This window comes from Scyliorhinus torazame, chromosome 18 (assembly GCF_047496885.1).
Source record: "Scyliorhinus torazame isolate Kashiwa2021f chromosome 18, sScyTor2.1, whole genome shotgun sequence".
Taxonomy (NCBI): domain Eukaryota; kingdom Metazoa; phylum Chordata; class Chondrichthyes; order Carcharhiniformes; family Scyliorhinidae; genus Scyliorhinus; species Scyliorhinus torazame.
This window is the reverse complement of record NC_092724.1, coordinates 123,788,486-124,076,843: the sequence shown is the minus strand read 5'-3', so window position 1 is coordinate 124,076,843 and position 288,358 is coordinate 123,788,486. Positions and strand designations below refer to the sequence as shown.

General features: G+C 47.6%; 1 protein-coding gene and 1 long non-coding RNA gene across 2 annotated transcripts; one reads left to right on the top strand and one right to left on the bottom strand.

Annotated features, from left to right (window-relative positions):
• Nucleotides 1–131,264: 131,264 nt before the first annotated feature.
• On the bottom strand, nucleotides 131,265–216,600 carry LOC140395485 (uncharacterized). Its single transcript, XR_011936199.1, has 4 exons — nucleotides 216,451–216,600; nucleotides 212,590–212,634; nucleotides 143,861–143,946; nucleotides 131,265–131,918 (listed from the first exon to the last, which is right to left on the bottom strand). It is a non-coding gene; the product is annotated as an uncharacterized lncRNA (long non-coding RNA).
• On the top strand, nucleotides 215,122–245,399 carry LOC140395484 (urotensin-2 receptor). The gene is made up of 2 exons (XM_072483280.1): nucleotides 215,122–216,612; nucleotides 244,971–245,399. Exon 1 carries the CDS (start codon nucleotides 215,503–215,505, stop codon nucleotides 216,610–216,612), a length of 1,110 nt encoding a protein of 369 aa, XP_072339381.1. The 5' UTR covers nucleotides 215,122–215,502; the 3' UTR covers nucleotides 244,971–245,399.
• Nucleotides 245,400–288,358: the final 42,959 nt, after the last annotated feature.

Genomic DNA, 288,358 nt, shown 5'->3' with positions numbered 1-288,358 from the left:
TGTTATCTTCCTTACTCGGACAATATCACTGCCAAATCTTTCTAGAATGGTTTATGAATAAACATTTCAAAAAGTACAATGATCAAATGCAGAATCCCAGACAGCAATGATTTTCCAATATGCCTTGGGTACACTGTGTTCTTTTTAAATGGATTGAATACATTTTGTTCCTAACATTAACCAAAGGAATCCTTTTTCCAGTTTTGTATTTCTATCTTCTGGGTAGAAATGACATGTGTGACAAATCTAATTTGTGTTATGGACTCATTCGGCAAAGGCTTTAGAACATCAGTGCTCTTTCAGGTAATTTCTAATCTACTTAATTAAAAGTAACAAAAATTGCAACAGGTAATACAGAAGCAGAGGATCCTAGCCTTATCAGACAGGAACAAGATGAGACCAATCAATCAAATGCAGATTTTCCCATCAAGCACACTCGCATCTGAGTTTTCTCACCAACTACTGCTAAGTAACTAAACAGAATATCATCTTTTAACTCTGCAATATTTTCTGGTAGATAATTCTAGACATGTGAGATGAATAAATTATTTCTAACTTTTTTTAATGTTCAGTTTTCATGTTCATCTTATGTGGCACAATGGTTAGCACTGCTGTCTCACAGGGACAGGGACCCAGGCTTGATTCTGGCCTTGGGTGACTGTCTGTGCGGAGTTTGTACGTTCTTTCTGTCTCTGTATGGGTTTCCTCCATGTGGTTCGGTTTCCTGCCACAGTCCAAAGATGTGCAGGTTCGGTGGATTGGCCACGCTAAATTGCCCCTGAGTGTCCAAAGTTGTGTGGGTCAGGTGGGCGATAGGGCAGGGGAATAGGCCTAGGTAGGATGCTGTTTCGGAGAATCGATGCAGACTTGATGGGCCGAATGGCGTTCCTCTGTATTATAGCGATTGTATGAAGATGTTGATGATGGCCTCTACAATGGGGCTGGGTCTACTTTATCTGTATTATTTCACACTTTATACACCTTACAGAAGCTCCAACCTCCAGAAGCTTTCTTTTCCCAGATTAAAGGCTCACCTCCTCTTTTATTCATCCGTAATTCCGTAGGAGTGGCAATCAGCGGCGGACTGTCACTCTGAGGGGATTTAACTTCACTGGAGTTGCAAAGCCCTGTCTCGCCCACCCTTCCTCACTCAGGCCAGGTGAAACAGGAACAGCGAAGTGTGCCTCCAATTTCAGCAGTGTGGTGTAAAGAAGCAGAGGCAAGGGACACATTCACCCTTTTTGCAGCATTAGCTCCAGAAAGCTTATGGGTAAAGGGACTGTTGAAAGGGAGAAGGTAAGTTTCAAAGATGATTGGGGGTTCAGACATCAGACCGGGGAGATGGGCCGTGGGGTGGAGTCGGACGAGGGACAGGTCTGATACACGGGGCAGAGTTGGAATGGGGGTGGAGTCAGTTGAAGGTGGAGTTGGACAGAGGGGAAGGGGTGGGAGGAGTTGGGTAGGTGGGGCTAGGGCGGCCCAGGTCAGGCTTTGATATCAAGGTAGCTGGACCGGGCTGTTAACTCGGGCCAAAGTCGGAACGGCGGAAGGTTGGTTAGGGATGGGTGTGGTGTGAGGGGTCGGGTGTGTTGGGGTGTCCAATGCAGGGCTCAACCTGGGTATTTAAAATAGATATTCTGAAGTCAGAAGTGCTTTTTTTTCCTTCTAACTCTTTCAGTGTAACTATCAGGATAAAACTAGCAGAACCATCCAAAGTTAACAATTTAAAGTGGTTTGTCAGATGGTTTCTGTCGTGTTAGGTACACTGTCTAACAGTGGCTGTATCTGGATGCAGCCTAGATCAGAAAGATACTCCAGATCTTGAAGTTAGTTCAATCAGGTTTATTGAACCAATAGCACAGTTAGCATAGTTCTCTGTGAGTTCGACTCTCTGCTAACTTAAGTGTGGTTCCTCTGTCTGACTGAACCAGACTAGCTCTTAGCCACGTGGTGGAGGTGTGAGGTTGTAACAACGCCCTTGACTGACTCTCTAGATGTTCTTCAGTGGAAATAGGTGGAGTGTGAGTGCCTCGTGTCTTTTGTAGTCAGATCCCACCCCTGAGTGTCCTGCCTGCGTATTGGTCATGTCCTCTTCTCTGTGTCCATTAGCTGCCTGTCTGTATATCATTATGTGTGTATCTGCATATTGTGACATTTCCCCTTTTTTTAATGTTTGGATGACATATGTGAACGTATTTACAAGAATAGGGCACAATTGACATATATACATGCAGTGGATGTGAACATATGTACATGTGAAAACAGCTGTCTAATGCGAGAATACAGAACATAGCAAACAGAACAAATGTTCACAAGTTCAGTCTCTGTGGCTTGCGTCTGATCCTGGTCGACCTCCGAGAGGTGTTGCTGGGGACGACAGCGCCTTGCTGGGTGGGAATGAAGCCTGACTGGTGGCCTTGTGAGTCGAGGTATCAGGAGGTGGCAAAACAACAGAAGGAAACGGAGAAGTGGTTGCGGGCCGGCAACTTTACGCAGTGCTCGTCTGTTTCAGCGCACAACAGAACCAACAGCCAGATGGACAATATACGAGCGGGGGGCAGCCTGTCGAACAGCAACAGCTGGAGCTGATCAGCCTCCATCAGGGATCTTGACCCGAACAGTGTCTGACGGGGATAACACGGGCAAATCGGTGGCATGAGCATCACAGCCCTGTTTTTGCCGGTCTCGGAGTTGCTGCACCTTCTGCAGCACCGGGAGGTGATCCGGGTTGGGCAAGTGTATGTCGTTCGCAGGTCCCAATTCATCAGGAGTTGAGCCGGCGACATGCCAATGGACAGTGGGGTCGCCCTGTATGCAAGCAGTGCCAGGTGAATGTCAGGCACAGAATCCGCGGCCTTGCAGATGAGCTGCTTCACTATGTGCACCCTTTCTCAACTTTTCCGTTTGTCTGCGGATAGTGCGGGCTGGAAGTGACGTGTTTGAACTGATACGACTGGGCAAACAGAGACCATTCATGGCTGCTGAAGTAAGGGACATTGTCACTCATGACAGTGAGTGGGATACCATGCCTGGAGAACGCCTCCTCACAGGCCTTGATGACGGTCCGAGATGTGAGGTCTGAGAGCTTCACGACTTCAGGGTAATTGGAAAAATATTCAATGATTAACACGTAATCACGACCATTTGAATGAAAGAGGTCGATGCCAACCTTGGACCACGGAGAGGTTACGATTTCATGCTGGTGAAGTGTCTCCTTACTCTGCGCTGGCTGGAAGCGTTGACAGGTCGCACAGTTGAGGACCATGTTCGCGATGTCCTGGCTGATCCCGGGCCAGTAGACAGCCTGCCTGGCTCTGCGTCTGCACTTTTCCACACCCAGGTGGCCCTCATGGATTTGACGGAGCACCAAGCTCTGGAGATTGTGTGGAATTACAATCCGGTCCAGTTTGAGGAGGATGCCATCAACCACTGTCAGGTCACCCTTACAGTGAAAAATTTTTACCAGCCATTGGCTAGGTATTGCATAACAGCTGCAAGAACATAAGAACATAAGAACCAGGAGCAGGAGTAGGCCATCTGGCCCCTCGAGCCTGCTCCACCATTCAATGAGATCATGGCTGATCTTTTGTGGACTCAGCTCCACTTTCCGGCCCGAACACCATAACCCTTAATCCCTTTATTCTTCAAAAAACTATCTATCTTTATCTTAAAAACATTTAATGAAGGAGCCTCTACTGCTTCACTGGGCAAGGAATTCCATAGATTCACAACCCTTTGGGTGAAGAAGTTCCTCCTAAACTCAGTCCTAAATCTACTTCCCCTTATTTTGAGGCTATGCCCCCTAGTTCTGCTTTCACCCGCCAGTGGAAACAACCTGCCCGCATCTATCCTATCTATTCCCTTCATAATCTTATATGTTTCTATAAGATCCCCCCTCATCCTTCTAAATTCTTTGGCTGTCTCCTCACGGATACAGATCTGTCGAGATTTTCGTTTCCCTGTCTGGGTCGGAAAATGCCAATACGGGTGCAGTGGTGAGCTTGGCTTTCAGCTCCAACCACTCTGCCTGATGGGCCGCCTTCCATTCGAAGGCAGTGGACTTCTTCACTAGATTTCGTAGGCCCGTGGTGTGTGAGGCCATGTTTGGGATGAACCTGCCCAGAAAATTGACCATGCTCAGGAAGCGCAATACCACCTTCTTGTCTTCTGGGACCTTCATGGCTGTGATGGTCTTGACCTTGTCTGTGTCGGCCTGCTGAGAGATCTGGGGCGGGATTCTCCGACTCCCTGCCGGGTCGGTGAATCGCCGGGGGGTGGCGTGAATCCTTCCCCCGCCAGCTGCCGAATTCTCCGGCGCCGGGGATTTGGCGGTGGCGGGAATCGCACACTGCTTGCAGCGTCCCCCCTGGCAATTCTCCGCCGGCGTAAATTAGAGTAGATCCTTAACGGCAGGATCTGGCAGTGCGGGCAGCCTCCGGGGTCCTCGGGTGGGGGGGGGGGGGGCGTGGGATGGATCTGGCCCCGGGAGGTGCTCCCACGGTGGCCTGGCCTGAGATTGGGGCCCACCGATCCGCGGGCGGGCCTGTGCCGTGGGGGCACTCTATCCCTCCGCGTCAGCTGCTGTGGTCCTCCGCCATGGCCGACACGGAGAAGATGCCCCACCCTGCGCATGCGCTGGGATGACGCCAGCACACGCTAGCACTCCCGCGCATACGCCAACTCGCGCCGGCCGGCGGAGGCCCTTCGCCATCGGTTGGCATGGCGCCAAGCCCCATTCCCGCCGGCTGCCGCGGCGCAAACCACTCAGGCGCCGGCCTGGCCCCTGAAGGTGTGGAGGATTCGGCACTTTTGGGGCGGCCCGACGCCGTAGTGGTTCATGCCACTCCTTCCCGCCGGAATTGCCCGCCCCGCTGATTCCCGCAGAATCCCACCCCTGGCCTCCTAGGAACTTCAGTGTCGACATGCCAAAGCAACATTTGGTCCTGATCAGCTTCAGGCCATTGGCGTGGACACGGCGGAATACCTGCTGGAGATACCTTGAGCTGTTCCTTTAGGTGCTCCTTCAGCAGAGCCGGGACTCGGCGTGGTGCATGGACCGCTGACTTGGCATCAGGCCGCAGTTGGATCTTGTACCGATATGGCAAAGTGCCCATCCCGTCAAACACAACTGGATACTGAGCGAAGTTGGCGTCAATGGGGCTGAATGGCCTCCTTCTGCACTGCAGGGATTCTATGATTCTCTGCATATAAACATTGAGGCTCCCACGATGCACAGAGATTGGTTAACCCATTATTCATAGGTTCATTTATTAAGGGTCAGATAGATGATAGCAGAGCTTGGAAACATGGCTGATCTGTCATCTGCTCACTGCATACATAGGCTGAGAGTAAGACTGAATCACGTGAAACATTACATCATTTCCCTCCCATACCACAACAGGAGGTACAATAAACAACTTGATAACTGCATCTTCACAGCTCAAAGATTAGCAGGCAACTCCATTTCCCTGTACTTATTGAAGATCTGGCTCTCAACTGTGAGAGTCACACTGCCAGGTTGGCCAGGTGGGTAGATTTATTCTTTCTGCAAGTTTAATTCACTGTCAAGTCTTTACAGAATTCCCTCTGAAGCTCTGACTTTTTTTGGTGTTCAGCTGAGGTGTTTTTGAAGACGGGAAGTAGGCTTCAAATGAAGTTACTGTGAAAAGCCCCTAGTCACCACATTCCGGCGCCTGTTCGGGGAGGCTGGTACGGGAATTGAACCGTGCTGCTGGCCTGCCTTGGTCTGCTTTCAAAGCCAGCGATTTAGCCCTGAGAGATAGAGGAACTGCACATCTCCTCCGATGAGAAGGCCCTCAAAGGGGATGATGCTAATGAGATCGTAGCAGCTGAGCATTCAGGTGAGGAGGCCACTGGGGACAGGTCAGATAAGGCAGGCCTGCTCATGCAGCCTTTATTGCCAGCAGATTTGAGGAGGGGGATGACAAGATACAGTGAGGATCCTCCTGGACATCACTCCTCCATCATAGGCCAACATGACTGAAATTGCACCCATGACCTTCCAGATAACATTGCATCATGACACATTTCGCTCACATTGTCCTGATGCTATTTTCTTCTATTCGTTCATGGGACGTGGGTGTCGCAGGCTGGGCCAGCATTTGCCCTAATTGCCCTTGAGGGGCAGTTAAGAGTCAACCACATCGCTGTGGGTCTGGAGTCACATATAAGCCAGACCAGGTAGGGATGACAGATTGCCTTCCCTAAGGGACATTAGTGAACCAGATGGGTTTTACAACAATCTGCAATGGTTTCATGGTCATCGCAAGACTTTTAGTTCCCGATTTTTATTGAATTCAAATTTCACTATCTGCAGTGGCGGGATTTGATCCTGGGACCCCAAAGTACTCTAGGTCTCTGGATTGCTAGTTCAGTGGCAATATCGGACGGCATGGTAGCACAGTGGTTAGCACTGTTGCTTCACAGCTCCAGGGTCCCAGATTCGATTCCCGGCTTGGGTCACTGTCTGTGCCGTGTCTGCACGTTTTCCCCGTGTCTGCGTGAGTTTCCTCCGGGTGCTCCGGTTTCCGCCCACATTGGAGTTGTACAAAGTAGTGACCGGATGGAGTGGAGGGCATCCTGGAGGACTTCTTGCCAGCGCGAGACTGGGAGGTTCCTGGACCGTAGGGCCAGTAGGACGGTCTTCCAGACCGTTCCGTTCTCCCTCTCTACCTGTCCGTTATCCCGGGGGTTGTAACTAGTCGTCCTGCTCGAGGCGATGCCCTTGCTGAGCAGGAATTGACGCAGTTCGTCGCTCATAAAGGAGGACCCCCTATCACTGTGTATGTAAGCGGGGAAACCGAACAGTGCAAAGATACTATGGAGGGCCTTGATGACGGTGGTTGCGGTCATGTCGGGGCAGGGGATGGCGAATGGGAACCGGGAGTACTCGGCAATCACGTTCAGGAAGTACCTGTTGCGCTCAGTGGAGGGGAGGGGGCCTGTGAAGTCCATGCTGAGGCATTCAAAGGGACGGGAAGCCTTTATCAGGTGCACACTCTCTGGCCGGTAGAAGTGCGGTTTGCACTCCGCGCAGATTTGGCAGTACCTGGTGGCTGTCCTGACCTCCTCGATGGACTAGGGCAGGTTGTGGGTCTTGACGAAATGGAAAAAGCGAGTGACCCCCAGGTGGCAGAGGTCCTCGTGGAGGGCTCGGAGGCGGTCCACTTGTGCGGTGGCACATGTGCCGCAGGACAGGGCATCAGGAGGCTCGTTTAGCTTCCCGGGACGATACAAGATCTCGTAGTTGTAGGTGGAGAGTTCGATCCTCCACCGCAAGATCTTGTCGTTTTTTATCTTGCCCCGCTGTGCATTATCGAACATGAAGGCGACCGACCGTTGGTCAGTGAGGAGAGTGAATCTCCTGCCGGCCAGGTAATGCCTCCAATGTCGCACAGCTTCTACTATGGCCTGGGCCTCCTTTTCGGCTGAGGAGTGGCGGATTTCGGAAGCATGGAGGGTACAGGAGAAGAAGGCCACGGGTCTGCTCGCTTGGTTGAGGGTGGCCGCCAGAGATACGTTGGACGCATCGCTCTCGATCTGGAAGGGGAGGGACTCGTCGATGGCGTGCATCGTGGCCTTTGCAATGTCTGCTTTGATACGGCTGAAGGCCTGGCGGTCCTCTATCGACAGGGGAAAAGCTGTGGATTGGATCACGGGACAGGCCTTGTCCGCATAGTTGGGGACCCACTGGGCGTAGTAGCTAAAAAACCCTAGGCATCGTTTCAGGGCCTTAGAGCAGTGAGGGAGGGGGAACTCCATAAGGGGGCGCATGCGTTCAGGGTCGGGGCCTATAACTCCATTTCCATAATGGCACTACATAGCCGAGAATGGCTAGACGGTCGGTGCTAAACACACATTTATCCTTATTGTATGTTAGGTTAAGGATTTTAGCGGCCTGGAGAAATTTTCGGAGGTTGGTGTCGTGGTCCAGCTGGTCGTGGCCGCAGATGGTGACATTATCGAGATACGGGAATGTTGCCCGTAAACCGTACCAGTCAACCATTCGGTGCATCTTGCGCTGGAAGACCGTGACCCCGTTAGTGACACCAAAGGGAACCCTTAAGAAGTGATAGAGCCGCCCGTCTGCCTCAAAGGCAGTGTATTTGCAGTCACTCGTGCGGATGGGGAGCTGGTGGTAGGCGGACTTGAGATCCACCATGGAGAAGACCTTATAATGCGCGATCCTGTTTACCAGGTCGGATATGCGGGGGAGAGGGTACACGTCCAGTTGCGTAAACCGGTTGATGGTCTGACTGTAGTCGATGACCATCCTATGCTTCTCCCCGGTCTTTACCACCTCTACTTGAGCTCTCCAGGGGCTGTTACTGGCTTCAATGACCCCCTTCCCTCAGTTGCCTTTGGACCTCCGACCTAATAAAGATCCGGTCCTGGGCACTGTAGCGTCTGCTCCTGGTGGCGACGGGTTTGCAATCAGGGGTGAGGTTCGCAAACAGGGAAGGCGGGTTGACCTTAAGGGTCGTGAGGCCGCAGCCAGTAAGGGGGGGGTATAGGGCCGCCGAATTGGAAGGTCAGAGTTTGAAGGTTACACTGGAAGTCTAAATCCAGGAGTGTAGCCGCGCAGAGGTGGGGAAGGACGTAGAGACGGAAATTATTGAACTCCCTCCCCTGGATTGTGAGGTTTGCTACACAAAACCCCTTTATCTCCACTGAGTGGGAACCGGAGGCCAGTGAGATTTTTTGATTAACAGGGTGGATGAGGAGGGAACAGCGCCTTACCGTGTCAGGGTGTATGAAGCTCTCCGTGCTCCCAGAGTCAATTAAGCAGGATGTCTCGTGCCCATTGATGAAAAAGGTCGTAGCGGTTGAGAGTGTTCGAGGTCGAGACTGATCCAGAGTCACCGAGGCCAATCGCAGTATTTTGGTTGGCCGAGCTGGGGTCCTGGGGGTTCATCCAAGATGGCGTCTCCCATTGGTCGCACATGGCCGGGGGTGCACAAAACGGCGGGGCCTATCCAAGCCCATCCGCGGAACAAGATGGCGGCACCCGGGGTCCGCACGTGGCCCTGGGATATGGGGGTGGCGGCGACCGCTGGCCGCATGGGGCCCGTGGAGAAGTTTGTGGTGGCGGTCCGGATTCGCCGCTGGAGACTGCAGACCGCTCAGGCCTGACATACCCCCACTAAATGGCCCTTTTTGCCGCATCCCTTGCAGGTGGATGCGCGGGCTGGGCAGCGCTGGCGGGGGTGCTTGGCCTGCTCGCAAAAGTAGCAGCGGGGCCCCTCGGGGTTGCCAGGCCGCCTTGCAGCGCAGGCCTGTGGGGGAACGGGGGAAGTCTCGGTGTCGGCCACTGCGGGGTTCCACGCTGCCCAGGGGGCTGCCGCGCGGTCGGGAACGTAGGCGCGGGCGTTCCTGGAGGTCACGTCCAGGGAGCCTGCCAGGGCCCGTGCCTCCCTGAGACCCAAGGTGTCCTTCTCTCCGTGTGTTCGCTCGCCGAAACTTGCAGGCATCCGCAGCTTCTTCCCAGCACCAGGAGTGCGCGGTAGAATTCCTCCAGCGATTCCCCAGGGGTTTGCCGCCTTGTTGCAAGCAGGTGCCGGGCGTAGACCTGGTTTACCGGGCGAATATAGTGTCCTTTTAGCAGCTCAGTTGCTGCATCGAAGTCTTACGCTTCCTCGATGAGGGTGTAAATCTCCGGGCTCACCCTTGAGTGCAGGACGTGCAGTTCCTGCTCTCACGTGGATGCGTTTTCGGCCGTCTCAAGATACCCTTTAAAGCACGCCAGCCAGTGCTTAAAGATTGCCGTTGAGTTCGCCGCGTGGGGGCTAAGTTACAGACACTCCGGCTTGATTTGGAGCTCCATCCTTTCTTCTTAAAAATCTAGCTTATTAAATTGATGCACGATCAATGACCACTAAAGTGAGGTTGTAGTCCAACTGAAGGCTTTAATAAGCTAGATGTTTCCCCCAGCAGCTCAGGTACAGAATGAGGGCTGCTGGGGTGGCACGGGTTCTTATACCCCGCCTATCAGGGCGAAGCTATTATACACTCTAGCCAATAGCAAGCATACAGGTTCTACCAATGGTGCTGTAGCCTCTCAGGTACCGTAATACCTATAATACCACAGTGCCCTAAAAAGGTTAGGTACAGTTGCTGGGTTACAGGGATAGGGTGGAGCTGTGCGCTTCGGTAGGGTGTTCTTTCCAAGTGCAGGTGCAGACTTGATGGGCCGAATGGCCTCCTTCTGCACTATAAATACTATGCCTATATCACTATGCCACCGCCTCTCCTATATCAAGGCAGCTATGAGGGATGAGCAAATCTCGGGGGTCATGTGTCTGTGTTGAGGTGAGGTGCTACCTGGTGGAGGGCAACTCGGTATCAGACTAAGTAAGAGCTGTCTCTTCGCACACCTGATTGTGAATCCAAAGCTGCTCTATAATACAGTCCCACCGAGGTGTGGGTGGAGGTGGTGGGTGAATGCTGTGACAGGTCTTTAAAGGTGCTTTCCTCAATTCCACATCCAAGGTGTTGTCAGGGCTGGAGTTGAGGGTCTAGATTGTGGATGCCCTCTGGAGCATTCTAGAGGGGCCGATGGAAGACAGGAGAGACAAATAGTGCATGGCAGGTGACCCTGAAACAGGAGAAATCACTCACAGTGTGGTTGTCTGATGGATGTTATAGTGCAGAATCCTCACTGTCAACGCAGGCACAACCTACATCTCCAGCAAGCTCTACGGCTCTGTTCTCAAAGTCTGTGAAAACCTTTGTCTCTGGAACCCAACCCCTAGTCTGGGACCTCCCCTTCTTATTGTGAGCTAGCTTGACCTGCATGAAGATAGATGGAGAGAGTTTGAGAAAGATATTTGCAAGGGCAAATGGTAAGGATGCTTGACATGTGTGGGTGGTGAGGGGAGTCCTGTACAGGATTATGATGCAAACTCTAGAAGTGAAGAGGTCAGATGGAAATATAAGGGTATGCGAAGTGAGTGACAATGTCCTTTGAGATGGCAGCGAATCAGATCCTTGTGAGTGTGTGATGGAATTGTGAGTGTCTGAGTTGGGACTAATGAGATGGTTGACTTACCCTGATGCAACGCAGGAGAGCGTTTATTCTCTTCAGGCACTAGGTGGGGGCTGCTATCTTCTGCATCGCAGGAGGTGAGGCGAAAGTTACGGGCCGGATTCTCCAAGCCTCCGCGCAAAATCACGGGCGAAATTCTCCCCCAACGGCGCGATGTCCGCCGACTGGCGCCAAAGACGGCGCCAATCAGACGGGCATCGCGCCGGCCCAAAGGTGCGGAATGCGCCGCATCTTTGGGGGCCGAGCCCCAACATTGAGGGGCTAGGATGGCTCTGGAGGGATTTCCGCCCCGCCAGCTGGCGGAAATGGCGTTTGTTGCCCCGCCAGCTGGCGCGGAAATGCGACGCATGCGCGGGAGCGTCAGCGGCCGCTGTCAGTTTCCCGGCGCATGCGTGGGAGTGTCAGAAGCCGCTGTCAGTTTCCCGGCGCATGCACGGGAGCGTCAGCGGCCGCTGTCAGTTTCCCGCGCATGCGCAGTGGGGAGAGTCTCTTCCGCCTCCGCCATGGTGGAGGCCGTGGCGGAGGCGGAAGGGAAAGAGTGCCCCCACGGCACAAGCCCGCCCGCGGATCAGTGGGCCCCGATCGGGGGCCAGGCCACCGTGGGGGCACCCCCCAGGGTCAGATCGCCCCGCGCCCCCCCCAGGACCCCGGAGCCCGCCCACGCCGCCTGGTCCCGCCGGTAAATACCAGGTTTGATTTACGCCGGCGGGACAGGCAATTTCTGGGCGGGACTTCGGCCCATCCGGACCGGAGAATCCAGCGGGGGGTCCCGCCAACCGGCGCGGCCCGATTCCCGCCCCCGCCCAATCTCCGGGAGCGGAGACTTCGGCGGGGGCGGGGGCGGGATTCACGGCGGGGGGTCGGAGAATGACGCCCCACAATCGGCGCGGGAGCGGAGAATGGGGCGTCAGAACCGCGATCGGGTCCGACGCCTTCCTGCGATTCTACCAGGACCGGAGAATTGCCGCAAGTCGTGTGCGTGCGTGGTTCACGCAGCGCCAGTTGGGGGCCATTGAAAGAGGCCCCGCGGCGATTCTCCGTTGACAACTGGCCGGGTTCCCGCCGGCGTGGTTCACTCATGGTTCCACCCGGCTAGAGCTAGGAGTGGCGGCTGTGGACCCAGTCCACGGCCGCCCTGGTGGGGGGGTGGGGAGATCCGTCACCGGGGGTGGTATCCATGATGGCCAGACTCCCGATCGGGGGCCACCGATTGGCGCGTGTGCGTGATATGGGCGGGGCCTATATTGTCGGGGCCAGCCCGCTGTGTGAGTCTGTCACGTTGCGCGGGGCCGCCGCCGCAGGCCCCCGTTTTTGCAGCCGGAGCTGCGAGGACTACTCCGGGGTCCTGCTGGCCCCCTTCAAAACGGAGATTCACTCTGGACTTTCTCCACGAAAGTCCACAGTGATTCGTGCCCGTTTTACCGCAGGCGTGGGGACATAACCCAATTATCAGAGAATTCCACCCACTGTCCTTGACATCAAGGCAGCATTTGACCGAATATTGTATCAAGGAACCCTCTCAAAATTGTAGTCAATGGGAATCAGGGGGTACATTCTCCATTGGCCGGAGACACACCTGGCACAAATTAAGATCAGAGAATCCCTACAGTGCAGAAGAAGGCCATTTGGCCCATCGGGTCTGCACCAACCGTTTGAATGAGCACTCTGCCCATTTACGAGTGTCCTTCTCGCCCTATCCCCGTAATCCCATAACCTGGCCTGCACATTCCTGCATTCTTGGACACTAAGGGACAATTTAGTATACCAATTCACCTAAACGGCACATCTTTGGACTGTGAGAGGAAGCCGGAGCACCCGGAGGAAATCCACGCAGACACGGGGAGAACGTACAAACTCCACACAGACAGTTACCCGTGGCCAGAATTGTACCCGAGTCCCTGGCGCTGTGAATCAGAAATGCTAACCATTGTGCCATCGTGGTTGTGATTGTTGGAGGCCAATCATGTCAGTTCCGAGAAATCACTGCAGGGCCCCTCAGTACTGTAGTGTCCTCAGCCCAACCATCTGTAGCTGTTTCAACAGTGACCTTCCTTCCATCATAAGGTCAGAAGAAGGGATGTTCACTGATGATTGCACAATGTCCAGCACTACACTGCGACACCATAGATACTGATGCAGTCCATGTCCAAATGCAGTATGACCTGGATAATAGCCAGGCTTGGGGTGGCAAGTAACATTTGTGCTGCACAAGCAACAGGCAAGGACCATCTCCAATAAGAGAGAATGTAATTATCGTAACCTAACATTCAATGGCATTACCATGCTGAATTCTCTATCAACACCCTGGAAGGCACCATTGCCAAAAACTGAATTGGACTAGCCACACCAATACTATGACTACAAGAGTGGATCAGAGGCTATGACTCCTGCAGTGAGCAACTCCCCTCCTCACTCTGTAAAGTCTGTCCACCATCTATAGGGCACTAGTCAGAAGTGTGATGGAATACTCTCTCCTTGCCTGGATGAATACAGCTCCAACAACACTCAAAAGCTCAACACATCCAGGACAAAGCAGCCCACTTGATTGCCATCCCATCTACAAACATCTGGTACCTACACTACCCACGAGCAGTTGCAGCCGTGTGTACCATCTACAAAATGCACTGCAGGAACTCACCAGGGCTCCTTAAGCAGCACCTTCCATACCCACGACCACCACCATCTAGAAGGACAAGAACAGCAGACACCTGGGAACACCAGCACCTGGAGGTTCCCTACTGAGTCACACGCCATCCTGACTTAGAAATATATCGCCATTCCTTCGCTGTTGCTGGGTCAAAATCCTGGACCTCCTTCCCTAACAACACTGTGGGTGTACCTACATCACATGGACTGCAGCAATTCAAGAAGGCAGCTCACCACTACCTTCTCAAGGGCAACTAGAGATGGGCAATGAATGCTGGCCTAACCAGTGATACCTACATCCCATAAATGAATTTTAAAACAATGCCCTCACCATCACTGCAACCGCATCCCAAGCTAGACTGGTCACTTGGGGGAAGTCTAGAGCGGGGGTGGAAAACATTGCGGCGGGCCCCGACTGCGTCCAACAGGTGCAACAGTGATGCAGCACTGATTATCAGCACAGCATGTTTTCTCCATTTGGAAGCCATGTCTTCACTGGCACTGTCCTAGTCTGCATGGAATGAGAACGACATTTAGGGGTGCTGTTTAAATAGAGTGCCCAGGGAACTTTCAGGTGCCACCTGCCAGCGAAATGGCGTGTTCCGTCAGGGTGAACAATTTTTGCAGTCTGAAGTGTATAACGCAACATGAAACCCTGCCTTTGCGACTGACGGGTGGAATGCCCTTTTGCACACACCCTAACGCACTTTGTGCGTTTCAGGGAAAATCCCAGCCATAGTCAAATTCTCTAGCCGTTGGGCTTCTCTTTTCCCGCTGGCAGCACAATCCCGCCCATGGGTTTCCCGACGGCGTGGGGTGGCTTCAATGGGAAGGGACCGGAGAATTCCGCCCATGTATTTTCTGGATCTGACTGATGCTTTCTGTAATAGTTGACCTTCATAAAAGGTGCAAACAGCTTAAAATACTTCAGCATGTACAGCTTCTCCCCCACCAGATCCCTTAGCCTCACAAGGAGCCGATAGGAGCTCAGTACAAGGATCAACAAGTACATCAGAACAGATGGTTTGTGTTAGGAGAACCATGGCCTACAGTTCCCATAAAATGCAGACAGTTGTATATGTATTTTGAATTGATTCTGAAAGATTTTTTAAATTGTGCATGAACTTGGCATAGGAACTGATAAATAATATGATAAATCTAAAGGGTAGTGATGTGTTGGGTGTTCTGGATCACATACAGGTCACCAAAACTTGAAGTAGTGCAACACTATTTTATTAAAAGGCTAACTATTTAAACATACTTGAACTGTGGGAAAATATGATACCAGCTTTAACTAAAGACCTTTGCCTTGTCCTAACCAGTTGATGCACTCAGCACATGGTGAATGTCTGTGTTGCAGGCTGTGAGCTCTGTGCTCCTAGCTAGCTGCTACTCGAATGAGCAGGAACTCTGATGTCCCCTGTCTTTATAGTGCGTGTGCTCTCACTGGTGATTGGCTGCGGTGTTGTGTATGTTGATTGGTCCCACTGTGTGTCCATCAGTGTGTGTCTGCACCATGATATACTGGTGTATATTATGACATGCAGTATCAATAATACTATTCCAGTGATTACTGCAAGATGGAATGATAATGCAGTCTCTTGCGTTCATAATCACCAGTTTGGTCTAGTGATTCTAGTTGGAATCTTTAGCAATTTGGAAGCACGTTTGAGCATTTTTTAAACATTGGGCGGGATTCTCGGCCCCCCCCCCCCCCCGGCTGGGTCAGAGAATCGCCGGGGGGCGGCGTGAATCCCGCCACGCCGCTCCGACGCTGGCTGCCGAATTCTCCGGTGACGGTTTTCGGGCAGAGGCGGGGATAGCGCTGCGCTGGTCGGGGGCCGTTGGCAGCGGCCCCCCCGGCAATTCTCCAAGCTCCGATGGGCCGAGCAGCCACCTGTTTTCGGCCAGTCCCGCCGGCGTGAAATAGACATGGTCCATCCCGGTGGGACCTGGCTTGGAGGGCGGCTTGCGGAGTCCTCGTAGGGATCCGACCCTGTGGGGCCCACCGATCTGCGGGCGGGCCTGTGCCGTGGCGGCTCTCTTTCCCTCCGTGCCGGCCTCTGTAAGGCTCAGCCATGGCCGGAGCAGAGAAGAATCCCCCTGCACATGTGCAGGAAACATGCCGGCAGTCCTGCGCATGTGCCAACTCACACCGGCCTGCGGCGGTTATTTGGTGCCAATTGGCGCACCGCCAACCCCTCCAGCGCCGGCCTAGCCCCCGGAAATGCGGAGGATTCCGCAACTTCCGGGTGGCCCAATGCCAGAGTAGTTCACTCGCTCTTGGTGCCGGTACGGGCCGCCCGCCAATTGCAGGAGAATCCCGCCCATTATTCCTTCATGGGATATGGGCATTGCAGGCTAGGTCATAATTTTTTGCCCATCCCTAATTGCCCTTGAGACAATGTTGCCTTCTTGAACCACTGCTGTCCATGTGACGAAGGTATACTCATAGTACAATTAGGAAGGGAATTCTAGGATTTTAACCCATCAACAATGAATGATAGGCTATACCGTTCCACATCAGAATGGGGTGTGGCTCAGAAGGGAACTTGCAGGTTGTGGTATTCTCATGCATCTGCTGTCCTTGTCCTGGGTCATGCATTTGGAAGGTGCTTTGAAGGAACATTGATGAGTAGCTTCAGTGTACATTGTAGATGCGCATCAATGGTGGAGGGAGTGAACATTTAAAGTTGGGAAAGGGATAGCAAGCAAGCGGATTGCTTTGCACTGGATGATGTCATGTTTCTCAGGTATTGCTGGAGCTGTACTCATTCAGGCGAGTATTCCGTCAAACATCTGAGGCGGGATTCTCCGACCCCCCGCTGGGTCGGAGAACCGCCGGGGGCTGGCGTGAATCCCGCCCCCGCCGGTTGCCAAATTCTCCGGTACCGGATATTCGGCAGGGGCGGGAATCGCGCCACGCCGGTTGGCGGGCCCCCCCCCGGCGATTCTCCGGCCCGGATAGCCCCTCAAGGTGAGGGCTCGGCCCCTCAAGATGCGGAGACTTCTGCCCCTTTGGGGCGACGCAATGCCAGACTGATTCGCGCCGTTTTTGGCGCCGGTCGGCGGACATCGCGCCGATTGCGGAGAATCCCGCCCCTGATTTGTGCCATGAAGGTGGTGGAGGCTTTGGGAAGTCAGGAGCTCAGCTACTCACTACGGAATTCCCAGCATCAGACGTATTCTTGTAGCCACAACATTTATATGGCCTGTCTTGTTCAGTTTCTGATCAGTGGTAACGCCAGAATGTTCATAGTGGGGGATTCAGCGATAACAATGCCATTGTATGTCACAGGAGATGGTTAGATTCTCTCTCATTTGAGATTGCAATTTCCAGGCACTTTTGTGGCATGAAAGTTATTTGATGTGGCATTCAATGGTTTGAATGTTATTCTGGTAACTGATTCATGTTTGCAGTTCTAGATCACTTAAGCCTGTGGGTCGAGCCAGAGAGCTAAGGAAACTGAGAATATTCCAGACAGACTTGAGTTTCTGAGCTGAGACCATGAGCTGAATTCTCCGTCGTTGGGATTCTCAGTTTTGCCGGCAGCCCGGGGTTTTCCGATGGCGTGGGGCTGTCCCACAATGTGAAACCCCATTGACCAGCCGGCGAAACTGAGAATCCCGACGGTGTGCCGCACAAGGGGCGTGATTCTCCGACCCCCCGCCGGGTCGGAGAATCGCCGGGGGCTGGCGTGAATCCCGCCCCCGCCGGTTGCTGAATTCTCCGGCACCGGATATTCGGCGGGGGTGGGAATCGCGCCACGCCAGTTGGCGGCCCCCCCCCCCCGCGATTCTCCAGCCCAGATGGGCCGAAGTCCCGCCGCTAAAATGCCTGTCCTGCCGGCGTAGATTAAACCACCTACCTTACCGGCGGACAAGGCGGCGCGGGCGGGCTCCGGGCTCCTGGGGGGGGGCGCGGGGCGATCTGGCCCCGGGGGGTGCCCCCACGGTGGCCTGGCTTGCGATCGGGGCCCACCGATCCGCGGGCGGGCCTGTGCCGTGGGGGCACTCTTTCCCTTCCGCCTCCACCACGGTCTCCACCATGGCGGAGGCGGAAGAGACTCCCTCCACTGCGCATGCGCGGGAAACTGTCAGCGGCCGCTGACGCTCCCGCGCATGCGCCGCTCAGAGATGTCATTTCCGCGCCAGCTGGTGTTGATCCCCAAATTTCTTTCTCTGTCAGTCTGGCCTCAATAAAAGTTGAGATGGATTCGCACGTAAAAAGAAGTTATTTATTTAGCTTGCAAGCTTGAATCATCTTACAGAAACGTAAGAGACATCCAGCCTCTTACACCCCAGAAAACGACTGAACTAAAAGACAAAGGGATCTCTGCAAAATCAATTCAAATGGTATCAAGTTTCACATACTCGACGGACATAGGTCAGCCTATGTCCCTCCTGACCTGTTCGATCTATTCTGATTGGCTCACTTCCAATCCCTTTCTCTGGCCCCTATCAATGCAGCATCACTCTCATAGACACACCTCTTCCTGCTTTTTCCATGCGGTCTCAAACCCCTTTGTCCCTAACTGCCAGAATCAAAGTGGCTTATTTCTACATACATTAACTAGTAACTCTAAAGTAACTATTTTATATCACATTCGTCATTCCCTCCTTTTATCATTCCATGATAACCGAACTATCCAATCCATAGCTACGGTTCCTCATCTAAAAAGATCCGTCGCTGCATTTCCAATTCCTGTCTTAGCCCCCCTTCATCTGCCTCACCCTCATGGATTTTAACAGTTAAATTTTTTTTTCCGGTGATTGGGGCGGTGATCTGATCTAGTGCACCCCGCATTCTACCCATCACACATTTAAGGATGGCCAGGCCCACAAAGATGCAGCCGATAGCTACCACTAGATACATGGCCATATTTATCAACCAGTCCTTCCATCCTCCAAATCCCCAGTTACCCCAAGAGTCAGGATCCTGCATCCCGTCCAAGTGATCCCGTATGCGATCCATAAATTTAGTAATGTTAGCGGTCAAGTCCTGAACACCCATGATACACTTGCCCTGTACTATGGCGCATACCCCACCCTCACGGGCCAGAAGATAGTCAAGAGCATGCCGGTTCTGCATTGCAAACAACCGTAGCTGAGACAACTCCTTGGTTATTGCCCCGAGGGCTCCCAAGGTTTACTACCCGGGTTTTCCTCAGTTTGGCCTTTAACTAACTTAAGTGTATCTCCCGGTAACCTACGTTCTAGCTGTACTTCCCTTCTCACACGCCCCGTCCTCTCTCTAGTCCCTTTCTCTTTCTCATGGTCTCTTCCTACACTCTTCTGACAGCCTGATTTTACCTTTATTGTACCACTTTTAACACATCCAAAATCAAATTTACATGTATTCCAAAAACAAGGCAATGTCCATATAATGTTCCCTTCCCATCGCCGGGACCGGTGCAGCTGCTTCATGACTCCTGCATTCTCCTTAACTTTGATGACCTTCCATGAGTCGATACCATGTCCTCGTATATGGGGGCAGCGAAGAACATCACCTTTGCATAGGTGATGTATCCTTGTAGATTGGTTGGGGCTACACAGATACATAATATTCCCCTTTTCCATATCCATCGCCAATAATACGCCAAGCGAAGTGAGGCCAAATATCAGACAGACGATGCGTAGCCACTCCATCATGCTCCACACCTGTAAAATAGCACTGGAGAAGGTAGGCAGGTTAGTATCCGACCTTTTACAGTCGTGGAGATGGACTCAATTTACAGTGATGTAGGTGGAACCAAGCACTTCGCCCCTCCACTTTAACTGCTGTGGGGGTGGTAAGGAGAACTTGGAAGGGCCCGTCCCATCGCGGCTCCGACCCCTTCCTAGTCCAATTTTTTGACCATGACATAACTACCGGGCTGGACTGAAAGTGAGCTAGGTACTGGGGCAATGGCTGGTGAGCCGCACGGACTGGGCCATGGAGTTCCTTGAGCACTTGCGTAAGGGCTAGAACATAGGTGGTCATTTCTTCAGTCATCTGATGAAACTGAACCCGTCTGGGAACCTGCAGGCTCCAAGGAGTTCTAAGAGGCCTGCCATAAAGAATCTCGGCGGGAGAGAGCCGGGCTGGTCCCGCAGGTGTAACCCGCAGCTGGAAGAGGGCAACGGGGAGCAACTTAAGCTATGTCAGTCCCGTGTCTGCTCTTAATTTTGCCAATTTAGTTTTGAGGGTCTGATTGTGTCTCTCAACCAACCCGGCCGCCTGCGGTCTGTAAGCACAGTGTAACTGCTGGCGTATGCCCAACTGGGAGCAAAACTCCTTGTTAATTTGTCCAATAAAATGAGGCCCATTATCAGAACTTAACTGAGCTGGTATACCGTACCGGGGAATGATTTCCCTCATCAAGACTTTAACCACAGGAGCAGCTTTACTATAGATAGTCGGATACGCCTCGACCCATCTGCTGAACACATCCACAATGACCAAAACATATTTGTAACATTGACACCTTTCCAACTCAATGTAATCCATTTGGAGCGTCTCAAAGGGACCACTGGGCAACGGGGTTTGCCCCTTCCCACAAGGGATACCTTTTCCGGTGTTATATTACTGACAAATCAAACACCGATTACTGATACTTTGGGCCAACCCCTGCATTTTAGGGTGCCACCAAGTGTCCAGCAACAAATCACTAGTCCCTCGAGCCCCACAATGAGTTGCAAAGTGTACACATTCAATGACCCATAAAGCCAGCACATCAGACATACAAGTCTGATGTGCAGGCGTGGTCCATAAAGAGGAAACAGAATCATATGTACAACCTAACCGTTTCCACATTTGTTTATCACTCTCAGGAGCGTCCTCCTGTAACCTTATGACGTCTTGGATGGTTGGCATTGGCTTGTCAGAAGCAGACATATTCATAGTAGATCGTTTAGTCTGACTTAACATTTTAGGCACCATCACTTGCTGAATTTGTGCAGCTGTACGCGCTGCACGATCTGCTCGTTCATTACCAACGTCAACTGGGGTTGTACCATTCGTGTGGGCAGCGCATTTAATAACGGAAATCTGCGCGGGCATAAGGAGGGCCTGCAGTAGGTCATTAACTAAACCCCGGTGGGATATTTGACCACACATAATCATGTCAGGTTGTTCTGACGAAATGTCACTCAAATCGCCCCTTATTGTGGTAGTTTCCTGAATCAAGGCTAAACAGTCGTGGCCAGGTGCGTCTTCATGGACAGGGGGACCACTAAGAAAACAGGCTGGATTGATAGTGGTACAGTATTTAAATGTCAGACGTGGATTGTTCAAAAGGTATATCTCATACCTATTCTGACGAGCTGCGGTAAGATGCTGACCATTCGCCCCATATCCCTGGCATGGTACTGGTCATGGACCTGACGTGTAATATGAGGGCTTACCGAAGTTGACTGTGGCCATAAATGTGGTGATATTGTAACAAAATCAGCTGTACCTTCTTTTCCCGTGACTGTGGCTGTAACCTTGACTGGCCATTCGGACTCAAGTAATGGCCGGTATTTGTCCTCCAACTCCTTGTTTCGTCCAGTTCTGTCATAGGCCAGGGTAACGTGATGCAGTGACTGTTCAAAGTCTAACGTCCACCACTGGGGGGGGTGATAGAAATATAGCACTGTTGTCTCATCCTCCTCTTCGCTGATCCACCCACCCTAAGTCACTATATTGGAGCTCCTGCTGGTAAACTACCATTTCTGCCGCTTGTTGGGGTCGCAGATCATCCTTTTTCATTACATACTCAGTCTTAACCTTTGTAACTGAGCCTCCTTCTTGGCCTACACCCTCTTTCCAGTAAAATCTGACTGCCCTTGCCATCTGGGAAGGGTCGTTCTCTGTCCAATTCATGTTATTACATTTCACAGCAGTAACCACAGAAGGTGGTAGGCAATGCATTAACATAGCACAGTATTGAGGGGAATTCTGACCATTTTGATACAGCAAATCGCCTGACTGCCCCCGGTAGATTTCATTAAAACGCTCCAGAAATTCCTCTGGCTCGTCAATCTTCCTAGGTTTTAGGTCTAAGATAACAGAAAGATTTATGGGCCTTTGAACTGTGCTATTCAACGCATTCAAGATCTGTGTCCTTCTTTTCTCTATTTGGCTCTCTTTTTTTTAAAAACTTAAAAATGTTTGAAAATTCAAATTGAATTACTGCAACTTGCAAGCTTAGCTCTGATCTCAACTCAGAACTAAATTTACAATTTGCTTAACACAAACTTGTATAACATTTACAACTTAATTATTTCTTTATCTTAACAATTTTTCTTTTAACAAGTTTTTTTCTTTTACATACACATAAGTATTAGCAAAATCAACTATCATCTCCAGATTGACACTTTTTAAAATGGTGTCCATGATCTTCTTTAAGTTTCTATTAATCTCCAGATAAAATGAGATAAACCTTATTTCAAGTAAGTAAAACTTAAGATTCTGGCAATTTCAATCAATTGCTTTCGAAAATAATAACTTTTATCAAAGAGGTGGAGAAACCCACTGGTTTCCTTTAATTAATTCAAAACGTAACTTTGCTGGTGTTCACTGACTCAAAGGAAAGGTATCCGATTACACTACGGCTGCTGCTGTTATCTCAAAGCCTGAGTGAGAAGCACTGTCTGTTTTCAACTCCGCCTGCTGCTGTTAACCCTTTGAGAGACTTCTGCTTCAACCAATATGCAGCATTCCTCACAATGTCAACTAGACCTCAGAACTTTACAGTCCAAGGAGACAATTTTAGCTTAATCAACTATATATTTAAAACACTCACACATAGAGTTGAACCATCTTCAGATTTAAAAACAGTTATACTGGACTGAACCTCCATCTATTGAAGTCCCATCAGCCCCTGAACCCATATAATAGACTGAACCTTCATTAATTAAGTCATATCAGCCTCTGAACCCTTATAATAGACTGAACCTTCATTAATGAAGTCACATCAGCCTCTGAACCCATATAATAGACTGAACCTTCATTAATGAAGTCACATCAGCCTCTGAACCCATATAATAGACTGAACCTTCATTATTAAAGTCCCATCAGCCCAAAACCCTAACCCAAGCCGAAACAACAATATGAAATCCCATCAATTAAAGTGCTAATCCCCAGACTGACCTGTGATTTCGTCGAGGCGGTCTTTCTGTGCCAACCGCGAGTGACCAGACTAATCAGACGATAAGAAGAGGGGAACAATCAATGCGCGGTCGTTTTCCAGTTCTACATTGAGGGCCCTTTGTTCCCCATCCTCCTGTTCATAATCAGTCTAATTCTGATTTCGCAGTTGGATCAGGATCGCCCAGAGAAATCCCGGGTTTCGGCACCAAATGTTGATCCCCAAATTTCTTTCTCTGTCAGTCTGGCCTCAATAAAAGTTGAGATGGATTCGCACGTAAAAAGAAGTTATTTATTTAGCTTGCAAGCTTGAATCATCTTACAGAAACGTAAGAGACATCCAGCCTCTTACACCCCAGAAAACGACTGAACTAAAAGACAAAGGGATCTCTGCAAAATCAATTCAAATGGTATCAAGTTTCACATACTCGACGGACATAGGTCAGCCTATGTCCCTCCTGACCTGTTCGATCTATTCTGATTGGCTCACTTCCAATCCCTTTCTCTGGCCCCTATCAATGCAGCATCACTCTCATAGACACACCTCTTCCTGCTTTTTCCATGCGGTCTCAAACCCCTTTGTCCCTAACTGCCAGAATCAAAGTGGCTTATTTCTACATACATTAACTAGTAACTCTAAAGTAACTATTTTATATCACATTCGTCACTGGCGGGACACCAAAGGCCTTTTCTGCCAGCTGGCGGGGCGGAAATCCCTCCGGCGCAGGCCTAGACCCTCAATGTTGGGGCTCGGCCCCCAAAGATGCGGAGAATTCCTCACCTTTGGGGCGGCGCGATGCCCGTCTGATTGGCGCCGTTTTGGGGAAATTTCACCCCACATTTCCGACGCCTGTTCGGGTACACGGAGGGAGAATTCAGAATGTCCAAATTACCTAACAGCACGTCTTTTTGGGACTTGCGGGAGGAAGCCGCACACGCAGACACAGGGAGAACATGCAGACTCTGCACAGACAGTGACTGAAGCCGGGAATCGAACCTGGGACCCTGGCACTGTGAAGCAACAGCTGCTAACCACTGTGCTACCGCGAATCAGGCGGCCATTCCAAAAGCACATGTTTTGTGCCACTGCTTGAGTTGAATTTCTACTCCGTAGATCTTCAAAAATACTGAATCATACACAGGCCATTCTTGGATGAAGAATGCAGCTGAGTCTTGTACTTGATGTGTCTTGAGGTTTGCTGAGGACAAGGCTTAAGGGAAATGAGAATACTTGTTTTTTCTTCTGTGTAGCAATGTTTGTCTGATGGCTACACTGTCGAGGAGTTGCCTGATAATAGTGCTGCTCATAGATCAAACAGTGGACTGCATATCAAGAAGGCCCTGATGTCAGTTATTCCAGAAGCCAAGGTAGATTGCAAAACTGTCATTGTCATGGATGGAACAGCACGATCAGTAAGAGGGGTGATAATAGTTTTGCCAGATTAATCATTTATGGTGATAAAGAGCCTGAACTTGAACCATATCACGAACATTGGCCCGAACATTGTGAACCGTGTTGAAACATATGTATCCATCACAGTCACTTCAAAATCCCGCCAAAGAACTCAACGATAAAACCCGCCCTTCAGACTTTGCATTTCATGCTGCAGTGAATTAATTCTCCAGAGGAAAATGGATGGCTCATTATGCAGAAATGCAGGTTACTGTGAGAGCATCATAAGAGAAATGAGCAAACATAGCTCCCCCATGGGTTTTGTATTTGTGATAACGAGCAGACGTGTGGTTGCATTTGGTAAATTGTATTTTGAACTGCAAGGAGAGATGACCTGAACTTACACAAAATAAACTCTCCTTTATAAACAAGTGAAAGCTATTCAGTTGCAGAGCGATGAACACAACTGGCACGTATCCCATCGATTATTATAGCTTGACAAACTGAAATTGGGCAATGGAGCGACGAGTCTTATCCTTGTGCTTCTCACTCAGCAGCTTCAAGATCTGGGGCGAAATTCTCCCCCAACGGCGCGATGTCCGCCGACTGGCGCCAAAAATGGCGCCAATCAGACGGGCATCGCGCCGGCCCAAAGGTGCGGAATGCTCCGCATCTTTGGGGGCCGAGCCCCAACATTGAGGGGCTAGGATGGCTCTGGAGGGATTTCCGCCCCGCCAGCTGGTGGAAATGGCGTTTGTTGCCCCGCCAGCTGGCGGAAATGGCGTTTGTTGCCCCGCCAGCTGGCGCGGAAATGCGGCGCATGCGCGGGAGCGTCAGCAGCCGCCGACAGTTTCCCGCGCATGCGCAGTGGGGCGAGTCTCTTCCGCCTCCGCCATGGTGGAGACGGTGGCGGAGGCGGAAGGGAAAAAGTGCCCCCACGGCACAGGCCCCCCCGCGGATCGGTGGGCCCCGATCGCAGGCCAGGCCACCGTGGGGGCACCCCCCGGGGTCAGATCGCCCCGCGCCCCCCCCCCCAGGACCCCGGAGCCCGCCCACGCCGCCTGGTCCCGCCGGTAAATACCAGCTTTGATTTACGCCGGCGGGACAGGCAATTTCTGGGCGGGACTTCGGCCCATCCGGGCCGGAGAATTGAGCTGGGGGTCCCGCCAACCGGCGCGGCGCGATTCCCGCCCCCGCCCAATCTCTGGTACTGGAGACTTCGGCGGGGGCGGGGGCATGATTCACGGCGGCCAACGGCCATTCTCCGACCCGGCGGGGGGGTCGGAGAATGACGCCCCTGGAGTGAAAAATACCTCAAGTTAGGCTTTTTTTTAAACTGTTCTCCCTTATGCAGAAGATTGCTTGATGAAAAACACGTGGTCAGTTCGAAATGATTGAACTCCAAAAAGGTGACAGCTTGAAACAATTTTTAAAAATAGGAATATGTGAATTTTGAGTCAATGTGTTGTATGAGCAGTCTCCAAACATCAGGACCTGTGCACCTCAGCTTTTCTCAATTCACTTTTACCTTTTTTTTAAAAACGCATTTTATTCAAACTTGTATCAAAGTATTACAGCAAATAAACACCCCAGGACATATTCTTCCCAACAATCAACTATACAGTTTGTACAGATTTTCCTCCTTTTTCACCCCCACTCCCCATCGCCACCAAAGGGTCCGGGTCCACTCCCTCCTCCACTGTCCTGGCTAAGACCGCAAACTCTCCCATCCAGAATCTTCCAAATCTTTCACAACCCCAAAAAATGTGCGCATGATTCGCTGGCCCCCGCCCACACCTCTCACACTCATCTCCTACCCCCTGAAAGAACCCACTCATTCTTGCCCGAGTCATATACACCCTGTGCACCACCTTAAACTGTATCAGGCTCATCCTTGCACAAGAGGAGGTCCCGTTTACCCTTCGAAGTGCCTCACTCCATACTCCCTAACTGATCTCCATTCCCAACTCTGCTTCCCATTTCTCCTTGATCTTCACACCCGCTCGCCTCCCTGCTCCCCCATCCACTTATATATCTCCCCAATTCTTTCCTCCCCTTCCACATCCGGAAGCAGCAGTCGCTCCAGCAGGGTGTATCCCAGTAATCTAGGGAACCCCTTCCAGACCTTTCGTGCAAAGTCCCTAACCTGTAGATACCTAAACTCACTATCCATCGGCAGCTCTCCCCTCCAGACTGGTGAACCCTTCCTCCAAATACAAATCCCTCACCTTGACCAGCCCCATTTCCCTCCACCTCCTGTATACACTATCCATGCCCCCCGGCTCAAACCTGTTATTATCGCACAGCTACATTAGCACCGACATCCCTTCCACCCTAAGTTGCCTCCTCAGCTGATTCCATATCTTCACCGTGGACTGCACCACTGGTCTCCCTGAATACCTACTCGGAGCCATTGGCAATGTTGCCATCACCATAGCCCTCAAACTAGACCCCTGACAAGGTTCCTCCTCCATCCTAACCCACTCTACCCCTTCTCCTTCCCACCACAGCTACACCTTGTCCACATTCGCTGCCCAATAATAATGCAGCAGGTTTGGCAAAGCCAACCCCCCCCCCCTGCTGCCTCTGCCTCTGTAGCAGGGTCCTCCCCACCCTCGGCACCTTCCCACCCATACAAAGTCAGAGATGATTGTGTCCACTTTCCGAAAAAATGCCTTTGGTATAAAGATTGGGAATGCCTGAAAGATAAACAAGAACCTCGGTAGAATATTCATTTTCACCACTTGGACCTTCCCCGCTAACGTTAAGAACATTGTATCCTACCTCTTAAGATCCTCCCTGGCCTCCTCCACCAGCTTCGTTAAGTTCCACTTATGGAGCCCTGTCCAGTCCCTCGCTACCTGAATCCCCAAGTACCTAAACCTATCCGTCGCTACCGTAAATGGCATCCCCCCTAAATTAGCCTGCTGTGCCAGCTCATTCACCAGGAATACCTCGCTTTTCCCTACATTCAGCTTGTATCCCGAGAACACTCCAAACCTCCCCAACAGGCCCATAATCCTTCCCATACTCTCCAATGGATCCGAAACATACAGCAAGAGGTCATCGGTATAGAGCAACACCCGATGCTCCCTCTGTCCCCTCATTATCCCCTGCCACTCTGCCGACCCCCTGAGAGCCACCGCCATTGGCTCTATGGCCAGGGAAAACAGCAGCGGCAAACAGCAACCAAAGATGTGCAGGTTAGGTGGATTGGCCATGATAAATTGCCCTTCGTGTCCAAAATTGCCCTTAGTGTTGGTGGGGGTTACTGGGTTATGGGGATAGGGTGGAGGTGTTGACCTTGGGTATGGTGCTCTTTCCGGGAGCTGGTGCAGACTCGATTGGCCGAATGGCATCCTTCTGCACTGTAAATTCTTTTTTTTTTTAATTCTATGACAGCGGGCACCCCTGCCTCGTACCCCTGTGTAAGTCAAAGCTTTGTGAGCTCATATCAGGCGGTAATCACACTAATCCCCCAAAAAGGGAAGGGTCCGGAGGAATGTGGGTCATATAGACTCATATCACTATTGAACATGGATGTGAAAGTATTGGCTAAGTTGTTGGCGGGGAGGATGGAGGATTGTGTCCCGGGGGTGGTTGCAGAAGATCAAACAGGCTTTGTGAAGGGCAGGCAGCTCGCGAGTAATATAAGACGGCTGTTGAATGTGGTGATGAATCCGGCGAGAGCTCTGGTACCGGAGGTGGTGGTGTCCATGGACAAGGAGAAAGCATTTGACAGGGTGGAGTGGCGGTACTTGTTCGAAGTTTTGGGAAGGTTTGAGTTTGGGCTGAGATTTGTGGCATGGGTGCGGTTGCTGTATGTGGTGCCAAGAGCGAGGGTGAGGATTCACTTTTACCTTTGTGTGCAGACTTCATTTGCTCTGCTTTTGGGCATCAAATAATAGATTTTTTTCAACAGACGCATTATACTTCATGCACAACTGAATACAAACAAGAGTTCAAGGTGTAATGGAAGACAAAGCGCGTCCATGTTTCTGTCACTTTGCGTGCCAGATTATGCTTTGTGCAATGCAGTAATTTGTATTGTAGTGCGAATATCATGAATAAATTTGTAATACGACTGATTGTGATTTTGTCGTACTGTTGAAGAGAAATGGTTCAATGCTTTTCTTATTGATAATGCATACAATTGCTGAAGATATATAATTTTTGGAATTAAAGAAATTATTTTTTACAATTAAGGAGCAATTTAGTGTGGCCAATCCACCTACCCTGAACATCTTGCGTTGTGGGGGTGAGATTCACATAGACACGGGGATAATGTGCACATTCCACACGTACAGTGACCCGGGGCCGGGATCGAACCCGGGTCTTCGGGGCCGTGAGGCAGCAGCGCTAACCACTGCGCCACCTTGCCATCCCATCTCTGGAAAATAATCTTCAGTTAAAACATTCGATAATTGCAATTTCGTTGTCAATCCCAGAAAATAAAAAGCGCACCATAGGTTACATCAAAAGTATCTATTTTATGTAGGCAATCGAGTTTTAACTCAACATTACAGAATGTCCTGAACATCTGAGAGTGGCAGTAAAAGCCGAGTTCTGTGGAGATATAAAAAAATTACACTACACTGATTCCTGTGCTACGAGGAGACATTGAGTCGACTAGGCATATATTCCCCCGAGTTCAGGGGAATGAGAGACAATTTCACTGAAGCATGTAAAAGTCTTAGGACTTAATAGGGTGGATGCTGAGAAAACCTACCCCTCCCCCCCCCCCCCCCCCTCCCACCACAAAAAAGCTGGATCTATAACTCCGTTCACAGTCTCAGAGTATGGACTGATCTGAGGAGAAATCATTTCACTAAATGGATTGTGAACATTTAGACTCCTCTACTCCAGAGAGCTGTGAGTGTCCAGTCACTGAGAATATTTAAGTCAGAGATTAATGGATTTTTACACCAAAGGGAATCAAGGAGTATGAGAGTAGTGTGGAGGGTGCAGTTAAGGTAAAAGAACAAAGAACAAAGAACAAAGAAAAGTACAGCACAGGAACAGGCCCTTCGGCCCTCCAAGCCCGTGCCGACCATGCTGCCTGTCTAAACTAAAATCTTCTACACTTCCTGGGTCCGTATCCCTCTATTCCCATCCAATTCATGTATTTGTCAAGATGCCCCTTAAATGTCACTATCGTTCCTGCTTCCACCACCTCCTCCGGTAGCGAGTCCCAGGCACCCACTACCCTCTGTGTAAAAAACCTGCCTCGTACATCTCCTCTAAACCTTGCCCCTTGCACCTTAAACCTATGCCCCCTAGTAATTGACCCCGCTACCCTGGGGAAAAGCCTCTGACTATCCACTCTGTCTATGCCCCTCATAATTTTGTTGACCTCAATCAGGTCGCCCCTCAACCTTCGTTGTTCCAGTGAGAACAAACCGGGTTTATTCAACCGCTCATTATAGCTGATGCCGTCCATACCAGGCAACATTCTGGTAAATCTCTTCTGCACCCTCTCTAAAGCCTCCACATCCTTCTGGTAGTGTGGCGACCAGAATTGAACACTATACTCCAAGTGTGGCCTAACTAAGGTTCTATACAGCTGCAACATGACTTGCCAATTCTTATACTCAATGCCCCGGCCAATGAAGGCAAGCATGCCATATGCCTTCTTGACTACCTTCTCCACCTGTGTTGCCCCTTTCAGTGACTGCATCAAATTGAAAAGAAACTTAGTGATGTGAATTAGTTAATACACACTCCAGACAGATGTAAATTCCAAAGAGTATGTCATATCAACATGATTTTAAAATATTGGGAGAGGCAAGAGGGGGACACAAACAATGTCTTAGTAGTCATGAAGCAGCAGGAAAAAGAAAATGAGGGGTTAAATTCCAACAGTGACTTCCCTCAAATTAAATTGTGTAATAAGGAAGTTCTGGACAATGTAGAAAACTGGTTCAGTTATCTTTCAGACAAGAATTGGATTGAGCTGTAAGAGTTACTGCAGTCACCCAATCTATTTTCAGTGACAAATTGGGTAGAACAAAGTAACCATATATGATGTGGGGATGCCGTTCCAATCAAACAACATCCATATCGGTTGAATCGAACAAAACTAGCACAAGTACAGAAGGAGATTGAGATTATGCTGGAAAATAATATTACTGAGTTAAGTTCTGGCAATTGGAGCTCTCCTATTGTGATGGTACCAAAGCCAGACAGAACGCAAAGGATGCGTGCGGACTTCAGAAAAGTAAATGCTGTCATCAGAAGAGACTTGTTCCTATTCTGTGCTCAGATGATTTTGCTGAGAGAATTGGATATTCTAAGTTTATTACAAAGGTAGACTTGCTAAAAGGGTACTGGCAAGTGCCTTTGACCGAAAGGGCAAAGGAGATCTCTGTTTGTGATAACCAATAGACTCCATCAGTTCAAGGTGATGCCTTTTAACATGAAGAAATCATCTGCAATGTTTCAAAGACTTACAAATGAGGTTGTTCAATGTTTGAGTCACTGCACTGTTTATATCGATGACTTGATTGTGTTCAGCCAAAATTAGGAAGACCATCTAAGATACCTGAAGGAGCTGTTCGAGCATTTGGAAAGGGCTGGGCATGTCATGAATTCGACAGCAACTTCTCCAAGGCACAAATTGTCCTGAACCCACATCAAGGAAGGAGAGTGTGAGTTTCTTAGGGTTCTGCGTTGTAAATTCTATGATTCTATGAATCAATGCCTTTTATTGCAAATTTGTGGGAATTTAAGCAGTGCCGTGCCTTCCGCTCACTGGGGATGAAAAATTACAAACCGTTTAAATGGCTAGAAGACAGTAAAGCAGCATTTAGGCCCATACGAACTGTCTTAACCGCTACTCCATTGTCAGCTACGCCAAACTATGAGGAGCAGTTCAAATTGGCTACTGACGCTAGTGACATTGTGTGGGAGCGTTTCATTGCAGGGGGATGAGCAGGGAATCGAAAAACCAATGGGATATTTTTCCAGAAACCTAAACCGTCATCAGAAGAAATATTCCACCATCAAAAAGGAAACTTCAAGTCTCGTGCTGGCAATACAACACGATGAAATTTACATTGTTAGTAATATTACTGAGACAGTCATGTATACAGATCATTATCTGTTAAGGTTCCTGGAAAGGTTTCAAGACCACAACACTGCACTATTTCGTTGGAGTCTATTATTGCAGTGATTTAATTTTAAAACATTTCATGTTACTGGATGAGAAAATGTGATAGCAGATGTTCCATCAAGAGTCTAAAGGACTGTCAAGCATGTATGTAAATTCCCTGGAGTTTACTGTTCTGTTCAAGCATGCTAAAAGGTTTGTAATACTGTTAAGTTAATAAATTCTTGTGTAAAATAAAAAACATCTTTCAAAATGTAGACACTTCATTTTTCTCTTAGAAGGGATACGTCACAAAATGGTAGGATTCTATAAAAATGAATGTATTGTCCATTTGCATAAGTAAAATCAAACTGTCATTTAGTTTGTTAACCATGTCTGTGCAACAACTAAGAAAAAGGAAGGAATTGGAAAGAATATGGAACTGGGTATTCTTTGTAATTGATACATTTCGTAGTCAGAGTGCTGTGAGCCAGGAAGCAGGTTAGTCACAGATGAGGTGTTGAAGAAGCAGCAGAAAAAGAGAGGGAAGCAGCCAACCTCAGGAAACAGCTCAGCTAGAGGTCAAGTGCTGAAGGCAATAGCCAGTTTGTGCAAAAGATTGTTTTCTTTGCTGAACCAAAGATCATACCCAAGTCTTGGTCACTTCGGCTGTCATAAGTATAAGATTGTACATTGTAGTCTTTCATTATCTGTTTTCTACTTTTACCAATACTTTTAATAATGTTTAACGAAAGAGAGATTTGAGTTCTGACTGTTTAACCAAACCTTTCTCACTAATATCCAAAGAAACAATACACTTTGTGAGACCAATGTTTCAGGTTGGAAGACTCTCACACATAACATCAACGAGGTTTCATAACAGTGCCGAGTGGAATGTTTGATCATATGTGTCTATAGAGGGCATGAATAAATCTTCAAACCCTTTCCTATCAAGAAATTCTTTGGTTCACCTTTTTCTGGTGTTGCTAACTTTTGGTTGGCTCTTAATTTGTCCCAGCTGAGTCGCCAGTAAATGTCGCTCGTTGTGTCTTTACTTAATTTGCTCTGTGTTATAACCTTTGCTCTAGAGTCGCCAGGTATCTTTATGATACCACCACGAGGTTCAAGTCCAAGTGCAGATCAATAACTCAATTCACAAGTTAGTAAGTTTCAAATCAAAACACATTTATTATATACAGTCAATCACTACTCATGCATAAAACTCTACTTACTAGACTATCTCTAACACTAAAAGGCCTATACTTAGCTTTGGAACTGGCCCACCAGGTCAGGGGAACAAATGGCCTTTCGTTCGATTCTGAGTCTGCAGACTTCAAAGCTGGTATGGACTGGTAGCTAGGAGCACCTATCTCGTAGCGTGCGTTGACTGGAGACTTACTTGGTTGGTGTAGCTGCGAGGCAGGTCACGGTCAAGGTTGTTTCGAGCTGCTGAGAGACCCTGCCAAGAAGGACGAATTGAACTTGGGGACTCTATTTTACAGTCCCCAGAGGCTTCGCACCCTTTTGGGCGGACCCCGTTCCTGGTTCCAAGTGATTGGACTAAGTTCTGATCACTTGGATCGATTTCTCCAATACTGGAGATGTTCCCTGATCGCTGGGCGGTTCCTAAGTGTCCGTTGGCCTTCCTTTGTCTTGGCTCCTGCTGGCACCGAGGAGTCTGGCTTGGCCTTGTTTATCTTAACTGTTTCCAATTGTTCCCAGGGATCACTCATCAATATGCAGATGGTTGTTAGTTTCAGTGCTGTCTGGTTCCTGCAAGTTCTGATATACAGGAAACTTTGCACCTGCTTGTTTTTCCTGCGTTGACTGAATTTCCCTGCATTCTTAGCGGATCTCCATTTTAAAGTCGGGAAGTGGCCAACCCAGGTGGCTCCACTGATTAGTTTCCTCCCTCCATTCCCCACACGTGACGATATTGATTTGCTTGCTGGCTAATAATTACAGATAAGTAGACCTAATTCATAACCATGGCACTAACGAGGGAACATGTTTAACACCCACTCAACATCTCACCAATAAAAAGATCTTGAGAAATTGGCGGAATCCTTCAAGTTTAATTTTAAAGCTCCTCAACATAAATTAAGCTACTATTGACGCGAGTCTGACCTATATCGTCCCTATGCATCAAGGGGAATAAAGCTTTGAGTCACAATTTCACACAATTTCAGCAGGGACAGACAGCATTTCTATGCTCACAAGATCAGAATAATTGTTTACGAAAATGTTACACTACAGGAATGCCTTTCACCAGAACACAAATTGCACAATTGTTCTTGAGCAACTAAATAGAATAGAAGGGGAGTACGATTTTAAACTATTATGCCAGATTGGGGAAAGTCTAGACCAGAGTAACCAAATGACCAAATGGTAACCAGAGAAAGAAAGCAAGCTTAAAAGAGCTGTTGAAATAATAACAGAAGCCATTACTGAAAGTAATTTTTGATAAGAAAGGTTAAATAAAGAGTTCAAAGCACACTGTGATGAATGTAGGAAATTATTATATATTATATCATATATTTTATCGTAATAATGTTATTAAAAACCCTGAGGTCAAATACAGACAGGCAGTATGTCTGCTAAAGCTTTGATTAAGGAGTGGCAAAGATGAGGTAATCATTGATTTTAACCATTTACTTGTTTACGTATAGATGGCTATACGTAATTTCCCATTACGTATAGCCACCAAAGCTTTGGCAAAGGGTCATCTAGACTCGAAAAGATAGCTCTTTTCTCTCCCTACAAATGCTGCCAGACCTGCTGAGATTTTTCAGCATTTTCTCTTTGGTTTCAGATTCTAGCATCCGCAGTTCTCTTGTGGCCATTTTAATTGTTAAGTTACCTTTTCAAAAGATATAAAGAATGCTTCTACATTCTTCTCCTCAAATTTTGGAAGTGCCTGTACCAATCTAAACATTTCCCCACTAGGTGCATGTCTAGAACTCACTGTCTTGCTCATCCAGCTCTGTTGTGCCTGCTGCAATTTGCTGCATTTTAATCTGACGTTCCCTCTCTTTATCCATTTCTCTTTCTACCGTTGCTAACGTCTGTATTTCCAAGGCTCTTTATCTTCTCGTTCCCTTTGGAGAGATCTTTCTCTGTCTCTTTCTTCTCATTGCCACTCTTTAAATGGAGGATGGTTTGGGGGAGGGGGGTTAGGTAAATTGGGAGGAGTACTGTTGGGTAGCTGGGCTGGTGAAGCCTCCTGTGTGTGACAGTAATTCTCTGCAGGTGATGCAGGTGGGAAAAACTCCTGGGGAGGGCCAAAGGGGTGGGAAGAGATTTCTTATTTGTATTTTAGTGTTGCATCAAGCTGCCCTTTAACATTTAACTTGATTCCTCCTGGACCTTGAAGTTAAATCGACGAAGACTACAGAGGAATTTGTTTGCAGCCATTAATTCTGTCAGATAAAACTGAGACTTGAGCCAAATTTGAACATGGCTAGTGCCTTCAATGTTAGCACTCCAATATTAGGTTTCATTTTCTTTTAATTCTCCTGAGAAGGCGATTTCCTAGTTGTCTAGTTCCTCTGTCGTTTGGATAAAGCTTCCTTCAGACTTCATTAATTGATATTCTGCTTTAAAAGGACAAATCTTAACACACTCATAGCATGGTACAATTTGGGTGGAATATTCTTCACACCTGTGGACCTTCTTCCGAACATGGCAGGAATATTGGAAAATGGTGGCTGATGCCTTTTCAATGGGCTTCCCTGGTTGCTGCTCAGAAATACATTCAGTTTTATCATTCACAAACTGAACAACTTCCTTGGGCTTTTGCTGCAGGAATTCATTTGCACCTCTTACAGACTTTATTTTGCTTCCAATTTTCAGCTTCCCTGGCTAGTTGTACAGCTTTACTTTGTGTTAACTCACCCCTAGATTGTAAAAAATCAAAGAAGTTTTCACCTAAAACACTTACGAATATGATCGTCACCCTTTAATGTTGCTACTCACAATTGTCAGCTAAGTGTTAGAGATTATTGACGAATTGATCGATTCCTCCACTTTGTTTTGACTGTGTCGATTAAATGTTACCTTATCTATTCTAATGTTTCTAAGGTTTGCTTGATTGGCTGAGGTTCAATGAATTGGTCCAAAAAGCCGTATTCTACCCAGTAGCAGGTGGTGATTAGATCCTGTAGTGGAACAGTTTTCAGAACCCCAAGGAGGTTCCTAGACACAGAAAGACAAGGACCTGCTTTTGCTCCCTCTCCAGAAAAGCTGTGAGTGCTGCATTCCTGAGGCTGCAGAGAACCTGGATGAATGAATCTACAGGAAGACTGTTACAGGCTGCAGGTTTCTCTCTCCCTCTCCAGATAGGTTGTGAGTGTTGCAAAGCCCTGAATGAATCTACAGTAAAATACCTCAAACTGAAAGAAAGTTGAAACAGGAGTAAGGTGCTGGAATGCCCATCTGAAACAAAGACTCTTTTTCTCTTCTACTTATGCTTATTTGTTCCCCCTTTCCCTCTGTGTTTGTCTATCTTGTGTGTAGAGGATGGGGGAGGAAGTTAAAGTGGGGAATTTGGGAATTAGTTAATCAGTTGTATTTTCTGTGTATTTCATTATAATTCTTGTTATAAATAAACAGTAATTGTGTTTAAACTTACAAAACCGGTCACTGAATATTGGACTGCCAAGGATATTTACCTAAGAATGACTGATTTATTCAATTGTGTTGTGACTCCGGGTCAAGTGGGGCTGGAATTGACCGTGCGCTAGCCCAGGGTATCGGAACAGTATAACGAAGTGATAACCCGGTCTTTCTTACTCTTGCTCACAAGACTTGATGTGCTGCAGTACTGGGTGAAGCCCATTCTCCAGTTTGACATGGCTCAGCTTGTTGAGGCACCCTGCATTTTGGAATCAATCTGGTCGGTCGAAACTCATGGTTCACTCTGGGCTGAGGCTATCATTTCCCAAGCTGATTGCCTTGCTAGTCACTGGGCTGTCCTTGTGTTTCCCGTAACCGTTGTAGTTGTTATGTTGGCCTCAAAGCCCTTCAACTGCTGTTCTGTGCATTTGTTGGGCTTCTCTTTGGGAAGTTACCTGCCATTTCTTCCTGTTTCTCTGTGGGTGTAGTCACTGCTGTCATTACCTGTTATTGTTGGGTTATCTCAGGAGACATTGGTTGTCTTACTCAAGAAGAGATCTGGCTGGAGGCAATAGTCTTTCCTTCAAAGGTATTTGATTCACCTAGCTAGTTTAGTGCAAGGTTACGGAATACTAGGACATAGCTACAACTCATCTCTTAGGTGCTTCTTACTGATCTTCTCTTAGTGAGTGATATCACGATGACATAGTTCCTTATGCACATGCTCAGTAGTAGAGTTAACCTTTTACTCTACAGTCGGGTTAGATGAAGTTATTTGAGAAATCCACTCAGCCTGGGATATCTAATACTTTTGCTTGGATTGTGCGAGAGAGAAAAACTTGTTGACCTGATGTATTTCATCTCTCCCAAGTGATTCAATTTGAGGAGAACTCAACGAGAAAATGTTTTTATGGCTGAGTTGAAGGAAAGGTCTTTGGTGATCAAATGTCCTTATTCTTCTATGATCTATGTCCTAACACAAAAAATATATATTCCACCTCAAGGAATCTCAGGGAAGATGATGAAATAATAACACTGCAGCTTTTTATTAGCTACTGACAAAATGGACAAGACTGGCAGTTGGTGATGTTCCCATGCATCTGCTGCTCTTGTCCTTCTCGGTGGCAGGGTCATGGCTTTGGAAGGTGCTGTCGAAGGAGAATTGTTGAGTCGTTGATTCACATCTTGTATAGAGTACTCACTGCTGTCACTGTGTATCTTTCATGGAGGGAGTGACTGTTGACGGATGAGGTGCCGATCAAGCATGCAGCTTTGACCTCGGTGGTGTTGAGCTCTTTGAGTGTTGTTGGAGCTGCATTCATCTAGGAATGTGGAGAGTATTTCATCACACTCCTGACCTTTGCCTTGGTGACAGAGTCAGGAGGTAAGTTGCTCGTTGCAGAATTCCCAGCCAGAACAGGCCTGGTCAGGATAGCAGATTCCGTCCCTAATGGACATCAGTGAAGCCAATGGCTGTTTACTACTATCAATATTAATTTCCACCACTACAGAGACTACCTTTTAATTCCAGATTTTTATTAATTATTTCACTTTATGAAATGATTGCATTAAATCACAGCAGCTGCCGTGGTGAGATTTGAACCCATGTCCCCAGAGCATTAGCCTATCCTTCTGGATTACTAGTCCAGCAACATTACCACCATGCCACAGACTCCAAAATGAGGGGCCATGAATATAATACAGTCATAAATTAATCTAACAAGTAATTCAGGAGAAACATTTTTATTCGGAAAATGATTTGAATGTGGAACTCACTAATATAAGGAGTAGTTGATGCAAATAGCATAAATGAAAGTTAAGTAAGTACAAGAGGACGAAAGGAATGATAACAAGGTGAGATGAATTAACCAGTAGACCACTTGCTTGGCTGTATCGTGCACCCCAGCACCAACAAAAACATAGAAACACAAAAGCATTCAGATGTCTCTCAGAAGATGTTGCTTCACAGCGCTAGGGTCCTGGGTTCAATTCCCGCTTGGGTCACTGACTGTTCGGAGTCTGCATGTTCTCCCCATGTCTGCGTGGGTTTCCTCCGGGTGCTCCAGTTTCCTCCCACAAGTCCCGAAAGACGTGCTTGTTAGGTGAATTGGACATTCTGAATTCTCCCTCTGTGTACCCGAACAGGCGCAAACACGGGGAGAATGTGCAAACTCCACACGGACAGTGACCCAGAGCCAGGATCGAACCTAGGACCTCGATGCCGTGAGGCAGCAGGGCTAACCCACTGCGCACCGTGACACTAATAAAGATTATTACTATTATTAAAGCCATGTTTGTTCAACGTGATTTGGAGGGATAAAGAAAATTTCACAAACGTTGGCAGTGGATGAATGAAATAAATAATCTTGGGCTGTGGCACAATCGATAATGCAACGTATTGGGTGATTAGCTCCTTGACCAATGCCAAGAAAGGACAGCTGCAATCCCTTGAAGACAGTGGACAGAAATCTTGGGTAACATTCTCCACTGAACAGAATAGAAAGCACCCGACCAGTGAGCAAAAACCTCAGGAGCCGACAGTCAATATTCAACACTCATGCAGGAAATACTTTCTTTTATAAAGTCAAAAACGCACTGAGCATCCCTGTCACCTGATCACACCTCCCACCTACCCAACAACAACCAACTCAACAGTATCCCCGCCACCCATTTGCTGGTTTCTCCTATTCTGGAGTTGAAAATTAACAAGCAGTTGCAAATCTGCAAAGGTCCCTCACTAGCAGAAATTAATTGCCCTCAACATTTTCACCAACCAGGTATTCAACTAGACGGAGAACAGTTTAAATGGAGCTGGAAACAAAACAATACCTTGATCATACTGCACGGTACAAAGTGCCTAATCTTATAAGGCGGCTGCATATCATCTGATTTATCAAGTGGAAAATCATAGGATATATGCTAGCTTAGCAAACAAAATGATGCCAGCTGTTTTATATCCCAGGTAAGGTAAGCATTGCAATATTGACTACAGAAATATCTTGTGTAGTTTCTTCAATCAGTGGAAACTTTAGACAGGATGAGCCACGGTTTGTGTGAAACATGCTAAAGTGTCCTGCGTTCTTCTGACTTCCTCTCCCACCCCAGTCAGATACCAGACGTAATAGTTGATAATGAAATTTAAGTCACTCACAGGATCTGTCTTTGGCTGTTGTAATCCCCTTGTTGTCTCAGAGATTTCTATAATCCTGCAATTTAGATATACTTCTGACACCATGGGCGTGGATTTTTCACTGCGATGCACCCGGTGCCAACCCCATTACGATGGGTAAATAGCAGGAGAAGCCAAAAACGGGTTTCGCGCTGGGCGCCGAAGCGAGTGCTGTGCACCCAACCCGTTACGGCCGATGCAATCTCGAGCTCACCCAGCGAGTATGTGATCCAAATCGGCATATTTAAATAAGTCAGTAAACTTATTTAAATGAGTCATTAAACTGATTTAAATATACGCAGCCCGTTCGCGGTTACTGTTTCCCGGCTACCAATATTCACCGGTGAGGCCTGACGCCGGTGAGAATTAGTAGGAAACCATATGTGATGGCTACGCCTGGGGGCGCAGAGTCCATTGGAGCCGCTGGGTGGTTGGAGAAAGGCAGGAAGTGCACCCTGGCAATGCCAACCTGGCACTCAGGAAGTGCCAAATGGACACACTGGCAGTGTTAATCTGACACTGCAGGGGTGCCAGGTTGGCCTTTCCGAGTGCCAAGGGGCACTGCCAAGGGGTGGGTTTGAGGGGGGCCATGGCCACGAAAGGAGGGGATGTGGAGCATGAAGGGGGAGGCTTGAAGGGTGGGTACTAGCGGTTGGGGTGTATGAAGGAGCGGGGCTTGAAAGAGGGTGGCCTGAAAGAGGGAGTGGTCTTAAATGTGGGTAGCCCTCAGCATCCTCATTAGAGGGTGGGGGTGGCGGAGGTGGGGTGATGCCCTGATGCTGACAAGGATATATGTGGATGGGGATGGAGCCGGGTCACCTCCATGCATGGCAGTTAATGGGGGAGGGATGTCACGCAGACATTTAATGATGGGGGATGGAGGGTTGGGGGTGTTGCCCATATCTGCTGGAAGTTGTGATGTCCGTGGGTGGCAGGTTGTGGGGGCCCCTCAACCTAACTTTGAGATCGGGACACCCTCTCAAAAGGGTGCTTGATCTTTGAGGAGCTGGTCTTGCTGGTGTCTTTTAGTCCCCACTGCAGGAAAACATTATTAATGTGGGAGCATTCAGTGAACAGCTCCCCGAGCCAGTTGCACTCACAAAAAATCAGTTTGACTGAAAATAAATAAATTTCAAGCAAAATTTTGAACAAATTTGAATGTCAAAGATGATACTGAATTGATTTGAGCTGCAATTCTTTTCATAATTTGTGCTGTGATATATTTTAGCTTTAGCCCCTGGGTAAAACTCAGTTATAAGTTTGGATTTATTTCATAAATATATTAACATAGTTATTGCTTATCAACTTATTGTCATTCCGTAGTTCCTTTCAAGTATTTCTGTTTTGGGTTCATTTTTGAAGTAATGAACCGTGGGGCACTGAATAAGCTGCACGATCAGATGCCAGTTGCTTTAAGAGCCATATTGAGAAGCAAAACAAATTCACAAGGTGGTCAATCTTCATTTTCTGTGGATTGACAGGATTGGAAATGGAACTGAAAAGCTGTTGTCAGACCAATATGTTTCAGGATTATCAGCTTTAACACTGCAAATGTAAAATATCCTTTGGGGATAAAGTCAGATTTCACTTAAGGAATTGAAATGATGCATGGTCTTTCATTAAATTTATACATGGGATATTGAAATATAAGGGACAATGGCGCATGGAAGATGACTATACCCAATCAGTCCCATGTTTATCTTGTAACCTGATGACAATATAAAATTGATTTACAAATGTAAGTTTAATAGTTAATAGTGTAACAAACATCATATGGTGTGGAGTTTTCAGGCTGTCCTTTGGCCTGTGAGATTTGAATCCAAGCCAAAGTGGTTGAATGAGTGTCCTATTAGTCTAACAGACATTATAAGGTTCCTGGAGAAATGAGATTAAGTTTCCATAATTTAATTAACTGAATCCACCTTGGCGATTTAAATATAAAATAAGGCACAAAATAGAATGGCTAAGTAAGAAATTTGAGGTGGTATTTTAGGGGGGGAAAATATGTCACATAAAATACATGGATGCTGGAAGGTTAAAGAGGCAGAATGTATCCTCCATCCCAGAACATATATATTGCCCGGATGTGCGATATAATTAATGGCGAACCTGTCGGTGGTCACCATCATTACTCCTCTGAAACTGACAGCAACTCCTAGACTCTGCAAATGCACAGGAAACACAGAAATCTAGCAGTTGCTGACAGTGATTCAATGCTTCCCCAGAGGGTGCGCTGTTAAAATCCCCCCAGAACGCAATCAGTTAAAAATCGCTGATGCGAACTTTCACCTTCATGCTGCTAATCACGCTGTAAAAACCTTTGAACGGGTAACATGGTGTTGAAGGAGTTTTTGCAAACACCTCAAAAACTGATGAACACCCTCACTGACCCCAAAAGAGTAATTTTATATGTGTTGAGGGTCATATTTCTCCATTATGATAAGAAAAATCCACATTTATACCTTTTTAAAAGATAAATTATGATATTTTAGCTTGTACACTTGTGTTTGATCCAATCCATTTCGATGAAATATAGGCAGAATATTTACTTCATCGAGAAATACCATTGGATTCAGTGAATAGCTTGCATTCCAAAGCTATAAGCTCTAAAACTGCAGTCACTAAATTGTTCCAGTTGTGCAAAGACATGGGGCTGGATTCTCCGCAGCCCCACGCCGAAATCGCGTTTGGTGCGGGGGGGGGGGAGAATTCAATTTCACGCCACAATCGGGGCCGGCGCCAGTCCGGCGATTCTCCGGGGCTCGAGAATCATTGTGATTGCGGAGGACACTGTGCGGTTGGGGGCCCATTGCCAGAGGCCCGCCCAGCGTTCCTCTGCTCCCGACCGGCCGAGTTCCCGATGGCATGGTTCTCCCTATCGCCGTTCGGGAAACTCGCGTGGTGGCTGCGGACTCAGTCAGCCGCTGCCCTGATGGGGGGCAGGGGGATCGGTCACCGGGGGGGACCTTGTGGGTGGCCGGGGGTCAGATCTTCAGGCACGCGGCCGATCGGGGGGCCTACATTTCTCATCTGCCTCCGCGGTCCAAGTCCAGTCTGGCGCTCGGCACGGCCGCTGGAGGCCGTCGCTGTGCGCATGCGCGGACTCAAAATCGGAAGTGCGGCGGCCTGTATCTGCAGCTAGAGCTGCGTGAATCATTCTGGGTCCCTGCTAGCCCCCTGCAGGTGAGTGAATTGGCTGATCTTTTTCATAGGGAACTCCAGAGTGAAACGCCAGCGCTTTGTACGCCAGCTTGGGAACATAGTCCCATTTTGGGAGAATCCAGCACATGGGTCAAAATTAAGTTTGACTCTGCAATTAAGGAGTTTGCAGCAAACAGCATTTGTGAAGTTTTTAATGAAAGATTATGGGCCCAATATTTCAGGCCTTTTATATCCTGGCATAAATTCTTGATTAATTTTCTCCTTTAATTTACAGCAATTGAAAACAATCATTTGATTAAGCAAATCCAAGAATGTGTGTGTATACCATCGGTTATGACACGACTGAGAGATCAAGTGAATGAAAGCTTTAATTCGCAAAGAACTTAGCTAGCCAGAGACTTCAGTACAAACTGAGTGCCACCCACTGGACGCAACTGGAGGCGGAGCCAGAGGCCGAGTCCACCGGGGTTCCAACCCAAGCCTTAAAGGCATATCACACCAAACCTTAAAGGCATATCACCTATCTGGTGAATACATTCACCCCCTGTTTAAAAAGAACACAAAGTCCATCGGGAGTGACGTGGGATCAAACGTTCAGTCTATCAGGAGGCCTGATCGTCCTCTTTGACCTCAAAAGAACAAAGAACAAAGAAATGTACAGCACAGGAACAGGCCCTTCGGCCCTCCAAGCCCGTGCCAACCATGCTGCCCGACTAAACTACTGTCTTCTACACTTCCTGGGTCCGTATTCCTCTATTCCCATCCTATTCATGTATTTGTCAAGATGCCCCTTAAGTGTCACTATCGTCCCTGCTTCCACCACCTCCTCCGGTAGCGGGTTCCAGGCACCCACTACCCTCTGCGTAAAAAACTTGCCTCGTACTCTAAACCTTGCCCCTCTCACCTTAAACCTATGCCCCCTAGTAATTGACCCCTCTACCCTGGGGAAAAGCCTCTGACTATCCACTCTGTCTATGCCCCTCATAATTTTGTATACCTCTATCAGGTCTCCCCTCAACCTCCTTCGTTCCAGTGAGAACAAACCGAGTTTATTCAACCGCTCCTCATAGCTAATGCCCTCCATACCAGGCAACATTCTGGTAAATCTCTTCTGCACCCTCTCTAAAGCCTCCACATCCTTCTGGTAGTGTGGCGACCAGAATTGAACACTATACTCCAAGTGTGGCCTAACTAAGGTTCTATACAGCTGCAACATGACTTGCCAATTCTTATACTCAATGCCCTGGCCAATGAAGGCAAGCATGCCGTATGCCTTCTTGACTACCTTCTCCACCTGTGTTGCCCCTTTCAATGACCTGTGGACCTGTACTCCTAGATCTCTTTGACTTTCAATACTCTTGAGGGTTCTACCATTCACTGTATATTCCCTACCTGCATTAGACCTTCCAAAATGCATTACCTCACATTTGTCCGGATTAAACTCCATCTGCCATCTCTCCGCCCAAGTCTCCAAACAATCTAAATCCTGCTGTATCCTCCGACAGTCCTCATCGCTATCCGCAATTCCACCAACCTTTGTGTCGTCTGTAAACTTACTAATCAGACCAGTTACATTTTCCTCCAAATCATTTATATATACTACAAAGAGCAAAGGTCCCAGCACTGATCCCTGTGGAACACCACTGGTCACAGCCCTCCAATTAGAAAAGCATCCTTCCATTGCTACTCTCTGCCTTCTATGGCCTAGCCAGTTCTGTATCCACCTTGCCAGCTCACCCCTGATCCCGTGTGACTTCACCTTTTGTACTAGTCTACCATGAGGGACCTTGTCAAAGGCCTTACTAAAGTCCATATAGACAACATCCACTGCCCTACCTGCATCAATCATCTTAGTGACCTCCTCGAAAAACTCTATCAAGTTAGTGAGACCTCCTAAGCTCAGGCGGTGGTGCAGTGGGCACAGACATCATCGACGATGGTCAATCTGGGAGCACGGCGGTCGGAGCTTCCGTCTGGCGTGTCGAAGAAGGTTGGGGAGTAGGGGCCGGGTGGGTGGCTGGGGGCAACAGTGCAGGCACAGTGGGTGGGGGAAATGGAGGCGCGGGAGGGGCATGGTTGTTGGCGACTGGTGACGCGGGGATGCAGGGAGAAATATTGGCAGGGGAACCAGCGAGCGCCAGATCCCATAGGGAAACCGTATCTTGCTGCCGTCAGAATGCGCGAAGTAGGCATACCAGGAGTTAGCATGTAGCAACTGGACCCTCTTGACTAGGGGATCCATCTTGTGGCTCATCACATGCCTCTGGAGAAGAACAGGTCCCGGAGTTGTCAGCCAGGGTGGAAGTGAGACCCCGGAGATGGACCTCCTAGGGAAAACAAACAAACGGTCATGAGGGGTCTTGTTCGTGGCTGTGCAGAGGAGTGATCTAATGGAATGGAGGGCTTTGGGGAGGACCTCCTGCCAGCGGGGAATTGGGATACATCTCGACCGCAGGGCCAGAAGGACGGCGTTCCAAACCATCGCGTTCTCCCTCTCCACCTGCCCGTTTCCCTGCGGGTTGTAACTGGTTGTTCTGCTCGAGGCGATGCCCTTACCGAGCAGGTACTGACGCAGCTCATCGCTCATGAACGATGTACCCCAGTCGCTATGGATGTAAGCGGGGAAACCAAACAGAGTGAAGATGCTATCCAGTGCCTTTATAACAGTGGCCAAGGTCATGTCGGAGCAGGGGACAGCGAATGGGAAACGGGAGTACTCGTCAATGACGGTTAAGAAATAGGCATTGCGGTTGGTGGACGGAAGGGCCCTTTGAAGTCAATACTTAGGCGCTCAAAGGGCCTGGAGGCCTTCACCAGGCGAGCCTTGCCTGGCCGATAGAAATGCAGTTTGCACTCTGCGCAGACTTGGCAATCCTTGGTCATGGCCCTGACCTCCTCGGTGGAGTAGGGCAGATTGCGGGCCTTAATAAAGTGGGCAAGCCGGGTGACCCCCGGGTGATGGAGGTCATTGTGGATAGCCCGCAGTCGATCCTCTTGCGCGCTGGCGCATGTACCGCAGGACAGGGCATCTGGGGGCTTGTTGAGCTCCCTCGGACGATACTTTTTTTTTTATTAAATATTTTATTGAAAATTTTTGGTCAACCAACACAGTACATTGTGCATCCTTTATACAATATTATAACAACACAAATAACAATGACCTATTTTATAAACAAAAAATGAATAAATAATAAATAACAAAAATGAAAACTAGCCCTAATTGGCAACTGCCTTGTCACAAGTAACACTCTCCAAAAATATAATTTAACAGTCCAATATATAATTATCTGTAGCAACGACCTATACATACTATACAGTATATATTAACAACCCTGAGAGTCCTTCTGGTTCCTCCCCCCCCCCCCCCCCCCCCCGCCCCCCCCCCCCCCCCCCCCCCCCCCCCCGATCCTGGGCTGCTGCTGCTGCCTTCTTTTTTCATTCCGTCTATCTTTCTGCGAGGTATTCGATGAACGGTTGCCACCGCCTGGTGAACCCTTGAGCCGACCCCCTTAGGACGAACTTAATCCGCTCTAGCTTTATAAACCCTGCCATGTCATTTATCCAGGTCTCCACCCCCGGGGGCTTGGCTTCTTTCCACATAAACAATATCTTGCGCCGGGCTACTAGGGACGCAAAGGCCAAAACATCGGCCTCTCTCGCCTCCTGCACTCCCAGCTTTTGTGCAACCCCAAATATAGCCAACCCCCAGCTTGGTTCGACCCGGACTCCTTCTACTTTTGAAAGCACCTTTGTCACCCCCATCCAAAAACCCTGTAGTGCCGGGCATGACCAAAACATATGGGTATGATTCGCTGGGCTTCTCGAGCACCTCGCACACCTATCCTCCACCCCAAAAAATTTACTGAGCCGTGCTCCAGTCATATGTGCCCTGTGTAATACCTTAAACTGAATCAGGCTTAGCCTGGCACACGAGGACGACGAGTTTACCCTGCTTAGGGCATCTGCCCACAGCCCCTCCTCGATCTCCTCCCCCAGCTCTTCTTCCCATTTCCCTTTTAGTTCATCTACCATAGTCTCCCCTTCGTCCCTCATTTCCCTATATATATCTGACACCTTACCATCCCCCACCCATGTCTTTGAGATCACTCTGTCCTGCACCTCTTGTGTCGGGAGCTGCGGGAATTCCCTCACCTGTTGCCTCGCAAAAGCCCTCAGTTGCATATACCTGAATGCATTCCCTTGGGGCAACCCATATTTCTCAGTCAGCGCTCCCAGACTCGCGAACTTCCCATCCACAAACAGATCTTTCAGTTGCGTTATTCCTGCTCTTTGCCACATTCCATATCCCCCATCCATTCCCCCCGGGGCAAACCTATGATTGTTTCTTATCGGGGACCCCCCCAAGGCTCCAGTCTTTCCCCTATGCCGTCTCCACTGTCCCCAAATCTTCAGTGTAGCCACCACCACCGGGCTTGTGGTGTAGTTCCTCGGTGAGAACGGCAATGGGGCTGTCACCATAGTCTGTAGGCTAGTCCCCCTACTGGACGCCCTCTCTAATCTCTTCCACGCCGCTCCCTCCTCCTCTCCCATCCACTTACTCACCATTGAAATATTAGCGGCCCAATAATACTCACTTAGGCTCGGTAGTGCCAGCCCCCCCCTATCCCTGCTACGCTGTAAGAATCCCTTCCTCACTCTCGGGGTCTTCCCGGCCCACACAAAACCCATGATGCTCTTTTCAATCCTTTTTTAAAAAGCCTTCGTGATCACCACCGGGAGGCACTGAAACACAAAGAGGAATCTCGGGAGGACCACCATCTTAACCGCCTGCACCCTCCCTGCCAGTGACAGGGATACCATATCCCATCTCTTGAAATCCTCCTCCATCTGTTCCACTAACCGCGTTAAATTTAACCTATGCAATGTGCCCCAATTCTTAGCTATCTGGATCCCCAGGTAACGAAAGTCCCTTGTTACCTTTCTCAACGGTAGGTCCTCTATTTCTCTACTCTGCTCCCCTGGATGCACCACAAACAACTCACTTTTCCCCATGTTCAATTTATACCCTGAAAAATCCCCAAACTCCCCAAGTATCCGCATTATTTCTGGCATCCCCTCCGCCGTGTCCGCCACGTATAGTAGCAAATCGTCCGCATACAAAGATACCCGGTGTTCTTCTCCTCCCCTAAGTACTCCCCTCCACTTCTTGGAACCCCTCAACGCTATCGCCAGGGGCTCAATCGCCAGTGCAAACAATAATGGGGACAGAGGGCATCCCTGCCTTGTCCCTCTATGGAGCCGAAAATATGCAGATCCCCGTCCATTCGTGACCACGCTCGCCACTGGGGCCCTATACAACAGCTGCACCCATCTAACATACCCCTCTCCAAAACCAAATCTCCTCAACACCTCCCACAAATAATCCCACTCCACTCTATCAAATGCTTTCTCGGCATCCATCGCCACTACTATCTCCGTTTCTCCCTCTGGTGGGGCCATCATCATTACCCCTAACAACCTCCGTATATTCGTGTTCAGCTGTCTCCCCTTCACAAACCCAGTTTGGTCCTCGTGGACCACCCCCGGGACACATTCCTCTATTCTCATTGCCATTACCTTGGCCAGGATCTTGGCATCTACATTTAGGAGGGAAATAGGTCTATAGGACTCGCATTGTAGCGGGTCCTTTTCCTTCTTTAAGAGAAGCGATATCGTTGCTTCAGACATAGTCGGGGGCAGTTGTCCCCTTTCCTTTGCCTCATTAAAGGTCCTCGTCAGTACCGGGGCGAGCAAGTCCACATATTTTCTATAGAATTCAACTGGGAATCCATCCGGTCCCGGGGCCTTTCCCGCCTGCATGCTCCTAATTCCTTTCACCACTTCTTCTTCCTCTATCTGTGCTCCCAGTCCCACCCTTTCCTGCTCTTCCACCTTGGGAAATTCCAGCCGATCCAAGAAGCCCATCATTCTCTCCCTCCCATCCGGGGGTTGAGCTTCATATAATTTTTTATAAAATGTCTTGAACACTCCATTCACTCTCTCTGCTCCCCGCTCCATCTCTCCTTCCTCATCCCTCACTCCCCCTATTTCCCTTGCTGCTCCCCTTTTCCTCAATTGGTGTGCCAGCAACCTGCTCGCCTTCTCTCCATATTCGTACTGTACACCCTGTGCCTTCCTCCATTGTGCCTCTGCAGTGCCCGTAGTCAGCAAGTCAAATTCTACATGTAGCCTTTGCCTTTCCCTGTACAGTCCCTCCTCCGGTGCTTCCGCATATTGTCTGTCCACCCTCAAAAGTTCTTGCAGCAACCGCCCCCGTTCCTTACTCTCCTGCTTCCCTTTATGTGCCCTTATTGATATCAGCTCCCCTCTAACCACTGCCTTCAACGCCTCCCAGACCACTCCCACCTGGACCTCCCCGTTATCATTGAGTTCCAAGTACTTTTCAATGCACCCCCTCACCCTTAGACACACCCCCTCATCTGCCATTAGTCCCATGTCCATTCTCCAGGGTGGGCGCCCTCCTGTTTCCTCCCCTACCTCCAAGTCCACCCAGTGTGGAGCGTGATCCGAAATGGCTATAGCCGTATACTCCATTCCCCTCACCTTCGGGATCAATGCCCTACCCAGCACAAAAAAGTCTATTCGCGAGTAGACTTTATGGACATAGGAGAAAAACGAGAACTCCTTACTCCTAGGTCTGCTAAATCTCCACGGGTCTACACCTCCCATCTGCTCCATAAAATCTTTAAGTACCTTGGCTGCTGCCGGCCTCCTTCCAGTCCTGGACTTCGACCTATCCAGCCCTGGTTCCAACACCGTATTAAAATCTCCCCCCATTATCAGCTTTCCCATCTCTAGGTCCGGAATGCGTCCTAGCATCCGCCTCATAAAATTGGCATCATCCCAGTTCGGGGCATATATGTTTACCAAAACCACCGTCTCCCCCTGTAGTTTGCCACTCACCATCACGTATCTGCCCCCGTTATCCGCCACTATAGTCTTTGCCTCGAACATTACCCGCTTCCCCACTAATATAGCCACCCCCCTGTTTTTCGCATCTAGCCCCGAATGGAACACCTGCCCCACCCATCTTTTGCGTAGCCTAACCTGGTCTACCAGTTTCAGGTGCGTTTCCTGTAACATAACCACATCTGCCTTAAGTTTCTTAAGGTGTGCGAGTACCCGTGCCCTCTTTATCGGCCCGTTCAGCCCTCTCACGTTCCACGTGATCAGCCGAGTTGGGGGCTTCCTACCCCCCCCCCCCCCCTTGTCGATTAGCCATCACCTTTTTCCAGCTCCTCACCCGGTTCCCACGCAGCTGTATCTCCCCCAGGCGGTGCCCCCCCGCCCATCCTCTCCCATACCAGCTCCCCCCTCTCCCCAGCAGCAGCAACCCAGTAATTCCCCCCTCCCACCCCCCCCCCCGCTAGATCCCCCGCTAGCGTAATTACTCTCCCCATGTTGCTCCCAGAAGTCAGCAAACTCTGGCCGACCTCGGTTTCCCCCCGTGACCTCGGCTCGCACCGTGCGACGCCCCCTCCTTCCTGCTTCTCTATTCCCGCCATGATTATCATAGCGCGGGAACCAAGCCCGCGCTTCTCCCTTGGCCCCGCCCCCAATGGCCAACGCCCCATCTCCTCCACCTCCACTCCTCCCCCCATCACCACCTGTGGGAGAGAGAAAAGTTACCACATCGCAGGATTAGTACATAAAACTCCTCTTTCCCCCCTTTTTAACCCCCCTCTTTGCCCCCCACATTCGCCCCACCACTTTGTTCAAACGTTCTTTTTAATAACCCGCTCATTCCAGTTTTTCTTCCACAATAAAAGTCCACGCTTCATCCGCCGTCTCAAAGTACTGGTGCCTCCCTCGATATGTGACCCACAGTCTTGCCGGTTGCAGCATTCCAAATTTTATCTTCTTTTTATGAAGCACCGCCTTGGCCCGATTAAAGCTCGCCCTCCTTCTCGCCACCTCCGCACTCCAGTCTTGATAAACGCGGATCACCGCGTTCTCCCATTTACTGCTCCGAGTTTTCTTTGCCCATCTAAGGACCATTTCTCTATCCTTAAAACGGAGGAATCTCACCACTATGGCTCTGGGAATTTCTCCTGCTCTCGGTCTTCGCGCCATCACTCGGTATGCTCCCTCCACCTCCAACGGACCCGCCGGGGCCTCCGCTCCCATTAACGAGTGCAGCATCGTGCTCACATATGCCCCGACGTCCGCTCCCTCCACACCTTCAGGAAGACCAAGAATCCTCAGGTTGTTCCTCCTTGCGTTGTTTTCCAGTGCCTCCAACCTTTCCACACATCGTTTCTGATGTGCCTCCTGTGTCTCCGTCTTCACCACCAGGCCCTGTATGTCGTCCTCATTCTCGGCTGCCTTTGCCTTCACGACCCGAAGCTCCCGCTCCTGGGTCTTTTGTTCCTCCTTTAGCCCTTCGATCGCCTGTAGTATCGGGGCCAACAGCTCTTTCTTCATTTCCTTTTTGATCTCTTCCACACAGCATTTCAAGAACTCTTGTTGTTCAGGGCCCCATGTTAAACTGCCACCTTCCGACGCCATCTTGGTTTTTGCTTGCCTTCCTTGCCGCTGTTCTAAAGGATCCACTGCAATCCGGCCACTTTCTCCCCCTTTTTCCATCCGTATCCAGGGGGGATTCCCTTCTGGTTTACCGCACAGTGTTTTTAGCCGTTAAAATTGCTGTTGGGGCTCCTATCAAGAGCCCAAAAGTCCGTTTCACCGGGAGCTGCCGAAACGTGCGACTCAGCTGGTCATCGCCGCACCCGGAAGTTCCCCCGGGACGATACTTAATATCGTAAGGGTAGGTGGAGAGTTCGATTCTCCACCTCAAGATCTTATCATTCTTGATCTTGCCCCGCTGTGCGTTGTCGAACATAAAGGCGACCGACCATTGGTCGGTGACGAGGGTGAACCTCATACCGGCTAGGTAGTGCCTCCAATGCCGCACCACTTCCACGATAGCTTGCACCTCCTTCTCGACAGCGGATTGTCGGATCTCGGAAGCGTTGAGGGTTCTAGAAAAAAACGCAACTGGCCTGCCCGCTGGTTGAGGGTAGCAGCCAGGGCGACGCCTGACGCATCGCTCTCGACCTGGAAGGGAATAGTCTCGTCCACCGGGTGCCTCCCGGCCTTAGTGATATTGGCCTTGATACGGCTGAAGGCTGAACGGGCCTCAGCTGTCAGGGGAAATGTTGTGGTCTTAATAAGTGGGCGGGCTTTGTCCGCATAGTTGGAGACCCACTGGGCATAATAGGAGAAAAGCCCCAAGCACCGTTTGAGGACCTTGAGGCTGAGGGGAAGAGGGAGTTCCGTGAGGGGCCGCATGTGGTCGGGGTCGGGCCCTAGGACCCCGTTTTCCACGACGTAGCCGAGGATGGCTAGCCAGGTTGTGCGGAAAACGCATTTTTCTTTGTTGTAAATTATGTTGAGGGCCCGGGCGGTCTGGAGGAACATCTCAAGGTTGGCGTCGTGGTCTTGCTGATCATGACCGCAGATGGTGACATTGTCCAAGTACGGGTAAGTAGCCCGCAGCCCGTACTGGTCCACCATTCGGTCCATCGTTCTCTGGAAGACCGAAACCCCATTAGTAATGCCAAAGGGGGCCCTAAGGAAGTGGAAGAGCCAGCCGGCTGCTTCAAAAACCGTGTAGTGGCGATCTACCGGGCGGATCGGGAGCTGGTGGTAGGCAGACTTCAGATCGACCATGGAGAAAACCCGGTATTGCGCGATCTGATTAACCATCTCCGTTATGTGGGGAAGGGGGTCCGCATCAAGCTGCGTGAACCGGTTTATGGTCTGGCTGTAATCCACGACCGTCCGGTTCTTTTCTCCGGACCGGACTACCACCACCTGCGCCCTCCAGGGGCTGTTGCTGGCTTCGATGACCCCCTCTCTCAAGAGTCGCTGAACCTCTGACTTGATGAAAGTCATATCTTGGGCACTGTATCGCCGGCTCCTGGTGGCGAAGGGCTTACAGTCGGGGGTGAGGTTTGCGAAGAGTGAGGGGGGGGACCTTCAGAGTTGCGAGGCTACAGACGTGAGGCGGGGTAAGGGTCCGCCGAACTTCAGGGTCAGGCTTCGGTGACTACATTGAAACTCCAGACCAAGCAGCAGAGGTGAGGGAGGGCATAGAGTTTAAAGCGGGCGTATTCAGCGCCCTGGATCGCGAGGTTCGCGATACAGTACCCCCAAATTCGGACCAAATGGGACCCAGATGCAAGGGAGATTGTTTGGGAGGCAGGGTAGGTGCGCAGGGAGCAGCGCCTTGCCGTTTCTGGATGCACAAAACTCTCTGTGCTCCCGGAGTCAAAGAGGCAGGGGGTCTCCTGCCCGTTGACCTGGACGACCATCATGGATCTCCGCAGGTGCTTCCGCCGCGACTGATCGAGGGTGGCTGCTCCAAGCTGCGGGTAGTCTGTGTCATCCAGGGAATCGGAGTCACAAAATGGGCGCCCTCATCGGTCGCACGTGTCGGGTTGAGCAGAAGATGGCCGCCCCCACGAATCGCTCGAGGCCGATGACGCATCGAAAAGGGGCGTGTCCGGCAGGCACGCAGCCATGTTGTGGGGCCTGCGGGCCTGTGAGTGTGTTGGTCGGGCCTGGTGAGTTTTCTGCTTCTGGGACTTCGGTTTGACCAGGCAGACTCTAGCGAAATGCCCCTTCATGCCGCAGTCGCTACATGTCGCGGAGCGGGCTGGGCAGTGCTGTCTTGGATGTTGGCCCTGTCCACAGAAGTAGCATGATGGTCCCCCGGTCTGGGTGGGTAGCCATGTGGCACAGGCCTATGGCGTTTTCGGGTCTGGTGAAGTCCGCGTGCGGCTCGCAGGGTCCGTGGGGTACGTGCCGAGGTCCTGGTAGGCCACCTCTAACGACGTGGCTAATTTTACCGTTTCCTGCAGGTCGTTTCCCCTGTTTTCTTGGAGTCACTGCCTGACGTTGTTCGAGCGGATCCCAGCCACGTAGGCGTCCCGGATCTGGAGCTTCATGTGGTCCTCAGCCAACACGGCTTGGTAATCACAGTTTCTGGCGAGTATGGTGAGCTTTTCCAAATACTCATCCAACGATTCCCCAGAGCGCTGCCAGCAGGTAGAGAGTAGATGCCGCGCGAACACCTCATTGACGGGCTTGATGAAGCGCTTCTTTAGAATCTCAACCGCAGCGTCATACGAGACCGTCTTCTCGATTAAAACGGATATTCCGTGCCTCACCCGGGCGTGGAGGAGGTGCAGCTTGCAAGTTTCGGGGATAGGTGCTTCTGAGGAGCCGCTATATGCCTCGAAGCAGCAAGGCCAGTGCGAGAAGATCCCCTTGGCTTCTGGCGCGCGGGCATCTAGATCGAGTTTCTCTGGCTTGAGAGCAGGGTCCATAGTGTCATTGTTTGCGTATTAAATTGATATACCATCAATTATGACACGACAGAGAGATCAAGTGAATGAAGGCTTTCATACGCAAAGAACTTAGCTAGCCAGAGACTTCAGTACAAACTGAGCGCCACCAACTGGACGCAACTGAAGGTGGAGCCAGAGGCAGAGTCCACCGGGGTTCCAACCCAAACCTTAAAGGCATATCACCTATCTGGTGAATACATTCACCACAGTGTGCTAAATGTTTAAGCTATTCAGGGCAATTTTTCACAGCCACTCTTGTCATTCTCCGTGCAATCGCCTTCTTAATATATTCTAGGACTGTTTCAAAGGCTTTGTGCCCTGACATTGGAAATTGGCCTTTAAGTGGTAATCATTTTTGCGTGTGTGCGTGTGGGTTGGAAGAGGAGCGTCTGGTACACTTGAGTTCCGTCAGTGGCCACAATTGACGGACAAAACTGCCAAAAAGAAAACCAGTGTGGCAAAAGATACCGGGAAGCCTGCAAGGTCGCATCTACTGTGGAGCACCACCCTTAGCTGTGGCCATTAAAGGGAGCTGCAACAGAGTTTACAGTAGAAATTTATTCTGCCATTTGACAATCAATATGAATGAAGTCTGGCAAAATATCTTCAACTCAACAAAGGTGCAATGGACAGTGACTTTATTGTTGTTGTTCATCTTATAATTTTAATTGTTCTGCCATTCTCCACAGTAGAAACAAAGGATGAAAAGGTTGCCACACTGGAGGTTACTGAATCAGCTAGTTAGACTTTATTAGAGAGGTGTTGCTTGCTCACCGTCCAAGGCAGTATTTTCAACATTCTTTGCCCGGACCTATTTTTACCAACCAGCCGCCCTTCGGGACCCAAGCTGGCCGACTTTCACCACCCATGTCGGCCGACCTTCGCGACCCACGTAGCCCGAACATTGCGACCCACGTTGCCCGATACACGCCGTCATCCTTCCGGACCCACACCAGCCGAACTTCGGGAACCACACTGGCCGAACTTCGGGAACCACACTGGCTGCACTTCGGGAACCACACCGGCTGACCTACAGGACCCCCGCCAGCCGACCTTCATGACCCACGCCGGCTGACCTTCGCGACCCACGCCAACAGACCTTCGCGACCCACGCGGCCAACCTTCATCACCCACGCCGGCCAACCTTTGCGACACATGCCGGCCGACCTCCGCGACCCTGCCATCCGACCTTCGGGATCCAGCATTTTTGCTTACCTTTAATGTGACAGATGAGCCTGCTTGGTCCTCACGATCCCACTTGCTTTGTCATTCAGTGTTACATTTCTGCTAAGGATATCAGCTGATGATGTAAGTTCTCACTGCATCCTTTGAAAAAAAACAAGAGTTTTGACCATGCTTAGTCGTCAAATGCCTTTGAAGTTTCGAGGGTTTTAATTTTTCATTTCCCAGTACTTCCAAGATATAATACAATTTGTATCCTGATTTTCACTGGCACAAGAAAAAAAACTATACCTTAAGAAAACTTCTTCATACTGCCTTGTTCCTGATTTCAGGGTTGTTCACCAGAGGCCCTGGAACTCTGAACGCATGACCAGGGACCCCGTCAGGACCCGTCGCTTTCCGAGGGTTCACTTTCAAGAAGCCAGATCTGACTTTGGAAGTTGTGATGGTAGGTATGGGTATGTCCGAGCTGCTGGGGCAGTTGACAACGGTTTGATTGTTTCCTGCTCGAATCGAGAATAGAATGCATTGAGTTCATCAGGGAGGGGTGCGCTGCTGCCAGAGATTCTACTCGGCTTCGCTTTATAGCCTGTTATGTTGTTTAAGCTTTGCCACAACCGACGAGAGTCTGTGACGTTAGTCTGTGACTCTAGCTTGATTTGATATTGTCTCTTGGCATCCCTGATGACTTTGCGGAGGTTGTACCTGGAATCCCTGTGTGGGTCGCCTGTCTTGAACGCCTCAAACCTGGCCTTTAGTAGGGAGTGAATCTCCCGATTAAGCTATAGTTTCCAGCTGGATAATGTCCATACTATCTTCTTTGGCACGTCGTCTTCTACACACTTGCTGATAAAGTCTGTGACGGTGGTGGCATACTCGTTTTGGTTGGTCGCTGAGTTCTTAAATATAGACCAGTCCACTGACTCCAAGGAGTCATGCTGGAGCTCTTCTGTTGCCTCGGACCAGCACTGCACTACCTTCTTTCCTGATTTCTCCCACTTAAGTTTCAGCTTCTATTCCGGGAGAAGGAGCACCGTCTTATGGTCCATTTTCCAAATGGTAGTCGGGGGATGGATCGGTAGGCGCAGTAGTCAAGAGTGTTGGCGCCTCTGGTGGGACAGGAGATATGGAAGTGGAATTTTGGCAGTACAGAGGTTGGCCTGGATGAAGTCCCCAACCATAATGAACAAGGCCTCTGTGCATTCTGTTTCATTGTTATTTATAGTGGTGTACAATTCGTCAAGTGCCTTCTTCACTTTCGCTTGGATGAGATGTAGACCGCTGTGATAATGGCTGAAGTGAACTCCAGTGGAAGGTAGTACGGGCGGCACTTCACAGTCAGGTATTCCAGGTCCAGAGAGCAGTAGGTCGCCAGGGCCGCCACATCTGAGCACCAGGAGAAGTTGATGAGGAGGCAAACCCCTCCACCCTACACTTTGCTTGATGATGCCGTGCGGTATACCCGGTGTATTGAGAAGCCTTCAGGTTGTATGGCACAGTTCGGTGAGGCAGGAGTGAGCCATGTCTCTGTGAAACAGAGCACACAGCAGTCTCTTATTTCCCTCTGAGAGGTAAGTCCAGCATTAAGTTTATCCAGCTTGTTTTCATTCGCTTGGGCATCTGCTCACCTGCAGACCGCCACGTATCCCTCACTTCCTCGGTCGGCAGCAGTTCTGGATGGTCCTGGGACCTGATGGTTGAAGTCTGACCTTGTGGGAGGTAGGTGCTTGCGCCTAATGGGGGCCAGGGCACTGGTTTCGTTTTCGGGGTGTCTGGGTGGGGGGCATTTTTGCGATCCAGTCGTGCCCTGGGGATCCGCGAGTTAGGACTGTTGAACATAATAGAATCAAATGATACTACATTTAGCAACACAGACAGAAATTAAATGCAAATATTTTAAATTAAGTTTTTGACAAGCAACCGAAACCTAGCAACGGAATGGTAATATTTTTAAAATTCACTAGAATTCACTACTACAGAAAGTAGTTGAGACCAAAGCGATGTATAATTTCAAGAAGGAATTAGATATAGCTCTTGAGGTTAAAGGGATCATAGGATGTAGGGGGAAGGTAGGATCAGGGTATTGAACATGATGATCAGCCATGATCATAATGAGTGGTGGAGCAGGCTTGAAGTGCCAAATGGCTTCGTCCAGCTTCTATTTTCTATGTATGTTTCTATGTATATCGGAGGTGAACATTCAGGCACCTATGATTCCCCAGGCCCTTCACTGCTCAGGGCGCACCGGAGAGGACGGGGAGGGCCTGAACCTTTAGGGTCCGAGTATACTTTGGGGTGCATAGGTGTTGCCCTCCTTGGTGTTCGGGGTTGGAGGTGTATCACGCACAAGGAGTGGTGCGTCAGATGGGCTGGTCCCTTGGGTGGATGACCCCGGGCTGCGCTCCTGATGATCCTGTTCCATTCAGATGCCTGGATAGAGGGGCAGCTGCAGTGAGATCTAGAAGCCCTGCCATCTATGTTATTCTTTACGTCTGAATAAAGATTGTGGACTGCCAGTTAACACAAATACTTTATTCAGTAGGTTTGTTCTGTCTCCAGAGCTCAACCAGACGTTATACAGTCAAGAGGCAAAACAAGAGAAGCTAAGGTAAGCTGCCTATGCTGAGCTGTCTCTGTGTGCTGCTGCTCACTAGCCCTGTGCTAGAGGTGGATCCTCCCTTGGGTCGGACCCTTTATCCCCGCCTCTGGTGCTGCCCTCTAGTGATGATGTGGTTGTTACATCTGTGCTGTAGTCCCTGGTGTATGTGCAGATGTACAGATCACTACACCACCGTCTGGCACTGACACTCATGGATTCCCACCAGTGCCTCCACCTTTCTTTTGAAGCCCTGCACCATGGAGGTCATGTCTTCAGCCATAGAGGGCATGCCCCCAGCCACAGAGGTCATGAGCTGAGTTTTAGAGCGGACATTCCTTCCATGAATTGCACGTCCTGTACCAAGGTTTCCATGGCGGACACCATCCCCGAAGTGTTGGCCTTGTTGCGTTGCATTGATGGCACCACCTTCTCGGTCAGAAGGCATTTGGACTTCCCAGTCATCCTTGTAGTCCGAAGATAGATGCTGTCATCCCTTCCTGATTCCCACGATTCAACCTTTTCAGTTCCATGCGCTCTGGAATGACCTGACCGAGGGACACTTCATCAGCCTGGGGCTCAGCAGAGTCCTGGCTCTGGCATCCCTCTGACTGCCGGATCCCTGGGAGGCCCTGCCTTGACTTCCTGTGGATCTTCAGCTATGGGTTGCGCACCAGTGAATGACCCAATAGCCTGCCAACTACTTAATCTCACCGAGGTGTGAGTATCTGCGCTGGTGGAAGGTGCGGGTGTCAGATGTGGTGCCCCCTTGATGGTTATGTCCGATGGTTAAGTCCTTCCCTGAGATGCTCCTGTCTGAGGCTTCCAAGGGACGCGAGAATGATCTGAGCTGCATTCTGATGGCTCAGCAAGGGGAGGAGGATGGCAATAGTACATCATTGGGATGAATAATGCACATGTTTAGTCATGTGAGGTTTGAGGAATCATTGTGTGTCCTTGGGATCTCACTTTTGCTTTCCTCCCCCCCGCCCCCCGCCCCCCCCCCCCCCCCCCCTTCGCCATCGGCACAGGTGTGGTTTTACCCCCACTCCGGCCATCTCTATGAATGCAAAAAGGTTATTTTTTTTATTGTTTACTGTTTAAGTTCTTTTATTGTTTAAGTTTTGCCGATTCAGCTTTGCTCAGAGAATGGGTGATGCCAGATCATTCAAAATGGCGACTCTAATTCAACCAATTAGAATGCTCTTTGTGTTAACTTTGCGGCAATGTGGGTGTTGAGTTTGTGTGGGAGATGAGCACGGGAATCTAATGAGCGGCAGCAAGGGAATGTAGACTAGTGGGATTAGGGGAGACTGAAACCAGAATAAGTGCAGACCATGGGTAGCAACGACTCATGAGTAATTAACATTTGAAAGTTAATCAGTCTGGTTGTGTGTGTTTTTGGTGTGTGTGTGGGGGGGGGGGGGGGGGGTGCGGGAGGGGGCAGTGGGGGGGGAAAGAAGTTTTGCTTAGGGTGGCAAATATCCTTCTGCTGGCACCGAGGATCAAGCGACAGAGTGGAAGGTATATTTTCCCCCTCAACATGGAGAACTTGACAATAAATGGTCACTGACACAGCAGCATCTTACACTCAACATAATAAAACATCTCAGAGCGCTGCACCACAGCCACGGTATCCAGAATGCACAAGTGAAGGGAAAATGCTTTGGAGAGCTGACTGAAAACAAAAGATCTTGAGGAGACCGATGAAGGAAAGGGAACTAATGGAAAAGCGTGGGCTTGAGAACAGCGTTCAATGTGGGGGCAAAATGATTGAACTGAGAATGGAGAGAGGGGCAGATGCAGAAGAGATCAGAATAACAGGAACAACTGGAAATGCGTTCAAAATAGCTAGCTCCAATTGACAAACTGGCAGTTGCAGAGGTTTGAAGAAGTTAATGATCTCCTTCTATGCTTCCAGTATTTGGGCTTTATGATTTCTGCGATCAGCCAGAAAGGGAAACATGGTGCACTGAAATATTTACTTAATGAAACAAGGGTCCCTCCTGTTTGTTCCTGTTTATTCCCTTATTTCCCCTTTCTTTTATTTTTGCTATTACCATTTTGATCCATGGATGAGTAATGGGCTTGTGACTTTAATGCAGCCTGTATCTTTAACTCAAGCAGAAGCAATGGCCTGTGTCTTTAGATCAAGCAGGAAGAATCCGGAAGGCATCAGTGTGACTTGGCTTGAATGACTTGGCTGATGGCTAATGAATTGGCTCAAATGTCTGTGCCCTGCCTCGTGGCCAGAAGTGATTAGTTCTGGTCCCACTGACATGTTTCGCAGTCTGAATCTAACCAATTCACTCCAAGAATATCCGGTTATCTCTCTGCAAAAGGCCACTGTGAAAACCACCTTTCTCTGAAAAACTGGCAATTTTTTTTTCCCCAAAAAATATACTTTATTCATAAAATCTATCATAGACATCACTGAACATTTCGAATTGACTAGACTGTCCATTTCCATCAGAGTTACAGATTCCCTTGACTTTCTTCCATTCAATTTTGATAAAATTACACCCATAGTCACTCTTTACGTTACAATTCCTTCTTAAACATTTACATTGTTATGTTTCTTTTATACATTGGAGTGTTAATGACCCAGACCGAGGGGGGTTTACACTGTTACCCGCCCCCCCGGTGTACATTTGCTGGTAAGACCTTACACAGTGGTCTTTCCCCATTGCGCCTTGGCGGCAGCTGCCCCAAGCTTGAGTGCGTCCCTCAGCACGTAGTCCTGGACCTTGGAATGTGCCAGTCTGCAACACTCGGTCGAGGACAGTTCTTTGCACTGGAAGATCAGCAAGTTTCGGGTAGACCAAAGAGCGTCTTTCACCGAGTTGATGACCTTCCAGCAGCAGTTGATGTTTGTCTCGGTGTGTGTCCCTGGAAACAGTCCGTAGAGCACAGGGTCCTGTGTCACAGAGCTGCTCGGGATGAACCTTGACAAATGCCACTGCATCTCTCTCCAGACCTTCTTTGCAAAGGCACATTCCACAAGGAGGTGGGTGACCGTCTCATTTCCCCCACAGCCACTCTCTCTGCAAAAAAGACTCCGCTGTGACACAGAGGCCGGAATCTATAACTCCCTTTAAGCACAGGCTGATGTGAAGCCAGCGGCCTCTCTTGTAAAAGCTGTGAGTAAGATATACTGCTGAGTTGCAAAGAAGATCATTACACACATTATTACAGAGACTTTAATTCACACTCATACTGTGAAGGAAGTGCATTAAAGGGTTCATCATCTAAAGCAAGGACTCTTCTCTTTTCAGTTTAATCCTTAGTATTTTTCCACCTTTCCCCCCTTCTGTGTTTTTCCATCTTCTATGTGCGGGTAGAGGATGGGACAATTAAAGGGTGGTCAAGTATTAGCTTGACATTAAGCAGCTGTGTTTACTGTATTTTTCATGCTCATTCTAATTATAAATAAACACTAAATGGGCTGGATTCTCTGATTCCGGGGCTATGTCCCCATGCCGGAGTGGGAACGGTGGCGTTTTACACCAGAAAAACTGGCGCAAAACGGCCACCGATTCCCCGTTTTGCTGCGGGCTAGCAGGACTGCAGTGTAGAGCACTCAGCTCTAGCTGCCGATATGCCCTGGAGAATTGCCGCGCCGTGCAACATGGCGAAGGACACTCGTAGACCCGGCCCGCGAAATAGACCTCCGTTTCGGCTGGCTCGCGCACCCCGGACCGCCCACCACAGTGCCCCCAGCCCCGAATAATGTCCCCCCCCTGCCCGCGGATCGGCCCTCACTCGACTGTGGCGGCACTGGACTGAGTCCACAGTCGCCACGCCGAGTTCCCGACGGGTGAGACCACACGCGACCCACGCCGCCAGGAACTCAGCAAGTCGGGGCAAAGCATTGGGCAATGTCCTGAGGCCGTCGATACATGGTTCGGCGTACTCCTAGAGTACGCCACTTTGGAGGGAACCCGGATTCTCCGGCCGTTCACCAAATACAATTCCGGCGTCAGCAACTGGAGGATCCAGCCCATTGTGTTTCAACTTACAAACCTGGTGACTGTAATTATTGGGCAGCCAAGAACCAAAGATTTCAGGGATTTTTATGAGAATTATTGGTTAATTCACTTGTGTTGTGATCCAGGGCATTTGGGACAGTGAACTTGCCCAGGATGGCATAACAATGAGATTTCATGAGATGTCATTTCAAATTAACATTCAACCATCCCTTACATGAGGCTGGATTTTAAGGAAACATACTTCTCGTTGCCCAGAAATGACTGTCCTGCAGCGAGAACGTGCTCTGGACAGATTAAACAGCCTGAGGGTTGGACATCCACCTCTTGGTCTTCAGGACGCTGCATTCTCATAGAATCATAGATTTTACAGTGCAGACACTCTCTCGTGAGCTTTAGGCCAATCGAATTGGTTAGCAGCTCCAGAGGTCACAGCAACATCAGAAGTGAGCACTACTGGGCTGCAAGAATGTGCAGGAATAAGGGCGATGGCCACTAGAGAGAGAGATAAGTGCTGGGGTTTTAACACGGGGATGGATTGGAGAGCCTGCCTAGGCATGGGACACAAGTGGGTTCAGGGTTGTGTTTACAAGGGCAGGTGGGGTAGAACAAGGGGGTGGGGGGGACATCTTGGAGGGGTAGGGCTGCCCCCAGTGTGCTCAGGGCATCCCCCCAGCTCCCGGATTAATTTACCCTGCTTCCTTCCCACCTTTTCAAAGAATCAGCCTTCGCACTCTGACCCGCCTGCCACTGCCCCGTGTTTTCATCTCGCAGTAGAGTCAGATGAATTGCCAATTCATTGGGCATTTAAGGGCCTCAACAGGCTTAAGGGTGGGTGGCCTTGTGGACGATTTACCCACCTTTCATATAATGGGGAACATGTCAGGGGTGGAGGTAGTCTTGGCACCCGACATATGCAATATACTCCCCACCCCTTCCCTCACCCAGCTGAAAGCATGCCCAACAGGTAGCGATAAAATCCAGCCCCATGGATATAGCTTTTTTTTAAAAATTCTCATTATGGTGAAATGCTGGGATTGTAGCTCATACTACCTGTGGATATGTTTGTGGTTCATCTCCTCCTATTGCAATATCTCATTCATTTGATTTGGAAGATACCTGTTTCCTGAGTGACAGTTCTCGCATCTATTTTACTCAACATATATCATTGTTTTGTTCCTTTAACTTGACAGTCTATACACCTGGGGATTTCTGAAACCCAAGCGACTGACAGATCTGCCCTCAAATCTCATTCTTTCAAAATGTCAGCTTATTATTAGCATTTTAAGTATTTTAAGTATGAGGAAATCAGAATCTAAAACATTGAATTTGCTCAAGTGTTAAATGACAGAAAACCGGAATTTTCTGGTCTCGTGATATGTATAAAATGTTAACTGTCACTTAGAAAATAATATGATCTTTTTATATCACTATTTTAACATTTATTTGTGAATGTACAACTTGAAGCATGATGCCCAAACTAAATTCATTAAATTTGCTGAAGTTTACTTTGCCTTTTTATAATGTTTACTTAATTTATCATTCAAATTAAAAATGTCCTATTTGTGTAAATACCAACACGTCACTGTTCCTATGCCAGGTTTCAAAGTAACACCAGAATCAGACCCTTCTCTGAAGTTGATATGAATGCAAGACATTATAGGATAGTTTTGTTTTAAACTGTCTTTAATTCAAGATAAAGTTTGGAGAGGGGGGATCGGATCTCCTGCTTGGAGAGAAGCTCACAGCACCTCCTGCTGAATCGGCCCACAGGCAAACCTTTATGACCTGCTTATTATAGAAACAGAAACTCAAATTGAAACTCATTAATAGTCTAGATGCAGATTTGAACACCTGGGAGACATGGTGGCACAGTCGTTAGTTGCCTCAAAGCGCCAGGGACCCGGGTTTGATTCTGACCTCGGGTGACTGCCTGTGTGGAGTTTGCACTTTCTCCCCATGTCTGTGTGGGTTTCCTCCAGGTGCTCCTGTTTCTTGCCAAAGTCCAAAATGTGCAGGTTAGGTGGATTGGCCATGCTAAATCGCCCCTTGGTGTCCAAAGGTTAGTTGGGGTTACAGGGTTATGGGGATAGGACAGGGGATTGGGCCTGGAGTGTTCTTTTAGAGGGTCAATGCAGACTCGATGAGCTGAATGGCCTCCTTCTGCACTGCAGGGATTCTATGAAAAACACAAAGCAGTCCTTACTGACAGCCAGACTCTCAGACTCTCCAGGACAGTCAGACTGAAAGCTACTGTGGCAAGCAGAAGAAAATGACTGCTTTTGAGGTTACCACCCAGCAGAGAACTGGGGAAGATGGAACCCATGCCTGAGGAAACAAGGATTGAAAAGCGTTAAGGACCCCGGAATCACCAGATGGTACCTTACAATGGAAACTCCATTCAATTATGCTCAAATGATTGAGTGAAGGCGACTTTGCTTAAAAGGATACTGGAAGATTCATCCTGGTGATGCAGGGAAAGGAGATCCTGTTGGAACCAGGAGGAACTTTGGACTTTAAACTCAAGACAGCCGGTTCGAATTTCAGCCTCGAGGTGGGTGCTGGGAGTCATTTTCATTGTTTGGTGGTTCGGTGCATGTGCAGGTGTGGGCTGGAGTTGGGCGAACCAACCAGGAAAGGTTTGGAAGCAATCACATTGGCTGGGAGTGTGGAGGCAGGTTGTTCAAAAGTTGTTATGAAGGCCTTATAAGCTGGCTATGTTTCAAACTGTCTCCTTTAATTCAAGATAAAGTGGAGCTGTGGGTTTTAACCCAGTTAAAATAAATATAGAAAGGCCCTCCAACTCTCACTGCTCACTCTGCCTCACTCCCTCAGCACTCCCATGCCATCTTATGCCCCTAACCCATGCCATATGGCTCCTCATGCCCCCCCCCCCTGCATCAGGGTATGATCCTACTCACCTACCTGATATGTCCCCTCATACTCCCATGACCATGTGTGGCACCTCCACACTCATTCACCCACTACACACTGTGTAAAAGCAATGAACTCTTCTGTGACAATAGGATGTATAAAAGAAGAGCTATAAAAATTAATTCTTGATAATTTTCCATTTTCTTACAAAAAAATTCCTTTTCACTACAGCCCAGGAAAAGTGTCAATTATCCAGACTCTTTAAAAGTTTCAATAGCTGAAACTGCAAGCCCATGAAACCATAATCTTGGGTAAATGAACATTGTGAAATTGACAGCATAGATTAGAATGCCAGAGCTCTTAATCAAGCAATGTTTTCTCTCGGGATCAGTCATTTCAACAGGCTAATGGATGTCTGGGATCTCATCCGAGAAAACATAAAGAGACCTGGCTGAGAGCTCAGGCAATCATCAGACTTCTCATTGAAACCAAGGAGCTTTCTTGAAAATTGCAGAGGACTAGGACATGCCTATCCCCGCAAAGGAGCTGGCTAGGTTGGGAGGGAGGGAACCAACCTGCACCGCTAATAGGCAGGCCTAAAAATCAGAAATCCCAGGAATGCGACCGGGAATCTTGGAAACAGGTTCCGGCTACCTTTTTACAGGGCTCCCAAGTCATGGACTCACTGAAAATCCAGGCCGACATATCCATAGAGGGTTTGGTGTAATGTATCAACCTGGCATAGAATTTTTGGATGTGGTAAGAAGTTCCTCGCGAACATTCTTTCTATAGCTGGTGTATGAGTTGCCTACTATGTAGTTTGGTCTACATTGGTTTTAGTGTGTTTGTTGCAAGTTGCTTAAAACATGAAATCTAATTGTGTGGCCCTTTGAGTCAGTCACCAGGAAATTCATATTGATTTTTAACAGGTATTGGGCTCCATGGGGATTATGGCAAATTATTAAAATGTGTATTTTTGGTTAAACCATGATTCATCATTAAATACTGAAGTGTTCATAATATTAAATATGCACAGCATTGTTATCCATGAGTTTACCATTGGACCTTTGGAATGCATCCATCTCTGTACTATTGATGTTGTTTTGAGTCTTATGCGCTTGGGAATTTAGAATCAATGGCCCAATGCTACAGATGCAGTAATCAATCTTTCTATACCGCTATTGCGAAAAGCCATTTAATATACTTTTGTATTTCAATTGTCTGTATTCCGCATGGTCCATTTAGCTTCTGGAAAAGTCTCTTCTTTTCTACACTTTGCTTATTGCCAGAATGGTCTCTATCAAATGGTATATTTTAATTGCATCAATGCAAGTAGAAACATCCAGCACTGATACTCACTGACCACAAATGTAAGCCAATGTAAAAGTCTAGAAAAGGACAGAGGGACAAACACATCATTGCTCCTGAGACTTGGTGGTAATGCAACAGGCGACATGAATGTGATAACATGTGATTATTGTAAAAGTGATAAATTACTTACTTTCCACCTTGAAATATTTCACAATTTGGGAAGCTTATTGAAATTCAACACCCTTGTTTGACATGTGGTACACAGGGAAAAGGATGTGGAGAGCTCACTGGGAGTAAAAGGTTTGTTAGCTTGTGGTTCAGCGGTATTTCTGGAATAATTTTATTGTCAACTGCAAATTGTTTTCAGTTCAAAGCAAATGTGTTTGCTGTGTCCACTGAGACACATACTTGCCTACGCAATTATTTAAAAACAATACCAGGCAAGTTCATACAATGGACAGAATGGGTTACAGCAGACCATCTGGTGAATTCAGTGAACCTGTCATGACCCCCACAAAGACCACGGGGAAACTATTGTCAATCTCCCAGTGGGACTTGATGAGTACGAGCTTCCCAGATTGGTGACGGAGGCCAACCACCTGGCTCATTATGATCAGAGGTTATAAGAAGGCCCAGATCAGGGCCTGGTGAGGTAAGTCCTCCCACTAGGATTGCACTGGGAGTCATATGCTGCGTTATCCAGTCCCTTGTAAATACTTGTAGTTAAATCTATCTTACGCTTACCAACGGCTTCCTCTGCGTCATTATAGAACCAAAAGGAGTTGATAGGTTGTTTGTGTCGATCTCTTGAGCAGATTGTGAAGATCTCCTTGGAAAGTGAAATTAAAATCAAAACTTCTGAAAATGATGCTGCATATTACATAAAATAAAATAATTCCTGTTTCACTGATTATTCTCATGTTCCATGAAAGTTTTGACAAGTATGGCAGCTGGTTCAATATTTCTTGTTCTGTTAAACAATTTTTCGCATTCATTTTTCGGAAGTGGGCTAGCTGTAACTTTGAACCTTAAAATACATCTTTGTGATGCTGGTGCAAACTCCATCATAGTAAAAAAGCTACTCAGAAATACTAAATAGCTTAAAGCTCAGTATTATTCCCTGGCACTAAAGCACGTCAGAAATTTTTAAAAGGGCTGGATTCTTCGGCTGCGCTCGCCACAAGATCGCCACGGGCGGGACACGAACCACATAAAGGTCCATTGACCTCGGCCAGGAATTTCCGGTCGCCAGGCAGGTACGGCCGAAGGTTCGTGCCCAAAGTCACTTTAAAGGAGTTCAATTGAATCTTTTATCTGAATGATTTTTTGCTTCATTTTCAACTAAAATGCCCTGTGTTCCCACAGGACCACCTGAATGATCCATCTCAGTTTCTTCCTGAGGTCCCCAGCATTACAAATGTCAGTCTTTAAACAATTCACTCCACGTAATGCCAAAAATGGCTGAAGGCACCGGATACTGCTAAGGCAATATTTTGGCAATAGTACTGAAGACTTGTGCTCCAGAATTTGCCGCGCACCTGGCCAAGCTGTTTCAGTACAGCGACAACACCAGCATGTACCCAGCAATGTGGAAAATTGCCCAGGTATGTCCTGTACACAAAAATAAGGATAAATTTAATCTGAGGAATTAATGCCACATCAATTTGTTCTCAATCATCAGTAAAGTGATGCGAGTGGTCATCAATAGTGCCATCAAGCAGCACTTGCTTAGCAATAACCTGCTCACTGACACTCATTTTGGTCTATGCCAGGATCACTCAGCTCCTAACCTCATCACAGCCTTGGTTAAAAAATGGACAAAAGATCTGAATTCCAAAGGTGAGTTGAGCTTGACACGAAGGCAATATTTGACCAAGTGTGACCTCAAGGAGCCTTAGCTAAATTGGAGTCAAAGGGAATCAAGTGGGAAAACTCTCCGCTGGTTGGAGTCATACCAAGCAGAAAGGAAAAGGGTTGTGGTGATTGGAGGTCAATCATCTCAGTTCCAGGACATCACTGGAAGAGTTCTTCAGGATAGTGCCCTAGGCCCAACCATCGTCAGCTGCTTCATCAATGACCTTCCTTCTATCATAAGGCCAGAAATGAAGATGTTCGCTGATGTTTGTGCAATATTCAACACCATTCGCGCTTGCCCAGATACTGAAGCAGTCCATGTCCAAATGCAGCAAGACCTGGACTTGTGATGACAAATAGCAAGTAAAATTTGCACCACACAAATGTCAAGCAATGACCACCTCCAACAAAAGAGAATCTAATCATCACCACTTGACGTTCAATGACATTACCATTGCTGAATCCTTCACTACCAACACCCTAGGGATTATCATTGATCAGAAACCAAACTGGGTCCAGGTTCAGATCCCGGCCCCAGGTCACTGTCCATGTGGAGTTTGCACATTCTTTCCGTGTTTGCGTGGGTTTAACCCCCACAACCCAAAGATGTTCAGGTTAGGTGGATTGGCCACCCTAAATTGACCCTTAATTGGAAAAAAAATTATTGGGTACTCGAAAATTATTTTTAAAAGGAAACCAAACTGGACTAGCCATACCAATACTGTGGCTACAAAACCAGGTCAGAGGTTAGGAATCTTGCAGTAAATAATGCACCTCCTGACTACCCAAAACCTGTCCACCATCTACTTGGTACAAGTCAGGAGGAGTGTGCTGGAACCATCTCCACTTTCCTGGATGAAAACCTGCACCAACAGCACTCAAGAAGCTCGACACCATCCAAGACAGAGCAATCTATTTGATTGGCACCACATCCACAAACATTTACTCCCTCCATCAACAATATACTGTGGCAATGATACTTTGTACCATCTACAAGATGCACTGCAGGAACTCACCAAGGCTCTGTTGACAGCACCTTCCAAATCCATGACCATTACTTTCTAGAAGGACAAGGCCAGCAGATACATGGAAACACCGCCATCTGGAAGTTATCCTTCAAGCCACTCACCTTCCTGACATGAAAATATATTGCTGTCCCTTCACTTGGTCATTAGGTGATATGAGACTGAGTTTGAGTGGAAATTCGGGGAAAGGTTGAGGCCTGAATCTCACCTTGGTGTCTGTGCAAAGTCAGCTGTCCTGAAAGCGGATGTAGAATTTGCTCCCTGATGAGATTGTGTTCTCAACTGATTTCACATTAATTGGGACATAAATAATTGGGTTCTCTGAACTTATATTTTAAAACAATGACTGTCCCTAAGATGGCCATTGACCCAATCAAACTCCCACTTCCCTGCTCCTTCCCCATATCCTACACAACATTCCCCTATATTTCAAAGCAGTCCGTTGCTTGAGAGGCCTTTTGAGCTCTTCCTGAGCAATGATACTTTAAACTTGCCTCCCATTTCTGATTGAAGGAGAGGGCGCAGAAGAGATTTACCAGGATGTTGCCTGGTATGGAGGGCATTAGCTATGAGGAGAGGTTGAATAAACTCGGTGTGTTCTAACTGGAACGACGGAGGTTGAAGGGCGACTTGATAGAGGTCTACAAAATTATGAGGGGCATAGACAGAGTGGATTGTCAGAGGCTTTTTCCCAGGGTGGAGGGGTCAATTACTAGGGGGCATAGGATTAAGGTGCGAGGGGCAAGGTTTAGAGGAGACGTGCGAGGGAAACCTTTTACACAGAGGGTAGTGGGTGGCTGGAACTCACTGCCAGAGGAGGTGGTGGAAGCAGGGACGATAGTGACATTTAAGGGGCGCCTTGACAAATACATGAATAGGATGGGAATTGAGAGATACGGATCCAGGAAGCGTACAAGATTTTAGTTCAGATGGGCAGCATGGTCGGCACAGGCTTGGAGGGCCGAAGGGCCTGTTCCTGTGCTGTACTTTTCTTTGTTCTTTGTTCACACTGGGTGGCCAATTCAGAATGAAATCATCTTTAGGTTGGCCTGACAGTGCAGGCTGGGATGTGAATGAGTTGAACGCTGTGTTCAATGGTGTCCCCCAGGATTTTGGTGACTTCAATTAAGCTTTCAGTGGAATAACAGGTAGGTCCTACAACTTGGAAACAAATTGTCCAAATTTTGCATGCAGTTTGCATCAGAATTGCCGAGTGTATCTGTAGTGAAAACTCAACTTTTTCTTTCATAGAGACTGTCTCACAACTTTTAAGTTTCAGTATCAATATGCAGGGCCATACCTTTTAGAATTGGATTTAAAAGGTCATCACAGTCCACACTATTTAATACATCGCCCCACAAACCCAAGGTGAGTTTGGAAGTAGTAGCCAGGAGGATGTAGGGTGGTGGCCCTGTTTCCCTCCTGATCCTTCCGATTAATCTCTTGGTGGGATATGTGGAGGGAGGACTTTCCTTTTAGATAACAGTAATTGTTGACACAGTAGGACAGATTCCCCAGTCCCTCCCTTTCTTTCCCAATTCCTCTCGGCCTCTGTTTGGGCGCTGTCAGACTCGTGTGCTGTTTTCTTCCCTGGCTGGAACTCGAAGGCTGCTGGAGCACAAGGGTCGTGCCTCTATGTTTGCGTTATCTTTCCCCAGAAGGCCTTTCTCTCCCGACCTCTTCTCTGAGTCCTGAAGATTCTCCTTCAGTCCAGTCCAGTCCCGCAACATCGCCAATAATGCTGTCTGTGGCCCAGGATCTCTCTCCCACCCCCTTTGCGGTCCGTGTGACCGGCTCGGGACTAATCATGCTGGAGTGTGTGAACCCCGACCAACAGGGAGAAAGCATGGGGCCCTGGGAGCAGTGGCCCAGGCAGTGGGGACCCCGGAGCTGGAGAGTCAAGATTTACCAACATTGCCTCGTGCCCGTATATAGTTGCCTTTGCCTCCTGTTAATAGATATTTTTTAGTTGTGACTGGAAGTCTCCAGCGCATTGTCTTGTTCACTTTTTAATTATCAACTGATTTCTTTGACATTTTATTTTTGCTTAGCAAGTTGTTTGTTTTCTTCATATGTAAACTTTTTCTTTGAAACTCATGTTAAATGTTGCACCAAATCATAAGAACATAAGAACTAGGAGCAGGAGTAGGCCATCTGGCCCCTCAAGCCTGCTCCGCCATTCAATGAGATCATGGCTGATCTTTTGTGGACTCAGCTCCACTTTCCGACCCGAACACCATAACCCTTAATCCCTTTATTCTTCAAAAAACTATCTATCTTTATCGATATCAGATATCAGGCTGCTTTTAAAAATTTGTTCATGGGACGTGGGCGTCGCTGGCTGGGTCAACATTTATTGCCCACCCCGCATTAAAAGTCAACCACATTGCTGTGGATCTGGAGTCACATATAGGCCAGACCGGGTAAGGGTGATAGATTTCCTTCCCTAAAGGATGTCAATGAACCAGATGGGTTTTGACGACAATCGACAATGGTTTCATGGTCATCATTAGACTTATACTTCCAGATTTAATTTTTATTGAATTCAAATTTCACCATCTTCCATGGTGGGATTCAAACCTGGGTCCACAGAGCATGATGCTGGGTCTCTGGATTACTAGTCCAATGGCAATACCATTAGGCCATTGCCTCCCCAATTGCCACTGGGTTTCTTGCTGAAGGAAAATGGGAGGCTCAGAGGAAGGCTCACCCTCTTATGGACTGATCTGATTAATACTACACTTCTTTATGCTTCACCCAATGCCAGTATCTATGTATTTACTTTGTGTACCTTGCGTTGCCCTATTAAGTATTTTCTTTTCATGTACTAAATGATCTGTTTGAGTTTCATGCAGAAAAGTATTTTCACTGTACCTCAGTACACGTGACAATAAGCAAATCCAATCCAAGACTGATTACATTTTGGAGGGCTGGCAAAAGGGGTTATTTTTGTCCCAGTGGAAACAGGAAGTGTTGGAATTGCTCAGCACAGCTGGCAGCATCTGTGGAGAGAGAAACAGAGGTCAGTGATCCTTCGTCAAAATGAGTGCAGGTTATGGAACTGAAGTGGTGATTTGGTTCCTCTCTCCACAGATGCTGCCCGACCCATAGAGTATTTCCAGCATTTTCTGTTTATACAGGATCTGCAGTACTTTGCTGTCCTATTGTATGCTACACGCTGGGCATTTGTAAGTGTGGTTACTACCAATTTAAAATGAGAAAATATTTATCGTTCAATGCAAAGTGTCATTTTTCTGTTAACAAAGTCCACTTGTGTGAATTGAAATAGTACATATTTTTTGTGAGGGCCACGAAGAATCCAGCATGAGTTTTAAGGATACAAAGAAATAACATTTATTTACAATAACATATATATATATACACACAACAGCAGCAGCAACTTCGCTTGCTGCTCACTCCTTCCTGGCTGGTTCCGAACTGGCCAGCTTTATTTATACAGGGAGACTGCCAATGATTTCTCTGCCCCCCTCATACTCCCACAAGATTGTGGGATTGTCATTAGTCCCCAGCCAATGGTAAGCAGGCAGGTTATAACATCCCTCCCCCACAAAGTCCAAGGAATCCACCGAAGACCTTGGCGAAGGAGGGCGTCGGACTCGTTTTGCCGCAGGCCGGACACCATTTGCACGAGGCGCTGGATCGGCCAGCATGTAACAAGAGGGAGACCGATGCTTCCGGAATGAACGTCGTAATGGTTATACATCCACGGCCCGTGGGCCCGAGGTTTCTCCCTCTGAGGTCTCCATCTGTGTCTCCATCTCGGAGTCAGAGTCTGCTGCCTCCATCATCTCGGCGTCTCTATCTCCACGCGGTTCTGTAACGGCCTGCGCAGGCTTTCAGTGAGGCACCAGAGGAAGATTGTGAGGACTACTTTCCATTGTGCCTGGTCCCTGTGGCTGTAGAAATGAACTCCGGGGGCGGGGAATCTTTGGAAGGTATAGTCTTCTGGACCGAACATGGTCTACATGTTTGCGCTGGAGACGACCCTGTGCTTGCACCTGGTAAGATATAGGGCCCCAATAGGCACCATCAGCAAAATTCCGAACGAACACTGGGTCACTGGGCGCAAACTATCGAATTGGCCGATGCCGAGAAAAACCAAGTCCCTGCCGTTCTTGTGTGTGGCGTACTTTTGCGCCAATGTCCGGGAAAACCATGCTAAGGAGGGTGCGAAGTCTCTGGCCCATTAGGAGTTCTGCGGGAGCTACCCCAGTCACCGCATGGGGGGTGGTCCTATACAAAATCAAAAAGTGAGCCAGTCTCGTGTCCATTGACTGGTCCATTGATGGAAGACTGCTTTTTTAGGCCTCGTTTGAATGTCTGCACTGCGCGCTCCGCCAACCCATTTGAAGCCGGGTGGTAAGGGGCAGTGCGGATATGGCGTATGCCATGCATCTTCATGAACCTCGCAAACTCCTCACTTGTGAATGGAGTGCCGTTATCCGTGACCAGCACCTTGGGAAGGCCATGCGTACTGAAAGACAAACACATCTTCTCAATTGTTGTGCAGGACGTTATGCCTACCATTTTATGCACCTCTAGCCATTTAGACTGGGCATCGATTAATAGAAGGAACATGGATCCTTGAAAAGGGCCTGCGAAATCCACATGCAAGCGCGTCCAAGGCCGCCCTGGCCATTACCACTGATGTAGGGACGCGGCTGGCGGAAGCTTCTGATGCTCCTGGCAAATGGAGCAGTTTTGGGCCACCTTCTCAATGTCGGTGTCGAGGCCTGGCCACCAGACATATCTCCGGGCCACCATTTTCATTTTGGCCACACCTGGATGCCCATTGCGCAAGTCTCTTAGTATCAGCTCCTGTCCTTTTTCCGGGACAATCACACGCGTCCCCCACAAGAGGATGCCGTCTTCCACGCTGAATTCTGACAGCTTGGAGGAAAATGCCTGCAACTCGCCTGGGAGCTGTCTATGCTGCCCATCATACAGGATTATGTGCCGAACCTTTGACAGGACTGGCTCCGTCTGGGTCCACTCACGGATCTGTGATGCCGTGACAGGCAAGGTGTCCATAAAATTTAGGGTTGCAACCACCTCACCGGTCGTGGGGGTCGACATGGAGCCGGTCGATAAAGGCAATCGGCTCAGTGCATCAACATTCGCTATCTGTGTTCCTGGTTTGTGCTCCAGAGAATACTCGTATGCAGGGAGCAACAAAGCCCAGCGCTGGATCCGTGCGGAAGCAATGGGCGGTATTGGCTTATCCTCTCTGAAAAGTCCCAGCAGAGGCTTATGATTAGTCACGATAGTGAAGTGGCAGCCATACACGTACTGGTGGAAACGTTTCACTGCAAAGACCACTGCCAGGCCCTCCTTCTCGATCTGCACGTACTTTTTTTCCGCTGCAGTCAATGTGCGGGAGGCAAAAGCTATCGGCCGCTCGGCCCCGTTCTCCATCTTGTGGGACATAATACCATATGGGGATGCATCACATGTGACGAGCAAAGGCTTTCCAGGATCATAGTGGGTTAGTAACCCAGACGACGACAATTATTGTTTTACCCGCAGAAAGCGGTTTTGTGCGGCTGACCCCAAACCCACGTGTGATTTTTCTTTAGCAGAAGGTGCAACGGGGCCAGCATAGTTGCCAGATTGGGGGGGGAACTTCCCATAATAGTTTACGGGGCCGAGAAAAGAACGAGGATGCGAAGATACTCCAAAGGGCAAACGTGTATATTCATACAGGCCGTGGTGTGTATTAATCGTTACATATGGTCGGGAGGCAGGGTCCAGCTCCAACTGTAGGTAGGCGTGGCTCATATCTAATTTCGTGAACGAGAGTCCGCCTGCAAGCTTTGCGTGGAGATCCTCTATGCGAGGCATTGGCTATCGGTCGAGTCGGGAAGCAGTATTCACTGTAAGTTTATAGTCGCCGCACAAGTTAACTGTGGCATCTGGCTTCATTACAGGTACAATTGGTGCTGCCCAGTCAGCGAAACGGACGGGCCTGATAATACCCAAAGTCTCCAAACAAGTGAGATCCCCTTCTACCATCTCGAGCAAGGCGTAAGGCACCGGGCGCGCCCGGAAATATCGCGGCGTGGCTCCTGGTTCGACTTGGATACGGGCTACGGCCCCTTTTATTTTCCACAAACCGGGCTGGAATACATCTAGGTATCGTCCTAGCACCTCAGTCAACCCTCCAGAAACTGTTTGGAGGATGTGCTGCCACTGCAACCGCAAATGGCGCAACCAGTCCCGACCCAACAGGCTGGGCCCATGGCCGCGCACCGCGATAAGTGGGAAACGTCCCTCCTGGCGTCCTTAAACAACAGGGGTCATTGTAGTTCCTGCGATGTTCAATGGTTCCCCCGTGTAGGTGGCCAACCTGGCCTGTGTGTCGGTTAATGTTAGGGTATGTACACCCTGTTTGATGCGGTCGAATGTCCTCTGGGTGATCACGGAGACCGCTGCGCCAGTGTCCAACTCCATCTCAAGCAGGTGACCATTGACCCGTAATGTCACCTTAATGGGGGCCACATGGGGAGCTGCCACACAATGCAGCTGCAGGCAGTCATCCTCTGTCTCCACGTCCTCAGGAGTAGTTGCCGCAGGTTCATCCACATGGAAGGTACGGCCCCTGAGCTGGTCCCAGTTTCTGTCGGAACGACGGCGCCTCTGGTGCCCCCAGGACCGGCATCCGCGGCAGGGTCGGCGCCTACAAGTCTGACACGGACATGGCTCCTCATCCATTGGTTCTGGAGAAGGCTCCCTTCGGGGAGGAATGTCCGACGGCCACTAGCGTCGATCCGGACTGCGCCTCACCCAAGGTACCGCAGGAGTGCGGGGGGATGTTTTTGGACGGAAGGGGTTGCTCCCCAAGGCATGGAGCTCCTGCACTCCTCGTTCTGTGCGCTCTCGGGACAATACTATTTGAATGGCCCGTTGAAAAGTCAATGTTGGCTGAGCTAACAACTTTCTCTGGGTGGCCGCATTGTTAATACCGCAAACCAAACGGTCGCGTAACATTTCTGACAAGGTCTCACCATAGTCACAGTACTCCACAATCCTGCGTAGCCTGGATAGAAAGTCGGCAAGGGATTCTCCTGGGAATCTCTCAGCGGTATTAAACCGGTAACGTTGGACTATCGTGGACGGGGTTGGGTTAAAATGTTGCCCCACTAAGTTCACAAGTTCATCAATCATTTTGGTGTCCGGCGCAGCAGCGTACGTAAGGCTCCTAATCACCCCAAACGTATGCGGGACGCAGGCGGTGAGCAATATGACCACCTGGCACTCGTTTTCGGTGATGTTTTGTTTGCCCTGAAATAGTAACGCATCCGTTGTGCGTACTGGTTCCAACTTTCCAGCGCAGCCAAAAACATCCAAACGTCCGTACAGAGGCATGGTGTAATAGAAAACAACTTCCAACCTGTATCCAACAAAAATGCAGGGAGGTGGCTTCAGTAGTGTAGACAGCTATTCACTTTAACCCTCATTGCCAGTTTTGTGATGGCCTCAAAGAATCCAGCACGGGTTTTAAGGCGACAAAGAATTAACATTTATTTGCAATAACATATATATATATACAACAGCAGCAGCAACTTCGCTTGCTGCTCACTCCTTCCTGGCTGGTTCCAAACTGGCCAGCTTTACTTATACAGGGAGTCTGCTAATGATTTCTCCGCCCCCCTCATTGGGGAAGCTCATACTCCCACAAGATTGTGGGATTGTCATTAGTCCCCAGTCAATGGTAAGCAGGCAGGTTACAACAATATTACATATTAGGAGAGAGCTGCACCTGTCAATGCAGGTGTTTGGTCAAAGACTTACAGCTGGGCTGCCAGAAAGTCCTGGGTGGAGAAAGGGAGTTTCTATGGGTTAACCATTGTTGACTGTACCATGTGAGGCAATAGAAATACTCATGCTAGTTCTTGAGTTAAGGATGAAATGGCTGGGTCTGATACCAGGAGAGATTCTTGGTGCGGAAGAAGGGGGAAAAAACGATTCACCCCAAATCTTCTTCAATGTTTTTATTCATGTACAGATTTTGCAACTGATTGCTTCTGTTCCTGCCATTCTTCCTGCCTCTGCCTCCTTTCTTCGCAAGTGTCTCTACAGGTTTGCCCCACAAAGTTATGGAGCAAGAAGCAGTCTGCAGGGAATCTAGAGATCCTGCCAGGGTTATATTGCATGGTATCTCCGGACCACCTCAATTTATGGTCTCTCTAAGGGCTTTGTTTTATCTCTGTGGAAGTGAATGAGTTTGTGTGAGTCAATATCAGGCTTTATGCGATGTGAATGTTTTGTTCAATCAGAGCCACATTCGAGCTGTGTTATGCTGCAGCTCTGTGTCTGTCCGTGGGTTCCTAAGAGACATTCAGAATCATCCACAAGCAAATTAGCATCTTTAACAAAGTAGTTTTCCCAAGTCACTTTAAGGAAGGGAGGTCAGATACATATGGGCTGTGTTTCACCTTATGGTCTTCTTTTAACCAAATGAGAAGGCTTTTGGCAAGGACCCGCAAGGGAGACTATTCAAGAAAGGAAGAGCCCATGGGCAAATTGAATCCAAAATTGGCTTTGTGGCAGGAGCCAGAAGGTAAAGGTCGAAGGTTGTTTTTGTGACTTGAAGCCTGTGTCCAGTAGTGTGCCACAGGGGTCGGTGTTGGGTCCCTTGATGTTTGTAGTGTACATTAATGATCTGGATGTGAATGTGGGATGTCTGGGGCGGGATTCTCCGACCGCCCGCGGGGTCGAAGAATCGCCGGGGGCTGGCATGAATCCCGCCCCTGCCGGTTGCTGAATTCTCCGGCACCAGATATTTGGCGGGGGCGGGATTCACGCCCCGCCGGTCGGCGAGCTCCCCCCCGGCGATTCTCCGGCCCGCGATGGGCCGAAGTCCCGCTGCTGGAATGCCTGTCCCGCCAGCGAGGATCAAACCACCTCTCTTCCCGGCGGGACTATGCGGCGCAGGCGGGCTCCGGGGACCTGGGGGGGGCACGGGGCGATCTAGCCCCGGGGGATGCCCCCACAGTGGCCTGGCCCGCGATCGGGGCCCACCGATCCGGGCGGGCCTGTGCCGTGGGGGCACTCTTTTCCCTCCGCCTCGGCCACAGTCCTCACCATGGCCAACGCGGAAGACACACCACCCCTGCACATGCGCGGGGATGACGTCAGCAGCCGCTGACGCTCCCACGCATGCGCAGACTTCCGCCGCCCGGCGAAGTCCTTTCGGCCCCGGCTTGTGTGGTGCCAAAGACCTTTCCCATCGGCTGGTGGCGCGCCAACTACTCCGGCACGGGGCTAGCCCCTCAAGGTGAGGGCTTGGCCCCTAAAGGTGCGGAGAAATCCACACCTTTGGGGCGGCCCGACGCCTGAGTGGTTCACGCCACTCCATTTCGCCGGGACCCCCCGCCCCGTCGGGTAGGGGAGAATCCTGCCCATGATCAGTACGTTTGCAGATGACATGGAAATTGGTGCTGTGATAAATGGCGAAGAGTAATGCCATAAATTACAGGAGGGGCTGGTCAGATGGGCTGAACAATAGCAAATGGGATTTAACCTTGAAAAGTGTGAGGTAATGCATGTTAGGAGGACTAACAAAGCAAGTGGGTTTCGAATGAATGGTAGGACACTGGGAAGTACCCTGGGTGCATGACCAAATATGCCTGAAGGCAGCAGAAACTGTAGGTAGGGTGGTTAAGAAGGCATATGGGATACTTGCCTTTATTAGCTGAGGCATAGAATATAATAGCAGAGAGGTTATGATGGAGCTGTATAAAAAACACTCGATAGGTCACAGCTGGAGCACAGTTCTGGTCGTCACACTATAGGAAGTATCAAGTTTGTTTTGAATCTCTAGCTTTCGGAGCGCAGCTCCTTCATCGGGTGAAGTCAGGTGAAAATAAGAATGTTGGACTTTAACCTGGTGTTGCAAGACTTCCTACTGTGCCCACCCCAGTCCAACACCGGCATCTCCACATTATAGGAATAATGTGGTGATTGCACTAGAAAGGGTGCAGAGGAGATTCACCTGGATGTTGCCTGTGCTAGAGCATTTCAGCTATGAAGAGAGGCTGTATCGCTGGGATTGTTTTCCTTGGAGCAGAAAAGGCTGAGGGGGAACCTCATCATAGTGTAAAAAATATGAGGGCTATAAATAGAGTAGATAGGAAGAAACTTTCCCCTTAGTAGAGGGGTCAATAACCAGGGGGCAAAGATTTAAGGTAAGGAGGAGATTTAGAGGGGATTTGAAGAAAAACAATTTCACCCAGAGGAATGTGAGAATCTGGAACTCACTGCCTGAAAAAGGTAGCAGAGGCATGACCCCTCACACCATTTAAGAAGCATTTAGATGCGCACTTGAAAGGTCATAGCATACAAAGCTACCGGCCAAGTGCTGGAATTTGGGTGAGAATAGATAGGTGTTTAATGGCTGGCATAGACACAATGGGACAAAGGAGCTCTCTCTGTGCTATTACTCTATGACTCTATGACTGACAACAGGGGGAAATTTGTTCATATGCCACTCAGGGTTAAAGCATGCTGGTTCAGTGCGACATTAGGCAGCCAGCACTCCTGCCAGAAACAGACAAAGGATAATTAAAATATTCAAACAGGATTGAACTGATGTCAGAATCCACAATGCCGTTTGAATGTGACTCAGCCGTCCCATCACTGCTTCCTGAACACAGTCACAGCCCATGGACTGTATAGACTGGGAGGCGGCCATTGCATCACTGAAGCCTCTCAAGAGCAGTCAGAGATGGGCATCAAATGCTGGCCTGGCTTGCATCCCATGAATGAAGTTTAAAAAATTTAAAGGGACATACACCTGCTCCCGTGTAAAACATTCCAAAGGTTTGGTTTATATTTAGCTTGTACCAGGTGTGTTTTGGCTCAAATTATTTTAAAATACTTGAAATGGTTGTACAATTTTCTGAAACCATACAGGACTCCTGGTAACAGATTTTTTTACATGGTAATTGTCATGATATGCGGACACATTCATAATGATATACAGACAAGAAGCTAATGGACACAGGGAACAGGACATGACCAATGAGCAGGCAGGACACTCAGTGGTGGGCTTTGTCTATAAAAGACACAAGGCACTCACACTCTGCCTCTTTCCATTGATGAACATCTAGAGAGTCAGTCAAGGGTGTTGTTACAATCTCACCCCCCCCCCCCCCAACCACCACCACCACGTGGCTAAGAGCTAGTCTGATTCAGTCAGACAGAGGAACCACACTTAGGTTAGCAGAGAGTCGAATTCACAGAGAACTGTGCTAACTGTGCTATAAGTTCAATAAATCAGATTGAACTAACTTCAAGGTCTGGAGTATCTTTTTGATCTATGCTGCATCCAGTTGCAGCCAGTGTTATACCAGTGTGCCTAACACGACAGTAATCATACAGATAGTCTGGCTACAGAGAGAAGAACAATAAGCAAAGAATTGCAGCTTTGAGAAGGCTGCCACACAATTATATAGTTCCCTGCAAAAAGGCCTGAAAACTACGATCATAGCTTTCACTGCAATGTCTATTACAGTCATTGTCACTGCAGCCCTCAACCTCTTTGTCCCCAGTTGCATCTAGGCCCCCACAGAATAAACCAGGTACATCAATCAGTCTGCAGTTAGTGCTTGAAGTAAGGAGTTGGCTGGTGCCTTGTTTACTCAAAGAAACACTTTCATTGCTTTCCCTGCGGACAGCTGGGAACAGCAGGATGGAGCCCTGGGGTTTGTGCAGATTGCAGGATTCTCCCAAGAGCTCCTTCAGACAAGCTGTCTGCTTTCATGAATCGCAAGTGTTTCCGTGCCATCAATATCCAACTGGTATGTTATCACCAGAAGTGCAATGTTTAACTCTGTGCCTACATTCCTGGCAGCTGCTATCACACTTTTATATTGCACCAAACTTCCCACTGTCCCAGCACAGTAAGTCAGAAGCAAGCAATTAGGAGACCAGGAATATTTTCTACACATTTGGATCATGATACCTCTCAGGAATTCACATGTGATAGCCAAATTCACTCCAATTAGTCTGTGGTTCAATTGCAGCTCACTGGAGCAACAATTGCAATTCAACGGTTTGTTCTATGCCACATAACTGTGTGCTCCGATAATAATACCAAACTATAGCACAATGGTTAATCTGAGAACATTATAAGCCCTAATTATTGCTGAAAAATACATGTAGAAGTTTCTCTTGCACTCATCAGGAAACTTCATAAGAATACCAGTATAAGGGGAAAACAATAATTTATACTATTTGAGAAGAAATGCTGATTGGTTGGCAAGTGGACTATGGTTGGTAGCGCTGTTGACATGGAAAATGTACCAGTTGATGAGAACTGACCCAGATAACTGCCAAGCATTTATTTAAATTTAAACAACTTAGCGACTCTGATTGGTCTGAGGAATGAACCAGTGAATGGCTGTCACTTGTTTTGTTTATCTGAAATAGGCGCAAAAAGGCCACCGATCCTCCATTTGGCTGGGGGCTAGCAGCCGAGCAGCGTAGAGCACCCGGCACTAGCTCTCGAGAATTGTCGGGTCTGTGGCCACGCATGAGCCTGCAGCAACCGCATCGTGCAACATGGTCACGGCCGCGTGCGGACCCGGCCTGCGAAATAGTGCCCCCCTTTGGCCACTTCGCGAGCCCCGGATCACCCCCTAAGAGTTCCCCCAGACCCTGGCAAAGTCCCCCCTGCCTGCAGATCGGCCCTCCCCCAACTGTGGCGGTGCTCGACTCAGTCCGCAACCGCCACACCGAGTTCCCGACGGCTGATAGCACACGCAACTGACGCCATCTGGAACTTGGCCGGTCAGGGATGGAGCATCGGGGGAGGGCCTCAGGCAACGTCCTGAGGCCTTCGATACGGCACGCGAGAGTACGCCTCTTTAGAGGGGCCGGAACATTGCGAAAGCAGCGTCCCCCCACCCCTGATTTGGTCAGAAACGGGTATTCTCCGGCCGATCGATGAATGCGATTTCAGCATCGCCGACCGGAGAATCCCGCCCCTGTTCTTTCTGTCAGCAAAGAACAGGGCCTTGTGTGGAGTGAATGCCAAGAGTAGCATCTGAACCTGGAAAAGGTGCAAGCCTCCCTCAGTATCCCGGATCAGTCCATTTAGAGTATGAGTGCTGACATCCACAGAATAAATGAGGAGCTGTATACCCTAAACAGGAAGATCGCACAGTTAGCAGAGCAGTTGTTGGAATGGACGACTACTGCAGCCAGTCCCATCAACCCTACGTCTGGGCCAACCCAGTATTGTGGAGGTGACTGAGGACGGTGAAGGCACCAAGAGCTTCTTTGGCAGAGGGGCTCGGGAGGTGGAAGAAGACCAGTTTGCATCTGTTTCACATGTGTCAGTGCACAGAGCTGTCCATGCAGAGGTGCCAAGGCCGCAGTCTGAAGAAGTTCCCCAGCAGCTGCCTGCATGACAATGGTGGCCACCACTCTCCTCATTGCCATTCAGACCGAGGTGTGAGCCTGTTCCACCTCCTCTGAGGCAAAATGGGAGGGGCACTTCATGGCAGTGTCTGAGCACAAGGCACTGTGTTTCCTCGAGCATGAAGGGGTTCACTTTCCAATTTGGAAATATCACAACTGGGCACTTTTTGAACTTATGTACATGTACTCGGAGCTGTCCTGTGTGTGTTTGCACACTACAAACGCAATCAGAATGTTAACATAATGAAACATTCTTTCTTATGACACTGAAGACACTGAAGACGGCATGCTGAGGTCCATCTACAAATTAATGGAAGGCTTCTTAGTTCTCTGCTCTTTCACATAAGGTGCAGTGTTCAAAGGTTCAACGACTTAGTTACTTCTTGCACCATTCATTGCTCATCCATGCTTGACTCTAAGGGAGGCTCATTAGTCTGACTCTGTGAATAGATGGAGGTCAGCAGGTGCATCTCAAGCATAAGTGCCGGGTGCAAGGCAGTCATCCGCATACCAGCATTACAGTTTGGCCTCGGTGTAGGTAATGCAGGTCAAGATACCACGTACACTCCATGGAATCCCGTTCTCTGCTCTCCGTATTACTTTGAATGACTTTGTATTCTAGGAAGCTTTTGGAAGCCTGGAATATTACATCTGGCACCCACTGCAGAAACTGGACCATTGGCCAGAATGGATGCTGCGCATGTTCACTCAAAAAGCTCTAATGGCACAGTTGTGGCCTCACCCTGAACAATTTGCCTTATCTGCATGTATGCTGGCATATACAGTCATCATTGTGTATTGGGTGTAGAATCAGAAGTCCTCATGTCCTCATGGCACTCTCAATGTTGTGGTCATGGTTGAATCTTAGTGCCTCATTTACAGGCACAAACTTGAAGCAAATCCTTATTATGGTCACAAACTACCTGGACATTGAGTGAGTGGAAGGACTTCTGGTTGATGAAGGTGTATGAATGCTGGTTTAGAGTCTATATAGTGACTTGGGTGCAATCAATGATACCTTGCCCCAGAGGGAAGCCTGCTAAATTGGGCAAAGGCCATGGCTCTCTGTGTCTGAGATGCCAGATAAACGTGGAAATTAATGTACTCCCCCACCCCCAAGCAAACAAGACAACAGTTGTGTGCTGCTGACTAGGATTTGACAGAAACACGCAAATAAAGCAAATTGTTCAGGATGAGGCCACAGCTGTGCCAATAGAGCTCTTTGAATTAACAGGACTCCTGCTGAACCCTGCAAAGCACCTGAAACATAAAGATTGAGAGCCAATGTTACCTTACAGCCTCTGTCAGGGGGTTAATAAAGTGTGGTTTGAGTTGTCGCTGGACCATGCAACACATGTTGGTGACCATCTCACGGCTCAACCTTAGCCACCTTTAACACTGGTTCTCCGTCATATTGAAGTCTGACATGTGAGGTCAGTACCTGGTTGTCCTCCCTCTCTTCATTCTCCTTCCTGACGCGTGAGGTGTTTCCTGTTCCTCCTGACCTTATGCCCTCTTTCTGGCCTCCGCCTGCTCATGCTGACTTGCTTCTATGGTGTTTCTGTGTGACGGTGCCATGCTCACCTTGTATCTCCCTTGGCACAACGTGCAATGCGTCCTTCTCTTGCACAGTGTTCTTCCTGCCACCTGGCTGCACAAATCAGTAAATTTAAAAAAAGATTCCCTACCAAGTCCAACAGCTCCACCCTCTTACTCCACTGGGTTAAAGCCAAACTGTTGCTATTGAATATTTGGCACATCTGGAGCAATTTTAGGGTAAATTACAAAGGCATGCCTGCACCTCTCAAAAAGGGTACCTTTTCTATCTAAATAAATCCACAGAATTTAGATCTACTCCTACCAGGTCCAATCTGCATACGTTGTGTTTCACATACTTAAGTTACCAAAATCAGACATGAGTGGATGCAGCTGCTGATATATGCGGGCAGCTGCATCAGAGAAACATGACCGGCCCTCATTCCTGACCCTGTGAAAATAGTAGGTGCTGTCTTTGGAGGCGGGACTTTCAGATTTCGGCCTTCCCCGCCATATTTGCAATGGCAAGCCTCTCAGTCGCTGCGGAAATCCAGGTCTTAGTGTGGGCAATAACCAGGGAAACTTGGTTAATTCATGCCAATTTTTTCCACTTGAATTATAATTCCAGTTTTTTTACAGGATGCAATAAATCTATCAAAGCTCTTGTTCTGCCAGCTCTTCCAAAGGCCTATCCAATTAGTTCCACTCCTCTGCACTTAGCCCGAAGCCCTGCTAATGTTGCCTTTCCAAAGTGCATCTCCAATTCGCTCTACAACTTACAACTGAATCTGCTTCGAATGATCTTTTAGGTGCTGCAATCTAGATCATAAGATCATTGCAGATCATAACAACTCACCGTGGAAAAATAAATCTGACATTATAATTTAAAAATTACTCATCTGCCCTAAACTCTGCTGTTACACGGAATAACCGTTAGTTGCTACCGTCATCACAGGTCTAATAAGTAGATGAAAAGGCTGAAAAGCAAAGTTGTCCTTAAACCCCAGGTTGAATAGATTGCCTATTAAAATTAGGCAATTTATTTCCCCCATCAAATACGACTCGGGAGCATTTTTCAATCACGGGGCCCTTCTTAAAAGGAAAAGTTGAAGTCTCCTAGATAGTTGTTTTTTTCTCAATATTTGCATATTTACAGCTGAATTGACTGAGGAAGTTTTCATTACAAAGTTAGGTTTGAGTAGCTGTAATTACTGGGAGAAGCTCTTTTGAAAAATAAAATGCTTTTTAAGTTTTGGGAGTGCGATGAGCCATCTGGATTTCTTTGAAATTATCCATTGTATCTGAAAGGGTGACAAGCAGACATATTATTTCTGAATTATTTATGAAAGACTCATTTTATATACAATGAAAGTAAATTGTGTTTGCACTCGTAATTCTGAATAGATAATGTTGCCTTTTTTTACCTGCTATAAATATGGCAATCAATAAGGTTGCCCTTCTTTCTTTAGATATCGATATTATATTGCTCAGAGTCGCCAGGAATCAAATGATACCACCACAAGGTTCAACCGGATATCGATCAAAGAGCCAAACACCAGTTAGTTAGTTCAAGCTCAAGGGTACTTTATTTACACACACAATTATCATGCAACATAAACACTACTAGTTAAACTACACCTATCAACTATGACAACCTGTACTTAACTTCACGCTCCCGGCTTAAGTCAGAGGAACAGTGGCCTTTGCTCAAATCTTGATCTATTGGGTCTGGAGAAGTAACTGCTGCTCAGCTGGGCTCATCCGTCTGGTAGCTGGCGTTAGACTTGCACTTGCTTCTGGTGGTGCTGCAATTGGAGCACCACCAGAGCGCCAATTGCCGGAGCGCCAGGTCCAAGAGAGGCCGAACACATGGTGGTCTCTCTCTTTATCCTTGGGGGTTTTCGCGCTCTTTTGGGCGGTCCTTCTGTTTGGACCCCACTCATTGGGTAATTCTTGATCACTGTGTTCGATTTGAACCAATAAAGGGGGGTTGCCTTGATGGCTGGGCGTGTCTTAAGCGGTCATTGACCCTGTTGTTTACGCTTCCTGAGTACAGGGAGTGGCGCCGAAATGTCTGGGATTGTATCAGTTGCTCAAGTATCAGTCTTTTGTCTTATGGAGATGGGCCATTAAGATGCTAATCGGTTGGGGGTTTCGATACTGTCTGGATTCTTCGCTCACAAATATACATTCAGGCTCTGAACCCGCCTGAACCTTACATTTTTCCCATTATGCTTTGTGACCGTCCATGTTTCTTATTGTAAGTTGCCATCCCAGATGGCTACAGTCCGTCCTCTTGATCCTCAACACGAAGCGTGAAGGATCACACTACTGAATCTTCTCCTGTTCTCTGACATGCCGGGTTCCCTCAATCAAGGACAGGTTCTATCCTACTCTGTCCAAGGGTCGAAACATTTACCTAAGTTTTCCCTATTACAACACATATCTCTAAAAACTCTAATGGGGCACTATAACATTCAAACATACATTTCAGTCTCTTTACACCAAAAGGGGGAACCCCTAACTGTCCTTAACTAAACTACACTCATGCTGCTATCTAATAACCAAAGAACTTATATTACAATACAAAATAAACCAGAGCAGCATCACATTCCTACTTAACAGAAATGTCAATTTACAGAGAAAGCAACTTTATTAAAAACACAAACCGTGGAATTTATTAGGGAGGAAATGTTCAGAAAGAGTGTGGGGTTTGCTGGACTCCGAGGAAAGGGGCTCTAAGTGTGTATACTGGAGGGCGGGAGGCTCTCCTTCGCCATCTCCGAAGTCTGATCGTCTGGATGATACTGCAAAGTATAGCTACAACCAATAGGGCTTCTACTGTGTACGAAAGGGAGCACCATTTTATGATATTATCACACCACGTGAGTGTGTCAGTGGCTGTGTCTATGTGTGGTGTAGTGTCCGGGCTAGGGGTGTCATGTTGGGTGGTCATGTTTAGGGCCTGTGTGGTGAGGGGTGTAGGGGTGGGTAATGCACACAACTGTATTGAACCAACGACAATCATGATGCCAATCATCAGGTTCGTCTTCATCTTGTCTGTATCTTCCTCTGTCTTCTGGTATATTCGTATCTTCCTGGGGGTACAAGCATAATATCTGTTATTATCTTGTTGTTTAATATCTCGTTTGTCTGTCTGTTTCTCCTTAATGTCAATTTCCCGTTTAGAATCGTCACCATATGTGACTCCCTCATTTAAAAATTTTTTTTTTAGTTCAACCATTTGGGAGACAAGACAATTTCTCTGTCCAGTGCAAAATCGGTTCAACCAAGTGTTTTAACATGTAAATAGCAGGTGGGGGTTAGCAACCGAAGGGTCGCTGGAAAGGGAACAAAAGCCAGTACTCTCCCATTAAGCTAATCCTGTGTGTGTAGTCTCCTACTGTGAGCGTGGCGGGGGCTCGTGCTGCTCTAGCCATTTTCCATACACATTCATTTACGGGGTTGAAAGGGAGGTTGTGTGAGCTCATAAAATCTATTCCCAAGATGTGCTCTGCTGTCTGGAGTAAATCTACCAAAAGAACTGAGTGTTTAGTTTTAATGTTACCGATCTGGATACCCACAGGGGCTGTAATGTGTCCCTGCTGGAGGTGGCCTGTAAAGCCACTAAGGGTGGTGGTGTCTGTAGTGGACCATATATCTCGCTGGTACATCATGGAGGAGTTTAACGTGGTTCAGGACCCTCCTGTGTCCCAAATGAACTCTACGGGGTATCCCCGGACTAACGACCAGTCTTCCGGACTTGTCCCAAAGTGTCACAGACCCAAATTGGGGAGTCCGAACACCGTCAATCGGTGCCGTTTATGGCCAAATTATCTGCTCGGGCGCTAATGCTGTGGATAGGTCTGGCATTGTTCCTAAGGGGGGCATTTGTGGGCTGATTCCGTTGCTGTGTCAGGGAGGCTTGGCATTCTTGGGCGTAATGTCCCTTCTGTCTGCAATTGCAGCATTCCTGCACTTTAGGGTGCTGTGTGTTACCTCTACCTTCATTTACCCATGCGGGGTCTTGGTGTGCCCTTACTGGATTCATGTTGGCATCTACTCTTTCCTGGTCTGTCTTTTTCTGTAGGGATTGTTCCCACGCTCTAGATAATCGCTTCAGTGCCCACACTTCATTGTGTGCCGAGTCTGAGGGGTCGTAGTTCGTACTTGCCTTTTGTCCTGCCTCCGTGGAGTGGGAGAATAGAATACGGATTCTTTTGGCCGTATTGTCCACAGATAAATGGGCGTGGGCTAAATCACCGAATACTGCGGTGAAGTGGATCCAGAGGCGTCCAGCAAATGCTGTTGGATGCTCTCCTTTTTTCTGTCTACACCGGTTGAGTCCTTCTACTGGATCTCCTCTATTGTAGCCAATGGCATCTAAGATGGCTGTTTTCATATCTTGGAGGCTACCTCCTCCTACATTTTGTGGCTCGGGAAGGGCTGAACTAACCGACGGGTCAAGGCTCATCACTATGAGCTTTACTTCTTCCTGCTCGTCCAGACTGTACATGACGGTCTGTTGCCTAACTCGTTCGAAAAAGTGGGGTGGGTCTGACGTGGGGTGGCAAGTTCAATTTTATCGCAGGCATCTCAGAACTGGGTGATGGTTAGTGGGGTGGTGTACACAAAATCGGGTTTGTCTTCTGTTGGGACTCTACGCTGCATGGTGATGGGATTCATTGGGTTGGGGGCTGCCTGTGCAGTCAGTGGTGGGGGTGCTTTCTTTTTCGGGGCCTAGGGGGCTCTATTCTGAACTTCTGTTTCGTTCACATATCGATGGGTTGTTTCATTAAGTTCCTGCCAATCGGGTCCATCTTCCTGATCTAACTGTGGGCCAAAGGTATCTCTGAACCCATTCTGAACTGAGAGCAGTGATTGCAATCTTGCAATTTGCTGCCTGCACTTGGCGTGGTCCACCGAACTCTGCCTCTGTTCCGTGGTGGAACTGTGGAGTGCTCGTAGGGCTGCCTTTAAATCCTCAAATTGTTTTCTCAACTATTCTACTTGGTTTTCCATTTCCTCTCTTACCAAAACCGCACGTTGCGTGGCCTGGTAGGCCTTATCATATTGAATCTGAAAGCTACTTTGGTGGGCGAGACAAGATTGGTGTGCCCGTTTGACATCAGCCGTCTCCTTGTCCTTCGCCGCTAGTTGCTCTCGGAGTTGCTCGTTTACTCTCTCACACTCGTTAACATTTCTGTGACACAGCCACTTCTGGGTCGAGTCCCGTCAGATGTCGCCAATAATGGGCGTCATTCTCCGACCCCCCGCCGGGTCGGAGAATGGCCGTTGGCCGCCGTGAATCCCGCCCCCGCCCCCGCCGAAGTCTCTGCTCCCGGAGATTGGGCGGGGGCGGGAATCCAGCCGCGCCGGTTGGCAGGACCCCCCGCTGGATTCTCCGGCCCGGATGGGCCGAAGTCCCGCCCAGAAACTGCCTGTCCCGCCGACGTAAATCAAACCTGGTATTTACCGGCGGGACCAGGCAGCGTGGGCGGGCTCCGGGGTCCTGGGGGGGGGCGCGGGGCGATCTGACCCCGGGGGGTGCCCCCACGGTGGCCTGGCCCGCGATCGGGGCCCACCGATCCGCGGGCGGGCCTGTGCCGTGGGGGCACTCTTTCCCTTCCGCCTCCGCTACGGCCTCCACCATGGCGGAGGCGGAAGAGACTCTCCCCACTGCGCATGCGCGGGAAACTTTCGGCGGCCGCTGACGCTCCCGCGCATGCGCGGGGAAACTGACAGCGGCCGCTGACGCTCCCGCGCATGCGCCGCATTTCCGCGCCAGCTGGCGGGGCAACAAACGCCATTTCCGCCAGCTGGCGGGGCGGAAATCCCTCCGGCGTCGGCCTAGCCCCTCAATGTTGGGGCTAGGCCGCCAAAGATGCGGAGACTTCCGCACCTTTTTGCCGGCGCGATGCCCGTCTGATTTGCGCCGGCTTTGGCGCCAGTCGGCGGGCATCCCGCCGTTGGGGGAGAATTTCGCCCAATGTCTTCAGTCAGAGAGTGGTGAATCTTTAAATTCTCTGCCCGAAGGGCTGTCGAAGCTCAGGTATTGAGTATGTTCAAAGAGGAGGTCGACATAGATACCAATGGCATTAATGGATGTGGGGATGGTGCAGGAAGATGACGTTGAGGTAAATGATCAGGCATTATCCATTTAAATGGTGGAACAGGCTCAAGGGACCGAATGGCCTACACCTGCTCTTATGTTCCTAATAAGAGTAAATTTGAGTCGATTTGGGTACAGAAAGAGAAATAGAGAGGGGAAGATTGCATTGAGAGAGAGAAATTTATATACTAAGTTTTTTAAATCTCTGAGGACAATTTACTATATGCAGGAATGAGACTCCACAGTTTCAATTGTTCCCATTCTGGGCTGAAAAGGCTGATTGGCAATGTGTGAGTAAAACATTCTTTGCTATCACCTAAAATCATCCAGCAACTTGTGCTGATTTATAATTCATGGGGTATCTTTCCCTTCCTGCAAGTTTCTGGTCGATTTATACATCACTAACAGCAAATGCCATTCAACCCACAGGTATTTTGACAGCAAGTTCTGGTCAATGTTTGGAGGTAGCATTTTCTGTTTCTGATTTCAGTGTTTGTTTGAATACCAGAGTGCAAATATTCTGCTATTATTGATAGCTGTGCACTGCCCTCATGAAAGTGTGGAGGAGGGTTGACATTACAACAATGACTGGGATCGCGCTGCCCATTTTCTTCTGGCTGGGCTGCATTAGGATCTTCGGAGGCTCAGACAGATCGCATATGCGAGCGTCAATAGGTACCACCGGCACCCACCTCTTTTTCTTTTTGCGATTGTTATTTCCTGCAATTATAAACAGATTCGCTAAGAACCCTGATATTGCTATGACAAATGAATAGCTGGCCTCTTGTGACATTAATTATGTGAGTGACTATTGGAAGAAACATTATTCAACCTACATTTTTGATTCGACGAGTCATTTCATTAGAATGTTTCCTTGAATTAAATGGCACACATAATATGGGAACATTTGTGTTTGTGTTCCCAAATGGAACTAAACAAATGTATTTTCCTTTGAGAAATAGCTTCTTGGATCTTCCTTTATCTCTTTTACTGTTGGTTCTAGCCATAACAAATATGGGTTGAAATTCACCACAGACATAAGAAAGTACATTTTGTGATCGTAAACTCGAAGATAGCCAAAGATAAACTCAAAGATCTATGGCCATCCATTATTGCACCTCCCTCAGGACCACCACTGGGTTTGCTCGTTAAAGTGAAAGATTCTCCCAACTTCCTAAACTTAAAAACATGATAAGCCACCTAATTTAAGTCAATGCATTATTCAAATTTGGTTGCTGTTAACATGCACAGTTAGAATTGTTGCTGCACCTTTAAGACACAATTCAGCTCTTTTAATCTATTGCAGTTCCAGACATGCTACCCAACAGTATGCAAGCTCCCAACAACTGGACAGACTTTTCCAGGTATCCTGGGTGGGATTCTCCGTCCTGCTGCACCCATTTTCTGATGTGGAGCGCCCCCAGTGGTAGTGGGATTCTCCATTCCGGCAGCTGGCCAATGGGATTTCCCATTGTTGGTACCTCCACGCCGTCGGGAAATCCACGGGCGTGAGTACGCTGCCAGGGAAACGGAGTATCCCGTCTATGGAGAATCCAGCCCAGACCTTCACATCAAAATTAGGAAACTTACACTTATATCTATTAATATTAAGTCATTCCAATGATTTACTTGATCATCTGTAATCATTAATTGGTGGGTAAGTAACTTATCTTATTGACATTGTAAGTGGAAAGAACCAAATAGGAAAAATGGAATGTCAAGCAGTAACAATTTTACCTGGGAGTATTACCAGGGGAAAATATCATTGTAAAAGTTTTGAGGTCCTACACTTTCGATACAAAGTTTATTTCAGGATCTCCAAGAAATGTGTTGACATTTTGGCCCAGTGGAACAATTCAATATAACTTGGCCAAGATTGAAGCTTAGTTATCAGAAACCTGCAGAATTCTCTGGCTTTGTGTCCCGAACTGGCACAACCTTCCTGATACTGAACATGAATAGATCTTCATTTCTCGGATCCCGTTGTGTTGGAATGCTAAATAACATCTGTCCATTGGGATGGATGCAAGAGCATTCAAAATGCAAACAGCAGTAGGCCACATCATGGGAAATGAGGAAATGGGTATTGAGCAAATATTTTTGCCGCAAGCCTAAACGGCGACTTGAATGCAAAATATCGTGAGAATCGGAAAATGAGAATCTCACCAGTGAGGTGTCGTTTTCCCATTTTCCCCACTGGTGACCGGTGACGAGAAAGGTTGGGAACCTCATTTAAATAAATGATATTCTAATTGTCTAATTAAAAGGCTTCCCCGCCGTATGTTCCCCCCACATTAGGGTCTCCTCCTTGCTAATGTGATGTCACATTAGCGGGGTTTACAACACGTTTTTAAAATCGTGAAGCCGGCAGGTGGAACCCACTGGGTGCACACAGATAAGCATAGCCCTGGGGGTGTAGATGGACATGCCCAGGCAGTGCCCCCAGGCAGTGCTTTTGGGCAGTACTAGGGACAGTACTGCCTGGGGGCAGTACCGGGGCAGTGCCAAGGGGGGAGCTGCTGGGGAGCTCCACTGGGGCGGGGTGGTGTTCCCCGTATTGGTAGGGAGTTTCCCTTTGTGTGTGTAGGGAGATGTGTTCCCATGTCTGTAGGGGAGGTTTTCCTCTAGTGCGTATGAGAGGGGGCTTTCTGTCTTTTCTATCTTTGGAAGTGGCATCCCGATCTCAGCATTCCTGGTGCTACCACATTTTTTCCTGCCTGTCCCGTCAGTGTGACGGCGTGGGCCACGATTGCAGATTGTTTTTGCTCAGACAACTGGATTATCTGATGAGAAAAGCCAGCTGCGCAGTCGGTGAACTGCCCGCCAGTTTTCTCGCCTCAGCCAGCGGAGAATGGAAAATTCCACCCTTTGTGTCTGTCTTCACAGCAGAAGACACAAGTTTCATACTGAATCTATTCTGCTCGTTTCAATCTCAAGCAAATACCACTGGATTTCTCAGATACAAATTCCCTTTAATTCAACCACATTGACTCTGCTAATGATATCATGTATTTTAAAAATATCCTGTTACAGTTCTTTAATAATGCATTCCAACACTTTTCCAACATCTGATATCAAGCTATACTGGCCTTCAGTTCCCTATTTTCTCCCTTCCTCCTTTCTCGAATAACTGTGTTGTATCTACTGCCTCACAATCCACTGGAACTGTTCCAGAATCTAGGGAATCTTGGAAGACCAAAACTAATGCATCCACTTACTCTACAGCTATCTATTTTAGTACTCCAGGCATGCAGGTCTTCAGGTCCTGGGGATTTGTTGGGTTTTAGTTCTATTAATTTCTCCAGGACTCTTTCTTTAATATTAATAAGTTGAAGTTAATTAATGGCCATTTAAGGACCTCACCCAGCACTGTTGGCGGCATTCAAGTGGCAGTGGGTGAGGCCCATGTCAAGCGGCCAGCCAGCAGGTTTCTTTGCATGAGCTGGTGGGAGGCAGAGTTTGATCCCTCCTTGTTCTCTTAACCTACCCCTGGGTTGTTTGGAGGGGCCCTTCCCAAACGTAACACCCCCAGATTGTCCTCCCCAATGGCCTCTCGAACTCCGACTCACAACCTCCTTGCCAACCACCCTACCCCCTTCGTGTCCCAGGCCCAACCATCTTCAGCTGCATCACCGATAACCTTGCCTCCATCATAAGGTCAAAAGTGAGGATGTTGGCTCGTGATTGCACAATGTTCAGCACCATTCGTGACTCCTCAGATAATGAAGCAATCTATGTCCAAATGCAGCAAGACCCTGGACATTATCCAGGCCTGGGCTGACAAGTGGCAAGTAACATCTGCGCCACACAAGAGCCAGGCAATGATCATGTTCAGCAAGAGAGAATCTAACCATCGCCCCTTGTCATTTAATAGAATTACCATCGCTGAATGCCCCATTATCAGGGATTTACCATTGACCAGAAAGTGAACTGAACTAACCATTTAATTACTGTGGTTACAAGAGCAGGCCAAAGGCTAGGAATCCTGAGGCGAGCAACTCACCTCCTGATTTCCCATCATCTATAGGGCATAAGTCAGGAGTATTATGGAATGCTCTCCACTTTCTTGGATGAGTGCTGCTCCAACAACAGTCAAGAGGCTTGACACCATACAGGACAAAGCAGCCCATTTGATTGGCACCCCATCCACAAACATTCACTCCCTCCACCACCGACACACAGTGGCAGCTGTGTGTACCATCTACAAGATGGCCTGTAGCAACTTACGAAGAGTCATAGGCAGCACCTTGCAAACTCACTACCATCTAGGACAAGGGCAGCAGACACATGGGAAAACCATCACCTGGAGGTTCCCCCTCCTAACTTGGAAATATATCGCCGTTCCTTCACTGTTGCTTGGTCAAAGTCATGGAGCTCCCTTAGCAATACTGCGGGTGTACCTACACTACATGGACTGCAGCAATTAAAGAAGGAAGCTCACCACCAGCTTCTTAAGGGAAATTAGGCGTGGGTAATAAATGCTGGCCTAGCCTGCGATGCCCATGCCTGACAAATGAATAAAAAATCCCCAAATACTGCAGCTCACCTCCTCATTGTATGTGTGCATTACCAGCAGTTGTCACCACTCCTGCTGACATTAGTGGCACATTGAGAGCTGCCGGCCTCTGATTTGCCAGCAGGTCTCTGAGACAGAACTGTCTATCTCTGGAGCCAGAAATTCGGCCAGCTTATTAACGCTATTAAATGACTGTGGGACAGCCATTCATTCCATCGGCAGGCTCCCCCCCCCCCCCCCCCCCCCCCCCATGTCGATTCTTTAGCCAGGACCATGGCATCACATATAATCAGCTCAATTTTTAAAAATTATTTTTCAATATGTGGGGTGGCTGGCTCTACCAGCTTTTATTGCCCATCCATAATTACCCTTGATAAGGTGATGGTGAGCCACTTTCTTGGATTTCTGCAGTTCATGTGGTACAACTGCTGCCACACAAGTGCCAGGCAATGACTATCTCCAACAAGAATCTAACCACCATTGCTGATTTCCCTCACAATCGACATCCTGGACTGGAAACTGAACTGGAACAGCCACATAAATACTGTAGCTACAAGAGCGGGTCAGAAGCTGGGAATTCTGAAACAAGTAACTTGCCTCCTGATTCCCCAAAGTCTGTCCTGTATCTACCAGGCACAAGTCAGAAGTGTAATGGATGTGTCTTCATTTGTTTAGATGAGTACAGCTCCAACAACATTCAAGAGGTTTGACACCAAAGCAACCCGCTTGACTGTCACCCCATCCACCATCTTCAACATTCACTCCCATTGCACTGGGGCAGCAGTGTGTACGATATATGGGGTGCACGGCAGCACCTCACCAAGACTCCTTTAACATCACTTCCAAATATGTGACCTCTACCACCTCAAAGGACAAGGGCAGCAATGCATGGGAACACCACAACTTGCAAATTACTCTTCAGGCAACACACCGTCCTGACCAAGAACTGTTTCGCCCTTCCTTCACTGCCACAGCTTAGAATTCTGGACCTCTCTTCCTAACAGCACTTGTGGATGTATCTTTAGCTAATGGACATCAGTGGTTCAAGAGGCCAATGGTCACCTCTTCGAGGGCAATTAGGGATGAGCAACAAACTCTCTCCATATCCTGTGAAAGAATGAAAAAAAAACAGCTAGAAAGTTTTTCATAGAATTTACAGTGCAGACGGAGGCCATTCGGCCCATCGAGTCTGCACCGGCTCTTGGAAAGAGCACCCTACCCAAGGTCCACACCTCCACCCTATCCCCATAACCCAGTAACCCCACCCAACACTAAGGGCAATTTTGGACACTATGGGCAATATAGCACGGCCAATCCACCTAACCCGCACATCTTTGGACTGTGGGAGGAAACCGGAGCACCCGGAGGAAACCCACGCACACACGGGGAGAATGTGCAGACTCCGCACAGACAGTGAACCAAGCCGGGAATCGAACCTAGGACACTGGAGCTGTAAAGCAATTGTGCTATCCACAATACTACCGTGCTGCCCCTTGGACCAGTTGGACCAGTTATGCACAAAGCAACATCAAAGCAAATATATTGATCGACAACGTTTAACTTTTTTAAATGAATTAAGATCTCAAAATTCATCCCAAATGTTTCTGCTGAAAATGCTGGAACAATAAACAGTAATTAAATATTTTTTTTTAATGTATTGTTATCTTTACAATGCTCTCAGACTTCAAACCCACACAATTTTTTTATATTTCAAACACTGTCATGGAAATAATGAGCACCTGATGGTTGCTGTAAAAAAGAACTTGCTTTCAGCAAATCCAAAGAGCTTTGAAGGATTAACTGAGTGAATATTGCAAACATCAAACCAGGTATCCTTACCTTATACACGAATTAGAGGATCCTCAGCTCATTAAATAGATAAAGGGTTATATTTTTGATGTGCTGCAACAGTGGATATGTGGGAATTGGAGGGTTTTGGAGAGGTAGTTGTATCTTTGATCTTCTTTGTTTGTGACTGGTCACAATGCTGGAGGGTTAGCATTCCAAACATAGAGACAGTGTCAGATGAGAACACGCGCCTCACATCCCACCAAGCCAAATCCTGTCTTTGAGCTGTAAAATATACTGCACATACGAAACTAGCCATGAACTGACCTTGTCATTGCAAATTGAAATGAAAAATGAAATGAAATGAAATTGAGCAGAAGTTATTCAGAATGTGGAATGGAAAAGTCACTCTGAAAGACAGAAGCATTGTAATAAAAAAAAAGCAAGTGTCTCAGGGCAAATAGACTCAGCCAGTAAATGCTAAGTGGCTTGAAGAGATTGACAGGATAAAAACTAGCAATGAAGCAGAAACTGATATATCTATTTATAAAAATCATTATACCGGAGGGATATTTACCTGTCTGCAGAATTTGGATCCTGTCCCCCCATTAAAGTTCAGTTCCTACTGATGGTAGCAGCACAACCAAGTTTTTTTCTGGATTGCCTATTAATTTACACAACAGAAAGAAATGTCAGCAAACCCAGATTGCAGGAACACAAACTTTGGTCCCGATTCTCCAGAAAGATTTCTAAGTGTTGCAGCGAGGCCGGCTACTCTATTCAACGTTAATTGGTCCACTTAACGAGGCCTCATGAGCGTCCCGCCTCAAATGAAGGCTTGTCAGCTGATTTGCCGGCACCGTGCGCCCCCCCCCCCCCCCCCCCCCGCCCCCCCGCTAACACCCCGGCCAGCTCGCAACAATGGCACCGAGGACATCAACCCTAAGATTCGGGACGCTGACCTGGGAAGGCTGCTGTGGTGTTTCTTGTATTGCTTATACTCAAGATGGATTTGTAGTGCACACAAAGCCCACAAAAAGCTACGTCAAATAAACAAAGTTAAATTTATTACACTACTTATTATACAGTTCGAACACTATTCCTAAAGCAAGCAATATTCTAACTAAACTACAATCTACACTAGACCAGTACTTGTCTCATGCACACTATCTTAAATTGTACTCTGCTCTGCTCCTTGTCTCTCTAACCTCTTCTCTCCATTCTTCTATCCCAGAAGCCTGAGAGGCATTCCTTTTTATAGGTCTGCTCACCAGCTCCATCTGGTGGTAGAATACAGTATCTCATTAACTCTTAATGCGCCAGACATTACACATAATGTCACAGCTGTTAGATGCTGTGGAGGCCAGGAGGGATGTCTTGTTCCCCCAAGGGCAGGAGGGTCAGCCAAAGGGCAGCCAGTGCCGCCTGGGAGGAGATGGTGGCAGCTGTGACTCGGGGAGTGTGACCAGGAGGACTGGCCTCCAATTCATGAAAAATGGTCAATGACCTACACCAGGCAGCACGATTGAGTAGACACCAATGCCCCGCCACCCCCACCCGCGACTTTTCTGTCCCACGGGAGCGATCGCCTCCCTTCCCCCTTCAACCCCCCCCCAAACCCTTCCCTCACCCCCCTCCCCTTTCTTCACACACCCTCGGAGAGAGGGCAGTCTCCGAGGTGGAGGTCGGCATTTGGCAACCAAGTGAAGCTCCGCTGCGTTGCGATTTCCTATAGCATGCGTGGCACAACCCTCACACCACCGCATCACCACAACCTCACCACCCCCACACCATTCCCACACCATCCAACCCGCGATACAATCATGCATCATGTCTTGTGTCTTGGAGGTTCATCTGGTGATGAAGTGGGGCCTTCTGGTGTCCCACAACCCCAGGCAGATTCCAGCAATGAGGAGACAACGGACAGTGATGTAAGCCCCAAACGCCAACCTGAGACACCCCGGAGCACTCATCTGGGGACAACACCAACACCCTCCACCATTTCAGAGATACTCACCTCGGTTGGGCACGTTAGTCAATAAGCTCCTGGGGCACTAAGTGGGGAGCACTACACACGTGCTGCGGTATATCAGAAGGAGGTAGGAACCTCCAATAGGGCAGACGGTCGGAGGGCAGCCCAACCGCAGGGACTAGTTGTTGTCCAGACGGTCTGGCAGGTCTCGAATGACAGCCACTGCCAGTACACATGAGGCCTGATACTCTGCAGCCCCAACCTAGTGCCCTCCTATAAGGGCTACTGTCAACATCCCCCTTGGTATACCATGTGTTGCCCCACCGGTGGGTGGCGTCCGGATGTTGGAAGGTGATTTGGTGGGGTGCAGGAGGGGTGGCATGTGGTGGTGGGGAGGTGGGGACATGCATACAGCCGGTGTCACTCTGTGCAACCATGCGCCATGGTGGGCAGTCACTTGGATGTGTAGCAAGATGGCTGCCTTGCAGGCTGTGGCAATGGCGGTCCATGCCTTGACACCCCGGTCCAGGGGGATCACCCCGACCCATGGTCCATCCCCTGATCACCTCCCGCTACTCCCCCGCCCCGGCACTGGCAGATGCCCCCCCCCACTCCCCAGCCAGCCCGGCCAGAGGAAGGGCCGGTAGCCCACGGTCGTGTCTCTTGTAACATGTCGTACCTCCTCTCTCTCTCCCTCAGCAACCACGGCACCTGTTTCCCGATATTGAAAACCAGTGAAACGCGACATCAGTAATTCCTCCTGGCTGAGACGGAGCATCGCGTACGCCCTAGAAAATACCGGGTCAGGCCCGTTAATGATGCTCCGACAACGTTTACTGTATATGTGGAGTAGAATGCAATGACGCCGCTGTTGAGGCACCGGGGCATGGAAACTTGCAAACCCGTTGCACGTATCCCAAAACTGCATTTGTTTTTTAAAATAAATTTAGAGTACCCAATTATTTTTATTTTCCAATTCAGAGGCAATTTAGCGTGGCCAATCCACCTATCCTACACATCTTTGGGTTACATAGAGCATAGAACATACAGTGCAGAAGGAGGTCATTCGGCCCATCGAGTCTGCACCGACCCACTTAAGCCCTCACTTCCACCCTATCCCCGTAACCCAATAACCCCTCCTAACCTTTTTGGTCACTAAGGGCAATTTATCATGGCCAATCCACCTATCCTGCACGTCTTTGGATTGTGGGAGGAAACCGGAACACCCGGAGGAAACCCACGCAGACAAGGGGAGAACGTGCACACTCCGCACAGACAGTGACCCAGCAGGAAATCAAATCTGGGACCCTGGCGCTGTGAAGTCACAGTGCTGACTACTTGTGCTACCGTGCTGCCCGATTGTGGGGGGTGAAACCCACGCAGACATGGGGAGAATGTGCAAACTCCACAAGGACAGTGACCCAGGGCCGGGATTCGAACCTGGGTCCTCAGCATCGCAGAATTGCATTTCTTTTAACCAAAAGAAATAAATGTGTAGCTTAACAGATATAGAGCGAGGAGTCTGAGATAAAAGGGCAGTTTATATTAAAATTAGTAATTGTATTGTCTTCTGCATTATTGTTAATATTTACTTCCATTTAATGCTGAATTTTTGGTGTTAGAATGTCAAGCAAATTAAGTAGGGGGAAGAATTGTTCCAATTGCTGTGCATAGGGTTACAACACCCTGAGTTAGTGCACTGTCGATTCCAGCCCCACAGGCCCCTGAGTCCCAACACAAGTGAATTAACCAATAATTCATATAAAGTTTCTGAGATATTTGGCCCTTGGCTGCTTCAATGAATTACAGGCACCAGATTTGTAAGTGAAACATAACAACTGTTTATTTATAACAAAAATAGAGATAAGACCTGCAATAATTATAATAAAATAACGGCCCTCTGATCTACTGCTCCCTCCTTTTACCATCCCACCCTCTACCCAAACACATGCAAGACAGACACACACAGAGGAAGGCAAAGGGTAACATGATAGGTATTAAAATAGAAAATGAAAGATGAGTGCCCTTGTTGCTGATATTGAAGTCGTTGTAGCCAGCTATCCTCCCCAGACGTGCAGTGTTTGAAATCACCGATTGGATTTCTAACAAGGATCCTCAGGCAGGACTCACAGGCTGTCGGCTTTCCTCTGGGGAGTCACATTCACTTTTATTAACCTGAGCCTTCACAAAAAAGAAAAACCTGAGGTCTGTGTAATTCTTATTTGTTTCCAACCCCACCAGAAAGACAAACAGCTTGTCTGAGATAAGAACAGAGTTCCCCGCACAAGAGTTTCAAAAGGGTTTTTAAACTGACCCGGCCTGCAGCTGCTGTTGGAGTGGAACGTCCTGCAGTTCAATCTGGCTGTAGGGAGAGAAAGGTATTTACTTCAGATCTTCAGTAAGAGCCCATCGTCTGAGAGAGATTTACCCTTACTGGGAGAGAGAGAAACTCCCAAGAGCCCCCTTCAGTTCTCAGTTCAAAACAAAACTGAAACCTGGAAACACAGTCTCACAGAGGAGGGAACATTCTAGAACAGTCAGTACCAAACAGCATAGATTATCAATTAAACCTAAGCAATGTAAAATGGCTCATTGGTCAACAGCCAAGTCCATCAAGATGAGTCATCACTGATGTCAGATCAAACAGGACATCCTGCTGGAGGTCTTTAAAAAAAAAATTAAAGGTGAGGTCCATCTTAAAGGCATAGGTCCCATTAATTGTCCAGGTACAGAAATTGAAAAAGCCAAAAGAACATAAGACCATAAGACCATAAGACATAGGAGCGGAAGTAAGGCCATTCAACCCATCGAGTCCACTCCACCATTCAATCATGGCTGATTTCAACTCCATTTACCCGCTCTCTCTCCATAGCCCTTAATTCTTCGAGAAATCAAGAATTTATCAACTTCTGTCTTAAAGACACTCAACGTTCCGGCCTCCACCGCCCTCTGTGGCAATGAATTCCACATACCCACCACTCTCTGGCTGAAGAAATTTCTCCTTATTTCTGTTCTAAAGTGACTCCCTTTTATTCTAAGGCTGTGCCCCTGGGTTCTAGTCTCCCCTGCTAATGGAAACAACTTCCCTACGTCCACCCTATCGAAGCCATTCATTATCTTGTAAGTTTCTATTAGATCTCCTCTCAACCTCCTAAACTCCAATGAATATAATCCCAGGATCCTCAGACGTTCATCATATGTTAGGCCTACCATTCCTGGGATCATCCGTGTGAATCTCCACTGGACCCGCTCCAGTGCCAGTATGTCCTTCCTGAGGTCTGGGGCCCAAAATTGCTCACAGTATTCTAAATGTGGCCTAACTAATGCTTTATAAAACTTCAGAAGTACATCCCTGCTTTTATATTCCAAGCCTCTTGAGATAAATGACAACATTGCATTTGCTTTCTTAATTACGGACTCAACCTGCAAGTTTACCTTTAGAGAATCCTGGACTAGGACTCCCAAGTCCCTTTGCACTTCAGCATTATGAATTTTGTCACCGTTTAGAAAATAGTCCATGCCTCTATTCTTTTTTCCAAAGTGCAAGACCTCGCACTTGCCCACATTGAATTTCATCCACCATTTCTTGGACCACTCTCCTAAACTGTCTAAATCTTTCTGCAGCCTCCCCACCTCCTCCATACTACCTGCCATTCCACCTATCTTTGTATCATCGGCAAACTTAGCCAGAATGCCCACAGTCCCATCATCTAGATCGTTAATATATAAAGAGAACAGCTGTGGCCCCAACACTGAACCCTGCGGGACACCACTCGTCACCGGTTGCCATTCCGAAAAAGAACCTTTTATCCCAACTCTCTGCCTTCTGCCTGACAGCCAATCGTCAATCCATGTTAGTACCTTGCCTCGAATACCATGGGCCCTTATTTTACTCAGCAGTCTCCCGTGAGGCACCTTATCAAAGGCCTTTTGGAAGTCCAGATAGATAACATCCATTGGCTCTCCTTGGTCTAACCTATTTGTTATCTCTTCAAAGAACTCTAACAGGTTTGTCAGGCACGACCTCCCCTTACTAAATCCATGCTGACTTGTCCTAATCCGACCCTGCACTTCCAAGAATTTAGAAATCTCATCCTTAACAATGGATTCTAGAATCTTGCCAACAACCGAGGTTAGGCTAATTGGCCTATAATTTTCCATCTTTTTCCTTGTTCCATTCTTGAACAGGTGGATTACAACAGCAATTTTCCAATCCTCTGGGACTTTCTCTGACTCCAGTGACTTTTGAAAGATCATAACTACGCCTCCACTATTTCTTCAGCTATCTCCTTTAGAACTCTAGGATGTAGCCCATCTGGGCCTGGAGATTTATCAATTTTTAGACCTCTTAGTTTCTCTAGCACTTTCTCCTTTGTGATGGCTACCATATTCAACTCTGCCCCCTGACTCTCCTGAATTGTTGGGATATTACCCATGTCTTCTACTGTGAAGACTGACGCAAAGTACTTATTTAGTTCCTCAGCTATTTCCTTGTCTCCCATCACTAGATTACCAGCGTCATTTTGGAGCGGCCCAATGTCTACTTTTGCCTCCCGTTTGTTTTTAATGTATTTAAAGAAACTTTTACTATCATTCCTAATGTTACTGGCTAGCCTACCTTCATATTTGATCCTCTCTTTCCTTATTTCTCTCTTTGTTATCCTTTGTTTGTTTTTGTAGACTTCCCAATCTTCTGACTTCCCACTACTCTTTGCCACATTATAGGCTTTCTCTTTTGCTTTGATGCATTCCCTAACTTCCTTTGTCAGCCATGGCTGCCTAACCCCCCCTCTGATAACCTTTCTTTTCTTTGGGATGAACCTCTGTCCTGTGTCCTCAATTACTCCCAGAAACTCCTGCCATTGCTGTTCTACTGTCTTTCCCACTAGGCCCTGCTCCCAGTCGATTTTCATCAGTTCCTCCCTCATGCCCCTGTAGTTACCTTTATTTAACTGTAACACCTTTACATCTGATTCTATCGTCTTTCTTTCAAATTGGAGATTGAATTCTACCATATTATGATCACTGCCTCCTAAGTGTTCCCTTACTTTAAGATCTTTAATCAAGTCTGGCTCATTACATAACACCAAGTCCAGAATGGCCTGTTCCCTCGTGGGCTCCATCACAAGCTGTTCCAAAAAGCCCTCCTGTAAACATTCAATGAATTCCCTTTCCTTGGGTCCACTGGCAGCATTATTTACCCAGTCCACCTGCATATTGAAGTCCCCCATGATCACTGTGACCTTGCCTTTCTGACATGCACTTTCTATTTTGTGGTGCATTTTGTGCCCCCGGTCCTGACCACTGTTAGGAGGCCTGTACATAACTCCCATTATGGGTTTTTTGCCTTTGTGGTTCCTCAACTCTACCCACACAGACTCTACATCATCTGACCCTATGTCGTTTAGTGCTATTGATTTAATTTCATTCCTAATTAACAAGGCAACCCCGCCCCCTCTGCCCACCTCTCTGTCTTTTCGATAGGTTGTGAAAAGCTGGATGATTAAATGCCAGTCCTGAACCCCCTGCAACCACGTCTCTGTGATGCCTACCACATCATACCTGCCAGTCACAATCTGGGCCACAAGCTCATCTACCTTGTTCCATACACTGCGCGCATTTAAATATAGCACCTTTAATTCTCTATTGATCGTCCCTTTTTGTTTTCTTAGTGTGGTGGACCTTGGTTTACTGAGCCTTTCCATACACTGTCATATTTTGTGAGATGGGGACTATCGTAACCTCTCCTGAGTGCTGTCTTTTCGTGCTTTTTTGTATTCCTAAGCAGCTATGCTTCCCACTGATTACTTCACCTCTTGGTTCCCTGACTTTCCCTTCCCCCCCCCCAATCTCTACTTTAAAGTCCTATTGACCACCCTATTTACTCTTTTCGCCAGAACACTCGTCCCAGCTCGGTTCAGGTGGAGACCATCCCAACGGTATAGGTCCCCCCTGTCCCAAAACTGATGCCAGTGTCCCATGAAAAGGAACCCCTCTTTCCCACACCACTCTTTCAGCCACGAGTTAACTTCCCTTATTCTTGCCTCCCTATGCCAATTTGCACGTGGCTCGGGCAGTAATCCGGAGATTATGACCCTTGAGGACCTGTTTTTTAATTTGAATCCTAGCTCTTTATAATCTCTAAACAGGTCCTCTTTTCTAGACTTGCCTCTGTTGTTGGTACCGACATGGACCACAACAACTGGATCCTCCCCCTCCCTCTCCAGTATCCTTTCAAGCCGGTCAGAGATGTCCCGTGCCCTAGCACCGGGCAGGCAACATACCATGCGGGACTCTTTATCCTGCTCACAAAGGATACTATCTATCCCCCTGATAATAGAATCCCCTACAACTACAACTTGCCTATTTACTCCCTCCCCTTGAATGGCCTGCTGAACCATGGTGCCTTGGTCAGCTGACTCATCCTTCCTGCAGCCCTGTTCGCCATCCACACAGGGAGCAAGTGCCTCATACCTGTTGGACAGGGTCAAGGGCTGAGGCTCCTGAGTTCCTGACTGCTGGTTCCCTTTAACCGCCTGACTTGCAGTCACACCCTGCTGTCCCTGGCCACTGGAAGGATTTAAACTACTTATTCTGACAGGTGTGACTGCCTCCAGAAACACAGTGTCCAGGTAAGTCTCCCCCTCCCGGATGTGCCTCAGTGTTTGAAGCTCAGACTCCAGCTCATCAACTCTGAGCCGGAGCTCTTCGAGCAGCCAACACTTACTGCAGGTGTGGTCACTGCAGCTCGCAATGGGATCTGCCAGCTCCCACATCAAGCAGCTCAAGCACATCACCTGACCAGCCATCACTAATTAATTAATTAGTTTAATTTAAGTTTATGAGTTTAGGTCTGTTTTTTTTAAAATTTGGGGCAGATTTGCTATCAACCAATCAGATCACAGCTTCCCTCTGACGTCACTTTTGGGGGAAAAAACTGGAAAACGGAGTTACCGTTAGGTTTTTATATTCACAGAGACTGCTCCTCCTCCTCCGAACGGCTCCCGAAATTAGGCTCGGAGAAAGAGAGAGAACAAAACAGTCGGGAAAAAGCACCTTCTCCCACTCTTCACTGAATTACCTCACTGCACCAAATTACCAAATTCTCATTCAGTCTGTGTCTCACTCACTCAGGCTGTGTCTCCTTGACCAGCGCAATGCTTACTAAGTGCGCTTTCTGTCTCTTTTATACAGACTTTCGGATGACTCAAACTAAAACTTCAAAGAGAAGAATACAATGTGTACCTTTGTGCCCCTTAACAGGCCTCAGGTGACTGCCAGATAACTGCCTCTCAGCAATTAGGGTGGGGACAACTTCAGCCAATCAGACACTAATCTACACTGCACTTTTAACTGAAAAACAACAAAATTAGATTAACCACTTACCTTTCCTGGTTACCGCACTGCACCAAATTACCAAATTCTCACTCTGTCTGTGTCTCACTCACTCAGGCTGTGTCTCCTTGACCAGCGCAATGCATAAACAAGGGACAGACAGGGATTAACAGGAGGATCTTTACAATAGCAATATTATCATTGCCACAAGCAGGATCTTGATGCAGCACTTAGGTTACAGGGGAACCGCATGTGTATGTCTTATAATTTTCCATTTATCAATATTAATGCAGGCAGTGCACTTTCCAAAAGGTTGCCAGCTACTCTAATGGAAAAGGGCCAAAGAAAGTTCTGTCCATTCTTGTTATGACATTGCTGCACATGGCATCTATATTCCTTCCCTGACTGGTCATTTTCCTTGTGTATAAAATAATGTAAAAAATCATATTCTAATGGGTGTCTGATAAAATAAATCATACTAATTATAGTATAGATTAGAATTATAGCCTACACATCAAGGACACTGCAGTATATGTCCGTTCTCTATAAAAGCGTGCACTAATATTACAATTTGCTGCTTATGGTAAAGTTTGAAATATATATTATGATATGCCAGAGGAATATGTTGACTTACTGATATGATAAGTCATAAAAGTGTCAAGAATATCAGGTGGATGGTACAGTTATGTGTCTGTTGGAATCAATCGATGGAATATTCACATTTTCACCAGTTTGCAGAGGGAGAGGCTGGTAAAATATGGGGAACTGTGATATAACCGGAACTGTTTGTGTTCCAGGATCTTTTTAGCCCAGATTCTGCACTTGCAGCTTTACTCTGCCTTTCTGACCAATTACCACAAGTGCCGCGAAGACAAACTGCATGAATGCATTTCAGCAGAACTGTTTTCATAGATGGTGAATCTGAGAAAACACCTCTAATAATGAAGTCCTAATGTGTTACACTTCATTCCATGGATCCTGTAAGTGCAGATAGAGTGAGGCCCTTCCTTGCCTTCACAAGACCCATTCAGACCATACATCAACTCAGATACACACATTTCCATGAGACTGATAAAACGGGCAGTTGGGTTTTCACCTGTTGCCTCACAATCACAACAGAAGATCTTTGGGGGCCGGGCCCCGACATTGAGGGGCTAGGCCGACACCGGAGGGATTTCCGCCCTGCCAGCTGGCGGAAACGGCGTTTGTTGCCCCGACAGCTGGCGCGGAAATGACATCCCCAGGCGGCGCATGCGCGGGAGTGTCAGCGGCCGCTGACAGTTTCCCGCGCATGCGCAGTGGGGAGAGTCTCTTCCGCCTCCGCCATGGTGGAGGCCCGCTGGGGGGTCAGAGAATGACGCCCCATGTTGGAGGGTGCAGAATGTTGGAGAATGGGACAGCAGTAGAGAGTCCATGTTGGAGGGGGCAGGATGTTGGAGAATGGGACAACAGTAGAGTCCATGTTGGAGGGTGCAGGATGTTGGAGAATGGGACAGCAGTAGAGAGTCCATGTTGGAGGGGGCAGGATGTTGGGGAATGGGACAGCAGTAGAGTCCATGTTGGAGGGTGCAGGATGTTGGGGAATGGGACAGCAGTAGAGAGTCCATGTTGGAGGGGGCAGGATGTTGGAGAATGGGACAGCAGTAGAGTCCATGTTGGAGGGTGCAGGATGTTGGAGAATGGGACAGCAGTAGAGTCCATGGGCGTCATTCTCCGCCGGCGGGAGTCTCCGTTCTGCCGGCGCTCGGGGGTTTCCCGACGGCATGGGGGTGCCCCACAATGGGAAACCCCATTGACCGGCCGGTGTTACGGAGACTCCCGCCGGCCGGTCGGCGCAGAAATGTGGCGGGGCGGGTAGGAGAATTTCGCCCCATGTTGGAGAGTGCGGGATGTTGGAGAATGGGACAGCAGTAGAGAGTCCATATTGGAGGGTGCAGGATGTTGGAGAATGGGACAGCAGTAGAGTCCTTGTTGGAGGGTGCAGGATGTTGGGGAATGGGACAGCAGTAGAGAGTCCATGTTGGAGGGGGCAGGATGTTGGAGAATGGGACAGCAGTAGAGTCCATGTTGGAGGGTGCAGGATGTTGGAGAATGGGACAGCAGTAGAGTCCATGTTGGAGGGTGCAGGATGTTGGAGAATGGGACAGCAGTAGAGAGTCCATGTTGGAGGGGGCAGGATGTTGGAGAATGGGACAGCAGTAGAGTCCATGTTGGAGGGTGCAGGATGTTGGAGAATGGGACAGCAGTAGAGAGTCCATGTTGGAGGGGGCAGGATGTTGGAGAATGGGACAGCAGTAGAGTCCATGTTGGAGGGTGCAGGATGTTGGGGAATGGGACAGCAGTAGAGTCCATGTTGGAGGGTGCGGGATGTTGGAGAATGGGACAGCAGTAGAGAGTCCATGTTGGAGGGGGCAGGATGTTGGAGAATGGGACAGCAGTAGAGTCCATGTTGGAGGGTGCAGGATGTTGGGGAATGGGACAGCAGTAGAGTCCATGTTGGAGGGTGCGGGATGTTGGAGAATGGGACAGCAGTAGAGAGTCCATGTTGGAGGGTGCGGGATGTTGGAGAATGGGACAGCAGTAGAGAGTCCATGTTGGAGGGTGCAGGATGACTCCAGCTCTGCTTCTCTGGGCATAGGTGAATCATCATGGAAATTGTCAATGAAGAAAACATTTCTGGAACAAAGTGTGATGTATTGGCAAGCTTTCCTGTGGCACTGTGTACGTTTTCAGGGAGGTTGCAGGAGCCCACCTCACACATGAGCGTTGTGGCATTTCAATCTTTTGCGATGATGTGTTTGTTCCTGGAAAACGTGGCCACTAGCATAGAACATCACACTTGGCAGTCAAATGCGTATATTGCACAGCCTCACCAATGACTCACATACTCTGAATGGCACCATAAACAGGATTGATCAAAATCCTGCCTTGGCCCTTCAGCATTCCATTTATGTTCAGCATCATGCTCTCCAATCAATTCAGCAAAGTAAGAGTGGATAGCGAGAGGGAAGATAGAGATAGGCGATATGGAAGGAAAGTTTCTGCTCGAAGCTCTCCCACTTCTCGCCTGTTTCCACCGAACTGCCCTCAGTATCCCCTCCCCACCCCACCCCCACCTTAGCCAATGACCCACATGCTGCCTTGTATACCAATGATCAAAGCAGAATAGTTGCAGGTGGAACGATCATTGGACCCTTCGAGCCAAAAAGGAAATCACAGTAGTCAGAGCAAGGAATCTGAGTCTCCACTGCAAACGGAACCACAGGCGTTGGAGCATGTAGGTGTCGCAGAAAAAGGACGAGGAAAGATTTCAAGTTGCTCAAGGGTGGGTGTATAAGACAATGTTAGATTGTTAAGTTTGTATCTATTTTTTGAGTCTCGCACAAAATGCCTGTTCACATTTCTTTCCCGTTTTGCCCGTTTTTTGTCTGCTATCTTGCAAGTGGTCTTCCTACTTATGATATGATAAGACTTGAAACCAACTGAGATAGGGATGCATTCTAATCTGCAGAGCACAGCACAAAATTATCGTTCTTGAAACCCTGGTTGGTGCATATTAAATGAAGCCTTCAGATCTGTCTGAACACGTAAAACCCATTTTCAGCATCTCAATTGCTTACGCTGTTATGTTGTCATATGGCTATAACTGTAACCTTCTTGGATCTCATTGCGTGGCCTCCTCTTAGGTCTCGCCATTCAACTTGCAAGCAGGTCGGCCTCATCTCCAAGGAACCAGGCAGTAAGTAAGTTCTGAGGTCCTGAAAGTTCAGGTAAGGTGAACTGGCGCAAGATGAATGAACCATGGCAGCTCCCTGTCAAGCTTGCACATGTGTACATGATGATCTTCTTGTGGTGGCCCACAAGCTGCACATTGATGGACTGAAACCCTTACAGTTCACAAGCACTCCTGCATAATCTGGTGGTGCCTTTGATTGCTACATATGTCCAGTTTATCGCAGCCTGTTCCTGTGGGAAGCCAGTGAGAGCCCCAAACCCAAACGCTCACTCATTCTGACTGGCCTCATCAGTGGAGAATTGTGCATAATTAGCTGCCTTGACAGACATGGGGCGGGATTCTCCGCAATCGGCGCGATGTCCGCCGACCGGCGCCAAAAACGGCGCGAATCAGTCCGGCATCGTGCCGCCCCAAAGGTGCGGAATTCTCCACATCTTGAGGGGCCGAGACCTCACCTTGAGGGTCTAGGCCCGCGCCGGACTGATTTCCGCCCCGCCAGCTGGCGGGAAAGGCCTTTGGTGCCCCGCCAGCTGGCGCGGAAATGACTTTGCCATGCGGCGCATGCGCGGGAGCGTCAGCCGCCGCTCACGGCATCCCCGCACATGCACAGTGGAGGGGGTTCTTCCGCCGCTGCCATAGTGGGGACCATGGTGAAGGCAGAAGGAAAAGAGTGCTCCCACGGCACAGGCCCGCCCGCGGATCGGTGGGACCCCCCGGGGCCAGATCGCCCCGCGCCCCCCCCCCCCCTCAGGACCCCGGAGACCGCCTGCGCCGCCTTGTCCTGCCGGTAAGAGAGGTGGTTTAATTCTCGCCGGCGGGACAGGCATTCCAGCAGCGGGACTTCGGCCCATCGCGGGCCGGAGAATCACCGGGAGGGTGGGGGGGGGCCCGCCAACCGGCGCGATTCCCACCCCCGCCGAATATCCGGTGCCGGAGAATTCGGCAACTGGTGGGGGCGGGATTCACGCCAGCCCCCGGCGATTCTCCGACCCGGCGGGGGGTCGGAGAATCCCGCCCCAGCTATCTGTTAACATGTGACACAGGTTGTGGGTGGCAGACTGAGATATTCTGCAACGATCTCCTGCGTACTCACTGATGATGCCGTTTTGGAGGGGGCGGAGCATCCGAAAACAGGCGCCGCCCCCGATTTCAGAATCAAAAGGGGTTCTCCACCGGGTCTCCGAATACAATTTCAGCATCGGCAAGCGGAGAATCTCGCCCATAATCTCCCAAACAGAGAATCCCACTCAATGTCCCTAATTATCTACTGCTCAGGGAACCTTCTTTGTATTAAAAAAAATTCCATTAGCCCTACTTAAGGCAAAGAGTATACATTGTTGGAATAAATGATGATTTCATTTGTACAATGCCTTAACTGCGCCTCTGTTGTCAAAGTGTCTAGTGGTCTTGGAAAGCAGAATTTTTTGAAAACCATGACTACAGCAGTCATACACACATTAACCCAGGCTTTTAACCCTTAATGCCCCAAACACATATAATACAAGACATATCTAAAATTCCTACTTTCATCACAAATGATTTTTAGGTTTATTGAAGAACCGCACATGCAATTCATTTTGATGAGAATCACGAGATTGATAGATCTAGAAAAAGTAAGTACAACATTGTTTCTTTTAGAGAATACAAGTCTTATTGATGTTACAGACAGATATATAAGATATTCACCAATATTTAAAGTAGAATTTATCTTAAATCCCTGAGTAGAAAGTTTCCGAGTCTCGCAAGCTACCTCAATCTCAATTAAAGAGAGAAATATCATCATTATACGACACCAGCTATCATTACCTTGAGAGATGCTGGAGTGAATCCAACGAATATAAAACTCTACCTGTGTGTTTGCAATATTTGTGCAATTGTAGAATTGAACCAGCAGGAAGCATGTTGAGCACCTGTGTTGCCAAACATCATTTGTTTTCATCAACATCCTTCATTTTAACCAACATTCTTCAAGCAAACAGGAAACTGAGAGGTGCAGGTGATCATTACACTCAGTTTCCAAGATTCAGTTGACAAGTTATTTAGGAGCATTTTTTAGGTTATCTATTGTTAGATTGGAATATAATACAATGCATCAATGCCTTGTTGTGGTGATGTAGAGGCCAGTTTTTTTGAACTGTCTGATATTAAAGGAGGTACCATTTTCTATGCCAAGGAATGGTGTTATTCTTGAATGCACAATTATGCCCAGGCATATAGATAAACCTTTTAAAATTTCGTCCAGCAGATGAATTTTGTTTTTAATATTTAATCACTACTTCATAGGTGAATCACTCTTTTTTTTAAATTTAGAGTAACCAATTCATTTTTCCAATTGAGGGGAAATTTAGAGTGGTCAACTGCCCTGCACATCTTTGGGTTGTGGGGACGAAACCCACGCAAACACGGGGAGAATGTGCAAACTCCACACGGACAGTGACCCAGAGCCGGGATCGAACCTGGGACCTCGATGCCGTGAGGCTGCAGGGTTAACCCACTGCACCACCGTGCTGCCCTGTGAATCACTCTTTTTAATCTTCTAACTGCCTCTGTATATCCGGATTAATTTATGACTCTGTATTCATAGCTGCATTATTTCACAAGCCATTTTACACTTCCTAACCTGGTTGTAACAACACTCTCAGCACTACTAATGTGAGAAAAAGCATTTCACTTTGGCAAGAGTTTAGGTGTGAGGTCTCCGTGCTCCTGTCATTCTTCCAGTCCCCGCTTCAAGCTCTGCATTCACTACTCTGAGTGCTAGGAAGGCCAGGAAATCCGTGCACCATCAGTAAAAATGGAAAATTCCTGTGAAAATGCTTCTTAATGAGGTATTAACATATTTAGATTGACAATCTGCCTCTCCCGGGGGAGATTCTCACATGCAGGCAAAAGCGCTGTAGTTAACTGTGGAAGTTGATGGATTCAAATCAACTTCTTGATGTGCTGCCAAATTCAGTGCTTTTAACAGTCTTTCCACTTCCAAACCCATTTGGTCTTTGAAGTTAAAATCTCCCCCACTCTCCACTACACCACCATTTCCTGAGTCCATCTGGGCCATCAGCTGCTGCTTCACTGATTAATCATAATGAGGTAACATGAGGTAACACATTTGCATAAACTGTGACAGAATTGCAATATCTGTAAGAGCATTTCTTACATCTGCATCACGGAATCTGTCGTCCGCCCAAAGGGTTTAATCAGCAGACCCCAAACATTTGGTCGCTCACCACAAAGTTTGTTTTTTGTTTAGAATCAGTCTGTGAATAATTCTACAGCAGCTCTGTCCATTAATTGGAAAAAGGCAACCGTTTTCAACAATGGCTGTCTGTAAAACAACTGAAACAATGTGAGGTTCAACCCCAAGAAATTCAAACAATTGTCAAGTCAAACTTTCAAACTCATTCGGCTACCCATGTTCAGCTATACAGCAGAACCTCTGCGTTTCATAATATTCCAATTTAGTGGCCGATAAACATTGTTTATTTTTTCAACTTTTGAAAGGGGTCATTGAGATAATGAGGCCTTGTGAATAATTGTGAACAAAAACTGATTTGCTTTTGTTTTGAAGAAAGGCAATAATGAGACACTATTGTACCACTGGGATGAAAGCCTATTTGAGAAGAAGATCTGCACGTCAACAGCTGGCTGAAGGGTTCAATGGCTCCCTTTTTGCTTCACTGTGATTACACAATACATTTTGCCTCCTGGTGCTTTTTTGTTTGGAATGTTTAAAAACTACAATTGTGTCGCTTGACATTTGGTCCCAATTGTATTTCTCGTAAGTCATTTTCCGAAAATATAGCTGCACAATATTTTGGACAAACATTGGTCTTGTCATTAGATTATTCATGATTCATGCCACTGCAAACATATCTGCCTCTCCTCCGTCCCAAAGGATTTTTCGAAACAATTTTCTTAATTCTTCTCATGAGCAACTTGCCAACCTGGAAATCTCATGATGACTAATGTAAAACAGACACAGCCCCCAAATTGCTGGTACCTCAACAATGGTTTAATAAGTTTAAGTGGTGCATAGACAAGTAAAAGCAGGGTTCCTTTTGCTCAGTTCATGAGAGAGAGAGAGAGACTGGTAGGCGAGAGGGAAGAACCATGGGCGTCATTCTCCGACCCCCCAGCGGGTCGGAGAATGGCCGTTGGCCGCCGTGAATCCCGCCCCCGCCGCCCGCCGAAGTCTCCGAAGGGAGAAAAGTCGGCGGGGCGTTAATGGCGCCGCAGACATCGGAGAATGGCACGGGTGGGCGCAAGGCAGCCGATTTTGGGCCTGCCGATATTCTCCCGTCCGGATGGGCCGAAGTCCCGTCTACGTGATGACGGGTCACGTCGACGTCAATCAAACCTCCTTTTAATCGGCGTCAACCTGTGCTCAATGTTTACGCCGACCAACGTGGAGGTGGGTGACGGCCTGGGGGGTTGGCCGCTGGGTAGGCGATGGCGTGGCCGCAGTCTGAATGTGTGGGGAGAGGTGTGTAGGGCTTTGTGTGTGTGTGTGCGGCGGGGGGGTTTAGGGAGGGCTGGGCTCCGGGGGAGTGCCAGGAGGGGGGGTCCGTGCCGGGGAGGAGGATGGGGTCCGTGCCGGGGAGGAGGATAGGGGGGTCCGTGCCGGGGAGGAGGATGGGGGGGTCCGTGCCGGGGAGGAGGATGGGGGGGGTCCATGCCGGGGAGGAGGGTGGGGGGGGGTCCATGCCGGGGAGGAGGATGGGGGGGTCCGTGCCGGGGAGGAGGATGGGGGGTCCGTGCCGGGGAGGGCCGGGGAGGAGGATGGGGGGTCCGTGCCGGGGAGAAGGATGGGGGGTCAGTGCCGGGGAGGAGGATGGGGGGGTCCGTGCCGGGGAGGAGGATGGGGTCCGTGCGGGGAGGAGGATGGGGGGGTCCGTGCCGGGGAGGGCCCGGGAGGAGGATGGGGGGTCCGTGCCGGGGAGGAGGATGGGGGGTCCGTGCCGGGGAGGAGGATGGGGTCCGTGCCGGGGAGGAGGATGGGGGGGTCCGTGCCGGGGAGGAGGATGTGGGGGTCCGTGCCGGGGAGGGCGGGGAGGAGGATGGGGGTTCCGTGTCGGGGAGGAGGATGGGGGGGGTCTGTGCCGGGGAGGGCCGGGGAGGGGGATGGGGGTCCGTGCCGGGGAGGAGGATGGGGTCCGTGCCGGGGAGGAGGATGGGGGGGTCCGTGCCGGGGAGGAGGATGGGGGGGGGTCCGTGCCAGGGAGGGCCGGGGAGGGGGATGGGGTTCCGTGCCGGGGAGGGGGGGTGCGAGGGCAAGTGAGTTGGTCCACCTGGCCAGGTGCCAGCCTCCAACAGTTGGACCCATGCAGTCCATGCCACCCTGGCTGGGGGGAGGAGGGGGTAATGGGCAATGATGACATGTCGTCGTCCCCCCCCACCCCCCCCCCCCCCCCCACCCCCACCCCACCCCAAACCAGGCCTTCATGTTTTCCGATCATCCAGCGATGTTGGCCGCCGTGGCGGCAGCCGCTAATGTGTATGTTGCCCTGGATTAGGAGGAGGAGCGTGCCAGAGAGGCGGCGCAGGCTGCCGCAGAGGGGCAGGCGGCAGCCGCCCAGGCTGGAGGGACACCTGACTGACAGGACGAGGAGGGGGAGGAGGACGTTGCGGCCCCACGGCAACGGAGGCACCCGAGGGCGCCCCGTGTGTACCGGCCCCGGCAGTCATACCAGGACCTCACGGACCGGGAATGCTGGAGGAGACTCCGGATGAGGCGGGGAAACCGTGGCACACATCTGCCACCTGCTGGCACACCTGTCACCGCGTGGCACTGGCGGGGGACACCCTCTCCCCGTGTCCGTCAAGGTTACGGTGGCCCTGAACTTTTATGCAACGGGGTCATTCCAGGCGCCGAGTGGGGACCTGTCCGACATATCGCAGACATCGGTGCACCGGTGCATCCGGGCAGTGACAGACGCCCTATATGCCATGGCGCACTGCTACATCCGCTTCCCTGTGGACCGGGCCAGCCAAGATGCCCGGGCCGTGGGCTTCTCTGCCGTGGCCGGGTTCCCCATGGTCCAGGGCGCGATTGATGGGATGCACGTCGCCGTGCGGCCACCTGCAGATAACAGGGCTGTGTTCACCAATAGGAAGGGGACCTATTCGATGAACATACAGGTGGTCTGCGACCACCGCATGATGATCCTGCACGTCTGCGCCCGTTACCCGGGCAGTGTACACGACTCATACATGTTGTCGCGGTCATCCATCACCGGCATGTACGAGGGACGCCATCCCTGGCTGAGGGGCTGGTTGCTGGGCGACAGGGGCTACCATTGCGATCGTGGCTGATGACGCCTGTACGGAGGCCACGCAATGAGGTGGAGAACCGCTACAATGATGCCCATGTAGCGACAAGGGGAGTGATAGAGAGGTGCTTTGGCGTGCTGAAGATGCGTTTCAGGTGCCTGGACCTCTCTGGGGGCGCCCTCCAGTATCGGTCAGATAGGGTCGGCCGCATCATTGTGGTGTGCTGCGTCCTGCACAATATAGCCCAGCAGAGGGGCGATGTGCCGCAGGCAGAGGAGGGCGGAGGAGCTGCAGGAAGAGGCGCAGTCCTCCCCAGATGAGGGGGATGGGGGCAATGGTCAGGGCAGACGGGCTAGACACGGGCGGGTGGCTGTCCACCATTACCAGCTGGCCCAGCGGGCACGGGACAGGCTGATAGCCGCCCGCTTCACTGACTAGATGGGCGTGGGAATCAGGTAGTATGGCCACAGACCGCACACCATGGCAACAGCCGACCACCCACACTCCCCACCCATCCACCCACCCAGCACCCTCACCCCCCTCCCCAACCCCACCCACCCCACCCGCATGCACACCACCCCCCCATTGCCGATCCACCTGCGGCACAACGGCCGGGCTCACACAGTTACCGGTGGACGCGTGTCTATTCCAGGCCATGGAGGATGATGACAACCCGCCCTGCGGTGAGCTCCTGGCTCCACATCGTTGGACTATGTCTGACCCAAGGCCACAGTACCACCATCCACCCGGACCATCCCTGCATGCGGCTGTGACACTGCAGCGCACGGTCCCGTCCTCTGCCCGGGGGGATGTTGATGGCGGCCCAGGGGGAAGGGGGCAGACTCACCTGGGGCTGAGGTAAGACCACCCCTCACACACACACTTGCGCTCAACGTACATGACACCCCCGCACGCTTTGGACAGAGCACAAAGGCAGCTTCTGTAGGTGTAACATTGACTTTAATAATGAACGGAGTTCATGCACGTGCCCTAGCCCCTAAAACTCATCTGTGCCCTGCACCCGTGCCAACCTACTCAGTGTCTAATTGTTTGGCCTTACGGACCCTATGACTACATCAACCTGGTTCCCCAGACGGTACAGCAGAACTGGAGGTGGACTACTGTGATTCCTGCCCTCTGACACGGGATCCCTTTGGCGGCCGTTTCCTGGGGCGTCCTGGCCTAGATGGGCCAGGCTGCATCCCGGGCGACTGGGATGGCAAGCTGCCAGCCTGTCCTGCCCGTTGCCAACCCGATGCACCTGGGACAGAAGTAGGGGTGTCCGAGGTGTTGCGGTGTTCCGGGACCTCCCCTACAGGGGGACCTGGGACGGACCACAGCGCCTCCTCTTCCCTCGGGGTGACCGATGGCCCCCAGGCCTCTACATGGGTGGGGGATGTGAACGGACTGGCCATCCGACACCCCCTGACATCTGCGCTGCCAGTCCTGGAGGCCCGTGCTGGTATCGACAGGGGTCTGCAGGTTTGCAGCCATGGAGCTCAAGGGATTGGCAAACCCTGTCTGTGACTGTGCGACGCCGGCTCGCACATGGCCAATGGCGCCGATGCCCTCAGCGATGGCCTGCAGAGACTGGGCCATGGCCTGCTGAGACTGGGCTGTGGCCTGCTGAGATTGGGCTATGGCCTGCTGAGACTGGGCCATGGCCTGCTGAGACTGGGCTATGGCCTGCTGAGACTGGGCCATGGCCTGCTGAGACTGGGCTATGGCGTTGCGCGCCTTTGCCATCTGCCGCTGGCGCTGGCTCATGGCCTCCTGTGAGAGGGCAGCCATGTCCTGGGTCACAGACGCCGCCTGCACGGAAAGCCCCAGGCCTCGCAAACCGTTCCCCATGTCTGACACCGTCGCACCCATTGCCTCCACCGCGGACGCCACCCGTGCGGTGTCGGCCTGGGTGGCACGTATGACCGGCACCACTCCCAGCTCCTGGACACGGGTGGACTCCTCCACCTGCGACTGCAGCCGCCGCAAGCCGGCCGTCACCCTCTTCGCTCGTCTCCAGTTCGGTGGTTGCATCGGATCTATGGGTGGGTGTGGTAACCCCAGGAACCCGGGATCCATCTGGGCGGCAGATGTTCGCTTGGCTGGGCTGCCCTCCAACTGTCCGGCCCCTCTGCTGCTCCTACCTCCACCTGCTGTACCGGGACGGCTGTGTTGTGCGCACCAGTGAGTGTACCAGACGCCTCATCACTAAAGTGCCCAACCAAGGTGAGTGTTTCTGCGATGGTGGAGGGTGTTGGTGACAGCAGTGGCGTTGTGTCGTGCTCTTCGTCCCACTCTGAGTCCATGGCACTTTGGGGTGGCAGTTCGTCTCCGCCCATCCAATCTGTGTCACTGTCCGGTATTTCGTTTTCCTGGGTATTGCTGTCCCGGGTAGGGGTGTCCCGGGTAATGGCGTCCTGGGTAGGGGTGTCCTGGGTAGTGGTGTCCTGGGTAGTGGTGTCCTGGGTAGTGGTGTCCTTGCTCGGCTGTGATGGGGGCCTGTGGCTGCCCCTCTTGTCGCTGGGTGGCACACGCCTGCGTCGTCGCACCTGCACGAGACGGGGCGTCGTCTCCCTGTTGCTCCAGGTCTCTCCGTCTCCAGTGGTCTCCAAGGGTCATCCTGCGGGCGTCGCATGCCGGAGGGTGCAGGTCTCTCCGTCTCCAGTGGTGTGCGAGGGGCATCCTGCGGGCGTCGCATGCCGGAGGGTCCGGGTCTCTCCGTCTCCCGTGGTGTGCGAGGGGCATCCTGCGGGCGTCACAGGCCAGAGGTTCCGAGTCTCTCCGTCTCCCGTGGCCTCCGAGGGGCATCCTGTGGGCGGTCTGCATCTGCGGGGATGAGTGCCTCGACGTTTGGTCCTGTGATACACAATGAAGCATGCATGGTTAGACACGCAGGCAGTGATCAGGTGATATGGGGGAGGGGGGATATGGGGACGGGCTGTCGGTGGCTCACTTGCTAGTACGTCCCCGACCTCTGCATCAGCAACCTCCCGGTCCTCAGGTCCGCCAGCCAGTTCCAGGGCCCTTTCCTCGTGTTCGGTCAGTGGCCTCTCATCAGCGGGGCCTCCTCCAGTCCTCACATGCTCCCTATTGTTGTGTGCCGCTTCCCCTGGGGGGGGGGATGGTGGCAGGGGTAAAAGGCAACAGTGTTAGACAGGTATATGAATGCACGCCATCGGTTGCGCATATATTGCAGAGGTTAAGGTTAAGGCTGGATTCACTTGGGGATATGGGGATATGGGGGAGGGGGGATATGGGGGATATGGGGGAGGGGGGATATGGGGGAGGGGGGATATGGGGAGAGGGGATATGGGGAGGGGGATATGGGGGAGGGGGGATATGGGGGATGGGGGATATGGGTAGGGGGGATATGGGGGAGGGGGATATGGGGAGGGGGATATGGGGGATATGGGGGAGGGGGGATATGGGGAGAGGAGATATGGGGAGGAAGGATATGGAGGAGGGGGGATATGGGGGATATGGGGAGGGGGGATGTGGGGGATATGGGGGAGGGGGGATATGGGGAGGGGGGATATGGGGGAGGGGGGATATGGGGGATATGGGGGAGGGGGGATGTGGGGGATATGGATATTGGGCAGGGGGGGAGGCTCACACATGCTGCTCTGATGAGGTTGTTCACCTTCTTGTGGCACTGGGTGCCTGTCCGTGGTGTCAGGGCCACAGCGGTGACGGCCTCTGCCACTTCCCTCCACAGACGCCGGCTGTGGCGTGGGGCAACTCTGCGGCTGTGCCCGGGATACAGGGCCTCCCTCCTCTGCTCCACTGCGTCCAGGACCGCCTCCACATCCCGTGACTGGAACCTCGGGGCTGAGCGGCGGCCGGCCATCCGGTCGGGTGTTCCGGTCGGGTGGGGGGGAGCAGCGCGTCCTTATGAGCCGTCACGCCGTGCGGCGTGTGTGACGCTGCACGGCATGAACCACATGAGCAAGCGCGGATCCCGTCACGTCGCTGCTAGCCCATTTTGGGCCGGAGACTTCGCGTCGTTTTTGGCGGCGTGATGCAGGTCGGATTTGCGCCGTTTTTTGCGCCGATTGGCGGACTTTGCGCCGATAACGGAGAATTTCTCCCCATGTCTTTATTGTTCTTAGAGGATGTGCATGATGCGCCAGCTGGCGGAAACGGCCTTTGTTGCCCCGCCAGCTGGCGTGGAAATGACATGTCGGGGCGGCGCATGCGCGGGAGCGTCAGCGGCCGCTGACAGTTTCCCGCGCATGCGCAGCGGGGAGAGTCTCTTCCGCCTCCGCCATGGTGGAGACCGTGGCGGAGGCGGAAGGGAAAGAGTGCCCCCACGGCACAGGCCCGCCCGCGGATCGGTGGGCCCCGATCGCGGGCCAGGCCACCATGGGGGAACCCCCCGGGGTCAGATCGCCCCGCGCCCCCCCCAGGACCCCGGAGCCCGCCCACGCCGCCTTGTCCCGCCGGTAAATAGGTACTCTAATTTACGCCGGCGGGACAGGCAATTTGTCGGCGGGGGGGGGGCCCGCCAACCGGCGCGGCCCGATTCCCGCCCCCCGCCGAATATCTGGTGCCGGAGATTTCGGCAACCGGCGGGGGCGGGATTCACGACGGCCAACGGTCATTCTCCGACCCGCTGATGCTGCTGCCCATCAATCCAGCGAGGATGTTGCCATTTTGGATATTCCAGATGACCTTCTGTTCTTGTTCACACCCCAAGCAGTGCACCTTTAAGCAGTGCAGCATTTTAACTGCTGTAGAAAGACAGCCCTTCCCCCTTTGACAGTGATGGCAATGAACAAGCAGCAACTTTACTCAAGATCAGCATAATTAATGACTTAGAGAACCTCGAGGAAAATGTGACGGGCTAGTAGAGGACTCACACCAGCCGATTGAAGATTTTTCTCACGTTTTATCCACGTTGAATGAAGGGCATTTTAGCCCTTATTTTGCAATATTTTGAAATCTATAATAAATGCGGGAAAATACTTGAATCTCCTATGCAAACAGAAAATTGCTGGATTTTAGGGAAACCTATTTTCAATTTGCCATGCATTATATTTCTTTACATTTTAACAGCAAATACTCTATTGCTGAATGAGAGAAAAAAACAGTCACACAGTTTCTTTTGGAAAAAAGGTTTTCGGATAACATATGAGGGATATAAATCAAAAATTACAGCAATGGTCACAACCGAATATCCAAACCCACCGCCCACACAATCACAGAGGCTTTGCAGCCATTCTGGACTCAGCTGACAAGCTATAGTTTAGATTGACACCTCCTGCTTCTCCAACCTTCCGAGTTAATTTTGTGACCCTCTCAGGTTAGGCTGGTATGGTTTATCCCCACTAGTCGTTTAAGTTCACAATGACATTCTATTCCTTCTCCCCTCTTAATTCAATCTGACAATCCTTTCCACCCCCAGTCTAATTCAAACTCATACCCTTCTTCTGGGGCCAGTTAGTTCGGCTGACTGGAGGCGATACATGCTGCAGAACAACGTGCAGGTTCAGTTTTAGTTCTGGCTGAGGTAGACTTGGGATTTGCTTCCTCTCTTTCTCCATGTGGAGTGGTGTGCCTCAAGCTATATAACCAGTTACTTCTCTCTGTTAAAGAGAAATGCCATCACTTTCTTCTAGACCATGGGGAATCTTCTACATACCCACCCTTTCTCCATCTGCTGCAAAGAGATGCCCAGGCAAGCAGTCACAAATTGTTTCCTTCCGTTTGCTTCCAAGTTAGCATTCTTCTTATCCCTCTCCCACTTCAATATGGAAAAACGTTCTTTCACCCCTCTAACCCCCGCATTTTAAGCTGAAAATCTCAATGTGAACATATAAATTAGGAGCAGGAATAAGCCACTTGGCCCCTTGAGCCTGCCCATGCATTCAATAAGATCATAACTCATCTGATTGTAACCTCAACTTCACATTCTCGCCTACCCCGGATAACCTACTTGAAAACAAAATTCCAATTAAGGGGCAATTTAGCGTGGCCAATCCAGCTACCCTGCACATCTTTGGGTTGTGGGGCCACCCTCCCCTTACTTACCAATAAGTTATCTACCTCTGCCTTAAAAATATTCAAAAACACTGCTTCCATCATCTTTTCAGGAAAAAAGTTCTAAAGTCCAGTGGGGATCCGCAGGGGTCAGTGTTGGGTCCCTTGTCTTTTGTGGTTTATATAAAAGATTTCGATATGAATGTAGGAGGGTTGATCAGTAAGTTTGCGGATGATACGAAAATTGTTGGGGTGGTAAATAGTGAGGTAGGGCAAACAAGGCAAGGGAATACATGATAAACAGCAGGACCCTGGGAAGCACCAAGGATCAGAGGGATCTTGAGTGCATATCCACCCGTCCCAATGTTAGCAGAGCAAGTGGATACGGTGGTTAAGAAGGCATATAGTACACTTGCCTTTATTAGCAGAGGCATAGAGTTTAAGAGCAGGGAGATTATGCTGGAACTATATAAAACGTTGGTCAGGCCTCGGGTAGAGTATTGTGTGCAGTTCTGGAATCCACATTATAAGATGGATGTGACAGCATTGGAAAGGGTGCAGAGGAGATTTACCAGGATGTTACCTGGGCTGGGGAGTTTTAGTTATGAAGAGAGATTGGATAGACTTGGATTGTTTTCCTTCCAGCAGAGGAGACTGAAGGGGGACATGATTGAGATGTATAAAATTATGAGGGGCATAGATAGAGTCTGCAGGAAGGAACCTTTCCCCTTGGTGGAGGGATCAATGACCAGGGGGCATAGGTTTACGGTAAGGGTCAAGAGGTTTAGAGGAGATGTGAGAAAAAACATCTTCACCCAAAGGGTGGTAGGAGTTGGGAACTTGCTGCCTGAAAGGTTGGTGGCGACAAAGACCCGCATAACATTTAAGAAGCATTTAGATGCGCATTTGAAATCCCAAGGCATACAAGACCATGGACCAAGTGCTGGAAAATGGGATTACAATAGTTAGATGGTTGTTTTTGACTGGCGCACACACGCTGGCCAAAAGGGGTTTTCTGTTGTCCAGGACTCTATGACTCATAACACCCTGAGAAAAAAACAATTCTCCTCATTGATGTCTGAAATGAGTTAGAGTCCTTCCTTTTGATTTCCCTTTGTTCTCCATTCTTTTATTTGATCTTGACTTTTTTTTGCCCCGTGGATCCATAACCAGAATGTACCTTTAGAAGACGACTCAAGCCTGCTAGTCAGGACAGTGTGTTCCAGGTTTTGTATTTTGCAGAGGAGAAAACAGACTTGTCGGCACCAGTTGAATCTTAAGAACCAGCTTTGGAGGAAATCGGATCGATTGGCTGGCTGGCTGGCAACCTGCGGGATGGCCAGGGACAATGCTCTAGCTAACAACATCAGTGATTGGTTCCTGCATGATGTTTTTGAGAGAGCCGGGCAGAAGGAATTAGACCTTGAAAGGAAAAGGAGCTCTCTCTCTCTCGCTGCTAAAGTAAAGAACTGCTTTATTGCTCTCAAACCAGCGATTGGCTGGCACATCTTTACTATATATTTGAAATGATCTTGAATCTACTGAGACAATAAACAGCCTTACCAGCCTTACCCATCTCAAACCTAGAAGGAAGAAATATCAAAATGAAAGCTTGAACACCTGAAAGACTTTAACTTGAAGCCATTATAGTGTATCAGAGATTCTTCATCCTTTTATTTTATCATTATTTTCTACCCTCTCCACCACCCTTTCCCTCCATGCTGTCTGTGTTTGTGTGCATGTGCAGGTGTATGTGTGTAGAGTGGGACAAGTTGGAAAGAGGTTGTTGGTATTAGGTAGTCAGTTACATTTTTATCATTTTAATCATATTACAGTTAAATAATAAAAAGTTACTTGTGTTAAAGTTTTTAAAGTTTCAAACCTAGTGACTGTATTTTATTGGGCTCAGCCAAGGTCCTCAGGAATTTTAAAATAACATTTAATTTCACTTGTGTTGCAACTCCAGATCAAGTGGAGCTGGAACTGACTGCGCGCTAGCCCAGGGGGTCGTGAAAAATTGATGACCCCCTTATTTTTAAACAATGATCCCCTAGTTCTATATTCTCCCACAAGATGAAACATCCTTTTCACATCAACCCTGTCTACACCCCTCAGGGCCTTGTACATTTCAATCAAGTCACTTTCCATTCTTCTAAACTCCAGTTGATTGAAGCCTTGTCCGTCCAACATTTCCTCATAAGACAACCTGCCCACTCCAGGTATTGGTCTTGTAAACCTTCTCTGAACTGTTTGGAACACATTTACATCCTTCCTTAAATGAGACCAACTGTGCTCCAGATGTGGTCTCATCAATGACCTGTATAACAGAAAGAAGTCTTACAACACCAGGTTAAAGTCCAAAAGGTTTGTTTCAAATCACTAGCTTTCGGAGCACTGCTCCTTCCTCAGGTGAAGTATAACTCCTCTGTATTCCTCTGTATAACTGCTCTACTTTAGCATTGAATTCCCTTTGCGATTAACAATAACATTTTATTTAGTGTTCCTAATTACTTGCTCTACCTACACACTAACATTTTGTGATTCATGTACTCGGACACCCACATCCCTTTACATCTCAGAGCACTGCAATCTCTTAGTGTTTAGATAATAATGTTTTTTATTCTTCCTGCCAAGATGGACAATTTCACATTTTCCCACATTACACTCCATTTGCCAAATTTTTGCCCATTCACTTAAACTAAATATATCCCTTTGTAGCCTCATTATGTCCTCTCTCCAACATACTTTCCTTACAACAGCAGGTTTAGCACATATACCTTTGATCCCTTAATGCAAATTATTTACATAAATTATAAGAAGTCTCCATTCCCATTGTGGTAGTCACCACTAACTGTATTAGATGTATATTAGATGTAGTTACGGTAAGACTCCTGTACTAGAGGTACATGGGTAAACCCCTGCCTGTTGGCTCTGCCCAGTAGGCGGCGTATAAATGTGTGTGCTCGCCGGGCTGCTCCCATTCTAATAGCAGCTACAGGAGGCCACACATCTTTGCTCAATAAAGCCTCGATTATTCACTACTCTCATCTTTGTAGTAATTGATAGTGCATCAATTTACTAAGCAAAGATTTTAAAACGATGGAACTTCGCATCAAGCCTGATCGCCTACAGCTGAGCCCTCAAGCAGCCAATGCTACGTCCGCTTTTGATCACTGGCTAGCCTGCTTCGAAATATACCTCCGAACATCCGCTGAACAACCATTGGACGCACAGAAGCTCCAGGTCCTTTATTCACGGGTGAGCCCTGACATTTTTCCTCTCATCCGGGATGCGCCCATTTACGCTGAAGCAATGGAGCTCCTGAAAGGACATTACGTTCGGCCGGTCAACAAACTATACGCCAGGCACCTCCTGTCCACGAGACAGCAACGCCCCGGTGAGTCCCTAGATGATTTCTGGCGTGCCCTGCACATCCTGGCGAGGAACTGTGACTGCCAGGCAGTTTCGGCAGTCCAGCATACAGAACATTTAATCAGAGACGCTTTTGTTACGGGCATGGGGTTGGCGTACATCCGCCAGCGCCTATTGGAGGGGGGTACGTTTGATCTTGTGGGAAGCAGGCAGCTCGCGAACTCGTTAACAGTGGCCTCCCGTAACGTCCAGTCGTATGCCCCCGACCGCACGGCACCCTCATGGGCATCGTGGGCCCCACCAGCTACCGACCCCAGCCCACCGCAAGCCTGCGCCGCGCAGCAGCCAGCCAACCCCGGGGGGCTCAAATGCTACTTCTGCGGGCAGAGCAAACACCCCCAGCAGCGCTGCCCGGCGCGGAGCGCAACCTGCAACGGCTGCGGAAAGAAGGGCCATTTTGCTGCTGTGTGCCAGGCCCAGCCGGTTCTTGTTTCTAGGCCCAGCAATCCTACGCCCCTCACGTACGGCCCGTGGGTGCCGTCATCTTCTTCTCCGCAGGCCACGTGAGGCCCGTGGGCAGCGCCATCTTTAATGCCGCCCGTCATGTGCGCCCCATGGGTGCCGTCATCTTCGCCGCCATTTTGGACGGTGCCTCAGGACCCCTGCTCGTCAGGAAGCTCGCCTGGCCGCTCATCGCCTGCAACCACCGCTGACCAGCCCGGGGCCTTCCAGCATCAGCCGCAGCTCGTCTCAATCACCCTCGACCAGTCCCGGCCTCACAACCTCGCAACCGCAACAACAACGGTGAAAACCGATGGGCACAAGACTTCTTGTCTTCTTGACTCCGGGAGCGCGGAAAGCTTCATCCACCCCTCTACGGTAAGGCACTGCTCCCTCGCGGTACACCCCGTTAGCCAGAAAATCTCCCTGGCCTCCGGATCCCATTCCGTGGAAATCCGGGGGTACTGCATCGCGACCCTCACCGTCCAGGGCGTAGAGTTTAGCAACTTCCGGCTCTACGTCCTCCCCCACCTTTGCACTGCCCTGTTACTCGGCCTGGACTTCCAGTGCCACCTCTAAAGCTTAACTTTAAAAGTTGGTGGACCCCTACCCCTCCTCACCGTATGGAGCCTCACGACCCTTAAGGTCAATCCACCTTCCTTGTTTGCAAACCTCACCCCGGATTGCAAACCCGTCGCCACCAGGAGCAGACGGTACAGTGCCCAGGACAGGACCTTCATCAGGTCGGAGGTCCAGCGGCTTCTGCGGGAAGGCATCATTGAGGCCAGCAACAGCCCCTGGAGAGCCCAAGTGGTAGTCGTAAAGACTGGGGAGAAACACAGGATGGTCATTGACTACAGTCAGACCATCAATCGGTACACGCAGCTTGACGCGTACCCCCTCCCACGCATATCTGATATGGTCAATCAGATTGCACAGTACCGGGTCTTTTCCACAGTGGACCTGAAATCCGACTACCACCAGCTCCCCATCCGCAAGGAGGACCGGCAACACATTGCGTTCGAAGCAGATGGCCGCCTCTATCACTTCCCTAGGGTTCCCTTCGGCGTCACTAACGGGGTCTCAGTCTTCCAACATGAGATGGACCGAATGGTTGACCGGTACAGACTGTGGGCCACCTTCCCGTACCTAGGCAACGTCAACATCTGCGGCCATGATCAGCAGGACCATGACGCTAACCTTTCTCCACACCGACAAACTCCTTAAGCTCACGTACAATAAGGAGAAGTGTGTGTTCCGCACCAATCGCTCAGCCATCCTTGGCTATGTTGTGGAAAATGGAGTTCTAGGGCACGACCCCGACCACATGCGCCCCCTCATGGAACTCCCCCTCCCCCACTGCCCCAGGGCCCTGAAACGTTGCCTGGGGTTCTTCTCCTATTATGCCCAGTGGGTCACTAACTATGTGGACAACGCCCGCCCACTCATTCAGTCCACAGTCTTTCCACCTGACGGCTGAGGCCCGCCAGGCCTTTAACCGCATCAAGGTAGACATCGCCAAGGCCACAATGCACGCGGTCGGCGAATCCCTCCCCTTTCAGGTCGAGAGCGATGCATCGGACGTAGCTCTGGCCGCCACCCTCAACCAGGCAGGCAGGCCCGTGGCATTCTTTTCCCGCAACCTCCATGCCTCCGAAATTCGGCACTCCTCTGTTGAAAAGGAGGCCCAGGCCATTGTGGAAGCTGTGCGACATTGGAAGCATTACCTGGCCGGCAGGAGATTCACTCTCCTCACTGACCAACGGTCGGTTGCCTTCATGTTCAATAACACACAGCGGGGCAAGATCAAAAACGATAAGATCTTGAGGTGGAGGATCGAGCTCTCCACCTACAGTTACGAGATTTTGTATCGCCCCGGGAAGCTCAACGAGCCCCGATGCTCTATCCCGAGGTACATGTACCAGCGCACAAGTGGACCGACTCCGGGCTCTACACGATGGCCTCTGTCACCCGGGGTCACCCAGTTCTTCCACTTCATCAAGGCCCGCAACCTGCCCTACTCCATTGAGGAGGTCAGGACTGTCACCAAAGACTGCCAGGTCTGCGCGGAGTACAAACCGCACTTCTACCGGCCAGATCGAGCGAACCTAGTGAAGGCCTCCCGCACCTTTGAGCGCCTCAGCATGGACTTCAAAGGGCCCCTCCCCTCCACCGACCGAAACACGTACTTTCTGAACGTAGTCGACGAGTACTCCCGGTTTCCCTTCGCCATCCCATGCCCATGACTTCTGCCACGGTCATTAAAGCCCTGCACAGCATCTTCACTCTGTTCGGTTTCCCCACTTACATCCACAGCGACCGGGGATCCTCTTTTATGAGCGATGAGCTGCATCAGTTCCTGCTCAGCAAGGGTATTGCCTCGAGTAGGACAACCAGCTACAACCCCCGGGGAAACGGGCAGGTGGAGAGGGAGATCGGGACGGTCTGGAAGGCCGTCCTGCTGGCCCTACAGTCTAAGAATCTCCCAGTCTCCCGCTGGCAGGATGTCCTCCCCGACGCGCTCCACTCCATCCGATCGCTCCTCTGCACTGCAACAAACTAAACCCCCCATGAACGTCTCTTTGCCTTCCCCAGGAGGTCCACCTCCGGTGTCTCGCTCCCAAAATGGCTGACAGTTCCTGGACCCGTCCTCCTTCGCAAACACGTGCGGACCCATAAGTCGGACCCGTTGGTCGAAAGAGTCCAACTACTGCATGCGAACCCGCAGTACGCCTACATGGCGCACCCCGACGGGCACCAGGACACAGTCTCCCTCCGGGACGTGGCACCCGCTGGATCCCCACCCACGGCCCACCACCCGACACTGCCCCCCCTCCGGTTGCCCCTTCGCCACTCACCCTCCCTCCAGCGCACCTCACCGCAGCCCCCGCCCCAGGAGGATCTGTCCTCCCACTGGTTCCACTCGGGGGCGATGAAGACGAGGCACCAGGAGTCACCGGTGACCAAGTCGGCGCCCGCATCACCACCAGGACCGAGGCGATCACAGCAGAGGATCAAGGCCCCTGACAGACTGAACTTGTAATTTTTTCCACCACCCCCGCCGGACTCTTTTTTTAACAGGGGGTGAATGTGGTAATCACCGCTAACTGTATTAGATGTATATTAGATGTAGTACGGTAAGGCTCCTGTACTCAAGGTACATGGGTAAACCCCTGCCTGCTGACTCCGCCCAGTAGGTGGCGTATAAATGTGTGTGCTCGCCGGTGCTGCTCCCATTCTGGTAGCAGCTGCAGGAGGCCACACATCTTTGCTCAATAAAGCCTCAATTATTCACTACTCTCATCTTTGTAGTAATTGATAGTGCATCACCCATCTCATGCTGGGATTTTCCTTTCCTGTCCTCTTAATTAATGCTGACATTATTTTTTTCCTTCATTCAAACACTGCCGTCCACTTCCATCCACTAATCTCATTACCCATCCAACCCAAGGGATCACTTCTAAGTTCATCACACTTGCTCGCAGCTTCTCCCACCCTCCCCACTCAAGTGAGAGCCCTACCCCTCTACAAGCATTATTTGTGCTGGCTTTCTCTCCTTCCTTTCTACTCCCTACTCAAGTGCTATACTGCACTTCCCCCTTAAACAACATCCTTTGCCCATACACTGGCCAGAATTCTCCGACTGTTGTGATTCACTTTTCATGCCGGAAGGGCACCCCCACCCATGGGTTTTCCAGTGGCATTACTTTCCCTCCTCTTTACCAGTTATAGATCTCTATTTTACTCTGAGCACTGTTACCACCTCCACCCTTCTACACTATCCACTCAGTGCCATTCTGATCTGGATCCTGCTGCTATTCAAAGGGAATGTGATTGCTTTGTACCTTGGGCAGGAATTCTCATGAGGACGTTGTCGTGTTGGGTGTCCTGATACACAAATGAGCCAACACGGCTGTAGATGGTACAACTTGATTTTATTATGTTAGCTAACAGATTAAACTAACGATAGACTTGGGTACTTTCGCGACCAGCTAACCTATGGACCTAGCCCTATCACTAATGTTGGTGAGGCACTCAGCACATGGTTTATGTCTGAGTGTCACACTGCAAGCTCTGTGTGCCAGGCTGTCTCCTACCAGAATGAGCGGGAACTCTCGTGTTTCCCCTTTTACAGTGCGTGTGCTCTTACTAGTGATTGGCTGCGATGTTGTGTGTGTGCTGGTTGGTCCAAATGCCTGTCCATCAGTGTGTGTGTGACTGCACCATGATATGCTGATCTGGATATCATGACAGACGTCCTGTTACTGAATGTAGCGGAGTAATTTAAAATTGCAGCAGCATTTGGGTAAGAGTAGGACATTGAGAGCATTGTCTCCATGGCTGCAGACAATGAAATCTGAAACACCCCTAACTTTGTTTAGTGGTGTGAATAATGTAATCCGAGTCAGCAGCCCCTTTTGCATTTTTCTGGATTTTTATTTTCACAGGCTTCAGTCAAAATAAAAATCACGACAGATGTAAGGCAGCCTGCTGACCTAACAACCACCTATTTAACACCATTTCACAAAGTTAGATCTACTCTTCACGACTCAGTCAGCCTTGGAATGGTGGCTTCTACTCATAGGGAATCTGATCACCACTATACTTGAGTCATACTATGTCAGCATTCTCATATACTGGCATGTTTGTTTTATGATTAATTATAGAAATTACATGATTGCTTTACAAGTACAAAATGCTTCATAATCCATTTCTCTATGTTCTAATGCATTAGTTACAGTGTTAAAAACACCCACATAAAAGGTCATAGAAATACAGAACATGCTCATGAACTAAGATTCACATTGTGTAATTTCAAAAACTTAATGCATAAAATTAACTGTGCAGAACAATTAAATATATCAAATAAAAACAGAAAACAGCAGTTCAGGCGGGTTTGTGGAGAGAGGAACAACATTTTTGATTCCAGGAGGAAACAGCCAATTAAGTTGTCTCTCCGAGGCGAGGGAACCAATCGGATCTTCAGCAGTGCTCTTCAGCACTGAAAGGTTGGCAGTCCCAGTGTCGAAGGTGAGTGTTGCTAATGTATGCAAGTGAAAAAGAGGGCATCTCAAGATGGCGACACCATCTGAAGATGTTTTAACTTTTGAAATGACAAAAAGAACCCCACTGCAGGTGGTGGCATTTTGACCAAACGGTGAGTGTGTGGTTAAATTATAGGATGGCAAGCCCTCTGGTGTGTAGGCCAGCTGCCTTCATCCCTCAGCCGGCTTTCAGTCTCAGTGGGGTGACTGCTTCCGGACTGGTAGCGCGGCCTTAATAGGCTGTCAAGATTGCCTGATTGGCGAGCTGGCTTTGGGGTGGGTGGACATCACTCCATGAACCAGCTTGTTCAGAAATGCCCAGGGGGTGGGAAAATGCTGACAAACTGGCAGCGAAAAATAGCAGTGTGGTAGTACCAGGTATTGCGGTACCTAAGAGGTGGATGACCATTGGTTAGACCCAGGAGTCTACCATTGGCTGTTGTACATAGCTCCGCCCTGAGAGGCGGAATATAAGAACCGGTGCCGTCCCAGCAGCCTTCACTTTCTGTATCGAAGCTGCTGGGGAAGAGTTCTAGCAGATTAAAGACTTAGTTATGGAATCACTTTGTCTTGAGTGTAATTGATTGCGCATCAAGCAGCAGCCCCCCCCCCCCCCCCACACCACCACCCCCACCACTGGCAACACCCACCGCGTTTATGCTCACTTCTGAAGACCCTTCAAAAAGCTATGACAATTTATTATGCCAGTCGCCTTTCACCATGTCAGTTGCCTTTCGCCAGAATAATTTCTTCCACAGCTCTGTCCTGCGTGTTCCAGTATTTTCTGCTGTCGCTTTCAGATTTCCAGCAACCACAGTATTTTGCTTTTATTAAACATACCACAATTTTGCTGTAGGTGAAAATATTCACGAATAGACCTTTGAGTGAGTAAAGAAGCGATTTATTAATTTTCAGAATTCTGTGAGAAAGGCCTTTGACCCCCATGGTCTGCAGCACCCTTTCTCGCCTGAGCTGAGGTCGCACTAGGTTAATATACAGAAGGAAAGCAGAATTAGTTTGCATTCGTATTTACATATACTCAATCAATTCTGTTCGCATCACAAATTCATAACATGCATCTTCAATGCCATAAATGGCTACAGGTTAGTTCCTATAGCCTCTAATTGGCAGTTTGTGTCTCATTACATAGATAACGGTTACATACAGCCACATTGAACAAGTCCTTCCTCATTCCTTAATTTGTCAGTTAGAAGTAGCTATGAATACCGACATTGGGCAAGGTTGCCAATGGCTAATTGTCTCTCTGGATGCAGCTTGTGGATCACTTGTTTTGCACAAAGCTTTACTTCAGCAGCAGACACTGATAATAACATAGGGTCAAGAACATTGACAGAGTCCATTTTGTATTAGGCGGCATCCATTTTGTAGTCCGTACGGAATTCTACCTCTTCACGGCCATCAGGGAATACCAATATTAATGATTAGAAACATTTCCAGGTTCTGAATACAAAAAATATTTTAATGTGCTCTATGGAATTCCATCTGATGAAAGAAAAAAGAACAGCAATGCTTTAACAGGCATTGACCAATCAATGATGCATGGTCATTGTTTCAAGAAATCCTCTTGCAACTTTCTCCCTCTTCATCTTTTGGATATTCTTGTGACATCTGGTTTGCTTCCGAGATAATGATTTTGATTCGTTATCTGATTGTATTGAACTTGAGAGTCTTAGATGTCGATATAAAAATGAAGCGTTAGATGATAGTTTCACTGTCAAACATCACACGCTCATCACCAATACTTTCTGGCATTAGCAGATTTCCTATGAAGGAGTCAAGGGTGGTTGTTTTATTGAGGGGGATTTGGGTCTAATGACAGCAGATTTGAAAATGAGTACCTGGGGAGACAGAGACATTTAGAAATTCAGTTGGTATGCGGTCCAGGAAGAAGAGTTGGGTCGTTATCCATTTTGTGGGAGTGGGGTTTATGTTATTCTCTAATTCTGAATAACGACTGTAGACTTACAGTTAACACAAACACTTCATTCAAAGGGCTCGTTCTGCTTCCAGAGCTCAACTAGATGTAAAACAGTCAAGAGATATCACCAGTGAAACTAAGGTAAACTGCCTATGCTCAGCTATCCCTGTGTGCTGCTGCTCACTAGCTCTGTGCTTCTAAAAGAGGCGGATCCTGCCTTGGGCTCGACCCTTTATACCTGTCTCTGATGCTCCCTCTAGTGATGCTGTGGCTGTCACCTCTGTGCTGCAGTCCCTGGTGTATGTGCAGATGTATGTACAGATGTACAGATCACTACATCGCCCCCTTTTGACTTGATATGTTTTCTAGACTGGCCTCAAGAAAATTGTACATAACAAGTGGTGAGAATAAGCAAAGCTGCACACTGCGAATATGATAAAGTAATACAGAAACAATTAACAGTGTTATGGGTCCATCGTGAGACATGTTCATATTTGTCATGTGCGTGTGTTGAAATGTCGTTACAAATCTAGCCGTTCGGGTGCCTTACGGCTTCTGCTAGAGCGTCTTAACGGTGGTGGTGGGGATGACGGTTTGATGTCATCAAGAGTACTGTCTGGCATTGTGTGGCGAGGAACGTCCTGTGGACCAATGGACTTGGTCAAGTCCAGTGTGGGAAACACCGGCGTTGTAGGCGGAAGCATTAACAGATCCCGGCGGTTACGGCGAAAGAGTATTCCCGCCGACGACTTGACAATGTAGGACCACGGTGCCTCCTGCCTGATCACCGTGGCTGGCTCAGACCATCCGCCTTCTGGGTCCTTGATCCTGACGATGTCGCCCATGTTCAGTGGCTTGAGTGGGATCACATGTTGATCGTAGTATTGTTTTTGTTTGGACAGTCGTACCCGCATTTTGTCGAGGACCAGAGCGTTATCGAGGTCTCGGAATTGAATCGCCGGGAGGGTTGTCTGGATGTCCCTGCCAAAGAGCATATGCGCTGGCGACAGTCCTGAGCTCAATGGGGTTGCTCGGGAGGACTACAGCGCTAGGTTGATGTCCGAGCGTTGGAGATCCTTACTAGTGAGGAGGTTAGCTGAGGCACCAGTTTCAAGCTTGAAGACTAATGGAAAGTCATTGACTTTCACAGTCCACTCACTGCTGGAATCAATGCTGTTGACCGGGTGAGGCGTGGCGATTGTTGCGTCATGTTCCTCAATTGTCTTGATCGTGTCCACGACAAACGAGTTGTCGCAAGCTAGGTTGTCCTCATCCGAGGAATACTCATCATTGGGTTTTTTTTGTGGTCCGTTGAGTCTGTGCTTTTTACGTTGAAGTTCATGTGTTTCTGTCTAGATGTCTTCGTTTGCAGTACAGCTCTGCACTGTGAGGCAAAGTGGTTGTATTTGCCACACTTTAAACACTGTTTTCCAGAACAAACAAACAAAGAACAAAGAAATGTACAGCACAAGAACAAGCCCTTCGGCCCTCCAAGCCCGTGCCGACCATGCTGCCCGACTAAACTACAATCTTCTACACTTCCTGGGTCCGTATCCCTCTATTCCCATCCTATTCATGTATTTGTCAAGATGCCCCTTAAATGTCACTATCGTCCCTGCTTCCACCACCTCCTCCGGTAGCGAGTTCCAGGCACCCACTACCCTCTGTGTAAAAAACTTGCCTCGTACATCTACTCTAAACCTTGCCCCTCTCACCTTAAACCTATGCCCCCTAGTAATTGACCCCTCTACCCTGGGGAAAAGCCTCTGACTATCCACTCTGCCTATGCCCCTCATAATTTTGTAGATCTTTATCAGGTCGCCCCTCAACCTCCGTCGTTCCAGTGAGAACAAACCGCGTTTATTCAACCGCTCCTCATAGCTAATGCCCTCCATACCAGGCAACATTCTGGTAAATCTCTTCTGCACCCTCTCTAAAGCCTCCACATCCTTCTGGTAGTGTGGCGACCAGAATTGAACACTATACTCCAAGTGTGGCCTAACTAAGGTTCTATACAGCTGAAACATGACTTGTCAGTTCTTATACTCAATGCCCCGGCCAATGAAGGCAAGCATGCCGTATGCCTTCTTGACTACCTTCTCCACCTGTGTTGCCCCTTTCAGTGACCTGTGGACCTGTACACCTAGATCTCTCTGACTTTCATTACTCTTGAGGGTTCTACCATTCACTGTATATTCCCTACCTGCATTAGACCTTCCAAAATGCATTACCTCACATTTGTCCGGATTAAACTCCATCTGCCATCTCTCCGCCCAAGTCTCCAAACAATCTAAATCCTTCTGTATCCTCTGACAGTCCTCATCGCTATCCGCAATTCCACTAACCTTTGTGTCGTCTGCAAACTTACTAATCAGACCAGTTACATTTTCCTCCAAATCATTTATATATACTACAAAGAGCAAAGGTCCCAGCACTGATCCCTGTGGAACACCACTGGTCACAGCCCTCCAATTAGAAAAGCATCCTTCCATTGCTACTCTCTGCCTTCTATGACCTAGCCAGTTCTGTATCCACCTTGCCAGCTCACCCCTGATCCCGTGTGACTTCACCTTTTGTACTAGTCTACCATGAGGGACCTTGTCAAAGGCCTTACTGAAGTCCATATAGACAACATCCACTGCCCTACCTGCATCAATCATCTGCTGGACATTGCCCTTTTAAGTGGGCGTGTCCGCAGTGGGGACACGTCATGATGCTGTCCCTCCATGCTCGCGCATGCGCAGTAGGCCTTTCTTCCGTGTCAAATCTTCAGGAGAACTGCGCATGCGTGTGGCCTGCATCCAGCTTCGCGCGCGCGGGATTGCCATTCAAGGAGCGTCTTCTGGAAGCCTAGGCCACCATTTTGACGGACTCGACCTCGTGGTGAAGGCCTTGGTCCCGGCAAGTAAACTCCTCATATTCTTCTTTACTTTTTTCATAAGTAGAGCATCTTTGCATGGCTGTTTCTAGGGTTAGGTCTTTTCGTTTTAATAAGGATTTTTTAAGTCCCTCATCAGATATACCATTGACTATCTGGTCTCTGATGAGGGAGTCACAGAGGTTTCAAAGTTGCAGGATTGAGCTAGTAATTTTAAATCAGTTACAAAATTGCTGAAAGATTCTCTCGGTTTTTGTAAACGCCTGGTGAACTTGAATCTTTCAAATATCTCATTGACTTCAGATTGACAGTGGGTTTCAAACTTTTTGATGATTATTTCCAGCTTGCCCTTGTCCTCCCCTTCCAGGTAGGTAAAGGAATTATATATTTCTAATGCCTGTGGACCTGCCAGGGATAAGAGCAAGGCTATCTTCCTGACATCAGACGCTGAGGTTAGATCCTTAGCTTCTAGATATATTTTGAGCAGTTGTATAAAATGTTTCCAATTGGAATGCAGGCGTGGAGGTTGGATTGGGTCCATCGTGCTGATTAGTATCTGAAGGGTCCGAATGCTGCGAGGCCTTTCTTGGTCGAATGTGTGGTTTAAGTTCTCTTCTCTTGCTGGTGTCTAGCTGGCTTGCTGAAACCACTCCTGGTACTATATGTTATTCTCTAATTCTGAATAACGACTGTAGACTTACAGTTAACACAAACACTTTATTCAAAGGGTTCGTTCTGCTTCCAGAGCTCAACTAGATGTAAAACAGTCAAGAGGTATCACCAGTGAAACTAAGGTAAACTGCCTATGCTCAGCTATCCCTGTGTGCTGCTGCTCACTAGCTCTGTGCTTCTAAAAGAGGCGGATCCTGCTTTGGGCTCGACTCTTTATACCCGTCTCTGATGCTCCCTCTAGTGATGCTGTGGCTGTGGCAGTCCCTAGTGTATGTGCAGATGTATGCACAGATGTACAGATCACTACAGGGTCAAGAGCGCAAAAGGGGGTTCTCACAACCAAGCTGAATTCAGCGAGGGCATAGCGGGTGGGTAGGAGTAAAATGCAAGAGAGATGCAAGTTCAGGACTGGAGCAAACAGAAGCTTGGACATGCTTGCACAAGGTATGCAGAAAGCGAGTATGCAGATGCAGCAAGCAATTAGGAAGGTAAATGACATGTTGTCCTTTTTTGCAAGGGGTTTGGAGTGGAAAAACAAAGAAATATTGCTATAGTTGTACAGGGCTTTGGTGAGTCCACATCTGGAATACGGTGTGCAGTTTTGCTCTCCATATTTGAGAAAGGATATACTTGCATTGGAGGTGGCACAGTGAAGGTTCACTAGATTGGTCCCTGGGGTGAGAGCGTTGTCCTATATTGAGAGGCTGAGTAAATTGGACTTAAATTATCTGGCATTTAGAAGAATGAGAGGCAATCTCATTGAAACTTTTCAAATTCTGAAGATGCTTGAGGGTAGCCGCTGAGGCATAAATCCTCCATCCTCGTTCGTGGCTGTCTGTGTCCTGTGTCATTGAAAGTTAATGGAGTTTAGGCTGGAACGCCATATTTTACATTCTTGCTCACAATGAGTCCCATCGCAGACGAGAGCGAATAATCCCAGCCTATGAGATTGGCTGCAATTTAACGGCCATGCAAGCCACAGGCACAAATCTTGTAATCGCCACCACATCACGTGAGAGGCCAAAAACTTAATCTGCGCCGCCGATATTTTTGAACCTGATCTTCCCCCTACCTCTGATGACGCGATCAGGTTCATGCCCAGGAAGGGGAGTGGGCCTGATTCACAGATTTTATAATACATTTGAAATATAATTTTGGGACTTAATACCACGAATTATACCTTCAACGTTTCATCCCACCCAGCCAGTGTGTCATCACGCCAGCACAAATCACAACTGGTTTTCAAAAATGAAAACCAGTCGTAATGACCACCCCGATGCCACACAACTAATATAGCCCCTGAGTGGTGAGGGACAAGGCTGGGCAATGCCCTGGCACTGCCCTAAACCTGGCACTGCCAGGTTTGCAATGCCAGGGTGGCACTGCCAGGTTATCACTGACAGGGATGGGACCTCCGTGGAACACCATTGGGTGGGGGGTTTCCCCTGATGTAAGGTGGAAGGGAGCCTGCCCCAATGTCTGTGAGGGGGTGATGCATGTGATGGGGGGGGCAATGTTTGTGATGGGGGGGTGTCCTAATGCCTGATAGTGTGCCTCAATGCTAGCGTGATGATGGGGGTACCCCGATACTTGTGTGTTGGTTGGGATGGGGATGCCCCGATGCTTGCGTGTCGGGGGTGGGTGTCTCGTCAATGCTTGTGGGGAGACCCTCCGTACATGTAGGAGTGGGAATTTATTTTTTGCATGCATCGGAGAACCCTTTAAAAATTGGCACCCGATCTCTGTGGAGCCAAGGATATGAGATATTAAGTTGAGGAATGTCCATGAATATGGCTCTGAGAGCTTATATGAGCAGTTAAGGGATGATAGGGAGGTAATGAGCCAAAGGAGAGAGGTTAAGGTGAGTAGAGATGGAGGTCAGATTCACTGAGAATGAGAAATCGCTCCAAGCTATGGGTAAGGGAGGAAAACAATGTTGAGAAACTGGACACGAGGCCTGGGTGGTAGTAAAGTATTGTCACTCATGAGCCGAGGTTATGTAAGACCATGACTTCCACACAATCATCCATAATAATGGGCGTCATTCTCCGACCCCCCGCCGGGTCGGAGAATCGCCGGGGGCTGCCGTGAATCCCGCCCCCGCCGGTTGCCGAAGTCTCCGGCACCGGATATTCAGCGGGGGCAGGAATCGCGGCGCGCCGGTTGGCGGGCCACCCCCCGCGATTCTCCGGCCCGGATGGGCCGAAGTCCCGCCGATAAACTGCCTGTCCCGCCGGCGTGGATTAAACCACCTTTCGAACGGTGGGACAAGGCGTCGTGGGCGGGCTCCGGGGTCCTGGGGGGGGCGCGGGGCGATCTGGCCCCGGGGGGTGCCCCCACGGTGGCCTGGCCCGCGATCGGGGCCCACCGATCCGCGGGCGGGCCTGTGCCGTGGGGGCACTCTTTCCCTTCCGCCTCCGCCACGGTCTCCACCATGGCGGAGGCGGAAGAGACTCCCTCCACTGCGCATGCGTGGGAAACTGTCAGCGGCCGCTGACGCTCCCGCGCATGCGCCGCCCCGAGATGTCATTTCCACGGCAGCTGGCGGGGCAACAAAGGCCGTTTCCGCCAGCTGGCGGGGCGGAAATCCCTCCGGCGTCGGCCTAGCCCCTCAATGTTGGGGGTCGGCCCCCAAAGATGCGGAGCATTCCGCACCTTTGGGGCGGCGCGATGCCCGTCTGATTGGCGCCGTTTTGGGCGCCAGTCGGCGGACATCGCGCCGTTTCGGGAGAATTTTGCCCCATGTGACAAACGGCATGAGTTTTGTCCCCAAGTGGAAAGACAATCTGGAAGGAGATGAGAAAAGGGATTGTTGAAGCATGGGTTAGTCATGTGAGAAGCAAATAGGATGTGAAGGAAGATTAGTCCTTAGTGGGTAGTTTGGATCGGAATTTCAGCAAGTGAGTAAGATGGAAGATTTGAGGATGCTACTTGTAACAAAATATTGGCGAATGCCTCGATGGTCGAAATGGAGACAGGCACTGGAGGAATCAGTGGGCCTATCCATGTTAAGCTTGATGTGGAATCATAGAATCATAGAATTTACAGTGCAGAAGGAAGCCATTCGGCCCATCGAGTCTGCACGGCCCTTACAAAGAGCACCAGACTAAAGCCGGTGTATCTACCCTACCCCCGTAACCCAGTAACCCCCACTTAACATGTTTTGGACACTAAGGGCAATTTAGCATGGCCAATCCACCTAACCCGCACATCTTTAGACTGTAGGAGGAAACCGGAGTACCTGAAGGAAACCCACGCAGACACAGGGAGAACGTGCAGACTCCGCACAGACAGTGACCCAGCCGGGAATCAAACCAGGGACCCTGGAGCTGTGAAGCAACTGTGTTAACCACTATGCTACCCTGATGCCGGCGTTGGACTGGGATGGGCACACTCACCTGATGAAGGAGCTGCGCTCCGAAAGCTAGTGATTCCAAAGAAACCTATTGGACTTTAACTTGGTGTTGTAAGATTTCTTACCATGTTAAGCTTGGGATAACAGCAGGAAGGTAGGAAGTGAAGGAGCAGTGAAGGGTTGTGGTAAATATTAGCGGGAATGAATGAGCAGTCAGGAAGGGGAGGATTCGGGGGAGCAGGGTCCAAGAGAGGTAAAGAAAAAAGAAAGAAAAAGGGAGATGGAAGGAATAGTGTAATCTCACACACGAGACATACGGAGTGGGAATGATTATCTTTCCCGTGGTTCCCATGGAATATGAGCTCCCATGCTGAGAGACTGAGGAACTCCATTTAGCTTTCTACAAAAGATCGGTCAGTAAGGCACCGCCCAGTAAGAGACCTGGTGGGATCTACTGGGAAGTGTATATACCGTAATTGTAAAGAAATCAAAGTTCTTTATTTTACTCTGTGTGGGCTCTCATAGAATCATAGAAGTTACAGTGCAGAAGGAGACCATTCGGCCCATCGAGTCTGCACCAGCTTTTGGAAAGAGCACCCTACCGAAGCCCACACCTCCACAACCAGTAACTCCACCCAGCACTAAGGGCAATTTTGGACACTAAGGGCAATTTATCATGGCCAATCCACCTAACCTGCACATCTTTGGACTGTGGGAGGAAACCGGAGCACCCGGAGGAAACCCACGTACACACGGGGAGAACGTGCAGACTCCGCACAGACAGCAACCCAAGCTGGGAATCGAACCTGGGACCCTGGAGCTTTGAAGCAATTGTGCTAACCACTATGCTACCGTGTCCTTATTAAAAATAGGTTCAGTTTGACAGCAGCAACCACAATTCATAATATGAACAATTGGAATCAGAAAAGTCAACGTTATTCCACATCATTTTTAAAAAGCTAATTAATATAGACACTGTGCTATTCTAGATTTCAAAAAGGACCAGTACCATTAATTGGTAGAGCTCGTAATAGATTTGATGCTAACCAGTTTTGCCAATTAAAATACATATTTTTAAAAATAAAAATTACTTTCCGGAGTGTTAAGTGAAATTCAATCCAAATCTTTTAAAATAATTAACCAATTTCTAAGATTCTATATTATTACACAGCATCTATTTAACCTTAGGTCAAAATAATTTAAAACCTGATTTCGAAAGTATGAGGAACCATTTCTATTTGGAACAGAAAAAACTGTCTATAAGAAAATGTAATGAAGTTACTGCCACTCCAGAAATAATTCATCAACTGCAATTCAACATGTACCATATTTCAAAATTAATTAATTTCCTTACTCTGCAAATAAGCAGGCACAATTCTTCTTCAACGAATTGTAAACACTTCATGAATCCCCAAATATAAAGACATTTTTATGCTTTACAGAAGAGGAACCAGATGATATTTTTCTTGAGATAGATTTAGCTACCTTTTCCACAATAAACATGACTGCATGCAGAGTTTGGTATTTAATTCTGAATTATACTACATTTTAACTCATGCCCTTTTTTTTATATCTAAAATTGTTTTGAAGTCGACCTTCAATTTTTACTAGCCTTCAGTTTCCCTTTAGCTTCCCCCAGCTATCAACTGCTCTATCCAACACAGAATCTGTTGGACAGAATTTATGTATTTTGCTCTCAGTGCTGACTAGGATTTTTGAATCCCTTTCTACTTTCCGACCATTTTGCTTGCTGCACAGAACCACAAACAATCACTTAGCTATAGTTCCAAGTGAAAACTAACATTGACTCTCCCTGTGGGAGACACTCCAGCCAGACAGTTATCTTTAATTATCTGTGATGTGGAGATGCCGGCGTTGGACTGGGGTGAGCACAGTACGAAGTCTTACAACACCAGGTTAAAGTCCAACAGGTTTGTTTCGATGTCACTAGCTTTCGGAGCGCTGCTCCTTCCTCAGGTGAATGAAGAGGTCTGTTCCAGAAACACATATATAGACAAATTCAAAGATGCCAACCAATGCTAGGAATGCGAGCATTAGCAGGTGATTAAATCTTTACAGATCCAGAGATGGGGTAACCCCAGGTTAAAGAGGTGTGAATTGTACCAAGCCAGGACAGTTGGTAGGATTTCGCAGGCCAGATGGTGGGGGATGAATGTAATGCAACATGAATCCCAGGTCCCGGTTGAGGCCGCACTCATGTGTGCGGAACTTGGCTATAAGTTTCTGCTCGGCAATTCTGCGTTGTCGCGGGTCCTGAAGGCCGCCTTGGAGCACGCTTACCCGGAGATCAGAGGCTGAATGCCCTTGACTGCTGAAGTGTTCCCCGACTGGAAGGGAACATTCCTGCTTGGAGATTGTTGCGCGATGTCCTTTCATTCGTTGTCGCAGCGTCTGCATGGTCTCGCCAATGTACCACGCTTCGGGACATCCTTTCCTGCAGCGTATGAGGTAGACAACGTTGGCCGAGTCGCACAAGTATGTACCGCGTACCTGGTGGGTGGTGTTCTCACGTGTAATAGTGGTATCCATGTCGATGATCTGGCACGTCTTGCAGAGATTGCCATGACAGGGTTGTGTGGTATTGTGGTCACTGTTCTGAAGACTGGGTAGTTTGCTGCAAACAATGGTTCGTTTGAGGTTGCGCGGTTGTTTGAAGGCAAGTAGTGGGGGTGTGGGGATGACCTTGGCAAGATGTTCATCGTCATCAATGACGTGTTGAAAGCTGTGAAGAAGATGACGTAGTTTCTCCGCTCTGGGGAAGTACTGGACGACGAAGGGTATTCTGTCGGTTGTGTCCCATGTTTGTCTTCTGAGGAGGTCGGTCCGGTTTTTCGCTGTGGCGCGTTGGAACTGTCGATCGATGAGTCGAGTGCCATATCCCGTTTCCACGAGGGCATCTTTCAACGTCTGTAGATGTTCCCCGGAGCGGAGAAACTACGTCATCTTCTTCACAGCTTTCAACACGTCATTGATGACGATGAACATCTTGCCAAGGTCATCCCCACACCCCCACTACTTGCCTTCAAACAACCGCGCAACCTCAAACGAACCATTGTTTGCAGCAAACTACCCAGTCTTCAGAACAGTGACCACAATACCACACAACCCTGTCATGGCAATCTCTGCAAGACGTGCCAGATCATCGACATGGATACCACTATTACACGTGAGAACACCACCCACCAGGTACACGGTACATACTTGTGCGACTCGGCCAACGTTGTCTACCTCATACGCTGCAGGAAAGGATGTCCCGAAGCGTGGTACATTGGCGAGACCATGCAGACGCTGCGACAACGAATGAACGGACATCGCGCAACAATCTCCAGGCAGGAATGTTCCCTTCCAGTCGGGGAACACTTCAGCAGTCAAGGGCATTCAGCCTCTGATCTCCGGGTAAGCGTGCTCCAAGGCGGCCTCCAGGACCCGCGACAACGCAGAATCGCCGAGCAGAAACTTATAGCCAAGTTCCGCACACATGAGTGCGGCCTCAACCGGGACCTGGGATTCATGTTGCATTACATTCATCCCCCACCATCTGGCCTGCGAAATCCTACCAACTGTCCTGGCTTGGTACAATTCACACCTCTTTAACCTGGGGTTACCCCATCTCTGGATCTGTAAAGATTTAATCACCTGCTAATGCTCGCATTCCTAGCATTGGTTGGCATCTTTGAATTTGTCTATATATGTGTTTCTGGAACAGACCTCTTCATTCACCTGAGGAAGGAGCAGCGCTCCGAAAGCTAGTGACATCGAAACAAACCTGTTGGACTTTAACCTGGTGTTGTAAGACTTCGTACTTTAATTATCTGTGCATTGCAACAGCGAGATCCAATCTAGTTCACCTCTACCATCCTGGTTGTTGTATGATACAATGCTAATGGAGTTGGTGATTAATCTCTGTCAATTCAACTACAACCAACTCAGGCACGAGGAAACCACCAATGGTGAAGCGCTTTTGCAACTAGAGGTCCAAACATAATGTTTTCCTTTTTCCAAGAATGCGACTCTTACTGCAATGTTTCAAATTACTCACAAACTTTAACATAAAATTTTATGTTCCAAAATAAATTTATTTAATTGGCATTTCAATGGGTGACAGTCTCCCTGTGTCAAAGCAACTTTGTGTCCTATGCCAGTAAGCTGTGTTTACCTTCAAGTTGGCATATAAACCGAATCACAGTATAAACAGTGATCAGGTGAAAGCTTTATGCTTAAATGCAACCACAAAGGCATGCTGGACAATAAGTAAAATTAAAACAAATTACTGCAGATGCTGGAATCTGAAGCAAGAGTAGAAAATGCTGGCCAATCTCAACAGGTTTGACAGCATCTGTGGAGAAAAAGGGGAGCTAACGTTTCAAGTCTGGATGGCTCTTTGTCAAAGTTAGAGAACTGGAAATATGGTCAGATTTATACTGTTGTGAGGTGGGGGGGAAAGGGGGTTGTGGTGGGTGGATAGAGGGCCAGCCATAGGTGGATATTGACAAAGACATTGTAGCCAAAAAGACAAAGGGAACGTTAATGGTGGTGATAATGACTGAGGAGGGTGCTGATCATGGCACATTAAGAGATCAGAATGTGTTAATGGCAGAACAGAGTTGACAAAGGACAACTTGGAACAGGGACCAGATGGTCCTAGTGGGGTGGGGGGGGGGGGGGGGGGGGGGAGGTGAGCGGCAATGGTGAGGGACATATGGATTTATGGAAGAAATTAAAATAAGTTGATAGGAATAAAAATAGGCTGAAAGTGAAGGAGAGAGTTCACAGTCTGAAATTGTCGAACTCAATGTAAATGGCCACCCACACATGGGAACTAGACTCTTGGCCACTAGAGGGCAATAACATATAATGGCGTGATCTTTTTTACTTCCTCTTTACATCACATTTCCTTCTTTTATTAACTAACAACAACAAAAGAATAAACACTAACCACGCTGAATGTAGGCAAACAGCTTCTTCTCATCAAAATGAAATCTCAAGCAAGTGTAGGTGCTCAATGATAGCAGCATCATGAACCTAAGAAATAAAAAGCAAACGAAAGACATGCATATAAATTGCAACAAATAGTACGCATACTGAGTATTCAAACACATTTGAAAGGGGTGGACCACCACTGGAGTTTATTCTGCCCCCAAATATTAACTTTAACCCTGAAGTACAAAATCTGCCAGATTTTTGGGAGATATCTCTGCTGAGCACCTCAAAGCAGGCACTGGGGGAACAGGGCTAGTGGCACATGTAGTTGACTGGCTAGGTATGCTAAATGCCATATAGGATCAGGGGCTGCACAATTGATCAGATGGTTACATCATATCAGAGGCCTGAGCTGGAGTTGCAAGACTGCATTGGACCGTTGTAGGAGATCAAGGGCCTGTGCTGGGGACTGCAACACAGGACCAGGTGATAAAGACCGTGACTCTGGATCAGGCATTGGCATCTCTGCACTGCAGGGGCACCTCCAGGGATTTATTTCAAACTCATTGATTGGGTCAAGAGCGAGGAATCCATCGAAGGTTGTGCAGTTTGCACAGTTGGTTGCATAGTTGACAGGACTGGAGTGTGGAAGGGGTTGGCAGCTTTTATGTTAGGCTTTGCAGGAACAAGCTGGATGGGTAGAACCATGGCCAGAAGTGGGACCGATCACAGAGTTCGTACAGAAGGAAGGGGCCTTGTAGCATTCTAATCGCTTGACACAATAAATTGTGCTACATAGCTGGAAATCGGCAAATTTGCCAATTTTGCACCAGCCTTCACCAACAAAGGTAACCAAGAAATGTTAGCGGGCTTGTGACTTGTTGCAATCAGCATGAAGATAGACCAGATCAGCAACATCAACTGAGGTGAGTGCTGTTTTCACTCCCACGGGGGGGGGGGGGGTTTGCATTGCTGAATATACGGGTGATAGACTTAGCACAGCCAAGGCTGAGTCTCAATAACCTTGTCATCGGATAGAGGAATCTACGTAAGGTTGAATCAACATCTGTTATGAGTGCCCAACATTGGTGAATGCTGTGATAATCAAAACCTTCACCCGGTTTCTTCATGAGAAGTGATAGGCTAAGGTACTCTTAGCAATATCCACATCTTCAGGTTGAGCAAAGACTCCAAGGCCTACAAAGTCATTAATTTTTGTTGGAAGTCAACAAATTTACCTCTGGCAAACTGGGGAAGGTGATCTTTGCATTGTGGAGGTTGTACAGGCCCCATGTTAACATTAGCCTTGAACACATTCTCCAAGCATCAGGCTATTTAAATGACCATTGACAGTGGAGCCAAAGGCAACGTGATCCATGCTTCCAAAGCTATGAAACACAGGAGGCGGGATTCTCCGACCTACCGCCGGGTCGGAGAATCGGCGGTGGGCCGCGCGAATCACGCCACGGCACCCTGATGCTGGGGCGTGTTTCTCCGCAGAGCGGAGAATTGGCGCCACCGGGGCCGGCGAGGTCTGCACGGCGCTGGTCGGGGTATGCACCGACTCTCCGGCCCGGATGGGCCGAGCAGCCGTCACCAAAAAGCCGAGTCCCGCCGGCGGCGTTCTAACATCCTCTGAGCCGGCGGGACCTCGGCGCTGAAGGGTCCGGGGGCGGCCTGTGGGGGGAGAGGGGGGTCCCACCCCGGGGGGTGCCTCCGTAGTGGCCTGGCCCGCGATCACGGCCCACCGATCAGTGGGCCGGCCTCTCTGTCGGAGGGTCTCCTTTCCTCCGCGCCGGCTCCTGTAGCCCGGCGCCATTTGGCGTCGGGGCCGGGGCGGGGAAAGAGGCCACTGTGCATGCGCTAGTTGGCGCCAGCCCAACTGCTCATGCGTGGTCCCCGCGGCGCCGGGTTCACACCGGAATCAGCAGGCGTGGGCCGCTCCAGCGCCGTGCTACCCCACTGTGGCCCGGAGAATTGGATCTTGGAACGGATGCCGACGTCGGAGTAAAACACTCCCGTTTTGACGCTGACATCGGCACTTAGCCGCCCGATGGGAGAATCGCGCCCAGTGTTCCTGATGAAAACATCGGTGAAACTATGAGGAACGCTTGGGCAGAAAACAGCCTCCCGAATGAACACATTGTGAAGGATTTGCCACCCTCCAGCCCCATGGCATGCTTTGCGGAGGCAGTAGAGGCAGTCCAACATTGGCCGGCGGCGGGATCATCCACTCCTGCCACTTTCAATGGGTTTTCCTGTTATTCGCACCCTCTGCTGCCAGGGAACAGATGGCGTGGCTTGCGGGTGGGCGGGAGAAGACATTCCCACTGGTGTGAAAACCAGAAAATCCAGCCCATTTTCGCCAACCCAACATCTCAAGGACCAGGTTTAAATCCCCACACCTCTGACCCTCTGGTCCTAAAGCCACACGAAAGAAGAAGTAGAAGCCTTTCAAATGTGACATTATGATGTTCTCTGGACAGAGACAACTGTGTTTCACTGACAACATGTAAAGATGATGAACCTTCAGCCGGTGAGCAGGTCGGGATGAACCTTTGACTGGGACACTGATGCACGATCAATGACCACTAAAGCGAGGTTGTAGTCCAACTGAAGGCTTAATAAGCTAGATGTTTCCCCCAGCAGCTCAGGTACAGAAAGAAGGCTGCTGGGGCGGCACGGGCTCTTATACCCCACCTTGCAGGGCGGAACTACCATACAGCTTGACCAATGGGAAACATACAATATCTACCAATGGTGTTCCAGCATTACTAGGTACCATAATACCTCTGCACAGACTACCACAGACACCAAGTGTCATAGCTGTGGAAGTAAAGATCATATTGCCAATAGCTCCACTCTCAATGGTCACTTGAATTGCATGGTGCTCGAAGAATGTGTCTAAGTAGCGTGCCTGAAAGATCTGTATACGGAATGCAGTTAATCCCAACAGGCTTTCTCAGTCCTCCATCTAAACAAACATGTGCAATGATAACATCATCATCCAGAGTAGCAACTGTCTTACAATCTTTAGCCATAGATTGATATTCTTGATCTGGCAGAAAATTGAGGAAATGTTTATCTTTTCGACCCGTTGGCTGACATAATAGACACAGCAGCTGTTGTGGGTGCGAAGGGAGTTGTGGAATTTAGTCTTGTTAGGAAAGGGTAAAACTTTCTGGACTTCTGGAAGGAAGAAGCAGCAAATCCAGTGAGCCTTTGTATCAGCAAATCAATGAAGATCAGATAACAGCAAACCCAAGGCTTAGGAGATCTCTGGCTTGACAGATGCCAGCATGCATGATCTGAGCTTGATGCTGGGCTTCTGCTTCACTATACCTAGCTTGAATCGCCAATGCAGGACTACCATGTTCTCCAGTGAGGATGCCATCTCCTCATCCTCGCCAAAGGGTAGACCAAGATTATTGACCCCACCTTTCGTCATGAGGCTATCCCCAATGAAGGCCATCAGATGTTGAATCAGACTCTCAGGCCTTAAATCAACTGCATTCTGAAATTAACCAATCCTGCCAGGTAGGCACCAGGGGCCCAGAGACCATAATGCAGCTGGATGGTCTGCTACATTGAAGCAGAGTTACATAATATGGGTCAGTAATTCCCTATTGGCCTAGCATCAGATCCAAAAGTTCAGCTTTCATTGAGTGGTGAGTCCTGGAGAAGTCCCATCACATTCTGTCTCTCTGAATCCACAAAGCGGGTTATTCCACAAAGTGGGTTATTCTCGATTCTCTTCCCCCAGATGAAATCATCACCCAGGAAGGGGGCAAAACGAGGGTCAAATGTCAATGTGTAGCTTAGGTTTTGACACCAATAGTCAAGTGAATTAACTGGCTGGATCTTCTCTGAGCACCATTGCGTGAATGCCTGAGGCCTGGCTGCCATAGTTCCCATTGTTACGGTACTGCAACACTGTGGATGAAGCAGAGATCCATATCCATGTATTTGTGCTAAATGAATGCACTAATTTCCTTTGATGAGAGGTGTGAAATTTTACTAAGCTATATTTACCTTCACGTTGGCACATAAGCAGAATCAACGTATCAACTGTGATTAGGTGAAAACATTGAGCTGTAATACAACCTCATGATAGGCAATAGAAAATGGGTGTGTGCACATGTGAACTGAGCTCCCAGCCAGCAGGGAGTGATAAGACATAATGGCACTGAAAATGATCGCCTCCTGACAATAACAGGAACAGCACAAAAATATTGACAAGGCCGATGAAACGTTTTTGTTTGAAGAACTGTCGGAACAATTTAGCGGAGTGTAAGCCACAGCATCATCTGTCCCTTTCTGGACCTCCAAGGTTGAGTGCCAGTGCCATGAATCATGCGATTAACAAGGTCCTCTATGTTATTGATTGCCAGATCTCAAATTGCTAGCTGAAATTTGTATAAAATATCACAACCCCAACAATTTCACATTCACCATTAACTTCAATGGGGAGCCTCATGCGAGAATAAAGTTGAATCAGTTTTAGCAATGCAAACAGCGGAGCGAGGTAAAACGGAGCAAATTTGGTGAATCAGAACTCATAACCCTTTAGCTCAGCAAATCTCTGGAGCTTTTATGGATGAATAATGCATCATTCATGTGTCACCCTCATAGTTTGATTTCCTAGAAATTCCTGGCTGGTTATTTCAGCTACATTATTTTTTTAATGTTTGAATATAATTGAAAATGTCAAACGGTTCCGAGAATACTTTTTCAAATAATTTAATACATCTGCAATAAAAATCAAGGCACATTCACTATCATGCAATGGTTAGGCCACTTCAAAAGTAAAGCTTTCTTCCGAAATACTGTGGTAGATTCTTTGAGTCTTCTAAATAACAGTGGAGCACAATTTGTGAATTGTAGCAAGTACCGGAATTCCAAATAAAGGTTATTTATCCTGTTGAATATGGGAACGAGTCTGTGGAAAATTAATTTACAATGCTCCGTTATATTATTGTTTTTATAAAGCTAGGATCAGACTTTCATGAAAAATGCTGCAGATAATCAAGAACCCTGAATGGAGGAAGTGCACGTACGTGAGGTTCCACTGTAAGTATCCAAAGTACCTTGACAATTCAGCAAAAAAAATCCAGAAAAATCACCTTGAATGTTAATTCACACAAAGAAATCCATTTTTCCTTTGAAAGAAAAGCATCAGAAACAAGTGAACAAACACAAGTATACCATGCGACACTCATAGAATCAAACGACTTCCAAATCATTTCTCCTGACAAAAAAAACCTAAACTGAATTACACTCATATTGAAATCACATTCTGTGAATGAATTTTCAGTTCCAGTTCGCTGGGCAAACAGAGCATGTATTGGTTTGGTTTGATGTCAGGGAAGATTGAGAAAGACCGCACCAGAGAAATGTTTCTGTGCAGGGGGGGGGACCATATCAACAATGCTTTTTTCATTTGCTCTCCTCGCACTCCTGAATCCTCTTGTTGAACTAAAGTGGGTTTTGTCACAATATGTGGATATTGTAAAGCACACAAAGGATTAATGTAATGTTACTATTCTAGTCACTAGATGGTGCTATAGAGCAACCATATAAATATCACATGCTTCCTTGACTTCTGGGAGATAGCTAGAGATACATGGAGAGAGTGGAAGAGAGCAAGACAGAGTAGTTGTGAGATAGTTGAACTAATAGTATTGTTAATAGTGTAGATCTGTAGTGTAACCTTTACTTAACTAATTCCTGAGTAATATGTTCAAATCTAATTCAGTGTAGTGTAATAAATTAACTTTGTTTATTAAACACAGCTTGCTGTTCTTTGTTAGCACTACAATGCTAAATGGGTGAATTTAGCATCTAGAAAATGGGTGTGTACACATGTGAACATCTTTCAGGATGTTCACCATCCTGAAAGAACTAAAACAAAGAACACAACAGATATCGTCTTCCTGTGTTCTGTAAGTGCTCCTCTTATATGGACGTTGAACTGGGACTGGTTAACAGGCTGCCAGAATATTTTTGAAGAGAATTTTATTTCTAAAATGGAACCATGGGATCAGATATGCACTTGTTGTCAGAAATGATTGATAAGTGCTTTTACAATTCAGAGGGATGTTTGATTATCTGCCAATTTCAACTTTGCCCCACCGTTTCCTTCGTTGTGACAAAGAATCAAGGTTCCATTGTATTCCTGTTTGGTTTCCTCTGATAACAAGAGCATCACTGCAGCAGCAAATCCATGTAGGTGCCACTTTTGAGAATAACTTTTCTTAAGTTTAGTGTTTTCTTCAACTTGTTTCTGGAATGTTTTGATGGACGTTTAAGTGGTGGGGTTAATTTAGTGAGAGGCAGAGGAGCATCATTTTATTTGGCTCAAGATAAGATGATCCAGTCAGGTGTCATTGCAGTGACCTTAAAATGCAGCACTCGATGTGGTAAGCTAAACGAGAGGAGTTTTGTTTGGTAACATTCTCAGACCGTGGCACCGAATCCATAAATAAAGTCACGCTGGCAAAATCATTCAACTTTTCAACGGATCCCAATCATAAATGTAAAAAAAAACATGCACTGTTCCCCTTTATGGGCAATTGGCCCTTGGCCAAACCATTCCATCAGGGTACGAACTTGCCTCTATTTTGGTGCAGGATAGCACCACATGGGCAGGTAAAACAATGATAAGGTTTTGCTGCAAAAATATAATCCGAATATTTACTGTTTGTATATTTGGCAACTACTCATAACAAGAGTTAATCAGCAATTTCTAACTGATGGTCAAGATTTCATTCTCTATACTGCCTTCTGTAAATACATCCATTCTTATAGAGGGCAGCTGAAAATCTACCATTATTGTATATCTGCCTGGAAGACAAAATGCAGAATCCAGTTTGATCAGAGAAATACTAGAGCTATGCTTTCATTTCAGTTCCTAAACTCTTACAGTCATAAATCACAAATTAATGTGCGCTGGTCTTCTGAATTTATTTAAATTGGCCAAAAAAGAATAGATCAGGCTGATTAGATCAGACTGGAATTTTACTCAATGCATTCTTTGACATCCAGTGCTGTATCAGGCTCTTGCCCCCTCCTAGAATCTGCCTCTATCTTTTCCAAGCCATCTATATTACCTCCAAGCTCACTGTTCCCTTTCCAATTTCGAGCAACCATTCCAAGAAAACAATCCTTGCTGATATGCTTACCAGGATGGAAACTTTTATCAAAAATTTCCTGGACTTTTTCATGATTTTTTTGAGACTCCTTCATACTCTAAAGATGTGCCTCTGGGGATAAAGCTGTGGGCTGGAAAGGCCCACAAGGAGATAATGTCCCATGTAGACAGGAGGAAGAAGCAGGCATGGTTGGAGGCAGTCAGCAACAGGAGTGCCGATACAGTGCCTCAAGAGTTATATTCAGGGAAGAAAAAGTGAGTGGTAAGGCACTCCCTTACTGTGCCTTCCCAAATTTTCTCCTGCATATTATTCTTAGACCAACACTCCCTGGAGGGTACCCATTTCTCTCTGTCAAGCTCCCTTCTGCTTTCTCTTGTCTTATTGTAATGTCACACCCACCCTCTACAAACTGTTACCCTCTACAAATGTTGGCCAGAATTCTCCAGCCTTTTGATTCAATTATCCCACTGGCAGTACAGCCTCGCCAACGTATTTCACGGCAGCATGGCTTGGTCACAATGGGAAATCCCATTGACAATCGGCGGGAATATTGAATTCCACCGCCAGCGAACGGCATGCGGCTGAGAAACATACGACTGGGATGTTGAAGGATCCCGCCCATACTCCTTTATCATGATAGTGTGATATGTGTCTGAATCATATTAATCTGTAATTTCACCGGCTGATTATACATACATTGAACCATTTAAAAAGGACTTTTAAAGACAAGAGAAGACACTGCCTAAAGATGGTTGACACAAGTCACCTGATGTCTGGTATTTCCAGTCATAGGTTTCTGGAAAGTTCCAGTGTGGATTACAATTCAGACATACATTCTTATCTGGAATTTCAAACCCTTGACTGTCAAGAATCACTTCAAAGGGATCTACTGAAATGTCCTGTGCATAACATTTACATTTCTAGTAAGCACCTCTGCAGCAGGGACAGTAAGTCTGCTATAACAATTGTTATATTACTTCCTATCTCATCAAGAGCATGGTAACTCATTCAGGAGGATGGGGGAGGGCAACTAAAGGCTGGGACATTATCAGACTCATCTCCTCACTGCATAAAATGGTTAAACACAGATATTGAGTAAAATACCTTTATTTTTCTACAGTCATAACAGACTTGAGGTGGTATCATAGGGGAGTCATCTTTTACCCCATTCTCACATGATCGTAACACCTTCCATTCTCCAAAAACATGCCAATTCTCAGTCTCTTCTTTCTCTGCTTGCGGGGGAAGAGAGCACAGAGCATTAAGAAGAAGCAGAGAACTGGACATATCCCACAAATCGAATCCACCTTGACAGCTGGACTGGAGGCACTGGAAATAAGCTGGGTCTGGGCATGCCTGAGCATTGGAGATGGAGACACAGTGGGGTGGGGGGACTGGGAGATGGGACGGTCTCCCACCTACATGGTGACAGGATGAAATAAAACAGGGCCAGCATGGCAAACTCATGTTAACATAATATCAGCAGGCAATGAAAAATTATAATGTACACACTGATAACTTAGAACAATCTCAATTTGCCACTTCTAATTCATGTTTTTCATCTCCTACCGGTCCTCAAAGCATCCTTCAGGAAATAGACCAGTAAGAGGACGAAGAGTCTTCTGAGGTAGTTGCTCAATCTGAGGATGCGCCATCACACAACTTCTGTGCACTTGCCACCAGCTCCAATTTGCACATCGCAGTCGTGCCATGCCATTAGGGCATGCAGTTAATTTATCACATGGTGAAGCAAGAGCCAGACGCGAAGACAGGGAAAAGTTGTGAGGGAGCACCTGTTGCTGTGCATGAGACCCTCCAAGTCCGGCTGAGCTGCAAGCGGACTCTGAGCCTCTGGGGCTGGCAACAAAGAGGATAATTCTGGAGCATCAGCAGAAAACGTGTGAGCTTCTGTCAGCACTTCCAGAAACACTGCACACAATTGGAGAGAGATCAGGAGAAGTTACTTCCATCATCCCTGCCATAATCCCAGGATTTCATGCTGATTTTGACATCCGTGGAAGAGATGGAAACCTGCATGATGCGTCAGTCACAACAAACAACAGGGCACACACTGCCACTCACCAATGCCCTGCACTTTATTGAGGACAATCTTGCCTTTGGCTCATGATGTGCAGCAAAGTGTTTTCCAGGTCTTGTCTGACAGGGAAATGAATTAAGACCATGGGCGAGATTCTCCGACCCTCCGCCGGGTCGGAGAATCGCCGGGGGCTGGCGTGAATCTCGTCCCCGCCGGTTGCCGAAGTCTCCGGCACCGGATATTCGGCGGGGGCGGGAATCGCGCCGTGCCGGTTGGCGGATGGGCTGAAGTCTCGCCGCTAAAATGCCTGTCCCGCTGGCGTCGATTAAACCACCTACCTTACCGGCGGGACAAGGTGGCGCGGGCGGGCTCCGGGGTCCTGGGGGGGATGCGGGGCGATCTGGCCCCGGGGGGTGCCCCCACGGTGGCCTGGCACGCGACCGGGGCCCACCGATCCGCGGGCGGGCCTGTGCCGTGGGGGCACTCTTTTCCTTCCGCCTTCGCCACGGTCTCCACCATGGCGGAGGCAGAAGAGACTCCCTCCAATGCGCATGCGCGGGAATGCCGTCAGCGGCCGCTGACGCTCCCGCGCATGCGCCGCCCGGAGATGTCATTTCCGCGCCAGCTGGCGGGGCACCAAAGGCCTTTTCCGCCAGCTGGCGGGGCAATGCTGAAGTGACAGGGATTGTATCATGTGGGAAAAGTAAGAGAAAGGATTTGTAGTTGCAAAAGGGTATCTCTTGGGTGTGTAACACAGTGATACACTTGTCACATTCCTGATTCATCGTTATGCACCAGAAAATGTATTCCATTGCTCCCTCTTGCAATTTTTTCTCACTGCCTGCCAAGTGGCCTTCAGCCTTGGGAGGACAAGAAGTAAGGACAAAATAATAATTGTGCCAGATGGCTGCATTGCCTCAGTTTAACTGAACTGCACCAGAGTCAGAAAGTCCCAGGCTTTCCTACTCATCTGTGGTTGATGGGGAATATTTGGGTCCCTGAGACACTGGTGCCCTTGTCCGAATTGAGGATGCCTGTATACCCGGTGCTCCTGCTGTTTGTGCTCCTGTTCCTGCTCCTCCTCCTGCTCCTCCTCCTGCTCCTGCAGCTGTTGCTCCTATTCATAGAATTTACAGTGCAGAAGGAGGCCATTCAGCCCATCGAGTCTGCACCGGCCCTTACAAAGAGCACCCTACTCAAGCCCACATCTCTACCCTATCCCCGTAACCCCCATTTAACCTTTTTTTGGACACTAAGGGCAATTTAGCATAGCCAATCCACCTAACCCGCACATCTTTGGGCTGTGGGAGGAAATCAGTGCACCCGGAGGAAACCCACGCAGACAAGGGGTGAACGTGCAGACTCCGCACAGTCAGTGATCCAAGCCGCGAATCGAACGTGGGACCCTGGAGTTGTGAGGTAGCAGTGCTAACCACTATGCTGTTGGTCCTACTGGGGCTGCTGGTGCTCCTGCTGGTGCTTTTCCTGCTGGTGCTATTCCTGCTGCTCCACTCGTTTCTCATCTAAGGCCAAGGTCGAGCTTTATGAATTATGTAAGCTGAGAGCTGGAAAGTGCAGGTCAAATCTAAAAAACAAAGACAAGGAAATCACTTCCAAAAGGAAAATTAAAATGAAAGCACTCACTCAGAACCTTCTGCCCTCCTTTCACTTAGGCAGAGGAAGCAACCATCAGCTCTCAGTATTTGAATTGGCTATTGCCTGTTAATTGCTCAGCTCTGTCAAATCCCACCCTCCACACACCTTGCCTTCCCTGGCGCACTCTTGGAAGCCAGGAAAGCCCATGCGCGTACAATTAAATTCAAGTGAAAGAAGCAACCAATGAGTTTACAGGTGACCAACCGGTCCCACAGAGGTTTCCTTCATGCTGCAGATCGCACTCAGGTTCGAGCTTCCTGTCAGTTTGCTAACACACTTGTTGTTTCGGGTATTTAAACAGTCACCCCACACAGAAATCCAATCACATTCTCTGGTTGAAGATCCCCCCCCTCTACTACTTGATATCAGCACAGCGGCTGGTGGGAAGCATCCAACAAACTGATGAATCAATTGTTGTGAATTTCCCCCCGACTCTAACTTTCTTTCACTGAAAACCTGATTGCGCGGGGGGGAGGGGGGGAGGGCACATCTGTCACATGTCTAATCAAGTAGAATGAAGCACTCACATTCACTGGAATGTGAATATGGGGTAACAAAGGATCTTGCACCTTCATTTAGCCTGGCAAAGAGTGGTGTGGAATTGTAATCCCAAGATTACAAAATAGGTAGAATAAGTGAACTCTATTTGACTTTCCAGTTTGGTGTAGGCTTCCTAATAGAAACATAGAAAATAGAAGCAGGAGGAGGCCATGCGGCCTTCGAGCCAGCCCCGCTATTCATTATGACCATGGCTGGTCATTAAGCTCAATAACCTGATCCCGCCTACCCCCCCAGTGCAGCCCCAAGAGCTACATCTAGTTCCTTCTTTAATTTATAAAATGTTTTGGCCTCAACTACTTTCTGTGGTAGTGAATGCCACAGATTCACCACTCTCTGGGTGAAGAAATGATTGACTTGCTAGCATCAAACAGTATCAGACATAACTACCTATCTGTCTGTGTATTTGATGGAAAATTGCAGCAGGCCCGAAAGAATAAGTTTAAACCGCAAATAGTTTTCATAAAAAGGAAGGAGGTTAGTCCATTCCTAGTTTACCAACTCGAAGTTCCAATCACAGCATCACATGTTTTCTTAATGGATCCCACATCGCCACTACTACACCCAGTTCTTTTGATGTATCGCTCATTCCTTGTGTGAATGTCTTTTTGTCATCAGCTCTAAGTTTACCTTTTTCTTACTTTTAGCCGATTAAGTGACTTAATCAGAAGTGGTGTCCTGGATCGACCTTTTGTATACAACTATCTCATATACCAACTAAGAGTATTTAAATTGAGTTTGTTTTTCAACTCATGTCAAGTTGGAGGAATTTCACAACCAAAATTCACCTTGGCTCATTGGTATTGGAGTTCATCAATATCAGATGTGCTAGAATTTCGTAGACCGTGCGCCAGAAAAGACCATTTGGCGCAACTGTTCCATGCTGGTGTTAATGCTCCACATAAACCACATCCAAAACTCTCTTCAGCGTATCCTATTCCTATTCGATTCCTTTCTCTCTCATGTGTCTACCTAGTGTTTCATTGAAAACATCCATGCTATTGGTTCAACTGCTCCTTGTGGGACCAAGTTACACATCCCAACACTTCCTGGGAAATGAGGGGCTGGATTCTCCGAGCCTCCGTGCCAAAATCATGTTCGGCGCGGGGGCCGAGAATGGTCGTCAAAGCGGAAATTCAGACCGGCGCCGCTCCGGTCCCCGGAGAATCATTCGGGAGTCTCTACGAGCGAACTACTAAGGAAAGTCCAGAGTGAAACGCCAGTGGGGACATAGCCCAATTATTGGAGAATCCAGCCCGAGGTTTTTCCAGAATGTCCATTGGATTTGTTTGTGACAGTTCAATATTTATGGCCCTGAGTGTTCTTTTTATAGCCAAGTTGAAGTAGGACAGGAATCAATCAGATGCTACAATTCTCAATCATCTTCAGTGCACAGACGTAAGACAGAAAACATTTTAATGAACCATTGATTGCCAAGAGTCCCAGACTGTGGGTTTGTCCACTTGGTGTTTGTGGCCAAAGAAGTTACATGCAACAAATGAAGACAGCTAAAAACATTTCATTTTCCTCAGAACGAACATTCAGGAGCTGCTTGACAGTTGCATTTTGTGACAATTTGGCTTCTTCAATATTGGGTGCAGCTCTAAGTCTTTCATTTGGCAATTTCTGTTTTCATACTGGCAGAATTGCTAGATTTTGGAATTAAAATCGAGAATGGTTCGGAGCAATGGATTTAATGCAGTTTTTACCCATTCAAAATTACAACGGCCTCCAAAATGAATAATGCTAATAAATGCACTGTGTCAGGTCTCAAAAATCAAACTGTTTTAGAGAGAGCATAACCCATTGAAAATAATTTCCAAGCGTTTAGCACTCAGAGCTCATTAGTTAACAGCTAAATCACCACTGAGATTAAATTCACTGCAATAAAAGTGACAGAATTTGGACAAATGCACAGAGTAATTTATGCCAAGCCTCTGTCCCAACACACACGCAAGCTAATTCATTGTCTGCATGTGTCATCAGCTTATAGTCAGGCTTATTTCCAGCGGCCAACCTTTTGCAGTTGTTGGTCAGATTTTGCTATTTTTCTAGATTAAAAAATGTGACAAGATTAGCTTGCAGTCATCTTCTTTTATGGTTGCAAATTGCAAGCCATTTCATCCTTTACATTTTGTAACAGACACTTTCTTAACCCCTCAACAATGCTCTGTTAATAGACTATCAACGACTTACAGTTTTATTGCTGGATTAATTTTTGCCAGTTTTTGTCATAATTCGATCGGCTGGATTCTCCGTTTCTGAGGCTAAGTGTCGATGCCAGCGGAGGATGTGTGGAGTTTTACCACAGAAAAGTCGGCGCAACACCTGCACCAATTCAGCTACTTTTAATGGGCTAGCACCGGCACCACGTGGAACACAATCAATTCCAGGACAAACGCTGCCGGATTCGGTGCGTCCATGAGGCTGACACGCCGCAGCGGCACTTAAACGGCCCTTCCCCCCCCTCACACACACCGTCCCAGCCAACAAGATGGCTGGAAGGAGAGCAGCGCCATGGTTCAGGAACGCTGTCTGGAGACCCTCCTGGACACGGTGGATGAGAGGCAGATGACCCAATACCACCCTATCCCGGGTGGAATGCCACCAGGTGCCACCATTTGCCGTGCTTGGACACAAGTGGCAGAGGCGGTCAGCGCCGATGCACTATCGCCCGGACTGGCGTGCAATGCGACATTAAACTCCGTGACCTTCTCAGCATGTCGAGGGTGAGTTGGCTGCTCCGTGATCCTGGCATTACCCCACCCCCCTACACACACACACACTGTAACCCAGCCCCTCCCCCCCAGGGGGACGGCTGGAACCTCATCCTGCCCCATGCCATCTGCCATAAACGGGTGCCTCGGTCACTGAGGCCACCATCTACCCAACCCCTGGGCTGCATACATCGGACCGTCTAATGGTGTTGTTGTATGTATCCCCCCCCCACTCAGGTTAAGGCCGTGCACAATTGCTGGGAGTGGGAGAAGACCGAAGGGGGACCACCAGAACTGCGGCCCCTCACCATGCCCGAGCAGAGGGCCCTGAACGTGGCCGGTGACCCAGAGGAAAGGGAGATCGCCGGGGTGGAGTGCGGTCACGGGCGAGCAAATAAGACTCACCTGAGTTGCATTTGCCCAAGACACGTGTGTCGTGGGCCCCCCTCACCCCCACCCCCTAACCCCCCCACCTCCACTTCCCCCCAGCCCACTGTCTAATCATACATGTTGTTTTGTGTCTTACAGGACCTGCAGGAGATGGGGCCGGTCCATCCGGTATTCCCCGCCCCCAGCCAGTGCCAGAGCCAGGGCCCCCCAGAGCCGGGCACTGAGAGAGCAGCCCAAACACCAGCCCTCCGCCTCAGGACACCCCGGAGCTCAGGTCGGGAGATGACACTGACTTTCCATCATGGCTGTCTCCTACACCCTCCACCATCCCAGAGACTATTACCTCGGTTGGGCACATTAGTGAAGAGGCCCCTGGGACACTATCTGGTGTGCACCACAATCTCATCCAGTACAGCAGGTGGAGGTAGGAGCAGCTGAGGGGCCAAACAGTCCGAGGGCAGGCTCGGCGAGCGTGGCATTTACGCCATTTTCAGGGTGCCGGAGCATCCCGATTTGACGTCAAACCGCCGCCTACCACAATTCTGCCATTGGAGGCTATTCTCCGCCCAATCACGTTCCGCGATTTCGGCATTGGCCTTTGTTGACTCCGGGGCAGGTGGTAGACATGGTCTGTGCCACCAGTAACACAGTCCGGACTGGCCTGCAGTGCCGAAAAAAACTGCATGACCTCCTCAGGGCGGCCATGGTGAGTAGGCAACACTGTGCCCCTGGCACCAACTCCCGTATCACACAACACTGACGCCCCCCACCACCACCCATCCGCCCACACCCTGCACCACATGTCGGCACTCATATCGGCCGCCATGGCCAGGTGCCAAGGCCACTGAGGCCAGCAGCTACCCGCCCCCTGGCTGCACGCTTTGGACTATCTAACACTGTCGTTTGCTGTTTTTCTCTCCCCAGGAGAAGGTCACACATAACCCCCAGTAGCGGGAGAAAACTGGAGGGAGACCGCTAGGCCTATGGCCCCTCACTGCAGCAGAGCAGCAAGCCCTGGACATGATAGGTGGCTCTGAGGAAAAGGATGTTGCCAGGGTGGAGGTGGGCCACAGGCGAGGAAGTGAGACCCCGCTTAGTTGCGGTTACCCGTGGCATGTGTCCCAACCCGCCCAACACCACCCTCGCACCTACCCCCACCACCCTCACCCCCACCCCACCTTCAACCCCACCCTCATGCCCACACTCAACTGATCAGGTGTCCCCTTCCCCTAGCCAATGCCATAATGAGACCCCCTGCTCCGACCAGCGAAAAGGACACCGACATGGACGGGAGCCATATGCCTGAGACCCAAGACACTCCAGGGCTCGAGTCTGGGATGACACTGATCTCCCATCACAGCTGTCTCTAACACCCTCCACCATCCATGAGACAATCACCTTAGTTGGCACTTTAGTGAAGAGGCTCCTGGGACACCCTCTGGTGCGCACCACATAGCTGCTCCGGTACATCAGGTAGAGGTAGCAACTCCAGAGGGGGCGGACTGCTGGAGGGCAGGCCGACCCCAGAGAGCAGCTGCCGTCCAGGCAGGTTCCGGGCTTCTGGAACGGACAGTGTCATCTATAGCGGAGATGCAGTCGAAGAGCCATGAGCTACATGAGGGGTTGTCATCGAGCATCCAGCACCTGCAGGTGCAGTTGGAGGAGTCCAAACGTGTGCAGGAGTAGTACATGGTGCTGACCAAACATGCCACCCAGGTCAACACTGCAAGGGTAGCATCCGCGGTGGAGGCCTTGGGGCGAGGGTTTTGACTATGGATCAGCATGTCCAAACCCTGGGGCACTCTGTGCAAGCACTGGCTGAGGACCAGAACTTAACTGTTCTCTGACAGGCAGCTAAGTGCCAGAGCCACTTGGACATCGCAGTGGTGCTCCTCAGCGTGGTCCAGTCACAGCAGGCCATGGCTGACAACATTGGCGGCATTGCCCAGGCGCTTGCCAACATGGCGCAGACAATGAGGGAGGTGTCCCAGTCCCAGAGGGAGATGGCACAGTCACTGGCTGATGTGGCGCAGTCCCAAATGCAGATAATCCACTCCCAGTGCACCATGGCCGCAAGGAGGTCAAGACCAGAGCAGGCCTCCAGAACTGGCAGCACCAGGTGGTGCGAGTGCCTCAGGGGATAGCTCCGCTCTCACCCCAGACCATGGAGTAGCCAAGGGGCCATCGCCCACCCCGAGGGAGGAAGAGGTGATGGGCCGCATGCCGGTGCCTCCCGCAGGGTCGGTGCCGCCACACCGCAGCCCCTCGCACCCCCCCCTCCTGTCCCTGGCGCATTTGGTGGGCAGCAGGCAGAACAGAGCGGCACCACGTCACCTGTGACACCTGAGCAGCAGTCAGGCTCATCCAGTCCATCGCCCCAGAAGACACTCACCAAAAGGGACCCAGGTCACAGGGCAGGAATCACAACAGGCCACCTCCACTCCTGATGTCCTGTCTGGAGACTTATCTCGACATAATGTTAGGGCCTGTAAGGCCATAAAGTTAGAAATCAGTTAAGTTGGTACAGGGCACAGTTTAGAGATAAGTGTTAGGGAACAATGCTGTATTTCTTTGTTCACAGTGTTCCAACCTGCCTCGATGCTCTGTCAGATGGGTGTGAGGGGTGGGCATGGGCAGCTCTGAGCTGGCCAGAGAGAGGGCACATGGGGGGTTGGGGTGGAATGGGCAGACGTTGTGGGTGTGCTGGGATCCCCACTCTCCGCCCGACCTCCCTCACCACTGACGAATGTGATACAAAATAGTTACTTTAGAGATACTAGTTAATGTAATGTAGAAATAAGCCACTTTGATTCTGGCAGTTAGGGAGAAAGGGATTTGAGACCGCATGGAAAAAGCAGGAAGAGGTGTGTCTATGAGAGCGATGCTGCATTGATAGGGGCCAGAGAAAGGGATTGGAAGTGAGCCAATCAGAATAGATCAAACAGGTCAGGAGGGATATAGGCTGACCTATGGCCGTCGAGTATGTGAAACTTGATACCATTTGAATTGATTTGCAGAGATCTCTTTATTTCTTTGTTCATTCGCTTTCTGGGATATAGGAAACTGGATGTCTCTTATATTTCTATGAAATGAATCAAGCTTGCAAACTAAATAAATAACTTCTTTTTACGTGCGAATCCATCTCAACTTTTATTGAGGCCAGACTGACAGAGAAAGAAATTTGGGAATCAACATTTGGTGCCGAAACCCGGGATTTCTCAGGACGATCCTGATCCAACTGCGAAATCAGAATTAGACTGATTATGAACAGGAGGATGGGGAACAAAGGGCCCTCAATGTAGAACTGGAAAACGACCGCGCATTGATTGTTCCCCTCTTCTTATCGTCTGATTAGTCTGGTCACTCGCGGTTGGCACAGAAAGACCGCCTCGACGAAATCACAGGTCAGTCTGGGGATTAGCAATTTGATTGATGGGATTTCATATTGTTGTTTCGGCTTGGGTTAGGGTTTTGGGTTGATGGGACATCTCAAATGATGATTCAATTCCAAGTATAAGGGTTCAGAGGCTGATGTGACTTCATTAATGAAGGTTCAGTCTATTATATGGGTTCAGAGGCTGATGTGACTTCATTAATGAAGGTTCAGTCTATTATATGGGTTCAGAGGCTGATGTGACTTCATTAATGAAGGTTCAGTCCAGTATAACTGTTTTTAAATCTGAAGATGGTTCAACTCTATGTGTGAGTGTTTTAAATATATAGTTGATTAAGCTAAAATTGTCTCCTTGGACTGTATTGGCGGAAAACGCATTTCCGAGGTCTAGTTGAGATTGTGAGGAATGCTGCATATTGGTTGAAGCAGAAGTCTCTCAAAGGGTTAACAGCAGCAGGCGAAGTTGAAAACAGACAGTGCTTCTCACTCAGGCTTTGAGATAACAGCAGCAGCCGTAGTGTAATCGGATACCTTTCCTTTGAGTCAGTGAACACCAGCAAAGTTACGTTTTGAATTAATTAAAGGAAACCAGTGGGTTTCTCCACCTCTTTGATAAAAGTTATTATTTTCGAAAGCAATTGATTGAAATTGCCAGAATCTTAAGTTTTACTTACTTGAAATAAGGTTTATCTCATTTTATCTGGAGATTAATAGAAACTTAAAGAAGATCATGGACACCATTTTAAAAAGTGTCAATCTGGAGATGATAGTTGAGTTTGCTAATACTTATGTATATGTAAAAGAAAAAAAACTTGTTAAAAGAAAAATTGTTAAGATAAAGAAATAATTAAGTTGTAAATGTTATACAAGTTTGTGTTAAGCAAATTGTAAATTTAGTTCTGAGTTGAGATCAGAGCTAAGCTTGCAAGTTGCAGTAATTCAATTTGAATTTTCAAACATTTTTAAGTTTAAAAAAAAAGAGAGCAAATAGAGAAAAGAAGGACACAGATCTCGAATGCGTTGAATAGCACATTTCAAAGGCCCATAAATCTTTCTGTTATCTTAGACCTAAAACCTAGGAAGATTGACGAGCCAGAGGAATTTCTGGAGCGTTTTAATGAAATCTACCGGGGGCAGTCAGGCGATTTGCTGTATCAAAATGGTCAGAATTCCCCTCAATACTGTGCTATGTTAATGCATTGCCTACCACCTTCTGTGGTTACTGCTGTGAAATGTAATAACATGAATTGGACAGAGAACGACCCTTCCCAGATGGCAAGGGCAGTCAGATTTTACTGGAAGGAGGGTGTAGGCCAAGAAGGAGGCTCAGTTACAAAGGTTAAGACTGAGTATGTAATGAAAAAGGATGATCTGCGACCCCAACAAGCGGCAGAAATGGTAGTTTACCAGCAGGAGCTCCAATATAGTGACTTTGGGTGGGTGGATCAGCGAAGAGGAGGATGAGACAACAGTGCTATATTTCTATCACCTCCCAGTGGTGGACGTTAGATGTTGAACAGTCACTGCATCACGTTACCCTGGCCTATGACAGAACTGGACGAAACAGGAGGTTGGAGGACAAATACCGGCCATTACTTGAGACCGAATGGCCAGTCAAGGTTACAACCACAGTCACGGGAAAAGAAGGTACAGCCGATTTTGTTACAATATCACCACATTTATGGCCACAGTCAGCTTCGGTAAGCCCTCATATTACACGTCAGGTCCATGACCAGTACCATGCCAGGGATATGGGGCGAATGGTCAGGAGGGCAGTGGATCATTCGGATCCAACAGACTACGCACTTCAAGTCATGCCGGACGGCACTACCATGAAATATTTTGAGGTCCCTGAAACGATTAACACTCGACTGCAGCATCACAGGGGACATGATGTGTTGGAATATGTCAATCCACAGGTCTGGGCGGAATACCCATCACAAGTGGGAAAGACAAATGTTACACCTATTAAGGTGATGATTAAGGATCATGTAAAGCTACCTTCCATTCGACAATACCCCCTGAAATCTCAAGCTGCTCCATCAATAGATAAATTAATTCAAGAGCTGTTGAAACAGGGTATTTTGGTCTCTTGCCAATCAGAATGTAACACCCCCATACTTGCTGTGCCTAACCCAGCCAAACCAGACCAGTACTGATTAGTACAGGATTTACGTTCAATCAATGCCATCGCATAGCCGTTACGTGCTCTCACCCTCCAACAGGATATTACGGTGTATAGCTCCCACTCGGTCATCGCACTACTGAGGCAACTGCAGACTCAGCATCTTACCGCAGCTCGTCAGAATAGGTATGAGATATACCTTTTGAACAATCCACGTCTGACATTTAAATACTGTACCACTATCAATCCAGCCTGTTTTCTTAGTGGTCCCCCTGTCCATGAAGACGCACCTGGCCACGACTGTTTAGCCTTGATTCAGGAAACTACCACAATAAGGGGCGATTTGAGTGACATTTCGTCAGAACAACCTGACATGATTATGTGTGGTCAAATATCCCACCGGGGTTTAGTTAATGACCTACTGCAGGCCCTCCTTATGCCCGCGCAGATTTCCGTTATTAAATGCGCTGCCCACACGAATGGTACAACCCCAGTTGACGTTGGTAATGAACGAGCAGATTGTGCAGCGCGGACAGCCGCGCAAATTCAGCAAGTGATGGTGCCTAAGATGTTAAGTCAGACTAAACGATCTACTATAAATATGTCTGCTTCTGACAAGTCAATGCCAACCATCCAAGACGTCATAAGGTTACAGGAGGACGCTCCTGAGAGTGATAAACAAATGTGGAAACGGTTAGGTTGTACATATGATTCTGTTTCCTCTTTATGGACCACGCCTGCACATCAGACTTGTATGTCTGATGTGCTGGCTTTATGGGTCATTGAATGTGTACACTTTGCAACTCATTGTGGGGCTCGAGGGACTAGTGATTTGTTGCTGGACACTTGGTGGCACCCTAAAATGCAGGGGTTGGCCCAAAGTATCAGTAATCGGTGTTTGATTTGTCAGCAATATAACACCGGAAAAGGTATCCCTTGTGGGAAGGGGCAAACCCCGTTGCCCAGTGGTCCCTTTGAGACGCTCCAAATGGATTACATTGAGTTGGAAAGGTGTCAATGTTACAAATATGTTTTGGTCATTGTGGATGTGTTCAGCAGATGGGTCGAGGCGTATCCGACTATCGATAATAAAGCTGCTACTGTGGTTAAAGTCTTGATGAGGGAAATCATTCCCCGGTACGGTATACCAGCTCAGTTAAGTTCTGATAATGGGCCTCATTTTATTGGACAAATTAACAAGGAGCTTTGCTCCCAGTTGGGCATACGCCAGCAGTTACACTGTGCTTACAGACCGCAGGCGGCCGGGTTGGTTGAGAGACACAATCAGACCCTCAAAACTAAATTGGCTAAATTAAGAGCAGACACAGGACTGACATGGCTTAAGTTGCTCCCCGTTGCCCTCTTCCAGCTGTGGGTTACACCTGCGGGACCAGCCCGGCTCTCTCCCGCCGAGATTCTTTATGGCAGGCCTCTTAGAACTCCTTGGAGCCTGCAGGTTCCCAGACGGGTTCAGTTTCATCAGATGACTGAAGAAATGACCACCTATGTTCTAGCCCTTACGCAAGTGCTCAAGGAACTCCATGGCCAAGTCCGCGCGGCTCACCAGCCATTGCCCCCAGTACCTAGCTCACTTTCAGTCCAGCCCGGTAGTTATGTCATGGTCAAAAATTGGACTAGGAAGGGGTCGGAGCCGCGATGGGACGGGCCCTTCCAAGTTCTCCTTACCACCCCCACAGCAGTTAAAGTGGAGGGGCGAAGTGCTTGGGTCCACCTACATCACTGCAAATTGAGTCCATCTTCACTACTGTAAAAGGTCGGATACTAACCTGCCTCCCTTCTCCAGTGCTATTTTACAGGTGTGGAGCATGATGGAGTGGCTACGCATCGTCTGTCTGATATTTGGCCTCACTTCGCTTGGCGTGTTATTGGCGATGGACATGGAAAAGGGGAATATTATGTATCTGTGTAGCCCCAACCAATCTACAAGGATACATCACCTATGCAAAGGTGATGTTCTTCGCTGCCCCCATATACGAGGACATGGTATCGACTCATGGAAGGTCATCAAAGTTAAGGAGAATGCAGGAGTCATGAAGCAGTTGCACCGGTCCCGGCGATGGGAAGGGAACATTATATGGACATTGCCTTGTTTTTGGAATACATGTAAATTTGATTTTGGATGTGTTAAGATTGGTACAATAAAGGTAAAATCAGGCTGTCAAAAGAGTGTAGGAAGAGGCTATGAGAAAGAGAAAGGGACTAGAGAGAGGACGGGGCGTATGAGAAGGGAAGTACAGCTAGAACGTAGGTTACCGGGAGATACACTTAAGTTAATTAAAGGCCAAACTGAGGAAAACCCGGGTAGTATGAATCTCTTCTACCAGATTTACCACCGTCTGTATGGCCAGGGACGGGTTGTCTGCTACCCAAACCCCGCAGCGGTGTCTAGGTTATTTTCTGTTTCACCGCTTTGGGGCACTCCCCAAACGGTGGTTCATTGTCAGCATTCCGAACCACTGCCCGATCAGGTCACTCTTCCTTACGATCCGGGTTCAGCACCACCGGCTATTTGCCTTCCCCTTCCTCGGGATAATTCCCATTCACAGTACGATAGGCTGCGACGGTGGAGGGCGTACATACCTAGCCACTTCACTCCCAATAGGGATTCCCGGTCGTACGAGAATTGCTTCAGCAGTGAAGGATATGGCTGTTTGCTGGTAGAGGTGGACACAAATATAACATGTCTGGTTCCCACCTGTACGGACAGGAGGTGCCATATCACCCAGGCGTCTGGCCAATGCGTTTGTTACAACACCACTTGCGTTCCATTCAACGCCGGCCTCCAGCTCCTCTGTGGCTGGGCGAATGTCTCTCATATCACTGTTGGGACTCGGGCTTTCCGCATTGCTGGGCGGCCCGAATGGGCATTTCAAAGTTGGATAAACTGGGCTACTGGGAGGTCCTTACGCAACCGATATGCTTATTGTGATGCTAGTCTCCACACGGAACAAGGATACTACTTTTTATTTAATGGTACAGCGACCAACGTTTTGTCACCCCCATTTCCCCGCCGAATTGCTATAGGGACTCTAGTCCCTACCACAGTCCCCTGCCCTTCGGCGTGGAACCTGCATAATCAGTTAGCACGCCGGGCAGTCTCTGCTGAATTTTGCGAGAACTGGAAAAAACCTCAGGTTCTTGCACCCAACCGGGGCCACTCAGCCGGGTGGGGCATTCTGAGCGTATTGACACTGGGAGGTGTGGGGGGTTCCTTGGCTGTCAGTGATCGGAATTATTTTATTTGCGGCCTTACCATCTTGGGAAATGAAACCTTAGGAGCCCTCGGGGCAATAACTAAGGAGTTGTCTCAGCTACGGTTGTTTGCAATGCAGAACCGGTATGCTCTTGACTATCTTCTGGCCCGTGAGGGTGGGGTATGCGCCATAGTACAGGGCAAGTGTATCATGGGAGTTCAGGACTTGACCGCTAACATCACTAAATTTATGGATCACATACGTGATCACCTGGACGGAATACAGGATCCTGGCTCTTGGGGTAACTGGGGATTTGGAGGATGGAAGGACTGGTTGATAAATATGGCCATGTATCTAGTGGTAGCTATCGGCTGCATCTTTGTGGGCCTGGCCATCCTTAAATGTGTGATGGGTAGAATGCGGGGTGCACTGGATCAGATCACCGCCCCAATCACCGTAAAAAAAAATTTAACTGTTAAAATCCATGAGGGTGAGGCAGATGAAGGGGGGCTAAGACAGGAATTGGAAATGCAGCGACGGATCTTTTTAGATGAGGAACCGTAGCTATGGATTGGATAGTTCGGTTATCATGGAATGATAAAAGGAGGGAATGACGAATGTGATATAAAATAGTTACTTTAGAGATACTAGTTAATGTAATGTAGAAATAAGCCACTTTGATTCTGGCAGTTAGGGACAAAGGGATTTGAGACCGCATGGAAAAAGCAGGAAGAGGTGTGTCTATGAGAGTGATGCTGCATTGATAGGGGCCAGAGAAAGGGATTGGAAGTGAGCCAATCAGAATAGATCAAACAGGTCAGGAGGGATATAGGCTGACCTATGGCCGTCGAGTATGTGAAACTTGATACCATTTGAATTGATTTGCAGAGATCCCTTTGTTTCTTTGTTCATTCGCTTTCTGGGATATAGGAAACTGGATGTCTCTTATATTTCTATGAAATGAATCAAGCTTGCAAGCTAAATAAATAACTTCTTTTTACGTGCGAATCCATCTCAACTTTTATTGAGGCCAGACTGACAGAGAAAGAAATTTGGGAATCAACACCACCGCCACCCCAGGGATTCGACGGCACTGTGTGATGGAATGACCAGCTCCCATGCAGGGATCACCGGTGGACGGTGTGAAGTGCTACCGTGGGTGGGAGTCAGACGTTGTCATAAGGATGTGGAGCAGCAAAGCTCATCGCAGAGTGGGTTGTCATCATCCTCCACCCCATGGAGCAGACCTGCTGTTACTGCCAACCCAGGACCCCCACCTCCGTAGACCGGCAGGTATGTATCACGGAGGGGTGAATGGGTTTTAAGGCAGGGATAGTTGGGGGGAGGTGGGATGGGATGTCCATGTGACTGGCCAGTCCGCCCCCCACCCCAATCGGTGAACCTGGAGGCGATCAGAGCGTCCCGTGCACGTTGGCCCTGGCACACAGGTTGTGGGGCCTCCCATGGCTGCCTGGGCCCATGTCCTACCCAATCTCGCCCTCCCCCTCCTCCTCCTCCTCGGAGGCCAGGAGTTCATCCTCCTCCAAGGCGTCGCCTCTCGGCTGCATAATGTTGTGGAGGACGCAGCAGTCTGCCACGATGTGGGCGACTCTCTCAGCGTCATACTGGAGGACCCCTCCACAGTGGTCCAGGCACCTGAACCACATCTTCCCAATGCCAAAGCACCACTCAATCACACCCCTGATCGCTGTATGGGCATCATTGTAGCAGGACTCCATGTCAGTCTGTAGCCTTCGGACAGGTGTCACCAGTCACAACCGCAGCAGATAATCCCTGTCGCCCAGGAGCCTACCCCCAGCTGGGGGGGCATCTCGAAGAGGCCGGGAATCGAGTGTGCCAGGATGAAGGTGTCGTGCACACTGTTTGGGTATTGGACGTAGATGTGCATGATGCGCAGCTGATGGTCACGTATCAGCTGCACGTTCATCAAGTGGAACCCCTTTCGGTTTGTGTAGAGCAGCCTGTCATTTGCAGTTGCTCGGAGGGACACCAGCATCCCATCGATCACCCCCTGGAGTCGGGCACGTCGGCGATGGCGACGAACTCCGCAGCCCGAGCATGCTGGTGGGCCCGGTTCACATTGAAATGGATGTACTGTGCCGACTGGGCATACAGAGTCTCCGTGACAGCACAGATGTACCTGTGCACCGAATTCTGTGAGATCCCGGACAGGTCCCCACTTGGCACCTGGAAGGACCCAGTGGCGTAAAGGTTCAGGGCGACCGTCACCTTGACGGCCACTGGAAGCAGGTGTCCTCCCCCATTCCCCTGCAGTGTCAGGTGCACCATGATCTGGCATATATGTCGCACTGCCTCTCTGCTTAGCCAGAGTCTTCGATGGCATGCCTGGTCTGGCAGGTCCTCGAATGACCAGGCGCTGTCGGTATAAGCGAGGCCTGATGTAGTGCCTCCTTTGTACCACTTCCTCCTCCTGCTTGGCCTGCTGGGTGGCCGGTTCTCCATCCTCGGCGGCTTCCTCTTGTTCTGCTGCTGCAGCTTCCTCCTCCTCGAGTAGCTCCAGTTCGTACAGCCACAGGGCACCCTCCAGGGCAGAGGCGACTTGTAGGAAGGCCACCATTGTTGGTTGAATTCCAATATCCATTGTCTGCAGGGGTGAAAGGCCGACATTTTAGCCTGGTGAATACCCCCGTGACCAACCAGGTCCAACGGGCTACACCCTCTACCCCTGGCCTGGCACCATGGGTGGTCCTGGCGCCCATCCCTGCTGCCAGGAGTATGATCAGCTGGCACTGCCCTTGACAACTGTATGCTCCACAGCACCAGTCCGGTGCCCCATAGGGACTACAATGGGCATTGTCGTTGGATGGGCCACCTGATGCCTCGCCGGCAGTTGGCGGCCAAGTGGGGGGGAATACTAGAGGTTGGGGTGTGGGTATTGGGAGGGTGGGGGCACCCATACGGCCGGTGTCACTCTGAAGAACCAATGTCAAGTTGGGTGGTCAGTGGGGTGAGCAGCAAGATGGCTGCCTTGCAGACCGTGGCAATAACCGTCCATGCATGGGCACTACCCCAATTCCATGGGGGGTTACCCAGCCCACATGGCGAGTTCCCCTATAATCCCAGCCCCACCCCAGCCAGCATGGCCAGTGTCCAGCCCGGCAGCACACAATCGCGCCTCTCTGTGTGCAACCTCCTCACTCTCCCTCATCAGCCATATGCCTTTATCACAATTTTTAAAAGCACAAGTGAACCTCGCTATCAGGAATTCACCCCCCGTGGAGGTGGACAATCGCGGAGGCCCCGGAGAATACCGGGTCAGGCCTGCTAATGATATGCCAACAGCATTTACTGTACATGTGTTCTGGAACGCATTGACGCCGCTGTTGAGGCAACAGAAAAACTTGGAGTGAAATCGGCACCTGCCACGATTTTGCCGTCAGATCCAATTCTCCGCCCAATCGCATTTCCTGATTCCGGCATCAGCCGATGGAGAATCCCGCTCTATATATTTTTTTGGTGTTTTCCTACACTTGCATAGCCTGCAGGGAGTGGCCTAGCATTTTAAAATATTAATTCATGGGATGTAGTCTTCGCTGGCTGGGCTAGCATTTATTGTCAACATTTTCTTGCGGCTGAAAGGTTTATGCACAAACTAATTGCTTCCTGGGATGGATGGACTAGTTGGGCTTTGTTGTGTTATGCTTCTTTATGTAGCATAAGCTGCTTCCTTGATGTACACTCTGACAAAGGAAGGTTCAGACTTGGAGATAGCTTCAACACATTTATCGAACAGTTAACAATTCTCCTACTTGAGTTCGACTCTCCTGCTAATCTTACGATAGTAACTCAATCTAACTAACCAGTCTGCTCTAATCCATGCGGTGGGTGTGATGCTTCCTGATCTGCCCCTGTCTCTCTGAGTGTCGCCTATGGAAAGAGAAAGAGCATGTGTGCCCTGTCCTTTTATATGGGTAGCCCCCTTGTGGTAGTGTCGCCTCTGGGTGTGTCTTGACTGCCCATTGGTCATGTCCATCTTACTGACCTAGTGGTTGAATGTCTGTGTGTCATGATGTCTCTGGTGCTCCCTCCAGTGTTTACTCAGTCGCAGTGTACCTACATTAACCCCTTGTGTATTTACAGTGATGCATATCACCACAAGCTTCATCTTGGCATTAATCATCATGAGGTGGGGTGGGGGTGGGATGAGCAGAGAGCACAGAAGACAGGGAGAAGGATGAAGAGGACTCTCAGTAATCCTCCTTCCCATAACATCCAGCAATCTTTCCTCTAAAGGGGTTAAAACATTCACATGTGCCTCTCCTTCTCCCAGTAATTCCTGCTGCCTCCTATTGTGACCACTTTCTCTTGAAAGGTTTGGGAGGTTTGCAATTGGGTTCGGTGATGAGAGGTTTGCAATTGGGTTCGGTGATCTGGCCATCATGGTTGAATAGATGCCAGTGTGTGTAAACTGAGGGGGTGAAACATGTAATCATGCTAAATGTGGGAGGGTGTGGTAAAGTGTATGAATGTTAGGAAACATCTTTCAGGTAAATTGGCAGGTGAGATGGAAATTGATAGAATCCTTACAGTGCATAAGGAGGCCATTTGCCCTATTGAGTGCACCGACCCTCCGAAAGAGCACTCTCCCTCGGCCCATTTCCCTACTCCAGCCCCACAACCTCGCACATTAATCATGGCCAATCCACCTAACCCGCACATCTTCGGACTGTGTAAGTAAACCGGAGCACCCGGAGGAAACCCATGCACACACGAGGAGAATGTGTACACTTGACGCAGACAATGAACTGATGAGTGGATATGGATGATGTTGCAATTTGTATTTTAAGATGCTCTCCAGACTTTGACAACTTGTGTGGGAACTTTATCCTGCACTATATACATGGAATTGAGGATAAACTACTGACATTGACCTCCACAGGGATCTCTTCCCATTCCATCTGAGCTTGTGACTTGAGGGCCTCTGTTTCCCGATTCCCGCTACCCCTGAGGTTGCAGGATATCCCTCTATCTTTTCATTGCTTCCACCGAGGACTCCAGTGCAGTTTCTGAAAACATTGGTGCGCTCTGCCATTGTCAGCCGATGGTGATTCTTCTGTAATACTCTGAACGATCTCAGCACTAATGCGCTTTCCCTTTAAGAGGTGCAAGCTAGCTTTAAGCAGTGATCCTCCCGATATTGGACCCCCTGCTGATAAGTGTGGTTGATGAACAGGGCAGGGAATGCTGTCGGCAGACAGAAAGCATGGAAATAAACAGAGTTAGAAAGTTGGCATCCTGCCTGAATTCCAATCCACAGGCATGGGTTAATCAAGCAACGCAATCTCTGCATCCGTTTTTATGGGTTATCCAGTTTCACCCTTAACTTAGAGCTTTTCTATTTGATGGATAATTTACATCACGAGTCTTTATTTCCATTTGGAGTATTTCAAATATGTCTATTAAATGCTATCATTATTCTTCTCACTGACATAATTTGTTCCATTCCTTCAGATATCGGGCGCGATTCTCCACTCCCACGCCGAAGTGGCCGCGCCGTCATGAAGGCCGTCGAGGTTCACGACGGCGCGGAACGGCCCCGATACCGAGCGATTCAGGGCCCGAAAAAGGGCTAGGATCGGGGCCGCGAGAACCTCGGGGGGGCGTTCCGCGAAGGCCGCGTCGTCATCGTGCAACGCCCGAATGACGCACCGCTGCGTCATAAATTGCGCGAACCACGCACAGAGGACCCGGAGGAGAATTGAGGAGATGGCTGAGCCCCGAAGAGCCGCACCGAGGTTCCGGGATACGGACCTGGACACCCTGGTGGATGAGGTGGAGTGGAGAAGGGACACCCTCTGCCCAAGACGTGGGCATCGCCAGCCATCCAGCACGGTGAGGCGCGGCTGGCGGGAGGTGGGCACTGCAGTCAGTGCTGTGGGGCAGACCCCCCGGACGGGGGAGCAGTGCCGCAAGGAGCTGCACGACCTCACCCGGGCTGCCAGGGTAAGTGCCATAAGGGTGCCCCCAGGCTCCCCCCCCCCTCCCCGGCACGGGGGGGGGAAGTGGGGTTGGGGGGGGGCGTTGGGAGTGTTGGGGGGGACTGGGGCATCAGGGGCGATGTCGGGGGGGTCAAGGGGTTTGGGGGGGTCACGGGGGGTTGGGGGGTGCGTTGGGAGTGTTGGGGGGGACTGGGGCATCAGGGGCGATGTCGGGGGGGTCAAGGGGTTTGGGGGGGTCATGGGGGTTTGGGGGGGCATTGGGAATGTTGGGGGAGACTGGGGCATCAGGGGCGATGTTGGGGGGGTCAGGGGGTTTGGGGGGGACATGGCGGGTTGGGGGGGTTGGGAGTGTTGGGGGGGACTGGGGCATCAGGGGCGATGTTAGGGGGGTCAGGGGGTTTGGGGGGGTCACGGGGGGTTGGGGGGGCGTTGGGAGTGTTGGGGGGACTGGGGCATCAGGGGCAATGTTGGGGGGATCATGGGGTTTGGATGGGGGTCACGGTGCCCAACTATCTACTCGACCCACATGAGCCCCGGGACCCCCCTGGAGCGAACCCATGGCGTGCTGTCTCCTGAACCAGCAACAATGTTGTCAATATCTGCATGCCCTGATGATACCCGCCTAATGGTGATGCTTTATCCGGCCCTCCCCCCCCCCCCCCCCCCCCCCCCCCTCAGGACAAGACAGCGCATAACCAGCGGGAGTGCATGAGAACCGGAGGGGGTTCTCCGGTCCTGCACCCCCTCACCATTCACGAGCAGAGGGCCCTGGACCTCGCTGGGGGATCCGCCACCCGGGAGATCGCGCCATGCCAGGTCGGGGGCGCAGAAGCAAGTGAGAGAACCCTGCATGTCCTCTCCACCCCCAACCCGTCATCGGCCCCCTCACACTCTGGCCACTGCACCCCAGATCCCATCCCCCCTCACACTCTGGCCACTGCACCCCAGATCCCATCCCCCCTCACACTCTGGCCACTGCACCCCCGATCCCATCCCCCCTCACACTCTGGCCACTGCACCCCAGATCCCATCACCCCTCACACTCTGGCCACTGCACACCAGATCCCATCCCCCCTCACACTGTGCACCCACCACAACCATACACCCGGGCCACCATGTCTAACGAACCCCAAATCTTTTATGTTCCCTAGGGCCATCGTCCGAACCTTCAGGGATGTCTCGCACAGGAAGCAGCGCAACGCCACCCACCGCAATGGCACCCAGGGACGCACGCCAGAGGTTGGCAGTTGGTCGGACAGGTGGGCAGACCTCACAGTCTGGGACACAGGACCGGGACGCTGAGACCTCCGGGACAGACATTAGTCAGAGGCATAGGGTGGACAGTCATGCCGAAGCGCACATCATGGCCACACACCCGCTGGATTGAACTGGAGGTCAAGACGACATGGCTGCATGGAGCTTGCGCCGGGCCATGAGGGGGACCAGTCCACACCAGACTTCTGTACGGATGATGACCTCGAGCTTGCGGCACTGCTGTCTCCCACACCGTTCACCATCGCAGAGACACTCACCTCGGTTGGGCAGATAAGTGATGAGGCTCCCGGGTCACAGTCTGGTGCGCACCCCACAGCCGAGCGGTACAGCAGGTGGAGTTTGGAGCAGCCGAGGGGCTGGACGGTTGGAGGGCAGCCCAGGCCCAGCAACCAGCTGCCACTCAGACGGTTTCCGGGTTCCTGGATGTAATTGACCCACCCGGACAACCGATGCGTATGGACACCCAGGGACTGAGTAACGGGATGAGGGCCATCTTCCAGGACCTGCACACGCAGCTGGAGGAGTCTATCCGTGTCCAGGAGCAGGGAGTGTTGCCGCTCATCGCAGCCACCCAGGCCGACACCGCACGGGTGGCGTCCGCGGTGGAGGCAATGGGTGAAGGGGTTTTGGCCATGGGTCAGGTTCTGCAAGGCGTTGGGCTTCATGTGCACGCGTCATCCATGGCCCAGGAGCGGGCTGCTCTCTCACAGGCAGCCATCTCGCAGAGCCAACACAACATTGCCGCCGCTCTCTGGGCCCTGGCTGAGTCTCAGCATGCCATGGCCCGGTCCCAGCAAGCGATGGCTCAGTCCCAGCAGTCAGTCGCGGAGAGCATTGACCGCCTGGTGCACGTGATGGATGGCATCGCGCACTCACAGGTCGAGATAGCACAGACCTTGGCAGGAATGTGGCACTCCCTGGGCCCCGTCTCGGCGAACATTCGGACCGTGGTCGATACCGCTGCAGGCCTCCAGGACTGGCAGCGCCAGGTGTCGGGGGTGCGACGGGGCTCGGGAGGGTGCCCGATTGGCGTCGTGGTATACGAGCCGTTCAAGGTCTGTTCCGGATGTGGTGACCCTTTTCCCCCCCTGCCTCCCATAATCGGACACCGTTGTCCTCGGTACACCGACGCCAGCCACCCCACACGGGCATGTGGTGAAATATCCGTCACGAAGGCTGTGACCACCGGAGTGCATGGTTCAGCTATAGCCATGAGTCAGACCTCGGCTGGCGAATCTGAGCACACAGCTCATCGCAGAGCGGGCCGTCATCATTCAACATGGCACTGATCACAACCGCTTACACAATCATCAATGTTGTGCAATCCCGTAGTGCCGCAGTGGTAAGGTGATGTGAAATTGTTGCCGTGAACGCGGTGCGGGGGCGGGGGGGGGGGGGAGCTGGTGGGCGCTGTGCGGTGCCCGTGTACAGGAGTGATGGTGAAAGTGGCAGTGTTCAGCGAATCCCACCCCCACAGTGCGTGAACCGTGCGGCCACCATCGCGTCACGTGCCCGCTGTCCACGGCGGTGCCGTCGCGCAGCCTCCTGGGCGTAACAAGCTGCCGGGCAGTGTCTGCGTCCTGCGCCCCTCCCCCCACCCTGATGCGCCCCATCATCCTCCTGCTCCCCCCCAAGCACTTCCTCTGCATTCCTCGCCGTCTGGCGGTCAATGTTCCCCTCGGCATCCCCCTGTACATTCGGGTCCTGAGCACCTGCGGCCTGCGCGGCGACGACGGGCCACTCCGCGGCCATCCCCTCTGCTGCACCGGCAACCGCTGCATCCGCAGCCACTGTGGGCCGACTGACTCTACGCTGCCGGATGGCAAACTCCAGAGCTGCGGCTCCAACCACGGCAGTGAACATCGCTGTCTGGTTGGCATACATGGTGACCTGCAGGAGGGTGGTGGGGGGGCAGAGAAACGACATGTTACATGGAGGTTCTTCCACACCTTGTCAGCCGGGCTGCATGGGATCTGTGTGTGCCCCGGTGGCCTGGTTGTGCTGCAGACACGCAGCCAGCCTGACACCTGGTCACTGTCTGCGCCCAACGGTCACTTCACACCGTACTGCTCACCAGTGTGCCACTCGCCTGTGCCCATCAGCCACACGCAACCTGCGGCCGTGTCCTCGTCACCGTCCTGCCATAACAGGGCGGCTGACTTGTGGCATCCGCGGATGGACGATACCATCCACACTCTCCCTCACCCCCCTCCCACCTGCACACTCTCCCGCCCCCCCTCCCACCTGCACTCCGCTCCCTCACCCCCTCCACCTGCACACTCTCCCGCCCCCCCCCTCCCACCTGCACTCCGCTCCCTCACCCCCCCCACCTGCACACTCTCCTGCCCCCCCTCCCACCTGCACACTCTCCCACACCCCCCCTCCCACCTGCACACTCTCCCACCCCCCCTCCCACCTGCACTCTGCTCCCTCACCCCCCCCACCCGCACACTCTCCCGCCCCCCCTCCCACCTGCACACTCTCCCGCACACCCCCCCTTTGGCCGCAGCCTTCTCGGGTAAGCCGACCCGGTCTCCAGGAGCTGCGGAACAGTCCGCTCACCTCCTCCCAGGTGTGAACGGCGACGGCGTGAACTGGGGTCACGCCGTCGGGACTTCGGCCCATCCGGGCCTGAGACTCGCAGGGGTGCCGGAGAATCGCCGTTTTGGGTGTCTCGGGCGACTGTCCGGCCTGCGGCCCGCGAAACTCGACCGTGCTGTTCCTGCCGCTTAGGAGAATCGCGGGAGGGCGTCGGACCGGCGTCGCGGGAAATTTTGGCGGCCCAGGCGATTCTCCCAACCGGCGTGGGAGTGGAGAATCGCGCCCATCATCTTTGTGGCGTAGGCTTCCACAAGCAGGAGAAATGGCCTGCACAATTTAATTAGTTGTCTTCTGTCTGCTGGATTTATACAAAATGTTTAGCCACAGCTGTAGTAGATCATGTGCGCATGGTATAAATGTTGAGGTCTGGCTAAAGTGTAGCAATCCTTGCTATGAACTGTGGGCACATTTAATTATGGACTTTACATCAATGGCACGCAATGTCTAAATTCATACCCTTGGTGATAATGTGGATTCTTCACTTCGCTGACAGGCCAAATAGAGGGAATTTAAGGCTGTTGATTTACTATAATTGATATAGACTGCTGGTAGCTCCGTGGAAAAATCTGATGGAGATTACACATGACACACTCTCCCCAGCGTCAAAAAAGTTCATAATCGAGATATGAACTTGCAGCATCGTGAAGAAACTCAGAATGTTAAAGATGTTTGTCTGTCTTGGGTTTTCACTGTCTTCTGCACTATATTGTATTTGGTATTGTACCTGCCTGGGTAGAAGCTCATTACAATCAAGGTTCCATCCTAAATCCTACATAGACTGGTCAATTGTGGGGAAACTCGAGTATTCGCTGTTTCGAGCATGGGCACAAAACTGCCATGGTAGAGACGAGTAATGTCCAGAAGGCTGAGAACAGACAACACCCTTAAAGAATATAAAGAAAGTAGGAAGGAAATTAAGCAAGCAGTTAGGAGGGCTAGAAGTGGTCATGAAAAGTCCTTGGCAAACAATATTAAGGAGAATCCCAAGGCATTTTATACAAAGAACAAAGAAACGTACAGCACAGGAACAGGCCCTTCGGCCCTCCAAGGCTGTGCCGACCATGCTGCCCATCTAAACTAAAATCTTCTACACTTCCTGGATCCGTATCCCTTTATTCCCATCCAATTCATGGATTTGTCACGATGCCCCTTAAATGTCACTATCGTCCCGGCATCCACCATCTCCTCCGGCAGCGATTTCCAGGCACCCACTACTCTCTGTGTAAAAACTTGCCTCGTTCATCTCCTCTATACCTTGCCCCTCGCACCTTAAACCTATGCCCCTAGTAATTGACCCCTCTACCCTGGGGAAAAGCCTATGACTATCCACTCTGTCTATGCCCCTCATAATTTTGTAGACCTCTATCAGGTCGCCCCTCAACCTCCGTCGTTCCAGTGAGAACAAACCGAGTTTATTCAATCGCTGCTCATAGCTAATGCCCTCCATACCAGGCAACATCCTGGTAAATCCCTTCTTCATCCTCTCTAAAGCCTCCACATCCTTCTAGTAGTGTGGCGACCAGAATTGAACACTATACTCCAAGTGTGGCCTAACTAAGGTTCTATACAGTTGCATCATGACTTGCCAATTTTTATACTCAATGCCCCGGCCAATGAAGGCAAGCATGCCGTATGCGTTCTTGACTACCTTCTCCACCTGTGTTGCCCCTTTCAGTGACTAGTGGACGTGTACACCTAGATCTCTCTGACTGTCAATACTCTTGAGGGTTCTACCATTCACTGTATATTCCCTACCTGCATTAGACCTTCCAAAATGCATTACCTCACATTTGTCCGGATTAAACTCCATCTGCCATCTCCCCGCCCAAGTCTCTAAACGATCTAAATCCTGCTGTATCCTCTGACAGTCCTCATCGCTATCCACAATTCCAAGACCTTTGTGTCGTCTGCAAACTTACTAATCAGACCAGTTACATTTTCCTCCAAATCATTTATATATTCTACGAACAGCAAAGGTCCCAGCACTGATCCCTGCTGACACCACTAGTCACAGCCCTCCAATCAGAAAAGCACCCTTCCATTGCTACTCTCTGCCTTCTATGACCTAGCCAGTTCTGTATCCACCTTGCCAGCTCACCTCTGATCCTGTGTGACATCACCTTTTGTACCAGTCTGCCATGAGGGACCTTGTCAAAGGCCTTACTGAAGTCCATATAGACAACATCCACTGCCCTACCTGCATCAATCATCTTTGTGACCTCTTCGAAAAACTCTATCAAGTTAGTGAGACACGACCTCCCCTTCACAAAACCATGCTGCCTCTCGCTAATACGTCCATTTGCTTCCAAATGGGAGTAGATCCTGTCTCGAAGAATTCTCTCCAGTAATTTCCCTACCACTGATGTAAGGCTCACCGGCCTGTAGTTCCCTGGATTATCCTTGCTACCCTTCTTACAAGGGAACAACAGTGACTATTCTCCAGTCCTCTGGGACATCACCTGAAGTCAGTGAGAATCCAAAAAATTCTTTCAAGGCCTCAGCAATTTCCTCTCTAGCCTCCTTCAGTATCCTGGGGTAGATCCCATCTGGCCCTGGGGACTTATCTAACTTAATATTTTTCAAGACGCCCAATAACTCGTCTTTTTGGATCTCAATGTGACGCAGGCTATCTACACACCCTTCTCCAGACTCAACATCCACCAATTCCTTCTCTTTGGTGAATACTGATGCAAAGTATTAATTTAGTACCTCGCCCATTTCCTCTGGCTCCACACATAGATTCCCTTGCCTATCCTTCAGTGGGCCAACTCTTTTCCTGGCTACCCTCTTGCTTTTTAATGTACGTGTAAAAAGCCTTGGGATTTTCCTTAACTCTATTTGCCATTGACTTTTTGTGACCCCTTTTAGCCCTCCTGACTCCTTGCTTAAGTTCCTTCCTACTTTCCTTATATTCCACACAGGCTTTGTGTGTTCCCAGCCTTCTAGCCCTGACAAATGCCTCCTTTTACTTTTTGACGAGGCCTACAATATCTCTCGTTATCCAAGGTTCCCGAAATTTGTCGTATTTATCCTTCTTCCGCACAGGAACATGCCGGTCCTGAATTCCTTTCAACTGACATTTGAAAGCCTCCCAGATGTCAGATGTTGATTTACCCTCAAACATCCGCCCCCAATCTAGGTTCTTCAGTTCCCGCCTAATATTGTTATAATTAGCCTTCCCCTAATTTAGCACATTCACCCTAGGACCACTCTTATCCTTGTCCACCAGCACTTTAAAACTTACTGAATTGTGGTCACTGTTCCCCAAATGCTCTCCTACTGAAACTTCTACTATCTGGCCGGGCTCATTCTCCAATGAGGTCCATTACAGCCCCTGCCCTAGTTGGACTATGTACATATTGTTTTAAGAAGCCCTCCTCGATGCTCCTTACAAACTCTGCCCGTCCAAGCCCCTAGCACTAAGTGAGTCCCAGTCAATATTGGGGAAGCTGAAGTCTCCCATCACCACAACCCTGTTGCTTTTACTCCTTTCCAAAATCTGTCTACCTATCTGCTTCTCTATCTCCTGCTGGCTGTTGGGAGGCCTGTAGTAAACCCCCAACATTGTGACTGCACCCTTCTTATTCCTGATCTCTACCCATATAGCCTTGCTGCCCTCTGAGGTGTCCTCCTGTAGTACAGCTGTGATATTTTCCAGAACCAGTAGCAACTCCACCTCCCCTTTTACATCCCCCTCTGTCCCGCCTGAAACATCTAAATCCTGGAATGTTTAGCTGCCAATCCTGTCCTTCCCTCAACCAAGTCTCTGTAATGGCAACAACATCACAGTTCCAAGTACTAATCCAAGCTCTAAGTTCATCTGCCTTACCCGTTATACTTCTTGCATTAAAACATATGCACTTCAGGCCACCTGTCCCGCTGTTTTCAGCAACATCTCCCTGTCTGCTCTTCCTCAAAGCCAGACTGGCCCTATTCCCTAGTTCTCCCTCAATGTTTTCACCTTCTGACCTATTGCTCCGGTACCCACCCCCCTACCATACTATTTTAAACCCTCCCGTGTGACACCAGCAAACCTCACGGCCAGGATATTTATGCCTCTCCAGTTTAGATGCAACCCGTCCTTCTTATATAGGTCACATCTGCCCCTGAAGAGCTCCCAGTGGTCCAGATAACAGAAACCCTCCCTCCTACACCAGCTGTTTAGCCATGTGTTTAGCTGCTCTATCTTCCTATTTCTCGCCTCACTGGCACATGGCACAGGGAGTAATCCCGAGATTACAACCCTAAAGGTCCTGTCTTTTAACTTCCTGCCTAGCTCCCTGAACTCCTGCTGCAGGAGTATATAAAGAACAAGAAGGTAGCCAGGGAAAGTGGCCCACTCAAGGACAGAGAAGGGAATCTGTGCGTGGAACCACAGGAAATAAGTGAGGTACTAAATGAGTACTATGCATCAGTATTCACCAAAGAGAAGGACTTGGTGGATGATGATTCTAGGGAAGGATGTGTAGATATTCTGGGACAAAAGGATAAGGTGGAATCCTGATGGGATCTACCCCAGAGTACGGAGGGAGACAAGGGAGGAAATTTCTGGGGCCTTGACAGAAATCTTTGTATCCTTATTGGCTACAGGTGAAGTCCCAATGGACGAGAGAATAGTGAATGTTGTTTCTTTGATTAAGATTTTGTATTGAAAGTCAAAGAGATCTAGGAGTACAGGTCCACAGGTCATTGAAAGGGGCAACACAGGTGGAGAAGGTAGTCAAGAAGGCATACGGCATGCTTGCCTTCATTGGCCGGAGCATTGAGTATAAGAATTGGCAAGTCATGTTGCAGCTGTACAGAACCTTAGTTAGGCCACACTTGGAGTATAGTGTTCAATTCTGGTCGCCACACTACCAGAAGGATGTGGAGGCTTTAGAGAGGGTGCAGAAGAGATTTAGCAGAATGTTGCCTGGTATGGAGGGCATTAGCTATGAGGAGCGGTTGAATAAACTCGGTTTGTTCTCACTGGAACGAAGGAGGTTGAGGGGAGACCTGATGGAGGTATACAAAATTATGAGGGGCATAGACAGAGTGGATAGTCAGAGGCTTTTCCCCAGGGTAGAGGGGTCAATTACTAGGGGGCATAGGTTTAAGGTGAGAGGGGCAAGGTTTAGAGTAGATGTACGAGGCAAGTTTTTAAAGCAGAGGGTAGTGGGTGCCTGGAACTCGCTACCGGAGGAGGTGGTGGAAGCAGGGGCGATAGTGACATTTAAGGGGCATCTTGACAAATACATGAATAGGATGGGAATAGAGGGATACGGACCCAGGAAGTGTAGAAGATTGTAGTTTAGTCGGGCAGCATGGTCGGCACGGGCTTGGAGGGCCGAAGGGCCTGTTCCTGTGCTGTACATTTCTTTGTTCTTTGTTAAGAGTAGTAAGGATAATCCAGGAAATTACAAGCCGGTGTGCCTTACGTCAGTGGTAGGGAAATTATTGGAACAGATTCTTAGGGAAAGGATTTGCTCACATTTGGAAACAAATAGACTTATTAGCAATAGGCAGCATGGTTTTGTGATGGTCATGTCTCACTAACCTGATCGAAATGTTTGAGGAAGTGATGAAGATGATTGATGAAGGAAGGGCAATGGACGTTGTCTACATGGACTTTAGTAAAGCCTTTGACAGTCCCTCATGACAGACTGGTACAAAAGGTGAAATCACATGGGATCAGAGGTGAGCTGGCAAGATGGATACAGAACTGGCTCAGTCATAGAAGACAGAGGACAGTGGTGGAAGGGTGCGTTTCTGAATGGAAGGCTGTGACTAATGGTGTTTTGCAGAGATCAGTGCTGGGACCTTCGATGTTAATAGTATATATAAATGATTTGGGGGGAAAATGCAGCTGGTGTGATTGGTAAGGTTGCGGACAGCGCAACGATTGGTGGAGTTGGGCAGCATGGTGGCACACCGGTTAGCACTGCTGCCTCACGGCGCCGAGGTCCCAGGTTCGATCCCGGTCCTGGGTCACTGTCCGTGTGGATTTTGCACATTCTCCCCGTATTTGCATGGGTTTTGCCCCCACAACCCAAAGATGTGCAGGGTACATGGATTGGCCACGCTAAATTGCCCCTTAATTGGGAAAAATGAATTGGGTACTCTAAATTTTTTTTTAAAAAGTTTCGTGGAGTTGCAGATTGTGAAAAAGATTATCAAAGGATACAGCATGATACAGATCAGTTAAGACATGGGTGGAGAAATGGCAGCTGGAGTTTAATCCGGACAAATGTAAGGTAATGCATTTTGGAAGGTCTAATACACATGTGAATTACACAGTAAATGGCAGAACACTTAGGAGTATTGAAAGCCATCGGTGTAACTTCCATAATTGCTACCTTTGGTGTCCTACTTTTCAGTTTAGCTCCTAACTCCCTAATTTCAGCATGTCGGACTTCATCCTGTTTTTTTTACCCAATGATATAGGTAAAAAATTGGATTAGGTCCTACATGCTGAATTTAGGGAGTTAGGAGCAAAACTAAAAAGTGGGACATCAAAGGTAGTAATTGTGGGATTGTTACTGGTGCCACGTGCTAGTCAGAGTAGGAATGACGGGATAGACAGGATGGGGGCGGCATGTTGCACAGTGGTTAGCACTGGACTGCGGCGCTGAGGACCCGGGTTCGAATACCGGCCCTGGGTCACAGTCCGTGTGGAGTTTGCACATTCCCCCCATGTCTGCGTGCGTTTCACCCCCCCAACCCAAAGATGTACTATTGGTGGATTGGCCACGCTAAATTGCCCCTTAATTTGAAAAGAAAAATAATTGGCTACTTTAAATTTATTTTAAAAAAGGATAGACAGGGTGAATGCGTAGCTTGAAAGATGGTGCAGGAGGGAGGGATTCAGATTTGTGGGACATTGGAACCGGTTCTGGGAGAGGTGGGACCATTACAAATTGGATGGTCTATATCTGGGCAGGACTGGAACCAATGTTGTTTGCCAGCGCTGTTGGGGAGGGTTCAAACAAATGTGGCAGGTGGGTAGGAACCAATGCAGGAAGTCAGAAGGTAGTAAAGAGGGGATGGAAAAAAAAAGCCAGCAATGGAAGGCAGAGAAACAGATTGAACTGCATTTATTTCAATGCAAGAGGCTTAATGGGCAAGGCAGATGAACTCAGGGCATGGATAAGTACATGGGACTGGGATACTATAGCTATTACTGAAACATGGCTAAAGGAGGGGCAGGACTGGCAGCTCAATGTTCCTGGATACAGATGCAATAGGAAAGATAGGCTAGGAGATAGGAGAGGATGGGGAGTTGCATTTTTAATTAGGGACAGCATCACGGCAGTACAGAGAGAGGATATATCTAAGGGTTCGCCCACTGAGTCTATATGGGTAGAACTGAAAAAGAAGAAGGGTGAGATCATTTTGATAGGACTGTACTATAGGCCCCCAAATAGTCAGCGGGAAATCGAGAAGCAAATATGTAAGTAGATTACAGATAGCTGCCGGGAAAATAGGGTGGTAATAGTTGGGGACTTTAACTTTCCCAACATTAACTGGGATACCCAGAGCACAAGGGGTTTGGATGGAGAGAAATTTGTCGAGTGTATTCAGGAAGCATTTCTCATTCAATATGTGGATGGCCCGACTAGAGAGGGGCAAAACCTGACCCCCTGTTGGGGAATAAGGAAGGGCAAGTGACGGAAGTGTTAGTGAGCGATCACTTTGGGACTAGTGATCATAATTCCATTAGTTTTAAGATAGCTATGGAAAATGATAGTTCTGGCCCAAAACTGGCACCAGACTGATTCCAGGGATGGCGGGACTGTCATATGAGGAGAGATTGACTAGGTTATGATTGTTCTCGCAGGAGTTCAGAAGAATGAGGCGGGATCTCATAGAGACTTATAAAATTCTAACAGGACTAGACAGGGTAGATGCAGAGAAGATGTTCCCAATGGTAGGTGTGTCCAGAACCAGAGGTCACAGTCTGAGGATTCAGGGTAAACCATTTCGGACAGAGATGAAAAGATATTTCTTCACCCAAAGAGTGGTGAGCAAATGGAATTTATTACCACAGGAAGTAGTTGATGCTAAAACATTGAATATATCCAAGAGGTGGCTCGATATAGCACTTGGGGAGAATGGGATCAAAGGCTATGGGGAGGAAGCAGGATGAGGCTATTGAGTTGGATGGTCAGCTATGATCGTGATAAATGGCAGAGCAGGCTCGAATGGCCAAAAGGCCTCCTCCTGCTCCTATCTTCTATGATTCTATGTAAATGTTAAAATTCTAAATTGGTGCAAGGCTAATTTCGATGGTATTAGGCAGGAACTTCCAAAAGTTGAGTGGGGGAGCCTGTTTGCAGGCAAGGGGACAGCTGGTAAGTGGGAGTCTTTCAAAAGGGTGCTAACTAGGGTTCAAGGTGAGCACATTCCTCTTAGAGTGATGGGTAAGGCTGGTAGAAGTAGGGAACCCTGGATGACTCGGGATAGTTAGGCCACAGTCAAAAGGAAGAAGGAGGCATATGACATGCATAGGCAGCTGGGATCAAGTGGAACCCTTGAAGAGCATAGGGCTTATTGGAGTAGAGTTACGAGAGAAGTCAGGAGGGCACAAAGGGGACATGAGATTGTCTTGGCAGGTAAGGCAAAGGAAAATCCAAAGAGCTTTTACAGATACATAAAGGGCAAAAGAGTGACTAGGGAGAGGTTGTGCCTCTTAAATATAAGCAAGGCCATCTATGTGCGGATCCACAAGGGATGGGCAAGGTCCTAAATGAATATTACTCGTCAATATTTACTGTTGAGAAAGGCATGTATGTTAGGGAAATTGGGGAAATAAAAAGTGATGGCTTGAGGAGTGTACATATTACAGAAAAGGAGGTGCTGGAGGTACTAAAGCTCATCAAGATAGATAAATCCCCGGGACCTGATGAAATGTATCCCAGGATGTTGTGGGAGGCTAGGGAGGAACTTGCCGCCCCCCTAGCTGAGATATTTGAATCATCGACAGCCATAGGAGAGGTGCCTGAAGATTGGAGGGTAGCAAATGTGCCCTTGTTTAAGAAGGGCTGTAGGGATAAGCCTGGGAACTACAGACTGGTGAGCCTTACTTCTGTAGTGGATAAGTTGTTAGAAGGTATTCTGAGGGACAGGATCGACAGGCATTTAGACAGGCAAGGGCTAATTAGGGAAAGCATCATGGCTTTGCAAGGGGAACGTCATGTCTCACGAATTTGATTGATTTTTTGAAGGGGTAACCAAGAAGGTAGATGAGGGCAATGCAGTCGACGTTGCCTACATGGACATTAGCAAGGCCTTTCACAAGGTACCGCATGGTAGGTTGTTGCCAAAGGCTAAATCTCACGGATTCCAGGGTGAGGTAGCCAATTGGATACAAAATTGGCTTGGCAACCGAAGCCAAAGGGTGTTTGTGGAGGGTTGTTTTTCAAACTGGAGGCCTGTGACCAGCGTTGTGCCTCAGGTATCGGTGCTGGATCCACTGTTATTTGTTATATATATAAATGATTTGGATGAGAATGTAGGAGGCATGGTTAGTAGGTTTGCGGATGACACCAAGATTGGTGGCATAGTGGATAGTGAAGAAGGTTATATAAGATTGCAACAGGATATTGACCAATTGGGCCAGTGGGCCGATGACTGGCAGATGGAGTTTAATTTGGATAAATATGAGGTGATGCCTTTTGGTAGATCAAATCAGGGCAGCACCTACTCAGTTAATGGTAGGGAGTTGGTGAGAGTTATAGAACAAAGAGATCTAGGAGTACAGGTTCATAGCTCCTTGAAGGTGGAGCCGCAGGTGGACAGGGTGGTGAAGAAGGCATTGCAGCATGCTAGGTTTTACTGGTCAGAATATTGAATATAGGAGTTGGGATGTCTTATTGAAGTTGTACAAGACATTGGTAAGAGCACACATGGAATACTGTGTCCAGTTCTGGTCACTCTATTATAGGAAGGATATTGTTAACCTAGAAAGAGTGCAGAAGAGATTTACGAGGATGCTACCAGGACTTGATGGTCTGAGTTATAAGGAGAGGCTGGACAGGCTGGGACTTTTTTCCCTGGAGCGTCGCAGGCTTAGGCGTGATCTTATTGAGGTCTATAAAATAATGAGGAGCATAGATAAGGTAGATAGTCAACATCTTTTCCCAAAGGTAGAGGAGTCTAGAACTAGAGGGCATAGGTTTAAGGTGAGAGGGGAGAGATAGGGGAAATTACAGAGGGGAAATTTCTTCACATTAAGGGTGGTGAACATCTGGAACAGGCTGCCTGAGGCAGTGGTAGAGGTGGGTACAATTTTATCTTTTAAAAAGCAGTTCGACAATTACATGGGTGGGTATCGAGGGATATGGGCCAAATGTGGGCAAGTGGGACTAGCTTAGTGATAGAAACTGTACGGCATGGACAAGCTGAGCCGAAGGCCTGTTTCCATGCAGTAAACATCTATGGCTCTATCTATGACTCTATGGCAGAAAGAACTGGGCATACAGGTCCACAGATCATTGAACATGGCAACGCAGGTGGATAAGGTAGTCAAGAAGGCATAAGGCATGCTTGCCTTCATAGATCGAGGCATTGAGAATAAAAATTGGCAAGTCATCCTGCAGCTGGACAGAACCTTAGTTATGCCACATTTGGATTTTTGCATACAATTCTGGTTGCCACACAACCAGACTGATCTCGATGCTTTGGAGATGGCACAGAAGAGGTTTACCAGGATGTTGCCTGGTCTTGTTGCCAGGATATTAGCTCTGAGGAAAGGTTGGATAAACACGGATTGTTTTCACTGGAACAACGGAGGTTGAGGGGTGACCTAATAGAGGTTTGCAAAATTTTCAGTGGCATGGACAGAGTGGATAGTCAGAAGCTTTTTATCCAGGTGGAAAAGTCAATTACTAGGAGATATAGATTTAAGGTGTGAGAGGGCAAGTTTAAAGAAGATGTGCAAGGCAAATCTTTCACACAGGGGGTGGTGAGTGCCTGGAAAATGATGCTGGGTGAGGTGATGGAAGCAGATATGATAACAGCATTTAAGAGGCATCTTGACGAATACACGAATAGGATGGAAATAGAGGGATACAAACCCTGGAAGTGCAGAAGGTTTTAGTTTAGACAGGCAACAATGATTGGCGCAGGCTTGGAAGGCTGGAGGACCTGTTCCTTTGATGTACTGTTATTTGTTCTTTGTATACTCTGACGCACAAATAATTAACTTGAGTATTGCGGAGAAAAGAAATTATGTCAAAGCTTTTCATCCTGCACTCATCAGGATAAACAAGAATACCAATGTCAGGGTATTCTTGCAATTCACTTCATGAGAGCATGATGAAAAACTTCGACAAAATGTATTTTCTGAGCAATGCACATGTTCCATCCAATCTAATGACTATAAACAATTAACTATGCAAGGAAAAGAAAATTCATAATTTCTGATTTCCCCCGATTTTCAACTGAGAAGAGATTTAATTTTGTGGATTATGTCAAAGCTTTTCATCCTGCACTCATCAGGATAAACAAGAATAAACAGGATGGCTTCTTGTTCTGCCTAATTTTTTTCGCCATCTGTAAAACATTGCCAAACTTAAAACTTTTCTTGTACATTCTGAATATTGTCCAAATTAAACCCTCGTAAAAAAATTCATCCATATGGTTCCAATTCGGTAGCAATCAATCATTTACATTCCAGGATTGCAGGAATTGTGTAAACAAGTAAACAATAACAGCTTATAGTAATACAGCATCTTTAACGTCACTAATGTCCGAAGGGGCTTTACAGGAGCATTATAAAGCAAAATTGAACTCAAAGCCACAGAAGACGAGATTAGGTTTGGTCGACCAAGGTTTTGGCTAAGTGGTTGGCTCTGAGGAGTGCCAAAAGAAAGGAAGAGGGGAAGAGAGGCAGAGATGTTGAGGGAGGGAATTTCAGATCTTAAGAGTCCGGGCAGCTGAAGACATGGTGGAGCAAATTAAATCAGAATGCTCTGGAGGCCAGAATTAGTAGAAAGCAGGTATCACAAAGAGTTGCCTCTGAGAGAGCGGCCGGGACTGCTGGACTGCACTGAAATTGTCAATAGAAGCAACAAAGGTATGAATGAGGGCTTCAGCTGAAGATGAGTTAAGGGAGGGTCAAAGTCAGGCAATTTTACAGGGCTAGTAATGGACAGTTTGGACACTCTTATTGATGGCACAGATGTCATGAGCTCATCTCACGACAGTGTCCTGAGGAACAGAAGATAGATTTTTTAAAAACAGGAAAACAAGTATGAAATGAGTGGGTGGTGGAGAAATAGAACAAAGCAAAATAAATAATAAATGAGGTCCTGAGAAATAATGATATCAATAGAATGAGATAATCCTTTCAATTTAGAATTAATCCTGTATGCTTTAACAGCCATAATTAGATGCATTCTTTCTAATCATTTATTTGGCCATTCTGTGTTGCAGAGAAGAATAGGTGGATTATTTTAACCCATGTCTCCAAGGTAACTCCTTAAGTAAAATAGGTACATTAATTGGCAGAACCTAAAATAATAATCAATGCAAGATTAGAGTATGTATTTATACATTCTTGAATACTAATTATGTCAGAAAGACATTCTCTTTAGCTAAGTGCCTTAAAGGTTGGCTATCTATTGCAGAGATAACTACCAAGAGAATGAAATATTTGTCATACTAAATGACATTAATTACAATAACAAGAGAAGGCAAGATTCGTTAACTGTGTCGAGACTGTGCAGGCTAAATTAGGTCGTCCCCATAAATGTCATTGAGATTACAACATGCAATTACCCTATGTCAGTTTGTTGCGAGGCAGGCGGCATGGAATTTCTGTGCTGCCTGCTTATTATCAGGTTTCCGGCCTGTAACCAGTGCTAACCATGCCATTGATTGCCTGCACACATCGGCAGGGGGCCCAAAATTGTAACTTGCTGCAACTACTTAAATCTAGCCTGCATAGTTTAAAGCTAACCTGCACCTCTTCATGGGGAGGGGAATCCTGGCTACAGCAGGTGCTGGCAGTCCTTTGTATGCTGAATCCAACCTGGGAGAGTGAGAGGAAAGGCTGAATGTTTGAGAGAGCAGACATTGAGGCTTTCCAACACTCCACTGCAGGTTTTGGTGGAGGAGGTGCAAAGAAGGATATGTGCTCTGAATCCACAGGGGACCAGGAGAAACGCCAGACACTTGTGGAAAGGCATTGCGAGCAAATAGCTGGATAGGACAATGCCAGTAGTGCAACCAAGTGGACCTGGATGCAGTTACGCTGCATGTTTCATGAGCTCAAATGAATGGTGCAAGTCAGTGAGTGCATCTTCAAATACCATATTCTATCAGGTGTATCTGTAATGTCAGCCACAGCTCAAATCCCCATACCCCCATTGTTCACCAATCAACAATTTCTATCACAAATCATTCCTCAAAAGTCGTCTCCTCCACTTATCTCACAAGTAACGTTGATTGCACTTCTCTTTCTCTTGCAGGAGAAGATGGTGGACAACAGAAGCCAGCTGGAACTAATCAGAGGAGGAGATGCACACTCTCTCACATGCTCTAACCCTCCATGGAGGAGATGGTGAAATGTTATTGTTAAGCTGTGGCCAGCAGCAAGAATGAATCCATTGAAAATGATGGTAACCTCATACTAATCCTCCTTCTGATATCCACTGCCACCTAATCCCACTATCTCTTCTGACTTATAAGTTGTAGGTGCTGTATGCATGAACCTCTGGCTGACAGTCTGCTCCAAATCACAATGTGTCTTTATTCCCAAGATGGGCAGTGGAAGAAGACTAACATGAGAGTGATAATGAAGACCTACTTTCGCTTGATTTCACACAATGTCAGCTCAGATATTGACACTGTGTTGTATACCATGGAGGATAGCATAGGAGTGAGATCTGCACATGGTGAGACACCAGGCACAAGTTTTTTTTAATGTGTTCTTGGGATGTGGGCATTGCTTGCTGGACCACCATTTATTATCCATCCCTAATTGCCTTTGAACTAAGTGGCTTGCTAGGCCATTTCAGAGTGGGGCAGTTAGAGTCAACCGCATCGCTGTGGGGGTCTGGAATCACATGTAGGCCCAGACCGGGTAAGGACGTTAGATATCCTTCCCTGTAGGACATCAATGAACCAGATGAGTTTTTAACGACAATCAGCAATGGTTTCATGGTCATTGTTATACTTCTAATTCCAGATTTGTATTGAATTCAAATTTCACCATCTGGTAGGATTCGGGGCCCAGAGAATTACCCATGGTCTCTGGATTGCTAGTCCAGTGACAATACCACGACACCACTGCCTCTCCTGTGTACTGCAGCCAGGACAGAGGGAAAGAATGGTACAGGTACCAAATTGCCAGAGGGCAGAATTGCATGCAGATCTGCTCCAAAGACCTTTGATGAGGGCTTTAATGAGCCAGGCTGCAGAAGAAGGCTGAAGGGTGTACTCAACAAAATGATTGGGAAGCCTGTAAGAAAGGCTGTGGACAATATCAAGCAGTTTGGAGAGTTTCAGCAGCAACTTGGCAAAAACGCTATTTGAGAAGCTTGGAACTGAACCTTTCCAGAAAGGAAACGATGGCTAGCTCTATGAAAGAACCAACCTTGATGCAATGTCTGATGAGTGTTACGATACCCTGGGCTAGTGCACGCTCAATTCCTGCCCCATTTGACCCAGAGTAATAACACAAATGAATTAACTAATAATTCATCAAAAAATAACAAAGTCTTTGGCACTTGGCAGCCCAATACTTACAGTCACCAGGGGCGAAATTCTCCAGTATCGGCACGATGTCCGCCGACTGGCGCCCAAAACGGCGCAAATCAGTCGGGCATCGTGCCGCCCCAAAGGTGCGTAATGCTCCACACCTTTGGGGGCCGAGCCCCAACCTTAAGGGGCAAGGCCAGCGCCGGACGAATTTCCGCCCCGCCAGCTGGCGGAAAAGGCCTTTGGTGCCCCGCCAGCTGGCGCGGAAATGACATCTCCGGATGGCGCATGCGCGGGAGCGTTAGTGGCCGCTGACGGCATTCCCGCGCATGCGCAGTGGAGGGAGTCTTTTCCGCCTCCGCCATGGTGGAAACCGTGGCGAAGGCGGAAGGGAAAGAGTGCCCCCACGGCACAGGCCCACCCGCGGATCGGTGGGTCCCGATCGCGGGCCAGACCACCGTGGAGGCACCCCCCGGGGCCAGATCGCCCCGCGCCGCCCCCCCCCCCCCAGGACCCTGGAGCCCACCCGCGCCGCCTTGTCCCGCCGGTAAGGTAGGTGGTTTAATCTACGCCGGCGGGACAGGCATTTTAGCGGCGGGACTTCGGCCCATCCGGGCCGGAGAATTGCGGGGGGGGGGGGCCCGGCAGCCGGCGCGGCGCGATTCCCGCCCCTGCCGAATATCCGTTGCCGGAGAATTCAGCAACCGGCGGGGGCGGGATTCATGCCAGCCCCCGGCGATTCTCCGACCCGGCGGGGGTCGGAGAATCTCGGCCCAGGTTTGTAAGTTTAAAGGCAATTACTGTCTACTTATAACAAGAACTATAATTGAATATGCAGCAAAACAACTATTTAACTATTATCTAATTCCCCACTTTAACTTGCCCCCCACCATCTCCACACACACAGAAGACAGACAAACACAGAAGGGAAGAAAGGGGGTTAAAAAAAAGAAGTAAAAGAAAAAATAATCTTTGTTTCAAATAGGTGTTTACAGCACCTTATTGGTTCAGACTTTGCTTTCAGTTTGAGGTTTTTGCTGTAGATTCATTCAGGCCTCTGTATCTTCAGGACTACAGAACTCAAATCCTTTCCAGAGAGAGAGAGAGAGAGAGCTCTAGAGCTGGATTCTCCCATCCCCAACGCCGAAATCGCATTCGGTGACGGGGTGGAGAATCCCTGATGATGATAGAATCGGGGGCGGTGCCACCTTTGCAATGCTCCGCCGCCCCCTGAATGTTAAGTAATGGGTTAAGAGTTAAGTAATGCATTAAGAGACTTTGCAATTAGTTGTCTCATTCATGTTAAGTATCCAATGATTGACACTGATATGTAAAGGGGCTTCAGGTGGCCATTGTGTCAGGTGGTGTGTTGTTGGAGTTTTGTGCAGAGGCTGTGGAAGTGAAATAAATGGTGTTTGGTGAAAAGAAACAGGACTTCTGACTCTTCATACAGCAGTAACTATAATGTATAACAATGGTAGCAGAGGATGGTTGCTGTGCAAATGTGAAGGTTTGAAAGACACAACTTTTCCTGATAAAACCAAGGAATGAGTGAGAAGGAAAAAAAAAAGATACATGGCTTGAACCCAGGATAAAGATGACTGGATATGACTTTCCCTCCTTATTTTCTGAAAGGGAATCGTACCACCAATGGAGAAGTGCAGTAGTTGTGTGGACTAAGGTAACTGCCTTGGGAAAGAGAAAACAAGGTATGGCATTGGCTCTTTCTCTACCTTATGACAGTAAAATCCGAAACAAAGTGCTTTCTGAGCTGGAATTGGAAGAGTTAGACTCAGAAGAAGGTCTGGGGACTCTATTACAATATATAGATAAGATTTACAAGAAAGATGACTTGTTAAGTGCGTATGAAGCATATTCGGAATTTGATAAGTTCCGGATAATAGAGGAATTCTCCATGGAAGATTATATAATGGAATTTGGCAGACTATATAAAAGGCTGCAGAAACACAATCTTTAATTTCCGCAGTCTGTGTTGGCCTTTAAATTACTTGACTGTGCTAGATTGAGCTACATGGATAGGCTCCTGGTTTTGACAGGAGTTCAGTTTACGGATGAGGATACCTTATTCGATCAGATGACAAAAGCTTTAAAGAAGTTTCTGGGGAAACATTCGATTCCGATGGCTCTGATGACTCAAATAGGTCAGCCTGCTGTAAAGCAGAATATGGAAGATACACTATGAAATGAAATGAAAATCGCTTATTGTCACAAGTAGGCTTCAAATTAAGTTACTGTGAAAAGCCCCTAGTCGCCACATTCCGGCGCGGCTGGCACAGGAATTGAACTGTGCTGCTGGCCTGCCTTGGTCTGTTTTAAAAGCCAGCGATTTAGCCCAGTGTGCTAAACCAGCCCCTAACAATGGTAGCAGAGGTGCCACTACTATGGTACCAATGGTACCACTACTAACAGGATGGCAAAATTGTACAGCTACGAACTGGGCCCAAGACTATAGAAGGAGATCGAGAAAAGGAAATTATGAAGACAGAAACCCAGTTAGAACTTACAATAGGAAGATGAACCCCAGAAATGCACGGGGCATGATAAATCGATGTTTTTGATGTGACTCTCAATACCATTATGTCTTCAACTGTCCAAAACATTATGATAGAGTGTTTGAAGTGACACATGACATGGAAGAGTCAGAAGAGGAAAAAGATAGTGTTCAGAGAGAAGACATTGTCCTGTTAACAAGCAGTTTTACGCCGGTAATGAGGGTGTTGGTTGCAGAATCCTTCAATTGTGCTGTATTGGACAGTGGCTGCACATCTACTGTGTGTGGAATTGACTGGTTAAAATGTTACCTGGACTCCTTGAATGCTGAAAGTCATAACAAGTTTAAGGAATTTGAAAGTTCCACAAGTTTCAGGTTTGGAGATGATAATACTCTGAAGTCGCTGAAAAGAGTGGTGATCCCTTGCAATATTGCCGGAGTGAATCATTTCATTAGCACGGATGTTGTATCAAGTGAGATACCTTTGCTTCTGAGCAGACCGTCGATGAAGAAAGCACACATGAAACTGGATATGGAACAGGATAAGGCAACAGTTTTTGAAAAGATGATGGACTTACAATTTACACAGTTGGGACACTATTGTATTCCATTACTGACAAATAATATTTCAAGTAGAGTGGTTAAGGATGTGTTAATGGCAGTTGAAAATGGGACTTTCGCTGATAAAAAGCTTGTTGTATTAAAACTGCATAGTCAGTTTGCACATCCGTCTCCTTGGAGGCTGAAAAATGTATTAAAAGATGCAGGGGTAAGGGATGAAGACTATACTAAACTGATCGAACAGGTTAGTGATTGCTGTGAAGTTTGTAGGAAGTACAGAAGGACACCAGCACGACCGATAGTAACCCTACCTTTGGCCAGGGATTTTAACAACATTGTGGCTACGGACTTTAAGATCTGGGATAAGGCCATTTTTCCAAAAGGACAACTACCAAAAGTTGGTACAAAGGTGACATACTTGCCTGAAGGGCCTAGTCGTTGGAAGGATGCAACTGTTATTAGAGCAGGGAAGGCCACTGGAAAGTATAAACATTGGTTGAATGTACAGCATTCAGAGGGGAGGGAGTTCAGGGGAGGAACACGAAGTTCAAAAATGGAGGTCACAGAAACGCAGTGCCAGTTCAGATAGTACATTGGTTAGTGAACAGGTCCGCAGGAAAAGGTCGAGAATTTTGAAAGGACATCCCACAGCAGATAGGAAAGATCAAGCAGTAGCAGTATAGAACAAGTTACCAGGCGGGAGAGGGGACGTAGTTTAACAAGGTCTCGGAACATGAGTAAAACTACGAATCCTAATAGGAGTAGAAGCCCACATGCACGTGAGATTTTGGTGGCTTCCAATAAATTATATGAAAAGTTAGCAAAGACGCTAATCAGCAAGAACTGCATAGTTCTAGTGAATTTGGGGTATACACGGAAGTACCGGATAGGGGACAAAGAACTCTATCTCACAGATGGATTTGCACGGAAAAGGTTCTTCCGGATGGAACTTATAAGGCAAAGGCCAGGCTTGTGGCAAGGGGATTTGAAGAAAGCTTAGAAGATCAGGATTTAAGGGTAGATTCACCGACAGCAGGAAAGGTTAATTTTAAAGATCTTCTTTTAGCCACAAAGGCACGGGAATGCAAATCTATAGATATGAAAGCTGCCTTCTTGCAGGGGCATCAGCTCCAGAGAGACATTTTTCTCCGTCCTCCTAAAGAAGCAGCTAACACAAAAGGGGTATTCTGGAAGTGAACAAATGTGTATGTGGTTTAAATGTTGCATCTAGAGTCTGGTATTTTTCGGTAAGGTCAGTTTTGTTAAAGTTAGGCTGTTACCAGTTGAAAGTAGATCCAGTAATGTATTACTGGCACTGTAAAGGGAACCTTTCTGGCATCTTTATGATGCATGTCAATAATTTTTGAGGGGTGGGACTAGTGATTTTGAAGCTTTTGTAATCTCTGGTTTGAGGAAAGAATTCAGGGTCGGAAGTCAGGCTTCCGGTGCATTTAAATATATTGGACTGGAAATCGGACAGACTAAGTTATTGGCAATTTTACATCAGCAATCCTATTTGGAAAGCATCAACCCACTAGCAATTAGTCGTGGCCAGGTTTTCACAAAAAGACGCAATGGTTTCAAAGATAGAAAAAGAGCAACTGCGAAGTTTGATTGGGCAACTGAACTGGTTAGGTAGACAGACTAGACCGGACGTGAGTTTTGATGTCTTAGAGTTGAGTACAAAAATGAATGATCCCAAAGTGGAAGACATAACAAGAGCAAATAAAGCGTTGGCCAAACTAAAAATGCAGGAGTGTGTTTTGAAGTTACCGGTTTTAGGTGACCTTAAGCACTTGAAACTCATAGTTTATAGTGATGAGTCCTACGCAAATTTCTGTGATGGGGTTTCAATCGCAGGAGGTTTTTTAATTTTCCTTTTGGGGAACAATGGTAAATGTTGCCCGCTTGTGTGAGAAACAAAGAAAATAAGGAGAGTAGTAAAAAGCACTTTGGCTGCTGACACGTTAAGCTTTGTAGAGGCGGCGGATATGGCCTTTTATATATCTCAGATATTGACAGAAATGTAACTTTTGGATATTGTTAATGAAGGGCGCCTGTTTCTGTGATTTTTTTTTTCTTCCCAAAAAAAAGAAGGGGGGAAATTTTGTTTTCACCTAATTATTTTTTTCTCCAAGAAAGGGGAGACTGTTAAGTAATGGGTTAAGAGTTAAGTAATGCATTAAGAGACTTTGTAATTAGTTGTCTCATTTATGTTAAGTATCCAATGATTGACACTGATTATGTAAAGGGGCTTCAGGTGGCCCTTGTGTCAGGTGGTGTGTTGTTGGAGTTTTGTGCAGAGGCTGTGGAAGTGAAATAAATGGTGTTTGGTGAAAAGGAACAGGACTTCTGACTCTTCATACAACGGTAACTAAAACGTATAACACTGAAAAGCGGCATACTCTGGGAGTACGCTGCACACCGCATCCACGGCCTCAGGCCATTGTCTGAGGCCGACCCCGCGATGCTCCGTCCCCGACGGCCGAGTTCATGACGGCATGGGACATGTGTGGTCTCACCCGTCGGGAACTCAGCGTGGCGGCTGCGGACTCAGTCCAGCACCGCCACAGTCAGGGGAGGGCTGATCTGCGGGCAGGTGGTGCCTTTAATCGGGGCTGGGGGAACTGTGGGTGGGTGGTCCAGGGTGTGCAAGCCGGCTGAAGGGGGGGGGGGGACTATTTTTGCGGTCCGGGTCTGTGGGCTGCGTCCGCCATGAAGCACGGCGTGGACGCTGCTGGCCGCCACCGTGTGCATGTGTAGCCACGGACCCTGCAATGCTCTTGGCCATATTGGCAGCTAGAGCTGGGAGCTCTACACTACCTGGCTGAGCCCCCCCCCCCCCCCGAGCAGGGAATCGGTGACCGTTTTGCGCCAATGTTCCTGGCGTAAAACACCACCATTTTCATGCTGGCGTGGGGCCTTAGACTCCCCAATGGAGAATTCAGCCCCTGGTCTTTGCATGCAGCTGTAATGGGTTCCCTGTAGATTCACACATTCAGGTTCTTTGCAGCTTCAGGAATACAGCCTTTCTGGAGAGGAGGGAAAAGCATGTCCATGTCTTCCTGTGTCTAGAACTCAACTGCTCCCTCAGGTCTCTGAGAACCATCCCACTGGCATAGGATCCAATCACCACCTGCGACCGGGCAGAGTATGGCCTTTTGGCCAATACATTGGCCACCAGCCAATCAATCAAATCGAATCCCACCCCCATCTTTCTCTCTGGTGCCGAAGGTCTGAAGCTCCTGTTCAAACTAGCAGAGGCTAACAGAGTGTACTCTCCTGTAACTTCTGAGTTCCTCCTTCCCTCTGCTGCTTGACTGAAAGATATATGTCCATTAATCACCCTAGGGATCAAAAATTATAACAGCAGAATCAAAGAAGGGGGAAATAAAGGAATAAACAGGAAGGACCCTTACTTGGGCGCTGTCTCATCTTCCTTTGCAGCTTCCACCAAAAATCTGATTGCTGAGTGGGAGTTCATATCGATGTCATGTGAGTTTAGAGTGCTGCCATCATGCTTCTGGATACCAGTGTTCAAAAGAAACTTGCTGGGTGTTGCTGGGCCCCACAGCAGTTGAGCAATCTGCGCTCCATCACAATATTGACATTGATGATTCAGTACTTGGGTGACTGGCAGTGGCTCCTTGGAGGATGACAACTTTTGCTCTCCCATCAATGACACACCACCGGTGCCCCTGCTATTGTGTGGCAGTCAGCCAGAGAAGGCTGGCTTTCTCAATTATTTCATGGTGTGTGAGCATTGCTGGCAAGGTTTGCATGTGTTGCTCATCCCTAATTGAATGTGGTGGTGAGTGTATTATTCCTTGTGTCTGAATAAAGCTTGTAGTCTTACAGTTGAAGTAGATGCTTTATTTAGTAAGTTTGTTCTCTCTCCAGCGCTTATACTATGTTACATCTGAGCTAACTGTCTGTGTCCTGCTCACCAGCTGCCGTTCCTGTGAAGAGTGCCCCTTGACTTCCTGTTTGTCTATATATATATATACACATCTCTGGTGCTCCCTCTAGTGGTTACTTAGTTGTAGTGTATTTACATTAACCCCTTGTGTATATACAGTGATGCATATCACTACAGTAAGCTGCCTTCTTGAACTGCTTCAAACCACGTATCTCTGGTGCTCCCTCTAGTGGTTACTTAGTTGTAGTGTATTTACATTAACCCCTTGTGTATATACAGTGATGCATATCACTACAGTAAGCTGCCTTCTTGAACTGCTTCAAACCACGTAGTGTAGGTACAACCAAAGTGCTGTTAGGAAGGAGGTTCCAAGCTGTTAACTTAGTGATAGTGACCAGTAATACAGTTCCAAGTCAGGATAGTATGTAGCTTGGAGTAGAACTTGCTGATGGTGGTTTTCCCATGCTTCAGCTACCCTTGGCTTCTGAGGTGATGGAGGTTGGGGGGGGGGGGGGGGGGGAGGGGGAGGAGGTTAGGAAGGTGCTGCTGAAGGATCCTTGGTGAGTTGCCTCAGAACAACTTGTAGCTGGTACACACTGCAGCCACGGAAGGAAGTGAATTATTTAAGGTGGTGGATGGGCTGCCTCTCAAGGCGGCTGTTTTGTCCTGGATTGTGTTGAGCATCTTGCGTGCCACCCATACCAAGATAGTGCAGCCTCATGCCAGGCCCTGTTGAGCCAAAGTTGCTTGCAGGCATCTGCAGTTTCCTCCACTGAAAGTCATCATCCTTCCGCCAGCCATTTTGCTGTTATCTGGACAGTGTGGTGTTGGGTGCTCTGGTGCACAGATGAGCCAACACAGTTGTATGTGGTACAACTCTATTTTATTTTAACTCTTATAATACAGTTCGTTCTGGATACTCTGCACGTGCTGTCTCCCTGAGTGTGTCGTGTAGTAGATCTGCAGCTAATACTGACCACCGGGGGTCGTGTCTGTGCTTTTATATCTTTCTGTCATCGGTTGTGGTGTTGTGTGTTCTGATTTGTCTGTTGGTGTGTCTATCATGATGTGTGTGTTTGAATATCATGACAGACAGCACTCGGAAGCCAAGCACAAACATAATGCACAAGGGTGATCAGTTCCACTTTTTCAAGCAATATGACATGATTTCAGTTATAAATTTGGTTTGGAATGTTTATATTGTGTTGGCTTTATTATTACAATGAGGTCATGAAGACAAGCGACAGAAGCAGAAGGGAAGGGAATTGGGGATGCAGTTCCTGGTGTTGCATTCAAATGAGTTCTTCAATTGAAACCTAAGCAGAAAGAGGTTGTAATCCTCTTCCTCCTGTTTCTCTTCATGATTTTGCTTTACAGCTTCGCTGGTGACAAGGTTGTGCCCTTATAATGGAAAGGTTGGGCAGACAGCGATTAGCACGACTCTTGAAATCTGCTCTGCCGAGTATTGCAAGGCTCCTCCAGAATGGTCCAGGCAGTGAAATCGCTGCTTCAATATGCCAGTGTTATGTTCTGCTACATTACTTCTGATCTGTGACTCTTAATGTGTGCGTGCTGTGCATATGTGCGTGGCTTGGAATCGAGGTTCATTAGCTCTATCATCAGTGTACAGACCTTGTCACCCAGTCGCCACCCTGTGGTTTGCTGTTGTGAATAAAGTACAACAGCTGCAGAATGAAAACACCATGACTGCTGCCATGATACTGGGCATTTACACACAAGATGTGCTATTTATCTCCGTACAGCAGTTTGTCCAGTAAGGGATTGGTTTTCCTTTCAGTTCTAGTTCATGGTAGAATTGACCTGTGGTAATGCAAATGCAGAGCAATGTACATGCAGCATGGTAGCACAGTGGGTAGCACTGTTGCTTCACAGCGCCAGAGTCCCAGGTTTGATTCTCGGCTTGGGTCACTGTCTGTGCGGAGTCTGCACGTTCTCCCTGTGTCTGCGTGGGTTTCCTCCGAGTGCTCCGTTTTCCACCCAGAAGTCCCGAAAGATGTCCCGATTGGACATTCTGAATTTTCCTTCTGTGTACCGAACAGGTGCCTAGGGGCTTTTCACAGTAACTTCATTGCAGTGTTAATGTAAGCCTACTTGTGACAGTAAAGATAATTATTATTATGTAATCAATTGCACCCTGCAGCATTGAGTACCCTGAAAACCTCACAAATTCTGGAATTTTCTCCATCTGCTTCACTCTGACAAGAAATAATGAAATGAAGATACATGTCTTTGAACAGAGAACCAAAGTGATCTTCCTTAAACAACAGCGGAAAGCAAACTGCCAATATCTTGATGTTAACCATGAAGGAGCCGGATAACTAAAAGTTCATAGTCAATGGTCACCTACACAGCCTCTTGATAATGTGGTTCTTGCCCTGTACGCAGGTTGGAGTTGTGGTTGCAGCAATTGGCAGATTTTAGTGATGACCACCTTGGTGAAGCACAGACATCTCAAACATCGGCCCCCTCTAAGGGTCAGTTAGTGATATTTCCCTGAGCATCCTGGGTGGATATGATGTCCTGCTTGTCATGATATTCAAGTGAACATCACAGCACATACACACATACATAATGATAGACAGAGCAACGGACCAATTAGCACACATAACACAACAGCCAATCACAGACAAGAGCATACACAGTACAAAACAAGAAACACGACACTTCCTGGGCAGTCCATCAGGAGACGGCACAGGGCAAGGACCTCAAAGCCAGACACTCACACAGTCCACCACGTGCTGAATACCAAGTTTGTTATATAAATAGTTTCAGTGGGAGGCGTTGTGGAGGAGTCGAGGAAGGCCTCGAAGCAGCAAAGCCAATGATCGAAGATCTCTTCGGCATCCGACGCGCGCGTGTCGAGTTCGAGCTTATCTGGCTTTAGAGCGGCTTCCATGATGCTGTCTGTGGATATTAAATTGTTATACCATCAATTCACTGTGAGACCATGAGAACGAGTGAATATTAGGCTTTAATATCCATGAACTCGCCTGCCAGAGTCGGCTATACAAATGAGTGCCACCCACAGGTGGCTGGACTATATATGGCCCCGGTGAGGGCGGAGCCAGAGGCGGAGCCCACCGGGGTTCCAGTACAGTACCTGGAAGTAGCCCGTATCATCACTTCCAGGTCATGGGTCACATCATTTTACAGACAGTACAGACAGCTCATGCATTAGGTGAAATACATTCACCACACTGGTAAACTTTGAATTCAACAAAAATCTGGAATAAAAAGTCTAATGATGACCATGAAACCATTGTCTATTGTTAGAAAAACCCATCAGGATCATTAATATCCTTTAGGGAAGGAAATCTGTCGTCCTTACCTGGTCTGGCCTACATGTGACTCCAGATCCAAAACAATGTGGATGCCCTCAGGGATGGGAAATAAATGCTGGCCCGGCCAGCGACGCCCACATTCCATGAATGAATAAAGGACAAAAAGGGGAAAAACATCCAAAACAATTTACTGTTGTTATAGTAATTCAAAATCATGCTGTAATAAGCTTGAAAATTTTGAACGACTGCAAAATGAAGTATTGTTTTGGACTATAAACTTAATGCAGCCTTACCTCAAACACTTTGGCAGCATTTAACTCGCTATATGCATGCTTATCGACATGAACAATCCCCATGGTTAATTTGTTTATGTTTCAATGTGTCATTGAGGCCAATCAACTTCAACTTATTTTTCGCGAACACGTTGCAACATTTCCATGCTCCACAAACCCGACCCGGGAAAAAAAGAGCCGGAAATTGGGATTTTAATTTTGGGGAGAGTGAGTTGGATTAGACGTTGGGCCTGGTGTGTGGAGGCTGCTGGCTGGTAGTCTTGTCTCTGCGCCCCGACACTGTGTGAATGATTAAGAAACAACAAAGCAAAAAATATCTGTCAGCCCTCACGCCCTCCATCCTACCACACACTCCCCATGCCAACCTATGCCACCTCATGCTCCTGTAAGCAAGCCTCTTGTGAATCTTCGTCGGACTCTTGTTTCCATTTTAATTCCTGTTCTTTTGGCTGTTATAATTCCTGCACCGTGGCATTGCTGAGGTCTGCACTTTTAATTTTAATAAAAGCAGTAACAGGATATGCTGACATCATTAGTGACACGTCTTGACAGACTTGGCTGACAGCCAATCAGCTACTTTATTTCCCGGGTCATGGCAAATTCTTGATGCGGATTGGCCGGATTATTGTAGAATGTCCTGCTTCGGACTCTCTGTGTCTTTGCGTTCGGTTTTGTTTGAGACTTGCAGAGCTAAGCAGAATCCTTTTGAGTCTCTCTCCCAGAAGAGGGGAATTCTCTCTCAAATCTTAACAGGAACACCCTTCAGGTACACAGAGCAGTTACTGAGTACTCAAAACCTGAAGACAGAGCTGGGGAAAGGGGACTTATCTGATTCCTCTCCCATTAAAGGTACCTGAAAACTCAAAGGCCTTGCGAAAACTGCTGCTCTGATATTCTGTTTAACTCAGACAAGTTGTTGGTGAGTCTGCTGAAGCTGACCACATATCAGAAACTGAGCAGTCCTGAAGTGCATCTTCCATGGGTAAGGCTCAGCCCAACATAAGTTAGATTTTGACCCCAGAGGGAAGCTCACAGCCTGAGAGTCCAGCCTGAGTGGTCCAGCTTGATGAACCAAACCAACCGATGGTTCAGCACCTCGCATTCTGAAGGGGTCACTGCCTACCAAGGCCTCAACCTCAGCACCGAAGATCCTCAAACATCCCATACCTCTTAAGCTCTGTTATTGTTTCATCCTTTCCTTTCCCTGTTACAGTGTGTCTTTCTTGTGTGTGTCTGGGTGGAGGGTGAGACAGGATTTTGGGGACTATTTAGACAATTAGACCATTTTTCCATTATTGCCTTTATATGTTCATCTTTTCCTCTTGTTACAAATAAATAGTTTGTTCATGTTTTACTGATAAATCTGGTGTCTTTAACTCAGTGGAGCAGTCAATGGTTAAAGATCTCAGGAAAATACACAAATTATTGGTTAATTTCACTTATGTTGGGACTCCATGGTCTGTGGAGCTGGAACTGACCGTGCACTCACCCAGGGTGTCATAACATAAATTGGGGGCTCGTCTGGGATTTGAAACATTATATTGCAAATTTGGTGTACAGAGTAAATTATAAAGAGACACCAGGTTTGCAGTAATGTAGCAGGATGGTTGATGAAGCAGCTATGTAGTTTCTCCAGGTGGAAAATGTATTTCTGGTATATTTGGAGGAGCTTTGCAAAGACCTGCTCATCGAATTGGCAAGGGAATTAAAACTGGTTATACCAGCTAGAGCTAAGAAGGTGGAGGTAATTGACATGATTGCTCAACATTTAAATTGAAGGGAAAATGGGCAATGCAGCCTAGGTCAGATCAACACTGAGTAGAATTGGCTAAAATCAATTTACAAATGAAAGTTAGAAATGCAGCAGAAACAGGGCAGCACAGTGGCGCGGTGGGTTAGCACCGTGGCCTCACGGCGCCAAGGTCCCAGGTTTGATCCCGGCTCTGGGTCACTGTCCGTGTGGAGTTTGCACATTCTCCCTGTGTTTGCATGGGTTTCGCCCCCACAACCCAAAAATGTGCAAGCTAGGTGGATTGGCCACACTAAATTGCCCCTTAATTGGAAAAAATGAATTGGGCACTCCAAATTTTTTTCAAAATGCAGCAAAACCAGAGAGAAATAGAAATGCAGCAAAAACAGAAAGAAATGGAAATGAAAATGAGGAGACAGAATGAGAGAAAAGAAAGAGAAAGGGCGAGAGAGCAAAAAGGAGAAGAAATTGAGATGTAAATGAGGAAGCTGGGATTAGAAAAATACTTCCAGCTTATAACACTAAAAAGGAGTGGCGAGCTGCCACAACATAGAGTGGAGGCTAGTCCTAGAATGGAACCTACATGTTCCCTCATATCCCTCCAAGCCAATGTAAGCCCCTGTGCTCAGAACAAGACATTATTTTTAATATTCCCGACATTTCTTTTGACGATTTAAAAGGCAGGATTTTTAAAACCTTGATAGTTGCTTTTGACAGGTGCCATTGGAAGTTCTGACAGGTCCTCTTGACAGTGTTAACAAATCCTTTTGACATGTCCTACTGACAGTTCTGGCAGGTTCTATTGACAGTCATGACAGCTCCTTTTGACAGGTCCCTTTGACAATGTTTCTGATAGTTTTGCCAATTGATTCCGAAAGGTCCAATGAGCTTATGCACATATTACACAAATGTTTGCCTGCATTTAACAATTCCAAAGGCACCTAACCTACCCCAAAGGGCAACTTACCTGGCCCAAAGGTGTCCTGGGACCAGATCCAAAGGGGTATCGCACCTCTCCAAAGGACTGCCCTGACTATCCAAATGAATCCATGAAGTTCAGTTCTTCTCTTAAACCTGGTCTAACCTGCACACATCAGGTTTGACACTCCTGGCTCACCAAAATCACTCTTTAGTGGAGGGAGCTAATGATTGAAACAGCTAGATACCTCCATAACCACTTATGTGAAAACCCTTGCCCGACTCTAGTCATGCCCCGCAATAATAGGAAGTACTGTGTTTGGGGGCAAACTTTTTGATTTCTGGGTCAAACCAGAATTTTTGATATGATGGAAATGCTCCCCACTGTGTTGAAATCCAGACCGGACTAATATCAGCAGTAGCATTGCCTATGCATGTGACAGTCTTTCAGTATTCCTTAACTACGTGTCATGTTATAAGTCAAAATTCTACAGATCACTGCAATGGAACAATGTAAATGAAAATAACACAGCATTTAAAGGAACTGAACACCCATGACATCGAGCCCAAATGAATGGTAGAACATAAACAAAAACAGAAAATGCTGGATAATTTCAGCAGCATCTGTGGCGAGATATAGGTCAGCCAGGATATGGGGTAGGCCATTTCAGACTGAGATTAGGAATAATGTTGTCACTCAGAGGGTGGTGAACCTGTGGAATTCTCTACCACAAAAGGCTGTGGAGGGCAAGCCACTGAATATATATATAAGGAAATAAATTTCTGGACACTCAAGGTGCCAATGAATATGGTGTTGAGATGGAGAATCAGCAATGATGATGTCGAATGGCGGAATATGTTTGAAGGGCTGAATGGCCTACTCCAATTTTCCTATGCTCTGTGTTACAACTGAATGCATCAGTCCGAACTTCTGCTGACATGTTCAGGAAGTAAGGTAAAAGGTGGTGAAGTTGTCAGAGTCCCAGATGACCAAAAGCTGCTTTCCCCTTTGAAGGGGAGAGCTGACTGGTGGTGATTTAACCTGAGGATCACCACACCTCAGGCGAGGAGCAAGTTTGAGAAGGCGGAGCCTTAATGAATAAGCTGACCTGCTACAGTAATTGAACCCCATGCTGCCGACCTTCTTCTTCATCACAATCCATTTCTGGATTTCCCCATTTAGCTGTATATGTTGTCATGAGTATGTCGCTTTAAGAAATGTTTGGCTGCTCATGTTACTGCAGTGATGTCAGAGTGTAGGTGGAGCTGAGCTCTGGTTCTGCTTTTTAGTTTCACTTTGAGAAAAGCTTGGGTGTGTCTGTCTTTATGGTTTTCGTTTTTCAGTGTGTTGCAGCTGAAGTCAGCCAAAGCAGCAGTATTGTTGAGCTCTCTGCCATGAAGGGCTATCTCTTGATCATTTGGTGAATTCAGAAATTTAAATGTTTTCAGCATTGAATGTAAACCCTGATGTGCTTCTGTTTAAAGGGTGTTACGTCTTCTGGGTGAAAGGGACAGCATGCAGATTACTTAGTGTTGTATTCTTTGTGGGGGGGGGGGGTTGATTTACTGGTTGCTAAGATGTTCACTGTTTGTTTTAGTAAGGTTAACTTGAGTTCATAGAATAAACATTGTTTTGCTTTAAAAAATACTTTTCCATTTCTGCTGTACCACACCTTTAGAGTGGGCCGTGTGCTCCCCATACCACAATCTATTAAAAGTTGTGGGTCAGGTGAACTCCATGATACACTTTGGGGTTCTCTAAACCCTGACCCATAACAATTGGGGGCTCGAGAGGGACAAAAGTCTATCTATTGGATTGGCTTAGTGAACTTAAAGACAGTGAGGGGGAGCATATTGTGCTTGCTTTTCAGGTGGTATTCTAGTTTAAGTGGGGAGTGTGTTGTGGACAATGGCTCTTTCAAAGGCTCTGAAGTTCTTGGGGGTGGAGACGGCCACACACAGTACCTTATGGACAGAGACTAAAAGCAGACTGATAGATTTGGCAAAAACATTGCAGTTAACATTAGCTGACAAAATACGAAAAGATGAGGTAATTATGGTAGTGGCTAAGTATATAAAATTGCCTGAGATACAGTTCGGCTCATTGGAAACGGCAAAAATTCAGTTACAACTTAAACAAATGGAACATGAGAAAGAATTAAAGCAGCTTGAATACAAAAAAGAGGAAAAAGAAAAAGAAAGAGAGAGTGAAAAAGAGGACAAAGATAAGGAGAGAAAAGAAAGGAGGAAAGAACGGCCCCTAGCAGAACAGAAAAAAAAATGGAGATACAGATCAGCGAAAAAGATAAAGAGAGAGAGTTTGAACTTCAGAATATGGCCATGAAACATGACAGTCAGTTAAAATTGGTAGACATAAAGGGAAACGTACAGTTGGATGATAGTGATGGGGATAGGGAGAAAGAGCGTCATAGTCGAAGGCGTGGCGGGGATCTATTTAAATATGTCCAAGCATTGCCATGTTTTGACGAGAAGGAGGTAGAAGCCTTTTTCATTTCATTTGAGAAGGTAACTAAACAAATGAAATGGCCACAGGACACGTGGGTATTACTGATTCAAACAAAGCTGGAAGGTAGGGCTAGTGAAGTGTTTGCGTCACTACCGGAGGACGTATCTGGGACATATGAGGAGGTGAAAAAAATCCATCTTAGGTGCATATGAACTAGTGCCTGAAGGCTACAGACAAAGGTTTAGAAATTTAAGGAAAGAATCTGGTCAAACATGCATGGAGTTTGAAAGGATCAAACAGAGTAATTTTGATAGGTGGATAAGGGCTTTGAAAATAGACCAAACATATGAAGCTCTCAGAGAAATTATACTTTTGGAGGAGTTTAAAAATTCAATTCCTGATGTAGTGAGAACTCATGTGGAAGAGCAGAGGGTTAAAACTGTGAGATTAGCAGCAGAAATGGCAGAATATTATGATTTAGTTCATAAATCAAAGCTTGTTTTCCGACATCAGTTTCAGCCTGTGAGGGATAGAAACTGGGGATATGAGAAATTCTCAAGTGGCAAAGGTAAAGGTGATCTGATGGGAGATAATAAGGAAGTGTACCTCAGATTTTTTTTAAAATCCAGGAGGGTGGAAAAGAAATGAAAAGTTTCAAATGTTTTCACTGTAATAAACTAGGCCATGTAAAGTCACAGTGTTGGTGGTTGAAGAAAAGCACTGGGAAGGCTGATGTGGTAAAACAGGATAAGACAGTGGGGTTTGTTAGAGTGGCAAAGCAACACCCAAGTGAAGCGAAGGAGGTGCAAAAGATCATACAGCCTGATCAAGAGGTGATTGATAAGAAGGTGCCAGGTGTCTTTAAAGAATTTACTTGTGGGGGTAAAGTTTACTCATGTGTATCAGGAGGAGCAGGTAAAGAAGTCACAATTTTAAGAGATATGGGAGCTAGTCAATCTTTAATGGTAAGAGATGAGGAGTTATGTAGGTTGGGAAGAATGTTGCCAGAAAAGGTGGTAATATGTGGAATTTAGGGTGAGAGGAATAGTGTTCAGTTATATAAGGTAAGGTTGGAAAGTCCAGTGAAGAGTGGTGAAGTGGTAGTAGGAGTAATAGAGAAACTATCTTGTCCAGAAATACAGTTTATCTTGGGGAATTATATAGCTGGATCGCAAGTGGGAATGATGCCTACTGTGGTTGATAAGCCAGTGGAAAATCAGACAACTGAAGTGTTGAAGGACGGATATCCTAGGATTTTTCCGGATTGTATAGTAACAAGGTCGCAAAGTCACAGGTTAAGACAAGAGGAGAAATCAAAGAGTGAAGATGAAGTTGAAGTGCAATTATCAGAAACGATATTTGATCAGATGGTTGAAAAAGAACAAGAACAGGTGGAGGATGAGGCGGATATTTTTAGTTCAGGAAAATTGGCGGAGTTACAACAAAAAGATAGAGAAATAAAACGGATGTATCAGAAAGCATACACGGAAGAGGAAACTGAGTGTATACCAGAGTGTCATTACCGTAAAAGTGATGTCCTGATGAGAAAATGGAGACCTTTACATATGCAGGCGATGAAAAGTGGGCAGAAGTTCATCAAGTAGTATTGCCGGTAGGGTATAGAAAGGAGGTGTTGCGAGTTGTACATGAGGTACCAGTGGGAGGTCATTTGGGAATAAGGAAAACTCAAGCTAAAATCAAGAAACATTTTTATTGGACTGGAAGACATAAAGATGTAGTTAAATTTTGTCAATCCTGTCACACATGTCAAGTGATAAGGAAACCTCAAGCAGTGATAAAACCAGCACCCTTAATACCCATTCCAGCATTTGAGGAACCTTTTACAAGGGTCCTAATTGATTGCGTAGGACCGCTTCCTAAAACAAAAAGTGGGAATCAATATCTTTTGACTATAATGGATGTGTGTACTAGGTTTCCAGAGGCCATTCCAATAGGTAATATTACATCTAAAAGGATTGTGGAGGAGCTACTTAAATTCTTTACGAGATATGGACTACCCACAGAAATACAATCGGATCAAGGATCAAATTTTACCTCAAAGTTATTCAAAGAAGTTATGGATAGCTTAGGAATAAAACAATTTAAATCAACTGAGTACCATCCAGAATCACAGGGAGCGTTAGAAAGGTTGCCTCAGACAATAAAGACAATGTTGAGGGCTTATTGCCAAGATTATCCAGAGGATTGGGATAAAGGAATTCCATTCGTACTGTTTGCAATTAGGAATGCATCTAATGAGTCAACCAAATTTAGTCCATTTGAACTAATTTTTGGTCATCAGGTAAGATGACCACTTAAATTGAATAAGAAAAAATTGGTGGGTGAGAAATCGGAAATTACATTATTAGATTACGTGTCAAATTATAGGGAACAATTAAATAGAGCAGGTGATTGGCAAGACAACATTTTAAAGTTGCACAAAATGGGATGAAACATGGGTCGTGGACAAGAAATCCAAAGTTCGTAATTTTGCCATTGGAGATAAAGTTTTAGTGTTTTTACCAGTGGTAGGTGAGTCTTTAAAAGCTAGGTTTTGTGGGCCTTATCAGATTGATAGGAAATTAAGTGAGGTGAATTGTGTGGTAAAAACACCAGATAGAAGGAAGACTCACCGAGTGTGTCATGTAATATGCTTAAAAGGTACTTTGAAAGGGAAGGAGAGAAAAAGTAGGTTTTAATGATTCTAACTGAAAGTGATGAATCAAATCCAGATGACTGTGAATTTGACATACCTCAAATTAAATTGGAAAATGAGGATGTTCTTAAAACTTGGGATAAATTGTTGAGTTATTTTCCAGAGGAAAAACAAACTGACTTGAAAGAGTTATTGATATCACATGGGCAAGTTTGTGGAGATAAATTGGGAAGTACTAAAATGGCTATACATGATGTCGATGTGGGAAATGCTGTTCCAATCAAACAGCATCCATATAGACTTAATCCTTTAAAATTGGCACAGGTTAACAAAGAGATTGAGAGTATGCTTTAAAATGGCATAATTGAAGTGGGTTGCAGCCAATGGAGCTCACCCATTGTGATGGTACCTAAACCAGGCGGTACCCAACGGTTGTGTGTGGACTATAGAAAGGTTAATGCAGTTACAAGAACGGACTCTTACCCTCTCCCACGTTTGGAGGATTATATTGAGAAAGTGGGACAGTCCGCTTTTATTTCCAAATTGGATTTAGTTAAAGGTTACTGGCAGGTACCTTTATCCGAAAGGGCGAAGGAAATTTCAGCTTTTGTGACTCCAGATGGGATATACCAGTTCAAAGTTATGCCATTTGTCATGAAAAACGCCCCAGCCACATTTCAACGGTTAATTAACATAGTTGTTTCAGGATTACCCAATTGTGTGGTATACATCGACTATCTGGTAATTTTCATCCAGCCATGGACACAACATTTAAAACATCTGATGGAGTTATTTGATCAACTTCAGGAGGCGTGTTTGGTTATAAATCTAGCCAAAAGTGAATTTGGAAAAGCCCAAATCACTTTCCTTGAGGAGTTTTCGATACCCTCGAGAAGAAGGGAAAAATGCGATTTCTTGGCATGAGTGGATTTGATCAAACATTTGTGAAAAGGTTTTGTAGCGTGATTGCTCCACTGATGGACATGCTGAAGAAATGTCAAAAATTTCAGTGGACAGCGGACTTTCAACAGGCATTTGAATGCCTGAAAACTGAGATAACCAATGCTCCTGTGTTGGAGAATTGCAAGGGACTCTGTGTTCAGATTGAACTAAAGTATCTGACTTTAAAGAGAAATGCTGAGGCGTAGAGCAATGGACGGATCGTGCAGAGACCTTCTTGTTCAAAGAGACTATCAATCATGAAAGAATTCAGTTGGAGGAAGAACAGAAAAAAAATGGACTATATTATTATACCTGTTTGCTTGTGTTTTTTTAAAAACAATAAAGTATATTTACTGTGTGCATTTCTGAAAGGATGGTGAAAAGGTGAAAAATGAAACCATCTTGAAGTTGATGGTTTATTTTTTTTTCTTGGGGGGAGGTGTCATGAGTATGTCGCTTTAAGAACTGTTTGGCTGCTCATGTTACTGCAGAGATGTCAGAGTGTGGGTGGAGTTGTGCTCTGGTTCTGCTTTTTAGTTTCACTTTGAGAAAAGCTTGGGTGTGTCTCTGGTTTCATTTTTCAGTGTGTTGCAGCTGAAGTCAGCCAAAGCAGCTGTATTGTTGAGCTCTCTGCCATGAAGGACTATCTCTTGATCATTTGGTGAAGTCAGACATTTAAATGTTTTCAGCACTGAATTTAAACCCTGATGTGCTTCTGTTTAAAGGTTGTTACGTCTTCTGGGTGAAAAGGACAGCATACAGATTACTTAGTGTTGTATTCTTTGGGGGTTGTATTTGATTTACTGGTTGCTAACACGTTCACTGTTTGTTTTAGAAAGGTTAACTTGAGTTCATAGAATAAACATTGTTTTGCTTTAAAAAATACTTTTCCATTTTTGCTGTACCACACCTGTAGAGTGGGCCGTGTGCTCCCCATACCACAATCTATTAAAAGTTGTGGGTCAGGTGAACTCCATGATACACTTTGGGGTTCTCTAAACCCTGACCCATAACAATGTGCATATGTCAACATTTGGTGCCCCAATTTACTCCATAATCATGGTGAGTGTTGAAAGCCTCACCATCATTCCTATTGCAAAATCCGGAGTAGTAAGTCTCAGAGCATTTCTGTAACACAAAATTATTTCACCAAATGCTGCAAATGTTATTTTTAAATTTTAGCCTAGCCTGCCTCTAATTTGAAAACAAAAGGCGCTAATCGTACAAATTTTGTCTTGTGTCCTTTGAATCAGATGTAAATGTTTCAAGCTCTGCCCAGCAGTAAAATCAAAATCTTCAGTAATAAAAATGTGCTGCATTAATACAAATTCTGATTGTATTGTGGTGAGTTAATTAAAGCAGGCTTCTACATACATATTTCTCTCATCAAAAATGTGGTTGTATTGGAGAGAAAGCCTCCACTGACACTTCAATTACAAGCAGATGTTGGTCAATGATTTGATCAAACCGTAAGAAAAAGCTGCACTGGCAGTCAGCACATTAGCAATTGTTACCTCGTCACAAGTAAACAATATTCATGCTCCTGTTTGCATTCACACTCTGGAAAATATCTTAATATGAATGTGCTGTGATATATTACTGTTCCACTCACTTGAGATGGTAATATAATATATCCACTTACTTTTATAGATCCGATATTGTTTCATTTTCCAGTCTGGGCTTTTTACTACAGTAGAAAAAAAATGTACAATTACAGATAAAGTAGCTGGAAGTTACTCAACTGATTCATGTGCAGGCACAACTCACATAGCATGCATGCAAAGCCAAATACAGAGATGATGGGCCTGTACTGTAACCATTCTTCGATTCTACAAAGTACGTTACTTGATCGGGTGCATATATAAGGTTAGTGCAATTGATGTGATCGATATAGATTCCAGCAAAGCCTTGACAAGTTCCCACAGGGAGACTGATAAAGAAAGTAAAAGCACATAGGACCCAGGGTAACTTAGCAAGTTGGGTCCAAAACTGTCTGAGTTGTAGGAGACAGATGGTGGCGTGACTGGAGCTGGTGTCCAGTGGTGTATTTCAGGGATCAGTGCTTGGTCCCTTATTGCTCATGCTATATATCAACGATATAGATATGAATGTGGGGCGGGGGGATGATAAATAAGATTGCAGATGGCACAAAAATTGGGAGGATGGTTAATAGTGAGGAAGAAGGTTTCAGGTCGCAGGAAGATATAGATGGGTTGGTCAGATGGGTTGATCAATGGCAGATAGAATGGAACCCTGAAAAGTGCGGGGTGATATACTTTGGAAGGAGTAACAAGACAAGGGAGTATTCAATGGATGGCAGGTCACGGGAAAGCTCAGAGGAACAGAGCAATTTTGGGGCTGCTTGTCCACAAATCCCTGAAGTTGGCAGGACTGGTTAATAGGATAGCTAAGAAAGCATACGGGACATTTGCCTTAATCAGTTGTGACATAGATTATAAGAGCTGGGAGGTTATGTTGGAGCTGTGCAAAACTTTGGTTAGGCTGCAGCTGGAGTACTGTTTAAAATTCTGGTTGCCTCACCATAGGAAGGATGTGATTGCACGAGAGAGGGTGCAGAGGAGATTCACCAGGATTTTGCCTGGGATGGCACATTTGAGCTATGAAGAGAGGCTGGGGGGGCTTTGGTTATTTTCTTTAGAGCAGAGAAGACTGAGGGGGGACTATATTGACGTGTATACGATTATGAGGGGTATAGGAGAAAGCAGCTGTTCCCCTTAGTTAAAGTGATGTGGAGACCCTTAGTTAAAGGGTCAATAACGGAGGAGGGGGGGGGAGGGGGGGGGGGGGACATAATTTTAAGGTGAGGGACAGGAGATTTAGCGGGGATTTGAGGAAAATGTTTTTACCCAGAGGGTGGAATGCACTGCCTGGGAGGGTAATAGAGGCGGGAAACCTCACAACCTTTAAAAAGTACGTGGATGATAACCACAAAAGTGTTGCACTTTTCTGCATGAAGATCTAGTGGTGCCGAGGTTCAGCAAGGTGTATCTTTAGGTGGAGAGTTTGGATGGAGATGTTACAGTTTACCATATTGTGGATTATCAACCCAATTCAACAATAACTGTGGGGAACGATCAAAATGTTAACAGAATGAAGTGGGTATAAACATGGTTGATGGTAAAGACTAGGAGTCAGAGAAAGTTCCCCTTGGATGCAGGCTTGCAGACAGCCTCCTTTTAAAGTTGGTGTGAAGCTCCCTGTTTGAGATGGAATTAGAATCAGAGTGATCAGAGCTCTGAAGGAGACCATTCGGTCCGTCGTGACAGTGGCGGGCCCAGAGCAATTCACCTGGTGGCTTTCCCCGGTACCCCTGGAAAGTGTCCCTCTTCAGGTTAGCCCATTCAACCTCCTAGTTTTGGCGCGCGGATTAACGGGAGTGAGGACGAATCAACGACCTTTCTGTCCGGATTTATACTATCCCCCTTGTCAGTTACATACAGTGGGGGTGATATTAAAAAGGCAGAATATTGCAGGGTCAAGGGGAATTGGGACCAATTGGTGCCTCTGGAAGAGCCATCCGGGGACAGATGGGCCGAACAGGCTCCTTCTGTTCTGCACAGTCCCTAACTAATCGCAGTTTAAAAAATAATATACAGTCGGGGTGAAAATACGAGCGCGAAGAAAATCGATGTCATGTCAGTTAGAGACAGGGGAAGAGCAGTTTGCTGAGTGCAGTGCACAAACTTAAACAGCATTAAATAAAGAAGTGGCGAAATAGTGAGTTTATTTAAGATTACTTGAGCAGCCTCTGGTATCCAGTGATAAGATGATATTCCGATCCAAAGGGATGCCAAACCTTTCTTTTAGGAAAAGAAATAAGGCGATGTAGAAAGTGAGAGGGTGTTTTTTTTTTATTTGACAGCAGCCTGCGTGTGATGTGGACACTTTCCCTTTTCTCTGGGCTTTTCCTTCAGCTGCTGTCGTTGTGAACCGCACTCTGCCGGCTTGGACTGAGCAGTGAGCATCTTTCCTGGCTGCTGGCTGCGAAGAGAGCAGTGGCGAGGCGGGGGCAGCAACAATTGCAAGTCGCCCATGGCTGGGGAGCGCTGGCGTTTCAGGCAGGGGGAGCGAGGGTCCGCGTCATCGGCCGGTTAAATAGATCTGGGGTGGGGGATGCGGGGGGGGGGGGGGGGATTCCAGCAGAAACCTTTCATCGCCCACAACTGCTCTGCCTCCAACAGTCCCGGGGAAGCTGATCCACTCCACTTGTGTGTGTGCCCTGGCTGACCTTGGCCAGCACTCAGGATGACTCACTGATCTGCGGCTCTTCAAAGTCGAGCAAAAGAGAAAAATAACCCCCCCCCCCCCAACCCCGAGGAAGACTCCGTCACTCAACTCTGACTTATCCAGGTCTATCCATCACATGGCTTGTCAGTTCCAGCAGGAGATGTGGTCTGTCTACCTTTGAGTTTACTCAGGTGCTCCTGTATCAAGATCACCTAGAGGAGGCACTTTTGAAGACCTGTTTAAAGGCTGGAGAGGTGAACGTTCTTCTGCGGTTGCCTCTTCTCTCCCTCTGACCCCTCGCACAGCGATGGCTACTGAAGCTGACCTCCCAGACTGGAACCTCAGCACCATCTCCACCAACGTGACGGCCACCGAGCGGCTGTCCACAGCGGGAGGTTCGTTGGAGGGGTTAATGGTGACCTGCTCCATTGGAACCATCCTGTCCCTCATGTTCATCATCGGCGTGGTGGGCAATGTGTACACCCTGATGGTGATGTGCCACTCCATGCGCTCTGCCGCCTCCATGTACGTCTATATCATCAGCCTAGCGCTGGCGGACCTGCTCTACCTCTCCACCATCCCCTTCATCGTCTGCACCTACTTCGTGAAGGGCTGGTACTTCGGCGACATCGGCTGCCGGATCCTCTTCAGCGTTGACCTCCTCACCATGCACGCCAGCATCTTCACCCTGACGGTGATGAGCACCGAGCGCTACTTGGCCGTGGTCAAGCCCCTGGACACGGTCAAGAGGTCGAAAAGTTACAGGAAGGCCATCGCCGTGGTGATCTGGTTGACCTCCTTACTGCTGGCCTTGCCCATGATCATCATCATCAAGCTAATCCAAATCCGGGGCAAGTACATCTGCGCTCCCACCTGGGACACTCACATCTTTCGAATTTACATGACCGTCCTCTTCACCACCTGTATTTTAGCCCCTGGGATGATCATTGGCTACTTGTACATTAGGCTAGCCCGGACCTACTGGCTGTCCCAGGTGACCACTTTTAGCGATAAGCAAACCAAGCGCTCGCCCAACCAGAAGGTCCTCTACATGATCTTCACCATTGTCCTGGTCTTCTGGGCTTGCTTCCTGCCCTTCTGGGTCTGGCAGATGATCGAGCACTATCAGCCCCCCCTCCCCCTGTCCCAGAAGACACGGGGTCACATCAACTACCTGATGACTTGCCTGACCTACAGCAACAGCTGCATCAACCCCTTCCTCTACACCCTGCTCACCAAGAACTACAAGGAGTACCTGGGCAATCAGCACCGGAGCTTCAGCAACAGCAGCTCCTTCCACGGGAGGAATCACCGCTTCAAGCGCTCCTGTCGCCGCTCGCTGTCCTCCAGCAGCCAGCAGTACACCGAGTCCATGACTCTCAGCCAGATCTCCGGCTCAAACAACAGCAGCATCTAGGTAAGGGCATGACAGGGATTCCTTCTGCTGGTCGCGCTTTGTCCTACAGGATTAGGCTGGGGGGGGGGGGAGGGGGGCAGCACGGTAGCACAGTGGTTAGCACAGTTGCTTCACCGTTCCAGGGTCCCCGGTTCGATTCCCTGCTTGGGTGACAGTCTGTGTGGAGTCTGCACGTTCTCCCCATCTCTGTGTGGGTTTCCTCCGGGTGCTCCGGTTTCCTCCTACAGTCCAAAGATGTGCAGGCTAGGTGGTTTGGCCATGATAAATTGCCCTTAATGTCCAAAAAAGGTTAAGTGGGGTTACTGGGTTACGGGGATAGGGTGGAGGCATGGGTTGAAGTAGCGTGCTCTTGCCAAGATCCGGTGCAGAATCGATGGGCCGAATGGCCTCCTTCTGCACTGTAAAATCTATGATTCTATGATTATAACACACAGGAGTATCGATTACCCATGGGTTATTTAACTGTCCACTGGTGCTAGTGTTAAATTCCTCTCTCTGTTATTTTAATGCAGGGTGCCTGCTCATTTAAAGTTAGTCTCTGAGTGCAGCCACGAACCTGGCTGGGTAAGAACCCATATTATTGCCCACGATTTCTAGTGTAGTTAGGGCAGCTGCTGAGATTAATCACCTTTACTGGAAGAATTGCAGGATTTAAATTAACATATCAGTAGATGTCCATTTGCTTCTGAAATTTAGTCTAAAATTCTGTTTCGCAGAAAAACTTTGTTTACATTTGGCTTAAGCAACCTCTTCTCGTCAATATTTTAAGCTATTTGAGTTCAATTCATTGTGAGATATTGTGAACTGTTAAAGAAAGCATATTTTGAATAGCTAATATGAAAGTTATTCAGGATGTGTATCACATGAACAACTAATTCTGCTTAACCATACAAACCATTCAGTACTCACACATTCATAAAATTAATACACAATAAAATAATTAAAACATCAGGATCCACTGATCAAACTCAACCATCAGCCTAACCAATTGGCAGTGTATCCCACCTAGATAGCTCTCTGTCCAAAACTGAGTTTTACCAGCTCCTGGGAATAAAGGGGAATGAAAGATTGTAGTCAATTTCGGAAAAAGGAAATCTATAGGGCAACATAGATATTCTCAGAAACCATGGACTGAGATGGCACAATATGGAAAAATAAAATGGAAAGGTGAGGAAAGTGCTTTAACAGGAGCAGATCCCAAATACGCAAATATCATTGGATTTAAATGAACTTGCCCATTATTTCCCTGTGTGACAATCTTGCTGTTTACTGATGATAACTATGCTTCCAGGAAAGATTCGTGAAATCTGTTGGTGTCAGTAGTTTGTTTGTGTAGCTTTAGCATATCATTAAAGAACGGTAATCACCAAAATGAGATATACAAATCAATACACCTGCAATTACACATTTAGTAATGCTTATCCAAAGAGACAGTTATAATTTTATTAACTATACCTCCCAAATGATGGTTATATTCACAGTTTGTTGACAAAAAAGTGATCCAACCTCCACTGATAATATTGCAATTATCTACATTAAAAATTGTAATTTTCGAACAACCTTTGTGGCTTTCCCTCTGAAAGGTTATATTAAATGGTTTATATTTGACATATCCTCACACTTATAACTTAATTCCATTCAGGTTGTTCATTTATTCGTGATCAGCAAGGTACTGAACTTTATTATCGTTTCCATTAGACCCGATGAGCAGTAAAAAGAAACAAATAGCAGATCCACAAGTCAGAACTTCCCAGCTAGCTTTTACAATTGTTTATTAGCCTAGACTTGGCGAAGCAAATTCTAAGAATGCCTGAGGATTAACCCGCACAGGATTAAACAGTGTGAATTTTCAAAGATATTAAGTAACTCAACCAACATAATGACAAATATTCTACAAAACCGTTATTCTATCCAGCAGTACAAAATTTAACAAAAGAGCAATTCTATCTTCTGATGATTGTTCAAGACAAGAGAAATTCCGTTCGAATGCTGCATACTTCGGGACCGTTGTGGTACAGTAAAGCTGACTCACAATCATCATGAATTTTAGAGTGTTTTAGATTAAAATTACGTCTTGCATTAAATTGAACATTTGAACCATCTACAAGAAGTAATACTTCAGGGGAATCTGAAATAAGTATATTTAAAAATAAGATGAGCATTGTCTGGTTTTCCACTTTGAGAATCAGATTTTCTAAATTGTAGACTAAAATCAAGCAACAAAAATGACAACTAACAGCAAGATACTGGAGAAGTGATTAAACACTGTACAAATATATTCTCATCTGACTGTTTTCTATAAACGGAAAAAAAATATCCAGTTGACTGAACAAAAACCATTACTCAACATTGAATTGTCATTTAGGTCAAAAAACTAAAAGCCTTTCAGATTATCCAGTTATCATAGCCTCTGAACACAACTACCCTGCAGATTATAAACTTCTCCTTAAAGTTAAGCTTTAATCAGTGACTCCATCCTGATTAATAAGATATTGAATTTAAAAGGAAAAGGACACTAGCCATTCTGTAATAACAGTATTCCTTCCGTGACTTCTGTATCATTCTGTGCTTGTAAAAGTTGTGTTAATACTTAAGTCAACCTGTAATTTATTTTTCTCCGCATGCATTCATAAAACACTAACAAGCGTTAGCCTAAATACAAAGCAACCGGGCTTCTGGTTTTCATGGAAAAATAGATGAGATCATAGAATCTGATCCCTAAAACTGCTGGAAACCTGAAAATCTCAAATAATTAAAAAATGGTATTTTACTTGTTTAGTCATGATAACTCTGGGGCTGTAATTGAGAACAAATGGAATCGTGGAATGGGCATGGAAAGCGCAGATGTCTGGTAAAAGTTTTGAAATCCTATGGAATAAAAATAGAATTCTAATACTCAGCTAACATAAACCAGTGCCTCTAAAACTATCTTTGAAGTGATAACTTGTGATAGAGCTCATTGAAAAATGACTCATCAAAATCCATTTAGTCCATTCTATCATGTCGTCATTAAATAGTTAAAAGACAGAAGTACTTATGTAAAGAGTTGATCAAGTGATATTTCAACCAGTTTGGAGCCAATTTTTGCATTCATAGAAACATAGGAAATAGGAGCAGGGGAGGCCATTTGGCCCCTTTGAGCCTGCTCCGCCATTCATTATGATCATGGCTGATCATCCAACTCAAAGCCTGACCTTGCCTTCCCCCCCATATCCTTTGATTCCCCTTCACCCCCCAGTTAGCTATAGCTAACTGCTTCTTGAAAAAATACAGTGTTTTGGCTTTAACTGCTTTCAGTGGTAGCGAATTCCACAGGCTGACCTGTGGAATTCCCAACTAATATTTAGAATGCTTACAGTGAGGCAAAATTATTCATGCCCAAAGATGTAAAAATTCATTTGATGCAACGCAACATCCTGGAAATGTATCTGTGAAGGTTACTTCTCTGGTTTATTTCTAATTATATTGTAAATGTGATTTTATTTTGCCCTAAAGTTGGAAAGTAAATAAGGAAAAGATCAAGCAGCTGACCACTTGTACATCAATAATTTCTTTGATTGAGCAACTGAAGCAAATGTGAATAAAATGTGTGGTAACTGTTCCTTCTTTATTTTTGTGGAGTATTATTATTATCATGAAGTGAGAGACCTTAGTGGTGGGGACTAAATAGTACTGTTTTCAAATACATGGTATAAGGTATAATAGCTGAGTCAACCCAAATTATTCAGGCAAAATGATTATGAACTTCAATGTTAAATTTCTTCCATGAATGATTGAGCATTTGGACAAATATGAGCTAGCACAGAGTGTCATGATAGATTTATAAATGATAACTCCTATCAAAGGAACTGAGTTGATTATTTGAGGAGGGAATAAACATGTTGGATAAAAGAGTGTATATGGATGTTATTTATGTGGACTTTCAGGGGGCCTTGGGCACCTTTCCACATATGAGATTGTTAAGGAAAAGCACTTGAGATTGAGGGCAGCCTAATGATTTGGATAGGGGATTGGTTATAAGAAGGGGATAGAGCTCCGGGCTATTCATTATGTACTCAAGTTGGCAGGATATGACAAGTGGGCTCCCCCAGGGAATCTGTACAGGGCATCAACTTTTCATTTTATTATAAATGACCGGAATGAACGAATGGATAACTATAAAATCTAAGTTTGCTGACAATGTTATGTTCAGTGCTAATACGGGCATGCTGGAGCAGAACATTGTAGTGGGACATTGATAGATTCAGTAAATTACCAAAATTGTGACAGATGGAGTTCAGTCTGGAAAAATGTGAGGTTATCCATTTTGGATCTAAAAACAATAGATCGGAGCATTTCCTATTGGTGAGAAACTGGGAACTACTGGATGGATAGAAAAGTTTAGGTATCCAAGTAAAGAAAGCTAGTAGGTAAGTACAAAAAATCTTTTAAAATGAATCCAATATTGGATTTCATTTTAAAATGTTTGCAACAGAGAAGAGTGGAAATTCAGTAACAGCAGTACAAAGCTTTGTTTAGACCCCATCAAGACTATTGCATTTAATTCTGCGCATTGACTTTCACAAAGGACATGTTGGCTTTGGAGGGGTGTAGTTCCACCAGAATGACATCGGGGCTAAAAGGACTAAATTTTGGAAACAGTTGCATGGACTAAGCTTGTCGTTTTGGAATGTACTTGATTAAGGGGTGATCTAATTGACCAAAAAGGTTCACAGACAGAAACCACTTCTTTAACGGAGAGCAATGGGGCATAAATCCTTAAAATTAGAGCTAGACCCAGGTGATGTCAGAAAGCACTTTTTCACACAAGGGTAGTAGAAATCTGGTCTCCCCCCAAAATGTTTTTGAGGCTAGGTCAGTTGAAAATTTCAAAACATGAGATTCATAGGTTGAGTGAGGCAAGAATATTAATAGTTACTGATCCAAGGTGGGTAGCTAGAATTAAGCTACAGGTCAGCCATGATCTGATTGAATGGTGAACAGGCTCAAGGGCTGAATTGCCGAAATCAGTTCCTGTATGTATGCAGCCATCCGGTTAAGATAACTATCCGTGTGTTCTAATTTAACTACTTTTATTTACCCTCAAATGGTTAGGCACCTATTTCATCTATAAAAAAAACATAGTACATTAAATGAGGAATGGTCTAAGTTGCTCAATATCAACCTCAGATAAGCGCTCACACTTCAAGATGACAATTGTCCCTGAATTTCCTTGATGTGGTGCCAGGAGATTATACTGTTCACCAGCATGTGGTGTTTCTGGATAAAGTAACTTGCACCTGAAGTGGTGTCAGTTGTGATGTAATTACTTTTTAAAAGCACAATGAGCATCTTAGGTCCCAGGAAACAGAATGAGGCAGCCTCGAAAGATGACAGTCTTTGTGAAAGCTCTTGGGTACAGCAGGGCAAGGCAACAGATTTTATTGTCTTTGCCGTTTGTAGAATCGGAGAAGCTGCCACATAGGTGAGGACTTCTTGCAACCAGCACGATAGGTAGCAACACAATAAAATAAATGCAAATTTCTTCGATCATTTTTTAATGTGATAATGGCAGAACGGTATATGTTCTGAAGATAGAAGGGAAACACATAGCCGTATTTTCAAATTCTAAAATGGCCATCCTGTCCGTGATTTCATCAGCTTAACAACAATTATTCCCCGAGGAATTGGATTGGAACTATGTGTTGTGTTATGTAATTTGGAATAACACAAGCTGCCACTTGATGCAGTTTCGAGTAAAACTGCTCCAGACTTTGAAGTGAGTTCAATGTGTTTTATTGAACTATTAGCACAGTTCTCAATGAGTTTGACTCTCTGTTAAGCTAAATGTAGTAACTCAGTCTAACTGAACCAGCCTTGCTCGAAGCCACGTGCTGGGGTGTGATGCTGAGGATACACCCTGTCTCATTCTGTAGATGTTGGTCTGTGGAAAGAGGCGGGGTGTGAGTGCCTCATCTCTTTTATAGTGAGCTACCACCCCTGAGTGTCCTGACTGCTCATTGGTCGTATCCTATTCTATGTGTTCATTAGATGCATGTTTGCATATCATGACATCTCCCCTTTTTTTAATGTTTTGTTGGCGTATGTGAATGTATTTACATGTGAATGAGTCTGTCTAACGTGACTGTCGGAGGACAACAGAACAGAGCAAACAAAACAAACGTTCACAAGTCCAGTCTCTGAGGCTTGCATCTGATCCTGGTCGACCGCCGGAGTAGTGGGGGAGGGGACGCCGGCACCTTGACCGGCGGGATGGAAGCCTGACTGGTGGCCTCGTGGTGCGAGGTATCAGGAGGTAGCAATTCAACGTATGGAAATGGAGGAGAAAGTGGTTGCGGGCAGGCAACTTTGCGCAGTGCCCGTTGATTCCTTCGCACAATGGAGCTATCAGCCATACGTACAACATAAGAGCTGGGCGCGGCCTGTTGAACAACAACAGCCGGGGCAGACCACCCACCATCCGGTATCTGGATCCTGACAGTGTCTGCCGGGGATAGCACGGCCAGATCGGTGGCATGAGCATCATAGCCCTGCTTTTGACGGTCACTGAGCTGCTGCATCTTCTGCAGCACCGGGAGGTGATCCAGGTTGGGCAGATGTCTGGCTGGAAGCGTCGTCCGCAGGTCCCTGTTCATCAGCAGTTGAGCTGGTGACATGCCTGTGGACAATGGAGTCGCCTTGTACACGAGCAGTGCAAGGTATATGTCGGAAGCAGAGCCTTGCAGATAAGCTGTTTCACAATGTGCACCCCTTTCTTGACTTTCCCATTGGACTGCGGATAGTGCGGACTGGAGGTGACATGCTGGCAATTGTATGACCTGGCAAACGTGGACCATTCTCGACTGGTAAAGCACGGGCCATTGTTGCTCATGATGGTGATTGGGATGCCATGCCTTGAGAACATCTGCTTACAGGCTTTGATGATGTCCGAGAGGTGAGGTCCGGGTGCTTCAGCACCTCAGGGTAATTCGAGAAATAGTCGACGATCAATACGTAGTCGCCACCATTCGCTTGAAAGAGGTCGATGCCAACCTTGGACCACGGAGAGGTCGCTATGTCATGCTGTTGGAGCATCTCCTTGCCCTGCGCTGGCTGGAACTGCTGACAAGTGGCACAGTTCAGGACCATGTTCGTGATGTCCTGGCTGATGCTGGGCCAGTAGACAGGTTGCCGGGCTCTGCGTCTGCACTTCTCGACGGCCAGGTGTCCCTCATGAATCTGGCGCAGCACCATGCTCTGGAGACTGAGCGGAATGACAACCCTGTTCAGCTTGAGGAGGATACCATCAATCACCATCAGGTCATCCTTCACATTGTAAGATTGTGGGCACTGCCCTTTCTGCCAGCCATTGGTGAGGTTGTGGATGACGTGCTGCAAGAGGGGGTCTTTGGCTGTCTTATCACGGATGAGAACTACCTTCTCATCTGTCGCTGGGAGAGTGCTAGCACACAGCTGCACCTGCGATTTGATGTGCTGGATGATCTCCAGCGGCTCACTGGGTGAGGTGACGGAGCGGGACAATGCATCAGAAATGATGAGCTCCTTGCCATGTGCGTACACCAAGTTGAAGTCATACCTCCTAAGTTTAAGCAGGATTCTCTGCAACCGAGGCGTCATGTCGTTCAGGTCCTTGTGGATAATGTGGATCAGAGGCCTATGATCCGTCTCGACAATGAATGTTGGCAGGCCGTAGACATGATCATGAAATTTGAGGATGCCGGTGAGAAGACCCAAGCACTCCTTCTCAATCTTAGCATATCTGGTTTCAGTGGGCGTCATCGCCCTTGATGCGTAGGCTACTGGTGCCCAGGATGATGTGTCATCTCGTTGAAGCAACACCACATCGATGCCATCCTGACTCGCATCTGTGGATATCTTTGTCTCCCTGTCCGGGTCGAAGAATGCCAGGACTGGTGCAGTGGTGAGCTTGGCTTTCAGCTCCAGCCATTCTGTCTGGTGTGCCGCCTTCCACTCAAAGGCAGTTGACTTTTTCACCAGATTGCATAGGGCCGTGGTGTATGTGGCCACGTTTGGAATGAACTTGCCCTGAAAATTGACCATACCCAAGAAGCGCAGTGTCATGATATTCAAACACACACATCATGATAGACAGACCAACAGACAAATTAGCTCACATAACACGACAGCCAATCACAGACAAGGACAGAGACCGTATAAGACAAGAAACACGACACCTGGTGGTCAGTCCATCTAGAGACCAGGACAAGGACAGGACCTGATTAACAACACACTCAGGGAGTCACTACGTGCAGAGTATCAAGACAGATCTGTAAATAGCAAGTTGGAATAAAACAGCATTGTACCAAATGCAACCGTGTTGGTTCATCTGTACCTCAGAACACCCAACACCACACGCAGCACCGACTTTTTGTCCTCAGGGACCTTCATCGCCTCGATGGCCTTGATTTTGTCTGTGTCCGGGCACACACCATGCTGTGAGATCTGGTCGCCTAGGAACTTGAGCGTCGATGTGCCAAAACAACATTTGGACCTGTTTAACTTTAGGCCGTTGGCATGTACACGGTGGAATGCCTTCTGGAGACGGGACACATGTTCTTCAGGGGTCGTGGACCAAATGATAATGTTGTCCACGTACACATGAATCCCTTCAATGCCTTCCATCATCTGCTCCATGATGCTATGGAATATCTCCGATGCCGAGATGATGCCAAATTGCATGCGATTGTAGCAGTATCTGCCAAAAGGCGTGTTGAAGGTGCAGAGCCTTCTGCTGGACTCTTCCAGCTGGATTTGCCAAAATCACTGTGATGCATCCAATTTGGTGAAGAAGCGCGCGTGTGCCATCTCACTCGTGACTTCCTCCTGCTTCGGGATGGGGTAGTGTTCCCGCATGATATTTTTATTGAGATCCTTGGGATCAATGCAGATGCGCAGGTCCCTCGAAGGCTTCTTTACGCACACCATCGAGCTGACCCGGTCAGTCGGTTCGGTGACCGTGGATATGATGCCTTTTTGCTGAAGATCCTTGAGCTGTGCCTTCAGGCGCACTCTCAGTGGAGCAGGGAACACGTCGTGGTGCGTGGACCACTGGCTTTGCATCAGGTCATAGCAGAATCTTGTATCGATACAGCAGCGTTCCCATCCCGTTGAACACATGTGGATACTGGGCGAGAATGTCGTCGATGCCGGCCTGAAGATCCACATGGGAGGATGTTGTGGTGTAAACCCTTTGAATGAGGTTCAGCTGCTTGCAGGCGTGCGCACCTAGTAGGGCTGCCCTGTCCGGCTTAACAATTTCAAAGCTTAACCGTGCTTGTGTGTGTCGGTTGGATACGTGCAGACGGCAGGATCCCAGTGCCGCGATGGCATTCCCGTTGTAATCCAGGAGCTTGCAGGCAGCTGGAAGGACTGTGGGGGGGCTTCTTACTGCGTCTGAAGTCTACCTGTGAGAGGAGGTTGGCAGAGGCACCTGTGTCCAGCTTGAACTGGGTGGGGCAGTGGTTGACCTTCATCACTGCTCGCCATTCGTCCTCGGAATCCACAGCTAGGATTGACTGGACATGCGATGGGACTGGTGTGGCATCTTCACACGTTGTAATAATGCCCACACGGTAGGCGTTGTCCAGGCATTCATCATCTGGATCCATTGCACTGCCAGGATCAGAATCCTGTCGGTGTTGTTGCACACTCCGAATACGACGTTGTCGGAATTGGGAACACTGGCTCCTGACTGGTGGTGCAGATCTGCACAGGACTGCATAGTGGCCTGGCTTCCCGCAATTTAAACAGCGTCTGCCTCTTGCAGGGCAGATTTTCTTTAAATGGACGGTGACACAGTTCGAACACGTCATGACGTTGGCGTCCTGACGCTCCGTGCATCGTTGTACATGTGCAGTGCGGTTCTCTGACATTTGCACCTGCGCAGTGCAGGGTTCAGCCGGTTCGTTATCCCATTCGCATCGAGCATGCGTCGAGCCCCAGGAAGAGCGCGCGAAATGGCCGCTTTCGTCAATGTTGAGGCACTGCATCCGAGAGATGGCCTGCACACTCTCCGCCTCGTGGGAAACTAGTTTATCATTTTCTGCCATTTTGTACTGGGAATAGCGATTTTCAGCGTGCTCATGCACTGTGCATGTTTCAATCGCGACTGGCAGGGTCATGTGCTTGATCTTCAGTTACTGCTCTCTCAGAGGATCAGAGTGAACTCCAAAAACGATTTAGTCTCTGATCATGGAGTCAGTGATATCATCGAAGTTGCAGGATTGCGCTAGCAGTCTAAGGTTAGTTAAATATGAGTTGAAGGATTCGTCTTAACCTTGCAATCGCTGCTTGAATATGTAGTGCTCGAAGATTTCATTGGTGTCCACCTTACAGTGGCTGTCAAACTTGTCCAGGATGGTCTGAAACTTTGTCTTGTCCTGGTCTTCGGTGAAGTGAATGGAGTTGAATATTTCCAAGACGTGATCACCCGCTGTGGTGAGGAAAAGAGCTATCTTCCGTGCTTCAGACGCACCATTGAGGTCTGATGCTTCGACGTAAAGCTGAAATTTCTGCTTGAATGTCCACCAGTTGGTATTGAGATTGCCGGAGGCCCTGAGCTGGTGTGGAGCCGGAATCTTTTCCATTGTGTCGGTATACATTCGTTGGTCGTCACGGACCTTGCTGAGTTGAACTAACTAGATTGAACAGACTCCTGGTATCATGTTGTGTTATGTAATTTGGAATAACACAAGCTGCCACTTGATGCAGTTTTGAGTAAAAGGTGCTCCAGACTTTGAAGTGAGTTCAGTGTGTTTTATTGAACTATTAGCACAGTTCTCAATGAATTTGATTTTCTGCTAATCGAAATGTAGTAACTCAGTCTAACTGAACCAGTCTTGCTCTAAGCCACGTGCTGGGGTGTGATGCTGAGGATACACCCTGTCTCACTCTGTAGATGTTGGTCTGTGGAAAGAGGGGGGGGGGGGTGTGTGAGTGCCTCATCCCTTTTATAGTGAGATACCACCCCTGAGTGTACTGATTGCTCATTGGTCGTACCCTATTCTATGTGTTTATTGGCTGCATGTTTGCATGTCATGACACTGTGTAAGTTAGTGGGGGCATGGAATGCACTGCCTGTGGAAGTAGTTGAGTCGGAAACATTAGGGACCTTCAAGCAGCTATTGGATAGGTACATGGATTACGGTAGAATGATATAGTGTAGATTAATTTGTTCTTAAGGGCAGTACGGTAGCATTGTGGATATCACAATTGCTTCACAGTTCCAGGGTCCCAGGTTCGATTCCGGCTTGGGTCACTGTCTGTGCGGAGTCTGCACATCCTCCCCGTGTGTGCGTGGGTTTCCTCCGGGTGCTCCGGTTTCCTCCCAAAGTCCAAAGATGTGCAGGTTAGGTGGATTGGCCATGATAAATTGCCCTTAGTGTCCAAAATTGCCCTTAGTGTTGGATGGGGTTACTGGGTTATGGGGATAGGGTGGAGGTGTTGACCTTGGGTAGCGTGCTCTTTCCAAGAGCCGGTGCAGACTCGATGGGCCGAATGGCCTCCCTCTGCACTGTAAATTCTATGATAATGATTACCCTTGGTCGAATGGTTCCTTGATGTCAAGGGCAGTCACTCTCACCTCACCTATGGAATTCAGATCGACCAATTTTTAGAAAAATCTGTAATGTCTGGAGCTGAGTGGTCCTGGTAAACCCCAAACTGAGCATTTGTGTATAGGCTATCAGTGAATAGGTGTCACTGAAAGCACTGCTGACGCCTCCAAGCATCATAGCAATTAGTCATGTTGGATTTGTCCTTTTTGGACATGGGGATTTTACATATTGCCAAGCAGATGCCTGCGTTTTTGCTGTACTGAAACAGCTTGATGTTCAGACTACAACCGGGATCACTTCAGTGATGAATGCCATAAAGCTGAAGATCATGGTGTGTGAGTATCAGAACTTTTTCCTGAACCAGTAGTAACTGAAAGGTCAATTGGCTATCGCTCATCTCTCATTAGTTCAGTGCACAAAAGCATTGTGCTTATAGACACTGGAAATAGGTTGGAGTGGGTGCAAATTATTATGTAAATATGCTCTGAAAATCTAACCCTCTGCCCTGAACCCTCCTTATTACCACTCCTTAACAATACCTGAGTAACCAATTAACATTCAATTTTCAGGTTATCATGTGAACAATTGCCATTTTGTCAACACAATGATCTTCCCTGCCCAGCTTTTATTTTAGAGAGATACTGGATGACACATAGGGCGGCATGGTAGCACAGTGGTTAGCACTGTTGCCTCAGAGCGCCAGGGTCGTTAGTTCAATTCCAGCCTTGGGTGACTGTCTGTGTGGAGTTTGCACTTTCTCCCCGTGCCTGACTAATATTTATAACCAATTAGAAAGGTTATGATGCAGATCAAGCCTGAACATATCAAGGAAAAATAATACAATCATTGCAATTATCTAAAAAATGTTATTCCAAACTATCACATTGTGCCATTCACAGCATTCTGAGCGATACTGACATCTCCACAGCATCTAACCAGAATAATAATTTCCATGAAATTTCTACTTTCAGGACGATTTAGATAGATCAATTTGGATCATCTCGGGAATAGTTGCTTCCAATTTATAATTTTTGAAAATAAAAGTTCTTGATTGTTTATTTGAAGTCCTCTGAGAATTTTGTATGATAAAATTAATTGATTTTTCTGGACAGTAATACATTGTGTTGACTTGCCTTGATTGTACCCTTGACATGAGTGAGTTAAACGGAGTAAAGGGAATGCCTGGAAATTAATATTGGCACAATGAAATGAATGTTTATTTGTCCTCAGATTTTCTTTTAATCAAAGAGAGATTTTTGATAGCATCTTTCATGTCCTCATGGCAGTCCAATGTTCTGCATGGACAATGAAATATACTTGGAATGTAGGTTCCGTTAGGATGTAACAAACACCGAAGCCAGTTTTTGAAGTCCCACAAATAGTGATGAGATAAATGGTCATATTATCTGTTGTTTTCTAATGGTTAGGTGCTCTTAAGGACACCAAATAAACATGGTGTCCTCCTTTGAATATTGTCCCACAATCTTCTACATCTACCTAAGCGTGAAGGCACAGCCTTGCTTTGCGTATCCCAGCTGAAAGACAACACCTCCAGTATTCTCTCAGTGCTGACTGAAGCATCAGCCATTATGTGCTGAAGGCATCAAAGTGAAACCTAAAAGCATAGCTTGAGAGGTGGGAGTGTTGAGCCAAGGCTGACACTATTATTGCAGAGCCAGCATGAATCCATCTATTTTTAGCAGCTTCAATAGGGTACAAATTAAGCTTAAACTCGGCTTTTTATTCTTTCTTGGAATGTGGGTGTCGCTGCCTAGTCCAGAAACTGGTGCCCATTCTTAATTGACCTTGAGTGGTGGTGAGCTACCTTCTTGAACTGCTGCAGTCCATTTGGTACAAGTCCATCCATGGTGCTACTGGGAAGGGAGTTCCAAGATTTTGATCTCATGACAGGGAAGGAGGGGCAGTTTAGTTCCAAGCCATGATGTTCTGTGGTTTGCACATGTTTGTGTGAATGTGGGGAAGGGTTTCCCATGCGTCTGCTGCCTTTCTCCTTCTAGGTGGTAGAGGTTGCAGATTTGGAAGGCTCTGTAGAAAGAGCCTTGGTGAGTTGTTGCAACACATCATGTATGCAGTAGACACTGCTGCCACTGTGTGTCTGTAGTGGAAGGAGTAAATATTTAAGGTGGTGATTACAAAGTTGATCGAACAGGCTGTTTTGTCCTAGATGGTGTCAAGCTTCTTGAGTGTTGTTGGAGCCGCACTCATACAACCAAGTGGAGAGTATTCCATCATACTCCTGAGTTGTGCCTTTGGGAGGTGCAGGTTTGAATTACTGATCTCAGAATTCCCCATCTCTGAACTGCTCTTGTAGCCACATGATTTATATAGTTATATAGTTCAATTTTTGGTAATCCCCAGGATGTTGATAATGGGGGATTTTAACAATGATATTGCTACTGAATGCTAAGGAGTGATGGTTAGATTCTACCTGGTTGTAAATAGTCATTACCTGGCATTTGTGTGGGGTGAACATTGCTTTCCATTTATCAGTCGAAGCCTGAATGTTGCCCAGATCTTGCTGCATTTGGACAAGGACTGCTTCAGTATCTGAGAAGCTGTGAATGGTGCACAATCATCAATCAACATCTCCACTTCTGACCTTATGATTGAAGCAAAATCATCGTGAAGCACCGGAGGACAATTGGATCTGAGGTACGCCTGTAGCAATGTCTTGGATCTGAAGATATTGGTCTCTAGCAACCACAACCATCTTTCTTTGTGCTAGGTATGACTCCAACCTGGAGAATAATGAGATCCAGGAAAAACCCAAGCTAAGCATCAGTAAGCAGGTTATTGCTGTGTAAGTACTCCTTGAAAGCACATTCAATGACACCGTCCATCGTTTTACTAATGATTGAGAGTAGACAGATGCGGCAATAACTTGCCAACTTCGACTTGTTCGTGTGGGCAGGGCATACCTGGGCAATTTTCCACATTGCCGGATAGATGCTGTACTGAAATATTGAAACAGCTTGGCTAAGGGTGTGGCTAATTCTGGAGCACAAGTCTTCAGTACTATTTCTGGGATGTTGTCAGGGCCCATATCCTTTGCAGTATCTAATACCATCAGTTGTTTCTTGATAGCACATGGAGTGAATTGAATTGGTTAAAGAATGGCACCTGTGATGCTGGGAATCTCAGGAGGAGGCCAAGTCAGCAACCTGGCACTTTTGGCTGGATTCAATCCTGTGTTTTGCACTGATGTGTTGGACATTGAGGTCAGGGACATTTGTAAAGCCGCCTCCTCTTGTTAATTGTTTGACTGTCCACCACCTTTCACAACTGGATCTGGCAGGGTTGTGAGCTTTGATCTGTTCATGAGTTGTGGGATCACTTACCTCTATTGCAAGTTGCTTCCATTGTCCAGCATTCAAGTAGTCCTTATTTAGCAGTATTACACTGGAGGAGACCAGAATCTTAGCTGTTGGTGCCTGTCTGGGGAAATCTTATGAAAATGTCATTGCCAGATTTCTTAGATGAACTGATTTTTTAAAAAAAGATTTCTGATACAAATTGAACCATTGTACCAGTGATCATTTTCACATTGTGAATACAACATGCAAAGAAAACAGAAGGAGATATTCTGAATCCACTCTGATTCATTTTTCCCAGGTTCTGAATGCTTTCCCGTCCTCAGCTATGAAAACCTTTTTCTCTCTTTGCGCATTTTATACCAAACAGACATTTCAAAAATATCCTTATAGGGTAGAATTAGAAGATCAGTTGTTCTATAATTACGCTGAAAAGTTCCAAGAAATTCCTGGCCGAATCTTAAAGGCGTATTTTTAAATGCTCAAACTGATCCATGATCAAAGTAGATAGATGATTGGTATAAAGAGCTGAGAAATGACAGTCAGATTGGAGGTGTTCCCTTTATGAACTCCTGTTATACCAAACAGAATTCCAATTCATGTAAGATAGGAGTCCTTTAGGTCTTCTCTCAAATGCATTCAAGGTGAAAGTCCCAGAGAGAGTAGTGAAGAAGATTACACAGGCAAGTGCCTCCACTTGTAGGGGGGAAAAAACTTCTATTTTTTTACATAATCCTTCTTCTATTATCTCATTCATTTGCAATAGTGAATATTAAGAATGTTACTTGCATACCAAGTGGTGGTCAGTTAATCAGTTTACCTAAAAAAAAGTGTCTGCTCCTCAAAGTTTGAATAAATTTGAGCTTAAACTTGCAGCAGCAAATAAAGTTTTAAAGATAGAAGGGTCTCTTTTTGTGCTGTAAAACTCTTAGACTCTATGAACAGGCAACATTTGAAAAGGATGTCTTCAGAATGGTCAGCTGGAGATGTTACTGCATTCTTCATGAGAAACACCTTACTACAAACAAGCGAAAGAAAAGTCAAGTATAATCCTTTTGCTGTAGATTATGGTATATAAATCAACATGGCAGCACGGTAGCATGGTGGTTAGCACAATTGCTTCACAGCTCCAGGGTCTCAGGTTCGACTCCTGGCTTGGGTCACTGTCTGTGCGGATTTCTCCCCGTATGTGCGTGGGTTTCCTCCGGGTGCTCCGGTTTCCTCCCACAGTCCAAAGATGTGCAGGTTAGGTGGCTTGGCTATGCTAAATTGCCCTTAGTGTCCAAAATTGCCCTTAGTGTTGGGTTGGGTTCTTGGGTTATGGGGATAGGGTGGAGGTTTGGGCTTGGGTAGGGTGCTCTTTCCAGGAGCCAGTGTAGACTCGATGGGCTGAATGGCCTCCTTCTGCACTGTAAATTGTATGAAATTCTATGTTTGGTGCCAAAAATTATGTTTTGGCTTATACTCGGCATTTCAGTTGAGCCCCCCCCCCCCCCCCCTCCTTCCCATTTGTAGCTCTCAAATAACTGTTCTGCGGTGAGGGAATTTTATGGGTTCAGTGTAAATCTGGTGCGAGAATGGAAGAAGAAGGAATCCATCCCAAAGAACAAGCCCAAGACCAAATGCGCCAAGGAAACAGAAACACTGGCCTGATCTTGAGAAGTGTGCTTCGGAATGGTTCCTTGAAAATCATCAGAATAGTTACATCATCATCAGAAATGCATTGCGTATTACGCACTTCAAAAGTCCAAATCAAGCTCTTTTGAGTCGAGCAAAGCTTTTGGAGCAACAGTTAGTTGGTGTAGCTGCTTTTTGGAACAAAAATGTCTAGTGTTGCGTCAGGAGACCAAGATCGCTCAGAGACAACCAAAAGACCTCAATGTCCTGTTGAACCTACCTGTTTCCAACAATTCATCATCAAGGCGGTGGCAAAAAAGTGCCCATCATGTCACATCGGATGAAACACCCGTGAATTTCAACATGCCAAGCAACCAAACTGGAGTGGAAAGCTTCAAAAACCGTACAAGCGAAAACCGCAGGACATTAAAAAAAAACCAAGATTCTTTGTGATGCTAGCCTGCGTGTCTGACAGAACTAAATTACATCCGATTGTAATTTTTCAAAAGTAAAATCAGGTTGAAAATCAAGTTCCCTGCAGAAGGTTTGCATATGTCCATGACAGTAGTTGGATGGAAGAGAAGGGAATTAAATTGTGGATCAATATTGCATGGAAAAAGTGTCCTTGTGACTTACGTAAAAAATGTAGCGTATTCTAGTGGGACATTTTCAGATCCCGTATAGCCGATGAGGTCAAGATGCACCGATGAATAAATAACACTCAAAGTGCCATTCTGCCAGGGGATCTGATATTTGAAGTTCAACCTTTGGTTGTGTGCCTCAACAAGGATGATGTTGATGCCAAATGGAATGGACTGATGGTTGATGGACATAAACCTTCACAAGGAGTGGATGTAGGCCTGCTCCCCACTTGATATTCTGTGTGGTTTTGTCATCAAATCATGGGATGCTATTCATGCACCAGATTGTCCAAAATGCAGATTATCCAATTCAGCGGAAGACGATTTGTTCTGGAAAGGTGATTCTGCAAAAACACCAAAAATGATCCAGAGTGGGCTCCTTAAGATGATATCGCCACCAAAGAGACACAGGATTATTTTGATGAATTCTTTGTGATGGATACCGAGGCCACTGAATTGTTGGTTTTTAAAACATTTGATTATGATTAAAGATTTGCTTGCACAATCAATTCATTCGATAAGATGGGTCACATAGATTAATTTGAATTACCAGTGGGCTTGCTTCACATTTCAAACACATTTTATAAAGTGCTTATGAGGTGACTATGTCTAAAGGTGCATGGACGTGACCCCCATTTTTAGAAGGATTATTGAGGCTTCAAAGGTTGATTCAAATGTCATAATTTATAGTTCATATCTTTTAAAATCACTTTGGAGATTTTAGAATCCTCCTGCATACCGAAGATAACTAATGCATTCAAACATAATTTCCGCATTTGAACTATCTTATTTAATGATTACTTATATTGTTAGCATTATTACTGAGGATTTAATTGTCACAGAGACTCAAAAGCATCTTAATCATTTCCACATGTAATCAAGAGATTTTTGGGGTGCCTGGTATATCAATAGTCACTGCATGAGGGAGCTGGTTGCTTCAGCCAGAGTTAATAAGGGTACTCTCACAGTGAAGGTTTGCGGACCTCAAAACATTCTAACGGTGAGTCAAACTCAATGATTATAAATTGAAATACATACATTTGTGGTATTGTGAATGAAGGAATATCAACGTATGCATCAACAACTGCAATAACCTGGGCTGGATTCTCCGTTTGGGAGACTAAGTCCCCGCGCCGGCGTGAAAATGGTGGTGTTTTACGCCAGGAAAACTGGCGCAAAACGGCCACTGATTGACCGTTTTGCTGGGGCAGAGCAGGAAGGCAGCACTGAGCTCCCAGCTCTCACTGCCAATACAGCCCTGAGCATTTCCGGGTCCGTGGCCGCGCATGCGCATGGCGGCGACCTGCAGCGGCCGCGCCATGCTTCATGCGGAGTCAGCCCACGGACCCTGACTGCAAAAATAGCGCCCCACTTCAGCCGCTCCCGTGCCCCAGACCACCTGACCACAGTGCCCCAGCCCTGAATGAAGGTGCCCGCGGACCGACCATCCCCCAACTGTGGCGCCGCTGGACTGAGTCCGCAGCCTCCGCGTTAAGTTCACGACGGGTGAGACCACACGTGTCCCACACCGTCGGGAACTCAGACAGTCGGAGATGGAGCATCGCGAGGCGGGCCTGAGGCAATGGCCTGAGGCTGTGGATGCATGGCGCGGTGTACTCCTAGAGTACGCCGCTTTTTAGGGGGCGGAGAATCCGAAAACCGGCGCCACCCCGATTTCAGAGTCAAAATGTGATTTCGGCGTCGGGAGCGGGGAAACCAGCCCCTTGTGTTTATATAGCATCTTTATCATTGCAATACTTGCCAAGCTAGTCCATGAGCAGAACTAAGCAAAATTTGACACCAAGCCACATAAAGACAGAGGGAGAGATTTTTCTGGCCCTTCCCTTTGGCAGGATCTTCTGGTCCCCCCCAAAGGCAGCCCCCCGACAGGGGGACAGGGAAGCCACACAGAATGACTTGGACATCGGTGTGACTGGAAGATCCTGCCGGCTGTCAATGGAGAGCAGCCTCGAGAAAACACACCACGGTGGGGGATGAGAAAATCCTACGCTAATAGTAGGATAAGCGATCATAATCTTGATCAAAGAGAAAAGGGGCTGAATCTTCCTCTGGGCTTGGACAAACCTAACTTGCACACTTTTTGCAGACTGTACATGTGACACGTGTGTGAAGTCACATGCCATTTTCGTCTTTTCACACCAGGGCCTGGCAAAATGTGCAGTTTGTAAGTCATGCTGGAGTGTGGGAGGGGTGCATGTTTGGATGAGGCAAATAAGGAAGTCTACCTCCATTCTCCAACACAACATCCCAACCCACAACAATGTTTATAAAGGCTCCCTAAATCACACTCCTCACCTCCCTCACATGCCATGCCAGTCCATGCCACCTCAGATAATCCGAGCCACCCTGTGCCATAACTATGCCCCCCCCCCCCCCATGTATCGGGCTTACCCACTCAGATTACCCATACCACCTGGTGCCATCTCTATGCCCCTCATATACCCTCTGTAGCCACTCCGCAGCATGCAGTATGTAGAGTCCTTAGATTCAATGCATTTCGATGGAAAATATTGTACATTCCTTGGGGAAAAGAATCTCTCATCCTCTGATAAAAGCCTCAGTATCCTTGATAAAAAATACATTCATGTGAAAAATCTTGTAATATTTGTAAGCTTGAGTAAACACATCCAAGGTATTATAACTTCTTGAAATACTCATTCGTTCTTAGATGAAAGATTACTGTGCTGAAACCTATCAGCACTTGACGAGTCACAGCTTTCCAAACAATAGGCTACTCTCTGGGAAGGAAAGTGCAGAAGGTGTTAATTTCAATTAAAAGCAGAATGTTTGTCGATCAACGTAATGTGACAGGTGGTTAATTTCCCTCCCCCCACCCCCCAAATGTCAAAGCCAGGATGGAAGGACACAGCAGGTGGGTATTCTGCTCAGGTTTTTATCTGGTGAAATCGCAGTGCAAAATGGATACTCCGTTGGGGAGATAAGGGGCTGGATTCTCCGGTCGTCGACGCCGAAACCGCGTACAGTGACGGACCGGAGAATCCAAATTCCCGACAGAATCGGGGGCAGCGAGGCTTCTGCGATGCACTGCCCCCTCCAAAGCGGCGTACCCTGTGATGACGCCGCGCCACGTATCCACGGCCTCAGGCCATCGCCTGAGGCCCGGCCCCTGATGCTTCGCCCCCGACCGACCGAGTTCTCAATGGGGTGGGACACGTGTGGTCTCACCCGCCGGGAACTCATCGTGGCGGCTGCGGACTCAGTCCAGCACCGCCACAGTCGGGGGAGGACCGATCCACAGACAGGGGTGGACATATTCGGGGCTGGGGAACTGTGCTCCAGGCAGTCCAGGGAGTGTGAGCCGGTCGAAGGGCGGAACTATTTTGGTGGCCGGTTCCGCGAGCAGCATCTACCATGAAGCAAGGCGCAGCCACTGCAGGACCCAACAATTCTCCATGCCGTATCGGCAGCTAGGGCCGGGTGCTCTATGCTGCCTGGCTACTAGAACCCCCCTCCCCCACTCCCGGAACAGGGACCCGACGATTTTTCCGCCGTGAAATCGGCGTGAAATTGTCACGTCGGCGTGGGGACTTCGTCTCCAGAACGGAGAATCCAGCCTATGTTCTCCCACCGGAGCTGTATTGCAATCGGTTTACGATCCCCCTTGGGAGTGCTAAATGGTAAGCAATTCAGTGTCCCACGCCATGTAAATTTAATTTACGATGGATTCCCAGGGAATTCCACTATCCGGCCGCCTTCTTGAGTGGACAGCCCGATAGCAAGTTCCAATAGCCACCCCCCTCCCTGCACCACAAATCAGCCCCAAACCCACCTCCCCCCTTCACACAAGACAGCATTCCCGCCCGGGGATTGCCTGGGTGCCCCCCTAACTCCATGTGTGGGAATGACCTGACACACCCCCAGGGACCCCTGTAATAGGGGGACCCCCTTACAGGGACCCCTGTAATAGGAGGGCTCCCCACAGGGACCCCTGTGATAGCAAGACCCCCCACAGGCACCCCTGTAATATGAAAACCACCACAGGCACCCCTGTAATAGGGAAATCTCCAGAGGGACCCCTGTAATAGGGATACCCCACTGGGACCCCTATGAGAGCGGGACCCTCACAGGCACCGCTGTAATAGGAAAACCGACACAGGGACCCCTGTAATAGGAGGACCCCCAGCCTAAATGGACCCACGCGATAGACCACACATCCCCACACTGACCCCACCCCCAGAAATGAGGCCCCTGTTTGGACGTTAGAGCGCAAAATACATCTACATTATAATACAGCACTACAATGACATATGATGGTGTGAAAACACTTCACACTTATCTTTCAGAATGTTACAGTCTCCTCAGCAGGCTTCCCAGTTTCTTCATAATCTCTCAAATGTGGGATACATTTAAATGGTTTCCGAAACCCCACACTATCAAATGAAATTGAGGTGCGGAAGAAAATCTGACTTATGTCCTCAATTTAAAATGGGTAACCAGGCCTCATGAGGGCTAGGTGTATATTGTACAGAAAGGCCAGAGGAAAATGGCCTGTGGTCCTCCAAAAACAAAACTGTGGGCAATTAATCACACCCTCATCCAGATCAAATTTCAGCCCAAATTTTCAGAAGGGACTTAAAGAAGAGAGATGAGCAGAGAGTGGGGGGGGGGGGGGGGGGGGGGGGGGATTTGCAGATCATAGCGCTGAGGAATCTGAAGGCCTGTCAGCTAATGGTGAAGCTAATAAACTGGAGATGTGCAAAAGGCTAGAATAAGGGGAGGGCTAACATTTGGAGACTTGTAGGGCTGAAGGAGGTAGCGCAGGTATTGAGAGATATGAAGGATGAGTATTTTAAATCAAAGGCGTTTCCAGACTGATGCACTATCAATTTCGACGAGACGGGAGTAGAGAGTAATCGAGGCTTTATTAAGCAGAGATGTGTGGCCTCCTACAGCTGCTGCCGAAATGGCTGCAGCTCGGTGAGCACACACATTTATACTCCGCCTCCTGGGAGGCAGGCAGGGATCTACCCCCGTACCTGTAGTACAGGAGCCTTACCGTATTACATCTCATACGTGCACTATATACAACAGTGGTGACTACCACATTCACCTCCTGTTAAAAAAAAAGAGTCCGGCGGGGGTGGTGGAAAACTATTTACATGTAATTGAGCACTTTTTTTAAGTGTACAGTTCTGGAAAAGTTCACAAATTCAGCCGGTCGGGTGCCTTGATCCTCCGTTGTGAGCACCGCATTCTCGGTGGTGATGCAGGCGCCGGCGTGGTCGCCTGTGACTCTGGGAGCGTGTAGTCCTCATCTTCATCCCTGGGTGGAACGAATGGGAGGACGGATCGTCCTGGAGCGGGGACTATGGTGAGGTGCGCTGGGGGGGAGGATGGGTGGCGCCGGGGCAGTTGGGGGGGGCGGTGGGGACCCAGCTGGTGCCAGGTCCCTGAGGGAGACTGTGTCTTGTCGGCCACCGGGGTACGCCACATAGGCGTACTGCGGGTTTGCATGGAGTAGCTGTACCCTCTCGACCAACAGGTCCGCCTTGTGGAGCCGCACGTGTCTGCGGAGGAGAACGGGTCCTGGAGCTGCCAGCCATGTTGGGAGTGAAACCCCGGAGGTGGTCTTCCTGGAGAAGGCAAAGAGACGTTCATGGGGGGGGTTGCATTAGCCGCAGTGCAAAGTAGCGACCGGATGGAGTGGAGGGCGTTGGGGAGGACCTCCTGCCAGCGGGAGACCGGGAGATTTTTAGACCATAGGGCCAGCAGGACGGCCTTCCAGACTGTCCCGTTCTCCCTCTCCACCTGCCCGTTTCCCCGGGGGTTGTAGCTGGTTGTCCTGCTTGAGGCAATGCCCTTGCTGAGCAGGAATTGACGCAGCTCATCACTCATAAAGGAGGATCCCCGGTCGCTGTGGACGTAAGCAGGGAAGCCAAACAGAGTGAAGATGGTATTGAGGGCCTTGATGACTGTGGCAGACGTCAATCCGGGGCATGGGATGGCGAAGGGGAATCTGGAGTATTCGTCGACCACGTTAAGAAAGTACGTGTTTCGGTCGGGCGAGGGGAGGGGCCCTTTGAAGTACATGCTGAGGCGTTCAAAGGGGCGGGAGGCCTTCACCAGGTGCGCCCGGTCTGGCCGGTAGAAGTGCGGTTTGCACTCCACACAGACCTGGCAGTCTTTGGTCCGACCGCCCTGACGTCCACAATGGAGTAGGGTAGGTTGCGGGCCTTTATGAAGTGATAGAACCGGATGACCCCGAGGTGACAGAGACCATCGTGTAGAGCCCGGAGTCGGTCCACTTGTGCGCTGGCACATGACCTCGGGATAGGGCACCGGGGGGCTCGTTGAGCTTACCGGGGCGATACAAAATCTTGTAATTGTAGGTGGAGAGCTCGATCCTCCACCTCAAGATTTTATCATTTTTGATCTTGCCCCGCTGTGTGTTATTGAACATGAAGGCAACCGACCGTTGGTCAGTGAGGAGAGTGAATCTCCTGCCAGCCAGGTAATGCCTCCAATGCTGCATAGCTTCAACGATGGCTTGGGCCTCCTCTTCGACGGAGGAGTGCCGAATGTCGGAGGCATGGAGGGTGCGGCAAAAGAATGCCACTGATCTGCCTGCCTGGTTGAGAGTGGCAGCTAGAGCGACGTTTGATGCATCGCTCGCAACTTGAAAGGTGCCTTGGCCTTGGCGATGCCCGCCTTGATGCGGTTGAAGGCCTGGTGAGCCTCGGCCGTCAGGGGGAAAACTGTGGAGTGAATGAGTGGGCAGGCCTTGTCCGTATAGCTAGGGTCCCACTGGGCATAGTATGAGAAGAATCCCAGGCATCGTTTGAGGGCCTTGGGGCCGTGGGGGAGGGGGAGTTCCATGAGGGGGCGCATGCGATCGGGGTCGGGCCCTAGGACTCCATTTTGCACCACATAGCCCAGGATGGCTAAGCGGTTGGTGCTGAACACGCACTTCTCCTTATTATACATTACGTTCAGGAGTTTGGTGGTGTGGAGAAATTTGAAAAGGTGAGCGTCGTGGTCCTGCTGGTCGTGGCCGCAGATGGTGATGTTATCCAGGTACGGGAAAGTGGCCCGCAGTCCATACCGGTCAACCATTCGGTCCATCTCCCGTTGGAAGACCGAGACCCCATTAGTGACGCCGAAGGGAACCCTAAGGAAGTGGTAAAGGCGGCAGTCAGCTCCGCACGCCGTATATTGGCGGTCCGCCTTGCGGATGGGGAGCTGGTGGTAGGCATATTTTAGGTCCACTGTAGAGAAGACCCGGTACTGTGCAATCTGATTGACCATATCAGATATGCGTGGGAGGGGGTACGCGTCGAGGTGCATGTACCGATTGATGGTCTGACTGTAGTCAATGGCCATCCTGTGTTTCTCCCCAGTCTTTACAACTACCACTTGGGTTCTCCAGGGGCTGTTGCTGGCCTCGATGATGCCTTCTCGCAGTAGCCGGTGGACCTCCGACCTGATGAAGGTCCTGTCCTGGGCACTGTACCGTCTGCTCCTGGTGGCGACAGGTTTGCAATTCGGGGTGAGGTTCACAACAGGGAAGGTGGGTCGACCGTAAGGGTCGTGAGGCCGCAGACAGTAAGGTACAACCGTGTGAACAGGGTCTGTAGTTTCTGTGCCTCTGAGGGTGGTTCTGTGGCTGATCCGATGTAGGCTTCAAAGCAGACTAGCCAGTGGTCGAAGGCCGATGTGGAGTTGGCTGCTTGAGGGTGCAGCTGCAGGCGATCTGGCTTGTGCGAAGATCCATCGCTGTAAAATCGCTGCGTAATATATTGATGCACTATCAATTACAACGAGACGAGAGTAGAGAGTAATCAAGGCTTTATTAAGCAGAGATGTGTGGCCTCCTACAGCTGCTGCCGAAATGGCAGCGGCTCGGTGAGCACACACATTTATACTCCGCCTCCTGGGCGGAGCCAGCAGGCAGGGATCTACCCCTGTACCTGTAGTACAGGAGGCTTACCGTATTACATCTCATACGTGCACTCCCGGTAGTTAATATAGGCCAGTGAACACAGAGGTGAATGATGCTTGCCGCAAATACAATCTTTAAATCAATAAAGCAATTCTCTGCATGATTGTGTTCCAATGAATTGTGTGACAATCTTTCAGAAATTCCATAGCAGGCAGAGTATGCTATTGTTACGATCCCAGTGGATAGTGTAACTGCACGAGAAGATCCCAGAATGGAACCCAGGCTCAAAAGGCCGTAACTTTAACTTTATTTTTAAACGTGGAGGAACAGAGTCACGGACTTGCTAATTAGTTTTAACAACAAGAAAAAAAAATGGCCTAGATTTTCCGTCGGCGGGATCCTCCGTTTTACCGGCAGCGCACTCACGTCCGCGGATTTCCCAGTAGCGTAGCGGTGCCCACAATGGGAAACCCCAGTGGCCGGCTGCCAGGACGGAGAATCCCACTGGCAGCAGGGGCACGCCGCACCAGTAAATGGGTGGAATGGAGGATCCCGCCCCATTTATTAAACATGAAAAAATTGGACTGTGATGCAATTTTCGTTTACTTCCCCTTAGCTAAGAATTACACACAGATTTTAAGATTAACACAGATTACAAAGTACATCCCTGTGTCTGCGTGGGTTTCCTCTGGTTGCTTTGGTTTCCTCCCACAGTCCAAAGATGTGCAGGTCAGGTTGATTGACCATGATAAATTGCCCCTTACTGTCCAAAGATGTGTAGGTTAGGTTGGGGAGTTATTGGGAGTGGGCTTGGGTGAAGTGTTCTTTCAAAGGGTCGGTGCAGACTTGATGAGCCAAATGGCCTCCTTCTGCACTGTAGGATTCGATGAAGCTACATTCAAACACAAAGTCCCTTTTAAGCACATAGGATGACTGTGGTAAGACACACTCATCTCTGAACCCAAGTGAATGTCAGTGGATTTCTCCTTGAAACCTCCTCAGATGATTCTTATACCGTGAGCCACCTTGTCTCGCTGAACTGTGGCTTCCACACAAGTGATTTCAAATTTTGCTTTCAAAAGTCACACTTTCATTTCTATTTTTGAATTGTGCTTTCCTTCTGCCGCTTCCATCATGTTTTCCCTTTCAGGTTTCACACTTCTCCCTTGGCTTAAAGGCTTTTACACAAACTCCTAGGTCCAGCCACCTATTTTAACAATTACTTCAAACAATGTCTCCCAAACTGTGTAATTTCTCACAAATGCTAGCACTACTGCAGATACATTTCCGGCCTCTCATGGTCCAATGCCTTTTTAACTCTCTCTAATTCTACTGAACAGTAATGTGTTATGGTTTCCAGTTTGTTCTATTCCCTTAACTCCAGACTTATTGGAAACTTCTCTTCATTTCTCTAGTTTTCTTAACTAGCTGAACTTTTGGTTTCTGGCATATGTTTTCTTAACCAATACTCCATAATATGGCTTTTTTCTAGCAAGGCTAATAGAGATGTTCCCCCTTGAGCCTTCCAACTGCTCCTCGCAGAACTGAGAGAGCTGTTTCACCTCACTACCAACTGCAATTGCAATCAAATTAGCTAAAATAAAACTTAAAAGCTCCTCTACCTTACAAGGCCCAATTGCTAAGCTACCATTATTGGTGTATTTATCATTCATGCTGTAGCCCTCTCTAAGCATAATAGAATCACCATTGGAACTGAAACCAACCCCCACACATACAAGCACCTTTGTCCAGCATGAATCTATCTATAGGTTTTACCTTTCCAGGCACAGAAACATTAAATTCAACCCATTTCAAACTATACCTTATTTCTAATATAAATATAAATCCCTGAAAACTACTTTTAGTTTCCTAACATGCATGAAGTAAAACATTTGGTATTGTATTCGAATGTTCCTATTGGATAGTGACAGTTTAGAGTGCTTTCATCAGACCAAGAACACAAGTGCATGAAGCAAAACATTCAAAATGATTAGTTGCATGGAACGGAGATCTTCAACTTCTTCCTAACAGTTACTCTGGAGAATTTTCCACCTGATATGCAGCTATCCTTTGTGCGTGAGCAGTTAGAAACATTCAACGAGTGTAGATATTACTAAATACTTCTAACACAACAACAAACCATTCAGCCCTACAGATCCTGGCCAGTCTTTGTACTCCACAGAAGCCACCTTCCACGCACTTTATCTAACTCCATCAGCACATCCATCTCTTCCATTCTAGTTCATGTGCTTTTATAGATTCCACTTGAATGGGCCTGTACTATTTGCCTGTGGTAACAGTTTGTACATTCTAACCATTCGCCGTGGAAAGATGTTGGGTGTGATCGAGCGGCCATGCAGCATCTGAAAAGCAGCACGTCGCAGCACAACATGGCGGGTAGAAGCCGTGAGATCCCGCTCCCGGAATGTACCTAGCTCGCAATGCCTCACAAGATCAAACGAGTCTCACTCTAATATGCAGTTTCCCCAAGGCACCAGAGTTATTGGGATTTATCCCATTCACCACAGAGACCTCGAGCGAGCGCTGTTCAGTACTGGTCTCCACAAATGGGGACCAGACAGAACAGCACTCATGGGGGTCTATCAGGTGATCGGTGGCCTCCAGGTGCATGCTCTTTGGGCAAGGTGGTATACTGGCACTGCTGGTGTCACCCTGGCACCCTGGCAATTCCAGCTTGGAATCCTGGCAGTGTCACCTGGGTGCCAGACTGTCACTGTCAAGGTGCCCAGGTGGCACTGACAGCTGGCAATGGTACTACCATGGTACCAGGTTAGCACTGCAATGCTGGCATTTTTCACATGGTGGCGATTGGGCCGGGATGCCCTGCGCGGGTGTTGGGGGGTGCAGGGGAGCACGGGGAGCATTCATAGTGAGTTGGGGCTTGGGGTGGGTTGAGGGTCACGTCGGGGGCTCCAGAGATCGGGACGCCATGTAAAATATCTCGTTACACTGAGGATTTTCGGCGAGCGGAGCTCCTCAGTGCCAAAAATGGGGCTATAAGTGGCCTCAGCCACGTGTTCCCCGCTGAGCCTCCCTATCTAACCTGCGATGGGACTCTGTTCTCATTAGTTAAATTGTGCCTGTTAATTCAAGCCAATAAGACAACAGATGGTAACTTCAGTAGAAATTACACAGATAGAGGGGACAACTAATCACAGACATAATCAAGAAGTAGAACTAGAGCACATATGCAGAGAAAGTGGAGTTTGTTCATTTTTATATTTATTGTACCAATGTTATTGTGTTGCAGAGAAAATGATGCACCATCAAGCAGAATGAAACTTGCTATTTCTGTGGAGCAACGATATCACATCTTGAAACCTGATCACCGCTTCCTTCTGTCTGAAGCTTTATGTCCAACCATACATGATGGAGAAAAGTGCATTCGTGAAGAAGATATACGGAAGTATTAGTTTTTAAACAAAAGCTAAATTTTTGATATGGCTTCTGAGAAATCAAAAGCTGCAGGCTCGAAACGTTTGACACCCAAACCTGCCACTTTGTCAATACATAGATAGATTTTCCTTGCTTGAAGTCCTTGAATTGAACGGCTTTATTCATTCAAGTCCTTCTACAGGAGTGTATTCATCTATAAAGGTTCTGCTTGTAATGTCTAAGGGGAAAATAAACAGATTAGGTTCAAGTGGCTGTTATGAATGCAAAAAGCAAGATTCCCCATTACTGAATAACGTTTACATAAGTTCTCTGTCTAAAACAGAAGTGTACTGGGATATGAAATTGGTGTAGCCCAATTTTTGGGCACCAAATACATGCAACGATCTCTGCACTTGAAGGCGATCATCCAAGGATCACAAGAAATTTGATCTTGGGCTTCATTGTAATAATAGCAGTGAACTGGGAGGACACCAGCCAGGCTCACTCCTGCATTTTGCTGAGCAAGGCCTTCCCAAATATGGTCTGTTTGAATGCTAAGCAATCTCCAGGTACATCCAGGAGATTGGGGGGGGGGGGGGTGGGGGGGGGTGGGGGGGGGGGGGTTGTGGTGCATTGGCAGAGGCAAACAGTGAGAGGTAATTGTGGACTTACACCAATACAATCTTTTCTGTCGAGCAGGGAAAATCATTCCTGCTTCTCCTGGCTCTCCATCAATGTAAATAAAACTTTTTGTTTTTAAATCACAATTTCGGCTGCAGTAGAACTGGGGAAAAGTTGGACCTTGCACAGTGCAGATGCACCCTGAGACAAGCTGCAACATAAAAATTACATTTAATCAATTATGATCATAGTCTTACTGCTCTGTGAAGACAGATAAGTTTTCATTTTAAAACCTGAGACTTCTAGGGTAATATTTTGTGGTAGATACATGTGCAAAGTCAATAGCCTTTAGTATAACTTGTCAGCCTCAGTGTCATTTTTCTCATTCGCAAATGCAGTGGATACAATACCCCCCACCTCATTCCGCTCCCACCCCTCCACACACTTACCTTCATAACTTAACCAACATTCACAGTCTCTTCCCAAAGGCTGGTGATCTGCCCTTGAAAGTCATGGCTTTCCACTCTACTCTCAGGAATTATGTTTTCCTTCCCAAGTCCTCAAGTTGTGACCTCCCTATGTGCTCCCTTGGGACTCAACTAGATACTGGAACATCCTCCCTAAATATCACCAGATCGCAAGATCCTTAAAGGATTTCCACCTCTCTACTTGAGAGATGTCAGACTCAGACCCAGAACCGCTGAAGCTTCAGTACGTTCTCCAGGGGTCACAAAGCACCCCCTGAGTGCTCACAGGCTGATATTGTTCCGCGCCACAATTCAGATGTCCCCAATCCCCTGACATCAGCACTTTCCAAGACCCAGCAGATCCCGTTTCCTACATGACCCACTCTCACTTCCCAGAATCCCCTGTCACCCTCTTTATCTTTAACCCATGCAGGTTCCAGGAGTTGCCAGTTCGCCCCTTCCTTCTTACCCAGTACATGCTGGTTACCATTTTTCAACCTACTCTGGATCTTAAAAAAGTGAAATGTTTGCAATTTAGTACATCGATCAAGGTAAATGTGACAGAGTGACACAGAGATACTGATAAAAAAAATAGGGAAGATCAAGAAGTCAAGGGTGAGGACACAGTTACACAAAGAGTGAAGAGTGGGAGACAAGAGTTACTGAGAGAGATCAGTGAATGCTACAGAAAGGGAAAATGAGAAAGAAAGGAAAAGAAACAGAGACAACAACAGATATTTAAAGTCAGTGAGAACTTGTACGAGACAATTGCAGATTGAATGAATTGATTTAAATATTTCCATCATCCGAATGCGATATCTCAAACATAAATATTGTACTTCACACACCCACGTCATTTATTTTGTTTCCACAAGGAAACCAGAGTTAAGAATGTTCTCATGGGTTGCTTCTTTACATGTTGTTTCCCAGACTTTGTCAGAGGAATAATGAAACATTACTTTACATCAACCTAATTCCTGTGACATAGCTGTAAAGGACAACAATTCCACCAGGAGTATAATTGATAAAATTACCTTGTGTGTAAAAGCAGTATTTTTCTTGCACTTTATAAAGTTTTGTATGTCCCAAAACACACAGACATGTATATGAGAGATAACATTGCCTGAAGTCAGTGCCTTGCACATGTTTAAAGTATTCTTACTGCACTGAGATAGAAGGGCAAAAGCGAACTTACAATTTAATGCAAAGTAATGATAACAGAGCGATTTTTATTAAAGGCAAGAAAATGTCAGTGCCAACATTCTGTTTGCTTCTTGCTGTAACCTTTATTTTATTCAAATAATCCTTTAATATTTTAACTATACTAAATATGTATGTGTTCTTACAGTCAACACACCCATTAAACCTCAATTAGTATCTTCAGTATATTTTCCGGTCAAGAAATACCAGTGATTACATCTGTACATTTCAGCATTAGTACATTTAATTTATTTCTAACTTAAAAGGTACATCGAGCGGGATTCTTCATCCCGCCAGACCCACTTTCTGGCTTGGCGCACCCCCACCGGCAGCGGGATCCTCTGACCCGGCAGCCAGCCAATAGGGTTTCCCATTGCGGCCACCCCACGCCTTGTGGAAATCGTGGGCGTGAGTGCCCTGGCAGCAAAGCGGAGGATCCTGCCGATGGAGAATCCCGCCTGTCATCTTTAAATTAAATAATCACAAAAACATGAACAATTTGGTATACCTATTTATACGAGCTCCACCATCAAGGTCCCTGCCCTTAACCCATTTCTCTACCCCTTCCTCCCACAATTTCATATTTTTCAAGTGTTTACATAAATCAGTGTTAAATGCTGTGACTGAAACAGCATCAATGGTCACTTGTGATCATGTATTCCTCATCTGAATAACCTATTGTGGACTCCTCAGTTTATACTTCCCTGCAATCAACTCACTAGCCAAAGACAATATACCCTTTCCTGACCTACTCTCCCAAGACTTTTCATACTTTTAAAATAATACCATGGGCTCTTTTTTAATTTTCTTTTTCCTGGTGACCACAGGCTTTCATTCGAAAGCCCTAAGCACAATTAAACCTTTGATGCCAGGTATTATCCCAGTGAATTTGCACCTTTTCCATTACAAAATACCCAAAAGCCACAAGCACTGCAATTGCGGCCTCATTAAAGTTCTGTACTTTTTCTGTGTAATGACTCTAATCTTGAAATCATTTGTTTTTTAACATTATATCTGTTTATAAGGCTGGTTTTTGGATTCTGTTTTTGAAATGTAGCTCATGATTAGAACACCTGAATCCCCGAAGGCAAGCTGCTTTTGCCACACGCAAATCTTTGTTGCTTGTTGAATGTTCACATGGAATTAGCAGACCTTTGATTCCCATCACAATAAAATAGCATCCATGTTCGAAACATATGGGGATTATAACTGGCTAAGAACATAAGAAATAGGAGCAGTGGTAGGCTATTCGGCACCTCAAACCTCCTCCACGATTCAATAAAATCGTGGGCAAGATTTCTCGGCCCTGCACGTTAACAGAATCTTTCGGTCCCGCTGAAGGCCCCCACACTCCCACCCCCGGTGAGCCACACAAAATGTTGGAGGCATCGGGAGGACTGGAATATCCCACTGGCAGCCAATGGCAAGCCACGTCCGCCTCTGGGAAACATGCCACATGGAGGGGGGGGTGCGAGGGGGGGGGTGGATTCTCCCCCCATGACTATTTTGGCATTGATAGAAAGAACAGAAAGAATTGATTATTCCGAAAAATTATTTCAACTTTAGTTGTCGGCCTTTTTGAGTAAATAATTCACGTATTAACACCAGCTGCCAATACATCCATTTTTTTTTTTGAGACTTGTGCACGGTCTGGGTTTCTGCCAGTAAAACCCAGAACAATGACAATAAAACTACCTGCTTTGAGCGACTGCTGTTTAATTAATATAATTAGTTTTGTGTTAGAAACAGATCAAGACTTGAAGTGTGCTGTCTCAATGTTGTCATGTAATGAGTGTCAAATGCTTATTATAGGCTGTAAATATCAGTGCTTACATTTGAATGTAAATTCGCAACATACACTATTCCTACAATGTGATGTTTTCAACACAAAAATGGAGTAAATTGAATTTTTACAGCTTGTTTTTTGTCGGTTCTGATCCAGAATGTGGTAGCATTAACTGAATGGATATGGGAAGAGAAAGCAAAATTGAAACTAGTTGGCCAAAATATACATTATGCAAAAATATGTTTAATGTCAATTCAGTCCAAAAAACTGATTTGAAAGCTTTAGTTATTCTTGGAAAAAAGCAAGAATGCTGACCTGGCTGGCACAATTTAGTATCGAATGAATCACCCTAAAAGTGAGAAAAAAATTAAACAAATATTTTACGATTATGACCCAGTACTTAATGACATATGTTTCCTTGACCATATCAGTAAATATGTGACCTTCAAATATCAGGAGTACTGTTGTATACTGTTACAGGCATTTTGAACTCAGCGAGTAATATTAACTGCCATATTTCTAGGAGATAAATGCATTCACATAATGCCGCTTCCAGCTTCATTTTATAGAAAAACTCATCTTCATTAAAAAGATCTATAATTCATTTTTTACAAAACTTATTGCATATTCCTAAGCTCACAGTAGCATTTTCACATTTACTTCTTGTGCTTTAAAGCCAGAGAACAGAGCACCCATGTGTTTTAGATCCCATCCGATCTCCATTCCCCATTGATTTCAGATGGTTTTGATGAGGATTTAAGAAGCAGTGTTTGGGAAGGTGTTTATGGAGGGTGGAGGATGGAGATTGACACAGAGGGTATTAGAATACTAATGCCTGGAAGTGGCAAGAGTAGACGCAGGATGGAATTTTGCCACTTGTTGGCAAAGTGTCATCTCGGGCGGGAAAAATAGAAGGTAACCTGCCGGCGGCATTGGCCAGTTTTCCCGCCGTATTTTTAAATTGATAAATAAATCAGTATGAAGTCTGACAACACCAGGTTAAAGTCCAACAGGTTTGTTTCGAATCACTAGGCTCGTATTCAAAGTATCGTCCTGCATCTTTGACTTTGTCTATATATATGTTTCTGGAACCTACCTCTTCATTCACCTGAGGAAGGAGCAGTGCTCCGAAAGCTAGTGATTCGAAACAAACCTGTTGGACTTTAACCTGGTGTTGTAAGACTTCTTACTATGCTCACCCCAGTCCAACGCCGGCATCTCCACATCATGATAAATAAATGTAAGGGGTGGGTCCCACAACATCACATTGGTGTAGCGGACACTGATTGAGCCTGTCCCACCGGCAATTTAATGGCACCCCGAGGGAGGTGGTGGCGTAGTGGTATTGTCACTGGAATTGTAAACCAGAGATCCAGAGTAATGCTCTGGGGACCAAGGTTCAAATCCCACCACTGCAGACATTTGTATCAAAAAAAATCTGGAATTAAAAGTCTAATGATGACCATGAAACCATTGTCAATTGTTGTAAAAACCCATTTGGTTCACTAGTATTAATTAGTATTCTAATACCTTCTGAGCATTTAGGAAGGAAATCTGCCATCCTTACCTGGTCTGGCCCACAAGTGACTCCAGATCCACAGCAACGTGGTTGACTCTGAACTGCCTCCTCACGGACAATTAGTGATGGGCAATAAATGTTGGCCCAGCCTGAGATGCCCACAACCCATGAATGAATTAAAAAAAGAATATAAATTGAAAGACGCCCCCCCCCGCCCCCCACCCTCCCAATGCACCCCCCTCCCTCACCTTGGAACTGCCCCCGTCTCCCACCTCCAAATCCACCAGAGAACGCTCCTTATAATGACAGAACTCCCCCACTACCACGATCACCACGGAACCCCTCACAACCACAGAACATCCCCCTCCCTGGTACTTGCCCCACAGAACACTGTTTCCCCCCATCATTATCGCCACGGAACCCTCCCCCATGGAAACAGAATACCACCCCTTCCCAATACTACACCTCGCCAATGGAATATCCCCCGTCACTTCCCCCAGCACTGCCTGGGCATGACCCTCTGGAACTGTCCCGACATCTGGATAGTGTCAATGGGCAGTGTCACAGTGCTGCCCAGGCATGACCCTCTCCCTGTTGGGAGCCATACTCACATGTGTGCCTCTAGAGGATTCTACTCACCAGATGCACGCCATGGAGAACTTGTCGTGATTCAAGTCATTGTGCCCTCATGCTGAGGTGACTGGACAATTTAACGTGACGAGACTATCAAGCAGAAGGGCCTGACAATTATATTAAAATGCATGCAAATGCAAATCCTGACTTATAAGGTCAGGATTCCTGTTAAATCCTTAGCGGGAACTCCCGTTGGTTTTAAAACCAATTTTAGGACTTCCGCGTCATTCTCCATACCCATATGCTGTTCCCGCCCCCCGAAAACAGGAGTGGAAAATGCCCCCCACAAAGTTTTCAATAGTATATGGGCAATGTTACAGAGAATGATCTTGCCTGGATTTACTTTTTGCTTTATGGCAATTTTTTTATCCTTTCGACCAATCCCTCAAACTCTCTTTGTCCATGATTGAAGTGCTTTACCCTTCTTATTATTATTTAACTGAACATGTCTTTTTCCACAATGTTTATATGTTCAAGTGCTGAAAGTAATAGAAAACCCCATGTTTCATTAAAATGGGAGAGCTTTGTGGCATAAATCAGGTTGAGATGCATCGAACCAACAAAAGGCAAATAACCCTAGATATGAACTTAGAGGGAATCATATCAGTTTAATTTAAAATAAATATGAAGAGGAAGGAGAAAAATACATCAATTATGGATAAAGAGAGTTTGAGGGATTGATGTGTAAAACAGAAAGTAGAAAGTAAACCCAGGCAAAGTTGTCTCTGTAACATTGCCCATATGCTAGTGAAACCCTTATAGAATTATAGAATCCCGACAGTGCAGAAGGATGTCATTCAGCCCATCGAGTTTACACCGACCCACTGAAAGAGTACCCTATCTTGGCCCATTCACCTGTCCTATCCCCGTAATCCCATCATCCCACCAAACCTGTGGACACTAAGGGATAATTTAGAATGGCTAATCCACCTACCTAACCTGGACATCTTTGGACTGTGGGAGGAAACTGGAGCACCCAGAGGAAACCTACAAAGACATGGGGAGAATGTGCAAACTCCACACAGACAGTCACCAAAGGTTGGAATTGAACCTGGGACCCTAGTGCTGTGAGGCAGCAATGCTAACTATTGTGCCACGTGCCACCCTTGACTCTAGTTGTCCCCAGACATTACTATACCAGTGTATTTGAGGCAGACTCTCATCTTCACTCTCTATAAATCTCAACCCTTCCGAAGTCCTGCTTTTTACATCAACTCTTGCTCACTCCATCATTCCAGTGTTGTTGGCCTACATTGGCTACCAAAAGCCTCAAATTTAAAATTCTCATCCCACTGTCTAATTTTCTCCATTGCCTCTTCGCTCCCTATCTATAACCTTGTGCAGAGAAAAGAGCTACCGTTTCGAGTCCAATGAACCCTACAGATTCTGCCAGACCTCCTGAGATTTTCCAGCATTTTCTCTTTTGTTTCAGATTCCAGCCTCCGCAGTAATTTGCTTTTATTTTTAAAATAAATTTAGAGTACCCAATTCATTTTTTTTCAAATTAGAGGACAATTTAGTGTGGCCAATCCACCTAGCCTGCACATCTTTTGGGTTGTGGGGGTGAAACCCACGCAAACACGGGGAGAATGTGCAGACTCCACACAGACAGTGACCCAGAATCGAACCTGGGACCTCGGCGCCATGAGGCAGCAGGGCTAACCCTCTGCGCCTCCGTGCTGCCCGTAATTTGCTTTTATAACCTTATGCAACCCTACAACCACACCCACAAGCTTTTGTGCCCTATTTCTTTCTGTATTATTGCTGATTATCTGTGGTTTCTGGTTACAACAGACAAGCGAGAGAATTGCCTTGGAATCTAATCACTCACCTTCTCCCACCCTGCCACCCCCCAATCCAACTGTAAAAGACACAAATATGAGTGTACAGTATTCTGAAGCAGGGAAGGGATCATCAGGGCTGATCCCAAGTGTAAACAAGAGCTATAAAAAATGCTTAGAAAGTTCATACTCGACTGTCAAAAAAAGAAGGCAGTTAAAAAGGGATTCCTTTAACAAGTGCATAAAATAGCACAAAACTATTTCAAAATGACCCAGGAAAGTAAGATTACGCACATAAATTTAGGGCAGAAAATGTATTTAAAAATGAAAATCTTTTGCTCTTCAAAGATCGTTAAATATTTGAAACAATTTGTCAGGCAGGTATGCAGTAGGATGTTCCAGTTAGAGCTTTTGTGACGTAGGCATGCATTATGATGGACCAAATAGTAATTTCTTAACCTTGATATTTCTTTCATTTTTATGTGAACGTATCTTTGAAGATTTCTAGAGAATGGAGCTGTTTGTTGTGAATCTATCTTATTTTGGTCAACAGTTCATAGTATTGTAAAAATTGTGTACGTTTAGGCTGAAGTAATATGAATACTTCTGAATCAATGAGAAATGGCACTGAGAAGTTAATCATTTGAAAGTAGCAGCCTAATTCTGGAGTTGGATCAAATCTAGGATGCATTGAAATCCATTCCAGACATGTTTTCAGCAGGGGGGCATACAAAATGAGACAGGCGACTACCCCACCACCTTCCCGCCCAACCCGAGCTCACCCTCAAATCACAGTAGGTGGACGGCACCGAAATCAGCAGCCCGCCCACTATATTTGAATAAATAATCAAGGGTCAACAGAGCTTGTTAACAAGCCAATTGACCCCAATAATATGCTGCCCACTCCATAACAGAGTTGATGTGGGCAGTCAGGCAGGGGTGGGCCGGCCATTATTGTTGAAAACCTTCGAAAGGAGTGGAAGAAAGGAGGGTGGCTATTTATTTTTTTTGGGGGGGTGCATTAGGGAGAAGCCCCCTAAGAGAGTATCCCCCCTACTTTTTCGCCTCCCCAATGCCCACCATCTCCCTCCAACCCACCCCAAGCTAATTGACCCCTCTCCACCCAATGCCTCAGATTTGCCTTACTCAGGCATTCATTGGGACTGTGCCCACTAATAGGATTTTGGCACTGCTGGTGCAGCTGGAACTGCCAGCCAATCGGATTGGCTGGTAATCCCCCAGGATGAGTATTCCTCCCCAGTAAGGGACAGAAGTCCCACGGTCAGGCAATTTCGTAGATCCACAGCACGTTATGGCTGCAGGGTGGGTTGGAGTGATTCTGCTACCCAGCGACTTTGCTTCAGGGTGGGTGCCATCCACCTCCCATATTATACAGCCCCAAATCTAACTATGGAGTAACCCCTTTACGAGCCTAGTGAAATATGATTTCAAAAATGTTCAGGCAATTGGTTGGACCTCGAGTTTATAAAGTTGCTTCACAGCATTGTTTTAATATAATGAGAATGTAGAAGATCCCATTCGTATTCTCCGAAGATTATATGAACCCATAGGTGCCTATGTGGTAACCAACACGCACACAAGCTCTTATTTGCACACGACACTCAGGCACACAATACAGTATATGCTTAAAAATTTAAAAAATGCCCCATTGTTTGAACAGAAGTTGATTTCCCTTGAAACCTTCGATAAAACTTTAAACAGGTCATTTCAAGGAAGAAAAATGAAAAGCAAAGAATTCTAAGCCATATTAATCATAAGGTTGCAGACATGGGTTAAATAAGGAACACGACCTCAATCTGGAGAATGTTAGTGATGAATTCATGCTTTTTACGAAGAAAACGTGGAAGTTGTGTTTTTCTAATGTTTACTCGAAAGAAAGCGTTTGATATAAAGTACATGGTGACACATTTGCAGTGTTCCTATACAAAACAGCGTTGTACAATATGATGCAATTTGCTGAACGTAGAATCTAGAACTTTCCGTCAGTAAAAGAGAACCAAACAAGAAAAGCGTTTGCAAAATAGCCACTCACAATCAACATTTTTAAGTTGAAACGTACAGTATGTTTACGTATCATCACTTAGGAGCTGTATTAGGCATTTGTAAACTGACATTTAACTCAATAATTCTTGTGGTTTAATGTTCTGCTCCCACATTAAATGTTCATGTAGTTCAGTAAAATGGTAAAATACAAATATTCAACAATGGTTTCCTGCAGCTTCATGTAATTCTCCTGCGAGGTGGCTAATTTTAGTTTGACAATTGTACTTTTGGAAAAATGCTGTTGTATAATGTAAGGTTTTCTTGTGTCCAGAAGTGTCAATTTTGATTGTTGTTAAATGCACTTGTACGAGACAAAATCTCTTCGTGTTATTTGTGTCACAGGTTTGAAAATAAAGTTCCATGTCTATGATTTTGCCACAAGTAGTAAAACAAAATTTTTCCATCCATTCCAAGAACCCATTGTAAACATGATTGAAGATTTCTAATAAACATGCCATTTCATTCAATGTAAATTCTGTTTTGTGATTTCTTTCTTAAAATGCCTATAACAGATTCTTTTTGAAGTCATTTTATTTCATATTGCCTGCTATAATAATGGGACAACTCAGCAGAAGTGTTGTGAAACCATGAAAGATTTTGACCATCTTGTTGGATAAACCTAATATCCTCCAGTTAAAAAGGGAAATCTACCCAGCCATCCATGACTGCAATCCCTTCCAAAGCAAACAAAAGCTGTCCAGCACAAAAATATTCCCAGAAGCCATAATTTACTTGTGGGAAGGAAAAATAACCCATAAAATGCCCCAGAAGTACAACCAGCAGCCTAGCAGCACAAAGCAGCAGTGCACCCATATGGAGTTGATGAGTCCTTTAACGAGCGCGCAAGCAAATTTTATTGACTGTTAGTGCCGCAGTTTGTTAGTTGAGTTTATCACGTGGCAAGTCAGTCGCTGGGCAGGCCAACTACAAGAAGTTAATATCAGTCTCCCCTTCAATCAGCAAATAATGACGGCAATGCAAGAGGTTTATCTGTGACCTCTGAACATCCATATGTCAAACCAATTTAAATAACATTGCAATCAAATCATTCATGTACGGTGCTATTTATACAGCACTCAAACTGCTAATGTCAACTGATATAAAGCAGCTTCCAACAAGATCATGACAGGGGCAGTAAAAGCCATTGGGCTCAACAAGTGCATTCTTTCTTATAGATCAGCCAGCCCCACATGCCTACTTCTAAGCATTTCATTAAATCATTTTCTTTTTCCCAGAAATATATTGCATTATCTCTTAAACCACTTCGATCAGATACTGCAAAGACTATGTGCCCTGACAATATTTCGACAAGAGTACTGAAGACTTGTGCTCCAGAACTTGTCGCACCTGCGGCCAAGCTGTCCAGTACAGCTACAACATTGGCATCTACCCGGCAATGTGAAAAATTACCCAGGTGTGTCCTATCCACAAAAATCAGGACAAATCCAACACAGCCAATTACCACCCTATCAGTCTACTCACACTCACCATCATCAGCACATGATGGAAGGAATCATCAACGGCGTGATCAAGCGGCACTTATTCAGCAATAACCTGCTCACGGATGCTCAGTTTGGGTTCTGCCAGGGTCACTCAGCTCCTGACCTCATTACAGCCTTGGTTCAAACATGAACAAAATAGCTGAATGCCTGAGATGAGGTGAGGGTGACTGCCCTTGACATCAAGGCAGCATTTGACCGAGTATGGCATTAAGGAGCCCTAGCTAAACAGGAATCAATGGGAATCAGGGGGGAAACTCTCCACTGGTTGGAGTCATACCTGGCACAAAGTGAGATGGTGGTGGTAAATCATCTCAGCTCCAGGACATCGCTGCAGGAGTTCATCAGAGTAGTGTCTTAGGCCCAACCATCTTCACCTACTTCATCAATGACACTCCTTCCATCATAAGGTCAGAATGGGGATGTTTGTGGATGACTGCACAATTTTCAGCACCATTCGCAATTCCTCCGATAATGAAGCAGTGCTTGTCCAAATGCAGCAAGACCTGGACAATATTCAGGCTTTGGATGACAAGTGACATTCGGGCCACATAAGTGCCAGGCAATGACCATCTCCTACAAGAGATGACATTCAATGGCATTACCATCCCTGAATCCCCCACAGTCAGTGTCCTGGGGATTAACGTTCGTCATTAGGTGAACTGGACAGCCGTATTAATACAGTGGCTACCAGCGTAGGTCAGAGTGTAATGGAATACTCTCCACTTGCCAGGATGAGTGCAGCTCCAACAACACTCAAGATGCTTGACACTATCAAGGACAAAGCAGCCCATTTGATTGCTACCCCTTTCACAAACATTTAGTCTCCTGCCCACTGATGAACAGTGGCAGTCAAGTGTACCATCTACAAGATGCACTTCAGTAACTTGCTAAGGTTCCTTAGGCAGCATCTTCCAAACCCACGACCACTACCATCTAGAAGGACAAGAGCAGCAGTTACCTGGGAACCCCACCACCTGGACGTTCCCTTCCAAGTCACTCACTACCCCGACTTTGAAATATATCACCGTCCCTTCACTGTCACTGGGGCAAAATCCTGGAATTCACTCCCTAATAGCACTGTAGATGCATTTGCACGTCAGGGACTGCAGCGGTTCAAGAATGCAGCTCACCACCACATTAAAAGGGCCACTAGGGATGGATAATAAATGCTGGCCTAACCAGCATTTTTACAAATCAGCTTCTCTGGCAACATGTTCCTTCACCCTTGCACTACAAAGAGCAAAAGAAAGCTCCATATTTCCCTTGTCACTTATAACTTCTTTGTGTCCCCAGACATGTGAACTTGTTGACTATTGAGTGAGTCAATTGTCAAAGGAATGGAAACTCAACTTTAAATTTTAGACACAATTAAAATGGGGCAACTCAATAAATTTCTCTTAATACAGCAAACAAACATCAGTCATAAAATAATTCAACTACTTACGAATGGGCAGATAAAAGACACAAGATACTTCCACAGAATATTAACAGGTAACAATCATGAAACAACATCACTGATGGAGACTGGATCCATGTAGCATTTTGTTAATTAAATGGGGAATGAAATTCACTCCAGTGAAATTGCAGTTAAATGTGGACATTTAAATCTTTCTCATTAATTTCTTTATAACCTGGCTAAAATGTGTTAAGTCTGAGATAGAGTTCTGGGAGAGGACTGTGAGAAGAATTTCCTTTCTGTAGAAAAAAAATTCCATTACAAAAGCCCTGGTAGAGCAGCACGGTGATGCAGTGGTTAGCATTGCTGCCTCACGGCGCCGAGGTCCCAGGTTCGATCCCGGCCCTGGGTCACTGTCCGTGTGGAGTTTTGCACATTCTCCCCGTGTTTGCGTGGGTTTCGCCCCCACAACCCAAAGATGTGCAGGGTAGGTGGATTGGCCACGCTAAATTGTCCCATCATTGGAAATAAAAAGGAATTGGGTACTCAAAAAAAAATTTCTTTTAAAAAACAAAAACAAAACAAAAGCTCTGATGGGGAGTAACCACCTGGAACGTTGAATCTGGATGAGATTTTTCCAAACATTCCTGCCAGCGGGATATTCTGGTCCCGCCGAAGGCGGCCCCCACCCCTCCCCGCGGCGGGTTCCCCGGCAGCGAGACTGGCGAGCCATGCAAAACGGCATGAACATCGGAGGGAACAGAAAATCCCCCGGGTTGCCATTGTCGAGCTGCCTTCGCCGTTGGAAAGCATGTTGCGGGCAGGGCAGGGGAGGTCTGAAGATCCAGCCCTCTGTTTCTCTCAGACAGAGGTTGCCAGTCACGCTGAGTGTTTCCAGCATTTTCTGTTTGTTCTGCAGGTACCATTCTTTGGCTTTTTTGTTATTCATTCTTTAGCATGATAATGGTTTTGCTGGCAAGGTCGGCATATATTGCCAAATCCTAAATGCACTTGTTCTTCTTGAATGGAAATGAACCGTTTCAGAGGGCAATTAAGAATTAACACTTTGTTGTACATCCATTTTTTTGTCCAAGTCAGAGGGGTCAGGAGAGCAAATTTCCTTCTCCAGCAAATTTTAATGATCCAGATACATTTGAATACAATCCAATAGCTTTGTGGTCATCATTATTGATGCTATCTGCTTTTTACCCCTAGATTTTATTTCAATAATTGAATTAAAATTTCCCAATTGATGCGTTGATGAATACCTATTATTAGTCCAGGCTCTGAACTTAATAGTTCAGTGTCATATTCACTATGTTACTGTATCAATCGAAAAACAACATCCTTATGATTGTATTATTTGTTGTACAATAGGAACAATGAGGGATAATCTGATTGCACCATCCACAGATATTTGCAACCACTGGCAAACCTTGTGTTTGGTGACAGTATACAATAAAAATCGAACAAATAATTCCCAATGCTATCCATATTTGTTTTTCAAATTGCGGAGTAAAAAAATATCTAGCCTTCTGATAGTCCATAAATAAAATAACTTTCATTTGTGTGGTGCCTTTCATAGCCTCGCAATGGTTAGCACTGCTGTCTTGCAGCACCAAGGACCCGGGTTCAATTCCAGCCTTGGTGACTGTGTGGATTTGCACTTTCTCCCCGTGTCTGCGTGGGTTTCTTCCGGGCGCTCAGGTTTCCTCCACAGTCCAAAGATGGGCAGGTTGGGTGGATTGGCCATGATGAATTGCCCCTTTGTGTTCAAAAGGTTAGTTGGGGTTACGAGATAGTGCAGGAGTGGGGATGGGTGGGGTGCTCTTTCGCAAACTCGATGGGCCGAATGGCCTGCTCCTGCACTGTAGGAATTCTGTAATATCCTTAGTGAGCTACCCCGCAGCAACCTTCGCCCACGCTGGAATGGCCATCCACCATGCCATGACATCATATCTGCATGCTTCACGACCGCTTTTCAAAAACAGGAAAGTGCTGCAGTCACTTATGATGGGAGTTCAGAGGTGAGTGCACAGTTTTCCATGGGAGACTACTTCCTCAGAGGGCAGAGAGGGCCCTTGAAAAGCCGAGGGGGGCCGGCTACAGGCTCAAGGTTGGATGTGGAGGCATTAATAGGCAGAGCTGCTTGGGCTTCTGGAGGGGTTGGAGGCTGCAGCAGGCAAAGGGGATCGGGAATCAATGAGCATACTTTTGCCTACCAGACAATGAATCCACTAACCTATTAACATTACCTGGCTTTGACAGCTGAGCCGATTATCCCCACTTACTTACCACTGGTGTGAGTGAGTGCCTCTGATTCCTGAACAGCAATGAACCCTTTGCGTGCTGAACGTCCCTTTCTGTGAGTGTCATGGTATCCCTACACCATTCGCTGACAGGCCAAGCATGTACATCTCCCAGACAAAGGGCAAAGGCTAAAAGGCTCAGCAGTGCATCCTGCTCCATAAGGTGTGGGTGCTGCGGTGTCCTTAAAAGACCCTCCCCCCACCCCCTTTGACAGGGCCTTACATTGACACAAGGGGCAGATGACTGCACCTTACATGAGAGCTCAGGAATCATGAGGGCTTCCAAAGCCATGGCCACTTGTTCAGTCCACGTGGGGAAAGGGTGGGGTCTTGCCCATTCTAGGAGACCGTAATCGAAAGATCCTCACTGTGATGATAACCACATTAGCCATTGACCATCGAAATGCTGCTTACAGGGTGAATGGACAAAGCGTCAATCCCTTAATGTTCATTCTCTATCTTTCTTCCCTTGCAGAGAAAGAGAGATGGAGCCAGTGGAACTGGTTATCATTCGTCTAGCGCATCGAGAGGAGAGAAGACAACATTGGAGGCGTCTGGCTCTCCAGAGGCATAAGCAAAACTCTGAGGAGGAAGGGGTGGCAGGGCCCTGATCTGCTGCCACAGGAGGAATCCCAGAAAGCTGCCCTTCTAAAGCACCTTCTATGGCCCAGGGTCTACAGACGGTGGTGGACCTCCTGAGAGATGAGAGAGAACTAGTGTCGCCAAAGATTTTGCCTTCCAAGGACTCTGACTAATCTGTTCCACCTTCTCAAGGCGTTGGTGCCACATGGACTGGGAAGGCACCCACTGCCTGTGGGTTTGAAGGTCACAGCCACCCTCAAGATTTATATGTCCAACGCTTTTCAGGGATCCACTGGTGACCTTTGTGGCATCTCGTAAGCCTCCGCTCATAAGAAGAGGAGATGGATGCACTCTTCACAAGGGGTCACAACTACATCCATTTTCACTGCAACAACTCCAGCCAGGAGACAAGAGATTTGTGTACATAGCAGACTTTCCACAAGGGCAGGGAGCCATTGACTACACACGGCATCAGGGAGAGCAGTTTAGCAACCGCAAGGACTTCCACTCCTTTCATGTGTTGCTAGTCTGTAACAACTGTAATCCTTCCTTTGAAATTTCCTGAACCTGTCAATCAATATGCTTTTAAAAGACAATGGGACATGAAATCGAATGTAAATATTGTAATTATAATATTTTAGGCTTCTAGGCATGCACAGAGGCTTGAAAAAGATAACAAACAATGAAAGTGACAGTGAAACAAAACACTTTAAAGGTTCCACCACAATAAAGGGAATACTTTTACCTTCATCTCACAAATCTTTAAACATGTTGACAGACAGGTTAGTGGGTTGAAGGCGACAGATAGAAAGGCTTTCACTCTCTTCTCAGAGGTCTTTAAGAGGCTGTTTAAGGGGTTTAAAGGCTGCAGGTGGGAATACCAGTCCAGCGGCCTCCATCCCAGGAAGGACCCCTCACCTGAGCCCCTCTAGCCTGGCACAAGTCCCCCTGACCCACACCTCCCACGACACTCTGGAGGCAATTGCAGGGAGGATACTCACCCCTTGGAGTGCAAGCCGTCAGATCCCCTTTTGTCAGGACTTACAACAATTCATGCCAGTGTGACTCCCGGTGGCGGTGATGGGTGTGGCAAGGTGGAGCATCCCAAGTGGCAGGTGAGTCGGCCATCCTGCCCGCAAATGAGATTCAGATTAGGTGTATTGACCTTTTCACATGTTTCCGCCGGGTCTGGGCACGAACATTGTCGGGCCGTCGGGAAACTCATCGGGTCCAGCGTTATAGGACGGGCAGGGAAATTTGCAAGGAGCTTCACGACCAGCGTGAAACCCGTTTTTTGCCCGACCCAATTCACCAGGCCATCGAGAGTCGCACCATTGGTTGTCGACCCCGGAGATAATCCCCTTGTGTATGTCATTATTTAAATTCTTCAGAAGTTATGAAGATTTTACAAGATATTTCTTAGCATTATTGATGTAAGAGGGTAAAATATATTAAGGCTAATCAAGAACATGTATGTTTTTGTAGTAAAAATGCTACAGAAAATCATTTACAGAACACTGCCTCAAACGCTGGGAAGTCCTGTCCACTGGCTGCGCATATCAGGAAATCACAGGCACACTGCCCATAATTTTCTGTTTATTATGTTTAATGGGTGGACAACTTCCTACTATCTTCCCAATCTATATGGCCAGTGGTCGATGTTCCAAGCTAGGAGAACATTCATAACTTTAACTCTTATTTCTCTGTTAGTGTTCAAATATTTTTGTTTTTATATATGCTTGCTGCTGCATCCGAAGTGAGAATTTTTTTATTGTTTATTCTTTCACAAGATGTGGGCATCACTGGCTAGGCAAGCATTTATTGCCGTCGAGTAAAGGGTTAACATCGGAAGCATGAATTATGCTGATGGAATAATGATGTCAGATCACATGACAGAGATCTGGAGGGGGAGAAGATCCAACCTTGTGTAAAGGTGCAACTGTGTTATTACTTGCTGCAAATAAAGAGTAATGGTTTTGAGAAACTACATACTCAAGTGACATAGAATCCCTACAGTGTAGAAGGAGGCCATTCAGCCCATCGAGTTTGCACCGACCATCTGAAAGAGCACCCTACCTAGGCCCACTCATCTGTCCTATCCCTGTAAACCCACCTAACACCTTGGACACTAAGGAGCATTTTTATCATGGCCAATGCACCTAACCTGCACATCTTTGGACTGAGAGAAGAAACCGGAGCACCCGGAGAAAACCCACACAGACACAGGGAGAAGTTACAAACTCCATATGGACAGTTACCCAAGGCCGGAATTAAACCCGGGTCCCTGGTGAGGCAGCAATGCTGACCGCAGTGCCACCGTGCCGCCCCAAAACACATACTTTGGGAGAATAGACAACCTCCAAAGCCCCATCCAGATCCCACCCACACAACAAAACATTGTCCATCTCTAATTGCCTTTGCAACAGTGGTGGTGAACCATCTTCTTGAGGTGCTGCAGTCCATCTGGTGGAGGTACGCATGCTGTGAAGGAATGGTGATAGAGAGGGCAGCACGGTGACACAGTGGTTAGCATTGCTGCCTCACGGCGCCGAGGTCCCAGGTTCGAACCCAGCTCTGGGTCATTGTCCGTGTGGAGTTTCTACATTCTCCCCGTGTTTGTGTGGGTTTTGCCCCACAACCCAAAGATGTGCAAGGTAGGTGGATTGGCCATGCTAAATTGCCCCTTAATTGGAAAGTTTCAAATCAGCCAATGTGTGGACCTCACAGAACACAAGAGAAATATATTAACTAAAACGTTTTTACATATATAGTAAATTGTTTGCACACGATAAAATACATTCCAGAGAGCTGAGAAAGCCAATAGTATTATTGTTTTGTTTGTCTTGTAAAACACTTCAATCAAATGAAGCCTATCTTACATGGTGCAATTAATGGGCCAGACAGCTGGTTTGTGATGCAGAACAAGGCCAGCAGCGCAGGTTCAATTCCCGTACCAGCTTATTTCACAGTAACTTCATACTTGTGACAATAAAAGGTTATTATTATTATTAATGCTGATTATCAGCACATCTAGCCTTTGATTCAAAGCTTGCGTGTCTGTTTAAATGGTTCCATCAGGAAATATGTACAACAGACAGCAGGGAACACAGAATCTTCTCCATTTGTAATTTGAACCTTCAGTTATCATATTTCTTATGGTGTAAATTTTGCATTCCACCATTCTGCCTCATTAATTTCCCTGTCTGTTATTCGTCTGGCATCCCAAGTAAATCTATTCCAAGATTTTCAGAAGCAAATTAATAGGCCTTTCAATTTTTAAATGACTTTATGGAAAGGTGACCTTGCAAACCAATAAATGAACTCTCTTCATTATGGAAGTATTCAGGCAATGCGGCATTATAGAGCTAAAATTAGTCCAAAAGTACTGTATGGCAAGGAGCTATAAACCATCTGAAAAAAGTGAGGTGAGAGAACAGGTCTACCTCTGAAGTTCAATATAAACTAATCATAATCTCACCCATAATCTCACGTACAACATTTCCATGCAAATTTACAGAACGCAACTAGAAAGGTTCAGGGTGTCACATTAGAATGAAATTGCCGACACCAATTTCAACTGAAAAAGGAAACCTTTAGGGCATCTGCCTCTCCAGAAAAAGCGCAATTTTCAGTGGTTTGGCATGGATATGAATAGAAGAAAAATATTGTGATTGCTGGAGATCTGAAATAAAACCCAAAATGCTGGAAGAACTCAGCAGCTCTGGCAGCTTCAGTGGAGATGGGAGCAAAGTTAAGAGTTGCGTGGATATGTTGTTGATCAACTTAGTTTCTTAATTAAATCCGCTCAAGTGTGGAGGGAAAACGTGTGATTGTAAAATAAATTAGGATAAAAACTGCAAAGAAAGTGTTCATTTTCTTTAGGAATGCAACTCAACGAATGTTAATGTTAACTGCTTTCGAACTGACAATTCAAACACTTTCTAATTGGCGTTTTTTATATGAAAACGGAGCACTGCATATCCGAATTGCCAAATAAACTCTCTTTCTGATCAAATAGATTTTCTTTCGCAATTCATATTCTGATCCAAAAGGGATAAAAACATATTAGGTTGTTGTTATTATTGGATACGCATATTCCTCATGGCATGTATATCGCTTTCATTTGATTTTCAATAGTCCAAATAATATAAGTTAATGATCATTGTTACACTATTGGCTCAATCCGACGGCACGCTGCGCCTGAAGAGCAGCGCACGGCGTACCGCGGCAGATGAGAGCCGGGAGGCCCGAGTCTCAGGGTCTACCCAGCTTGCCATGCCTTGTGAGATTCGAAGCGATCTCGCGAGTCATAGAAATGTACATCCTGCCCATTGTGTCCTTGTACACCAGTCACTGAAGGTAAGCATGCAAGTGTAACAGGCGGTAAAAAAGGCAAATGGTACATTGGCCTTCATAGCAAGAGGATTTGATTACGGGAGCAAGGATGTCTTTCTACAGGGTCTCCGTGGGGCCACACCTGGAGTATTGTGTGCAGCTTTGTTCTCCTATCTGAGGAAGAATATTCTTGGTATAGAGCGAGTGCAGAGAAGGGTGATTGAGAAGAGTTACAGGGAGGTAACCACACCCAAGATACAGGACAAGAATAGCTGGGTTACAGTCAGGGGGAAAAAAACAAACCGGCAGACAGTGCAGGGATCCCTCGTGGCTGTTCCCCTTCAAAACAAGTATACCGTTTTGGATGCTGTTGGGGGGGATGACCTACCGGGGGAAGGCCCTAGCGGCCAGGTCTCTGGCACTGAGTCTGGCTTTGGGGCGCAGAAGGGAAGGGGGGAGAATAGAAAAGCAATAGTTGTAGGAGATTCAATGGTTAGGGGAATAGATAGGAGATTCTGTGGTCGCGAGCGAGACTCCCGGAAGGTATGTTGCCTCCCGGGTGCCAGGGCCAGGGATGTCTTGGATCGTGTCTTCAGGATCCTTAAGGGGGAGGGGGAGCAGCCAGAAGTCGTGGTGCATATTGGTACCAACGACATAGGTAGGAAAAGGGGTGTGGAGGTAATAAACAAGTTTAGGGAGTTAGGCTGGAAGTTAAAAGCCAGGACAGACAGAGTTGTCATCTCTGGTTTGTTGCCGGTGCCACGTGATAGCGAGGCTAGAAATAGGGAGATAGTGCAGCTGAACACGTGGCTGCAGGAATGGTGTAGGAGGGAGGGCTTCAAGTATTTGGATAATTGGATCGCATTCTGGGGAAGGTGGGACCTGTACAAGCAGGACGGGTTGCATTTGAACCAGAGGGGCACCAATATCATGGGAGGGAGGTTTTCTAGTACTCTTCGGGAGGGTTTAAACTAATTTGGCAGCGTAATGGGAAACGGATTTGTAGTCCAGCAACTAAGGTAGCCGATATTCAGGACGCCAAAGCGTGTAATGAGGCAGTGGGGAAGGGAACACTGACAAAGGAGAGTACTTGCAGGCACGGAGATGGGTTGAAGTTGTATACTTCAACGCAAGAAGCATCAGGAATAAGGTGGGTGAACTTAAGGCATGGATCGGTACTTGGGACTACGATGTGGTGGCCATCACGGAAACTTGGATAGAAGAGGGGCAGAAATGGTTGTTGGAGGTCCCTGGTTATAGATGTTTCAATAAGATTAGGGAGGGTGGTAAAAGAGGTGGGGGGGGGGGGTGGCATTGTTAATTAGAGATAGTATAACAGCTGCAGAAAGGCAGTTCGAGGAGTATCACCCTACTGAGGTAGTATGGGTTGAAGTCAGAAATAGGAAAGGAGCAGTCACCTTGTTAGGAGTTTTCTATAGGCCCCTCAATAGTAGCAGAGATGTGGAGGAACAGATTGGGAAACAGATTTTGGAAAGATGCAGAAGTCACAGGGTAGTAGTCATGGGTGACTTTAACTTCCCAAATATTGAGTGGAAACTCTTTAGATCAAACAGTTTGGACGGGGTGGTGTTTGTGCAGTGTGTCCAGGAAGCTTTTCTAACACAGTATGTAGATTGTCGGACCAGAGGAGGGGCAATATTGGATTTAGTACTTGGTAATGAACCAGGGCAAGTGATAGATTTGTTAGTGGGGGAGCATTTTGGAGATAGTGACCACAATTCTGTGACTTTCACTTTAGTAATGGAGAGGGATAGGTGCGTGCAACAGGGAAAGGTTTACAATTGGGGGAAGGGTAAATACAATGTTGTCAGACAAGAATTGAAGTGCATAAGTTGGGAACATAGGCTGTCAGGGAAGGACACAAGTGAAATGTGGAACTTGTTCAAGGAACAGGTACTACGTGTCCTTGATATGTATGTCCCTGTCAGGCAGGGAAGAGATGGTCGAGTGAGGGAACCATGGTTGACAAGAGAGGTTGAATGTCTTGTTAAGAGGAAAAAGGAGACTTATGTAAGGCTGAGGAAACAAGGTTCAGACAGGGCGTTGGAGGGATACAAGATAGCCAAGAGGGAACTGAAGAAAGGGATTAGGAGAGCTAAGAGAGTGCATGAACAATCTTTGGCGGGTAGGATCAAGGAAAACCCCAAGGCCTTTTACACATATGTGAGAAATATGAGAATGACTAGAGCGAGGGTAGGTTCGATCAAGGACAGTAGCGGGAAATTGTGTATTGAGTCTGAAGAGATAGGAGAGGTCTTGAACGAGTACTTTTCTTCTGTATTTACAAATGAGAGGGGCCATATTGTTGGAGAGGACAATGTGAATCAGATTGGTAAGCTCGAGGAAATACTTGTTAGGAAGGAAGATGTGTTGGGCATTTTGAGAAACTTGAGGATAGACAAGTCCCCCGGGCCTGACGGGATATATCCAAGGATTCTATGGGAAGCAAGAGATGAAATTGCAGAGCCGTTGGCAATGATCTTTTCGTCCTCACTGTCAACAGGGGTGGTACCAGGGGAGAGGAGAGTGGCGAATGTTGTGCCACCTTTTATGCTTTTTCTTTTGCTTTTATGTTGTCCTTGACATCCCTCACCAGCCATGGATGCCTCGTTCCCCCCTCAGCACGTTTCCTCCTTCTTGGGATGAATTTCTATTATGCCACCTGAATAAACCCCCAAAACTACTGTCATTGCTGCTACTTAATTCACCTTAAGTTCCCTAATCAGGTCTACCTCATTACACATCACCAACTCCAGAATTTTGTTCCCCGAGAGCTCTCTACCACAATCTGCTCCTAAATCATCTCGTAGACATTCCACAAATTCCTTTTCTTGGGATCTGCTACTTATCTGATTTTCCCAGTCCACCTGCACATTGAAGTCCTCCATGATTATTGTAATATTGGCTTTCTTATCTGCCTTTTTTATCTCCTGATTTATTTTCTGCCCCACATCCTGACTACTGCTACGGAGCATGTACATAATTCTCATCAGGATCTCATCAGCCCTTTCGATAGGACACATATCCTTGGATATTTAGATCCAAACCCTGATCACCTTGCAGCAACGTATCTGTGATGCCCACAACAAGGTTCCAGCAAGTTTCAATGTGTGCAACAAGCTCATTTACCTTGTTTCATATATTTAGGTACAACACCATCAGTCCTGCATTAACCGCCCTGCTTCTCATATTTGTCGCCTTTTTTGCTCTACCTGAAGTTAGATTCCTGCCACATTCTTTTCTCTGTTCTGGTACGTGTTCTGGAAACTTTAGTAACCTCTCCTGAGCCCTTGGCCCCTTTAACTAGTTTAAAGTCCTCATCATTAACCTGCACTTCTACCTCCTCCTTTAACTTGGATTTTCTAATTCTCCATACAACTGAACCACAGACAGTGGCCCAGCGGGGAACCGAACCTGGGACCCTGGAGCTGTGAAACAACTATGCTAACCACTATGCTACCGTGCTGCTCTTCCAACCTGTAGTTGGATTCTCCATGATCCTCAACAGCGGCAGAGTCTGTCTGACAGGCCAGCAATGTACCCAACTTTCTGTCTACCATTTTATTGAGACCCTCAATTGAATCATCTGTAGCAGAATTACACCTGAGATGTCACCCTGCAGAGGACTGACAAATAATCCATCCTTTACCTCTGGCCTGGCTGTGCCCCTCCCCCCACATCTGGATGACTCCCCAGGTGCTGATTCCAGCGCTTGCCTCCAAGGTAATGCAATGTCTGAGCTGCAGCTGCAAGTGTTGGATGAAGTCATGGGGCATTTTCAGCAGTGCCGTGTTGTTGCTCGCCCTCTTCCTCAGGGGTTGCTATGGTGAGATATCTGTCAGCTTCTGGGTGTCTGAAAGCAGGAACTCAGGAGGAGAGGTTTGGTGTGAAGGAAGGGGAATTCTCCCATCCCCCAGCCTCGTGTTTCTTGGCGGTGCGCCGTTTACTGCAATATTCTCTACTCCCGCAGCTTGTTAACGGAATTTACCATTGAAGGCACCCCACACCACTGGGAAACCTTTATAAAACTGGTTCTTTACAGGGCTCTGCTGCAGATCACTACGGCATCCTGTAACTAGCTGCTCACCGGTGCATAACTGTTGTTATCTTTACTACGTTTGGGGAACAATTTTATTTCCCGACAGATGTGGAGTCACAGACCCAAATGGGGTTCATGTCAACAGTTGGCTTTCCAGAAGTGTGATAGATTGCACCCACATCACCATCAAAGCACCATCGCAGCAGACACAGAAGTACATGAATAGAAACAGGTACCATGGGCCAGCTCAGTACACAATGCTATCATCACCAGGAAGAACTTCCTGACAGGGATCTCTTTTCTGAAGGGCTTCCTGACAGGGATCTCTTTTCTGAAGGGCTTCATGACAGGGGCATCTCTTCTGGAGGCTTCCTGACAGGTGTCTCTCTTCTGAGGGGAATGCCTAACAGGGATCTCTCCCCTGGAGGGCTACCTGACAGGGATCTCTTTTCTGGGGGCTTCCTCATAGGGTTCACTTTCCTGGGGGTTCTGTAATGAAGGCTCTGATGAAGGGGCTGGAGACGCCATGGAAGATCAAGGTGCAGAGTTGCTCACACCCGCATCCTCCACTGAAGCCTTCCCAGTCTGGGTATGCTTTCTGAAGGGTTAGATGGGGTGGACCACTGGGGTGCAGCAATCATCCATTCCATCATCCATTGTGCCTTAAGCAGGAACATGAATATGAAGTTTCACATGTATTCCATTGATGTCGGCACTCATTCTCTGAACAGACTGCTTCCAGCTACTGAGTGAGCCTTGTATACTTTTCAGGGAGTTAGGCTGCTCTTGCATCCACTCCCAGTGAGGCTGTATATACCTTTCCATAAGATTAGTCATGATTTTGTGGTTGGAGCTCATGCCAAGGAGCCTCCAAGACAAGGTGGAGCTCATCACCTCCATGGACTCCTCCACTCGCCGTGTGTGAGTTCACACTGCCTCAGGAAACTCTGCCAGATGTCCAAACACATGATGCTGATCCAAGTATTGTGCTCCATCAGGTGACTCCTGAGGTCCTACCTTTGTACCAACTGGAGCATCGTTTTCAACTGTGTACAGACGTCTCTTCCTCTGACATATTCGCCTGCACCCTGGTGCAGTGCTCTTCACCGCTATCAACAGACGTGCACCATATCCCTCTGCAATGCTTGTATATGTGTTGGTGAAGCGTGAGCTGGTCAAATGGGATGATGATTCCTGGGACATCAATTCCCTCTCCTCGTGATGCCAAAAGGATGAGCTGGCTCTGGGGAGAGTGCGCGCAGTGATTGAATCTGTCTGAGGAATTAACATCACCCATGGTTACTGTGCAATTACACATCATTCTCAACAACCTCATGAGCAAAACCCTTGGCCCACAACTTTTTTTTGTGCTCAGCCATGCACCAAATTCCTATCGTGAACAGTTCACCTTCTCGGTGTTGAATAACCATCACCTCCACCAACGAAGCCATGTTCAAAGGTACCTTTGGCATCTGCTATTGGCTATTCGTAATCTCCTACACTGACCTGGGAAGGCACATGTGCAATCTGCGTAGTCCTTTCCTCTACTGGACAAATCACTCTCAGTTTTGTGTGCCAATTTCTGGTTCAGGTCACCTCTTTTGCATTCTGACTTCACTTCTTCTGCAAGTAATCATTGAAGAATTTGGTATCCCAGGATGAGCCTGATCAATTTTGCAGGGTATCACACTGGGCATTCAGATGCCACCCCATTAATGCTTGGACATAATAAAATGTCACATCCATTCGGTCATCCTTGTTGAAGGGGAAGTACAATTGTGTCCTATTTGATGTGTCACTCAGCTAACACCAATGCCCAGGTGAACTGTGTACTCCTGTGAAACAACTCACCTTTCCTGAACACAACAAATCATGGAACTGCTTGCAGATACAGCCACGATCAAGCATATTCTCCTACTGCGCTCACTACAGCTAAGATTGCCTGCCAAGCTCTCGTCTCACCGCTGGCAGATTCCTTCTCCCTGCTCGATACAGAGTATGCCTCCAGCCTTCAACCTCCTGCACCAGCTCCCGTTCGCAGAACCTGGATGCGATGCCTCCATGTGCGCCATTCCTGCTGCTCCTCTGGGACATTCTGCCATGAAAATCAAGAAAGAAACTCAACGGACAAGTAAGGATGCTCGTTTTTTGCAGTGTTACCCAAAACCTGTGCACAATTTCATGGTAAAACATTAATGTTGAGTTGTGCACAGATTGATGCCATTGGGTGGCCAATGGACATAGGTTGGGTGGACTTTGCTTGGGTGTGAGTACCCCAAAATATTCTGATGTGTTTTGGAGCTTAGAGAACCCTCCTGGAGAGTTCCCTTGAAGTCACCCATGCCTGAGGTGACAGTGTGGGACTATAAAGGTTATGAGTCAAGCACTTTTGAGTGCCCACACTTGGAAAAGTGACAGGGAAAAGAATATGTAGCAGGACATTAAGGATCTACATGCGGGGTCCTGAGACTACACCCTGAGGTTTAATGCTCATTTCATTTGCTGTGCAATGTCATGAAGCTGAAGCTGCCAAGATGAAACCATTTATATGACTAGGTGTGGTGGATCCTTGGCGACAGTGAAATACTGCTGTGTGGACATGTGCAATATATTACAACCGTTACACATGTGCAAATCCAGGCTGCACAATCTAATGTTTCCTATGGAAGGCCCATGATGGGTCGTCTATTGCAGCATTAATAATCAGTTGACCAACAGTGACAACTTTTACTCGCGTGACATATTTCTGAAGTCTACTCCCCTAAGCCTTGCAAATCCTTCACCATCCTTTCTCTCTCAGTCACTGGCACCCAGGGTGGCCCTTTATAAAAGGCCCGAGTGGTGAAAGGCCCGACTCTGCATTCGGGCCTGCCTTTGCCTCTGCACTGTTTCTGGGATCAATGGGCCTGACTCCAGCCTGCACCAACCCAGCCCAGAATTAAAATCATGTCTCCTCAGTCACTTTCCCCCAAAGTCGGTGCACCAATCCAGGATATTTCCTGATTTCCGCCCTACTTCAAAGATGAAAATCCAGCCCTATATCGCTAGTGTTTCTTGCAGGTCAGTACCTATTGCAAGCCCAATCTTTTAAAATAATTGAATATCCATAATAGTATTTTCTGGTTGCACAGAATTTACGAAGGTTGGAAACAAATGTATTTGGACTTGCCAGCGCATTGTCGGGGTTGATGGGAAACCTTAAAAAAAAAGACTGGCTGAGTTAATGAGCATTTTTCTTTTTCCGCTATCTATTTGGCAATCTTATTGCTTTAGAATTGACTACTTTTCTGGGACAGAGGAAAAACAACATTTAATTAAAGTGGAACAATCAAAAATCTATCACACTGGGCCATAATTTGCTGTCGGAGTGAATTTAACAGGGTCTGCCATTATTTAGACTTGCCAGTTTATTCTTGATGATACCTTGCACAGCAAATTGTAGAAAGCATAAGCTGAAAACTTGACGTGAGGTAAACAGAGTATCTGGGACCTGAATGAATTGGGCAATCAACCGTGTATCACCTTAATGAGTCAATTTGCTAGGTTGTGAAATTCATAGCGTTAAGGATTGAGAAGGAAGTATAAATTCATGTGGATGAATTCAATGTCAAATCAGGTAGAGAAAGAAAAACAAAAAGAGAGAAAGAAAGAGTAGATTGGGAGAGAAAGAGAAAAGAGTACAGAAAGGAGAAGTAAAGAAAATAGTGAGGCACGTTGTTGAAGCTTTTTGTCTTGTGCTCATCAGGACAAACACAAGAATGTCAAATTTCAAACAATCACAACAATTCATACTACAGGAGGAAAGGATGCTGATTGTCTGGCAAGTCAGCTTGGCCAAGGCGTTTCCATGGTGAAAGCAACAGGGAACTGACTATGGGCTATCCAAGCTCCCGGGTAATTCAATTAAGAAGGTAGGAACAACGCATATTTTTCACCTAAATTGTGTCAGAATCATTATTCATGGAGTCAAGTTTGGCAGCCACTCAGTCTGCTAAAGTATGTAGATAGATTAAATGAGAGGGCAGGAAGGTGACAGATGATATATAATGTGGGGAAATGTCAGGTTATTTACTTTGGTAGGAGGAATAGGAAGACAGAATATTTGTTAAATGGTGACATACACAATTTGTGTTCAGAGGCATTTGGGTGTCCTTACACACAAAACACAGAAAGCAAAAATATAGGTACAGCAAGGAATTAAGAAAGCAAATGATTGGTTGACCTTTATTGTGAGAAAGTGGGAGTACAGGAGTAAGAACATTTTCTGCAATTGTACAGGCTTTGATGGGAACCTAGAGTATTGCGTATAGTTTTGGTCTCCTTACCTAAGGGAGAATATACTTCTGCAACAAAGCTCCATCAAATTAATTCCTGGGATAAGAGGGTTATTCTCCCTGGATAGATGAAGTAAATTTGGGTTTGTGCAGTTTCAAAATTTAATGACTCAGAGGAGGCTGGCGGTAAACGAACATAGATTTATTTACACTATTTACAAAGGTCTATGTAACGTAGCAAATCGCTCTCAGTACAATCCTAGCTAGGAGGACTAACCATACCAAGTCCTGTTTTGGGCCTGCTTTTACGTTAGCTCATAACAAACCCAGTTGGCATCCGCCCCCTGCCTGGGAACCTCATACTCCACGAGAGATCAATGATGGTTTCCCCATGTTCCTTGGGGTTATGACACAAAGAATGAGAGGTGATCTCATGAAAACATACAAGATTCTGAGAGGGCTCGACTGGTAGATGGTGAGAGACCCTTGTCTCCTTGCTGGAGAGGATAGAACTAGGGAACATCGTTCAGGATAAGGAGTGAGACATTTAGGAATAAGATGAGGAGAAATTTCTGCACAATGAGAATTGTGAACCTTGAGCATATTTAACAGTGGAGCAGGCTTAAGGGAATGTGCGATCTAGATCTGCTCCTATTTCTTACTTTGCTGATACTTTTTTGTGAGGTTATTACCAGAACAAACTTATATCCATTCTATTATGACTGAACCAGGAAAGCCTCTAAAAAGCCTCGACAGAAAATGATCTTGTGCCCCACCCAAAACTTTTATCTGCCTTTTCAATTGCAGAGGCTGACCACCTGCTTTGTATTTGTTGCATTTTCTGTTTTCATTTCAGATCCACAGCAGTTGCATTCTTTCTTTGCATCTTTAAAGATAATGATCTCAGTTTTTTTGGCTAAGTTCTTACAACTGGCATTTCTCTTCCAATGTATCATGGAATGCTGATTACTGAGTTACTACAAAATTATACTTGTGCATAACAGGCAGTAAATTAAAACGGGGTTGACTTGTCTTGAAGGCTCAGCTTCCCTCTTTCATGCCCTTCCTTATATTCCTTTGCCTCAAGGCAATTTTACAAATGTTCACTTAAACTGTCACTCGCGCTAAAGCACCTTAATTTATATTTCCCATTCAAAAAAAAAAGCCACGACAGGACAAGACAGTCTCCCGTTTTTATTCAGATTGCCATATGATGAAGCTATTTTATTCCTGCCATGAACGTTTTGTGAGTATCGTTGCCAAAAATAAATAACGAGCATGCAGCAACATTCAAGACAGTGTGCAAGTACCAACCCATCAATTTTTTGTTTCTTAATGGCGCAAATGTTAATGAGGAAACGATCTTCCGGATTCTTAACTTCATTTTTATCTGTTCAGTTGGTGTGTGTACCATGTTTACGATAGCCTACATTTGGGCTGCTGGGGTACATCCACAGATGAGCATAATTTATTACTCTGTACAACAGGAGGGAAATTAGCAAATTTCCATCAAAATGCAAGTTGATTCTAAGATCAGATCCTCTATTCTCACTCGCATCCCCTCATGAGATGACTAAGCAAGTGCTATGATGCATACTGGCAGAAATTCCAAAATCTCCGAAAACAGCCTGAGCAAACATACATTGAATTTCAAAGGGTCAGGCAACTTACTTTTGACCTTTGGATAGGGGAACTTAAAATAGAGACTAGCTAAGAAAGTCCCAGAGAAATAATTCTCTTTGATGAGTTCAAAAACTCACTCGCTATTTGTATAAAGATGTATGTGGAAGAACAACTAATCTCCAAAGCTCGAAAGATGACCCTAGGAGCACATGACAATGAGTCACTCCACAGACTCCTGACCCAAAGTAAACTTAGAGCTGGTCATTGCCATAGACGAGAGAGAGATGGAAGGGAGATAGATGAAGCTGAGACTGGCTGAAGAGAAAAGAGGAACAAAGGAAGGACGGAACAGTCTCCAACTTTTCAAAGAAGAAACCTGGAGAGGAGGTCGGTATGAATCCCCCCACCCCCCCCTGAATTTTCAATGTGCAAAATCGGGATATTCAAAAGAAAGTTTCTGGCACGCAAAAAAACACACAGGGACTCCTGTGGCCAAAGCAATATCTGTGGCCATGAAATGGGTCAGCTTGTGTCCTGGCATGGCTGACAGCCAGGGTAACTGCCAGGAGTTTGCATTTAATGGGACAATGACCCCCTAACTGGTTAAAAGAACTGGAAAAGGAGATCAGTATTCTCTGAGATAAAAGCAAATTACTGTGGATGCTGGAATCTGAAACGAAGGAGAAAATGCTGGAAAATCTCAGCAGGTCTGGCAGCATCTGTAGGGAGAGAAAAGAGCTAACGTTTCGAGTCCGTGACTCTTTGTCAAAGCTAACAGACAGAGAAAGTGAGAAATATTTATACTGTGGAATGAGACTGAAAGATGAGTAATAGCCACAGAAACCCAGGGAAACCGGGTTCTAATGGCCACAGAAACCAAGGGGAAAGAGTGCTAATGGCAGTCCCCAGAGAGAACAAAAGATGAGAAAGGTCAAACAGCAGAGAAGCTAACATCAGAGCATGAACTGTAGATGTGGGGTGAGGGGAAGGAGGAAGCAAAGAGGAGAAAGGCTAAGGAAAGGTGGATAAGATTTGGGGGGGGTTAAATATATATTAAGAAAGAAAGAAATGGTAAAAGACAGTTAAAATGAAATGGGGTGAAAACAAATGGGTCAAGGTGGGGTAGAGCTGGTCATCTGAAGTTGTTGAATTCCATGTTGAGACCGGAAGGCTGTCGCGTGCCTAACCAGAAGATGAGATGTTGTTCCCCCAGTTTGCGGTGAGCTTCACTGGAACATTACAGCAGGCCAAGGACAGACATGTGGGCATGGGAGCAGGGTCTTTTGTTAAAATGGCAAGCAACGGACAGGTCAGGGTCCTGAATGTGCACAGACCGAAGATGCTCAGCAAAGCGATCACTCAGTCTGCGTTTGGTCGCTCCGATATAGAGGAGACCACATTGGGAGCAGCGAATGCAGTGGATCAAATTGGAAGAGATGCAAGTGAAACGCTGCTTAACCTGGAATGACTGTTTTGGGCCTGGGATGTTAAGCATGGAAGAGGTAAAGGGGCAGGTGTTACACCTTCTGCGATTGCATGGGAAGGTGCCATGGGTGATGTGAGAGGTACTGGGTCTGGTGGAGGAGTGGACTAGATTATCTCAGAGGGAACGGTCTCTGTTTCGGCTACGCGCAAAAATTTGTTATCATTCCACGCCCCTTCCACAATGACATGCAGGCCGTGATCCTCACCACCAAAATCACCACAAACTCAATACATGTGTGAGGTCAAGCAGGTGTGCGTCATCGCACCAACAGTCTTCCCCATATTCCTTGCACCATTACTCCATCCCATCACTCTGAAGCTCCCTGTTGGAGTGGAGCTAGAATACCGGACAAGAGGGAAACTGTTCAACCTCCGACGTCCCCAGGCCAGAACCAAGACCTCTCCAACCTCTGTCATCGAGATGCAATATGCAGACAACGCCTGTGTGTGTGCACACTCAGAGGCTGATCTACAAACCATCGTCAATGCATTCACCAAGGCATATGAGAGAATGGGCCTCAGACTAAACATCCGGAAAGCAAAGAATGTCTACCAGTCCGCTCCTGCCAGACAAAACTTTCCCCCGACATCAAGATCCACGGTGTGCCCTTGGACAATGTGGATCATTTCCCATACCTCGGGAGTCTCATCTCAGTGCGAGCAGACACTGACAATGAAATCCAGCATCGACTCCAAAATGTTAGTGAAGTCTTCGGATGCCTGAGGAACACAGTGATCAAAGACCAAGACCTCAAATCCAGTATCAAGCTCATCATCTACAGAGCAGCCGTGGTCCCCGCCCTCCCGTATTCATCAGAAACATGGACAATATACGACAAACACCTCAAATCTCTGGAGAGCTAACACCAACATTGCCTCTGTAAAATCCTGCAAATCCACTGGCAGGATAGGCATTCCAATGTGAGTCTCCTCTCCCAGGCCACTATACCCATTATTGAGGCACTGGTCATGCCCTACCAGCTGCAATGGGCCGGCCACATTGTCCGCATGCCCGACACAAGTCTCACGAAACAAGTGCTCTACTCTGAACTCCGCAATGGCAAGTGATCACTAGGAGTGCAAAAGAAACACTACACGCCATTCTGAAAACCTCCCTAAATAAATGCAACGTACCCATTAGCATGTGGGAATCACTTGCATGAGAACACAGAAACTGGAGAAGAAGCATCCGCGAAGGTGCCCTCACAGGGCGTCGCAGGGTGGAGCAGGCGGAGGCCAAGCGTAGACGGTGGAAAGAGTGCGCTGAATCCAGAGTGAATGGGTGTTCATCTGCTTTTTTAAAAAAGACTTTTGCACCTTGTAATGAAACATTTCTCCAAGTCAAGTTTCATTTCACATGGAGGTATCAAAAAGATGTGCGGTATGCGGTCTAATCAATTGGTTTGACAAATAAAACTTTTTGCAAAGAGGCATTTCACTGGAGCACAAAGATACTGACATAAAATGTCTGACAACTTGCGGAGGTCCATAACAGAGGGTTTGTGTGGGCTCCAATAGACAATGGTCTCTCTGTAGGTGAGTAAAGCTTTGTTCTTTTCCCATCCAAATGTAAATGAACCATTCAGGAGTTAATTGAAGAACATTAGATCATAATAGGTAAGAGAAGGTGTGCCAGAACTTCCTGTTCGAATATACAACTGACATGGAGAGAGGTCATGTGATACAATACAAGTATCCCCGTCCTCAATGATGGGGCTGTGGTAAACACCACTAGTGATATATTGTATGTATTACGGTACTGCCTGTGTATTAAAGGTACTATGGTAAATCCCTGCCTGCTGGCTCCTCATTGAGGCCAGCAACACCCCCTGGTGAACTCAAGTGGTGATAGTGAAGACTGGGGAGAAGCACAGGGTGGTCATTGACTACAGCCAGACCATCAACCGGTACATGCAGCTCGACGCGTACCCGCTCCCACGCATATCTGACATGGTCAATCAGATTGCACAGTATCGAGTCTTCTCCACAGTAGACTTGAAGTCCGCCTACCACCAGCTCCCCATCCGCCCGGAGGGCCGCCAATACACTGCGTTCGAAGCAGATGGCCGCCTCTATCACTTCCTCAGAGTTCCCTTTGGCGTCACCAATGGAGTCTCGGTCTTCCAGCGAGAGATGAACCGAATGGTTGACCAGTATGGGCTGCGGGCCACCTTCCCGTACCTAGATAACATCACCATCTGCAGCTACGATCAGCAGGACCATGACGCAAACCTCCAAAAATTCCTCCTTAACCTCACCTACAATAAGGAGAAATGCGTGTTCCGCACCAACCGCTTAGCCATCCTTGGCTACGTAGTGGAAAATGGAGTCCTAGGGCTCGACCCTGACTGTTTGCGCTCCCTCCTTGAACTCCCTCTCCCCCACTGCCCCAAGGCCCTGAAACGATGCCTGGGGTTTTTCTCATATTACGTCCAGTGGGTCTGAAATTATGTGGACAAGGCCCGCCCACTTATCAAGTCCATAGTTTTTCCCCTGATGGCTGAAGCCCGCTAGGCCTTCAACCACACCAAGGCTGACATCGCCAAGGCCACGATGCACGCGGTCGACGAGACCCTTCCCTTTCAGGTGGAGAGCGATGCATCAGGCGGGCAAACCCGTGGGTTTCTTTTCCCGCACCCTCCATGCCTCCGAAATTCAGCACTCCTCTGTTGAAAAGGAGGCCCAAGGTGGAAGCTGTGCGACATTGGAGGCATTACCTGGTTGGCAGGAAATTCACTCTCCTCACTGACCAACGGTCAGTTGCCTTCATGTTTAATAATACGCAGCGGGGCAAGATCAAAAATGACAAGATCTTGAGGTGGAGGATCGAGCTCGGGGAAGCTTAATGAGCCCCCTGATGCCCTATCCCGCGGTACATGTGCCAGCGCACAAGTGGACCGACTCCGGGCTCTCCACTATGACCTCTGCCACCCGGGGGTCAACCAGTTCTTCCATTTTGTCAAGGCCCGCAACCTGCCCTGCTCCATTGAGGAGGTCAGGACCGTAACCAGAGACTGCCAAGTCTGCGCAGAGTGCAAGCCTCACTTCTACCGGCAAGATGGAGCACACCTGGTGAAGGTCTCCCGCCCCTTTGAGCACCTCAGCATGGACTTCAAAGGGCCCCTCCCCTCAATCGGCTGCAACGTGTACTTCCTCAATGTAATTGATGAGTACTCCCGGTTCCCCTTCGCCATCCCATGCCCCATCATGACTTCTGCCACGGCCATTAAAGCCCTGCACAGCATCTTCACTCTGTTCGGTTTCCCCACTTACATCCACAGCGACCGGGGATCCTCTTTCATGAGCGATGAGCTGCGTCAGTTCCTGCTCAGCAAGGGCATCGCCTCGAGCAGGATGACCAACTACAACCCCCGGGGAAACGGGCAGGTGGAGAGGTAGAGCGGGACAGTCTGGAAGGCCGTCCTGCTGGCCCTTCGGTCTAAAAATCTCCCGGTCTCCTGCTGGCAGGAGGTGCTACCTGACGCGCTCCACTCCATCCGGTCGCTCCTCTGCACTGCCAATAATGAGACCCCTCACGAACATGTGTGTGCCTTCATCAGGAAGTCCACCTCCGGGATCTCGCTCCCAACATGGCTGACAGTTCCTGGACCCGTCCTCCTCCGGAAGCATGTGCGGAGCCATAAATTGGATCCCTTGGTCGAGAAAGTCCACCTCCTCCATGCCAACCCGCAGTACGCCTACGTGGCACACCCCGACGGGCGCCAGAACCGAGTCTCCCTCCGGGACCGAACACCCTCTGGGTCCCAACCCACGACCGCCGATCTGACACCGCTCCTCCCCCCCCCCCGTTGCCTCATTCACACCTGCGCCACCCACCCTCGCTCCAGCGCACCTCACTGCAGCCCCCACCCTAGCAGGATCCGTCCTCCCACTGAATCCACTTAGGGGTGACGAAGATGAGGACAACACGCTCCCAGAGTCGCAGGTGGCCAAGTCGGCGCCCACATCACCACCAGGACAGAGGTGATCGCAGCGGAGGGTCAAACCCCCCGACAGACTTAATCTGTAATGTTGTTCTTCACCCCTGCCGGACCATTTTTTAAACAGGGGGTGAATGTGGTAAACACCACTAGTGATATATTGCATGCATTACGGCACTGCCTGTTTATTAAAGGTACTTCGGTAAATCCTTGCCTGTTGGCTCCTCCCAGCAGGCGGCAAATAAAAGTGTAAGCTCTCCTGCGCTGCTCCCATTCTGGTTCCAGCTGCAGGAGGCACAACATCTGGTGCAATAAAGCCTCAATTGTTTCACCATTCTCGTCTCGTGGCAATTGACGGTACATCAGGGGGAGTCCAGCATCTAAGTGCAAAGGATAAGGGTGAGACATTAGCTACAATCTTCAGCCAGAAGTACCAAGTGCATGATCCATCTCAGCTTCCTCCAGAGGTCAGCTGCATCGCAGATGCCAGTCTTCAGTCAATTTGATTCACTCCACATGAAAGAAAGAAATGGCTGAAGGCACTGGTTATTGCAAGAATTATGGGTCCTGACAATATTCTGCCAATAATACTGAAGACTTGTGCTCTAGAACTTGCCGCGTCCTGTAGCCAAATTGTTCCAGTATAGTTACAACTCTGCAACTACCCAGCAATGTGAAACATTGTCCAGCTATGTCTTGTATATAAAATGCAGAATAAATCCAACCCAGCCAATTTATGCTCCATTAGTCTACTCTCAACCATCAGTAAAATGATGGAAGGCGTCAAGAACAGTACTATCAAGTGGAAGCTGTTTCGCAATATCTGCTCACTAATGTTTAGCTTGGGTCTTGGCAAGGTCATTCAGTTCCTGACTTCATTACAACCTTGGTTCGAACATGGACAAAAGAGCTGAACTCCGGGCATGAGGTGACAGTGACTGTCCTCGATATCAAGGCAGCATTTGCCTGAATGTGGCATCAAGGAGCCCCAACAAAATTGGAGCCCCAACCAATCCAGGTTTGGGCTGATAAGTGGCAAGTAGCACCCATGTCACACAAGTGCCAAGCAAGGATCATCTTGTTGCGACACCCTGGGCTAGTGCACAGTCAACTCCAGGCCCATGTGCCCCAGAATCACAACACGAGTGAATTAACTAATAATTCTTATAAAAATACCTGAAGTCTTTGGTCCTTGGCTGCCCAATAATCACAGTCACCAGGTTTGTAAATGTAAACATGATTACTGTTTATTTACAACAAGAACTATAGTAATATACAACAAATGCAACTTGTTAACTATTAGTTAATACCTAATTCCCACTTTAACTTGTCCCCACCCTCTATACACACACGCACACACAACAGGCAAGCACAGAGTGGTGGAAAGGGGGAAAACCATAAGCAAAAGGCAAAAGAGTTTTTGTTTCAGATTCTTAGCACACTTTTCTTCACAGCAAGCTTAAAGATTAAAGTCTTTGGCTTGCAGTCCGCAATGACCTTCTCTGTAGATTCATTCATTCAGGTACTCTGTAGAAATGCACTACTCATAGGCGGTAGGCTTTCTAGAGAGAGAGAGATAGTTGGTTCACATCAGCTTTTCTAGGGAGAGTTAGTAGGTTCTTCCCTCTTTATTACTGGAGAGAGTTTGCAAATTATGAACTTTGCTTGCACAGCCTGTAATGACTCTCCTGCAAATATATTCATCCAGGCTCTCTGCCAGTTCAGAAAGACAAAGCCCTCTGTCCCCGTAGGAAAAGATAGCCCATAATAAGCGGGAAAAGGGCCAAAAGATGGTGGGGGTGGGGGGGGGGGGCAGAGTACCAGAGACTCGAGTCATCAACACAATAGGGTTGGGGCAGGGATAGGGTGGGGTAGGGAGGGTGGACATGGGAGTAGTGCTCATTTGAAGGGTCGATGCAGACTCAATGGGCCAAATGGCTTCCTTCTGCACTGTTGAGATTCTATGATTTTATGATTCTGTGAAGAACTCCATCTTATGGGGCTGGGCCATCCAGAGTCATCCCCCCATGCCACCCAAAACACCACCTGAGAGGGTAACTCCAAGGAGACCATCATCGAGGCATCACAGCTCTCACCCCCACCATCCACCAGCACAGAGACATGCATCTCGGTGAGCGACATTAGTGGACTGGCTTCTGGGGCACAATCTGGTGAGCACCACACAGTTACTGATGCACATCAGGCAGAGGCAGGAACATCCACTCATAAAACAACATAGCAAATGTGAGTTAAAGTAGGTCATCTGAACCTGCTCCATCATTCAATTGAGATCATGTCCGATCTTCTACCTCAACTGCTCCTCCCTGCACTTTGGGTGAGATTTTTTGTGGAGACAGGAAAATTCTACAGATCTTTAAAAGGCATACCCAGTAGGTCAGGAAATTCCTCAACTCGAGCTATCTGCCTCATTTGCAAAAATCAGGCCCTATCCATTAATTCCCTCAATACCACAAAATTTAGCTACCTCGATCCTGAACATACTCACAATTGTGCATCCACAGCTCATTAGGAGACAGATAAAGAAATTCAAAAACTCACAGCTCAGATTTAATGTTTTGACGTTGAGAGTACCAGATGGTAAAAATCGAACTGTTTCTGAATTTGTGCCACCTGGTGTGCTATTTGATCCAGGAGGAACTGTAGCGTAAAGAAAAGCAAATCCATTTGAAAACTGCCTTTCAGATAACAGGCTCTTAGACATTGCAATATAAATCATTTGGAAGAACTGGTGCAAGCAGTTTATATTCTTAGCTGCTGAAGTGAACTGGGAAAGAAATACGTGCAATGCACATGGATATATAGACTGCAAATATTGTCAGCGCTTTGAACCCATGCATAAGATTGCAAGGCTGAATGGGGGCCCAAATTTTATTTCAGTTTCGACAAAGACTTCTTTGTGTGTGGGTCAACTGGTCAGCACCCAGATGCTCAGCATCACTAGAATGTGCAAAGCATGTTTTGTGATATTGTGGTTTCATTGCCCTTCATTGCCCTGCTGACTACATTTCCTCCTGCAACAAGGATTCTTTGCTGGAGGGGGTTTGGGTAGCTATTTGTCCATTTGTCTGTTTTGCAACTGAGGCACCAATACACTTTAATCAGCTCACAAACCCGCGCCATATCTAACTTAGCACCTGCTTTTTGAAATGTTTCTACTTTTCCTCCTTTCGTGACCTCCGGCAGCTCTTTCCAAGCGGCTGTCAACCGATAACACAATCCTTACACTTGTGGTGCTCCCAGCCCAACCTGCCCAAAGACCCAAAGGGTAATTTAAATTAGTCAGCCTGGCGTTATGTTGTGAGGCGGCATCGTGCCCTGCAGGAGTCTGCATCATCACAGGCCCCTGAGTGTCTGCTCCACAGTACAATACAAACTCTTGTTGTTTCTCCTGGAGGGTAAAGCAACAATTTAAATTTGCGGAGTATAATTGAAGAACAATATATAGTCTTGGAATATATTTTTGTTTGGTTATCTAACAGCTCGGCAGCTTTTGTTGTTCATAGTTCTGTGTGTTTGAATCAAATTAGTAGTCTAATATTCCTTAAGCTGAGGTTCACAGCAAGTATCAGCCAACGTGGAGCTTCAACAGAATGCAACAGTGCAGAAACAAAATGCCACTCTTCCCAAATGCAGGCACAGCATGGATCTCTGACTAATTAGATTTAATAATACTGCAGCAAGAGCTGCCTCAAAGAGCTGACAGGTAAATGATGGCAAGTAACTATGGGGTAATACAATGAAATTTGTGCACTGTTCTTCAGTGAGCAGTTACACTGCGGCCCTTTTGCCGTCTCAGGTGAGCATTAAAGGTCCTAAGATGCTGCTTTGAAAAAGAGGTGGGAAATACCCCGCCTCCCATCTGGTGTTCCAGCCAATGTTTATCCCACAAGCAACACCTAAAGGAGACGGTCTGGGGATTATCACATTGCTTTCTGTGGGACCTGGATGTGTGCACATAGGGAAATCAGCAGGAAAAGTCCTGTGTTATCAAATATGCGATTGAAGGGGCTGGGGGGCTGGTTGGTGGGGATCAAAGATACACAACCGTAGCTCGGGGGCGGAATGCCTGGAGGTCCATTACTGCTTCTTCTGGCCCTGAAGGAAATTTTTACCAAGAAAGACAACAATTTTTTTAGCCTTCTCCTGGTTCTGCTGCCCCTTCATGCCAGGCTCCCCCTAGTGTGGCCAAAACCAGGAGCTGGCCTCGTGACACAGAGTTCAATTTGCTCCTGGTCTGATTAACACGCATCAGATCCTCACTTTTGCATTTCGATTACCTCTGTCTTTTCCCTCAATGGGAATCTCTGTCCTTAAGTTGAAATTATATTTGAGATCCAAAACCTGAGGAAAAGACTTGTTTACTGGAAGTGAATGATGCTTTTAAAAAGGAAATGTGCTTATTTTTAAAAATAATCTTTACTATCACAAGTCGGCTTACATTAAGACTGCAATGAAGTTACTGTGAAAAGCCCCTTGGTTCAACAAAGAGAGGATTGTCTCCCTCAGAGCAGAGAGTAGCATTTTCTGATCGGGTTAATGATAGGACAGAGCCAGGATTCATACTGCCCAAAACAAAAATCTTGAGAGTGAATCTTTAAGGTGTGATTAAAATCAATAACTGTTCAGTGAAAATGGAGCCCTGCTAGGTAAATATAAATGTGATTGAGATTTCAAAAGAGAAAAAGTGTCCGGTACAAAGGTTATTAATTACCAATTGGAACACTGGGAAATGAAATGGAATCATTTCCTCTTCATAGTTCCTAAATATGTCGTTGCTTCCCAAATTCATGCCCATCCTTCCCACAACTCCATGTTGAATCCCTCCAATCAGGTTGCAGCCCCTGCCACAGTACTGGCTCTTTTCAAAGTCACAAATGGCATCCTATGTGACTGTGACAAAGGAAACTATCTCTCCTCACCCTTCTCAACCTGCGTTACGAACACCCTGGGCAAATGCACGGAAAATTCCAGCCCCATTCGTCCCGGCGTCGCAAGCTTTCACGAGATATTAGGCCCTTGTTGTCCAATAATTACAGTCACCAGGTTTGTAAGTTTAAACACAATTGCTGTTTATTTATAACCAGAACAATTGTGGAATATGCAGTAAAACAACTAGTTAATGATGAGTGAATCCCTGAGTCCCCCTTTAACAGCCCCACCCTCTACCCACACACACACAAGACAGATGGACACAGGGTGGGGAAAGGGCTTAAGGAAAGAAAATAATAAGGATTAAGTAAAAAGTTAAAGATCTTTGCTTCTGATGGTGACTCTTTGTACACTTTCTTCACATCATTCCTGCGGATCAGATTCTTTTGGGTTCAGCTGGCAATGGCCTTTTGTGCAGAGACATTCAGTCAAAATCCTGGTAATTTTGGAAATATCTTACTCACAGCCAGCAAGCAGGCTTTCTGAAGACCCCTTAGCTCCCATGAAGCTGGGCCTTCAGCTCGTGATTGGCATTCAGGCCTCTATCTTCCTCTACAGACACTTGGTTTTTCATGAAACCCTGCTTTCAACTTGCTGTCTGGCTTTACGTCTCTGCAGTCCTAAGGGAACCACGCCCCAGGCCTGCTAGACAGAGAAAGCCCTTAGGCTGGATTTCTGGAGAGAATTCATCAGATCTTTGGAGAGCGAGTTAGGGCTCCTCCACCCATGCTCCAGAATCAAAAGTGAAACTAAAGTGAATCCTGTGGCTCTGAGAAACATTCCAGAAGAATAATATCCAATTCCGACCTGTTACTGGGCAGAACACAGCCTTCTGGGCCAATTCATTGGCCACCAGCCATATCAAGCAGACCGAGTCTTCACTGAGGCCAGCCAATCTCCAATCATCAGGTTAAAACAACACAGCCTTCTGCACAAATTAAAGGCACATGCCATTTTCCTTAAAGAAACAGGCCCATTAAATCATCCGTGGATCTAAAATGTAATGGCAAAAATAAAAGAAAGGGGAAATAAGGGAATAAACAGGGTAGAAACAGGAGGGACCCTTCCACACCCCACCCAAAGAATTGAAACTTCAGAACACGGACGTTTCATTGTGAGGTATGCAAGCCTATATCACACGTACCCATCTAAATCATCCGCATTATACAAGTCCTCTTCCCAGTCTCCATTGGTAACTAGGCAGTCTTTAAATGTGTGACAAGAGCATCCTCAGTCATATTATCCTTTCCGGGAATATGTACAATTTTAACATTAAACTTCTCCATAGACGCAAGTAGATCATGGTCGGGAGAATTCCGGGGCGGCCAGCACTGGTGCATCCTCAAACACAGCCGTCAATCTCCCAAACTCCTCATGGCATTCTGCAGGCTACAATGTTCACTTCTGTCTGCAACATGTCCAACATGCATTGTATTTCAGTCCCTAATCGAGGCAGTCTCTACAGTATTAGTCGAGACGGATGTGGCTTTACTGCTTCAGGGTTTTTTATGTCTACATCTTGAGTAGCTAACAGAGTGTCCCCTTGTGTTTCCCTACAACTTTGTCTATACTCTTTCAGCCACTCGTGTAATGCAGTCAGTCTTTTCTGCTATTCCAACAAATGTTTATCCAAATAGCGAGCATCTTTTACAATTAACTATAAGTAATATTGTCAATGCTGCAAAAAATATTGGGTCTATTTTCTTCAACCCCTTCAGTTTAGATTCACTCTTGTCTTTCACAACAAGTGCTGCTGAGGGTTCAATCCTCTCAGAGTAAGTTGACTTTATTTGCAGCATATTTGTGTGAGAATATTTACCTCTTCATCGGTGTCATTGTAATCATAGCGCTTATTGTCATTTGTCAATACGGACTGCAACAATTTGTGCGTTCCAGATTTTAATTGTTCCTCTTTACTTTCAGAATCAGATGGCAAAACAAAGAACAAACAAAGAACAAAGAAATGTACAGCACAGGAACAGGCCCTTCGGTCCTCCAAGCCCGTGCCGACCATGCTGCCTGACTAAACTACAATCTTCTACACTTCCTGGGTCTGTATCCCTCTATTCCCATCCTATTCATGTATTTGTCAAGATGCCCCTTAAATGCCACTATCATCCCTGCTTCCACCACCTCCTCCGGTAGCGAGTTCCAGGCACCCACTACACTCTGTGTAAAAAACTTGCCTCGTACATCTACTCTAAACCTTGCCCCTCTCACTTTAATCCTATGCCCCCTAGTAATTGACCCCTCTACCCTGGGGAAAAGCCTCTGACTATCCAAAACCCCTCTACCCTGGGGAAAACCACCACATGGTTCTCCATCCACCTTCCTCTTAATTTTTAAAAGGAATTGATTACTGACCATCTCATCTCATTTGATATTGGCTTTTTCCACCTTGAAAAGGCACTGTGGACCCTTAAAAGGATATGGGTTAACCAGCCGTTCGCTCTGTATTATTTCACGATCCCTACTGTCCTCGCCCTGAATAAATGATGCAATGCTACCATGTATATTTTCCTTCAAAGCAAGCATGCTCTGGGAAATATTTGCACCTGAAGTGAATGGCAATGCATTTTTCACAAGAGGCTGCAACAAATTACTTGTAGAAAAGTCAAAGTCACTTCCTTCTACAGATTTGCTATCTTATTTACTAGCTTTGAGAGAATTACTGGCTGTTTGCTCAAGATTAGTTACTGACAGGTCTATTTGGTGGTAACAGCTGTTTATCGTTA

Coding starts and splice junctions, on each gene's coding strand:
- LOC140395484 (XM_072483280.1), top strand. CDS start 215,503: ATGGCTACTGAAGCTGACCTCCCAGACTGGAACCTCAGCACCATCTCC.